Here is a 272,158-nt window from a genome sequence, read left to right as displayed (position 1 = left end):
AATATTAAATCTTTTCTAAAAATATAGTTTAATGATGTTAAGTTACATGCAGTCATGCATGATCCTCGCGTCACTAGGAGATATATTATTTTGTCTAACATGGTTGGCTTAATCCTAAGAATATAGAAGAAAACAACGAGAAGTTAACGAAATTGTAAGTCAAACACTCATAAATTATAGGCCCGAGTCGAACTTTCAATTGCTTCGATTTGAATTATTCGGCGGATGCTTTATATATTATATTATAAACCAAACCATATCATTGATTTGCTCACAAGTAGGGTTTATGTTTATGAATTCAATAAGCAGGGGATTATGCTAATTAAATGAATTGACACATGTTCTTATCAACTAGAGAGGTTCTTTTGTGTAGTTGGTGATGTATGAATATAAAAAACGATAAATCCAGTCATTCATAATAGCTAGTTTGCTAGTTTATTAATTTCCAATTAATTAATTTAGATCAACTTAATGTGTTCCATTTGGCAAGGGCTTTTGTTAAAATGATTTGATTAGAAACATGGTAAATTTTTTATTAAATGAGAAGTGTTATTGACACTCCAAAAATCTTATTATACACTCCTCACAAGTGTATTTTTCTTTCTAAATATAGAAAGTTGGAGTGTATAATGAGAAATTTCGAGTGTCAATAACAATTCCCTATTAAAAATCTAAGTGATACAGAAAAAACAGTTGGAAGTGCTTTTTTAAGGCTATAGGTATGGTTAGAGGAAAACAATGAAGAGTATACTGCCGATTTGCCCCCTGAACTATCACCCAACTTTCGATTTCCCCCCTGAACTTTTTAATTGGAAAATTAAGGACTTAAACTAATTTTTTTGGCCGATTTGCCCCTTGCTGTCAATTTTTCATTCATTCCATCCAAATTTTTGTTAAATGGAAGCATATGCACAACATGTGTGGGTAGTTCGGTCGCTTCATTCTTTAAAATAATTGAAAACCTTAGATTTCTAAAATATAAACCTATGCAAATATGTGTGATTCTATAGCTTTTGTATTTAAAGGTCTAGTGAAATGACACTTTTGTCCACAAATGAGAGTTACGTGGTTTGCACATGATAAGAGTTAACGTTAATTTGGATGAAATCTATGAAAAACTAACTGTAGGGGGAAATTGGCCAAAAAAAATTAGTTTAAGTCCTTAATTTTCCAATTAAAAAGTTCAGGGGGGAAATTGAAAGTTGGGTGATAGTTCAGGGAGCAAATCGACAGTTTACTCAAACAATGAAAGACGATGAAATCGAAAGTAAAATTAACAAACGGAATTGGACGGTGAAGCAAGGAGACTCAAAACGACGTCGTTGTGAATAAGTAATTTTCCAACATCCCTGTTGTAAGATCTCATTTGCCCGAATAAAAAATTGTCCTGAAAATCTTCTTCTCTCTTTTAAGTAAGAAGAATTCAAACTCAAAATTTATAGTGCAAAATATATACTTTTAATCACTTAAACTACAAGTTTATTGTCTCTCTTTCAACTATGAACTACGTATGATGTTTGAATAACTATTTATTTTTATTTGGCGTGGGTGAAGAGGTAATAGCCACGTTATTTATTAATATCCTTTGAGTTCTTAAAACCATAATATGTTGTTATATGTAGTTAGTTTAAAAAATAGTTAAATGATGCTTGGCCTAAACCCTAAATCTTCTGCACCAAAAACTTTATGTGGTCTCTCTTCAACTTATCTCATTTGTTGACACCTAATCATTCATTTAAATCTCGCTTAATAGAGTACAGAAAGGTCAAAAAAATTTTGAGCGTAGAAGATTTAAACTCGCATGATCTTGCATCAGGTAAAAACATTATTTCATCGAAGAATATACAGGTACTTGTTCCATGTGAGAAGAACACAGTTGATGAAATAAAGTCAAGCACTCATAAATTATAGACCAAACCACATAATTAAATTGCTCATTATTAGAGTTCATGTTTTTTTTAATTCACTAAGCATGCTTATGCTAATTGATTAACAGACAACTGTTCTCAATAAGTGGAGAGATTCTTATTTGTAACTGATATATATCCATTCAAATCTATTTTTTATATGGCAACGAAAGATATTCATACGAAAGGTCATTTTATTAGAGATGTAATTGGTCATACGCAGATTGAAAGCTAAGCAGTGGTAATTCTTGAGATACTGATATATATCCATTCATATTTATTCACATTTATTTGATGGTCATAGACGAATTGAAAGCTAACCAGTGTGTAATTCTAATGTGATAAGAGATGTAAATATAAAGTAATATTATTCAGTTATATGCAAAATTTCTTCAACTTGTGGCAACTAATTTCCAATTTGGATCAAATTAATGTGTTTCGTTTGGAAGCATTTTTGTTTATAAGAGTTTTTTTGTTAAAACTTTTATTAAAATTTTTTTTTAAGACGAACAAGATTTTTAAAATTATATTTCCAAACGTATTCTTAAGCATTTTTTTTAGCAAACGATATTATTCACATTAAGGGGGAACATGGTGAACTAAGCCTCATAATTGACTATTAATAATATGATTCAAATTCGTTTTTGACAAGAATTGTACATAAGACTTCTCACTTATAAGTGATAAAAAATATCACTATATCGTAATACTAAGTGTCTTAAGTTGGTAAAAACTGTTTTTAGCAATTTTAGAAGCACTCGCAAATATACCTATTAATTAAGGGATTAAACCTTGAGAAACAAAAACTTCGTTTTCTAGTTTTGTGCTCCACCTACCTTTGGGCCCATATGTGAGGCCTATTTGGAGAAGACCATCATACATAAGCAGGCCAAGCCCAACTTGAACCCACCCATACTCTAACCCGTAAGCCCAACACCCGTTTATCATTTCTCATCATTCGCTTTAAACCTTCGAACCCTTTTCTTCCTTTCTCTCTCCTCCTCTCTCACTCCTCGGTCCGGCGCTACACAGTCGAGCAAGCTGGTACGTCCTCTCTCTCCCCTTTTCTTCGTATATTTGATTTTAATACTGAGTTTGAATGGATCAAAGGTTTAGTTCTGATGGTTGAAAAGATCAATTTTTTTTTTTGAGATTTATTTCCTGTAATTTGAGTTACAGATTGTTTTAGTTTCATTGCATTTCCGGGTTGCAGTTTCAATTTTTTTTTTCTGGGTTTATTTAATGTGTAATTCTCTAAGCGTTTGACAAAGAAAGATTGGGGATTTTTGTTCTTCTCCCTTTTGAAGATGCAATGTTAGCCTGTGATTATTAATTAGGTTTTAAAAATTGGGAATGAGAAGGAAAAAAAAAGGTGTGAATCTTTAGATGGTTTGTATTTTAGAATTTAAGCATATAGAAGTAGTTTCATTGTAGCTAGATGTTTCCCTAGTTCAAATTCTGCTTAAATTCGATCCCGAATATTTGTATTTGGCTGTTGAATTTGTAAATTTTGAGCACAATACTGTCAAACTTTAGTCTTTAGAAACAAGAAATGGAGTTTGTAAACTAATTGATTTGTGTTTTCTAACAACAACAACAAAGCCTTTTCCCACTAAGTGGGGGTCGACTATATGAATCCTAGAACGCCATTGCGCTCGGTTAGCGCAATTTCGTTCAGGATTCATTATCATAAGGATTCGATGTAAGATGGGAGTGCTGACTGTCGACTACCTGACGACCACCCCCTCCTCCTTTATCCGGGCTTAGGACCGGTAATGTAAGATAAACTTACACAGGCGGGAGTTGCTTTGTGTTTTCTAACAAATGCAAATTTTTGTAATGTTACGTAATGGGACTTTCGATTGAAAGTTTGAATCTGAAGTTAGATCTTTCCGTATCTTATGAGTAGGAGTATGCTAGTGTTGTATTCAGAGCTAAGTAAAGTTTAAGTGAAGTCTTAGTTTTTTTCTTTCGATTCGGGAATAGAAAACTTAGTTAAGTTGAGTAACAATGGTACTTCTTGTTTGTCTCTTTTTCTGTCTGTAATATCGGTTTTTCATGTGGGCAGTTGGATTTGGTGAAATGTGTGAATAATGTTCTTTCGTCCTTTGATAATCTGTTTCTTGGTTTACCATAGTGACAGGCAATTTAAGTTAATTGTAGAAGCAAGACATTCACTGTATCCTGCTGAAGAGCTTAGTGGGTTTCAGAAAATGATACGAATCTTAAAGATTAAACCTGTGACGTCTTTCATTGAGTCTTCTTCAAGCCATAACTTTCTTCAGAGATGCTCTGTAAGTGGGACGGCAAAGGGTAAATCAAAGACAAAAGCTGCAGGACCACTGAAGCGGTCAAAGATCACTGTGAAAAGGGGTAGTGCAGCCCCTGCTGCTAAAGGTGGAGGAGGTCACATAAGTCCGGCGGAAAAGTTATATGATTCATGCTTAAATGCCCCGACACCTGTTAGGTGGTTACCACCAGTACTGAGAAAACGTGAAATAATGCGAGAGAAGATGGGACTTATTAGCAAAGAGCGACAGCGTGAGATTGAGATGCTGAAGAAAGATAAGGGAAAATTGGGAATCCCAGAAAAACCAACAATTATTGGAACACCTGGTTTGGATTTGATATCACTAGGTTTGGTTGATGTGGAGAAGATACCAAAATATAACCTGACTGTTGAAGACGGTAGAAAGCTTGCAAAGGAGTATAGCAGGGTCTTGATGAGGCATCACCGTGCAAGGCAGGCAGCAGAGTCCACACTGTTGCGGTTGAAGAAGGAGGCGATTGAGGCATTGCCTGAACATTTGAAAGCAGCAGCATTGGTTCCAGATCTTACCCCGTTCCCAGTAAACCGGTTCATGGCAACTCTGACTCCTCCGATTGAAGGTTATATTGAGAAAGTTAAGGAAGCTGCAAGAAAGAGCAGTGCGAAGGAGAAGCTCAGATAACTGGAGGTTGATTTTTTTCTTTTGGCTCCTAATAGTTTACTTCCCTGCTAATTTTTTTTTTCTTTCACTTCTGGGATGGCAAGTGCCTTCGCCCATGAGCGGTAGGTCTCGGGTTCGAGACTTGGGAGCAGCCTCTTCATAAATGGGGGTAAGGCTAGCCGACATTCACCTCTCCCAGACCCTGAGTAAAGCGGGAGCCTTGTGCACTGGGTACGACCTTTTTTTTCACTTCTGGGATGATAACTTCTTTTCGGAGATTTGATTGATAAGTTGTGAATCTAGCTTTGAAATAGTTTACCTCTCACGCGCACCAAAACAATCTGCGTTTTTTAAATAAGCTTGAGACTTAGCCTGTAGAAAGAAAAGCCATGCGGCATTCACTAGGTTCCATGTCTCTGCTCGCTTAGTTTTGCCAGTTTTCATTTCTTTTCTCGTTTGATATGATTTCATGTTTCTTATGCAGATGGCGTTATGCTTGCGAGGTAGGAGATCGTTTGTTATCAGACAACCAGCACTTACTGAAGTCAGAAGAGAGCTAGTATTTGAATTCACGAAGTCAGCGTGTTGGTGAGGAAGCGATGAAATGGTATTGCGGAATTAGATCTAGTGCTTCGGTCTTGGTTATTAGCAATAATCTGTTTGAATGCTTTCGGAAATTCAATGTCGGATAAGTTTAGTATTTTGACCTAAATTGTTGAGTTTTACATGTTTGCATGATTTCATGATCTGTATTGAACGCATTAGAAACTTTCTGTGCAAGTTCCAAGTCTTTTAAGATTGTGTAAGGTGTTATGTTAGCAATGCTGCAATGGCCGGTTCGGTAAGCAATCAACGACGGCCCTGATGGGGATGACAGCCTAATGGGATTTAGGACTCGTTGAGATTGCTTTTGTAAGAAGCACTTATGCTCGTTTTTTTTTAGTATCAAAATCATGGTGTTTCTTGCTAAAGAACTTGGAAGTGCTCCTTGAAGAAGTATTTGACGGGTGCTTCTTTAGAAAGTGCTTATATAGCCCTAAGGTGCTTCTAACTTTTAAACTGTCAAACGAGTTATAAGTGTTTTTGGTTGTCAAACAATCTCAAAACGGGCCCTTAGAAGATCTGAAAAATCATGAACTAACAAAGGACCCGTGAAATATTAAATCGAAATTTGATCACACACCATTTTTTTTCCTCCTACATACATGTCTCTCCTATCTTTTTTATTTTTAGCTGTTGGATTGAATAAATCAAATGAAAACAATAGACATGATTAAACATAGATGTGAGGGAGAGAAAAAAGCCGTGTAGTTATCATTTTCTCTGAGATCCAAATTTTGAAGTTTATAAAAATGTGATTGGTTAGAGGAAATAAGGGATTAATAAGTCCATTGATGCCTCGATTTGATGCAGCCTCCTCCAAAAAAACCAAATTCTAAGCAGTTGACATTTTTATTACTTTAACAAGGGAGGAAATTAGGAATCTTTGCCTATCCATATGAGGGTGGCAAATGGCTTTCTCAGATAAACCTCTGCTGGCCAAAGTGATTAAATATTCAGCAAAAAATGACCATGCCGGAAAAGCACTTTGAGAAAAAGCCATGCAGACTGTTGACGGTTGTTTTTAATATACCAACCATCCACACAGTCAACTAATCTTAATCATATTTTATTTACACAAGTAAGATCATTATACACACACACACATATATATATATGTATATGTGTATGTATGTACATGTATATGTATATATATACTCCTCCGTATGAAGTGTAACACTATTTTTCCTGTGGTGCTATAAACTTTTAGTGACAGTTGAAGATGGGGAAGGCAAGCAGATGGATCATAAAGTTCTTGGTTGGAAAGCAAGAAAAAAAGATTAACGATGCCCCGAAAACTAAGGTTTCGAATGAGTCTTCATCTACCGCTTCTGCCAGGCCGTCGGTGAACCGGCCAGGGACGCCGAAAGTGAAGAGAAGGTGGAGCTTTGGAAAGTTGGCAGGCAAAGAGGCGTCCCACAGGGTTACAAGATCTGTTGATTCAATTGACATCTCTAAGTTGTCACTGAAAGTTCAGAAGAATCATGCCGTGGCACCAAGAGATGTCGAAAATGCTGCTGCCACAAGGATTCAAGCTGCCTTCCGTTCGCATTTGGTACGAATTTCCATCCAAAACTCTACAACATGTTCACGAATCCGTAAACGATTATTTTCAGTATCATTCAAAATCCGATTCTAGATGATTTAGTAAGCATCTTTAATGGGAATTCCGGATTCTGACTCCTCGTGAATTCAATTCTTCCTCATGCAATAACATATTAGTAAACATGTCATAAAAAGTTGTGAACATCAGAGAGTACGCTAACGAACGTACAAACAATGGAAAATATTATTGACTCGAAAGCCTAAACCCACAAGAAAACCAAACAATAAAACAAACCTAAAATACTAATATTTTCCAACATAAGATTCTTAACTCCAAATCTATTTATTTTGGTAGTCATATTGGTTATGTTGTTTTCAGGCAAGGAAGGCTTTACATGCCTTGAAGGGTTTGGTGAAGTTACAAGCACTCATAAGAGGTCACATTGTGAGGAAACAAACAACTGCTACGATAATGCAGATGCAGGCGTTGATGGCGATCCAGGTTAGAGCGCGGTTTAAGCGAATTCAGATGGTGGAAGAAGCACAGAGAGCTAATAAAAAGCAGCTGATCATTCGAAGAGGCCACCCTCAGGACAGTGGAGTTCATAGGGTAAGTCTCCTCCTTCAGTCCGAAATGTTTCCTATTCATACTATCTGTGCTAGTTTTTGTTTTGATCTTAGCTTCCGAAACCCGAGTGAATTTTGCATCAGAAACCCAATTCAGCCTGATACAAACACTCGGGTTTCGAAATCTGAGCTCCTCAAGAAAGCATTTTCTGATAGCAACCAAACATGAAGTGATCGTGGTCCAAAAAATGTACCATGCTTACAATGTGGTCTTGTTTATGCAGAAGTCAATAGATTTGAACCCGAATGATGTTCAAAGAGTTGCGAAAAGCACGAGTGGACACCTTAATCATTCACAAGCTGCAGGGAGGTTTGAGCATGGCTGCTCAACAGTCTATTCAGATCGTCTTTCCATCTCAAACCGGCATCACTACGAGGAATCCTCTTTTGCAACAGTAAATAGTCCCTGGAATTATCCTGCTGCATCCAAACCAAAACCAAGAAGACACTCTTTCGCTCATCAACCCCAAGATGACACAGACTACGAGGACTTCGCATTCAAGCCAAATTACATGACCAACACGAAATCTTCCAAGGCAAAAGCTAGGTCACAGAGTGAACCAAAGCAGAGGCCTGAAGGAAGCTTGAAGAATAGAAGCAAGCAAACAGAAGTGGATGCAACACTAGTTGCCATGGAGGATCAAGTGCTGAAACGTTCATCTACGCAGTTCAAACCCAACGGTCAGAAAAGCCATGATCCCTGGTTTGTTAAGCTCTACAGATCAAGAAGATTGTTCGAGGACAACAAGCATGCATCCGTTAGCTCGAGTACTGTCCATTCCTACTATCATGAATCTCTTGCTGCATATGAGGTAAAACTTTATCCTAATGGACTGAGCTCGGCAGGTTTTTATCGTTGATTTCTGCATTTTTTGTATTTGTCTAATTTGTTGAATATTTGATTTGCAGCCCCATGTGAATTTGTACTAACAGAAAGGGATGCTGAAGAGCTCTTCCAGACTGATATAGAGTATGCAGAGTCCTACACATCAATGTATATCAAAATGTAAACGACAAACGTTTTAAGTGGCTCAAGTTCACCCGTTAAAATCTGATGGATTCTTCAGCGCACATTGATGTACTCTAGAATTTTCGTAGCATGCATTTGCACTACTCAAAAGAACTTTCCTATGAAAGATACCAATAACTAATAGTATTGGTTCATGAAGTTCATTGCCATTTGAGGACAATAATTGTATCAAATACCATCATTCGATAAATTTCCAACCATTTCTTGAGAGAGAGAGAGAGAGAGAGAGTTAAGCCATCACAGTTTACAAACTAAGTTGAATTCATGGTGATAATGAATTCCTCTTCTGAGATCATAACCTGCAAAATCAGGATCTATCTAGGAGCCTAATTCCTCTTGAGAAGAATGATAACCGAAAACTTGTAACTACAAAAATAATTCGAGTTGGAATTATAAATACATGTTGCAACAGCTCATTGGAATTGATCATCCTGGTTGACAGTATTTTGCTTGATGCTCTTAGTCAACCAAATAGCAGTTTCCCTAGGAGAGACCTTCCCTGGCCCAAAAGGCTTCAGCAACACCCCGAGCTCGTCATATCGTTCGTTCTGGAGCAATCTTGCACTGAATTCGAGCAGCCCTTCTAAAGCTTCAGCCCTTTGCTGGAATGATGAAGTGTCAAACTGCCGGCGGCGTGTGTTTGATGAGGTCCGGCTCGATGCTCCAGCAGTTGCATTTTGATCCGAAAATCCATCACTTTGATTGTCTGGTGCAGCTTTGAACATGCCAGGTTCTATTCCCTGCCATGCACCCGTGAAACTAAGTTTGCGAGAGGCTCTGTCGTTTGTCTGAACTGTGCATTTGTCTTTCATCATTGAACGGTCACCATAGTGTGGGGAACCAGACGAGCCTTGCACAGAGGGTGATGAGGTTCTATGGATTGGCAGAAACTGTTCTTCGTATAATTGTTCTTCATACGAGGCTAATGGGAATTCAGCTATCCTGTCAATTCGAGGGGAATTGACAGAAACATCGGGAGATTTAATACAGTGAAGAACACCAACATTGGGCCAGAAAGGGGACTGTTGAGTTGCAGCTCTTGCTAATGGCAATGATGCTCTGCGAGTTGTACTCACTGTCTTCTGCGGAGTGCGAGAAACACGAAGCTGGAAAGATGAATTTTATAAACTCAAACTATTAGACTAGCAAAAAACTAGCCGTTTAGAAACTAAAATATTCTGCAAAAGTATTGCTAGTGCTTTTATGCAGCTTAAGTTTGTTTGAGATAAACTTGCACTTTTTGTTTGAGAGAGAGAGAGAGAGAGAGAGAGAGAGAGAGAGAGAGAGAAATATCTTACCGATGCACGATTCTTTGGCTCCATAAATCTCTTGGGAGTGGCAGAAGCTTTTGCTGGAGTAACTCGACTGTTGACGATATTTGAAGTTTTGGAAGCAATTGGTTGCTTGCGTATGGCTGCTTTTCTATAGGTGCCAGTGCCACCAACAGAATGTCCTGCCAATTCTCGATTCAGATTATTTGACCTGCCATGCATTTCTTGGGTAGAGCTTAAGGAATCTTGCTCACCTCCAGATATACTAGGATTTAAAGTCCTATCATTGCTGAATGTATGCCGCTTCTCCTGGTAATGGGGAGTGGAGAAAGGAACATCTTCTGGCTCTGAAAATCTTGTTTTCTTCAAGTAACCGGTGTCAGGCCAGTTGACCGCTAAAGTTCCATGTCTGGGGTTATTGAGTTTGAGATGAACCTTATGAACATGAGGCTGAAGGACTGGGTGAGCAAGCAGCTCTGCAGCCTGTCACAATAGAAACACTTCAAATGAGATGAAAAGTTCGAAAGATGTGAATTGTCACAATTCCTAGGAAATCTGATGTTACAGGAATCGGACTAACCCGAAAGATATGCTTTTTATATAGATTGTATGAAACCGGTCATACCAGGCAACACTGAATTGATAATACGTATTCAAAATGTATTGAATACAATGCTTTCGAATTCATAAGCGGAAATTACAAAATGATTGACAATCAAATAAACCAGACTGCACCAGAGTAGAAGTATACGTACACTTGGCCTGAGTTCTGGGTTTTTCCGAAGCATGCTTTTAATAAGTGTTCGGCTGAAAATAGAAATACGGAAAGTGATTAGATAAGTAATATTCACTTATGAAGGGCAACTTAAACACATCCGCCTAGAAACACGAGGTAATAGAAATTCAGGCTATTAAAGCATCTGTTAGTTTTGTCACTTGATTTTATCCTTGCACAATTTAAAATGTTGCGCAAATTTTTAATGATCTTATGCAGTAAGGAAGGCAGCTAAACGTGCAATGGATATTGAATAGCCACCAAAGCCAAACGAAAAACCAGATAAGGACTCACAATGCACCAGTGTACTTTGTGGGAAGGGGAGCCACTATGGACCTGTTAATTTTGTTAATCAGTGCTTGTATATCCTGTTAAAGAAACAGAAAAGAAATACGTAAGGAAAAAAATAGCTTGCGAGAGAAAAAGGAAACAATTTATAAATGCAGAGGAATATAAAACATTTTCTTTAAAAAGAAACTGATTAAGGAAGCACACACAAAGGAGGTAAAGCAATGCATCTCTGGATATCTGAAATATGAGAAATACAAAACTTACAAACGCTTTAAAGGCGGCTCTATGAGAAGCCATTTCATAGATGCAGCATCCTGGATCAGATGTGTTCAGTACAATACATATTGCAGCTAAAGAAGAACAATAATCGACGACAAAAAATTCACACATATTCAGTGCTTACCTAAGGACCAAATATCTGATTTTGAACCATAAGGTATATCAGCAAGAAGCTCAGGACACATATAGCTAGGAGTTCCGACAACCTTAATCAAGAGATAATGAATTTTAATATAGATAGCTTCAAGCTGTTGTGAATATGAACTTCAGAAAAGGACCACAGTTACTTACCGAAGAGGCAAGATCATCCGAAGTCAACTTTTTGGCAAGTCCAAAGTCACCTGCTCCAACGTTTATCAATTGTTCAGAAAAATTACACTCCGCTTATGGAGAACTGTAGAAGATAATAGGATCACTTACCAAGGCGTATGTCTTGATCTTTTGTCAAGAATATATTAGAACACTGAAAACAACCATAGACCACTATTAGTACAAATTAGCTTCAGGGAATTCGAAGGAAGAAAGCCACACCCATCTTCCCAGAGTGCACAGGACGAAAAATGTCACTAACCTTGACATCGCGATGAAGAATATGATTCCTGTGCAAGTAATCGAGTGCCATCAGAAGCTGGACAAGCCACTTACAGAGCTTCTGAAAAAAGTTGATTTCCATATTAGATGATAGGAGGCGAAATTACAGTTACGTAATGCATAAAAGCGACTATGTGACAGGAATGTGTTTTTAAGAAAAAAAAACAATTTTGCAGGAGGAGAAAACAAAGAGAAAAACAAGAGTTGAAGTAACTTCAAACCTCTTCAGGGAAAAGAAGACCGTTGGCCTTTTTTATAGCTTCTGCCCTGAACCACACAGAAACACAGAATGAGTGCCTGGCAAATGATATGCAAGCCTTCAAGTCAAAGCAAATGAATATACACATTACACATATAAATATAAGAATTTTAGCATGATACAAAACTTACATGTCTCCGCCTGCACAATAACCTATAATAATGCACACATAGCAACCCTGAAAACAAGGGGTATGAACCAAGTTTAGGCCATATCAACTAGCTAGGCTACCATAACTCCAATGTATCCAACCGGGAATTAATAAACAGATGCAGCAATATATCACATACAGAAGAAAAGGAAAAGTGCACCACCGAGCACAAATACACTAGATACAGTTGTGGGCAAATGTACCTTTTCCACCCAAGAATCTTTGTACTCCACAATAAATGGATTTTTGAATTTGGAAATGAGCTCCATCTACACAAACGAGGAAAGTTGTCAATCTGGAGGTATCCGATATACATAATAAAGCCTGCAGCAAACTCAATTTTTTTCTTTCCATGTTTTCTTTTAGTAAAGTCGTCTAGAAAATGAATGAGATTTATTGGGTATGGAAGATTATCCATTGAAGCCCGAAAAGAAATGGACGATTAGCAGCACACACAAGTAATGTGTTTAGTTCCTTGAGACAAATATTAACAAAGAATACTAACCTCCTGGTGTGCAGATCTCCGTGATCTATCAGTCTGGCGGGCAAGGCGAATCTTTTTCAACACATACCTTCATATATCAAAGAAGCAAAATTAACTCTGCCCCAAACTTCGCATCACCATACAATAAGGAATAGTGGACCAGCTCATGTTCCCATGAAAGTAAAAATGGATAGAGGTAAAGAAGAAGGAAAAGTAAAATCCAGTCTTACTTCTTCTTTTCATGCTTATGCCTGACAAGAAGCGCAGAACCAAAAGCCCCCTTCCCAATTTGCTCAAGAACTTCATATTGCTCCATGTTTTAGACTAAAAACTTTTCACTGAATAAAGAACAAAATGGTTTTAATTTCATATACATTCCCAATAGCGAAACCAATTCTTTTTTATTCTCGGAATGTACTTTGACACGAATCAAACGTAGCATTTTGGCAGCAAGGGAAAGCTCCACCATATGTGAAGTTACTCAAGATTTGCATAGCTCGGAAGATTGCAGTTCTATTTTTCTTGAGAAACAAACAAAGTAAACGCAAGAGAAAAACAATACCTTATTTTTCACTCAAGAAAATTGATAAGCCCTTGAAAGCAAAATGTGGTCAGCAATAGTTACCCTTTCAACTACTTTCAGTACAAAATTCAAGTCGACAACCCGAATTATGCTTTCTTTCTAGATGAATGTCCGGTTCTTTAATGTTGAAAATCAAATGCGGTAAAAAGCAGCTGAAATTACATAAACATTTTACCAAAAAGAAGTAAAAATTTGAACTTTGTGTCCAAATTATCCAATTAGCTCAGCCAAATGGTGAATTTATGCTCAAAACCAGATCCCAACAGTAAGAAAAACCATGAATAGCACAATATAATTCTCTCTTGCTTTCTCACATTTTCTCAGCAACCAAACAATGTAATACACACAGTAAAAACTAAGTTCAAATAAAGGAAAAAAACCGAGTAAAAATGATAAAAATTAAGCAAATTGCTTCACATAAAATGGAAAATGCAACTCAAAACTAAAAACCCAAGTCAAAATTTGCACTTTGATGTCAAAGAAAAAGAAAAGTCAGAGAATTTAAGCTGGAGAGAGAAAGAGGAGAGAGAGAGGGGGGGAGGAGAGATTCGGAGGACCTGAATGTAGAGTGAGTGAGTTGGATCGAAGAGATCACAATGCAGGTGAGGGAGGAGACATTTCGGGTGGCGGCAGGGGAGTAGGAGCTGAAAACGACGTCGTCACAGGACCAGTAGAGCAGGGAGCAGAAAAGGAAGAAGAAGAAGAAGTAGAAGCTGCAGAGGAAGTTGCAGTAGTTCTTTCCCCCATCCGCCCATTTGGTTTTTACTCTCCAACTCCTCGACAGACAAACTGTCAACTTCTTAAGAGAGAGAGAGAGAGAGAGAGTGATTGCATTGCATTGCTAAATTGCTATCTAATAAATAGAATAAAGAAATGCTAAGAAGATTCAAAATCAAGCTTCTTTATGAACTCTCTTACCGCTCATGTTTTCGCAGTAATATTTTATAATATTGACATAAAAATTAACGTTAAACTATAAGGTATAAGATAATTTATATAGAGTTATACTTTGAGACACTTTCTTTTGACACGAGTATACCACCATGTTTTGTGCTAATGATACAATATTAATTATAACGTTTATTTTACATAGAGTAAATTGTAACAATAGTTCATCAACTGAAAATTCATTACCATTAGTCCCTCATCTCATCAAAATGTGTAGCTATGGTCATTTTCGTTAACTTCGTCAAACTTTTGTCAAAATGAGTTATGTTGGAAAGACAATTGCTACAATTGGGGTCCCTCAACTCATCAAAATATATAGTTATAATCTTTTTCGTCAACTTCGTCAAAATTTTGTCAAAATGAGTTATGTTGGAATGACCATTTCTACCATTAGGTTAAAGTTGAAGGATCATTGCTCCAATTGGGTTAAAGTTGAGGGACAATTTCTCCAGTTGGATCAAAGTTGAGGGACCCGACCAATGGTAATGAATTTTTAGTTGAGGGACCATAGCTACACGTTTTGATGCAGTTTGATCAAATTTCAAGAATCTGGATTGTTTGATGAGGAGGATTAGATGGAAGGGATCAAGAGATGATCCTTTTCCATTTTGTACAAGTTGTTCTCTTGAAAAAAAATATTAGATTAAGTGTTAAACAAAAAAATTAATATAATTAATTAAGGAAACTGTTATTAGCACTCCAAAAATCTCATTATACATTCCTTACAAATGTATTTTTCTTTTTAATTATAGAAAGTTTGAAGTGCCAAATAAGATTTTTGGAGTGTTAATAACAATTCTCTTAATTAATTGATTAATTAATAGTAATTTTTTTAGTATGATTTGTCTGGGGTTGTGAAAAGGAGAGAAGTGATAGGAAGTACCCTGTAGTTTTATACTGATAAACTTTTTAGTGTGACGGAAACACGATTTGATCTAAGTTATACTCAAGTGATTGGAGTATTTCTTCAAAATATCTAATCATTTATATTATGACAACTGGTATTATAAGTCGTGTTCCTAACATACTAAAAAATCTCACCTCTATGTGGCACTAGGGGGAGGAGACACTAACAAACAAAAGGGACGGGGAGGAGAAGGCTTCCATACAGAAGCCAGATCGGAGGGCTCGGATGAGAGGGGAGGCTGGGAAGCTGGGAGGATGGACATGGCCCCACTCATTTTGTCACACAGCTTTATTAAATATTTTAGACTTTGGAGACTTTATTTTACTTATTTTTCTTGGATTATTAAGAAATTATAAATAAATGTTGCAGATGAGAATCGAGTTAATTAGTCGAAATTGTTATTTTGTCCTGATGTGAGTTGGAACAGTCTTTCTCATATGTTGGAGTATCATGCAATATCGTCTTGTTAAAAATAAATTTTACTAATATTCAAAGAATAATGATCAACTCATTACGTCGAAAAAGACATGTTTTATCACTCACACACACATGCTTATATTACAGGGTAGTAAGGCTCGTTTAGTAGATTGCAAGCTACGACTTTGACTAGCAACAAGCTAAGAAAGAAAATATTTAAATTGTTTCAAGGCAAGATTGTTAGAGCAGTATTTTGACTAAAACATTAATAAGGAAATTACAATTTAATGCATACAAAAACGTTAATCATTAGGGTAATGCTAGGTAGACTAAATTTTTAACCAAATGATGTATCACGAATAAGAAATATCATCTTACATGTCAAGAAGATAGTCAAGTATAAAGGTTTTACAAAAAGTTCGTAATTAAGGTAGTTAAGAACATTCACTATTACTATTGAGTTCCGAAGACCAATATCGAGCCCTTAAAGAACAGCGTTAGGGATAATAAATTTGTACATAAAATTTACAAATTCAATGATGTGTCACCAATATGAACGAGCATGTTTATCAATGATTAAGTCACATCTAATCATCAACTTCTATATTATTTAGTTTACACAATTTTATCTACAAATTTAATCTCTCTAGCATTACCCGCCCTCAAATATTGTTTGTATTGGAAAAGAGTAGAAATTTCTTATTAAATTATCACTTAGCATATCAACTTATCCATAACCATTACCAACTATCCATACTCGATAAACAATTCAACTTATTTTTAGGCGTAGTTATGGCAATCACGAGCAAACTTTCATGTGAACCCATTTATTTCAAATTCCTTTCTGTTGGCAATTTTGCAAATTTCTTCCATGTGAACCATCGTATCAACCGGCGTACCATAACATAATCAGATGATATTTTTAGAAGAGCAACCTGTATGAAACGAATGCATTGTCATATGACGTTTCGATCCATAATGTAAAAAAAAAAATATATTATACATAACACTACATTACTAAACCGAAATGTAATAACGACTGTAAACTCGTTTCATGTAAATCATTCTCCTTTTTATTTGAAAAAAAATATGCTAAAATATAGAATGAAGGTTTTTTTAGCTAAAACTCTTCAATTTGGTCTCTAACAATGAAAATTAATAACTGTAGTCTCTATCTTAGAACGTCGAACATCAATGTAGTCATTTCAGTACGTTTCCTCCGATAACCATGTTCGTGTGCCGACATGGCATATACATGCGGTGCAAGAAGACCGACCAAGTGAAGCAGCGTGCGGCCCACACCATCTCTCGTCGCCCATTCGATCCGCACCAACCAATCACGAAGCATGGCATTCAGCGCCGCTTAATCCCCAAATGACCAAATACCCCTCAAAATGTTCAACCTCCGGTCGACGTGCGGCGAGCACGTTCATGAATTGACTTGTATAATAATTCCGGTAAATTTGGAGATCCAACATCGTCGGATTTGATTGACCTCGAGTTCTTTGACTCATGTTCATCTATACATATGCATCAACTTCTCTTTCAGTAGCTGGTTTCGACATATGTGAAATATATGATTGCAGGCGGATTTGCTACCTTAAGACATCATCATGATTATTTTTGCGTATGGTTCACTTTCCTGGTGCTGTTATTTCTAGGTTTCCGAAATGAGAGAATGAGGAAAGGCGCGCTACAACTAACATAATAGTCAGCTGAAAAACACTAGCCAACTAGCAATAGCTTTCTCTGAAAGGGGCTTGCTTCTTCAAGCTCCGCACAACCTATACAAGGTGCTAGCCGTTTTTTTTTAATTATTATTTTGAATCCTAGACTAAAGAAGGAGCTCCTGAATCAGAGCAGGGCCAAATCAGCAGCAAGAGAACGGTACTAACCTGACGCCGGTTATTTTCTCAGGGCACCGCAGGAGAAGAAAGAGGGTCTGAGTCAATTTTCTAATGAAGCGAAGGTCCCCCTTACTCTCTCTTCTCTCTTAAAGCTTTATAAAGCTTGGTGAGAAGGGGTTGGTTATGGTTGGTTACGGTTTGATGTGTACGGTTTAGTGATATTTCTCTTCACTTGTAAATGAGAGGTCTTAAGTTCGATTCTTACCAAAGACGAGTTTGAACCACATTATTGCTAGCCTCTCCCACCCCCTTAGTGTAGATAATATCGCTTGTTCAAAAAAAAGAAGATTTTCATTGTAATTTGTGCAATTTTGTGTTATAAAAAAAAATTGAGAGGTATTATTTTGAGCTATTGTATGGGCCCGTTTACTTACATTGTATGAGTATTAGAACAAATGAGGGATGAGAATGAATGATTGAGATAAACAACTCCCCCTTTGTTAATAGGATACCCAGTGTTAAAATATCTACGAAATTGTCAATATTTCTGTCAAGATACCCGAAAAATCAAGGATTGATATGGAAAGGGGGTGAAATGCAAAATTTACCCTATATCAACGAGATATAAGAAAATAAGTGAATATCGACAATATTTATTGATTCATTAGAGAAATTTTGGTAGAACCTATTGCAAATTTCGAAATTTTTTGAGAAAATTTTCGATAGTTTCAACTAAATCTAAATGAGTTGATCAACCGATATTGATATCAATATATCCATTGATATTCGCATATCAATATTTTCACATATATCAATATTTTAAACACTGAGGATACCTTCATTTTTAAGATATGACAAACCAAAAACATATGAGACCCACTTATTTTCATTCATTTGGTTAGTAGTAAACACATAAATAAAAATTATACTCATTCCTTCGAATTTCATCTCTTGTGAGTAAACCCTAGCCAACTATCGTATATCACCCGCACTTATCATATATCAAATGCTTTGGTTCTTGATGGTTGCCGGTTGACAAATCCTCATAAATTTTTTAATAATAGTTACTCCTACACTGGTTATCTGCCTGCATTCTTACGTTTTACATTTAAAGATTTTAATAAAAATCAGACGCGTTAGGTTGTTCATTTCATGCCTGACTGTTTATCTTTAGAGCAAAAACCCAAAATATAGGTTCACAAGAAAACAAAAAAGCCCCAAAAAGTTGTAATTCTTGTTGCTACAAATTCATTTTTTGGCACAATTAAAATGGTCACGGTTTTTGCAGGTATGTTTATAGGATGCATAAATAGCAGTATTCATCCACACTTCCCCACCAAATTAAAAAAGAGGGAGGAAGCAATGCCTTTTCTCATGTAATGTAACCTCTTTTTATATCCTGCAATGGTAGCTCGTGAAGGAGGCAATGCCTTTTCTCATGAACAATGTACACAGATCAACCCCTCTTAACTTTATTTTGTGACTCGTGATGTGCAACTGGCACCATTTTTACTGCATGAAACCTCCAAATTTTGAGGACCCTTCAGGTAGCCACAACGAGGGTTTTATTGTGGAGTTGGAAGCCATCATGTATGTGGAGAAAAACTTGCATATATGCCACATCATCTATAAAGCAGTCTTCACGAAAGTATGAGACTCGGTAAATTTTAGTCTCGTTCAACCTTATGTTAGTGTCATTTGATATGAGAATTATCTTAATTAAGCAGTCATACGGAAAACGAGCTACCTGTATATGAGCCTCTTCTGTGCAGTTGACCATTTAGCGATTTACGTTGACGTGCATCCATGTTGGGTGGCAGTAGTACTGGCGGAGAAAATGAATTTACAAACTACTTAATTGATATATAATATATAATTAATGAATTAGGACATTGAAGCAGTAACGAGAGGGTGAATGGAATGCCATTTTCATCTAGAAGTAACATAAGGGACCACATCACTTGGTATAAAGAAGTTGTGTCGACAGAAAGCGAGGCTATGACATATTGCTTCATATATTGTTTTTGGTATGGATACTACAATCGGTCTGAGGATGCAAAGAAGTGTCCCACGTTAGAAAGTTATTAAGGAAAAAATGGCTTATAAGGTGTTTGATCACAAGTTACTCCCCCCTCCCCTCCTTGCCAATTAGTTTTGAGATCGAAATCTCATACTCATATTGTTCGTGATATTTGATCTAGTATGAAAACCTCAACTTTCTTCAGGGACAGTTCAAGTTTCCTTAGTCATTGAATAATCTAAATCCCATATGTGCAACATTAAGCTCGGTATAATAATGTTTGTTTTCGATTTTAAAAGAGTTTTCGAGTTCAAATCCCTTCATTTGAAGAAAGCAAAAGAACAAAACATTGCTTGCATCATGCAATATGGCTAAAACGATGTTTTAGGCCCATTCCCATGCAAAAGGACGAGATCCCTTTAACAAGATGATTTTGGACTTCCAGTATAAGGCTTAGAGCTCGATCCATACTCCATGGATTTGATATACAATTGTTGTAAAAATGCAACCCCAGAGACCTTTTTTTTTTATAGGAAAACTAACGAAAAGAGTCTGAAAACTTTGAATTTTAATGATAAGGACAAAATAAAGGGTAAAGTGAATAGTACCATGATTGACTTTTTAGTGTAAAAATATGATTTTTTGTTAAAGTGAACAGTACCGAGAGCTTTTCGTTAAATTTTTTTTTTTTTATTTATAATTATTTGACAAAGAAAATGATTTATGCACATTCTTTTTCATCGTCTTTCGTTTATTTGAATGAAAATACAAATATAGAAAAAACATAAGCGTGCATAAAGAAAAAATGTGTGTGAAAATTGTTCCCTTTCATGAATTCTAACTTTTACAGTCTACTACATAGAGCCGAAACCATCCACGCATAGATGATGCGTAGTTACATTTTGTAAGACTTACTTTAAGAAGACTAAATACACAACCTAATTTGCGCATGACATGCAGGTATATTTCGTAAGACTTATTTTAAGAAGACTAATACATAATCTAACTTACGTTATTCAAATATATAACTTTTATGACACAAATACACCGTTTCCGTGTTATAAAAGTCGGATGAAAATGATAGGTAACAATTTTGGTTTGGGTCAAACCTCTTTTAACATGTTTGTAGTTAGTAGTTACCCTATGCTTAAAACTGTAAAAGTCAAAAGTGGCGGAGGAGTGGGAACAGAGTTGATTTTGTTGACTTTTGACTTTGATTCTTTAAAGAATTGAATCTGAAGGCTTAATTAGCATCTGAGATTCTCAGCCGTTGGATGAGATGGCCCCCTGACCATGTCAGCAGTTTACTGTTTCTTCCCCTAGTGGGCGAGGCTGGGATAGGGTGCGGACAAACCCATCACGTGTGATGTTGATGTGCGGCAGAGGATCATTTGTCTGCTAATCCACCAAGTTGAAGGTGGGACCCTCTCCGACTCCGAGAGAGACTTTTTATCAATAACAAGACACCAAACGACAACGTTTTAAGGCTTTTGGTCACTGAGACCAGTGACCACTGGCAGAACGGGCCCCTCTCTCTGGAGCATTCCGATAGGTCCCATTCCCAAGCAGAAAACATTATGTCATGCAGACATGCAGTTGTATTGTCAATTGCGTATTTTTGGTAGTTCAAAACCAAAACCCAAACCCCAAATGAAAGAAAATAAATGCCACCTTGTTTCATTTGCTAATTAGCCTAATTTATATATTATGGCAGGCACTTGTGTAGCTGAATCTCCTATGTTTCGGTGTATCGTATACTGGAGCATAATAGAATTTTTGTAAATTCATTGAAGTGTAAACTGTACGTTCAAAAACAGTATAAAACACAGGTTAAATGTTTGAGTTCCTTAATTAGTTGTAAGTTGTATGTAAAAACATTATAAAAGCTCTCATTATTTTTTTTTTTGAAAGAATTTTTCTTAGTTGGAGTAAAAATAAAAAGACTTAAATTGATAATTAAAATTTCTCGAATTAAACCTAATAACTGACTATTATTTTAGAGTAATATCCAATTATTCCCAAATTATAATGAATATTTTAATTCCTTAAACTTTTAATTAAGTAAATTGGAATAGCAGCTATCGACGAATGTGGCAAATACAAAATGACAGCAGACCTCATTTAAAATATGGCTCCTGATTTGAACCAAAAAAAATATATGTCGGTGCTCACTACAAAACAAGTATAAAACATACATATATCCGTCATAAAATAAAAAATAATATATATCGGAAATTAATAAAATTCATGTCGACTGCCGGGAGTACTATCTAGATACCACATGTTTACCAAGACAAGAAGAAAAAAAGGTATCACATATTATCATAGAAAATTTGAAATGCACCACAAATATGCAAATTAAATTACTTAGAATTCGAAATCAAAAGCTGATGTTGGTGCTTGCTTTACCATATTGTTGTTTTTCTCACCTTCATCATGTTTAGTTGAATCACCATCACCCAGAGAGTGGTTTTCCGGCGAAGCAGGGCGGTTTTCCGGTGCTTGATCGGATGGCGACACGAGCATTCCTTGATTGTACAAAGTGCTTAACTGATGAAAATAAGGGCAAGTCCTAGAGTCAAGTGACCTCTTCTTGTTAACATCTTTTGTTTTTCTGAAGTACTTGTTAATGTTCTCCCATTTCTCTTTGCACCTCTTGGAACTCCTCTTGTAACCCATCTCGAACATCCCTTGTGAGATTCGCTCCCAAAGAGGAGCTTTCATCACCACTCCTCCGTCCTTGTCCTGATCGCCACCGCTACCACCATTGTTGAAGAGGCTGCACCTCAAGTTTATCAGAGCCAGCACTTCATCTTTCGGCCATCTCTTTCCGAGGTCTTGTTTGTCATGACTAATGGAACTAGGGTTTTGAGCATTGATGATGACATCCTTAGAACTAGGGTTTTCAGGAGGAGCTATGGCAACAGTAGTAGTAGTAGTCGTACTCAAAGAAATTGTCACCGTCGGAACAGGTAGCGGACTCGGAGCAAGAGTACTTGAAGTTGGGCTTTGGGGTGCAAGAGTACTTTCAGTTAAAGAACTAGGCGTGGTTGGGTTATTTTCCTTTTCTTGATGATGATCAAGTTCTTTACGGCCACCAACAGCACGACACGTAGAAAGAGTAGGGTTTTGTACTTGAATCGGGGAAGACGAAGTAGAAGTACTAGAATTACTTGACGACGATATGAACTTCTTCAAGAACTTAATGATCATAGCTTGTCGATCACCAGCAACTGCTTGTTCACGCGCCATAATCTCGAGCTCCTTGTTCATCCTATCCGTCTCTTGCTTCTTCCAAGCTTCTTCCCTCGCAAGCTTCTCTTCGTTTCTCTTCACCATTTCTTCAAGAAGCTTGTTGTGCATCTCTTCCTGCTGAGCCATCATCCTGTTCACAATGTCCTCACAGAAACCCTTGAGCATTTCAAATCTCCTTTGCCTTTTTCTCTTATTATTATTGTTCGTTGGTCTAGTTTCCACTACTACCTCTTTCTCATTGTGCTCCTCGGGGTTGAGCTGCTCATTGCTGATCACACCGATATTATCCTCAACAAATGTTTCATTTCTCGTTGAGTCTGGATGATCTCCCTCGTCACTTGGCTTTTCGACCATTTCCTTCTTATTATTTTTATCCCCAGGAGCTTCCTGATGTTCATCAGGGTTTCGGTGATCATGATCATCAGGGCTTCGCTGATGAGCATCACCACCGCCTTGAAAGATTTGTTCGAAGTCACTGAGAAACCTGTAGTTTTTGGTGAAGTAAATGTTGTTGAAGTATCTGCTTTCTTCTTCAAATTTCTCTTTGCATTTCTCCGCACTCCTTTTGAAACCAAGCTCTGCTAGCTTCCTGCTTCCCCCCATAAATATATATCAAACCAGCAGCATCAATAATCAACAGCATTTATTCGCTCCATTATTTACTCCTAGCTAGCTAGCATCTAACTTTATAAAATATATATTGTGTACGAGGGGATCTTTATGTTTTTAGTGAATATATATGTACAAGACGGTCCTTTCTCACTCTATCTCTCTCACATACACATGAGTAACGGCGACTAAAATTTCATTAGTATTGATAAAGAATCAATCCTCACTTAATTATAATCAAATTTCATCGGTATAATCGTACAAATATGCTTAACCAAGTTGGCTAGAGCTGTGTGTGCTCCCTTTCTGAACTCAAGTTCGAATCCTCATCTCCGTTGTTTAGATGAATTTCCTATATGTAACCCTAGCTAGCTAGTTCATCAATAAACTAATAATTAAGATAATCATAATAATAGATGAGATAAGTAGATGAACGAATTACATATAAGCTTACCTTGAGACATGTTCCCAAGTGAACTCAGGGAACCAATTCTCCATGGTAGATCTGATCCTGAGAAGTGCAAGCAATTCATCATTACTCCAAGGATCACTACTGATCGGTACATCTGATGATGCCGGTACTGATGAAGATCTATCTCTTTCAATCTCCAAATTATTGTTTATGGAGATTGAAACAGTACTAGAGTGTTCTTCTTTCTCCTCGAGATTTTCGGGGGTGGCGGTGGATTGGCGGTGCAGTTGCAGAAGCTGATGATTCTGATGAAGCTGATGGGGTTGAATCTGCAGGAGTTGATGATGATGAAGATGAGAAGGGTTGTTATTGTTGTAGGGATCAAAAGGAGCACCAGCAGGGACATGGAAGGTATTGATGTTATTGTTTGGTGGTGGAGGAGGGAAGGAGGAGAGAGGGAGGGGGAGAGGAAGAGGCAGGGAGGTTCTTGAGGATGCTATGAGTTGGTGCAACTGCTCAGCTGGGACTCCATCAAACATGTTTGTGTGTGTTTTGTGTGAGAGTGTGTGTGTTCCTCTTTACCATTCCTTTTGTTTGCTCAATGTAAAATAGCAAAATGTTAGAAACAAAGACTACAAAGCACCAAAATCTTCTCTCTCTCTCTCTCTCTCTCTCTCTCATCAAGGACTTTTTTTGTCCTATGCTTCCTATCATAGAACAGAAAAGATAGCCCACCACACCGTTTTAGAAGAAGGTGAAGTCACCCTCAAACTGGGAGAAAATTATTTAGTACATTATAAAATGTGACTTGGTATATTCACTACATTGACTCAATTATTATGGGTGAATTTGATATTTGATTACATGTAATAGTAATTGATAACATAAAAAGTTGCTTGACGTTTTCTTTTAAATCATATTATTGTGTCTATCGTGAATGTCAATCATTCTAGCTAGTGTCTTCGATGGAAGTTTGGGACGACTTAAATTTGAACTTGTTTCAATGATTACATGTAATAGTGATTAACCACTGCATTTAGAATTGTGTCACCTACAGAAGATGAAGAGAAAGAGCGAAAATCAAGTCTTCTATATATTCAAGTTGCAAGGGCGGAAGGACGAAATTGCCTTCTAGTATGAGGCTATGGTAAGTTGAGTTTGCATCAAGTAACTTTCATAATAGTGGTTGTTTTCTGACAAGCAAAGTGTCTAAGAATTCCCAAGTGGCGGGTTTAACCTCATTGAATTGTTGTGCACCATGACATTGTTTTCTGCACTATGTTCAACCGATGCTTAACATGATAAATATCTAATTTCAATCCTATACCATCTGAATTGATGTTAACAAAACTTAAAATTGGTTAGAAACTAGAATGTAACCCATTAGTTCTATGTAAATTTAATACCATACTACTCAAATTTCACCTTGTAACTGTTAAGGTATCCTTTACGTGAGTTCTCATTTTAAGTATTCCTATGTGACTGTGTTACTCCACATTTCTCTACTTTAATATAACAACAACAAAGACTATTCACTAAGTGGGGTCGGCTGTATGAATCTTAGAATGCCAATGTGTTCGATTTTGCGCCAAACCTTCCGTTAGCTCCAAATACTCTATATCTTTTCTTAGAGACTCTTTTCAAGTATTCTTAGGTCTTCCTCTACCCCTTTTGATCTGAATTTCTGTCTCATAATCACATTTTCTAATCGGAGCATCTGCCTAATGAAATAAGCACAATGCCTTAATCAGTTGACATAGCGAGTCACAAACTCTTTCCAATTACATGACCTAAATCTCACCCCTAATAACCCAAAAGAGTCAAAACCATATAAGTAGTGATAGGATTGGGGAGTGTGATCCACGAGGGGTGAGGTGAGAATGGTGTTGGCAGGTATTGTATTTCAGGAAAATGATACACAATCTTTAAAAAAATTAATTTCTGTTTTGGTAGTATTTGGGTGGCCTTCAGAATCCTATGCAGTAGCTGATGCTCATGATGGTGTAATTAACGGCAAGGAGATGGCAGGACACGTGAAAACATGCAGACACTGGGACCAATTTTAATTTAAGGAAGGTGGGACTCTTCCCAATGGTACAATGGATCACAACTACTACTCAACATGCCTCTGTCATCTAAACCGTCTAGTTTTTAGGTCTTTTTTAATTTCTTAATCATTGTCAGTCTAAACTGTCTAGTTTTCAATTCTTTCTTAACTTTCATTAGTCTAAAACGACTAATGTTTAGGTATTCGTTAGAAACTTTTTTTTACAAAAAATCACTTGAATATGAAACCACATGCATTTATTAGTAGATTTTTAAAGAGAATAATAATAACATATATATCGTGATTTTCTATAGTTATTCTCAGTGTTTTGTATTTTATAGAATTTTCGTCGATATAATATCATTCTAAAGAATTTTAAATATTTGTGGGTTTTAATTTGAGGTTGGCAACTTAAACAAAGAGAATATTACTTTACTTTATGGTCAAGTACATTATTCACCAACTTGTTATGAGTTCAAGTGAAAGAGATGTACCATACAGTGTCATCCTCCTTTGCCATATTTTTTCCAACATGAATGACTAGTCATGTGGTGTGGTCAAGCTTTTGCATAGACTTGTAATTAAGCAGCGATGAGTGATGATGAAACTTAAATTAGGTGAGTACTAAATGTACTGTAATTCTATATCACTGTTACAATTGATATATGAAGTCATATTACGCACGCCTATTCTACTCGAGTTAGTAAAGGCATCTCACTCACTAAGAATTGGGAACAATAATACATAAAGAAATCCAAGGATGGGATGTTTTGTTCTTATTGATACTGTGTTGGAGTTTGTGGTTCCTATGTAGAAGCTGGAAGGCAGCTTATAATTAATACCTATACTTGTTATACACAGAACATCAGCGGGGATAGCTCAGTTGGGAGAGCGTCAGACTGAAGATCTGAAGGTCAGGTGTTCGATCCACCTTCACCGCATATTATTTTTATTTTTTTATATTAATATTTCATTTGAGTAATTGGAAGTAAGAGAGGTCTTATATTTTACTTTCGTTAATGGTGGAGTTTTATACTAATTTATTGTTCCTACGTTTGACTCCCGTAAATGACAAGTTTGACACCAAATTCTTGTAGCAAGCTCATTGTATTCAAAATGGCTCTCTGATAAGTTTTATACTAATTTATTGTTCTTGTATTTGACTCTGCTCCCGTGAATGACGAGTTGAACACCAAATTCTTCTAGCAAGCTCATCGCATTTAAAATGGCTCTCTGATGAGAGAAATTACATGAAAACAAGGACGTCAAGGCGGCGGTGTCTGAAAACCTATCATCACCTTGCATGCATGTTTAATGCAAGTCTCTCAAAAGGGTATTTTTGTTCATTGCAAACATATAAAAGCAAACTGACTTTTATAACATATCTGAAAACGAACCATGTCATGGAATATTATTCGAAGGTAAAATACAATTGTATTTCTGTGTCAATCAACAAAACTAGTCGGAAAATTAACATTCGATTTGTCCCGAAAGGCGAGAACTTGGTGTACGAAAGAGTGCCATCTTTGTCTGCTCCCATGCCAGATTGACGTCCTTTTTCGACTTAGTTCCCCGCCTGTAGGAATTGTGTCTTCTCGGATGCCATAGTTCACCGCAAGTAACACGGCCTCACGCTAGTTTAGCGTTTTGTGAAACGCAACCTGCAAGAACAAAATTTTGTTAAACTGATTGAGCTAACCGGAATGGAAATTGCCATAGTCGGGTTTACGACAACATATGTTGAATTGGTAGAGCCTATAAATCTCTCTCTTGGTAAAAATGCTGCGATCTACAGGCATTGGGAACGAGGGACAGAATAAGAAAACTTTTAAACGAGGTACATACAGATGTCGATGTCTTCAGAAGCTCTCGGATTGCCATTGTTGCATAACATGAAGCTGGGAGAGTAAAGCTCAACTTGAGAGCCATCTGAGTTTCCTGAGGATTAGTGTCGCTGAGAGATCCAACATCTGGCACCTTTTCTCCGGTGTCCCCAATATCGTTGTCAATGCACTCTGACTGATTTGCGCTGTCATGCAAACTTCCATCTCCATTTACACTGGACGGATCCTCTTTGTCTACCTTAGCAGGTTTCGCTTTGGAAATTTTGTCCAAGTCCGTATCCACCAAAGGTACATTACCATCAACATATTTTAGTATTTCCCTGTAACAATGAAAATCAAACAATTACTGAACACTGTTATTTGGTAACTGAAGTATATCAATTAACTTGCTAAAGATGAAAAAACGAGAGTAGCGGTATACCATTCAAAGTCCATTGGTTTTTGGAAGACCCGCCTATAATTTCCTGTCACACTTGTTATTGAGAATTCCCTAAAAAGAGCAACAAGATGTATGCATTTAATTAGAATAGAAACTCGTGAGAGAGGTAAGGGGCGAGGTGACGGGGGAAAATAGGTACATACTTGACATTATGTACGCTCTCTGTCAAGCTGATTGCATCCTGATTAATACATGTAAAATTAATTCAGGAGGAAAATAAGACGGATTAGAACTTAGAAGTCAATAAAATTACGAAATCAAACAAACAACACGGGAAAGATGGACATTGTTGCTGAGAATAAGAAACCTTCTTTGCCAAATCATGGAAGACATCAGCGATATCATTTTCTGGAAAAATGACCCTTGAACTGCAAACAACAAAGTATTAAATAACTTGAGCAATCTTGAGACGGCCCAAGAGGTATACAATCAGGGAAAATAGTCAATTTTTCCTTACCCGGGCATAGGAAGGACGACATCCTCAATTGTATAAATTCCACTCCGGATATCTTCTGCAGTTACAGCCTGCCAGATGGGTTGCATTCATAGATTAAGTTACTAAAGTAGCTGTAATTATAGCATACTATTTAGGACGGCACAGGAAAAATATTTTCAACAACGAGGACGCAACTAACCTTCACAAGATTAAGCTTTTCCTCAGGAAGATTTGTTTCAGCTATATCACCTAAATCATTAGGATCAAGCATATCATCACCATTTTCATCTATGCACTCAGAAGTAACAACTTCAGTCACCTTTTCAGTTTCATTTCCTTTACAATATACCAAGTCTCCCAACACAACTCGGTCAGTTCCTGCCAGATTGTGGAATAAAATTGGGTTTTACATAAGTATATGATACAAAGATAGTTGCAATAAAGCTTTGACAACTGTAATAATAATGATGGTGACGCAATCAGTCCACGAAAAGAATAAATGAATTGGTTTTGCTCCAATAAATAACTGGGGGCCTACCATATTTCTTCACTCTCATACTTGCCGCATTGTTCCACAAATAGCTTTGGTAACTATGCACATACCTGAAAAAAGGGCGATGAGTATACACCAGAAAGTGGTGAAACCATCACATGATATAATACAAATATTTCCCCGTATATACTATATTATATATACAGCATATATGTTCAACTGTACCTAGATTAAGCTCGTATTGATTGACTTGAACACAGAAAAAGCATAAACATTAACTGAAGATTGACTCCGTTTACGAAGTTAGAAAACAGAACAAATTCTGCTGGAAAATCTCTTACATCATCCTCAAAGTTCTAGGAATAGCTTTCAAGGCCTGCAAGTAGTTTCCAGGGCATTTCTTCAGACACTGCAACTGTATGAGAACAAAAAAGAGGAAAAAGTAACGATCATCCATGAACCACAAGAGGAAGTAATCCAATTTAGTAATATCATACAAATATTATGATCGCCATGCCAGATGCATGAAAATCACGTAAAGGATGCACAATGCTAGACAGGGAAGGATTACTCTAATAAACAAAAGGATTTAAATGTAGAACTTAATATTTCGGGATAGTTTACAGAATCAAGAAAAAACTAGCATGTTCCAACAAAGCAGTCGTAGTTGGTGACTTGGTGACTTACTATAGCTCTTTCAGAAACCAGATGTCGAGGTAATTTCCTCAGGGTCCCTTCAATGTCATTAGTTTCCTTATAGTATTCTCGTGCCTCTGTAATCACATTCCTTTGTAATCGAAGATCAAGTTAAAGAAAACAAATACCAATAGAACACTATAGCAGCATATACTAAACAGTTTAGCAAGAAGTAGTAAAGTATAGAAATGAACAGAAAAGTATCCTCACAACACCTACAAACACAAAAAGGATATCCCCTTCTCTTGGATCAAGGAACATGCTTACGGTAGATTTCCACTCTCCTCTGAGTAGTGAAGCTCCAATACGGTGAGTTGGCACAGAACCGCTTCCAAATCGCTGAATTCATTACCATGCATGCTATAAGCATCTTACTAACCACAACAAAATGTAATCTACATGCCTTAAGAATTTAAAATTCTCACCACTAACATATAGATGGTCTAAAAAACATTTTAAGACAACTTATGAGAAACATACAGCACACATAACGACTTGAAAAGGTGTTTTCAAATATTCTAAAAGTAGAATATACTTGGGGTAAAAAATGTCACATAGCTTTAGATACAAAAGAGAAAATATCCACTTGTCCAAACAATAACGAACAAAACACCTACATATCAATAACATTATTGCAAATAAGGAGTCTAAACCAGGACAAGATATACTCAGAGAGAGAGGGAGTACTTGTAAACCAAAGTAGTTAATAAATCCCTGCTTTCCCAAGGCACTTGCGGAGGCTTTGATGGTATCTTCAGAATCTGCAACAACTCCTCTGAGAAGTAATGTGAGTGCACACAACAAGCAAATCAGATGGTGAATAATAGAGGTAGCCATGAGAGATGTTTCATTCAAGTGCACATAAATGATTACAGGGAACATGCTTACCTCAATGTAATTGTAAACCGATTTCCCAAGAGTTGGCCAAGGACAAGTCCTTCTGTCACATAACTGGATAAATGGAACTATCACATTAGTATGCATTAAAACCCAATTGACCGGGAATCCTATCATTCACAATTCATCAGCCTTACCAGAAGTCACCTACTTTGATACCAATCAACCTATCATTAAGAGCAGCTAATTTACTTGCAAGCTTCTTAAAAACGGTTACCTGGAAACACAATAAGAAAATGAAGTTCAATAACCCTTTGGGTGACCACTATGCTCCTACTAGAAAAACTGGCACTTGAGGATTCATGGAAGTAGACATACATTGGAAGGGAGTTACTATGAGCCTAATAACTAAAGGAAATTCAACCTATAGAATATTGGTCAGAATAAGCAGAAAGATTAGTGAGTATCAATTACCCTCTGAGTTGTGACAGCACGCTTATCCTTTGTACCCGCAAACCCAAAGGACCTTGGCTATGGATAAAAACAATATTAATCTATCAAAAGAAAGATAAGTAATATGAAATCTATACATTAAGTCAAAGATGATAAAAAAGAACTATAAATTTCTACATATCTGACCAATCTCAACTGTTTACATGGAAACCAATAATCCAAGTTTTGCTCTCTGTCATGTGGTGAAAATTAAGTACAGAACTAACTAAAAACAATTATATTTCCTCACCACTACAGTACTGCACAGGTAATTGCTAAATATTCAATGAAGACCACAGAAAACTTTGATTTAATAACATCGGTAGGGACAAAGGTGCTGCAAATGGACCTTAATCAAAGACAACAATAGATTACTAAAATACACACTTAATATTGAATGTGTTAACTGTGTCCATGCATACAGGAAGGAAGCATATAGCAACGACTGACTCTATAATGAGTTCCATATCAAAACCCTCGTATCATTTTCAAAAAAGGAGCAACAAAAGCCCACTAATTACCATGTAAATAGATCAGGCAGTGGAGATGTTCACTTGCCAAACATTGTGAAAACAGTAGTCATGACTCATATGTCAAATGGTGTTCAAGTCAACTAATTCTCAGCTGGAACCCATACCTGGACACCAAGCATTTTTCCTATAACTCCTAAGGCTTCCTGTGTATCCTTGTTCTCCTTGTAAAGATGAAACCTGCACATTCACATTAAAAGAACCTTTCAGATAAGCTGACACAGAGCTTTAACAAACAGAGCATATAAACCTTTGCGAGCCCAATAAGAAAAACACATCAGGTTATTATTTGCATACAAGCTGGCATGGGAAGATGAAAGCAAGTTAACAACCGGATTAGTAAATGCATAATTCACTGCTAGCAAATTGCTCTCATCATTCATTGTTGCACTTCAGGCAGAACAGTTTCAAAGGAATAAAGGAGAACGATGTAGATTAATTGATAAGTTAGAAGGTTTAGATATGAATAAATCAGACAGCTCTGCTGTGCCAATTACACCAAATCTCAATAGAGATATCTAGACTATGCAGGTACCCTTCTACCATAATAAGTGAAGAGATTAAATCTTTAAAAGAGAAGAACCACACAAAAAAACCCTTTACCTAAGGAACTTGCCAACGTGCTCCGACCAATCCTCTGAACCCCTGCTATCGAAAGGTTTATCACCTCTTTCTTTTCTTTTTCTGGAATTTCTGCCTCTGTTGCTCTGTCCTCCTGAATTTATTCTCACCCGGATGCATTTTGATGAAGCATCTGGTCCATCAACTGTGTCGGTGACAAGGAACTTGAAGTGCTGCTTAAAAAAATTGTGCACTGCCTGGAAGACAGATAGTGCAAGCCACAAATGAAACCGAGAAAGAGAACTGGGTTTCATTTACTCATTTTGAAATATGGTGGTAAAGGAGGGTTATGCATATTAAGTTTGGAAGATTATTTGTACTTCTTTCTCACATTAGCGGAAATCAACTCCGTTCCACCCTGACCTCTCTGATTGCACAAGCTTCATGTCTACATTGCCATGCAAAACACTATCTAAATTAAAATAATCAGATAAGACCGAAAAACTAACCGTTCGATGAGATTTATCATAATCTGGGGAAAGAACAATAGGCATAACACCATCATCACTACTGGAATTAATTTGGTTGATAAGAGTTTCCAAGCGCTCAGCATCATTAGGATCAGCAAGAGCTCTAAACGATTCAATTTCGGTAGTATAATCTTTACTTGCACCATCACTTGTCGTTGTTCCACTTTCCTTAACTGCCTGAATACGGCCAAAGAATTACACTTCCCACAAATACTAAATTGTATATACAAAAGGTACTTCCATTTAAATCATAAGAACAAAAATATGAACTTATTTACCTCTACCGGCGCATCCAAGTTGGTTAAATGAACAACATTTCCCTCCTTATCTACTTCGTTTACCATAAAATCCGAATACCTATACGATTTACCAAGAAAACGAACGAACTTTAAAATATCGACAAATAATTTCTCTCTAAAAACAATGAATTATATGCAAATGTACGAATCCAGTTGAGGAAAATAACAAAAAAGATGCTGAATTCATATTCTGTGGTTATTAATTTTCAAGTTCCTAACTTTACAGCAAAATCTTACCTTTATTAAATCTTCCAACATTTTCTAGGCATCCAAACACACCGTAACGAAAATAAATAACTTGAAAATCCCAAACAGAACAGAATGCTCAAATTTCACAGTTGAAATTTAAAATCCAGACCTTTGCTTTAAGACGCCGCGAAATCCGGGGAGCTGAGAGATGTAGCAGAAGATGCCAACGTCGGATTCCTCGATGGTTTTTGTCGCCATTAGGGCTTTTAAGGCGGTGGTCGGCGGTGGTGGTGGTGGAGGAGTTGCAGAGCAGTAGGGTTTTAGCATAGAGAAGCACGATGGTGCGGGCTTAAGCCACATTTTGATTTCGGGGACACCGCTTTTTCCCGCGAAACGCACCGTATTGTCTCTACTCTAACCGTTTCAGTATCTTTAGTTTTTCTTATTACAAATTTACCCCTCAAACCTTAGTTATTGTTACACTTTGGTCCTCAGACCTTCTTTTTCTAGCAAACGCAGCGAATTGGACAAAAGTAATTAAGAAAAATATTGAAATACCCTAAAAGTTTAGGGGGTGAGTATGAAATTGAAGCTTTTTGGAGTTTACGATTGTGACCCTGAGCCAGTGAGAGTCAGCCAATAGTTGGAGAGAGAAAAGTACTACTGTGAGAGTGCGTTCTCTCTCTCTCCTCCAATAGAAACAGATCGATCGTGAAGCCGGCTAGAGAGAAAAACACCTAGAGAGAGAGAGAGAGAGAGAGAGGAGCTTCGCTCGTTGGACTGGCGAAGATGGTGAGCAAAACGGAAGAAACCCAATTGAACAGGCTCGAGAACCAGGTCGACAATGGAGGAGGAGGGGCCTGGGAGTACCTCTGTTTAGTCAGAAAGCTCAAAGTCCGCCGCTCCGAGAAGGTCTTGATGTACGGCCTGTCGATCTTGAACGACCTCAAGAAAAGATCCGGTCTTGGCTCGGAAGGTGAGTTTTCGAGCTTCGGTTTATTGGTGATTCCATCTGGGTTTTGTGTTTGTTCAATTGGGTTGTGGTTAATTTGTGTTTTTGTGATCGTGATTGCTTGATTTGAATTGGGCATGGATTGGAATTGGTTATGGACTCTGTGCAATTTGGTGTGTTTTAATTTGCGTAAATTCAATTGGGTTTGTACTTTGTAATTACTTTGCAGTTAATTTTGTGGTAGAAGCTTAATTTGAATTTGTGTCGTTAAGAAATGGATTTGATTGTTCGAGTTTGATATATTCTGTTGGTTTAACTCCGCCGTGCGTATCATGCAACATGCTTCCTTCGATTTAGAGTTCTTATTTTATTGGGGTAGATTTTGAGTTCGACTAACAAGTAGTTTGTATTTTTTGATGTAGAATGGACTTTATATGAGCAAGTTGCAATTGCAGCTATGGACTGCCAGTCTCTTGATGTTGCAAAGGTGTGTTTTTTTGGCTTACACTTTTGAAATTGCTTAGCTATTATTTTTGAACGTGCAACTTTAGGCTTCCCCACTTAGGAGGAGGGGAGAGAGAGAGAGAGAGAGAGAGAGAGAGAGAGAGAGAGGTTGTTGATGCAGATATTGAGTTTGGTATAGCCTACCCTGGAATTGAGAATCGTAAGATTTGTGTAAGGCGGATGTGCTATATTGTGTTAATGGTGGAAGGGTTAATAATGCTATCTCATGCCTCCCTTGAACTTTTGCAGGACTGCATTAGGCTTTTACGTAAGGCATTTCCTGAGAGTAAAAGAGTTGGTAAGTTGAAATAACTAATTTGAATATTGTATGGAAGTCTGATTTTTAGATCCGATAGAGGCAGGCTAGAGGCTTAGCTATTTGTTTTGCATAAAACGCAGGCAGGCTAGAGGCTATGTTCCTAGAGGCAAAGGGATCTTGGGCAGAGGCAGAGAAGGCTTACTCAAGCTTTCTGGAGGAAAATCCACTCGATCAAGTAATTCATATAAAAACTCTTAACAGAAGGATCAATCCATATTTTTTAAGATTGATCCCATCGCTTTATCTTTGTTATATGAGCAAAATTGTATGTTCTTTTCTGAGAAAAGATAAAGGAAAATGCTTATTTAAATTTCAATTATTTTTATATGCAGGTGATACATAAGAGAAGAGTAGCTATGGCAAAGGCACAAGGAAACATTTCAGGGGCCATTGAGTGGCTTAATAAATATCTGGAAATGTAAGGCATATATTAAATTCCTTGAAAGAAAAAGATTTTATGTCAGCAAAAAGATGTTGCTGAGTTGTATTTTCCCGTTTTGACAGATTTATGGCTGATCATGATGCATGGAGAGAGCTGGCTGAAATCTACGTTTCCTTGCAAATGTATGTATTTCCAACAGACTTGTTGAAACTTTATGTCTCCAAATTGCCTATGCTTTGTTGCTGATTGATAAATTATGTTTCTATGTAAACTAGGTACAAGCAAGCTGCATTCTGCTATGAGGAGCTGATATTATCACAACCTACTGTTCCTCTTCACCACTTGGCTTATGCTGATGTAAGTGGCTTTGGTTTTTTTCGTTACTGCAAATAAATCCTGTTTGCTTTATAGACATTCTTATGTGCTGGTTTTGACGGCCAAATAATTTTTTGCGATTAAAGAAAAGCTCCGTGTACTTGAACGGTGTAAAAACTAAAAAGTAACCTGAAATCTTCTTTTTTTTTCCCCCAAACTACTGTAATACTGTACCAGCCTTCCTGATTAACAGTCAATTTCAGCAAAAGCGAATGTTTTGCATCAGTACTGGCATCTCTTATGTAAATTTAATCATTCAAATGCAAAAGTTACATACTTGATTTAAGATGGTGCATAATGTCCAGCTAACTCCAAATATGAACACCTAGCATCTAACTTGCAATTTATATCCTTGATATTTTGTTGCCCTACTATGTGGAAAGGAGTCAAACGACAAAATGCTAGTACTCTGGGAATAAAGAAATGAAGCTGTGTATATTCAACATATAATTATGATTACATGTTTAACAGCACTAAACACCCGCATTAAGAGTGAGTAAATGTCTGATAGTTTTCTTTCTGTGGCAACAGGTGCTATACACGCTTGGTGGACTAGAAAACCTTCAGACAGCAAAAAAATACTACGCATCCGTTATAGACTTGACTGGGGGCAAGAATACCAGAGCACTTTTTGGTATTAACTTGGTGAGTTCTCTCTCCCTCTTGAGGTGCATTGATTCAGAGATACTTATACATATTGGAGCGATAGTTTAGACCATTGCTGATCCTGCTGTGGCCGAGAGTCATCTATTTAATTTGATTGTTCAAGTTTTAGACACCGTATATTTAATTTGATTATTCAGATTGTTTTCATCCCTCTTTTCTTGCTCTTGTGATCAACTTGAATTACTGAAAGAACGTCTTAACTCCTGCCTTCCAGTGCACTTCCGCCATCGGACAGCTTGCGAAAGGAAGGAACAAGGAAGACAAAGAGAGCTTAGAGCTACAATCACTGGCAGCAACGGCCTTGGAGAAAGACTACAAGCAGAGAGCACCCGAAAAACTTTCCCTGCTTACGACGGCCTTGAAAAGCTTGAAAGTTTCATCATAACTCCTTAGTCTTCGAAGAATCTTCGTATAGCAAAACGGGTGAGTGGCGACTTGGTGCCGAATGGCTGTGGATTACAAGAATCTCATATCTTAGTTACGTTAAATGATTTTTTTTTTCCGTGTTTTGACTTCCCTGTGTCTTTTTTTCAAGTCCTTAATAAGAGGACGAGATGTATTCTTTAGGATGGCCACAGTGGCTAACTAGGAATGTATGAGTAACACCCTTTCTTCTTTTCGGATTTAATATCATTTTCCCTTTGCTTTTTACCTTAATTCAAGGATTAGGAGTACACATTGATGTTCTTGATATCATACAATTTTTCTGCCCGGTTTCTAGTTCAGATCCTCGGTGATGTTCTAAACTAATCTAATCAATGAAAAAAGCGATTCGAACTAGGGTGCACGGGCCAAGAGGGCGAATACTCTGCCATGTCAAACTGGCATAACCGCAATCGCTTATCATTCATGTTCGCAATCACTTATAACTCAGGCAATTCTCATAAGCGCTTCTGCTAAAAATGCCGTATTAAAATTTTGAATAAAAGTTTAAGTGCTTTCCAAAAAAAAGTATCTGACTCGTGTTTCTTCTAAAAATGCTTCAGAAAATGGATTTTTTTTTTTTAATCCTTTTGACCCTTCCACAAGCAATCTTAACCAGGCCACAAACTAGAGACGTAATTAGCATACCAAGCTTTGGAAACTCACATGCACCGGATCAAATCTGTGGGATGGAGCTGTAAAAAGATGTCGAAGAGTAGCTCCGGTGGGATGCATGACATGGATGAAGCTTGAGGTTTGGTGTGGTGTGGTGTGGTTTTCTAGGGTTTGATCAGGTCTTGAGCGTTGTAGACACAAGCGTACGTGAGAAATTAGGTCATGAGAGTTATAATGCCCTTAAGTTTATGTTTACCATAAAAATTAGGGCAAAAATTAGGTATTTGAGATAGAATAAAATTAAGGGAGTTTTAACGAAACACTTCTGGTACTGTTCACTTTTGACGAAAAACCACATTTTTATCTTCACTTGATACTATTCACTACACATTTTTTTGTCATTTTTCGTTAAAACTAAATTTTTTTTTTTTTTTTGGAATTTTCGTTAGTTTTCCTTAAAATTAAACAACAAGACTTGTGCAATCAGAAACGAAGAAAAATTGAAGAGAGAACTATATTTCAATCCTTATTCCTTATCACCATCCACTTTTATCGTTCCAAAATTTCTCTATGTACTATTGCTTACTCTGTTTAATAGTATTATGTCGACCTTTCTTCCAAAATTTAATGAATGCAATTGAAAACTCGATCGATCAGTGTCCCTCAACCGGAAGTCTCCTGCTTCCTTTTCGGTACTGGTCAAACTAGCTTGGCACTAATGCGTGAAAGTATGTACCTCTGATCATGCAGCTTGCAGTCATACAAACAAGTACATCGGTTTGGAACGTCGAGAGTGGCTTCTTTCACACTTTGGCTGAACTCAGCTACATTAAAAGTTCCTAGGTGTCGAGCGCGGATGTCCATGTAGTTCACTTTGGAGCATCCATACAGGTTCAGCAACTTAAAATCTGCGTAGTCTGAAACAATGGTTATCGATTCAAGGTCTCCTGCACTAGCAGAAATAGTCCTGCAATTGCAATCGATGACTTCCAAAGATTTAAGAGTGGAACTGTATATCGAAATATTCCAGAACATGTCGGTACCAACATCAGAACATGAAACGATCGACAAATTCTCAATGGAAGGGGAAAGGTCTCCGTCTGAAGATGATATGAAGCCTCTGAAAGACGAATATCCGTTGAAGCAGACAGTTTTAAGGGTTACAGTTTTTAAAGACGGAAGCGATACAGGATTGCCATGGCGGTCAATATTTACCGTCACATGCTCTAGTTTTAGGGTGGTTAAAGATTTTGAAGTAAAAAGGGTTTGAGGTAAGGTGTAACCTGCTTTCCCTCCTCCTCCAAGGAGACTAATATCTAACTCTTTGACGCTTCTCTCGAGACCGAACGTCAACCACTTGTCTACGACAGTAGCTTCGTCCTCAAGTAATGAATACCTAACCATTCGAATCCTGAATTTTTCCACGAGCTGCTGCTGCTGCTGCTTGTCTTTCTCGCGAAAACCCACAAACCAACTGAACATGTTGATGAACTTTGCATGTTGACGACCTACGTGGTTGTCATCGTCATTGTTATCATGAAGCGGCTCACCCTCCTCGTCGAAATCTAAATGTATTGCAGGGAGGGCAAACCATGCACTTTGCCATTGCTTGGAAAGAAAGCTCATCAGGACGGAAGATTTAGTGGGAAGGAGACGGAGGATTTCGCGGATGATATCATATTTTAATTGGCGTTCCTCATTTGTTTCCTTACTGTCCGTGGGATTTTGGAGTTTTCTTTTTTTATTTGACGCCATGATTGCTTCTCTGCGATCGATTTTCTTTATGTAGAAGAAGCCATAAGCTGCTGGTCGTGGAAGGATGATAATATAATCAAACCACACCTTGGAGGTAATTAAATGGAATACAATCAAATCAAATTGAAAAGGAAACGTAATCCAACTAGGAAGAGGAAACTCCCTCTTCAAATCTTGAATTCTTATACATGTATACTGTTTGATGTCGACTACATGACGCCCATCTTCTCCTCCTTTATCTGGGCTTGAGATAGGCAGCATAAGATAAACTTACACAGACGGAGTTAATTTAGTGTCATCCATTCATCAATTAAAAAATCAGAAGGCATTTAATTAACAGGACCCCCTCTCCAAAATTACTGAAATCAGTTATCTTTGATAATTAAGGGCATTTCCAATGGAAAACTATAAATTTGAGATGAAAAATCATATTTACATCCCGTTTTATATTTTCGGCAATTGTAAATGAATGTTCCACTCCAATAAGAATGACGCAAATTTGAGATTCCATTTAATTTTCTCTTTGATTAGTGGGATCCATCACCAAAACATGTAAAAAAGAATGTAATTATAGGTTTTTATTTACATCTAATACAAATAATTTACATTTCGCCATTAGAGAATTTTCCGGGGAAAAAAGAAGAAGAGGTCAATTGCAATTGGTGAGCCTAAAATTTGAGGAGAAACACGAAATTACATATAAGAGAAGGAAACGTATTACGAAACTTGAGATCGTTTTAAGAGTAACAATTAACTCTATCATTGTAGTAACATAAAGAATGCAAAAAAGCCACATGGTTGTTGTATCACAACAATGCAGCAAAGAATGCGTTAAACTGGAGTGCTTGACTGAATCTTCTGTAAGTCACCGCTTTCGTGTTGATTCGAGAGTTGGGAATGGCAAATCAATGAGAGATCCTGATCCCTCGCTGTCCGTAAACTACCATTCATTGCATCCTTCTTCCGAATTCATATTTCTTTTCTTTTGACTTGAGTTTCTTCGACTTTTATTGTGGCGGAAGTGACTGCTTTCGTGGTGATTCCAGAGTTGGGAATGGTGGAATGGATCTCAGAACTAACTTCCTGCCACCCCTCCAAGCTGATCCAAACTCACCGCTGCTGTGAGGAGGCGATACCCTCTTTGAGTTTGGAGAGGTTGACTTCAAACCGCTAGGTTGTGAGCAACTGCTAGCCAACGTCTCAAGAGTTACGTCTTCTGGAATTGCCTGAAGATGCTTTTCATGCTGAGAAGATGACAGAACAGAGTGCAGAGAAAATATTTTCGGTCTCCCCTTAGAAGAAGATGTCAGTTGGCCTGGAGGAGGTCTGCAAAACAAATTAACTTTCACATATTTTACAACACATCTCAAAGAAGTTACATACAGTTCAACGAATCAGTGGATCAAAAACCTGCAAATCCCCGGAGGTGCCATTAGGAGATCTTGATCCCTCACTGTTGGTAAACTGACATTCACTGCATCCTTTCTCGGATCTACTGATTCATCTCCTCCAACTTCAGCTTGTTCAGCTTCTATTGAATAAAGAAGAAGAATAAATTATAAGTACCCAAATTGTGGATCCTGTAAGAAACATAAAATGATTTGTTAAATTCCGTATGACTATTTGCTCACCATCTTTCCGACCAAAAGTGTTTTTACACCCTACACATCTGCAGAGGATGCCGCATCCAGCACCGCCCTTGGTAAGAAAATCAAAGGAACCATATGAGTTTGTAGATATATACCAGAAACTTTAATAGATTTACAAGAGCGGTACATTCATACAAAAGAGGCCAAATTCCGGTACCTGAAAGCATTCACAGTACTTTTTCAAGCAACTTGATTTTCTACAATTGCATCCCCTTTTATGCCTAGCTGAAGACGGAGTCGAGTTAGTTTCCTCCTGCATAGGGAAAGTTATGAGTCTAAATGGTTATGATTCATAGGACAATGCAAATGCAATGGATTATCTCAGTTACGAATTCTAACCGCATACTGTGGAATAGCAACGGCTTTTGCAATCACTTTGGGAGCAAATGCAAGTGGGTTGCGGGATTCAATCAGTTTGCGATTCTCTAAAACAATGTTCTCATAAATAGGCTTGTTGAAGCATTCTTGACATGAACAAGGCTCAATACAGTAGAGACCAGCAGCAAAACAGTCGCAATAACTGCGTCAGAGAACACAGGATGTCAAACTAAGAAAAAAGTGGAAACAAATGAACCCAGGCAAAAAAGCAAAAGTTTAAAATTGTAATCGAGTATAAATTTTAAACTTTCTAATTAGTAGATATAATGCATACATGAACTCATAGTTTACGAGATAAAGTATGCAAAAAACTCACAGTTTCAAGCATTTTGATCTCTTACAATTGCAGCGTTTGCAAGCCAAGCTTTCTCCAGCAGGCTGCAACTTAAGCCTGCAAGCTATTAAATGTTAAAACAATCGAATTCAAGGGAGTGGGTCTAAATAATACAAACAGTCATCAGAATTTACGGCGCGTGCCTTTTCTTCTCAGGACTACTATGGTCAGGTTCTTGACCACCTGGTGCACATATTTGGGGTGAAGTTACTGCAACCTGAGCTTTATCTTTACATGATTCATCACGAGAAACCTCACTGGGAGTCAAAGAAGTACTAGATATCTTGGAGTTTGGCAAATTAATCGCTTGACTCTCAGAAGCGTGAACCTCGTGCTTGACAACCGTACTTAAATTACTTTCAATAGTAGTTGCAAGAGCATTCAAGTGCAAACCAATACCAGGTAACCGAGAAGATGAATAATCACAACCTTTTATAGTTTGAACCAACTGCTTTTCGACTGAGGCGACTTCACAACTGGACAGTACTGAGGCTGAAGAATCGCCACAGGCATCTATTGATTTCCTTTTGTACGTTGCTGGCCTTTCAAAATCCAAACAGCGTCTGCGTATTGCGTATGACTGAGAACTAGGCTGAACATGGTCAGACAAGATTGTTTCATTACTATAAAATCGAAAAAGTATGAAACTTAGTTCTACGAAAAATATTGGCCAAACCAGTACATTACCTTGCAGCTAGAATGTATACACTTCGGCGACTTTTCGTCCACAATACCACTTGGATCATTAACATTTAACTTCTCCAATAAAGTTCCAGAATGTATCGCAGAAGCTTCATCTGTTTCCTTAGTTCTCCCAATACCTTCTGGTTGATTACTGACCTTCCCCGATCCGCATTGTTCACCGAAATAGATAGGACCAGCAGATTCCTTGACTTCAATATCATTGTCTCGTAGGATTTTTGACATAAAAGAGATTTCTCCAGGATCTACTGGCTTAGGATCGTGCCCCGCACGATTCTCTTTAATGGTTGTGGAATCAAATTTTAACTGATCATCAGAAATCAACCTAACCAAATCGCCTCCGGCTGCGTCTTTCTTCTGCTCAACTCTGCGAATTCTGCACAATTGCGCTTCCCTCTCAAAAAATGAATGCCTTCCTTTCGAATGTACATCATTGCTATGTGGGCTACCAGAACTATACTTTAAGGTATTTAGAAACTCAACCGGTAGTTCCAAATTCTCAGTTGGTACTGCATCTGAAGAACTTCCGGATGCAAAGCATTCCGGTTGGTCAGTACCTAAATACGATTGCTCAACAGAAACTGGAACTGCATCACTTTTCCTATTTCGGTTTCCACTCTGAAAGGACTCAAGTTTCGGTGAATCAGAGAAGTGGTGCCTGACAACATGAACAAAACATCAAAAACTTACACAAATAAAACTAGTAAAATCAGCAAACCAGTAAGATAAGATATGATTAAAACCTTACCTTCTAAGTACGAATCTGGTTTCGGGGATGGAGAGATTCTGCGGCGAAGCGAAAATAGAAGGAAGAGATGCAAAAGCTAGGGAGTTGAAAGTGTGATGATCATTTCCTGCGGACTTCACCGGCTCAATTGGGGAAAGATTGCTAATGTAGTTGAACACAGGGGAATCCTGCAGAAATCATCAAACAGGAATCAATTCTCACTTCTCAATCTACGGCATCGAAACCGCAATGAACTCGAAAGATTGAGAAAAATCGAAAGGGTTTTGCAGAAACCATCAAAGTTAGTGAAAAATTGCAACAAACCCATTTGTGCGAAGTGGAAAATGAACAATTGGAAGTGAAAAAAATTAAAATTGAATCGAACCCAGATTTTAAAATTCAAAACCCAAATTAAAACCTAAAATTAGCAAATAAATTGAAGAACATGAAAAAACTAAACCCAGCAGAACCCATTTGACCCAGATAAAATTGAAGAACATTCATTAAAAAAACCAAAAAAATTGAAGAAAAATTAACCTCGTAGTTTGCAGGAAGAGGTGTGGTGGGGGTGGTCTGATTGTTCTTCAGAGGAGTGTCCATGGCCGGAGATAAAGCTCCACCGCGTCTCTCTCTAGAACTTTAGACAGAGAGAGAGTGAAAATAATAGAGGTGGGGAGGACGGGGGTGGGCGGCAAGGCGGGAAAGAGGGGTTTTCGTTTTCTGCCTTTTTCCATTTTTGTCCCTGTGTGCGTGGGGACCGCCCTTGACCTTTCCCCTGGTGAGGTCTCGGTTTAGTTAAACGACATGTCGTAAAACGCCCTTTAACAAAATAACAGTTTAAGGCCCAAAAGAAAAATAGCCCAATTAGAAAGTGACCACGGCCCACAATAAACACTATTTTTTCTTTAAAAAAACTAACGAAAAGTTCAAAAAAAAACTTTAGTTTTAATGAAAAATGTAATGAATAATATCAGAAAAAGATAAAAATATAGTATTTCGTTAAAAGTGAACAGTACCGGAAGTGTTTCGTTAAAATTTTTTTTTTCTCCCTTTTTATTATTAACCGAGTTACTAATCTGAAAATTTTCCTTATTTGGGTAGGAAAAATCATAATAATCCAAGCCAAATTAGGAAACCTATTTGTTTTCAAATTCCTAAGTCGAATAGGAATATGATGTTTTCTTTCCTATATAAGGACGTCAATCGGGGTAAGTCGTTTATTAGAAACCAAACCCTACAAGCCAAAACCCTACTAGCTTGCTCTAAGCCGATCGAAGTTCCATCAACTCACCACATTCCCACCATGGAAACCATCCAAATTGTTTTCTTCTCCGGCCACCACCGCGACTTCGACCGTCACCAAGAGACTCACCGTCACCGTGGTCGTGAGGCTCACCACAGCCGTGATGGTGAGTGTGACAGTTGGACTCGCAGTGATCATTACCGTCACCGTGAGACTCATCACCGTCATCGGGACCATTACGACCACCGTGATCATCCGACTGATCGCCATTGCCGGGACTATAATGATCTCCCTGAACTTGAGCGTGGGACTCACCATCACCGGGACGGCCTAGTCACGAAAGTCTTGCGCGTGCCCACAAGACCAAGAAGCAAACGTAGGTACGAATGCCGCATGAAGAGAGAGTCTCTCCGCTCGTATGTCAAAAACCTCGGGCTTGATCCGGCAGAGTTGCAGGAGAAGATTCGGAAGATGAGGGAGGCGAGGGACTACAGCTTCTTGTTGTCGGAAGAATGCAACAATAGTGTCAATGGCGTCCAAGAAAACAATAATGCAAGGCTTTACAGTGCGTTGACAAAATTTCTGAACCAAATTAATCCTCATCAGCTTGGTGCTGCTACATCAAAACTTAGCAAAGTCGAGAGTGACGAGAAGAAGCATGGCGGCAGTCCAAGAAGCTTGCTTGGATTTGTTCCTGATGACGACGACGACGTGCCAAGTTCGAGGAAGAAAGGCTCGAAACGAAGAAGGGAAGGTGGTGAATCTGCTGCCAAGAAACGAAGAACATGCAAGATTGCCGGTCGTGATGATGAACAGTGAATACAGATGTATTAATGTTGTTCCAGACTTGATTAACTACTTTGGGGAATTATTGAATTAATCAAGAATTAAGAGGATTTAGACACGTTTTAATTAGGTGGATTAGAGTGGAAGGAGAAATTAAGAGAGGTTTAATGATTAATTGTTACTTGGTGTGGTGAAGCAGCTTTTTATTCACGTTCTTGTTAATTCTTTTATGCATCCCACTACTTTGTAATTAACTTTCAGATGCAATGATCACATCCTTTTTCTGAAAAATATAAATTTGAGTATTTTTTGCTTTTGTCTGAAAATAAAATTCGTATAATATTTGTAGTATATGATGGGATTTTATAGTGTATTCAAGGTATTCTATATTTACAGATTTTTAACCGTAATTTATTGTTCAACGGTACAAAAACTAAGACTCCATAGTATAAAATATTTCGAAGCACCATGCAAATTTCGTTAACCTGTTGATAATCGCAATAGCATCTCCCTCAAAGCATAAAACTTTCGACAATTTGCCAACAAATAATTTCATGTTATCCATAAAAATTGCAGAAGAATTGTCTTTTCTAAATTTCCATTGCAGGATATGTTGTCAACTTCTTACAAAATTAAAATACAATTAAAAAAAGACGACCCCAAGCTAACCAGGCTCCCAGAATTGCAAAGGTCGAGGAAAATTAAAATACAATTCAAAAGATAAAAATGTATACAAATGAATGGCCCATACAATTCAAAGAATTCTCCTAATACCCCCCCAACCATCTAATTTTTCTCTCATATAGACAAACCTACATTCAAAGAATTTGCTACTATCCAAAGGAAATTATACTGCCATATACATGCATTCACACGCGCATCAAACTTCGATGGCTACCCGTGTCTTGATCGGTTTGAGCTTGATTCCCAGGCTCTCAGGAGAAAGAAGTTCGGGCGCTATGCATGAATTGATTTTTGAGGGGCTGGTGGGATTCGAGTCGTTACTTGATGAGGAAGTAAAATGTGGTTGTCTGTAGTACCCAAAACCCCTGAGGAAGAGTTCGATCGGAGTTATCATTGCGTATGGGTGCTCTTCTGTTACCAGCGAGCCGCATGCCTGAACCTGTCAAGGGCAGCAGACGGTAAGCATTCCTATTGTAAGTATACTGATGGAGGGAAGATAAGTGAAATGTGTTAAACTGCACGGAACCTACCTCAACAAGAGCACAACTTCTTCGGTTCATTCTGGCATTCATATAGACGGATTCAGCATGGAATGGACTTCTTTCACCCACAAAAATAAGAGTCTTACACTGCAAATTCTTCAAGCCCTGGGTAAGGTCGTGCCTCCTGCAAAAACACTTTCAATTACGTCTTTGGATGCATAAAGAAAACATGCCACAAGACTTCAAATGATCTTTACAGCTTTCATCTCGCATTTGGAGAAAATTTAGAATATATGTAAGTTTGTGACAGAACACATGTTTCTGAGTAGTGAGATGATCTTACTCATTAGTTGCTTGAAGGAACCGCAAGACATTCGAACTTTGTCTTTCATCCAATAACTGTATTCGCACATCAAGAAAAGAATCAATAGTGATTCAGTCATGTACATTGCACAATGAGCACTTTGTTGACATCACATCACAAGCACTCTTTACCGAGCAAGCAACAAATTGTTGAAATTTCCTTACCCTTTGGCAAGCTTCTATAACATCTGACTCTCCACCGTGTATGCCAGACCTAAGCTCCTTACTGAAGTAACGCTGCAGTAGGCATTCCTTTACTATATCACACATGCCATAAAAGTATAGCAAGTTCAACAATACCTGCAAATTTAGAGTTCATGAAATCATAAGCAGCATGGTCGATGGGTCAATCTATTTTTACATGGAAAACCTTTACCAGCAAAAGTACATAAACAATATCAACTTAGTAACGGAAATTATAACCTTGTTGTAAATCCATTCAGTCCATGAAGGTACTTTGCAGATAGGAGACACAAGAATTAACCCAAGCACCCGTTCTTGATACTTCATCTGTCAATTGGAATCACAAAAGCCAATAACTAATTCAGAATGTCACATTATACCAAAGGAGCGAAGGAGATGAGAATATCGGTAACTTACTGCAAAGAGTGTAAGGATATAAGCACCAGCTGTTACACCCAAGCACAGCACTTCTTTCAACCTGATTTTTAAGTTCAAAAGAGAAGAAAACAAATGAGCGAAAGAGACCTATGGAGAACTGCGAGTGAAATACATATATATCTCCTCTAGATTATCAGTCAGAATAACATTATAAATACACATATAGCAATGTCTGGCGGAAGACGCATCTCAAATTACAAGATTGTATCTCTCCAATGGTTATTATTGTCAGGTTATGCAAAATGACAAATGCATATGTAGCCAATCGTAATCAGTATGGGATATTAAAGCAAAGGAAGTTTGATTAGCTGGAACCAACAAAATATGAAACAGTAAAATAGGTTATCAATAACTTACCCAAAGAAATCGAGCACTTCGACCACCTGGTCTGCAAGGTCATCCACACTAAGCAAGGGGGCATCTGAAGAAATCACATCAGCTCCCAACTGCAGACACTCTTAAAACAAATGGGGTAGAAAACCGTATTAAAATCACCAAAATGTCAACATTTTTTTTACTCAATTTCGTATATACAATATATTTAAAGCGGAATATATGGGTGCATATAACTGACCTCATGGCCAGGTGCATCGATGTGGTAAATGCAAAAGTTATGAAGCAGCAATGATGCAGCATCCGAGCAAAAGAGGAGGCCTTGGAAACAGGACATGTCTATTCAAAGAGGAGGCCACATAGAAACCACATTAACTTAAGACATATTTGGGATCAAAAATAACAATGAAAAGCAAACTATGTAGCATAAAAGGCCTACAAATTGATTTTTTTTTTTAGAGTTTGGATTGAGCAGAAAGAATACATTCCCTTTGAATCAACCGGTTTTCTTTCTTCTCTTTCGAGGATTAAATAATCAACCGGAACTAAATGGCAATTACACACTAAAAAACCTACAAACCAAATAGCACCCGGACATCCAAAAACTCAACCTTCTCCATACGTTTGGATCAAAATACGGATAAACAGCCATTTCAACTACCCAGAACAAGAACACACTAAATACCCCCAAAACAAATAACACCAGGACATCGAAAAATTCAACCTTTTTCATTCATTTGGATCAAAATAAAGATAATATGGCCGTTTCAACTAATCCAGAAGAAGAACACACTAAAACCCCTTAAGCAAATTACACCCAGACATCAAAAAATGCAACCTTTTTCATTACATTGGCTCAAAATAACTATAAAATCGCCATTTCAACTACCCTGAAGAAAATTCATTAAGCTCCAAAATCAAAATAAATCAAACAACACATCAATACTAGCGTATCTTCAATTCCAATGCAAGAAACACTCTACAACCACCCTCAAAACAATACAGAACTTATCATTAACAATAAGAACAAGAACAGCATTGGCCGAAAATCGAAAGGAACAAGAACAGAAAGCATACAATTGAGAGCAACATCTGGGTATGTTATCAAAGCAGGCTTTCCTTGATCCCCACAAACAAGCACAGAGACCAGGCCTTTGCTTGTTTTCACCACACATTCCTGCAAACCCATAAAATACACCAAACAAAAGAGGATAAAAATCAAAACCCATTAACAAAAACATTAAAATTAGAGAGAGAAACGCAGAAATGGAAAAAGATTATTGCTTTCTTGGTGGGTTTTGTGTTTGATTCCTTGCTTTTTGCTTTGCTTACCTTCCCTCCTAAAGGTATCATATCAATGTCAATGGAGACCGAGTCACTCGAATCGCCCATGACTCAGTTACCAGCTTCTCTGATTCTTCTTTCTTCAACACCAGAACGATGAAAAAAAAAACTGCTTTTTTCCGCAGCTGCTTCTTCTGCTGCTGCTTCTTGTTCTTCTTCTTTCTCTCTGTTTTATTTCTGAATTATGAAATTACCCTCCAAGTAGTAAATTTCCTATTGTCCCGTAATGACGATTTTCGCCTCCGGTCTATAATTTTGATTGGAGAAATTTTATTTCAAACCATATTGTTTACCATCAAGTACTTAACAATAAATTTATATCTAAAACTTTATATGATATTTTTTTTTTACTTATTCGATAGTTATCATCAACTACAAGATGAAATTAACAATAAAATTAGAATTCAATTCATTAATAAACTCACGTCCAATAGAGTGCAGTGGGTCTCCAAAAGAGGGAACAACTTGTTTGACATGATCACGCAAGGCGATTTGGGATTTTATCAAAAGCGTGCTTGTACGTGGCAAAAGCAAAGTGTTATGGTGTTGCCATATTCCTATAGACTAAAACGATAAATTTATATGAATGTACAGATAAATTTGCATATTGAATTAGATTTAGGTTTTGGCTTTTGGGTTGCGCTCGTGGAGAAATTTTTAGTTGTGACAGAAACACAAATGATACATCAAGTGTTTTTATGTAAGTGGTAAAAAATTTTAATTTTTAAGTTATCAACATTTAACATATATATTACACTATTTATATATGAACACATGGTGTACCGCCTCGTATGATGGTTACACTGAAAAATCTCTCGTGCTTGTGCAAGTGACCGTTGGAATGTCAGGGTTATTACGTAATTTCACCGGAAGCATATTACAGCTATCTGACACCTGGACGCCGCAGGAAATGAATAATCCTGACTAGTCTATCAACGCGTGCCAGCTCATGACCGGGCCCATGCTTAGTTGCCTCCTTTCCCTTTTTTTTTTTCTTTTTCCACTTTTGATTTTTATTGATTTTGTAAATGGATAAAGCTACCAAACTTTGCGGCCATGTCTTGCTTTGTTTAATATTTGTAGCAATAATCTATAGAATAAACCAGTGTTTCTGTCAAATGGTAACTTTATCGACTTAAGGTTATTTTGAAAGTGTTTTTAAAATGATTGAAAACGATTTCGTTGAAAGTGATTTGAGTTTTAAAAGCACCTAAAGTGCTTTTTACAATAAATACTAATTGTGTGCCTTCTTGCAATAAACATTTCAAATACTTTTTCAAGATTAACTGTCATTTTTACTAAAGATTGGTTCGAAAGTTCTCTCATAAAAAAAACTCTCAATCATTTTAAAAACACTTTTAAACGAACCCTTAATTGAAATACAATCCCATTTTTAATGGCTGAGATAACTTATATAATTTAGCATGATCACGTGTCTTGCTCTCACAAAACATCACTCTCATTTGATAGTATCAGACAGTCAAATCAAGCGTATTATATAACGGCTCTCACAAAACACTCAATTGTATTTTGGTGATCCCACCCGACTCAATTAATTCAACCTTGTTTTTAAGAGTTGTTAAACTTATGGCAACTACATCAGATATTTGCTCGAAGTTAATATGGTTGAACGGAACGATATATACTTGTAATGAGTTTGACCTATTCTAAAATATCGGATTTGTTGTAGATATATGTTTCTAATGTATAAAACAAAGTTTTAAGTACTATTACGTCATTTATCCAAAAAAATATTATTGATTTATAGGGTCGGTTCATGGGTGATTCCAAACATATTATTTGGTGTAATTTTATAAGAGCAAATACATACAAAAAAAATAAGGATTTAATAAAGTCGATGAGGTATAGACGAATCAGCACTAATGCCGTCTTGTGCTGTACATCATTGCAAGAACTCTTTTTTTATAAGATTCTAAGGTGGGATGGAAACTGAGATCTTCTCCATATCTCACACTACGGAGTTTAGGGACTCAACAATTCGGAGGTTCAAGAGAGATAATGGGTGTTGGAGGTAAATTGTTTGTAAGGTTGGAATAAGTTGATAGGGGCCGTTGAATTTGAATTGAAGGATCTGAATTATTTAGTTCATAGGTTCTGGAGTGTGAGATCCGAAGAGAATCTTAATATGTGGGATGGGAGGAGGAGCATGTCACATGATCACATGATTGATGGGTCACTCGGGACCCCATTAGACGTTAATCACGGCCAACCTTCACTAACAATTAAACTCAACTTTTTGACCTGAAATTCTGAAAAGTTGAAGACTTTTTGGAAAAAAATTGGTATGGAACCTATTGTCATGTTATTCATCACGCTTGTGGTGTTTGCAAAGATTTTATAGCTTGTTCGGGATTTGTATACGTAGAAAGTTCTCATGTTCACAATCTGTTATTGAATTTTCATGTCATAAGTTGTTAAAAACGTTTTTAGTTGTCGTAAAGCATTATAGCCTTCTAGAAGTTTAGATAAGCACAACAATTACGACTATCAACCGTTGACACATTGCATAATTTATATATATAGTAACGGCTGCTATTCACTCACGTACATTAATACCGACAATGTTCCTAAAATCTCTGCCAAAGCTTAAGACTTAGGAACCTCTCGTTGTTACAAGTTAAAAAGAGTGTTCTATAATTGAAAAACATATGCTTATATGTCTACATCTCTCATTATAAAACTTGTAAACCTGACGACAAATGTTGTCACATCGATGTGTAATTTGAATTAAGACAAGATTTTTAGGAAATAAATTTAGCCACACAAAGCCAACTACATTTTGTGTATTTAAAACTAACATTATTGTCACATAATATTACGGTTTAGTGGTATTCCTCTTCAATTCTAAATGAGAGGTTTTATGTTCGATTTTTACTAAAGACAAATACGAACCGAATTAATATGGCTAGCCCATGATTGAGCTTTACCGCAATGTCAAAATACAATATACATATGCATCCTAGACTCCTAGCACATATTCCATCACACCAATCCTCCTCTCTTCAACAACTAACAATTTAATCATCTAACGATATTATTTTTAACAAAAACTAGCATTATTGCTAATAAATCTGATAAGACGGGAGTGATTAGTGGAGTTTTGTGTTAATTTACTGAAATCAAGTCAAGTTATTTAATAAAAAAATCCAAGTTAAGCAAGTACACACGCATGGCAGAGTAAGGGACATCACACTCACGCGGATTTGTCGGCAAGGTAGACAACGCGCCCGTGGACTATGAATGCACATGCGTTTTTTTGAATTTTTTTTTTTTCAGTTATATTTTGGACATTATCAATAATTGAGTGGGTACGGAAATTCGGTGGCAAACAGTCGAAAAGCTGTTGCTTTCTTAATCCTGCTAGAGAATGCTCTGGCAGTTTGGCAAGACAATCATGTCCCTTTCCCTCTTTGTTTTGATTTTTTTTTGTTTTTTTTACTATTTTCTTGGTAATTAAGGGTTACGAGTTTGTGAATATTTTACAGTGTTTTGGAATATTTTATACTCTGTTTGAGTTTCATGTAAATTTGGTACGTGGGAAAATCTTTGATTCGAATCAGGTTTATGCTCATCACTCAGTTTTTAGGGCTAGGGCAAGCAATCCAAGTCGAACCAATCTTTAAGGTTTGCTTTTACATGAAGTATTTCAGCTTTGAAGTATTTTTTTGAACAAACGATATTATCTACACTAAGAGGGAGGTGGTAGGCTTAGCCTCACAATGGGCTAACAATAATGTGGTTCAAATTCGCATTTGACGAGAATCGAACCTAAGACCTTTTACTTACAAATAAAGAGGAATATCACTAAACCGTAGTACTAAGTGGCAACTCAAAGTGTTTTTAGAATTTAGTGAACAAAATTTGGGTTTGATAAGTCCAAATTGAACCAGCCCTGAGACCGGTTTTGGCACGCTCTTACAAAGAAACTATTCACTTGATCAAGATGCACAATGAGAATCTCACCAATACAATTTATAAGTCAGAAACATTTTTAGTTATCTCTGTCAAACGCTAACCAAACATTTTTTAATTATCCAGAAGCGTTTTTAAGTAGCAACACTAACCCAACTAAAGAGATTAGATGTTGATGTGACCATATATATAACCACTAGTCTTGCAAACTTGGGCGTGGACAAATTGGCTATGAACGGTGCCTTCAAAAGTCCAAATCTCCGTCTATGTAGTTTAGAATTAAAAGGAAAACTAATAAAAAAAAATTGAAAACTTTAACGATAATGACAAAATAAAGGGTAAAATGAATAGTACAATGATTGACTTTTTAGTGTAAAAATATGGTTTTTTGTTAAAGTGAAAAGTACCGAGAGCTTTTCGTTAAAGTTCTCTAGATTAAAATACAAGTCGACATAAACATTCAAATATTCAACTTTTTCTAAGTGGACCATCGCATTGCCAACAAAACCCTAATTTTAGGTACATACACCAAATATTTAAACTCCTCCACCTAATGCAGTTAAAACCACAAGGACATCAGTACAAGGAGAACCTTGATCAATTAGGGTCACCTGCAATCATTTAAAACTTTAACCAGCAAATACTTCAACTCAACATTTTTCTCCAGGCAAACACTTGGAATAAATACATTCATCATATGTTTTGAATATCTTGACCAACTACGAATTTTTCGCAAGCTAATGTCTGAAGGAACAGAACCAGGCCTGACTCGAGTGTGCTAAGAACACGACCAAGATCAGAAAATATCTCCCGGAAATAGCTTAATTCCGTCGCTAACCCTAAACCGCAGCTAAGGTTCAACCTGCCCGAAATATTTGTGGCCAGGTTCGTGCCTATGACAGAATCACAGCTGCAACATTCAACTACGGACATGAACTACAAGGTTCAACAAGCGTGAAGGGCATAGGGGCCTTCTCCAACATGAACAAATCACTCTTTGAATGCTAAGTAAGGAGATGAGGAAGAATTCATGCACCAAAAACCAAAGGAATAGAGAGAGGAGATTTCACAAACTCACAGTGGAAAGTTTTCATTTGATGTTTGAGCTCCGATGCAACGAAGCATAATGTGTTCCATAGGCTGGCTGGACCGGTGATTCTACGGAGAAATATTGTTGTAGGCTTGGAGCCAACCTCTGGCTGTGGAACAAAACATTTCAAGGCTCCAAGAAATAGACCAGTTGTGGGTTGTCCCTTTTTTGATCAACCACAAACTGATGCCTAGCACTTACTTTACATCAGACTTTCCAGTTTTCATCCCAAATAGAAGCCAGAAAGGAGTTGGGCAGGGTACTTCGGTCATGCTCCCATCCCTTCGTGTTCTTTCGAATATGTACATCTTTACCTTCTACATCGTCCTATCCACCTTAAAGCTAGCAACTGTACAACTTTCCTGACCAAAGATTCTTGTTGCTTCTCTGTTTCCTTCTAGAGTATGTGAGATCTCGACTCTTTGAACCGTTCTAAGAGAAAAGCTTTCCTAGCACAAGCTACCCGAAAGCTATAATCTGGACCTTGACAAGCAAAAGCAGTAGACCTCCATCAATTGCTTAATCTCACTCAAAAGCCTCAACAACATCAGTTACATAGTTATACAAACATCATTCAAGTACCGTACTACTTCAGGCTTTTAGTCTGGCTATATTTCAGTGATGATCAACATCTAAATGCAAGAATGTAAATAAAATGTACAAATTTCTGGGTCTGAACCGCTTCATACTTGTCTAAGTATTCATACAGCAATACCCACAACACAATCAGCAGCAAAAAATGGTCCCTAATACAAGTGGAGTTAAGCCAATTCAAAGAACTGTAATATAAAAGAAATCAGATTTATGGCTATTTAACAAGAAGAATAGGACGTGGCCTAGTCCGTTAGGCGTTAGCATTCCAACTTTGGAAAAGAACATCACTACAGCTACTTCCAACTTTGGAAAAGAACATCACTCCAGCTACTGCAAACATGGTCAAATAAGAAGCTTAACGATTTGCTGAGTAAAAGTGAATTAATTTCAACATTTGCACATTGATGATTTCGACATAGAATTCTCAGTAGGCAAAAAGAAAAAAAAAACCTAGGATCAAATTAACGCTGAATGGAGGATATACAACCAGTATAAACAAAATTGTCTCTGATCTATTTGGATTGCTCAAGCTACTCATGAAGATAAACCAAAAAGAGAAAAATAGGCTGAGAAAAAAAAAAACAAATGATTATATAACAAATGATCATATATAATCATCTTTTTGCAGTAATTCAATCACATGGCTGAGAAAATCATCACTCACTAGAGGTTTTCTGTTAGCAATCAATGGAGAACTTCTTCTGACTTCCTCTATTCATTCTTCCAAGCATACAAAATCAGCGAGAATCCTAGACCTTGTGACTTACTATCTGAGAATCTCTGTGAAAATGACCACTGCAACGTGCTTGGATCAGAGGCTGGTTGACTAGCCCACAGCTTCTCGGCTGAGAGGCATGTCTTGAACATAAAAACAGCATTTCCAGGTGATGTACCAAAGAGCCAATTGTGAACATCCCAGAAAACTTCAACAGCAAGCCCATCAACCAAGATGGTATGGTTCCCTCGGAACTTCCACCGAAGTCTCTTTACCTGCATCACAGGCTTGCTGTCAACGCGCACCAGGAGGCATGGATCATTGACCCCGACAGTGTCACACTCAATTACAAGATCATGAACTTGACCATTATTGCAAAACTGAGCCTTTGTAGCGAAGCCCCTCTTACCAAAAATATGCTCTCTCTTAGCAACGCAAACGGCACTCGAAGGCACAGGGGTGACACTAGTTTTTTTGAAAGCTTCTTTTCTCATGTCTCCAAGAAGGAGAAGCATTTGCCTGTCCACCACAACTCCCACATAATATCCCTCCAAAGGTTCAGGGCCTGATCCGAATTTTGCCGATGAAAGGTCCCAATATATATCGATTTTACTCGAATAAGCTTCTAAACTCTTGGACCCTCTTCTCTTGGAGAACAACCAGGGTTTAATATCAACCTTACAAAGACACTGACTTGATGAATCATCTATCCCAACACTAAGGCCTTGACCCATCAAATTCCTACTCCAAGTCACAGTAATCAAGCAAGACTGGCCTCGTAACCGGCATTGATACACACAAGTAACCAAATTCTGGGCAGTCCTACTACTATTTGATGATGAAGAATCAGCAACCTGAACCCCATTTTCACCAAAACAAGATGGGAAATCTCTCATTTTTCAAACCAAGTACCTCAATTCACTTTTCCAAACTTTCTTTGGGGAATTTAAACACACAATTGGTGACCTTACACAAAAAACAAAACAAAATCCACAGAACCACTCAGAAATGATAAACAACAGCAAAAAGATAAGCAAAACAACAAGAAGAAGCAGAGAAATTACCTCAAATTGATCAGAGACAAAAACCCAACTCAGAAATGCTTCAAAATCTGATTATCCAGCCTTGATTTGATCTGGGTTGCTGGTTCTTGATGCATTACTGCACAAAACCCATTAATCTAAAACTTAAAGGAACCAGCTTTGAAAATGTGGGCTGTAAAATAAAATCCCAGAGAGAGAGAAGCAGAAGACAAAAAGTAAACTTGTTTGAATTGTTTCACTATCAACAGGAAGACCTCCGCAGAAACAAATAACACTATTTATAAATAAAAATTAAACCTTTACCACAAAGAAACAAATTAAAAATTACCCACTACAGAGAATATGAAGAAAAAACAGTAAAGCTGATGCACAGAGAGGAGAGAGAGTGAGAAATGTTAGAAAAATATATACCTCAAAGATGTTGACAGCTGCTTGTGTAATCTAATGAAGGCTATATAGCAACTGGGTTTTGCTGGAAAGGTTGGTTTTTGAAAGAATCTCTCTCTCTCTCTTTCTCTCTCTCTCTCTCTCTCTCTCTCTCTCTCTCTCTCTCTCTACTCTATCATGCTTTCTCTCTCTAGACGTGTGCTTTAGCTGAGATGCTCACATGAAACATAGAGAGAGAAGCAGAAGCCCCAAAAACTGAAACCCAATTGGGAATTTTTCTCAGAGTTTTTGGGAAGAGACAGATTTACAAATTTGTTTGGTGATGCATGTTGCAGGAGCGTTCAGAGGTGGGATTTTAAAACCTCCACTTTCATGGAAATTAAGGCATAAAAAACGGAAAAATAAAAGAAGGAAAAAAAATAAAGCTTTATCTTTTGCTCTCTAATTTTTGCATGTTATTTAAAGGGGGAGAAGAATGAGAGAGTAAAACAACAGCTTTGGAGGAAGAGGGCCCCACTCACCGGCCTTTGTGAAGTGCAAGCACGATTATGTTTCATATTAATTGGTTTTTAAGAAACAATAATTACGTCCATTGCACACAATTTTTAAAAATAATGCTTCTGGGCTCGTGTTGCTTGATGCATTTCTGTTCATATGCGTTACTACTGAGATTGCTTGTTAAGAAACACGTTGAAATTACTATCAAACTTCAAGAGTTTTTTTTTGGAAAAGCACCTCAACCTGTTGGCATGCACTTATCTGTGAAACACTTACATGACCTATAGATGGTTTTAATGTTGTTTTGTTTGTCCAACGTTATTAGAAAAATCTCTTAATGTCGAGAAACATTTAACCATTTTAAAAATAATTTCAAACATACAAATTTAATTATCAATTTGATTAAAAATCGTTTACTTATCTATATGTACGTATTAAATGAATTGACGGTTTTTTTTCTGCGTCTTTTACGTTCTTTAACTCATAAATTACAAAGTTTTTCTTTTCTTTTTTTTTTCTCAAAATAGTAGACTTGCTATCAAAACCTTGGTCGCCGGCCATCCATGGATAGCCCGCAAAATCCCTCACTACCCATCTATACGACAGATTTTTTAGTGTGTCAAAAATACGGTTTGATAAGTTAAATATCATAATACAAGTGATTTGATACTCATACTAATTCCAACCGTCTGTATAATACATTTAGTGTACTAGACCATGACTGTAAGATCCCACATCGTACAAGGGTGAGGATGATGTAAGCCTTATATGTATATTCTCATCTCTACCTAGCACGAGACATTTTGGGAGCTTACTGGTTTCGGATTCCATCGGAACTCCGAAGTTAAGCGAGTTCACCCGAGAGCAATCCCATAATGGGTAATCCACTGAAAAATTCTCGTGTGAGTTCCCAGAAACAAAACCGTGAGGGCGTGGTCGGGGCTCAAAGTAGACATTATCGTGCTACGGTGGAGTCGAGCCAGGGATGTAGTGGGGGCTCAGGCTGGGATGTGACAATGACTGCTTGTATAATGCACTTAGTGTAACTTGTCGTGTTTCTGAAACACTAAAATATTTCTTCATCCATACCCCAACCTCTGCTTTCGTCGTTTTCCAACACCACATGACTAAAACTCACACGTAAAAAAGATATGAGTTTCAGTCTCTTCATCCATGCCACAGATACCACAAACGTTCTCGACACTCATATGTCGCCGGTGCAAATTATGACGCAACGCCAGGGGGCTATCACCAACGGCTTCATTCAAATTTTGTCGTCGAAAGGGTTGATGTCCTAAAGATTATTTAATTTGATTGAAAATGGTTTAGTCATTCGTATTTATCAAATATAGGTGGACAAATATGTACACTTCGACAGTGCAGTCGCTGTGCAAAAAAGACTTTGATCTCGGTCAGGAGGACACGATTTTAAGGACTACCCTTTGTCCTTGTCACTGATTAATAATTGATAACCCATATTCTCTTTCTCTCCCTAGAAATCCTCATCCTTTATCTCTCTAAAAATCTTCAGCCTCTCTCTCTCTCTAAAAATGTTTAGAATCTCAACATCTGTATGAGTTGGTATAGTGGGAGTGGGAGGGATTTGATTCTGAAAAAGAGTAGTTGGACAAGTGTTGTAGGCAACCTGGCACAAGGAAACACTTAAAAATTAAAGAAAAATGAATGAAAATGATTTGAAAACTTTAAGTTTTAACGATAATAATAAAATAAATAGTACCATGATCGAATTTTTAGTATAAAATTTTATTTTTTCGTTAAATTGAAGAGTATCGTAGACTTTTTATTAAAACTCTCAGAAATTAAATCTCTTATTTTGCAAGTGATATTTAATTAAATAATTCCAGAGGGAAGGGGCTCATTTCAAAGCAAATATCACCTAGTGAGTTACACGCGCTAGATTTAAAAAAAAAAAAACAAATCAATAGCTTCCTTGATGAAAAAGAATTCAACGAGAGCAGCTCTAAAGAAAGTGTGAAAAAAGACAGCTTCAGTATTTTTTTAATAGATATGTCAATTTTTAGATGACATGATGTGGATTGAAATCAAATGTAGTTGCTATTTAACAGCAATTTCAAATCTATTTTTAATGATTAATAAATAATTTTTTATTATTTTTATTTTTATCTTTTGTTCTAAAAATACTTACTACAAATAAAAGAAAAACAAATATACATTATTTAATAATTAAAATTTAACATATCAGGTTGATATTAAAATTTAAAAAAAAATCAATATGCCACAAAAGCCTTCAAATTTAAAATTTATGCTTAAAATTTGACATTTTTTTATTATTAAATATATAAAATTTAAAGTATATAATTAGATTTTAAGAGTGCAATAACAATTTTATGTATTAATACTAAGGAAAATTAATGAAAATGACTTGAAAACTTTGAGTTTTAACGATAAAGACAAAATAAAAGGTAAAGTAAATAGTACCATGATTGAATTTTTAGTATAAAAATATGATTTTTCGTTGAAATAAACAATACTATAAGTTTTTTGTTAAAATTCCTTTGCTACTAACCTTAAATGTGAGTTTCGAAAGTGCATACCACGTGCTTGGCTCTGCGAGTGGGGGAATATGGACAGCAAAAATTATGAGTAAGATTTGTCAATACGTACTTTATGGGGATATATAAAGACGTGGCCTTCACGTGTACTTGTCTATAGTTTTGTTAAATCAACCCCAAATTATTTGATTATCTTGTTCGTTGCTCTTGTACTTATTGGGCCTTACCAAGCCCAATTTAGATTTTTTATGTTTTCAAATTTTTTCTTCTTATTCAAGCGATAATTTACATTAACTTATGAAAAACACACTATTTTAGTCAATTCGGCTATACTCTGATATACTTTATTCCTTTTAAAATTTTATATGGAGAACTTTTTTTTTTTGGGGTTCACTTTATAAGGATGGACAGCGAAGAGATTTTCTAATGTGTCCAGATTAATGGCACATACCACATACATCTTATGTCATCATATAAGTGAAGGGGCACTTGAAAAAAAAAAAAAATTCCTCCACTTACATAACAACATATAACATACCACCTTATATAGTTATATTCTGAGTACATTAAAAAATCTCTTTAGAAAGGGAAGTTGTTAATTAGGGCAAAATAAGCATGGCCTTTGGGTAGGACCGTATGAGTTGATTGAGGAGGGTGCATGGATATGTGGGGTTTACAAGATATTGTACTTAAAAAAAAGAAGGATAAGAGACAAGCAAGCCATAAAAGTTTTGGAGAAAAGCAACCCATGCAAGATTATTACCCATTTTTGTTGTTGTTGGGATTAGTCTTTTGGTCTGCCTCTTTAATCCTTAATATACCAATAAGAGTCCTTTTCTTTTTTGTATAACGATATTGGGGTGAAGATTCGATTAAACCACACAATAGTTATCGATTAATAATAATATTGTATTGAAATTGCTATTTATGCAAGTTGAATTTAGACCTCTCATCAGTGCAGAAGAATACAACTAGATTGTAATGACAATGGACACTACGGCCTCGTTTGGAAACTCGTATAAGAAGGAGTATGATTCTCTCGTCTCCTAATCTCCATCACATTCATTTTATGTTGACTTTTTTTATAAATAGTTACGATTAAATCATGTTAATATTTTATGTTGATTTTTTTTATGAAAAGAAAAACAAAAAGAAAAATATAAGAAGAAAAAAGAAAAATAAGAAAATTAAAAGATAAGAGAATCCTATTCCGATACGTGTAAACCTACAAAGTTCGAATCAAGTCTATTTGTACCAAAAGAAAAGCTAGGCCTAGTTGTACACTAAAAAGCTAGGAGTAGCAGTCCCAAATAAGAAGGGACACACTATCATCTCCATGTGGTCACCACTTTGAATTACATAACTATGTGACAAATAACATTCCTACCTTCTACGATACTTTATCAATCAATACAATAATACTTTATCAAACTACAAAATTACAAGTCCGTGAATTACTTTGATAGTTAGGGTTTTTCTTTTCAATCACTGCGTCTCGGATTCAATCATTATAATTTAGTATTATGGACTAGTGATATTCTTCTTCAATTGTAAGTTTATAAGTAAGAGGTTTTAAGTTCGATTTTCACCAAAGACGAATTTGAACCACATTATTGATAGCTCATTGTGAGGCTTAGCCCACTCCCCCATCTCTTATTGTATAATTTTGTTTGTTCAAAATAAAAATAAAATTACAATCCTAGTTTTTTGCTTTTGTTGGATTAAAACATAACAATAATTCCTAGTTCATACATCGTGCATTGATAATTGGAGAGATTTTTTAAATATGTAAAGATAGAGAACATGATATAATGATATTTAGTATACTGAATCATATTTCCGGCATACTGAAAAATCTTTCTTATAATTGGACCAGCAAGGAGTACTCTTTGGACAAGGTCAACAATAACACTGAATCTTCATGGTCTTAACATTATTAAAAGTTGATATTTATGATTTTTATCCAATAATTAAACACTATTTGTAAGCCCCTCCTTGGTCCTATTTTATTAATAGATTGAACCTTGTATATCTAACCAATGATAGGGACCACTCCAAACAAACATATCAAAATATGGTTTTGCATAATCTTGGATCATGGATCCATCATTAAGTTACATATAAGAAATGGCTATGTCGGTAAGTGAGTCGAAATATAACATAATTTACGAAAAAAATAAACAGTTTGAATTAGGTTAAAAAGGCGGACACACTGCTTTGATTAACTGACCTTTACCCATTTGCCAAAGCACTGTAGTTAGAAGTGGCATGAGATCTTCACATGCAGAGTAAGAAAAAGAACCCAATAACTTGGGGTGTAGAGAGTGGAGTAAGAAAGTGGGAGATTCATGCGATGGTAAAAGTAAAAAGCTCAAAGCTGTAAAAAAATGCAATGAAGGGTAAGTGGGTCTTTCTGTGGTATGAACTTTTGATTTTGTACAAGTGCTTTCTGTACAAGTGCTTGTATCAATCATTCCGTTGATCTTTTATACCCATTCCTTCTGAAGTTGCAATCATGTAAAGTCAAAGGGGTTAAATTCCAACATAAGATTGTTGAACTTTGTTGTGTTATTTGTGAGTTTTAACGAAACACTCCATGTACATGTTCACTTTTAATGAAAAACCAAATTTTTACCTTTTTCTGGTACTATTCACTACATCTTTATTTGTATTTTTTTCATTAAAACTATTATTTTTTTTAACTTTTCGTTAGTTTTTCTTATTTTATTTCCATATAAATCGTCAACAATAAGAAAAGTTTTCTTGAGTCTACTTCCTCATAGTCCAATGTTCATCCTACAACAAAAGAATCCTTTTTTCCATCAAATTGGGCTTTACTTGGATATCAAATTGTAGCCCAAAGCCCAGAATGACATTTTCATTTTGGATGTATAAAGTATGGAATAAACGTGAGTTAAACTAATTGACTTGTTAAATATGCACCGGACTTAAAAAAAAAAAAAAATCGAACTTTGAACTTATTCTACTTCTAATTTGTTACATCACCCTTCTTCTCCCACTTGAGCTCACCTAGCTCACTTGAAAGGCTTTTCATCGGCTTGTCTATGTCATGTCACAATATTCATAACTATTTGTTAGGTTTTCTCATAATTATTTGTTAGGTTTTTTCACATGCGGACGTCCCTACCATCACTCACCACCACCTCCACTTCCACCCCAATTCCGACTGTACATTTCTCCAACCTTCAACCCCTCCTATTTTCTTTTTCTTCTTTCTTTCTTTGTGGTTTTGGTTCATCGATGCCGCCGGAGAACAAGGCAACGATGTTGAGGAGCGTGAGAAAAATTGAGAAAGTTGAAGAGAAGAGTGATCTTAGTCGCACAATTTACGTAAACGGTTAAGATATTTTGGTCTACATAATCCAGATGGTTCAGATTCGAAAAGGATCCCGTTCCTTCTTTTAAGTGCAAATTTTACAAATATATTATTTCTAAACAAGGATACATGCATCCCTTCTAAAGTAAAATATAAGTTACGTATATTACAAGTAACATTGAAATACAAGGAAACACTGTATTCTTCTTGGCAACTTAAGGGGAAGGAAATTTTCATGCTATCTCAATACAATACATGACTAAATAAAATTATGCAGGAGCGCGATCATATTTAATCTCTAGTGTATTTTGGCGTTGCATAATACTAAGGTTTCACATTGGAAAATTGACAAAATTAACAAAATTAACGACGACTTATACTGTATGGTTTAACTTCTAATTACACCGACATCTTATGTGATAAAATCTAAACACTTGTTGTGTTGTGAATGTGGTAAGTTGTAATTACAAGTTGAGAACAATACCGGTGTGGTTAATTGTGGAATGTTGGCTCGTCTGTCTGGTATCTTGACATTTGGTTTAGTGGAATTTTTTCCACCTGTTTTTCAATAGAATATAAGTTACGTACATTACAACTTTTTAGATCAGGTTTTATAAATTATACATTTCTTAATTATTGATTAACGTGTTTATTTTATATTAGTTACACATAGTATATTTTACAAATCCCCCCTAGTGTGGAATTTCGCTTCGACCCATCCTACGGCCACAAATAACAGGAGAAAGCAAAACCCACTTGATCCGCCGTCCAATATTAGGACTCACAATTTCGGGCGAGAAAATTCCCCAAATTTTGCTTTCCACTTTCTCGAAGGCCAAACAGAAAAAAAAAAGAAAAAAAAAAAAAACGGTGAGCGATTAGGAAGCTGAGCAGAAAATTGAGAAATTCACAGGACGCCGAGTTCTCTCTTTCTACTTGCGACGATCCCGCTCTCAACGATTCTCGCCCCATGGATAATCGAGGTCCCTCTCTCTCTCTATCTGTGTATACATACATACATACATACATACATACATACATACATACATATATATGCGTTTGGCTGCTGAGAAATTATAAATTGGTAAAATTTAACCAGTTCTGCTTACTGGGTTGTTGAATTTCCTATTTTTCTGGGTTTATAGCAGTATATGCATGACGATGGGCATCTTCTTTCGATAACAGTTGGTTTAGTCATTGGGTTTCAATTAGGATGTGTATTTAGTAAAATTTATCATTAACAATGTGACTTAATACAACAAGTAATTATGTGATATTTTCAATTACTTATAGTAACGATACCGTTTTTAACATCAAGTTGGAAAATTTCACTCGGTAGGGCTCGTTATTGTTGAAAGGATTAGAAATAAGTTGTGAGTTGAGTGCATTTTGGTTGTTTACAGAACCTCGGACATTTGAGGCATGTCGTATTTCCCTTTCTTTCGTAAAGATTGAAGATTTTTTCGCGGTTTGTTGTCGCTCTAATATCGTTAACAAGATTGTTTAACGCCAGAGAGTTGGATGGGCAACTACTTGTGTATGTGATTTTGTGGCTATGTTTTTCGTAAGAATACACACACACACACACACACACACACACACATATACATGTTTACTCAAAATTTGTTGTTGATCGACAGCGTTATCATGCTTACTTCATGGAGGAGGTGCACTCATGGATGATTATATCTGCAGGTGACTTTCCGATACTTATCATTAGTAAAGTTCTTAATTTTGGGACACTTTCATACTTAACATCAGTAAAGTTCTTAATTTTGAGAGAGGTTGGTTTTTTATTTATTTTAAAAATTTTAATTTCCACGTGGGCTCATATTGACACGTGGTGCCCAGTTATTGTCCACATGGGTGCCACGTCATCATTTAACTGAAGTTGTGACGGAAAACTTAACGGATGTATGAAAGTGTCCTAAAATTATGACTTTACCAGACTGGGACGAAAAAAACTTGATATATGAAATGTAGAAAACCAAGAAACTTCAGAGTAGTAAACTGAGATTAACTCTAGAATATATGTTCTTCTTGTTGATTCTTTCGAAAGTCTGTATGTGAGATGTACCTGTTTGGACTAGTGTCGTATATGTATATTACTCACTGTATAATCATTGGATTTTAAACTTTATCCATAATTGTCCGCTGTTGAGGGAAGTAAGCTTATCATGATGTGTCTTCTTGGGAAGTAAGCTTAGCATGATGTGCCTTCTTGGATGGCCGTCTTTACCATTATTTTGAGATGAGATAATTAAGTAACTAAATCTTAACAGATTGGCCAGCTGTTGTAGCATGTTCATCAGCAATCATAGGATTACTTCATGATTCAAAGTATCACCGGTGATGGATTTGATACTCACCCTTTACTGGCATCGTACTCACGGTTTCTGGTTGTATTACATGTTGAGGTATGTTTACTTCTCAAACTCACACATTCTAACATGAGTTAGTTATCCTTTAATTTCTATAACCTGTATTTTAATTTTTTTTGTTCTTTATTACAAAACCAGTCTTGTACAAGAATATTCACAACTTGGAAACTTAAAAACGAAATTAATGTAAAACATTAAAAGACCTCATTTCCCTATATATATATGTGTGTGTATATATATCCTTCATTCATTCCCTGAGATAGTGGCCCTACATTCATTTGACTTGTGCAAAGACGGAACATAAAATGCAATTCAGTGTGACAAAAAAAAAAAATGCAATTCAATTTTTGTGTTGTAGCATGGGTGCACCTGCGTTTTTATTTTCCGATTTGTGTTCAATATGTTCTCATCATCCCTTGTTCTTGAGTTTCTCTCCCGTTGTGAACTGCGCTGTATGTTTAAGGTGCAAAATAGTTTTGAAAAATAAATATGATACTTGTGCAGATTGCCAAGGTGGTTCTGCTGGGGTGTAATTTGGCTTCCTTTTGAACCTCTAAGGTATGTTAAAATGCAATTGATGTCCATAAGTTGCCCCTGCATGTTTAAATTTATTCATGAATGCATATCTGGAATTGCAGCGGAGCAAGACTGACTTTGTACGTTGAGCTTTTACATTGACTCGAGAATGTCAAGGATAAAAGAACACAAGGTTCAGCTATATTCGTACAAGCTTGATCCTCAAACTGTTTCAATCACATGGAAAAATCCCGGTTGAAATCTAAGGTAATCCTCTTTGATCACATTCTATAAAACTATTTTTGATTAAATTTTATTTTCTGAACTGCGATTGTGTAGTTGCTAATTGAGTTTGGTTCAAACATCAGCCGTATTGTTAGAATAGTTTAGTTATTCAACTCAATGAAGTTGAATTTGAAAATTAAAGTTGGAGGTTCTGAAAATAATTCATATATCCGATTCCTACTGCTACTGCCTAAATGAATGGAATTTTATGGTCCAGTAGAAGAATGCAAGAAGGTCGGGTAAGCAATTAGAACAGTAATACAGGAAAGTGGAATGTTGGCCCCGATGAACAACTAAATAGTAGCGATTGTATTGGACCTCATAAAATAGCAATTGTATTCGTCGTCGACAGTCTATGGCAGTAGGAAAAAGGGAAAATAGTGATCTTGTTTAGTAAATGTGTGATTTTGGAGTTTTAAGTTTAGTAATGTGCTTTTTAATGGTGCTTTGGCTGTGTGAATTTGCAGGCTACAAACATTGGGGATCTGCAGGCTTCACGTTAGCACGAGATTATCATAAAAAAAAAAACCCAAGGGAATTGCTTAGAGAGTAATTTTGAACAATATTTTCATGTAAATTCTGTAACACAAACAACTAGAGTGAGGGTGATGAGAGGATGTTGGTAGAGTTACGTTTTGAAGCAAACAATCATTGTTTAAACGGCCGGGGGAGAAGGCGTTTTTTCTTCTCCGACTTTTAGCGAGGATTTTTAATCCGTCGCTTTAAATATATTTAGTAGCGGTTAGCGACAAAATTTTTATTGTGGCTAAAGGTCTAGGCTTTTAGCGAGGATTTATTTTCGTTGCTTAAAACATCTTTAGATGCGGTTACCGGCGAATATTTGGTTGCTAAAGGTCTTCGACGCGTTGGAAACTATAAAATGGTCATTAAATATAGGAAAATCGTCGCAAGACATTCTAATTTGTCGGGGAAAGTTTAAAAATCGTCATTGAAACTCAAAAACTGGATACTTTCTACTAATTGATTTCTTTTCCTCCCATTTTTTAGTAGAAAACTTGTTCTCCTTCCCACAAATACTACAAACAGCTTGGTAAACCAAGAACCAAGAATTTTATTTAATATTCTATCAATTATATCTACAATGAACTTAGAAGACAATAAATATGTAACTTTGAATAATATCGTATGAACAAATTAACGTGAAGCCACCTTCTAAATGGTTTATCTTTTGATGATTATAAATCTTTTATTTTTTGATGATTATATATCTTTCTAGGATGAGATTTGCTTCCTTATATGACGATTATCAATTTGTCGACTTGTTTGGTTAATGTCGAAATGAGCGATTAATTTGCAGTCAAATCCAGATTACAAATTCAATTTTCACATTGCATCCAATCTTTCTACAATCATAAAATGAAATCCCAGAATTTCTTTTGCTTTCTTGGCAGCCATGCTATATCTGCCGTTTTAGTAACTTCTAGTACGTACAAAGGGAAGCATTCTTACTGAATCCCATCATCTAGAACACGATTATATTACAGAAGTAATTTGCGAGCCAACTAATTTCCTGCTCATCTGTATAAGTTGTAGATGAAAACTTTGGAAATCTTTGTGTCCAGAGGAACATTGTCACGTAATATTACAATGCATATGTTATAACAGGAGTGGACTACGAAAATGATATGTTCTTTTCTAAGGCATATTAATTAGAAAATATACAAGTGTTATCATTTGAGTAGAATAATAACACCACATAACCAAATGATTTGGAAAAATAAACTACATGCCACATCAACAAGGGCCTATGGATTGGCCACATGAAGCTTAGCACCTTGTAAATCTGTTTGAGCTTTGATTTCTTCAAATAAATTACAAAATCACCATTTCTTTGCCCACATCCATCCATTTTCTGGATCACTTTCAATTTTCCAAGTTATTTTCATTAACAAATTAATCAAAGAAAAAGAAAAGAAGAAAAAAACTAATTGTAAAACTTTGATAAACGACAAATTATCAAGAAGGTTGCATAACTAATAAGTTATATCTTGTTAAGATTTTTGGTTCGTACCGAGTTACAATTTGTGTATTTATAAAGACCTAATTTTGAAACAAATAAGAAGATAATCCTAATAATCGAAATCCAGGAACGAATTTATATTTCATTGTACTAAGATTTAAATATTTTTAATCTTATGGTATGGATAGATTTCAAATGAAATAATAATATGACCCATCTAGTTCCTTAATCATGCATTCAATTACTACTAATTAAATTCGGGTAAGATCATCATCTTAGTTGTAACATATTAATTAAATTGTGTACAAGAAAGATATGGATTCGAAAGCATTTTCTCGTCAGAAACAAGACTAATTTGTTAACATCCACAACAAGATTTCTTACTCAAGTCCATCATCGCCCATGTCACTAACTTTATTGTACTAATCGTGCTCCTTATGACTAATTAACAAACAAATTTAAAAAGTAATTGTTACGTAAGGCAACGAATTTTTGCTCATAATATCTCAAAGTCGTAGCTGATGAGTGTGTATACTACTAGAAAACTGCTCATAGAGCACAAACTTTACAAGCAAATTCATAATTTTGGACATGGAAGTCGAAATCGTGCGCTATGATCGGTGGCAATGCCATGTGCGTTTTCCTCACCATTCTTAAGTGGTGGTAATGTTTACCACTCTACTTATTACCATTACATGAGTTTAAATATTAAGATTTGTGTCTATTCACTATACAAATCAAAATTTACACTTATTCAATAGTAATAAATAGGGTGGTAAGTATCACAATCATTTGAAGGTGGTGAACAAAAATATTCCTGGCAATGCCAATAAAGGGAACAAACAAGTTAACGGTAGCTGCATCATTGCTAACACGGATATATGACATAAATTTTGTGTTTTTTGAGTCAAAAGATACCAATATCAAATAATATCTAGAGAAAATAGAAGAAAACTTAGTATAATCTACTTTCTAATAAGGGATTAGTGGAAAAATCATCTATGTTACATGTAAACTTCGTCTACTATATTGACATTAATATATTAACTTTAATGAAAATTAATGTCAACATAGTAGACGAATGTTCATTAAAAGTTGACATCTGAAGAATATGGTTGGTAAAACTTTGAAATCTCGTTTGTGCACTTTACTCCATCTATATAAACCAATGTTCTTCAATCCTACCATGCATCTAGAAATGTTTCTCAAGGACAAGAGATTCCAAAGATGAAATCCCAAAAGCTCCTTACATTTTTCCTTGCTTCCATGGCAATATCTGCTGCTTTAGTAACCTCAAGTACATTTTCACTCTCTCTCTACCAGATTTCCGAACGATGCTACAAAACCCTAATTATTTTCTCAACATTTTCGCATGGATTTCACTTCGTTTTTCTGAAGCATCATGCGAAAAAGTTATGAAAAGAGTTGCATTTTATGAACAGATATTTTTTTTCTTGTAAAAAAAGGAACAATAAACTAGATAATTAATTAACAGATGAAATTGGTTTTGTGTTTGAATGTATAATATTGCAGAAGTTATAGCAGATGAAGTGAAGGTGCCAAAGGATGATCACTCAGTGCCCCTTGATCCTTATTGCTACGATCTCTGCTCAGACACATTTGGAGATGCCGAGTGTTTTGCAGCGTGCAAGGGCAGACGATTCAGGGACGGGAATTGCATTGTTCAAACGGGGAAGCTACGTTGTTGCTGCAGCCGTTAGGGAGACAGACAGACACAACAATAATACTGGAAATTTGTAATAAAACAATGTAAAGGGAAAGGAGTTGTTGTTAATAATCACACTGGCTTTATCTTCGTGCTTATTTAATAAATTTCAAAGATAGGGGACCGGGGGTCGTTCTATCGGAAGTTAGCTTTTTCTAATCGCTCTGTGCAGGAAGAAAGTAGTCCACTTCGTAGTTGATGGCTATTCTTAGGGTCTTGGTTCTTTCTTATAGCCTTGTGCGGGTTTAGAGTGTAAAGCTACTATTGTAGTCCGACTACCAAGTCTTGTGTGTAGTTCAACTCGCCTAATCCATTATCATCTTTTCATTAAAAAAATTACACCGTTTAATACCAAATCTTAATTTGCTCCTTGTGACTGAAAGATAATTTATACTAGTAATTAGTAAGGTAATTAACTTTCTGCTCATCTTAATGGAAAGATCATCTATGCAATCTAGTGTTGGAATTTTATTAGTTTATCTTCACATAGATTACAATATTAACTAGAAGCAAAGTGTAAATCAAACCTGAAGAAGCCATTGCAACAGAGTTCGCAGAGGTAAGTCTTCTACTCAATGGGGACCTTATGTTTTCACTAAAATATGGCTAGTTTACTGAATAAGAACGTGCATTTCCCCTTGAGCAGGGACTGAACCTTTATAGATGTGTAATCTCAACCATTTCCTCCTATCATGGAAACAGTTTGATTAAACCCCACGTTCATTTGATTTTCAACGTGGGATATGCACTCTCTACCTTTATCCTTATAGTCCTACCATAAAGGAAATAATATTTATTCATATATTAACTCTAACTGATTTAGGCTTCCACTAAACTTAAACCCCGTGATAAGTTTAGAGTCCAATAGGGTTCCAACATCTAGTTCCTAATTTGGTGAATGGATATACTATATTAGCTTAAACGTAAATTATTTAAGTATGTGCAAGAGATTTGTAGCTCAAGTGATTAAGATCAATTTTTCCTAAAATCTAAATTCTAGGTTCGATTTCCCCTCTCCCAACCTCGTTGACGGCTAAGATGACAAGAAGCACAATCCGTAGGATATCCTTCTTGTTGCATGCCCAAGTACATACATTTGTTATAGAGTACTCTTCATTTTCTCTCTCACCACTAGTTTACTAGCCCTTTTTGTCCGCCCCGATGCTACAAAACCCTACTGTTTTCTCAACTTATTCACATGAACTTCACGTTGTTTTCACAAAACTTCACGTGACACTACGACAGAGTTGAAAAAAGAGTTGCACCGCCAAGCAATTTTATTTTTTTCGTATATTAAGACAAACAACTAGCTAACATATTTTGTGTTTTTTGGCTTGGATATTGCAGGAGTTGTTGTAGATGGAGTGAAGGTGCAAATAATCACTCAGTGCCCCCTTGATCCTTTTAGCTGCGAACTTTGCAACGACACTATTGCAAAACCAAACAATTCAGTGATGGAATTGCATTGTCCAAACCGAGAAGCTACATTCTTGTTGTATATAGGGGTGGGTATGGTTTGGTTCGGTGCGGTTTTGAATGAAACGGTAATTGAAACCGAAACTTTTTGCGGTGTGGTTCGGTGCGGTTTTGAAACCAAAACCGAAATGAAATCAAAATGTTTGGTTTGGTTCGGTGTGGTTTCAAACGGTTGCGGTTCGGTTTTTGGGAAAAAAAAATATAATTTAAATTTTACACTTATTTACACATAAGACGGTCTTATTTTCTACACAATACATTAATTAACCAACCCACATGAGCATTCTTTTCTTTACTGCTCTCCCCACTCTCTCATGTACATTTGATCACAACAAGAAAATGGTATGGGAGAATGGTATATAATAAACTAGCTTAGCCTAGCTAGTTAATTGCACAAATGATAGACTTTGTGAGCAAGAAAAAGCACCTCAAATGGGGTACCTGGCTTATTATTTGAAAGATTGAAGATGCCAAGCTTGATGAGGGTTATAACTTGAGAAAAATAATCAACATGTACATATATATAAATGTATCCTCATTAAATGAATCAGCTTTCTAGTTTCTGCAGAAAGCTGATGTATTGATATAATTAAGCATTTTGTATGTTAGGGTTTAGGTGTTGCAGAGCTTCTATGAAGGGGAAGGATATTCAAAGTTTCTGCTGAGACCGAGATGGATACAAGCAGCGAGCGAGAGCAGTGCACTGAGGTTGTCGAATATCATATGAGTTTTGAGAGACAGAGACCGATGAGGATTGAGGGATAATTTGAAAGTTTGTCGAATAGGGGTGGAAATGGATGACATTCTAGTGTGGTTGAGTTCATACTAAATGTATGAACTCTAACAAACAACTAATTAAAACATGACATTTAATTCGAGGTGCGGTTTTCAAAAGCCAAAACCGAATCCAAACCGTTTTCTACACTGCGGTTCAGTTTCAAAACTGCAAAACCAAATTGTTCGGTGTGGTCTGATTTGGTTCGTGTTTTGGTTTAGGTTTTCAGTTTCAAGTGTCCACCCCTAGTTGTATCTTTCAGATTATAGATACACACAAAAATACTTGCTCAGAAAAAACTGTCAATAATGGCCTACCTGCAAGGGCACACTGACTATGTTGACCAATTCATCTGTGTTACAACTCTTATTCATCGTTTTAGATTCACTCTGCATTTATGTGTTCAGAGTCCACGAATCAAGAGATTTAGGCCCTTTAGAGAGAGAAAGAGATCATTGTTGTTCAAGTTTTTAGATTTTTGTGAAGTGAACCAATGGACTAATAGAAGCCGTATGATTAAAATTGAGTAGTCCAAACCTCTTAATCTACGGGCATCGGGCGCAGAGATCTAGATTGGATCTCAATCCCTTATCCATGATATCTTATTTTCCTTCAATATAATCTGAAGTATACCATTTCAACATTGCAGTTTAATGATGTCTCTAAAAAAGTATCACATTTTATAATGTATATTGAGTAATCTAAACTACTCTATTTTACGTGAAAATTGATTAAACTCTTGTACAAAGACACAGATAGTTTACTTAAGCTAATTAACCCGACTCACGTCTGTTATGTCAAACGCTTACTCATAAATCATGACACATTCTTCCACTTTCAATATTATCTAAAAGCCTTAGTGGCGCATTTAGGTTACACAGAAGGCAGCGCACTTCTAACGTTACATTTGCTCGCTTAATTTCTGATGCTTCACCAAATTTAAACAGACAATACAATAAACTTCAAACCAACCACAAAATACCACCTCCAAATATATATTTTATTTCGTTGAAAAAAAAAATGTATATGTATATATAATTTATTTATTTATTCTGTAATATAAACAAAATTGTTTTTATTATTACAAAATTAATAGGGCGTTTTTTTTTTTTGAAAAAAACAGGATGTTTTGAAAGAGAACAACTTGTACGATACAAAGATAATAGAGAGTAACTAACACGTTTTATATTATTGATACGAAATATCAATGTAGTGGTTTACCGGTGTCTTATAAGTTATTCTCGTTTTAAAACTCATATGGCGGGTCCCACATGACATTGTGAGAGTGGAAATTGATATTATTTTTGAAATTCTGTATTACCACTTACCAGAATTTGCACATGAAAGTTGGGTTCGCCAAACTCAGTTACGTGACAAATTCTCACCCTCAGCATCTCCTCCACTCCTGATAGTCTGATACCCTCTCCCTCTCTCTCTCTCTCTCTCTCTCTCATATGCTTCAGAGCTAGCTAGTTTGATTTCCTTCACTCTCTCTTTCTTTACACAGACCAGTACTCTGCTTAGAGAGAGGGGAGAGAGAGAGAGAGAGAGAGAGAGAGAGAGAGAGAGAGAGAGGAGAGAGAGGAGAGCTCAATTGAAGTTGTGGGTTATTAGAGGCTTGAATCCATGGCTTCTTGGGCTCTTTTACCGGCAGCTCCAGTAACTGGTCGCTGTCTGGTGATTCCTGCCAGGACAAAGAGGTCCTCCTCCTTCTGGGTTCGCTCTTCTTTGGACACTAATGTTTCTGACATGAGGGTAAACGGTAAAGTTCCCATTTTTCTTAAGCTCCAACTTGTCAGTTTTCAATGGTTTTATAGCTTTTTAGTTGATTTTAATTTCTGGGTTTTCTTTCTGTTGGAGAATTATTGTGATGCGATGATTGTTACTTTAATTGGATTCATGATAAAGTTATTGGCTTTTGATCAAAGTTCAAACTTTTCAAGTTCCAAATTCCATTAATTTATTTTAAGAACTAATCTTTGTGCTGCAATTTGAGGTTAATACTTAACATTACCACGAAAAGTTAGACAGAATATGGTGTTTGGTGATTAAGTGAAGGATTATTTACTGTTTGAGCTACTATTTAATGTATACTGAGATGAATGCTTAATCTTCCAGCTCCAAAAGGGTTGTTTCCACCTGAACCAGAGTTCTACCGCGGTCCGAAGCTGAAAGTGGCCATTATCGGAGCTGGACTCGCGGGCATGTCAACCGCCGTTGAGCTTTTGGATCAAGGCCATGAGGTTTGTTTACTTTGTCTGAATTGTATGTTTCTTTCGGTTTAGAGCTATATTGCTTCAATGTGTGAATTGAATTTTTAAAGTTGGACACTTTGACTGAACTTCTTAGTAAGCTAACTTCATAATTTTCTGTAAGGTTGTTTGATGACCGATTGTCTTTTCCTGGGAAACTTGTTAATTTGTAAATTCTGCAGGTGGATATTTATGAATCGAGGCCTTTCATTGGCGGAAAAGTGGGCTCTTTTGTTGATAAAAAAGGAAACCACATTGAAATGGGACTCCATGTTTTCTTTGGTTGCTACAGTAATCTTTTCCGATTAATGAAAAAGGTGAACAACTATTGCTTGGTTGAACTTCTGTTACACTAGAGAAATATTATGTATAATTGCTTATAAGTTTTCTTGGACCACCACTTAAACAGGTGGGTGCAGACGAAAATCTTCTTGTCAAGGATCATACTCACACTTTTGTAAACAAAGGGGGTAACATTGGTGGTATGTCTTGGTGCCTGATCTTGTATTTCACGGTTCATTCCTGAATCACTTATATCCAATGTACATTATCCGTTACTTGTTTTTCATCGCAGAACTTGATTTTCGGTTCCCAATTGGAGCACCAATACATGGGATTCTTGCATTTTTGTCTACAAATCAGATTAAGGCAGGTTTTCCCATTGCCACCATGACTGACTTTACTGCAAATCATCATCATTGTCACATCTCATTATTTTGGATACCAGTATAGAGAATATAGCATTGTTCACCTTGTGTCAGGAAAAACAGTAAAAGAAAAAAAAAAGACACTTTTTCCATGTTTTCATTGAGTTGATTAATCCTAGTGAACCAAATTGTAATGTAGCTTCTTGCTGAGTTAGATTTCTGTTACTGAATTTCCTTTATAACTGTTCAGACTTACGATAAAGCAAGAAATGCAGTGGCTCTTGCCTTAAGTCCGGTTGTAAAGGCTCTTGTTAATCCAGATGGAGCATTGCAGGACGTACGGAATTTGGATAGTGTAAGAATGAAAGATATTTTTATCTTTTATTTTGATCTCCATTCATATTGTGTTTTCAGTTGAAACTGGAAATGTTTGGAAGTCTATTGCAAGTTATTATTTTCTCACACAATTTTTGTATTTTAAAAATTGAACTTGGCTTTTGCAGATAAGCTTCTCTGATTGGTTCTTGTCCAAAGGTGGCACGCGAATGAGCATCCAGCGGATGTGGGATCCTGTTGCATATGCACTTGGGTTTATTGACTGTGATAATATTAGCGCTCGTTGTATGCTCACTATATTCACATTGTTTGCCACTAAGACCGAGGCTTCCCTTCTACGCATGCTCAAGGGTTCGCCAGATGTTTACTTAAGTGGCCCCATCAGAGATTATATCATTGCCAAGGGGGGCAGGTATATCTTTGTAAAAGCTAGAAGAGCTTTACATTGAAATGATGAGATAACAGTTTTTTGTTTTTCAGTTTCTCCTATATCAGTTGATCTCTTATCAGTTGGAATGTCATTTTCTGCTGTTACAGGTTTCATCTCAGGTGGGGATGTAGAGAAATACTATATGATAAATCTTCTGATGGCGAAACATATGTTACTGGATTTTCGATGTCTAGGGTAACTTACTTATCATATTGCTTCTTTTAATATGAATGAAATTTAATAAAGATCGATTTCTTTGACGACTGGAATCTTTAATTGTGTTAACCTTGGATGCGTGTAGTGGAACTTGTGCTTCTTTAAGTGTAAATACCTAGTTTGTTCTTTTTGTGGTTGTAGGCTACTAACAAGAAAATTGTGACAGCCGACGCTTATGTTGCAGGTTTGTGGTTTACTCTTGCTCCTTTGTTCCTTCCTATTCCGAAAAACTATTTCCAATTTCAGTTGAATAAGTTTTTCTCCCATATTTGTATGTTAACAGCGTGTGATGTGCCTGGAATCAAGAGACTGCTTCCTTCTCAGTGGAGGGAATGGGATTTTTTCAATAATGTTTATGAGCTAGTTGGAGTCCCTGTTGTCACTGTGCAACTTAGATACAACGGTTGGGTCACAGAGTTACAAGATCTAGAACGGTCAAGGTGATTCTCCCTTACACACTGAAGTACTTAGATGTGAAAAGAAAAACTCTTTCGTGTTAAGGACCTTGTCAGAATCTTAAAAAAAAATTTGCTTCTTCAAGACTAATGGACAGGGATATTTTTGTTTGATAGGCAATTGAAGCAAGCTTCGGGATTAGATAATCTCCTATATACTCCTGATGCAGATTTCTCTTGCTTTGCCGACCTAGCGCTTACTTCTCCTGAAGATTACTACATTGAGGGACATGGTTCACTCCTCCAGTAAGGAAAACATACCCATTATTATTCTTATCTTTCGGTTTTACAAATAGAGATACATTAGATTTTAGAAAAAAAACAGACACCCTCTTTATTTGGCCTCCTGTAGAACTTTGAAATGTTCAAACCGAACCAAGTAGATGCGGTGGTTTTTTAATTGCTTGAAATTTCCATCCTAGTTGAGCAAAATACATTACACACACACACACACACACATACACATTCCGATTAGGTATCAAGTCACTGCACTTCCTATTTGCACTTTTATAATTTTGAACTTAACGCTGGTGCTTCTTCATCTTGCAGATGCGTTTTGACACCAGGTGATCCTTACATGCCTTTACCAAACGAAGAAATTATAGCAAGAGTGACGAAACAGGTAATTAGCTTCTAAAGAACACTTTGCATACGTTAAGCAAGTTAAACTGCAGTTAGAAGAAACCAATAAAAACATTGAATCTTTTTTTTTTTTTTTTGGTCAATGGAAACATCAAATCTGAACCTTAAAATTTTCAATTCAAGGTTTTGGCTTTATTCCCATCATCCCAAGGTTTAGAAGTCACTTGGTCATCAGTTGTCAAAATTGGGCAATCTCTCTATCGGGAGGGACCTGGCAAAGATCCGTTTAGACCTGATCAGAAGACACCTGTGAAGAATTTTTTCCTCGCTGGCTCATACACAAAACAGGTAGGTTTGCGCAAGTGATTCTTCTGTAGAAGAATGATGAAAGAAAATGCAAATTCTAATTGGCTGTACCTTTTACAGGACTATATCGACAGCATGGAAGGAGCAACTTTGTCTGGCAGGCAAGCCTCTGCATATATATGTGATGCCGGGGAAGAGTTGGTGGGATTGAGAAAGAAGCTTGCAGCCCAAGATTCTGGGGAATACACAAAAGCTGTTAATACTACTGATGAGCTGAGTCTTGTCTAACACATTGCCTGCCTGCCATTCGTTCGTTAGCACGGAAAAAAACCTCCTCAAATCAAAATGTGGTGTCAGCCGGCGAGTTTGACATGAGCTAGCTTTGTTCATTAGACATGTTTTACAATGTTCTATATCAAGTATAGAAAGGTTAGTCTCATTTGCGAATCATGCGATGAATGTAAACCTGTTAGGCATGAAATATATTTTCAATCGCACGATTTCTGTAAGTAAACAACATCGTCAAACTTTTAACATCGAACAAGAAGCGATGTTTTGCCTGCTGAAATGCCCTTAACAGACTTGGCCCTGCATCACTAGTAGGCATTCTACCCATGCGCAGTATCAATAGGCTCGAAAATAGCATCAGAATCAAGCAGCAGACCCGGTCTTTTAGGCTGGCGTTTGTAGCGCTGCATAACATATTGCAGAATTTCTTCTCGAAGAGTTGCATATGCAGTTTGAGCAAGGAAACTGTACGGAGGGACAGTGCAGGATCTATACCGAGGTGCTTTCCTGCAACACTAATCCCCAACACTTTTAAGACAGGATCTGGGAATTCCGGCAGGCACAAGCTGCATTGCTTGAAAACTTCCTTTTATCTCCGCATCATTACCAAATTGCAGAAGCCTATGTGTTCCATTTTTTGCAGTCCGCGATGGCAGGCAGTAGGAGAAGCGCATGTTGGTTTCGTAAACTAGTTGCCTAGGATGAACGTGAGGATCCCGGGATCCTCATGTCCGTTTATCGTAGTTTTTGTCTCATGTTTAATTTTAAATAAAAGTATTTAAAATGATTTATAGTTGCACGATGTACGATGAATAAACACGATTTGAGCATCTTCAGAATTCTTACAAAGAGGATCCGTTCATTCCTCTGCCATTAACCGTAAACTGTTGTCTTTTGTACACGTGTTGTGCAAACATAGGAGCTTAAAAACCCAACCCTCCATTAACCGGCCCAATTTCCTCCAACCCAAATATAACCCGACCCGACCTTTGCGGTTCCCCAACTGTATTAACCGACTAGGTGAAATCTCAACCCGCCAAAACAATGGCGGGAGTAGCGTGTTACGGTTGCACTGCAACTGCAACTGCAACTCTACGGCTTCCTCCGCTCCCGCAGTCGAAGGTAACACACAGAATTCAAATTTCGGTTTTCAATTTTACTTCAATTCCTGACCGTTTGTTGCTTTCTGATCCATTTATGACCGTCCATTTTCCAGGGAATCCGCGGCATCCGGTGCTCCTCCGCCGCACCGGATAACAACAGCAACAAGAGAGAAACCCCGCAGGTTTTGAAAATCGCTGTGAGCGGAGTCACTGAGCTGCTCAGGCTCCTCTCCTCCTCCAACAAAGCATCCAGGTATTCTTCCCGTTTTACCCTTCTCAGATTCAATCTTTTGATATTTTCCGAATTTTCGAATTTTCGAGCTTTCGATTTTGTGTGTAGAGTTGATAATTTGGAATAATTCTATGATGTTTTAAATTATCGTTAATTGTACAATCTACTTGTCAAAGGTTGTTCCTTTTTAACAATTTTGGATGACCATAACGTCTAACATTACACATACCAGTGGTTGTGAGCATACTATATGAAGTTATGAACCCTAAATAACATTGGTCACAATTATTTGTCCGATCAATTTGTTGGTGACTCGAGCTCTTTGGACTTCTGCGTTTTAATTTTGTTAACATGTTGCAGATTAAATGGAGCGAGTGACAAAGAAAGCGATGAGTTTTCAGTTTCCGGCATTGATGATGTTGTAACGATTCTCCAATCTGATTTCGAGAACGCGTATTTTGTAACAGGTACTACTGCACTGTTTAAATTGAATGAGACCTTCCTGTGTATGTCTATGTACATATATGAATGATCGTTTCCTCACCTAGTGAAATAAGGTTTTGTTGTCGTTGTTTCACTTTTCTACTTTGGGTTTGGTAATAGGGATTTTCACTTCTGCAATTTATAGTGAAGATTGTGTCTTTGAAGATCCAACTATTAGATTTCGAGGTAAGAAAATCCTGGCGATTCGCTTTTGTGTCACTTGTACTTTATATATGGTGCAATACACACACATGTAAAAAGATGTCTGCTTGTCTTACACTGAATTCGATTGCATGCTCAATTATGTAAGACTTATCGCTCTGCTAATTTTCATGGTCTTTGGCTGTTTAGGTAAGGACTTGTATTCTCGCAACTTGAAATTGCTTGTTCCTTTCTTTGACTCTCCCTCAATTGGATTAGAAAAGATCGAGAAGGTAGTCATTTCGCAGTGTATCATAGTTGAATTCAGTACTATAGTTCAAGATATTACATATATCACCGCCACACGAACTATGTTAACTGAACTATAATGTGCTGTGTAACACTGCTTTATTTGAGGCCAAACGCTGAAAATCCGAGCTGATTAGATACTGTAAACATGACTATGTACAGGGTATCGATTCTGAAACAAATTTTGTGCTTGCAACATGGAAGCTCAGGTGCTTAAAATGATCTTGTCGATTTTTCACATGGATTTTCTGTGATAAGTTCTGGCTGTATTAGTATGTATTAGGCATATAGGCATAGAAAATATCTTGGCCTTTCTTTCAACATATTTTGCTCTTTATGCCTTTTGATAGCATGTCAAAAAGTAGAAAGGGAAATATTAGAGTTGGTCTTTGCGGTTCCACGGTACCACCCCGTTTCATGAAGTGATTCTCTTTGATTGTGTCCATCCTGCTGCATTCTTTGTAACTCCTAGCTGTGGGTTCATCCTAACTATTTTTATCGGTATGCAGGACATACCTAAAACTTCCATGGAGGCCTCTCATTTGCATCGATGGAAGTACGGTCTATGACTTAGACGATAAGTTTAAAGTGAGAACAAAAAGCGCTTTCGTATGCTGGATTATTGATCCTTAACATATGGTAGTTTTGCCAGTCATCAATTTGTGATTTCCCCTATTGGTTTAACAGATTGTAAGGCACGCTGAAAGTTGGAATGTCTCTGCAATTGAGGCAATTGGCCAGCTGTTCACGCCTACTTATGGAAGATCCAATGACTGAACACAGTAAGTCTTCGAACTCCCAACGCGGTTTAAATTAAGATGAATAGGAGTTGCTAATCAGGATCAAGACGGAAAAGACTAACATTATGTTCACGGATACTGTTGAACTTTCAGTTGTTGACATTCGATTCTGTAGTTCTGAATTGGCAGACACCAACGTTGTTTGAAGCCCTATATCTCGGCGAAACTTAAAAGTATGATTAGATTCTTATTCTTTGGATAGTATTAGACCTTACTTTTGCTTGGTACATATTGTTTTTGGTATTTCTTTGACTTGTCCCCCAATGTAACGACGTAGGGGGATCCATGTAGACATAGTACCTATTTATACACTCGAACGACCCCTATCATGTTCTGTATGTGGACTTTTGCAGAAGCAGAAATTTACAGTTGCGTATTATTTACGTCAACCGAAATTCTGTCTAGTTCTGTATAGACCTTTCTAATGCTAATATATACTGGATGACATGTGATTTGGTTGCTATTTTATTCCATTTCCGGCGCCTTCTGCCGGTTAGCATCGGGCCAGACAATATGCCATGAAAAACCAAGCGGAGTTTTCCCCTCAACTTTGTGCCCGTAACTACTTTAGACAGCTGCAGATCCAATGAATTAGATCACAATATTTACCAAGAAAAGTTGCTACATTTTGCCAATCTATATGTTTTCTATGCAGAAAAATGAGATGTCAATATTTTTTTAGTGCTTGTGATTATTACAAAGGGGGAGAAGTGTACGTTTGCAATGATGATATAGAATATAGCCATTAGGCATAAACTGTGTAGGGACAGTAAGCTCCCCATGTTCTTGTGCAGAAAGTCCCGACCTTTCTGTTAAAGGCATTAAAAAAGACTTCAAAATTTGAAAAACAAAGAATGCATATATACTGGATGTGGGCGTAGCTACATTGGCATGGATGTGCTCTCTCTGTGCACTCGAGTTCAAATGATCCTCCCCGCAATTTAGATTAGTCAGAGTAGAATATCGCTTGTATCAGATAAAAAAAATGCATACATACATATACAAAAGGAAAGGAAATTCATTTCAACGCATCCTTTGATTGTATACTCGTGAACACCTTCGTTTATTTTAGGCATGTGAATTGAATGAATCAAAGGAGATTCAAGAGACCAAAATAAATATGAGCGTGCAGAAGGAGAACAAGAATGCGGATGTCATTTCGCAAAGGAAAAACACAAGAAATTTACAATATTAAGGACTTATTTCCAATTTCAAACATGTCCTCATATTGGAATTAATAGATAAAAGTGTCAATCCCTCTTCCAAGCATACAACAACAGAGAAAATCCTCCATTACTACCACACGACCTAGTTGATGAAGAACATGAACTCCTACCCCCATCACTACTTTCATCTGCCCATTGCAGCACGCTCGAGCACGACGGCGATGGAGACACCGATGACATTGATGCTGAAGCAGCCGACGTTGACAAGCTCTTCCTCATCAACTTCTTCTCAGGACCTACCATTTCCGGCCACACTCCACCATCGCCAACTTGAAATACAAATACACCATGACCGTTCCCATTACTGCCACCATGATTATTAACCCAATTGAAGACATCCCAATAAAATTCAAATTCTACTCCGCCAACAAAAATCTTCTCATTGCCTCTGAATTTCCAAGCCAACCTTTTGACAACGAGGCTTGTTACTCCATCTACTTTTACTCTAAGTGTTCCCTCGCTGCACTCTATTCCGATTTCGTGTTTGGACCCCAAGAACTGAGCTCTGGATATGTAATTCCTCCGCCCGAACACATGTTCCCGCCTTGACAGTAAAGCCGGTTGGCTGAGCTTGTGAGTCAGAAGTAACCCTGATCGCTGAGTCAACTCGTCTGAAAGATCCCCCAGAAAGAATTCAAGCCTTGCATTGCAAGAAATGGCGATGTAGAAGCAAGACTCGGGCTCGGCGGAGTTGTGAGTGAAGTCAGCCCGTGTGAAGTCCCAGTAAAGCTTGATTCTTTTGTGGTGGCTGTGGGTTAGAGAGATGGATTTGGAACCGGGTCTGGTTCGAAAGAACGAGAAGGTTGACGGGTTGAGAGAGATAGTGAGGGAGAAAGAGTTAGAGGCATGGATGGTGAGGGATTGAGAGAAGAGGGTTTTGGACCAGGTGAGAGTGAGATATGTGGGAGAGTTGCAAAGCTGAGTTTGGTATATGCAGGTTATGAGGTTTTGAGGCACTTGAGAGGTGCTTGTGGGTGTGTTGGGCTGGCTGAAACATGCTGGGATCATGGTGTTCCAATTTTCAGTGCTTGTTGCTCAAGCATAAGCACTTGGAGAATTCTGTGGGAAGTTTTAATGTGATGAGAGAGAGAGAGAGGTGTGAATGGAGTGTTTGGAGGTTTGATTATATATTCTTTTGGTTTTGTATTGATTGGTAGTTTTATATTGAGGTTTTGTGGAAGAGAGAGAGAGAGAGAGAGAGAGAGAGAGAGTTGGGAGGCTTAAAGGCTTTGTCCTTGGCTTGTTGATGATGGGTAGTTTGGATTTGAGGCTTTGGAAGCTTAAAGGCTTAGTCTTTGGTTTGGTGCCGATGGGGAGCTTGGGATTTTGAGGCTTTGCTACGCGCTAGTCGAGTATATAATAAGAGCTTTTGGCTTTTAGCTTTTGAGTTTTGGCTTTTGGCTTAGAATGTGCTTGTGGCTTTGAGTCTTGAATGATGAAAGTCACAAGGTTCCCATCATCACAATCATCAGCACCGGTAGCTAAGCCTTACATTCATGTTATATCCTTAATTTGCGCCTTTGATGGATTTTTAAACTCTCTCTCTCTCTCTCTCTCTCTCTCTCTCTCTCTCTCTCTCATGGGCATGGGAATGAGCTGTGTTGCACTAGGGTTTCAGTTGGGTCACAGTTGCAGGTGACTTTGGTTTTATTTTAGTTTTACTTTCAAGGGTAAGTAGTCTTTCCATTTTTTCTATACATATAATAATGTTGTTTTTCAATTCTTTGCCATCTCGAAAGGAGATTTTAGAAGATGGGGCCTTGGGAAAAGGAGAGAGTCCCCCCAACCACTTTTGTATGGTAGCTTCAGTTTCACTTATCAAGTGGAAATGCATCATGTTTGATACCAAGATGACGACACACAACGAAACATGGCAAGTGAGTTGTAGACTGCAACTTCTCGTATTATTATAAAACAAAAGAATTAAGTGGAAAGACACGTAAATAGAACCAGTCATGAGCTTCTAATCCAAAATTGAATTAGATAGCACTGAATATGCACAAATAATTAGTAGCATATAAACCCTAGTTTAATGCCTTTTTATTCATATTATAGTGTCTTGAGTTATGTTTTTATGATGAAAAGTTTGTAACTAATTTTATTTGTTTATATTTTTTCAAAATTGATAATGATGAACACACGCCATCAAAGCATGACAAGTAGATTGCAGACTGCAACCTTTTGTATAATAAAACAAAAGAATTGAGCGGAAATGTACAAAAATAGAATCAGCTACAAACTTCTAATACAAAGTAGAACTAAAGAGACATTAAACGGATAATTAGACGTATATAAAACACAGTTTAGATATTAAACGGCCAATTCACGTCATGACGTCTCTTTGATTTATTCATGATGAGAAATTTATAACTAATTTCATTTTTGTATATTTTTCAAAATTGATCAAGATGGCGATACACCAACGAAACATGGCAAGTAGTTGTGGACAGCAACATCTTGAATTATAAAACAAAAGGGTTGAGAGTATAGTACACAAAAGCATGATATTTTCATATTTTGCCATGATTTCAACAACTAATCGTTTTGAATGCCGATGAGCATGTTTAATATTTGGCCAATGAGGACGAAACAAGTTTCTCTGCTCTAACGTTTAGTGTGGCGCCTAACCTAGTAGAGTGGTGCAGTGTTTGAGGCAAGATGTTAAAGGCAAAGGGTCTCTCTTGGGTTGCATGCTGTTTGGCACATTCCCAGCATAATCCCGATCTCCCATCCAACGATCATTCTTCTTCTTTTTGGGTTGCATGGATTTGGTCACTGTTTTCCAAGATATGGTATAGCTACAACATTTTAGTTAACTAACCTACCCAGTTGATCATCGAAACGAGAAACTAGAAAGTTCTGGATGCGATAAATCATATTACGTTGCATGTTCGTCCAAGACACAATAATAAGTTCAATTTGATGAACCTAAATGTAGAAATCCTTTATATGTGTCTTAGGTGGATGATTGATGTAGCACGATGCCCACACCTAAAGACCAAAAAGAGAAATTAAGATAATCCATGTGCCATATGCCCTTTTGTATATACTTCTATAAACAATGACCTGAAACAAAGCTTATAGTTCTGCTAAAATATTTTGACTGTTTCGTAGTGAAAAACAACAAATAAAAATTAGTATTCTGTAAACTAGATTGTTTTGCCAAAAAAACTAGTCTCCCCCAAAGGAAAAGAACTTCTGTATCACGGGTGCAATATTGTACCTTTCCATTTCTCATTACGGATATATATTGCAATCTCCCTACATCTTATACAATGCAACTTGTGAATTTACCCGCTTAAAAAATGTTATATATTTTACCTTGTAAATTGCGGACAAAATGACAATTTTTGTACTAAGAATATACGCAAAGTAATATATAAACAAAAGCAAAATCTTAACAAATCCATACAACCCAAAGTAATAAAACAAAAATGCTCCATATATAACACCTGAAAATTAAACAAGTATTCCAAAATTTTCAGGTTCATCACATCTTTTTGCCTATGAATATATTATTCCAAGCATCATTCATTTACTATCTTTGTAGCTAGATGTATACAAAAATACCATTAAATACAAAGATCATGAAAATTATTTGATCCCAGCTATTTGCATACTCTTGCCTTTTCATGTTCAGCAGCCCTCATGAGGAGGCTGCCATGTTCAAGCGCCACCAGAACCGGCGAACCCCCGATCCCTCGCGCCACCGCGAGCATCGTCTCCGCCAACAGAGTCTGAAACTCGTGACCATCGATCACACCATTTTTATCCGCATCAAATCTCTCAAATATTGCATCATGCAGGACGTTGATTTCGTCTTTCGGCTGCGATACGTACCCGATGCCCGGCAAAAGTTTGCCAAACCCTGCACGTAGCTTCTCCCTCGATAGCCCTCCCTGACCGTCCACGTCAAGTTTTCCGAAGCATTCCTTACTGCATTTCTCAAACATCGTTGTGTCTTCCACGAATCCGGTGACGGTCAAATTGTTCAGGGCATGAATAACAACGGCACTGGAACTGCTACTCGTTTTCATTGATCAATCAAAGAATTTCAGCTCTTTTCAGAGATTTGTTTTTTGGGTGTAATTTGTGAAATGAAACTCTGTTGCCTAATTTTGTTGACTTTGCTTATATATATAGAAGATGTGGTTAGCTCCTAATCTTATGGGGTTTCTGTGGTTGATGAGCCATTATTTTAGAAGTTTTGGGTTAGTTGGAGCTATGGTGGCTTGTAAATAATGTTCCTTACTTTTTCAACTGAATAACGCGTTTTAGCAAGACTACGCAACGCATATTCCCCAATAACGTGGTTTGGTGCTATAAGTAGATGGCAAGCAAGCAACTCTCGTGATTCACTGATTCTTATTTCTGAAAGCGGTTTTCTTTTTTTTTTCTTTTTTTTTTTTGCGTCGACTCTGCGTTTTTTAAGATTATTAAGTGTTTTTATATTAGTAAAAGCGTTTGTAATAATGTTGTGCAAGAAAAGTTAAAAGTGCTTCTTTTGGAAAGCACATTTTATGTTTCAAGTGTTTTTCTTAAAAACGTGTGAAGACATTTATTACGTGAGTGTTTCGTAGAAAAATACTTCATAAAAAATGCTTTTATGACCAATAAACACTTGGATTTTGAAACGATGCCATTAACTAAAGTGTTTACTTACATGTAAACCAAAAATATATACAATTATTCATACAAATTTCACAAAAAATCACGTATATATCTCTTTTCAAGAATACCATGTAAGTTGTAACTTTAGCGTCTCTATATTTCTTATCTACGTACCCTTCTTTACCCTCAAACCTTAGGAACTAGAGTCCTTATTCAAGAGATAGTGAAGAATACTTTCAACCACTTAAAACTACAAGGCATTTTCAAGCAAATCACGTGCATTTTAACTTTGGCAGCTCTATATTTCTTATCTACCATCCTTTACCCCTCAAACCTCATGAACTTGAGTCCTTGGACAAGCGATGGTGGAGAATGATTTTAACTACTTAAAACTACAAGTCCTTTGCTAAGTTGAACCCATATCTGTGTTGAATAATATTGGTTTCCTCAAATTTGTTGACTGAGATAAATCAATGGTTAGATGGAGTGCCAACTCATTACTTCAATCAACGGTCAGATAGAATACCAAATCAGTTTATAGTTAGTTAGTTAGTTAAAAGATAAAGCTTGCTAGCTAAGACTGTATGTTGGCTTATAAATAGCAGAGAACACATATTGTAATTCAGTTAGTCAATTCCAAAGATCAATACAATTTCTCTCTTCGCTATTTCTCTCTTTCTTTAATCTTTCTTCTCAGTTTTCTGGTTCTTCTCTGAGTTACTCATAGTGTTAGTCTTAGAGTGTTATCATGGTATCAGAGCCTAGGACGATCGCTTGGGATTCTTCCGTTGCAGTTTTTTGTATCAGGCCGACTGAAATGCTTACTGGGGAGTTTCTGGAAATCTGGTATTTTCATTCTTCGATTGTATTTTCTGTTCTTGAAGTTGTAGATGAACTGTTTGATGAAATGTCGCAGTGAAATATATGATTTGCTTGGTGTGAAATAATTGTAATTGGTGGTGAAATTTGGTTGAAAGATTGTTGATTGTCAAAGTGTTGAAGATTGAAAGAATGAAAGTTGTTGATTGTTGAGTTGTGTACTGCATAAAAAGGCCGAAGCCAGCAATGTGAAGTGTGTTTTGTGTATCAAGATTCAGAAGTTTGTTGATTGTTGAGTGTTATTTTTTGTTACAATGGCTATGAATTCAGTCAAGATTGAAAGGTTACTTGGTATGATTACTGTAAAATTGCAAGAAGATAATTTTGTCAAATGGAACTATCAGTTTTCATCTGTTCTTCGTGGGTATGATCTGTTTGATTTCTTCAATGGGGAATCACAATGTCCACCGAAGTATTGTATTACGCCTGAAGGAGGTGTTACAAAGGAGATTACTCAGGCTTATAAACAATGGATATAGAAAGATTTGGCGTTACTGAGCTTACTCATTGCTACTCTCAGTGATGAAGTTATGGATCATGTGATAGGATGCAAGACTGCACAAGAAGCTTGGGAAAGTTTACAAGAAAGATTTGCCTCTATTTCTGTAGTGAGGATCAATTAGTTAAAAACTGAATTTCACACTGCTAAAAAAGGGTCTGAATCGGTTGATAAATTCTTGCTGAGACTGAAGGTTATTAAAGATCAACTTGTAGCTGCAGGGGAGAGGATTACTGAGAATGATTTGATGATTGCGGTGTTATCAGGGTTGCCACCAGAGTATGAAGTCATTAAAACTATAATTCTTGCTCGAGATACATCTATATCTCTAAAGGATTTCAGGGCTCAATTGATTGGAGTTGAGGGTTCTCTTGAAACAAGATTGACTAATATTGCTGGGACAATGTCAGCAATGTATGTTCGTGGTGATTTGACACATGGACAAGGAAGTCAAGGAGGCTATAAGTCATTTGAACAAGGTGAAAGTTCTAATTCACAGAGATTTAATGGTTCAAGCGGTTTTAATGGTGGATTCGGTTTTGCTGGAAATGGTGGGAGATCTTTTCAACAGAGATCGAATTTCAACAATAACAGGCGGTTCAATGGTCCTAATAACAATACCAGGTCCTATTCTAATTTTGGGAATAGATCTTATGGTTTCAGTGATTCTAATGGTTCAAATAGTTGCAATGGATCAGTTGACAATCAAAAAGGTCAGTATGGTAGTTCTAACAACCTACCGGGTGGAAGTGGTTTTCGACAAGGAAGTAATTGGCATGGTAATACAAATTACAAGGCTGCTATATCTCCAGAGTGTCAGATTTGTTCAAGAAGGGGTCATACTGCACCAAATTGCTACTATAGGACTGACAGTGATCAAGTTTTCAAGGGGCCAGTTTTTTGTCAAATCTGTGGCAAGAAAGGTCATACGGCTATACAATGCTATCACATGAACAATTATTCTTATCAAGGACCTCCTCCATCTCAGTCATTGAATCCAACACTTGTGGGAATGGCAGCTCAGTCATCAAATTCAACACAAGCAGCTCAAAGTATTCATGGGTTTTCTAATGCCGATACATGGGTAGTTGACACAGGTGTAAGTCATCATATGACAGCTAATCTTGAGCATATTAACCAAGTCACTCCTTACAATGGTGAATCGAAAATCACAATAGGAAATGGAGAAGGTTTGCCTGTAAAAAACATTGGTGTATCTAAACTTATTACTGATACTCATACTTTTGTGTTGAATCATGTACTGCATGTTCCACTTCTTGCAATGAATTTGTTATCAGTCAAGAAATTATGTAGAGATAATGGTTGTTGGTTTATTTGTGATGATTTGGTGTTTTTTATCCAGGACAAGGCAACTCGGGTGATTTTGTACCAAGGAAAGAGTGATGATGGGGAATTGTTCAAGATACCAGCATCTGTTTTCAGAAGTTCATTTGCTGCAAAATTGGAGAAGTGTAGTGCATTTCTTAGGAAGAAAGTGAGAAGTTCAGTTTGGCACAAGAGATTGGGACATCCATCTGAGGAAGTATTGTCTATCATGTTGAAGACTGCATGTGTGTCTGTTCATAAAGATCCTTGATCTACTATGTGTTCAGCTTGTATTTCAGGGAAAATGTGTAGACTGCCTTTTTCTGTAAAGTAAGTTAGAACAACACATAGGTTTGAAAAGATACATTCGGATGTCTGGGGTCCATCACCTCAGAAATCTATAGAGGGATATAGATACTATTTCAGCTTTGTAGATGATTTTTCCCGTTTTGTATGGATTTTTCCAATGATCAATAAATCAGATGTGTTTCAGATTTTTGCAACGTTTCATGCGTTTGTTAACACTCAGTTTAATAGCTCAATTAAATGTCTGCAAACTGATGGTGGTGGAGAGTATGTAAATAATGTGATGAAGAGTTTTTTGGATCAAAAAGGTATTACACATCAGATTTCATGTCCTTACACACCTCAACAGAATGGAGTTGTAGAGAGAAAACATAGGCATTTGGTTGAAACTGATTTGAGTTTAATGACAGCAGGTTCAATTCCTGCTATATTTTGGTATCATGCCTGTTCATATGCTGCATTCTTGATAAATAAGATGCCATACACAGGATTGGATAACAAGTCACCTTATCAGATTTTATTTGGTGAAAATGCTGCAATACATAATCTTAAGGTGTTTGGGACAGCAATATATCCATATCTCAGGCCTTACAATCAAAATAAGTTGCAAGTGAGATCAAAGCAGTTTGTTTTTCTTGGATTTGCAATGGGATACAAAGGTGTGATCTGTTATGATATTCTTAGTAGAAAATTCATTATTTCACGGCATGTAATACATGATGAGGATGTCTATCCTTTTAAACATCCGTCTGATTTAAAGAGTGTTCATTCAGGTGGTTCTTCAAGCTCACATCAGAATCATATAGCTATTCAGGTACCTATTCCAGTGTCTAGTATCCAAGAGGAAAATTCAGGATCACATGCTATCAATGATGTTGAACTGCAATCTTCATCTACAAGTCTCATTATATCAGCTACAAATAGTGACACTGGTACACAGTCAAGGGAGTCAAGGGAATCAGTTTTGGACTCACAGCAATATCAAGCTCAAAACACTTCTCATCATCACTCTGGTACATCATCACTGTTGCCTGTCCACACGGATTCACAACTTCAGGTAGTTTTACCTTTTTCATCACAAAGTGAATCATCCATTAATACTGCAAATTCTACTGATATAAATAATGTTGGTTCTGTCCACCAAATGGTTACATGATTGAAAAGTGGTGTTATTCAGAGACAAGATTATAGTGCATTCATTGCATCATTTCCGAAACTCCAATCTCTAAAGCTAACCACAGAAGATCATTTTGGGGGAGGCTATAGTTTTGTGTCTGCGATTACTGATGCCACAGAACAAACCACATTCAGGAAGGCTGCTTTATTACCACAATGGCAGCAAGCAATGCAAGAAGAATATGACTCACTCAGGAGTCAAGGCATTTGGGTTTTAGTACCATCTCTAAGTGACAGGTCAATTGTTGGAAGCAAATGGGTATATAAAGTGAAGAAAAACCCTGATGGTAGTGTTTCTAGGTATAAAGCAAGGCTTGTGGCTCAAGGGTTCTCTCAAGAGCAAGGCATTGACTACTTAGATACTTTCAGTCCAGTGGTTCGACATACTACTGTGAGAATCGTGTTCGCTTTAGCAGCAACCAATCATTGGCAACTTAGACAGCTTGATATTAAAAATGCATTCTTGCATGGTGAATTACAAGAAGAAATTTACATGAAACAACCACAAGGGTTTGTAGATGCATCACATCCCACTCATGTCTGCAAATTAATCAAGTCCTTATATGGCCTAAAACAGGCTCCAAGGGCGTGGAATTCCAAGTTTCCATCTTATTTGGCAGCTATGAATTTCCAAGCTTCAGCTTCCGATACAAGTTTATTCATCAAGAAAGATGATAGTGACATTGTTATTCTCCTCCTATATGTCGATGATATCATATTGACAGGTTCAAACTCAGTCAAAATTCAGAAGATGATTGATGAGCTATCTGAGGTGTTTGAACTCAAAGATATGGGACAGTTAACATACTTCCTTGGATTGCAGATTTCTTATAAGGACAATGGGGATATTTTTATAAATCAGTCCAAGTATATTAGAGATGTGATTCATAAGGCTGGTATGGATTCATGTAAACCTGCAGCTATTCCATGCAAACCTCATGATCAACTGTTAATTTCTGAGGGCTCTTTGATGACAGATCCTTCTCTTTACAGGAGTATTGTAGGATCATTGCAGTATTTGACCTTGACTAGGCCAGATATTGCATATGCTGTTAATACAGTATGTCAGTTTATGCAGTCTCCAACAGAAATGCATTATGCAGCAGTAAAACGCATACTCCGATATCTTCAAGGCACACAACATCATAGGATCCTATATTCAGCAGCTAAAGTAACAACATTAACTACGTTTTCTGATGCTGATTGGGCGGCTGATATCAACACTAAAAGGTCGATAACAGGCTATGTAGTGTATCTGGGTAACAATCCCGTGTCTTGGCAATCGAAGAAACAATGCTCAGTCTCAAGGAGTTCAACAGAGGCCGAATATAAGGCTCTTGCTCACACTGCCGCTGATGTTGCTTGGGTGAGGGGAATACTGAAGGATCTCGAAGTGTTTTTGTCTTTACCTCCTACAATTCATTGCGATAATATGTCTGCCATAGCTCTTACTGCGAATCCTGTGTTTCATTCTCGAATAAAACATCTTGACACGGATTTCCACTTTGTGAGAGAACGTGTTCAACAAGGAGATCTAGAAGTGGTGTACATTCCAACTGAGGATCAAACTGCCGATGTTCTTACAAAAGGTTTACACAGTCCAGCTTTTCTTCGACACTGTTACAATCTTAGGCTGAGTACCCCAGCCACGATTGAGGGGGGATGTTGACTGAGATAAATCAATGGTTAGATGGAGTGCCAACTCATTACTTCAATCAACGGTCAGATAGAATACCAAATCAGTTTATAGTTAGTTAGTTAGTTAAAAGATAAAGCTTGCTAGCTAAGACTGTATGTTGGCTTATAAATAGCAGAGAACACATTGTAATTCAGTTAGTCAATTCCAAAGATCAATACAATTTCTCTCTTCGCTATTTCTCTCTTTCTTTAATCTTTCTTCTCAGTTTTCTGGTTCTTCTCTGAGTTACTCATAGTGTTGGTCTTAGAGTGTTATCAAAATTACCCAAATTATGACAATGCGTTTCTAATTTATTATCTTAATATAAAAACATACAAGTTCACTATTTTTTTCTTGGAGCTTTAGCATACAAGTTCTCATGGAGTTGCAGATTTCTGGATCCGTATTTGTCCAACTCTTAATTTGGGCCAAGAAAATATGACTACGTTTGTTCGACTTTTCATAAATTTTAACCATGTTGTTCAAACTTCAAGTTTGGAGCCTTCTTCAAGAATAGGCTTGTCTGCATCCTTTCATTTTTTTCGAAAGAGTATTGTTATGCTCGCTCACCTGCTCTATTTTTTCATCCACCTTATAACTAAAATAATCATTATAAATCCATATAAAGTGAGTAAAAAAATAAGACAATGGATAAGCATTGTTTATACCATATTTAGGGCCTCGTATATTTGGGCCTTGGGCCTTGTATTTGGGCCTCACACTAAAGCCCATACTTTGTAAAAGAGGAGGAGCCCCTTATTCTATAAAAGGGGACTCCTACCCTCATTCTAGGAGAGGCCTCACTCTCACTCTCAAAGGCCATTTCTAGAGCTCTCTCTCCCCCTCACTTCTAGAGCTCTCTCTCCCCCTCACTTCTCAGAGAAATATAATACAATCAGTGTGGACGTAGCCCAAACATTGGGGTGAACCACGATACATCTTGTGTCATTTACATTACATGCAGATTCACGGTCGGATTTACGTTGTACCAAGACCATCCGGTTTTGTGCATCAACATTTGGCGCCGTCTGTGGGAATCGACACGAAAAGTTACGTCGGTTCTCTTTCAATCTTTCATCACACCACCGTGAAACCTTCACAATCTTCCCCGTGTATCTGCAAAAAGAACCCAGAAAAAACCCATCAAACCATCATCTCATTTTCATCAGATCTCTGCGTCTCTCTGTGAGTGCACCGACACTCTCCCGTTTTCCTAACAAAAATCACAACTCTCCATCATATCACTCTCTCTATCTCTCTGAGATACAAAAAAAAAAAAAAAAAAGAAGAGCCAATCCCATCTTTTCATCTCTCTAGAAACCCAGAAATGGGTTAGAAGGAAAACCTAGTTTAACGTCAGCTTCTCTCATCTCTTCATCTCTCTGCTGCACGGTCTCAGCTTCTCCCTCCGTCTCTCTTAGACGTTCCCTCCACCTCCGAGCCTGCTGACTCGTTAACCCAGCCCAACTCGCCCGATGATCGGGATCTGACACCACTCCAGCTTCAACACCCATCACGCCTCAGCAGATCCAAACCAAAAGATTCAGGCTTCAGCAGCTGCGAGCCCAGACATATATCCAGGCCCGCACCCACCTCTCGGAGCCCACTAACAAGGACCATCATCTCCGTCCTCTCTCGGATTCGCCACCACGAACCCCACACCTGTGTTCCTCGTCATCTTCTCCACACCATCTCCTCTCCAAGATCCGCGCTCCAGCTCTCTGCCGCAAACACCTGTTCCATGACGTTCTGGGTTTTGATCGAATTACAAGAATGTCGTCTGAGGGTGAAGGAGGAGGAGGCCACATGATAAAGCTGTTCGGAAAGACTATACCTTTGGCTATGGCGTCACTGAACCGTGAGTCTTCTTCCACCATTGACGAACCTTGTGGATCGGTGGACCATGATGTCGCCGCCACTGCTTGTGGCGGGGATGAGAGCGATGCTGAAGACTGTTCTGAAACCAGGCAGAAGCTTTCCTCCTCTTCTTCAAGATCTGCTAAATCTTGAATTTTGTTCATTCCGCCCGTGACCCACCTTGCTGCCTCCGCCGTCACAAAGCGCTCTAAGTACAGAGAGATAGAGCACTTTCTACAGGGCCGTCACCTCTGCTTACTACTGTGGCATCATTGGAACTCTCTTGCCCTCTACCCTGCTCCCAATCATCGTAAATATCCAAAACCCATGTGGCTCCTCCCAGCCTAGGGTTTTCATCCACCGCCTCCAAGTTCATCAACCCTTTGAGAAGCCAAAGCGTGGAACGAAGAAATCAGGTGATGTTGAAGAAACGCACAGAACACAGGGGTGTGTTGGGTAAATGGCCCATTTTTCCGTTCTGTTATTCCACATGGACCAGCACCACTGAGGAGGCCGCCTCCCAATCCTCCAAATCCCAAATTCCAGAAATTCCAGAACCAACCCAGAAAATTCCTTCACAGAGCAGAAGCAAGATGAAGTTGATAGTATGCGGCAGTAGCGCCGACGGCGATGTGAGTGGGTAGTTGCGCGAAACACGATGCGAGTGGGACGAGTGGCATGTAAAACCAAATCTGTGGGGTCGTATGAGGTGGTAAAAGTGAATCTAGTGGCGACAAATAATATTGATGGGACTCGGGCGGGACTGGAAAGGAGCGCCCTCAATGCGAGGGGTGGTTGGGGTATGCAAATACCACAGTGGGACACTGACGAGGCAATGCGTGGTCTGCCATCCTTGGCACACTCATAGATGACAGATTTACACTTATAGATGCCCCACTGTGCTATTAAAAAGAAAAAATCTTCACTCCTTAACACACTTAAGATGTCGGCTTACATGTTGCTACCCTCACAGCTCACCAGTGTCTCACGAAATCTGCTAGGATCAAGCTGGACGGAAGCGGTCAGCAAAAAAACATATTGATTACTGCTGCCTTTGGGGGCGTGGGTCAGTATGCAGTCCTTTTACAGCTAGAGTATACTGACATTTACAACCAACAAAGCGGGAGAAGAAAAGCAACAAAGAAGATGCCCACACTTTTATCATGCATGTTTCCCATTTTCTGAGAAAGCAAAAGTAGAAAAGAAAAAGGAAAAGGAGGAAAGGGTCTGAAGAAGTTTGTGGAGATGGCATGCGCCAATTGCACACCAGTGAAGCAATCCAGCCATCATGTCACTAAGAAAGCAAAAGTAGAAAAGAAAAAGGAAAATGGAGGCCCTCCTCGAGAGCACATGGGAGACAATGCAAAAGAAAAAGAAAAAAGTGGTGCAGTCATGGAGGGGTCATGTGCTCACAAAGAAGAAAAGCAAAAGCACTGACAAAAGCAATGCTATTGGCAGATTTAGATCAAAATACATTGCGCCTAGCCTACGCAGAAAAAGAAAAAGAAAGTGAAAAGAGAAAGCAAAGGGAAACACACGGGGACACTGCAAAAGCATGGAATAAACACCCCACCAGAATGATGTAATTTATTTTCCTTATCTTTCGGACACATCTGTATAAACCCTATCCGAGGGTAATATGTATAAACCCCATCAGAGGGTAAAAAAAAAAAAAAAAAAAAAAAAAAAAAAAAAAAAAAAAAAAAAAAATGGAACAACGACAAGCCCAAAATAAATGGGTTGGACTGGAATGTTGTGGAGGGCAAAGACCCATAAGCCCAAAATAGCACCAACCAGGTGATCAAAAGTACGCCTAGTACTTCAAGTCATACATGAGCATTACTCATGTCAATCATACATAAACATTCATGAGCATCACTCATGTCAACATTCATGAGCATCACTCATGTCAACATCCATGAGCATCACTCATGTCAATCAACATAAACATCCATAAGCATCACTCATGTCAACATTCATGAGCATCACTCATGTCAATCAACATAAACATGCATGAGCATCACTCATGTCAAATCAGCTTCAAAGACTTCATTTACAGAGTTCTAGCTTCAAAAGCTTCATTTACAGAGCTCTAGCTTCAAAAGCTTCATTTACCAGAGCTCTAGCTTCAAAAGCTTCATTTACAAAAGCTCTAGCTTTCAAAGACTTCATTTACCAGAGCTCTAGCTTCAAAAGCTTCATTTACAAAAGCTCTAGCTTTCAAAGACTTCATTTACAGAGCTCTAGCTTCAAAAGCTTCATTAACAAAAGCTCTAGCTTTAAAAGCTTCATTTACAGAGCTCTAGCTTCAAAGCTTCACTTGCAAAGCTTCACCTACAAAGCTTCACCTACAAAGCTTCAGTGCAGGGTATACAAATACCGCCCCTGAACAACCGCACTTCGGCCCATACATGGATTCAATTTGAAGTCTCCAGCCAACAGACTCTATTGACCGAAGACTTGGGGGACTACATTATGTACCATATATTGGGCCTCAACTGGGCCTCATGAAAAATACTTGGGGGACTCTAGCCCATTATTTATGTATTAAGGAGCGAACCCTTATTCTATAAAAGGGACTCCCTCACTTTCATTGAAAGATCACCCATGATTTATGTATTGAGGAGCGAGCCCTTATTCTATAAAAGGGACTCCCTCACCATCATTAGAGAGCATCAACTCTAGCCCATCATTCATGTATTGAGGAGAGAGCCCTTATTCTATAAAAGGGACTCCCTCACCTTCAACGCCACAAGTCGAGCCAACCAAGGCAACACAAGCTACAAGCAAAGCGGCCTCGCAACATGTGCTACTTATAGTTGAGCATCATTTCACTTTGAGCACCGCCTCATATCAAGTACCAGTTCATATCGAGCATCAGTTACTTCGGCCTACACATGGACTGAATTTCAAGTCTCCAGCCAAAAGACTCTCTTGACTGAAGACTTGGGGGACTACTGTTTATACCATATTTAGGGCCTCGTATATTTGGGCCTTGGGCCTTGTATTTGGGCCTCACACTAAAGCCCATACTTTGTAAAAGAGGAGGAGCCCCTTATTCTATAAAAGGGGACTCCTACCCTCATTCTAGGAGAGGCCTCACTCTCACTCTCAAAGGCCATTTCTAGAGCTCTCTCTCCCCCTCACTTCTAGAGCTCTCTCTCCCCCTCACTTCTCAGAGAAATATAATACAATCAGTGTGGACGTAGCCCAAACATTGGGGTGAACCACGATACATCTTGTGTCATTTACATTTCATGCAGATTCACGGTCGGATTTACGTTGTTCCAAGACCTCCGGTTTTGTGCATCAACAAGCATAATAGCACTCTCTCAAAAATATAAATATAGATGTGTCCGAAAAACTAGACTAATTTCATTTTCAGAATAGTCATTTTACATCTTGCAAGGCGCTTTTCTAGTAATACCAACATGATATAGACTGGCTTCATAACAAACACAAAGAAAATTGCATGAACGATCCAAACCTACTTCAATTTCTGTTATAAATGATGAAGCAAGTTCCAGCACTCCAGAAGGACTTGCTTGGAAGGAGAGCACTCGCATGTTCTCCATCTTCGGTCGTTTTTAACCATCGCAATGAAAATGATTTATGGTTATGATTATGGTTATGGTTAGTAGCACTTTCTCTAGAAAATGGATCATTAAATGAACGACCGGAAATAGTTATGATTAGTAGCACTATCTTGAAGATAAACACCTCGCTCCAACAATGTAGATCCATGGTTACGATTGACTTGTGTACGTTTCCATTTATCCTCGAGTCTTCTACAATCATGGTCATCAACTACAATAATGGTCAAGTTACTATAACTGGTGTTTTTCTTTCTTCAACTACAATTGGATATATAAATTGAATAAACATGAAATAATAGAAAGTAATAAAATAGTAAGAAATATTACTTTGTCCCTCGTATAGTGTCAACCTAAACTCTTTTTTTTTTTTTTTCGACCGAAACTCTTTTTATGTTCAACAGATTTGGTGATTCTTTGAATTACATAGTGGATAAAAATTTCCACTTTCAAGTTTCAACCAATACAATGACAAATTGGTATATTAGCTTATTTTCCAAATTTAAAAGGAAATATTTTCCAATTCTAAATTGTGCAGGGAGAGATATACAACTGTGGAGGTCGGACTGGTTATTTCATGTCATTTTTAACCTGTCAACCATTTAATTAATCTTATGAGAGAATTGAACTTTTGTGCAATTTACTTATCCTTAACATATTCTTAATTATATTCGTCTCTTTCCCCAAACTCTATGAGCTACAGTTCACCATCTTACCTATATTGGTCTCTCTCCCCAAACTCCGTGGACTACAATCCACCATCTTAATGTAGTTCCGCCAATGGTAACTACCATAGTTTTAATAATATGCGTTCAAAATCAAATACCTAAAAAAAGATTCAAAAGTTCAGTTGATGAGATGCACTAAAGAATCTGGGATTGCTGTTTTTTTTTTTGGGACGACCAAAATGAACTTACCTACCCAATTTCCCAAAACCCCCCTTCCAAAAATACTTGACATGCCATCCTCCTTTTCCAATTTTTTTTTTTTCGTTTCATCGTCTTCTGCCTCTATTAATGTGGTTTTCAACATTGTGGAATTTGTAAATATATATAATTAAAGCATCAACCTTAAGGGTACTCTAATCTTCGAAGTCAGAAAATAACTTTCGTATTCTTTTTCGAATGCACATGAATTATGCTTACTAGAGAAACACTTTTGTATGACTTACTTCACATTAAAATTTAATGATCATGACAATATTCATGAAATAACCACTTTCTTTGTTTGCTTAAAGTTTAGAGGGAGGTGAGGCTACCATATCCCAGAGCTGGGGCAATACCACAAATCTTTGGAGGACTCACTAAGGGTTGTAGTCCATTTTCTTGTTTTTACATATTGTCCACCAAGACGGAGTGCTGGCTATAGGACTCGAACCTAAGTCTTGATCTAGCAAAGAGAACAATCCTTACCAACTTAACCAACCTTCATCGGTTGAAATAAGCACTTTTTATGGCACACTATAAAGCCTATTTGCATGAGATGAAGACTTTGATAAATGTCTATAGAGAAAAGAATTTTGTGGCGGACAGTTTAGCGACCTATAGTCTTGATTTAGATTTAGGTCATTTTTATTTTGATACTCCTCTTTCTTGTTCAGTTAGTTTTATTCTTAATGATCGACTTGAGATGTCTCGGTCTATATTTATTATTGAGTAGGTTTGTTTGGGCTCGCCCTGTTTTTCAACCAAAAAAAAAAACTTTGATAAATGTTTTGATATCATTTTTGGGCATAAAGATTTGTCTCGATTATTTAAGGCTGCATCTAACCCATGTTAGACTGCCTACGTACCCTTGAACAAGATCAAGCCTTTCGTAGTTCACCATTCAATCTTAATCCATTTCCGATTATATTCCAAATAAACGAAATATCCAACATTAGTTCTAATGATTGAAACACATCCAATGGATACCAAATTCATATTTAGAATATCCAAATTTGTATAAAATGGTAGCATCGGCCCAATGGCCACGCGCCGTCGGGAAACACCTCAAATAGCCCTCAAACCGCCGGAAACCCTTGAATTTGGGTGTTCTTGATTCGATTCAAAAACCATGCTGATGCCCCAACCAATGCATGGGCTTTGCTCCAGGCCTCAAGGGGAGTCCAAAGGTGGTGGTAATTGAAGGACTTAGCTTCAGGATTTGAGGAATTGCCACCATGAACCCCGCCCCACCCACTGTGTAGATTTCACCATTTTAAGGCTAAATTTCACCAAATTTAGGGTGGAATGGGTAGAGGGGAGGTCGAGGAATATTTTCCAAGTAGTTTCTCGACGTGATTCGCCAGAATTTATCCAGAGAAAGCACCGGATTCCATGCTTTCCCGCCGGGTCGAGTCTCAATGGAGAAATGGGTCGAGAGAGTTGTCTACCCCTCTTTCTCCCTCATTTCCCTCCCGTCTCCTCTCCTCATTCGGCCGCTCCTTCCTTCCCCTTCCTGATTTGCCGAGCCCTCTCATTTCTCTCCTTTCTTTTTGATCCCAACCACACATGTGACTCTATCCTAAAGGTCCATGCTCCAAATTTTTGCTGGAGCCTTCTAGAAATGGAGGGCCAAATTTACTAAAATGTCCCCGACTTTAAACATTAATAACTCCTTCATTATAACTTTGTTTCACTAAGAGTTATCCCTACGTGTTCGTGATATTGAGCTCTATCCAAATATATCAAGAAATACGATAAAATATATGAGGATAAAATGCGTCCTCGTATAATTACATTAAGTTAACTAGGGCATTTTCGTCTTTTTCACTTATCGATAAATTTTTACGATGTAAATTATAATAATTTCCGGAAACAAAACTTCCAAATTCCTGAATTAAATTTTCATAACCATAAATCGATCTATTTTCTATTTTCTCCACATATTCATATATTTAAATTTTTAGGGTATTACAATAATAGTTATCAAAGATTTCTTAACAAGCTAAACAATTTTACACATGATTTTTAATAAGAACACCGTTTTATTGTAGTATTCGTCCATGTTATCTCTAATTAATTATGAGTTTTTATTTTTATTTTTATTTTTTATGTGATCTAATATCCTAGTGGATATGGTATTAAGTTTCTACACATATATTTTAAGTTTGAAATTCTTCTAAATTATTGTAATAGTTTCAAACTCTTCATTTTCTCCTTAATATAGTAAATAAAGAAGAGGTTGATGGTAATGATTAAAAGAGTAAAGTGATTGCTAATACCCACATTTGTATGTTAAAATTCGTGTGTGTGGTATACCTGTTGGTGAATTTGACTACAAATATGGTCCTACGTATTTGAAAGGGAAAGAAGGCGTCCGCGAATATATAAAATAGTCAATTTTTGAGGGTGTTGGTTTTGTGTTTTAAAACAACATGATCTTCTAGAATTAGGGTTTAGGCGAATATAATTTTTAATCCCTTAGAAGATGCTCTCTTTTTTACTCAAATGAGTAAGAATTCGATTTTTGTTGGAGAGATTTTTAGTTAGTCGGAAATACAATTCGGTATACAAAGTATATTAATATAATTATATAATAGACTGGAAATTTAAAAAAAAAAATCAACAAATTATATTATGACACTAGTTGCACTAGATTGTACTCTTTGTATGCTGAAAAATTTCTCTCTTTCATAAACCAATATGCATGGGAACCATCAAATTTCTCATTCTTTTACCACAAAAAATAATCCCAATAAATCAAACATTATTTAATTTTACACTTGAAATTTTACAATTGATCTCCTTGTCCAATTTGGCTTGTGTAAGAAAAATATTAAATCGTATAAATTTTGCTAAGATTAAATATCTTTTGGTCGTGATTCTTGTGAATTATAATTTTAATATATTAAAGTTGTGTTAACCAATGCACGTGTTTGGTAATTTGGCTTATATACGTGCCCTACGTTATTTTAATCCCCCCAATGCATAGTGGACGCTAGTATTTTATAATCTCCATAATATTTTTTTGTTTAGTGTTATCATCCTCTATGACCATCTTTAACAGAAGAATCCAGAGGGCTAGAGGGTCGGAAAACGCTCGAAAATCGTCTTCAACCGAGGGCTAAGCCAAAGAGCTCGTGGACCTCACTGGACAAAAAAGGGCCAAAGGGCCAACCGACTGTCCCAAATGAGCATGTCAGCCAGCCCCGGGCTGGGCTAGAAATTTGAGCATTTCTGTCGGATATAACCAATAGGAATATATTTAATATAAATATATTTTTTGTCGGTTATATCCGACGTGAATGCTAGGCCAAATTTCAAATGCAACGGCTTGGATTAATTTTTTTTTTTTTTTTGGTTTTTTGGGCCAAAGATTTTTTGTTTTAATTCTAAAAAATTCTCATTTTTTCCTATAAATACCTAAACCATTCATTCACCATTCTTTACAAAATTTTCACCATTCCTACACCATTTCAATTCTCATATTTTCTTACCTCTTTCAAAAATATTTCCTTCAATTCTTTCAATAATTTTCAAATGACATCGTCAAGCTCTTTGCAGGGCTTATAGATAGGTGTTAGAAGATAGTGTGAGGGGGAGTTCTCAAACAAGTGAAGGTGTTTGGACTCGTATGTCCAAAAAATATTTAGAGTTCTACGAAGGCACCACTCTACTGAATATCTGAAACCACGAGAGTTGTTCTTCAAGATGGAAGAAACATCTTCATCCAAGTTTGAACAAATGGCATCAAGCACTATTAGCAGCCGCAAGTAGACATGAAAACGGCGCTAACTACTACGACGAAGTAAGTGTTTTCCCAATTTATTTTAAATATTTAATTATATTACATTTAATTTCATGAATTACTTTCCTTTAATTTTTGTAAATATATTTAATTTCATAAATTAATTTCCTTTAATTTTTGTAATTATATTTTTTAGGTACGCCAAGCGGAGGAATTGTATATGGAGGGCAACTCGAAACCCTTTCAGTTTCACGGTTGTGGGAAATTTGTAAAGGGTGGGTGTTATTTGAAGATCCACTTCAACATAAAGTAGGTCCTACGCCGGTGTTCGGAACTGCATCCTCGGCTGCAGATATGGATGAAGATGGATCTCTTACCATTCAACAAACAAGGGTAGAAAATTCATCTTCGGGTGAATGTTCCATACCTAGGGCTACGGGACGAAACAAGGCCCGAAGGTTGAAGGAAAATGGCAAGGCAAATGATGATTACGCTGCTTAACAGGAAGTGGCAGCCTCATTGTGATTAATGGTGGAGCAAAATGCCATTGTTACTAAAGAAAGGAACCGTAGGCGTGAAGAACGGGCCAAACAAATACAAGAAAAGATGGATGATAAGAATATGGAAATGAACACTTCGAATTACACTCCATTGAGTAAGGCCTATTTTGATAGAAAAAAAAAAGATATTATGACCCGGCGACAATTGTTTACCTTTGACTATACTCCTATAATGGCGGATGATGAAGATGATGTTGATTATGGATATTAAATTTAAGTTGTTGTAATTTTTTTAAATTTAAGTTAATGTTGTTTTTAAATTTAATTTTTAGTTTTTAAATATAAGTTGTAGTTTTTAAATTTAAATAATAAATTATGTTTGGCCCTATGGCCCTTTGGCCCTCAGTTGAAGACAATTTTTTTGTGACAGGACTAAAACGAGCCATATGGCCCTTGGTTGGAGATGGAGGCAAATATGACACTATACTGTTCATTAAAATATTAATGTCATCTCCAACTGAAGGCTGGCTAGATAGCTCGTTTTAGCCCTCTGGCCATCCAATATATTAGTATTTTAATGAACAGTACATGGTCATATTTGCCTCCATCTCCAACCGAGGGCCAAAAGGCCAAACATAATTTATTATTTAAATTTAAAAGCTACAACAACTTAAATTTAAAAACTACAACTTAAATTAAAAAACGACAAATTAAATTTAAAAACAACAAATATGAGAATTGAAATGGTGTAGGAATGGTGAAATTTTTGTGAGGAATGGTGAATGAATGGTTTAGGTATTTATAGGGAAAAAATTAGAATTTTTAAGAATTTAAAAAAAAAAATTAACCCAAAAAACCAAAAAAAAAAAAAAAAAAGAATCCAACAGTAACTGGAGTCAGCTAGCCGTTGGATCAAAAAATTTGTTTAAGCATTCTTGTCGGATATAACCAATAGGATTAATAACAATGCTCTCGGTTATATTCGACAGGAATGCTCACATTTTTTGCCAGCCCGGGGCTGGCTAAATTGGGCCAGCCCTTTGGCCCTTTCAGATTTCGTGAGGCCCACGAGCACTCTGGCCTAGCCCTTGGTTGGAGACGATTTTCAGGCTATTTTCGGCCTTCTGACCCTCTAGACCCTTCGGTTGGAGATGGCTCGAAGGCTGGCCAGATGGCTCGTTTTTAGACCTATGGCCCTCCAATATATTAATATTTTAATGAACAGTACATTGCCATGTTTGCCTCCGTCTCCAACCGAGGGCCAAATGGCTCGTTTTAGCCCTGTCACAAATAATCGTTTCCAACCGAGGGCCAAATGGCCAAATATAATTTATTATTTAAATTTAAAAACTACAACAACTTAAATTTAAAAACAACAATAAATGTAAAAACTACAACTTAAATTTAAAAACGAAAAATTAAATTTAAAACTACAAATTAAATTTAAAAACAACATTAACTTAAATTTAAAAACTACAACAACTTAAATTTAATATCCATAATCAACATCATCTTCATCATCCGTCATTGTAGGAGTATGGTCAAAGGTAAACAACTGCCGCCAAATCATAATTTCTTTTTTTTTCCTATCAAAATAGGCCTTACTCATTGGACTGTAATTCGAAGTGTTCCTTTCCATATTCTTATCATCCATCTTTTCTTGTATTTGTTTGACCCGTACTTTATGCCTACACTTCATTTCTTCCGCCTCAAGGGCATTTTGCTCCGCCATTAATGGCAATAAGGCCGCCACTTCATGTTGAGCGGCGTAATCATCATTTGCCTTACCCTTTTCCTTCAACCTTCGCGCCTTGTTACGTCTCATAGCCCTAGGTATGTAACCTTCACCCGACGACAGATTTTCTACCCATGTTTGTTGAATGGTAGGACATCCATCTTCATCCATATATGTTGTTGAGGATGCAGTTCCGAACACCGGTGTAGGAGCTCTATCTCTATGTGGTGGATCTTCAAATAACACTCATCCTTTACAAATTTCCCAACAACTGTGAAACTGAAAGGGTTTCGAGCTGCTCTCCATATACAATTCCTCCGCTTAGCGTACCTAGAAAAAGATTAAAGGAAATTAATCTATGAAATTAAATGTAATATAATTAAATATTTAAAATAAATTGTGAAAACACTTACTTCGTCGTAGTAATTAGCGCCGCCTTCATGTCTACTTGCGGCTGCTAACAATGCTTGATGCCATTTGTTCAAACTTGGCTAAATATGTTTCTTCCATCTTGAAGAACAACTCTCGTGATTTCGGATATTCAGTGGAGTGGTGCCTTCATAAAACTCTAAGTATTTTTTGGACACACGAGTCCAAACACCGTCATTTGTTTGTCAATTCCCCCTCACTTTATCTTCCGACACCCATCTATAAGCCTTGCAAAGAACTTCATCTTCTTTTCGGCTCCAAGCCCTACCTTTCATTGTAGACGAGGCCATTTGAAAATTATTGAAAAATTTGAAGGATAGATTTTTGAAAGAAATTTTTTTTCCAATGATAACTAACAGCTAGCTGACGTCAGCTAGCCGTTGGATTCAAATTTTCTTTAAGCAATCCTGACCGACATGAATATATTTATATTAAATATATTAAATATATTCCTGTTGGTTATAACCGACAAGATTGCTATGAATTTCTGGCTAACCCAGGCTGGCTGGCTGCTTGTGGCCAGCCCTTTGGCCCATTCAGATTATGTGAGCCCCACGAGCCCTCTGGCCTAACCCTTGGTTGGGGACGGTTTTCGGGTTATTTTCGGCCTTCTGGCCCTCTGAACCCTTCGGTTGGAGATGACCTAATATCTTGGAGGGCCAGAGGGCTAAAACGAGCCATCTAGCCAGCCTTCAGTTAGAGATGGCCAAAGATTTTCAAAGCTCTTTGTTTTATTAAAGATAAAAAGGTTTTCTAGCTAGAAGAGCTTATGAGATTGGCATAATTTTTTACGTTGGTCATTGACAATGAAAATCGATAAAAGTGGTCCCTAAGTTTGTCCGCCGTAAATCATTTTGATCATTCTGAAAAAAGTATGCCAATATCCTCATTAAATTGTCACATGAACAATCACGTGACCACCTTTCTAAGAGTATTTTTGTCAAACCAACTCTTCTACTTCACGATGATATTGACATATTTTTCACAGCAGGTTCAAAATAATTTAAGGTAAACAAACTCAAAGATCACTTCTATCGATTTTTATTTTCAATGACTAAAAAGAGTTATATCAATCTCATAAATTGTTTTGGCTTAAAAACCAAATAAAAATCTAGTCTTACGACTTGTTCTTTAGTCAATGGTCAAGATGATTGAAAATTCCATGAGATTAATGTATAAGATATATTTTTGTATGAAAAAAATGTAAATTTATAATTCTATGATAAAGTCCTAATCCACATTAACAAAAATTTAAAGCATCAATCGAAAAGTACTTTGTTGAGTTTTGGAGTCACCTTTTCGTATATTGACTGTATGCGTACGGAATTCTTTTATGTGTACGGAATTCATGGATTCAACATCAACTAGTCAAGCTTGGGAATATTGAAATATTGATTTTATTTTTGGGGCAATGAAATGTTGATATATAAATATATATTCCCTTTCCATGACAGATATTAATCATAAATTACAAATTTGTAATCTCTTCTTTTTTATTGCTAATAAAACAGAAAAGTCCAAAGTAAAGAATATTGCACGAATTTGAGCTTAGCATTTTTTTTAGATCATATTTATAAATTGAGTAATACTAGAAAGACTAAATTTTGTACTCTAAATGACATAGAAGTTGATAATTGAATTATTACTTAAGCATTGATAAACGTGTTCGTTTTCTATTGGTGACATCTCATTTGGTTTGCTAATTTAGTCTCTCTAGCATTACTCTTATAAATTAGGCTTTCATCCCTACTTTTACTACTTCATTGATTAATACCTTATTCCTTTTCAATTTTTGATCAAAGTCATTGTGTATTAATAACATCATTAATTATTTCAATAATAAAATATTTTTTTTATTTTTAAATGCATTCATTTAGTGTTAAAAATGTTAAAATTAGTATATTTATATTTATGGCTAAATTTTTTATCATATATTTTTATTTTTAGTTTGTACCCATTTTTTATATGTAAACATTTTTTTAATTTGTACCAATTTTCTTTTCAGTTTGAATTTGTACCCATATATTAATTTATTTATGTGCCCATGTGTTTACCATTACGTGACATTGTATAATTAATCAATGATAAAAAAAATTACATATGGTATATTTATGTTTTATGGCTAAACTTTGTATCATATATTTATATTTTTAGTTTGTACCCACTTTTAATTTGCAACCTTTTTTTTTTAAATTTGTAGTATTTTCTTTTTAGTTTTAATTTGTACCCATGTATTAATTTCTTTTTGCACCCATATTTTTTAAAATTTCATTTGTGCTCATAATTTTTTAATCTTTTATTTGTACCCTAATTTATTTCTAATATACCCATTCTTCTTTATTAATGTACCACTTTGTTATATGTGAAATGTACCAATTTTTTTTTGTAAAATGTACCATTTTTTTTAACACTATAGATACATTCTTTTGCCATTTATTATTTCTTATTGTTACATAGTTTTTATCCAATTATTCAAACAAAATGTTTGATTTTTTTTATTGTAGTCGTTTCTAACAATATTATAATGAGGGATTTTAAATTTATAGGATTATAAATCTCATAAAATATCAAACAATTGATGTCAAAACTATAAAAATATAAATATTAATAGTAATATAATGATGTGTACAAAGTCAAGGGACTTTGATCAAACTTTGAATATCATTAAGATTTTAGTCAAAGAGTGTTAGGAACTAGGGACCGCATCCAAAGTATTCCTAAATTATATGATGTGTCACGAGTAAAAAATAAATACGTTAGTCAAAGATATAAGTAATAGTCTAACTATGAACAATTACACCATATAATTTATATATGCATATATGTGTGTATATATATTTGCTGGAACGGAAAATGATCCTTTTTGTAGGGATCATGTGATCGTGATCGTACATCGTGAGATCATAAATCATTTCAAAATTTAAAATTTAAAATTAAATACAAATAGTACCTAACGAAAATTGACCACATAATATACGATGAACGATCACGATTACAAAATCGTTAGAATTCCTAAAAAAAGGATCCAGCAATGATCATTTTCCCGTTGGAACAATGTCTGCTAGACAGTTCAGTCCTTGGATACCCTTTAATAATACCTTAAAGTAATTTAAATAATTACAGGTGATAGATAAGCCTTTAAGGCCATATCCAACCGAAGGGTACAGAGGACCAGAGGGCAAAAAATAGCCTTAAAACCGTCTCCAACCGAGGGCTATGCCAGAGGGCTCGAGAATCTGGGAGGGCCCCACAGAATTTCAAAGGATTTTTTTTATAGTTTTCCTATTGTTGTCGGTTATAACCGACAGTAATAGGTATTAGGCAAATTTTTTTTTATTTACTATTAGTGTCGGTTATAACCGATACTAATAGTTTGATTTTTTTTTTAATATAACGACTAGCTGAGTCAGCTAGCCCTTGGGTTTTTTTTTTTAATTTAAACATTTCTTTTCTTCTATAAATATGGTGAAGTTCTTTCAATTCTTCACTTCATTTGCAATATTTCCTTCTTCAATATTTTTCAACATTTCCTTCAATATATTTCTCAATATTTCCTTCAATATTTCGTTCAATATATTTTCTAATATTTCTTCATCTATAATATTTTTTTCAATTTTTCAATAATTTCCTTCAATATTTTTTCAATAATTTCCTTCAATATTTCCTTCATTTGTTTTAAAAAAAAAAGGCCTCATCTGCAATGAAAGGTAGGGTTTGGACCCGAAAAGAAGATGAAGCTCTTTACAAGGCTTATAGATGGGTCTCAGAAGATAGTGTGAGGGGGATTTATCAAACAAGTGAAGGTGTTTGGACTCGTGTGTCCAAAAAATACTTAGAGTTCTATGAAGGCACCATTCCACCGAATACCCGAAACCACGAAAGTTGTTCTTCAAGATGGAAGAAACATCTTCATCCAAGTTTGAATAAATGGCATCAAGCACTATTAGCAGCCGCAAGTAGACATGAAAGCGGCGCCAATTACTATGACGAAGTTAGTGTTTTCACAGTTTATTTTAAATGTTTAATTATATTACATTTAATTTTTGTAATTATATGTCATTATATTACATTTAATTTCATGAATTAATTTCCTAAAATTTTTGTAATTATATTTTCTAGGTACGCCGATCAGAGGAATTATATATGAAGGGTAGCTCTAAACCCTTTCAGTTTCACAGTTGTTGGGAAATTTGTAAAGGGTGGGTGTTATTTGAAGATCCACCTCAACATAGAGTGGATCCTTTGGGAGCTGCATCCACATCTGTAGATATGAATGAAGATGAATCTCCTACCATTCAACAAACAAGGGTAGAAAATCTAACTCCGTCAGAAAGTTCTTTACCTAGGGCTATGGGACGAAACAAGGCCCGAAGGTTGAGGAAAAGGGTAAGGCAAATGCTGATTACGCCGCTCAACATGAAGTGGCGGCCTCATTGCGATTATTGGCGAAGCAAAATGCCCTTGAGGCGGAAGAAAGGAAGTGTAGGCATGAAAAACGGGCCAAGCAAATACAAGAAGAGATGGATGATAAGAATATGGAAAGGAACACTTCGAATTACACTTCAATGAGTAAGGCCTATTTTGATAGGAAAAAAAGAAGAAATTATGAGCGGACGGCAGTTGTTTGTGACAGACTATACTCCTACGATGGCGGATGATGAAGATAATAATGATTATGGATATTAAATTTAAGTTGTTGTAGTTTTTAAATTTAATTTGTCATTTTTAAATTTTAGTTGTAGTTTTTAAATTTAAGTTATTGTTGTTTTTAAATTTAAGTTGTAGTTTTTAAATTTAAATAATAAATTATGCTTAGCCTTTTGGCACTCGGTTAGAGACGGAGACAAATATGGCATTGTACTGTTCATTAAAATATTAATATCTTGGAGAATCTTGGAGGGCCATCGGGCTAAAACGAGCCCTCTAGCCAGCCCTCGGTTGGAGATGGCCTAAGTAGTTTTATATTTCCATGTGATTTGATCTTACCTTTTAGGGGGGAAGAGATCTCTTTCGGATCTCTCCCACCAAAGTCCACCAATTAATTAATATGGGTACTTGAAATTTGATTTAACGGTTAAAATTATTATAACTTTTAAAGAGACTCCTTATTTATAACCATTAGATCAAATTTCAAAGATCCGGATTAATTGATTGGAGGACTTTAGTAGGAGAGATCCAGAGGGGATCTCTTCCCCTTTTAGGGACCTAATTAACAGACAACATTTACCTAAAAATATCTAAAAAAGCACTGAATTATGCAGACGTGAACGAACGAAATATAAAGTTTCTGCATGCCAATGATACACCAGTACGTGGTTGTATAAAGAGATTGTACCCTCACTCCTTACGTGGACAATCTTTTCCTAGTTGAAAATGTTGGCTCTTTAGGAACACACGACGGTCATGATCTTAGTGTAATTCTAAAGAAGATCTCATACGTACTCTAAAATCTTACATGAAAGTATTATGTCGTAAAATGTTTATCAATATTGCTCAAGCGAAGTCAGTCGGTCAAATGCAGCGTGCGAGTCTCTTAACATTGATGTGAGTTGATCGTGTCCAAACCATTGACTTTAACATTTATCGGATGTTTGATCAATTGTGTTTTGTTCATGAATAGAAGTAGTTATAACAAAAAAACATATAGCTATTGCAAGTCACCTCCCATCTCATTTTTCGGACAGATAGACATATACACAAACCTAATGTTTTGATGGATTCAAAATTTCAAACAAATTTCATTCTCTCATGCTTTTAATTTAGATAATATCGTTCAAAAATAAAAAATCAAACAAATATTCATGACATTCAATTTCCACATGATGCATTACTTATAGAACCTTTTTTTCTTAATAGATGATTTCTGGATTATTTCATTAAGATTTCCTTTAAATAAAGAATTTGTTTATACCATACTTAGGGCCTCCGTATTTAGACCTCGTATAAATATTCGGAGAACTCAAATGTAATTATGTAATAAATAGAGGGGCAAATATGTAAAAAGGGGAGGAGCCCTTATTCTATAAAAGGGCTTCCTCACCCTCACAATCCTCAAGCCTCACATATTCAGAGTAAGCCTCACATCCCCTCTCATATTCAGAGCAAAGCTCTCACCCTCTCAATCCTCTCACAACCAGAGAAATACAATATCAGTGTGGACGTAGCCCAAACATTGGGGTGAATCACAATACATCTTGTGTTATTTACTTTCTTGCAGATTCATGATCAGATTTACGTTGTTCTAAGAACCCTCCGGTTTTAAGCATCAACATTTGGCGCGGTCTGTGAGAAACGATACGAAAAGTTGTGTCGGTTCTCTTTCATTTTTTCACCTCCACCGTGAATTTGCAAAATCACAAAAAACCCAGAAACCTTTCTCTGTCTCTCTCTCCCTTCAGTCACAATTAGTACTCATCGTTTCCAAGTCAAAGGACAAAACGAAACAGAACCCAACTTATTCAATTTCTAAGCTTTTGAAATCAGAAGTAGCAAAAAATGAAGGAAAGCTATAGATCCATCCTCATACAAACAAAACAACCGACTCGCAAAAAGCAGACTCCTTCTTGCAGATTCGTAGTCTCTCTGTCTCTCTCAATGGAATCTAATCCGACCGCAACCTCCGGCACCTCCATCGACCTGTACAGTCTCTCCGACATCGAACCTCTTCTCCACGACATTTCCCTAAAGCTGCCTTGTTCCGATTGTAAAGATTTGGATCTCTGAGTGAGGTCGGCGAAAGTTCGAAAGCTAAACTGGTAGGTGAAGACCTGAGACGAAGGAGAGACACCGCCGTGCAAGCTAGAATCACCCAAATCGGATCCGGACGAGCTACCCGGGTTAAAATAGAGACCCGTACCTGAAATGGCATCATACGAGTCGATCACTGCCGACCTGGACGGGACACTGCTCATCTCCCGGAGCTCCTTCCCTTACTTCATGCTGGTGGATATCGAAGCCGGAAGCCTCCTCCGCGGCATTGTCTTCCTTCTTTCCCTCTCGCTCGTCATCGTCTCCTACTTCTTCTTCTCCGAAGCCGTCGGCATCCAGATCCTCATCTTCATCTCCTTCTCCGGCCTCAAAATCCACAGCATAGAGCTCGCCTCCCGAGCAGTCCCGCAGATCTCCCTCCTCGGACCCCTGTGGGCTCTTTGACAGTACCACTGAAGTGAAGGTGCTACAGGCCTCCTTACTGCTAAAGAAATTGTACTCCTATACCTTCACCAAATGCTGGTAGCTCTTCTGGAATGGAAAGCAATTTATCAATGGAGATGACAACGGCGAGGAGGACGAGAGGCAGTTGAATTTGAGAGAAGTGGAAACCGGAGACTTTGTGAGCTGATGATTTTTGAGGATGCCAGATGAAGACATAGTCAAGCTTGCTTATCAGACGAGATCGAAAAAGCCGTGTGCTTGCCTGAGAACCAGCAAGACTTGCATGCTACCGAGCCGCCACCTAAGCAGTGATATCCATGTGCCGACGTCATCTCCACTTGCAAGATATCTTTTTTAGATGAGGGAATCAACACGTGATATCCATGTAAAGTATCTTTTTCATCTCCACTTGCAGACCCAAATGCTTCGATTTAAATCAGTCCACTATTTTTACCTTGCAAATGGACAACCCACTTACAACAACACATGATATCACGTGTTTCATTGATATATCCTGTAAAGTTTATTATGGGTCCTGCATAAGAACAGGAACTTGAATCATTTCCTAACACTAGTGGATCATGAGGTTTAGAGGTCTACAACAGCCCTCGGATATGTCGGTCATTGTTTTCAACGAAGCATGTGGAGTTCCCTCTCTTTCTAGATGGCCAAGACACAACGAGGCATGTGGAGTTTCCCTTTACTCGTGTGTTTTGATGGGCACGAGGAGTGAGAATGGATTGGCACGACCAGGCTGTCCAAGAAAAGCAAGTGGGTTTGCAAGCAGAAGATACCTTGCAAAGCAACATAGGTGGACAGAGAAGGAACATGGAGATCAGGAGAAACAAAAGCAGAAAAAAGAAAGTAAAAGCAAAAGAAAGCAGAAAAGGAAAAGCCGAAAAAAAGATGCTCCACTATTCCACTATTCCACTATCCCACAGGATAACATGATTAAAGATAAGAAGATGCCCATCAAGGTTCCCCGTCTCCACTTTCTGTTGGACCAAAAGATGCCCATCAACATGCTGAAAACATGTAATTTATTTTTCTTATATTTCGGAAACATCTGTATAAACCTTATCAGAGAATAATAAAAAATAAATAAATAACGGTAAGCACAAAATAAAGGGCTGGAATTTTGTGTGGAGGGTCAATGCCCATATGCCCAAAAGAGCCAGGCCCTATGGCTCCAAATTTATTTGGCACCCTGCCGCTATTATCACCAACCAGGTTATCAAAAGTACGCCCAGTACTCTAAAATTATTCGACAATCTGCCGTTATTATCACCAACCAAGTGATCAAAAGTACGTCCAGTACTCCAAAATTATTCGGCAACCTGCCGCTATTATCACCAACCAGGTGATCACAAGTACGCCCAGTACTCCAAAATTATTCGGCAACTTACCGCTATTATCACCAACCAGGTGATCAAAGGTACGCCCAGTACTCCAAAATTATTCGGCAACCTGCCGCTATTATCACCAACCAGGTGATCAAAAGTACGCCCAGTACTCCAATATTATTCGACAGCCTGTCGCTATTATCACCCACTAGGTGACCAAAAGTACGTCCAGTACTCCAAAATTATACATGAGCATCAATCATGTCATTCAGACATACACGTTCATGAGCATCACTCATGACAATCATACATAAACATTCATGACCATCATTCATGTCAACATCTATGAGCATCACTCATGTCAATCAACATAAACATTCATGAGTATCACTCATGTCAACCAGCTTCAAAAGCTTCATTTACAGAGCTCAAGCTTCAAAAGCTTCATTTACAAAGCTCCATCTTCAAAAGCTTCACTTGCAAAGCTTCACTTACAAAGCTTTAGTGCAGGGTATACAAATACCGCCTCCGAACAACCGCCACTTCGGCCCATACATGGATTCAATTTGAAGTCTCCAGCCAACAGACTTTATTGATCGAAGACTTTGTGGACTACATTATGTACCATATATTGGGCCTTAACTGGGCCTCATGAAAAATACTTAGGAAACTTAGCCCATTATTTATGTATTGAGGAGCGAGCCCTTATTTTATAAAAGAGACTCCCTCACCCTCATCAGAGAGCATCGCCGCCAGCTGAGCAACCACCTCGCCGCGAGCATCACTCCTAACCCATTATTCATATACTGAGGAGCGAGCCCTTATTTTATAAAAGGGACTCTCTCACCTTTATTAGAGAGCATCGCTGCCTACTGAGCAACCGCCTCGCCGCAAGCATCAACTCTAGCCCATCATTTATGTATTGAGGAGCGATCCCTTATTCTATAAAAGGGACTCCCTCACCATCAATGCCATAAGCCGAGCCAACCAAGACAACATAAGTCACAAGCAGAGCAGCCTCACAACGGTGCTACTTCTAGTTGAGCATCATTTCACTTTGAGCACCGCCTCATATCAAGTATCAGTTCAAGACGACATCTAGTTACTTCGACCCACACATGGACTGAATTTCAAGTCTCCAGCTAAAAGACTCTCTTGACTGAAGATTTGGGGGACTACTGTTTGTACCATACTTAGGGCTTTCGTATTTAGGCCTCGTATAAATACTCGAGGGACTCAAATGTAATTATGTAATAAATGGAGGGGCAAATATGTAAAAATGGGAGGAGCCCTTATCTATAAAAGGGTCTCCTCACCCTCACAATCTTCAAGTTTCTCATATTCAGAGCAAGCCTCACATCCACTCTCATATTCAGAGCAAAGCTCTCACTCTCTCAATCCTCTCACAAACAGAGAAATACAATATCAGTGTGGACGTAGCTCAAACATTGGGGTGAACCACGATACACCTTGTGTTATTTACTTTCTTGCAAATTCACGGTCGGATTTACGTTGTTCCAAGACCCCTCCGGTTTTGTGCATCAATAGAATTTAATAAACATCCATTTGCATTAATCATGTGATTTCCTAAAGCATGTTTTTTATTTTGCACAAAAAGAGTGGAGGATTTGAGTTAGAACACTACACACAATGGACGAACATAATAAATTAATATCATGCTCGTCATTCACGAAAGTCGAACTTAACTCTAATGTTACCCCGAGGGCCCGAGGAACGTAAATGATTGAAATGTCTTTGAAGTTAAAATGATTTCATGCAGTTGTAGTAGCCTGCTGGTAAATAAGAAAGCCAAACATGAGGCCAAATATCGTATGCATTCTAACAATATAGGTGACAAATTCACAGGAAAGCATTATGCGAGTCCAAAACCGCTATGTATACTGTCTTTTCTTAAAGCTCATGTGGAGGTGTTTTTTAAATGATTAAAAACGCTATTAGAAAAAATATTTTTGGAACCCAAAAACATTTGAAGGAAACTGACGCTTCTTGCAGGAAGCATTTAAAGTGCTTTTCCATAATTTACTTGCATTTTTACAAAGAATTAGTTCCAAAAATATTTTCATTAAAAACGCTTTCAACCACCTTAAAAGCACTTCTGAATAAGTCATTACTATCATTTTGTTTTTGTTTTGCAAATTTACATGATGGGTTGTTTTATTAACACCACACATCTTTATGAATACACCCTAAAATGTGCCTCTAAAATTCCAGCTTTGCCCTTTGTTTTTATGAAGTCACCCCATCCCCATAAACAAATGATAGCAAAAAAGCTAGCTCAACGGCCAATGGCCAACCATATAAGAGGTATCCGTCATCGATATCAGCACAGCTAAAAACCCCTCACGTCGTGGAAGTTGACAGCTAAGACCGACTTTCAAACAGATTGAGAATTGCCCAACATTCTTGATTCACACACCCCATCTCCCAATTCCCTATTACCTACCACGCGAGTGGCTGAGATTTTTTGCCTATGACACTGTGGTAGTTGGCAGCCGGCATAAGAAGGTGGATAAGATTTATTTTAGACTTTAGAACTTAATTCGTCAGGGTAAAAACGGAAATTTAACTGAAAAAATAAAATTATGGGATGTGTTTATACCATACTTAGGGCCTCCATATTTAGATCTCGTACAAATACTCGAGGGACTTAAATGTAATTATGTAATAAAAGAAGGGACAAATATGTAATAAGTGAAGAGTTCTTATTCTATAAAAGGACCATTCACCCTTACAATTAGGGGAGGCCAATTCCTAAGGCCATGGAAGGGCTCTCTCACCCTTAGAAGCTCTCTCAATCTCTCTCCCCCAAAAACAGATAAATACATAATCAGAGTGGACGTAGCCCAAACCTTGGGGTGAACCACGATACATCTTGTGTTATTTACATTTCTTGCAGATTCACAGTCAGATTTACGTTGTTCCAAGACCTCTGGTTTTATGCATCAACATTTGGCGCCGTCTGTGGGAATCGACACAAAAAGTTATGTCGGTTCTTTCTCAATTTTTCACCTCCGCCGTGAATCTGCAGAAACACCAAAACCAAAATCCCAGTCCCATCTCTCTAGAAACCCAGAAATGGGTAAGCAGAACGAACACAGTTCCTCAGCTCCCTTTCTTTATTTTTTTTAACATCTCTCTCTCTCTCTCTCTGTTTTCTTCAAAACCCAAAATCCCAAACCTTCAAATTTACCAAAGGCAACCAAAGTTTCCCACAACTTGACGTTTTTGCCCAGATGGGTTATACTCCTACTAGAACTACTCCTACCCTCAAAGACCCGACAAAATCCCTCCAGAATTGGACCAAATCCACCTTCGCCAACCCCTGCAGTGGTTTGACCTCTTACCTCCAGGGCGCCACCTGCAACAATGGCCGCATCTACAAACTCTTTCTCACCAACCTCTCATTTCACGACTCCATCACCCCCTTCCTCGCCAACTGCACCAACCTCCAGACCTATGACCTTTCTTCCAACTTCCTCGCTGGCCCCATTCCCCAGCAATTGGACCTTTTCGTTTGCCTCTCCGCCTTCGTCGATCTTCAACAACGATGATGCTGCTCAGAGCTTGCCGAAATACGGGGGGGTCGCCTCCCTCCTGGCCGTCCTTTTTAAATCCCAAACTAAAGGTCAACGAAACCAAATAAGCCAGCTCCGCCAGTCGTGCTGCTCAAGGTCGTAGAAGTGTCGTCGGAGATCGAGGTCGTCGAAGACAAGGTCCAAACCAGCGATCGCGAATCTACTTCAGCCAACTCAGCAAACAACAATGGTGAAGACAGTAGGGATTGGGGAAGAGAGTCTGCGAAACGACGTGCACACGGCAGCTGGGTACGGGGATCTGGAGAAGCTTCAGAAATTGGTGAAGGTGAGAATTGCTCTATTTCTGAGATCGATGGGCTCGGCTACTATGCCCTCCAGTGGTCTGCTCTATTTTTGGTGGAGCACGACTACATCAATTTCAGGCTTGAACTGATATTAAGGGTTATAAAGGCTCGAGGAGTGGAGAGAGAGATGGGTTTTCGCTGGTATGCATTGGTTTTTAGTTTCAGGGACACAAAAAGTAAAAGCTGGAGGTGTCGCATTTGGGTTGGGGGAGATGGTACACTTTGGGTTAGGCCTGATGTGTCGCATCTAGGTTTGGAAGTTTTCAGAATTAAAAATGGTTCAAGATCGTGAGGCAGCTCGGGAAAGGTGGGTTCGCCTATGTGTTTTTGGTCAAGAAGGTGGTCGCCGATTCCTCCGCCTCCAGCGGTGGTGGCCTCGCCAAGAAATTCAAGGATCATTCTCACGTCTCAGATGATGGAACTTATGCTATGAAAAAAGTTCTCATTCAGAATAGTGAGCAGTTGGAGTTGGTGAATGAGGAGATCCGTGTTTCATCGCTGTTCAGTCATCCCAATCTGTTTCCACTTCTTGATCATGCCATTATTGCCGTTAAGACTACACAAGAACAATCCCGGAATGAGAGCCTTCCCTCACTCCCGTTGTCGGCCATCTGCCAAAAGAGGAAAGAAGAAAGAAAAGCAAGGAATAAACATGCAAAAGCACGGGGACACTACTCGAAACTGGGGTCAGCCTTCAAAAACTTCATTTCCGTCCATCATCTTGTCGAAAAAGAAGAAAGCAAAAAACAGAGACACAGTGGAAAGCAAAAGGAAAAAGAAAAAAGAAAAAGGAAAATGAGGTCTGATGCCAAAGCAAAAGCAGAAAAGAAATGAAGAGACACAGAGAGTGCAGTAGAAAAACACAAGCAAAAGCAAGGAATAAACACCCCACCAGAATGATGTGGTTTACTTTCCTTATTTTTGAATGATGTAATTTATTTTTCGTATCTTTCGGAGATACTTGTATAAACCTTATCAGTAGGTAATTAAAAAAACGGCAAAGCCTAAAATAAATAGGCCGGAATGTTGTGTGGAGGACAAAGGCCCATAAGCCCAAAATAGCACCAACCAGGTGACCAAAACTACGTCCAGTACTACTAAAATTATTCGGCAACCTGCCGCTATCACCACCAACCAGGTGATCAAAAGTACGCCCAGAACTCCAAAATTATTCGGCAACCTGCCGCTATTACCACCAACCAGGTGATCATAAGTACGCCTAAAACTCCAAAATTATTCGGCAACCTGCCGCTATTACCACCAACCAAGTGATCAAAAGTACGCCCAGAACTCCAAAATTATTCGGCAACATGCTGCTATTACCACCAACCAGGTGATTAAAAGTACGCCCAGTACTCCAAAATTATTCGGCAACCTGCCGCTATTACCACCAACCAGGTGATGAAATGTACAACCTGTACTCTAAAATCATTTAGCAACTAACCATTCATGTCACCAACCAGGTGATGAAATGTACAATCCGTACTCTAATACCATTTGGCAACTAGCCATTCATGCCACCAACCAGGTGATGAAATGTACAACCCGTACTCACCTTCATGCCACCAACCAGGTGATCAAAAGTACGCCCAGTACTCCAAATTATATATGAGCATTACTCATGTCATTCATACATAAACATTCATGAGCATCACTCATGACAATCATACATAAACATTCATGACCATCATTCATGTCAACATTCATGAGCATCACTCATGTTAACATTCATGAGCATCACTCATGACAACATCCATGAGCATCACTCATGTCAATCAACATAAACATTCATGAGCATCACTCATGTCAATCAGCTTCAAAAGCTTCATTTACAGAGCTCTAGCTTCAAAAGCTTCATTTACAAAAGCTCCAGCTTCGAAAGCTCCATTTACAGAGCTCTAGCTTCAAAGCTTCACTTGCAAAGCTTCACCTACAAAGCTTCAGTGTAGGGTATACAAATACCGCCTCCGAACAACTGCCACTTCGGCCCATACATGGATTCAATTTGAAGTCTCCAGCCAACAGACTCTATTGACCGAATACTTGAGGGACTACATTATGTACCATATATTAGGCCTCAACTAGGCCTCATGAAAAATACTTGGGGGACTTAGCCCATCACTTTTGTATTGAAGAGCGAGCCCTTATTTTATAAAAGGGACTCCCTCACTTTCATTAGAGAGCACTCATGAAAAATACTTAGGGGACTCTAGCCCATCACTTATGTATTGAGGAGCGAGCCCTTATTCTATAAAAGGGACTCCTTCACCATCATTAGAGAGCATCAACTCTAGCCTATCATTCATGTATTGAGGAGCAATCCCTTATTCTATAAAAGGGACTCCTTCACCTTCAACGCCACAAACCGAGCCAACCAAGGCAACATAAGCCACGAGCCGAGCAGCCTCGCAGCATGTGCTACTTCTAGTTGAAACATCATTTTAGATTGAGCACCACCTTATATCGAGCATCAGTTCAAGACAACAACTAGTTACTTCGGCCCACACATGGACTGAATTTCAAGTCTCCAGCCAAAAGACTCTCTTGACTGAAGACTTGGGGGAATACTGTTTATACCATACTTAGGGCCTCAGTATTTAGATCTCGTATAAATATTCGGGGAACTTAAATGTAATTATGTAATAAAGGAATTGGCAAATATGTAATAAGTGAGAAGTCCTTATTCTATAAAATGACTCTTCACCCTCACAATTAGGGAAGGCCAATTCCTTAGGCCATGGAAGGGCTCTCTCACCCTCAGAAGCTCTCTCCATCTTTCTCCCTCACAAACAGATAAATACATAATCAGTGTGGACGTAGCCCAAACCTTGAGATGAACCACGATATATCTTGTGTTATTTACATTTCTTGCAGATTCACGGTCGGATTTACGTTGTTTCAAGACCTCCAGTTTTGTGCATCAACATGATGCATTCATAAAATTGTGGGGTGTTAATAAAATTACCCTACATGATTCGTGATTTCTTATGTGTTTATAGCTATTTTTATAAAGTGCAAAATAATACTTAGGGTAAAGGTTGGAGTGATAAATGAATGGGGATTATTAGATAAAAGTCCATTAATAGTATCAATTATCCTGTTAAATGAACAATAAAAATAATAGAGTTTTAACAAAACAATTATGGTATTGTTCATTTTTAACGAAAAATCACATTTTTACCTTTATCTGGTATTATTCATTATATTTATATTTTTCATTTTTCATTAAAACTAAATTTTTTTTTAACTTTTCGTTAATTTTCCTTAAAAACAAATCAACTTAATTAATATTAACAGATAAACACGTAAAATTTTCCACTTTGAAAAGATCAATTAGTGATGTTTTCTTCGAAAGAGATGTCTAATCATTTCAATTTTTTTCAACAAACGTGTGTTGAGGGTTTGAATTTTTATGTCTACCTCCCTAGCTACTCACACAAATTTCTAAATAAAATAAAATATAACGTGGACTAAAAATGGACAAGGATTGTCTGCCCTCCTTGTTCATGTGCCCTCCTGTGCTCTCTTATTTTGTGTGGTCATGGTTAAGCAACGTCTATATTTTATATTATTTTTTTATAGAGATAATAAGACAAAAATAAATAGTAATATAAAATGTTGACGTGGCTTAACCGTGATCACACAAACAGAAGAGTATTGGAGGGCATGAGAATAAGGAGAGTAGACAATCCTTGTCTACTAAAAATAGTATGTATGAGCATGGTCCAAGTTTCGGGTTGTGCATCAAACTCAACTGGACCCTTTGTTTGTAACCAGTTGCTTTTACTCACACAAAATTTACATGTCTATCATATGATTTACAATAATACGATAATTGAAACAATACATTATCATGTAGAGAAATATTTATACATATTAAACGTATTATTGAACCAGAATGATATGTGACGGTAAACTCATGCTATGTCGATGTTATCGATTCGACTCGGGCAAATTATAAGTCTGTTCGAACCATGTGGATGTGGAGCTACACATATAAAATTAGGACTCCATTTATTGTCTTTCTTCTTGTCCCTAGATGTTCTACCTGATTCTTTCTACATGTGATCTACGTATATTTGCTTTCTACATATGATCCAATTTATTGTTCGTTCGTTAACTAGAGTAACCCTCACACTAAGTGGTACCACGTCTGGTGAGAGCAAGGAAGTTTTATTTAATAATTTCATAGGAAGCTCTCTACATACATGCAAAATCTTGTAACCGTTTCAATATCTTCCTTTTTCTATCTCTCATCAAGTGAGAGACACCAAATAAAATTTGGGAGCATTTTTGTTCATCACCATTTAGTGTGATGTATGCTCACCATCTTATTAGTCACTATTAAATGAGCTTGACTTTTGAGATTCGTGTGATGGATAAACACAAATCTCAAAATTTAAACTCATTTAACGATTATAAATAGAATGATAAACATACACCAGATGATGAGCAAAAATGTACTCATAAAATTTTTCTCTCGCGAAATAATCGGTGCCCACCAAGTCTCTTCTGATATGCGTCTAGTCAAAATAAATAAATCAAAAAATAATTAAAAGACGATAAAAAACATGGTAGCTCACAAGGAGAAATTTGGTGTGCATAAATGTTACTTTATCCGGTTCTACTGCGGAAAAAAGTACAGAGCTTTGGAGTCGATGGAAAGACTCTCACTTTCTCTCTCTCCTTTTCTCTCTCCTATTATAATACTAAGACTTGCAGTTTGTCACGTACCGTCGTGGGACTGGGTGGTTTGCTCTGTCTGTATTCCCATCACAAAAGAAGAATGCTGTATATCAAATATATAAATAATGATTGCTGGTGTAAATTAATAGCGATCCATGTTTTTTTTTCCTTCGATCTTTTAATTTCCGTACTCGCCTATGAAGCGTTTAGAAACCAATATTTTATGATAAATCCTCTTCCTTTCTCTCTCCCTCTTTCCATTTCTCTCCTCTCTCTCTCCTCTCTCTCCTCTCTGTGTGTTTGTGTCAGAATTAACAAAGAAATTGCCAGCAATTAAGGGGAAGAAGCAGCAGCTACTCAGAAGAAGAAGTGCAAAAAAGTGAGATTGGTTATACAGAAATGAATGGTCTCTTACATCTTGAACCAGATTACTGTGAGTTTGTTGAAGTTGATCCAACTGGGAGATATGGCAGAGTAATTACCTCTCTCCCCCCTCTCTTCTCTCTCTCTCTCCCCTCTTCTCTCTCTCTGTCCTCATTTTCTTCTGTGAATTCTGCTTAAAGAATGAACCTTTTTTTTTTGTTTGCAGTACAATGAAATCCTTGGCAAAGGAGCTTCTAAGATAGTGTAAGACTTCAAGCTCTTAACTTTCTTCAAAAATCATCAAAACCCAGTTCAGTTTTCTCAAATTTTTGAATTTTTTTTGGGAATTTCGCAGATTTTTTTAGTGATTGTTTCTGGGTTTTTATTTTTTATTTTTTAATATTTTTGTTGCAGTTACAGAGCATTTGATGAATATGAAGGGATAGAAGTTGCTTGGAACCAGGTCAAGCTTTATGATTTCCTGCAAAGCCCTGAAGATCTTGAGAGGCTCTACTGTGAAATCCACCTCCTCAAGACATTGAAGCACAGAAACATCATGAAATTTTACACTTCCTGGGTTGATACTGCCAACAGAAACATCAATTTTGTCACTGAAATGTTCACCTCTGGGACCCTTAAGCAGTATGTATTTTCTGAGTTTTCAATTAACAATTATTTTTTTTTTTTTGCTTACTTTACTAAATCCAATTCTGTGAATCTTTTGTGGTTTTTTTTTTTTTTTTTTTTGTTAATTACTGATAGGTATAGGTTAAAGCACAAGAGAGTGAACATTAGAGCAGTGAAGAATTGGTGTAGGCAGATCTTGAGAGGGCTTCTGTATCTCCATAGCCATGACCCTCCTGTGATCCATAGAGATCTTAAGTGTGACAACATCTTTATCAATGGAAACCAAGGGGAAGTGAAGATTGGTGACCTTGGTTTAGCTGCAATCTTAAGGAAATCGCACGCCGCTCACTGCGTTGGTAACTTCGAATGATCCATCCTATAACAATTGCTTCATAACTTGTCATATTTTGAATCAAATAAGAATGTCCCTGTGCAAATTTTGTTTGTTTGCTAATTTGTGGAGTTAATTGGAACAAGGGAAAGTTATTTACCTAGAAGGTTAATATGTGTTTAGATTTCTTTTTGATTTTATTGAAGTAGGGACACCAGAGTTCATGGCTCCTGAAGTATATGAAGAGGCATATAATGAGCTAGTTGACATCTATTCATTTGGGATGTGCGTTCTGGAAATGGTCACTTTCGAATATCCGTATAGTGAATGCACTCATCCTGCTCAGATCTACAAGAAAGTTGTTTCTGTAAGAGGATTCTCTTTCCCTTTCTCTCTAGTGGAATTCTTTACTATCTTTACGAAAAATGTGACATCTAAGATTCCTTTCGCATTCCGTATTTCATAGGGTAAAAAACCAGATGCTTTGTACAAAGTTAAAGATCCAGAAGTACGAGAATTTGTGGAGAAGTGTCTGGCAACTGCGTCGTTGAGGCTCTCTGCGAGGGAGCTTTTAAACGACCGTTTTCTCCAAATTGATGAATGTGAATATGATTTGAGATCACTAGATTATGGTAGGCACCTAGATGACATGGGTCCTCTTGCAAGGCAGCCTCTATTAGAGCTTCATCGAAGCAACAGTTCCTTTAGTAATGGATACTCGAATGATTATGATTATGATGCCCCAAATGAGTGGACTGTTGATATAGAATCAACTGGAATCGAACTGTTTGAGCACCATGAGGATGATCATTCTGATGATGTCGACATTAGTATTAAAGGGAAGAGAGGAGAAGACGGTGGCATCTTTTTGAGACTTCGAATTACAGATAAAGAAGGTTGGCACAGTCTTTACTTTTTTCCAGAGTTTATTTATGGATTGTCTATATGTGGACACTAAATGTAGCACTTTAAATCCTATACTTTGCAGGTTGTGTACGCAACATTTATTTCCCATTTGACACTGAGAACGATACAGCATTGAGTGTGGCAACTGAAATGGTTGCAGAGTTGGATATCACCGATCAGGATGAAACCAGAATAGCAAATATGATTGATGGGGAAATTTCCATGTTGGTGCCCGATTGGCAATCAGGACCAGGACTAGAGGAAACACCCCGGTTTGCTAATCAAAGCTTTTGTCACAATTGTGTTTCCAATCACACCTCTAGTGGTTCCATGATGGAGTATCTGTCAAACCACCCTAGCGCTAAGGACTTGCTAGCTCTTCAATGTTGTAAACATGGTTGTCCTTCAATGCACGGTCGTTTTGAGGAGATTACGTACCAAGCTGACGAGTCTGAGCATCATGTGACAAAGGGTGAACCAAATGAATCGGGCCAATCAGACTGCGTTCAATACCAAGAAATTTGGGGACAGCAACAACACGAAAGTCGTGAACTTAGTTTAGTAGGCTCGGGACAGATCCATTCTGATGAAGAATATGAGAAAATGGATTGCTTAGTCACAGTTGAAGATGAGCAAGATTCTAAAGTGGAAAACAATACGGCATCCAAAGAAAGAAATTCCATCAGAAACTTATCAGGTTTACATTCTATTTGCATGAGCCCGCCAATGTACCATGACCTCCCAGACAGTTACGAGAATGGAATTCAGAAGGATTTGAGATGGTTCAAAGCAAAGCACCAGATGGAGCTGAGGGAGCTTCGAGATGAGCAATTAGGAATCATCTCAACATCTTTGCCGAATGCAAGTAAAGAAAACAAAATAGACAACGGGTTCTTATCATCTTTGGTATCAAACACAATACAAGGAATCAACAACATAGTTCTTTCAAAATCTTGCGCTTATGATCACCAACACTTAACTCCAGATTTTCATGCTAATCTTGAAAAGAGCTGCCCCAATTCGGAACCCCAAAGGGCCCGAAATTGCGAGGCAATGGAGTCTCCCAATGCGGCGAATGTGATCACTGGCAAGAGTTTGTACACAGACTCACTGCTTCCTCACTCTCTTCGCAGGACAGTTTCTCTCCCAGTTGATGCTGTTGATTTATAAACTTGCAGAGGCACAAAACATGTATTCTTTTCACAAATTCCATGCATCATGTATGGTTACCAAGGCCAGGCCACTCCTTTCTTCATCAAGGGATGTGGCTTTCCAACAAACTAGGATGATGTGTTTAAAAATTCCGATTATATATATGAGGAAAAATGCAAGTTTTGAGGCCTATAAAGATTGTGTTCAACTCCATCATACTATTACAAGAGAGCTATTGGTTGTATGGGAGTCATGTATTATGAGAGATTAGTGTCATTAGATGTATACAACCATGACGAGAGAAACAGACCCGTTATTCAATAATTGCATATAATTGGTGATAGTAGATTATCATCTCAAGTCAAAATTCACGACACTCAAAAGAAATACAGCACCTAAGAGTCTTTGATTCTAAAATTTGAATACAAGAGGCAAACGCGTTATCGTGGCCAAACTTAATGCATTTGTTAGGGACTTTGACTGAGATGATCGAAAATTGAAAAGTAATCTGAATTGAATTATTGGCATGTCAATGCTGAGTTGGCCAAAGAGAGGTTTTATCAGGATCTTTTGCAATGCTTCTTGTAGGACATGCCTGGCCCCTCCAACATGTGTCAATTATGAAGTGGTTTTTTCAATTGTTTGGCCCCCACAAGAACAAATAAATCATGCTCCATGCTCCATGCATGCTCTTCTACTTAACTTGCACAATCTGGTTGCCCATATTTTATCACCTAAAGTATATTGGCCCTTTAATATGGGATGATCCATTGGTCCACATACTAACTTCCCTAAGGGTGAGCTTACCTTGAAAAAGACATCTAAAGCTAATCTGAATCACATATCAAAACCACCAAACCATATCTTGTGCCAAAGTTTTACTCAGTCTTATGTTATGTTAAAGTGCTTTAGTTTGACATGCCAAATTTGGTACGGCTCTTAACTTATAAATAAAATATCTTAAGTTCAATTTTATGAATAGTGAATTGGATTTTATGATTTAATCCAAATCATGCTAATGCTACGCTTAGTGTAAAATATATTTGTGTATTAAAAAATAAAAATAAAAATTCAAACTCCGTTTTTCAAGTGTAACCATGCCAAACGAGGTGGTTTCAAGAATACAAATTCAGGTATTTGATGGATCTAGGAAAGTTGAGGTATTTGATTCGATTTCGATTTTAGATATAGATAATAAAAAATAAAGTCATAGAGCACGTCATTTACCTAGCCCCTTATGTACTTATTTGTTGTTTCTCATTTTTGTACATCACAATTTGACGCATATAAAGAAATAGTATGACAGTAATTCTTAAATATCACAGATTTAAATGTGATATGATAAGATAAAATCTTTGCATTTGAATTTGAATTAGAATTTGATTTAAATTCAATTGAAGAATCTATAGAATAAAGGTTTTTTCACACGTTTAAAATTGTAATTGACAAATTAGTAGGTATGACCATATTTTTTTTCCTTTTTGGGTTTATAAAACTGGGTGGCAAAGTGGAGGCCAACTAGTCTTTTCGTTTATTGTTTATATTGCATTTGCTGCCTTTGTTGGGTGTTGAATTGAGACCAACTCAAATGGTTTTAGCATTGCATTACTTTATGGAAAATCTAGAAAGATATATAGATGCGTGAAGTCTTTGATGTATATCAATCGAGGCATGTTAGATATCAAAATTTAAATTATTTTTTTATAAATCATATAATGTACCGTTTGAGAGTTGGTGATTTTAAATCATTGAAAAAAGAGCATAATCATCAACTGCATAAATCACCAAGGGGTGGCTCAGTGGTTGAGAACGAATTTCAGCCTGTATTTCACACAACACGTTCTGCGTTCGATTCCTGATACTGGTGAATCTCATGACATGTGAAGCTAAAATGCTTCTGACTGAAATGCCTATGTGAATATTTCCAGCTCCAAAACAATGAACTGTCATGGCGAAACCACCAACCATTGTTCTAGTCTAGGCCCCGCCTAGACGCTAAGCGGCTGACCATCGTCCAATTAATCCTTAGACGTTTGAAAATTAAGAAATGGCGCCTAGACCTCCTTAGACGTCCACCTTACCTGCTTAGACCCCCCTAAGTCGAGACTCTCACTTGGACGAAAACTCGGTAACTTTCATTTTTGCACTTTATTTTTGTTAAATAAATTGTGAGAGATTTGTAGAATACTTGGATGTACCCTTATCATGTGTTTGTTCCCTATATTTTCAACGTGTTCTACTACTGTCATCTAAAAGGTGCTAAGCGCTAGTCAAGTGCTAAGTTGGGGCCTAACACCTAGGCAGCTAGACACTTATTTATACTATATAAATATATTTACTTAAATTTACCTAGTCCGCCTAAAACTCCGCCTAGCCGTCACTGGACTCCAGCTCACTCTCTAATTATTATCTAACGATTTTTAGAACCTTACCAACAACTCTTTATAGCATTTTTTTATATCAAATCAAGAAGAAGAAAAAAACAGTTTGGGTATGCCTTAAAAGATCGGACGGTTTAGATTGTATTAATCAAACAGCTTAATAAAAGCAGATGATGATGACAAAATGTCTGATCAACTTTTTGATAATTTGACTCCAAATAAAGGAATAAACCAAATCAAGTGTCTGGTCAGATACGGTTCATGTGCTTGATGCTAGCCTAGACAACGATAGCCACATGCACACGACCATTCCAAACAATCAATCAGTCAATGACAATATTATGATAGAAATTGAATCTTTAAAAGTGATCCAGCGTAAACAATGTTCTCTTTTGAATACTTGAATCTCTTACACCGGATGAAACCAACGTTCGGTAAAGAGTGATGCAGCGATGATCAAACCAGTAGATTGTCAAGTGGACTGTTCGAGGAACGCTTACAGATTTTTACTCCTTTGTGTTTAAGTACTGGTTGACCCCATGCAAGTGCAACCCCATTATATATATATAAATATAAAGGGACAAGCTGGTGGCTTGACACTCCACCCTTTTGAGGGCTGGAAAGACTTACAGAGTTATTTCAACATCTATGGCCACCATCGTGCAATTCATCAGCGCTAAGAATCGAACCTATGACATGTTGTGGCATACGGGCCTAAAATTAATTCTCAACCACTAAGCCACCCGTGATGATTAAATCCCATTATATAAGTCAGATTCATTTGAGTTTAGGACCTCCTACTACAAGTTATGGCGTTTGAGTATGAATAGAAATTGAAACGTGAAAGTCCTAACTAAAAACACAACCTTCTTGTGGTGGATTCAGAAAATGACCTCCACTTCATAGGTTGGCACAAGACACCATCATGAAAACATGATTCGTGTAAGAGAATTATTGAAGTTGGACCAGTCGGGTTCAACCCAAGGCAATCCACAGATACAAAGGGTAGCTAGTTCAACGTGTAGTGTCAATTCATCCCATCACCTCAGCTTATAGAATCTTAAACTTTGCGGCTGCAACCCCCCATCCCTATCCAAGATCCAACCTACAGCCGAAAGATGTAAAAAGAAGCCTTGAGAAAAGTGCCATTGGGATGCAGTTCCCACTTCCCAAAATGGTAGGGAATGTTAGGCAAACTCCACAATATGTGATGGAAGAAACTAATCCTAAAGCTTCTCCCAACCCTTGACATGTCCTTTTCATACACCTAATCAGGAGAAACTTACCAACGCTAGGTATGCCATTGTGGTGATATCTCAAGTGAATCAAGCAATGCACTGTGTTTTGACTTTCCCACATTGGCAGTGTGTGATTGGCTTAAGACATCAGAATTGCATGAAAGTTCTACTCTTGAATGGGAGAGAAACTTTCCAACGCCTGAAATGCCATTATGGTGGTATGCCAAGTGAATTACACACTGCCAATGTGACAAAAGTTACTTACCTACTCCTGGAACATCATTGTGGCACTATTCCAAGTGAATCATGCGTTGCAATGTGTATTAACTTTCTACATTAGCAGTGTGATTCACTTAGGATACATCCACAATCGGATCGCATGTGCATGAAAGTTCTCGCTTACTAGATAACCGCTAACCGAACCAAACCATTAGCAACCTTAGCAATACAACTTTACAAGCTCATACATAGAAGGTATTGTAGCTTTTGTTGCAATTAAAAGTTTACTAGTCTTCATTACTACAACAAACATGAACTATATACTATATCTTGGGAAGGTATGTAGTCAAATTCTAGCTTTTGTTACATTACATTTACCAAAGTACACCTCTATTACGAAAATGATTGTAATTAACACGACGAAACTCTATTCTAAATATAGAAACCTCAGTATAAAAGTACACAAAAAGACACTCTTAGACATGTATAATTTCTGTACATCGCGGATATCCCCCAATGAAATGGCCCTTCATCAATGACTCAATATGCAGTTCAGTTGTACCTCTTGCAGGATAGTGCAGGGTTGCCCGAATGTCCTCTCATAAAGGCCTCAAAAGCGGGTAGTCTTCAAGTAGTTCCCGCTCGGACAGAGTGTCAGTTTCATTCTGAGGAGTCCACAAGACCTCTACTGCCTGCAAGAAAAAGAACAAGATGTATATGTATCAGCTCAGCTCCGATTTAGCAGAAAAATTTACGAGTTCAATGAAAGTATTGTTACCATTATTTTGTTCGAGGGAATGGATCCAAGCTTTTGCAATGCTTCCTTCAAGTCACCACTGCCATTGATGGCAGGCAACTTATGCACTCCTTCAGCAGCCACCAATATTGTTATCTGATTGAAATTCAGACAGAAAACAGGTCAGATATTAACAATTCTGTTCCCTAAAACAATCCCGAAACTATTCAACTCAATTATGAAATTTTATGTTATTTCCTCAAACACTAGAGGAGAGAATTTTTATATTTGTATGGTATATAATCTCAGATGTATGATATAAGCATAGTAGTCACTTTTTACATTTAAAACAGTATAAGTCATCAACAACACCAAAATAAAAAGAAAACAAAATAGATTTTTGCAGACCAAAGACGAGGTCAAGAAACATTCATCATCCCAAACGTTCATATTCACAAATACTTCCATGACAGGCCAGCAGGGCCTCCATAACAATGCTTAGATTTGGAAATACTGATTTTAATAGAATGTTCAGGGCTTAACTAGTAAATAAACAACACAGGTTCGTCCTTACCACTATATATTCGTTGCGGAATCCATTAGCACTCCGGCTCGTTGAGCTTTGCTTTCTTATGTTGTTCACATTGACAAGTGTCTCTTCGTCAAATTTACCCCTCTCTTCGATAGAAAGCTGATTAAAGCGTTTCTCTGCATCCTCTATGCCTCGCTTTAGAGCAACCTACAAGCATGACAAAAGTTATAATCCATGTCCTTCACATTCCTCATGTCTATATAAAGTTATACTTTCTGTTTTCCTCCATGCATCCATAACTTAACAATTATAAGAAAAACTCCAATCCAGATCGTGCTTCAGACATTATTCCACCAGACCAACGGTTTTGATTTCCTCTTCACTTTTTCTGGTTAACAATAAATTTAAGGAGTATAATATAGGCACCGCCATGACACTATTATCTATGTTTTCATCAGCATAGTTCACGCCTACTCTCGTAATTTGTAAGAAAGCTTTGCATGTGTGCACGAGACATCAAAGTGCATTAGTTTTAATCTTTAAAAGTTTAGCCTAAGCTGTTTAAATTACTTGACAAGTAGCTGCCACTACAATATGCTATCTCATACTTTATAGTGCCAAATGTCGTAAGAGAGAGATGAATTCCTTTGATTTATCATTATCTCTTCCTATGGGTTTCCACCTTCTCTAACAATGGTAGGCAACAACAATGATGCACCAGATATCAACCAAGTACGCCAACAGATGATATTGAACTTACAGATGAATGACCGGAGATGCAATAATCAGGATGTCGTAGCAAAGCTAGTGTTGTCTCTGCAATTTTAGTGAAATTTGCATCAGAATCCCGGAAGGAAAAGAAATCAAGAATACAAAATAGTAACTCAACATTCTGGGTATGGTCAAAGGTCATACCCAGTGCACAAGGCTCCCGCTTTACGCAGGGTCTGGGAGAGGTGAATGTCGGCTAGCCTTACCCCCATTTATGGAGAGGCTGCTCCCAAGTCTCGAACCCGAGACCTACCGCTCATGGGCGAAGGCACTTGCCATCGCACCAAGTGCGACCTCTTAAGAGCTCGTTTAACTGAAAACCCAATCCTAAGAGCTCGTTTGTATTATGCAGGTGTGCGTGAATAATAATATATATAGGTTCACCTGTCAAAACATAGCCCAAACCATCAGGGGTAGAAGTATCTGCAGTTTCAGCAATCCGATTAAGATCCCTTTGGAGAGTTCGTCCCATGCCCAACAAACCAACCTTAGAGAAGGAGAAAAATTGATAGTGAAACAATAGAGAACAAAATGTTCGTTGCCATCCAACAAAAGAGTCTATAAAGTGCATATCACATTTCCAAAAATTAGGCTATAAAGTGAAATTACAGCACTAAATATCAAAATTCCAAATTGTATGTATGATCCCCTACTCTTATCCTCGTTTGAAGGTTAAAGCCAGTCGATGTTGCTATGTTTTACAAATACCGGCGCACTTTCCAGGGAGTAGCTTCAGATGCTTTTCTCCAAACCCCAAATACTCAGTTATCTTAAAACATCCATCCTAGAGTATGCTTACTTACAACCATATCATTTCTTGATCCCCTAGTTTTTCTACTTATAGAACAATCAGCCCATCCTTTAACATGTGCCGATCAAATAAGGCGAAAATCCCCACAGTTTGCCACTTCGGCACAAAAATCCTAGTTCTACAGCCAAACCATGCATATCCAAATTGAATGCAATGAAGGGCAAACAAGTCATTGAACTTAATAAACGAACAAATTTCCAACCTAACAATCCATTGGGTCATATGTATAAAGATCTCTAATTTAACAGAGGATTTCAAATTGCATAGCAGCAGCATGATAATATCCATACAGATACATACATATCTACATACAGATATGTCTGCAGAGTGAAAATTACAAGCATTCAATCAAACCTGAAGCTTGAGAACGCTTGTTTTCTCAGTAGCAGTAAGCACACTTCCCTCAGACCGATCCGAAAGGAACCCGGAAACCAAAACAAACGCCGCAAAACCCGTCAAGATCAGGAAGAAGCTCGACCCGGCTCCAACTCCGAACCCAAATGCCGGCCCCACGTAAAATCCACCACCCCCGCCACCGAACCCGAAAGGCGAAGGCGCGTAGTACGGCGCGGAGTACGAAAAACCGGGCCTTGAGCCCGGAGTCCTCGGCACCGAGTAACTCCTCGAGGACGAAGAGGAAGACGACGAGCGCGAAGAAAACGAGCTTCCCCCGACCCGACCGCCCGAGGCGGCCAATGCCGAATTGGGGTCGGACATCAGCAGCAGACCCAACAACACGGCGACCATTGCCGGCTTTCTCAACGCCTTCATAGCTTCCAACAGCTTTCCGGCGATAATCCCAATTGGGTTTGCTGGGTTTGTAGCTGGTTGTGCTGGGTTTTCTTCGACGACAAGGGACTGGGATTTTGAGTCGGATAACTGCTTAAAGCATTGAACTTTGAATTTGCAGGGGAGTTTTTGGATTTGGAAATTGAAGTTTTTGAATTTGATTGGGTTTGTGGGGAGGGGGCGGAGACGGGGGAGTAGATTGTGCTGCTTCCATTTCAATGGGTTGGGTTGGAGCAACGAAGCTGCTGCCGCCATTTGAAAACTGTTTTCGAGTCGAGTGTTTTTGGAATTCAGAAATCAAAAGCGTGGACTGGTTTTTGTTTTGAGAAACGGAATTTTGGAGGAGGAGATATCAGCTGGCCTCTCTGATTCGTTCAATCTCAGCCTCATTTTCTTCGTCCGTGTCTTTTTCTCATGGATGAACATGAACCCATGAAGATAATAGATTTTCCACGTTAAATGTTTGACTTATTTTTAGCTCCAACCTTAAAATTCGATTTTTACTCTCTGTAACTTAAAAATTGTCATTTTATTATTTGAAACTTAAAGTTTGCTTTGCTTTGTCCCCTAAAACTCGATTTTAATTTCATTTTGCTCTCCTGAAATTTGAAAGTCATCTCTATAACGTTCAAATTCGCTCCACATTGTCAGATCTGTTAATTTCTTGTATGAGTTTGATTTGGGTGCCCAGGCTAATCATTTCCATCTCTTCATTTTCTTTTAAATTTAATATTTTATTATTGTTGAATACCAACGCAGAGTAGAGATTTATAATCAAATTTATTGCACATGTGACATAGTCTTATTGGGTGTTGGATCTCATATTTGTTTTAGGAGATGACTTCTAAGTTTTAGGGTGAAGAGAGAGTCCATAAGTTAAAGTAAAATGAATTTTGAATTTCAGAGAGTAAATTATTGATATTTGAGCTACATGAGTAAAGTGAGATCAAAATAAAATTTTAAGAGATGTAGCTTATTTGGCCACTCGATAAAATTTGATGCGGAACCATAAGTATAAGAATGGGTTATGTTCGGTGGACTTTTAGTTCGTCTAACCCCTCCGAGTTGCACTCCTAGTTGAATCGTGGACCGACTTCTTGTTCTGCCCGAATCACGACTTGGTGTCCAAATCCGACCCGAATTATTTACAGCCTTTGGGCCTGGCCTACAAAAAAAAGAGAGTTAAACGTAGCTCGGCCCAAACCGGCCGAGTATCGACTCTCCATCCTTCGAAACCCTAATCCAATAAAAGCTAAACTCTTCCAACTCTCTCAACTCCCTCTGCCGTAGCTGCTGCGACTACTCCATTTTCCGCCTCATTGCCCTCTGGTTAGGTATCTTCCGGTCTAATCAAAACCAACCATGGCGGACAAGGCAGTCACCATCCGAACCAGGAAGTTCATGACCAACCGCCTTCTCTCTCGCAAGCAATTCGTGAGTTCCTCCATCATTTCTTCCTTTTCGCATCTAGCATTTAATTGGGTTTTGGGTTTTGGATCTTGTGTGTGTATTTTTTAGTGGGTTGAGCTGTTTTATTTCTTTAATTTTGTTAATTTTCTTTGTAAAGTTGCATACTTTAATCTGGATATGTGATTTTTCTTATGAAGCTGTTATTCACCCAACTGGGTTTTTAATTATGATTTGGCTACCATTATTTTTTTGTGATTTTTCTCCGTAAAGTTGCATGCTTTGATCTGGATTTAGGGTTTTTTTTTTATGTACTTCTTACCCATCCAACTGGGTTTTTTTTTTTTGTATGTATGTTGGATTGTAGGGGTTTAGTGAAAAATAATAGGTTTAAATGATTTGTTAGAATTTTGTGTTGTCAGCTTTACGTGATTAATCTTCTCTTACGGGGTTAATCATAATTCAATTTTTGCTTTTGTTCCATGTAGGTCATCGATGTTCTTCATCCAGGAAGGCCAAATGTTTCAAAGGTATTGTTGTTTTTTTTTTTTTTTTTTTTTTTTGCTTTCTTTCAGTTTTCAGCTCTTACGTACTTGCATTCAATTGTGTCTGATGGACTGTATTTATGGCTTAACTTGTCATTAGTTTGTTTACTTTAATCGATACGGTTATGTTAGAACTAAGAACTTGTACAATAGCAATTATCTAACTGTTTCCATCTGAGCAATTCTGAGGTATGTACTTTAAGTACTTACTCACCGATTGAATTTGGCTTGGTTGTTTTGTGAAGGCTGAGCTGAAGGAGAAGCTTGCAAGGCTCTATGAGGTCAAGGACCCGAACGCAATCTTTGTGTTCAAGTTCAGGACTCACTTTGGTGGTGGCAAATCTACTGGATTTGGATTGATTTATGACTCTGTTGAAAATGCGAAGAAGTACGAGCCCAAGTACAGGTTGATCAGGGTAAGTCCAGAGTTAAATTGATAAGTTCATATATTCTAATTTCATTTTGGCTACCTAAACCATAGGACATTGCCACCGCTAGAAATGTAGATAGCTATGTTGAAGTGATTTGATTTTATCAACACCCGGGTCACTCCTAGTGCACATTGAGTTAATCTAAGTTAGTAAGAATCGTAGAGCTGTTGATTGTTTATTAGTTGTATTGATCAATGTATCTTCTAAGAGGTATTTTTTGTTAGCTCTTTTCATCATACGACGATTCAAAATATTCTCAATTTCTATATTCATTTTCCATGAACAAGTCAAGGTTTTTTTATTTCACATCATTGTTTGATGATTGGTTAATGCCATCAGAATCTGAGTTAGTCCTATGTGTTTGTTAGTATCTTTTCTTTTCTGGCGTGCACTAGTAGTTGAGAATGAGTGGATACTTAAGTCACCTGTATTGATAAACTAAAGGTGGGAGCACGAGTATAGTCATGTTAACCCAAACATTTTCTTTCCATTTTCATTATTGGTTTCACGTTTACGTTTTCAGCATATAGTAATTTTGCTTATCAGTTCTGCTTCTATGAGTTCAAGCCACTAAAAACATTACTGTTTTATATTGCAGAACGGACTTGATACCAAGGTAGAGAAGTCAAGGAAGCAGTTGAAGGAGAGAAAGAACAGAGCCAAGAAGATCCGAGGAGTAAAGAAGGTAAGAAAGTCACTTGTGTTATTTCCTTGCGTGATTCTAGTTTGATTTCATTACCTTGCTTCTTACAACGATTTTGTTCATTTCGTGCAGACCAAGGCATCAGATGCTGCTAAGTCAAAGAAGAAATGAGTGTTCGTGATTTCGGTTCTAGTTTCTGTTGCTCATAGCAGCACTGGGCTTTTCTTAAACATATTTTGCCGTTAGGATGCGTTTACAATGAAGATTCTGCTGTCAGTGTGGATTTTTAGAGTTCCATCTACTATTTAGTTTTTCTTTTCCTTCCAAAATTTCAGTATTCTGATGAGGACAGATTTATTATATTAAGTAGCAACAGATTCAGATTATCCGACTTCCGTTTATTTGTGATCTCGAAGTGTTCTTAATCTTCTAAAGAGCGACAATCTAATCGTGGTTCAAAAGCTCGTTGATTAAAATTTCGGTCTTGTTGGACCGATGAACAACTGATTAAACTTAAACACGAAAATTAAACTGTGTTTAGGATTTGCCATCCTGCTCTATAAAACTCATGAGCCTTGCCGTAATAGTTGTTGATGAATCGATATTTAGCTCTTGAAATGTCAGGAGTTTCCGGTGTTTGCACAGGGTAGAACTTGTAAACCCTCCTACTTTCGAAACCCCCTTCTCGGCTCAAGCGCCTAAGGGTGTTTGGCCCTTTGTCCGAGCTCCTTTGTTCAACTCTCCCGTCTACTATTCGCTTGAACAAAAGAAAAAACACTACTGCTACCATCTTTGTTCTCTCGGCCCTTTCTCTTTGCTTCAAATAGCTTGTCCTCCACATACTCCTTCAAGCCAGCTTTTACGATCGGAGGCAACTCATCATCTCCTTCTATCGTCTCCTCTATGATGAACTTGGCAACTTCATCCACCTCTCCTCGTGCCCGACAGTCATCTTCTTCCTCCTTGTGATCATCCAAACACGGAAAGAAGTACTGAAGTTTCACGAAACTTTCATCCTTCGTGCACTTCAAAGCATCGCTTCTCCTCTCCGTGCAACCCAAGACAAATACTTGCGGGTACTTTATCACTTGGGTGTCTGAATCTCTCTTGTACAGAGGAATGCATGGAATCCAATCCATGTTCAATTCTTTCATTGTAAACCTAACTTCTGCTCCGTCGACTGGCTTAATCGTCAGCTCATCCGAAGGCGGGTATGGCGATACAACAGCCACCAAAACAGGGACTACAACTTCATCCTTCCTCTGCAAATGACATTCAGTTGTGCCGAACAGATATACGTTGCCATCGTTACCAATGACCTCATGATTGAGCCTTCCATTCTCTTCGAATGCTCGTTTGAGATTAAGGAAATCCCACTTGAACTCTTTGTCCACCGAGTCCATCCTGTGCCAGCCTTTTCCGACAGGAAACGCAGCCTTCCACAGGTCTTTCAGTTTTCGGGGATCCTCCACCAAGTGCTCGGGTTCCGGTTTGGATTTGGGTTCGGAAGCTTTCAGCCGCTTTTGCAATGGCCGAGTAGGTTTGCTGCTGTCTGCAGGTTTCCGGCTTGCCTTCCTCTTTGCTCCTTCTTCAACCATTGCAACTTACTTTGTTAGTAATAGTCTAGCGAGAAGAAAAATACTCAAGATTTTCAGAGAGAGAGAGAGAGTAAAAATAAAACAGAGATTGAAGAAATCAATAGCTAGTTGTTCAAGTACATGATACATTTATAAGACAAGATGTATGAGACCACGTGACTTGTGTTCTCGGTACTCATAAAATTTTGACGTGTGAGTTTCCTAAGCAAACTAGGATTATTAGTCAATCTTGGAGATCTGTTTGGGCCCAAAATAACAGTTTGGGCCGAGGGAGGAATCACTTTCGGCCCGGGAAGACGTACGGCGAGAGGGTCATGGGGCGTTCAGCTCATGGGCTTCTAGGCCTAGGTCGGTTAAATCAGAGTGCAAGTCGAGTCCTAATACAATAGGGACCCTCGACGAGATCAGTAAAACTAGAAGGCGAATCCGGCTCAGTTAAGGACTAGATTCGTAGTCCTAGCAGAGATAGGACTGATCGAGGTAATGTTAATCCGGAGAGGAAAACCTAGTTCGAATAGGATTGGAACTCGGGCTCGGTGTTCTGCTACTATAAATACAAGACATTCAGCAATGGAAAAGACCCCTGCAAATCAACACAAAAATCGCCCTGCGCAAACTCTCACAACTTGAGATCTTTTTCTTTTCCTTTTTCGCTGACACATCTTCCGTTGGCATCAACAACACTGTGGAAGCAACCGGTGATATCTTAAGTCGGCATAGATAGCTCTGTCACCGTAGAGTCGGTCGGTCTCGCAGTATCTTCCGTTGGCATCAACAGCACTGCGGCGAGAACGGTCGGTTGCCTATCCAAGTCTCGGTCGAGAAGGGTTTTCGAATCCTTGTTGGTCGAGGTCATCTCATTAGCCTTCTCGGCGAGGTGAGGTGTTACAGTTATTACATTCGGCACATTGCAAGCCGAATTCGGTTCGTGAACTTTGTAAGAAATAGCAGCCTTGTCTTCAGGCTCGAGAACCCAAGAGGCCGAGACGCGTTCCTTTCTCGGCCGCAATCGCAAGACGCAGAAGTCAGTAGCGCGACCCAACGCAGCATCATCAAATTTACTCCTCGGCCGAGCCTCAGCCGACGAGTTGGCACGCCCCGCAATCACCGAAGGACGTAGTTAGCTTAGAATATATTCGGCCTGCGCGCCACGTAGGCTTTGTAATTTCTAGGGTCAACAAGATCCCTTTTACCCCAACTGGAAAAGGCAACCAGATTATTTACCCTACCAGGATTACTACTTCCCAAACCAATTGGTAATATAGAAAGTAACCCAAGATCATATAAGCACATAATAAACCTTGTCCCTCGCCAATGTGCGACAACTCTCAACACCAATAGGAAAAGGCAGCAACTGCTCCTCAGTCTTTGGTGGTTGATTTGATGCGCTGCCTTGGTGGGGACGTTAGCGAAGTAGATTCCATTCTTCTCGAGAAAGCGGAGGAGGTGAACAAGAAAGAAAACAAGGCGGCTGAGAGGTTGAAGAGTCGATATCCAAGGGCAGCGGTTCGAAAACAGAGCCGACGAGTTATTGTCTGCACAGAGGCAGAGGTTCCTTCATCGTCAAGCGACAAAAGAAGAAGCAGCCAGGAGGTTCTGTTGTCATCAGCCAAATGGGAGTTTACAAAGTGTTGGCAATCTCACAACCCAAAACCCCAATACAACCAGTAGCTCTCACACACTAAAGAAACATATAAAGAGAAATATAATGAATAATTTCCTCTCTATACAAAGCTCAAAGCTGTTACAACAACAACTACCTTGGTAGATGATTACTAACCAAAGAGAAGAGCACCTTCTTCTTCTCTTCAAAATGGGGCTGCTGCACTTCTATTTTTCTTCTCTGTTTTTCTGGTGCACACCTCTCTACAACTACTATCAGAAAAATGCTCTCTAATTTCTGCACCTTTTACAACTCTCCTTCGGTTTCTCTCATTTCCAAAGGCAACAAGTGGGGGGACAAAAGCTGAATTTTCTACCTTTGAAAACTCAACAAAGTAAAAGGAAACATAATCATTTGTCTCCTCATAATGATGTTCCCACATCATTATGTCCTTCATTTTTTATTATATGCACCTTTTTGGCCACTTGGCCACTAATTCAACAGTTTTCTAGTACACAACTATTGACAAAAAGCTAATCTCGCCAAATCCTTCTATATTTTCACTTAAAAATGGCATTTCGATCAAATGTGCAGTCCACTTATGAAGTTATGACAATTTTTTGGTTACGTATGCGTCAAGAAAAGAACACATACAAGTTAAACACAAATCCACCTTTTACCAGGATTCCTATTCCAAATAGGAAATGGAAAAGGAAACCAATAAAAAGCGAATTGAACGTAAGTCATTCATTTGTCCTAACTCTTCAACTCCGCCGTCAAAAAAGTAAGAGAGAGAGAGAGAGAGAGAGAGAGAGAGAGAGAGAGAGAAGGTAGCTAATATGGAAGCGAAAGCAGCAGCTCCTCCGTCTTCGGTTGCTGATCTTATTCTCCACCGTGGGGGCGATGTTAGCGACGTAGATTTCAATATTCTTGAGAGAATCCTACCACATTGTACTGTCGACCAGTTGTGGACCATAGAGAAGAGTACGAGAGGAAGAGATCTGAGTCCCGTTACAGATAAGCTGTGGGAGAAAATCTGTGAAGCGAAGTTTGGTGCTGATCCGAGGATCGAAAAGATTAAGAGAGTGAATGTCGTGTTCAGATGGGTAGACGTGTATGAGGCAAAACTGGAAGCTGACAGGTTGAAGAGTCAGGGGCATCAAATATTGGAAGCTGCTCGAATACAAGTTCCTTCATCGTCAAGCAATAATGAAAGAAGTAGCTCTGGGAGTGGCATTAATAATGTTTCTTCCAGAAAGGGTAGCGTGCCGATGAAGAAATTGAGAAGTGAAGTTCGTAATTGTCTCGAGGTGAGAAATCGTAAGATCATGAAGAATTACAGTTCTGCGAAAGATAAATCGACATTCAAGCCAAGCGATATTATTGTTTTGGATGATTAGGCTAAGCTAAAATGTATGAAACTTAGTTCTCTTTTTGGGTTTCAACTACGTGCTCAATAGGCAACGGTTTGATTATTATTGTATAACGAAAATCATCCAATTTGTTTACTCAATCTGTGAATTGTCTTTGTAATACGAAGAGAATCGAGTCTTCCTTCATTACATGTGAAATTTTGGCTTTGTTTTCTCGAATAGTACATGTACGTCAATAATATTAGAGCTTTCTTGACCTACAAGTGACCCTTTAACACATTGATCCGCCATAAAATCATCGAGCCGCTATAGCGGTGTCAGGTCCATAAACCAAATTAGGGGCTAAGTCGCTATATTAATACAAAATTAGGCAAAAGCTATAGGATAAAAATGATCAAAGTCATTAATTATTTTTATGAAATTAAAAGATTTGGAAAAAATCATCTCAAGTATGAAATCTAAAAGCATAGAAGATTAACATAATTTCAGTATTGAATAAAGAACCGGGGTAGTGTTGCCAAGGAGCTCATGATAGAGATCCCCTTCTCTTCGAATGTTCGTTCGGGATTTTATCACATAATAATTAAGTGTAATGAGAAGTATAACCACTCAATATAAGTTATATTTAATTTTGTCAATTTTTCGATGTAGAATTTCAGTATTCTTCAAACTAGACTCGAATATGTTTACGGGGAGAAGCACAGTGGGAGTATGGAGATTTCCTAATCCAAGTAGGTATTTTTACCAGTTTTGAAGATCACTTACTTTCGTTAACTAGTCTTTCTTAATTACCAAGTTTAACATTGACCAACTTTAATTAGGGAAAAGTCTCCCATATTGACAAGGAATTAGAATTAATCCAACTTTAATGAGGAAAATTGTACTCGTTATAAATAAACTAGATCGTTAAACTTTCTGTCTCTCTTTCTCTCAGTGGCTCTGAGTTCTTAACTTCAATTGTTCTTATACAACTATTATTACTGCAATGGAGAAAGGAGGAAGTGCAAAGAGGAAGGCTAGCCAGATGCCGGAATTTGAGGACAAGAAGTTCACTCGGCCACTGCAAAAGCGGGTCAAGACGTCCCAACCAAAACCTAAACCCGAGCCCGAGCACTTGGAGGTGGAGGAGGAGCCCCGAAACCTGAAAGACTTGTGGAAATCTGCCTTTCCAGTAATGACATCGTGGTGGGAATTGGACAGACTCTACAGCAAATTCGACTGGGATTTCTCCAATCTCGAACGAGAATTCGTACAAGGGGGGAAATTGCATCATGAAATCCATGGCGAAAACAACAAGAAAAACGTCTACGTTTTTGTCACAACCGAGCCTCACATTGTGGAAGGCCCTCCATCATACAAATGCGAATCGATCCCTGTCGTGGTGGCCATCTCATCGCTTTCCCCTCCTTCACAAGAACTAGCCTACAAGATAACTGATTTAAGCAGGCCGGGAGGCCGCGAAGAAGCTATAATTCCGATGAAAGAGATGAAGATGGGCTGGATCCCGTACATTCCTATGGACAAGAGAGATGCCCAAGTCGAGAGATTGACAAAACATTCTCTGAAAATATATTACCTGGGGTGCAAGCAAAGAAAGGCAGCTTTGGAACGCCTCGAAAGAGGCCGGTACTTGAAAATTCAATACTCCGTGCCATACATAGTCGATCACAATAGTGTGGAGGAAGAGAATGAGCAAGATTTTGAGGTGGAGCTACCTGCGGCGGAGCATGCAAGGGAGGACCAAAAGGAAGCAAGAAGACCGGCATTTGCTAAAATGCGAGAGGAAATGGCCAGGGAACTGGCACTCGCGAAAAATATGAGGATTTACAAGTTCTACCCCGTACAAACGCCGCGTACTCCTCCGGTTGAAAAGAAGCTCGCCAAAATCAACAACTACTGTCGCGACGCCGATGAAGTTTTTTGATCACACAGTTTGATTAGTGGTTGATTATTGCACTAGCACAATATTGTAACCAATGATGATCATTATTTGGTCCGTGTGGCAAAGTATTCCAGTAAATAAGAGTTTATTTATGCGCTTGAACTTTGAATTGTCTCTAGCAATTGTTAACAAATGCTTCAAAACCTGGACTAAATAAAAACCCCTCATCAATCAACTGTTAATGTCGGGTGCAGTAATACTAATGGTTCGGGACTTGGGTGCGATAATGTTTGAGATTATGAGGTTTTTTTTTTTTGGCAAAACAATACATCTATGTGTTTTCTACTGTGCAGTACAGTTTGACGAAACCTGCATTTAGTTGCCCCTAGTTTATGACAAATTAGTTAGATGTAACCGGGGTAGTCGACCTGTCTGAATCTGTTCGTTGTAAGTAAAAACCTCTCATAATTTACGGTAAATTCATGAGAGTAACCGGAAGGATCTCTCCTAATTTACAATATTAAAATTTTAAAAGATTTCCTAAACTTTTAGGACTTGAATCTTGATTGTAATACTCAGTCATTTTTTTATAAAAAGATAATACTCAAATAATATTATATATGAAAAAAATGTATAACCAGAAAAAAAATTAATTACTTGTCTGAATTACTCAGATTATTTACAACAATTTGAAAAAGGAAACATGAAATTACCAGGATTCCTACTTCCACCAGGATAAGAATTAGAATCCAAACCCTAGCAGTACTAGTAGTCCCAACAGGAAAAGGAAACCGGACCTGATCGTTCCCTATAAATAAAGCGATAGGAATCTCACTTGAAATTAGAAACCGAACCCTAAACTCCCAACTCAAACAACTGAGCAAGTGAGCAGGGAGAGAACGAGAAAGAGAGTAATGGCTAATGTGGAAGCAAAAGCAGCAGCTGCTCCTCCATCTTCGGTGGTTGACTTAATGCGCCGCCATGGGGGGGATGTTAGTGGAATAGATTCCAATCTTCTCGAGAAAATCCTACCGCAGTGCACCGTGGACGAGTTGAGTCGTATAGAGAAGAGTACCGGAGGCAGAGATTTGAGTCCTGTTACCGATAAGCTGTGGCGGAAATTCTACATAGAGGAGTTCGGTGCTTCGATGGCTGATCAGGTGGTCGAAAACACGAAGACCAACACGAACGCCGCATTCAGATGGAAGGAGCTGTTCGAGAAGAAAGTGGAGGAGGTGAACAAGAAAGAAAACAAGGCGGCTGAGAGGTTGAAGAGCCGGTATCAGATGGAAGCAGCTCGAAAAGAGAGCCGACGAGTTGTTATTTGCACAGAGGCAGAAGCTCCGTCTTCAACAGGGAACCACAAAAGAAGGAGAAGCGAGGAGGTTCCGTCATCTCCAAGCAACAAAAGAAGGAGCAGCAGCGGCAGTAATGTTTCTGTACATAAAAAGGCCAGCTTGATCATGAAAAAGGCCAAAAGAGATTTTCTCAACTGTCTTGAGGTAAAAAATCTTGCAGCTGTGGCAATGGCTAAATTGCAGAAGAGTTACCGTTCCAAGAAAGATTCGACATTCAAGCGAAGCGCCATCGTTTCTGAAGATCACGCTCCGAGTTTCGACTCTTGCTCAATACGCAACAGCAGAACTTGCTTGATAGCCTCGGCCTTTCGATAAAATGCAGTCCCACTTATGACAATGTTCTATTTTCTGAGTTTATTACTTTTTGCGACTGTTTACGAAATTCGCAAATTTGATTGTGAATTAAACAAAATGTTGTATTTTGTGACGAATTTAATTCTAAGAGCTTTCACAAGATCCTTTCCTTGCGAATTAAACAAAATGTTGTAGCTCATTTGGATTACCATTCATTGGGTTTAGGAAGGCTCTGAGTGTTCTTACATGAATTTTAAAACTATGAAAACATATTTTATCAACGACTGCTCCTGCGACGCTGATGAGTTTTTTCGATCAATGAATTTGATTAGCAGTTAATTAACTTGTAAATTGAGGACAGGAATTTTCATCATAGAGTTTGTGATTGCTACACTTGCACAATGCAACTAATGTTGTTCATTATTTGGTCCTTTTGCGAATTAAATTCCAGTAAACTACATGTTGTTTCTGCGATTAAACTTTAAATTGTATCCATAAATAGTTAAAAAAGTTTCAAAACTTAAACTAAAGAAAAGACCACTTATCTATCAAACTGTTAATGTCGGGTACAATAATACTAGTAGTCTGTAGAGGACTTGCGTGCGATAATATTTGAACGTACAAGTTTTTCTATTCGTTAGTAAAGAGTAATGATACACTTACCACCTAGTTGTATCATCATTTGTATTATCTCTCTAATATAGATATGGTCTGACAACGCATGTGGATCTCATCTCTATTAGAAAAATAATACAAATGCTGGTACAACTAAATTGTATAAATACATATATAAGTGTTTTTTACTCTGAAAGATAGTTTGACGAAAAAGCCTACTTGTGTACATTAGTAATTTCATTAAAACATCTAAAGGGCCCAAATGCAACCAAACTAGGCCACAAATGTCGACCCACCAGGCCCAGGGTACACCTACAAGAATAAGCCCAAAGCTAAAATTCCAAAACTCCAAAGTCAACGAAAGAAGACTACTAAAGAAATATATAACCATTAATTAGCCTCTCTGGTTTGAATCCGGATACTCGCCGAATTCTTTTGCGAGGATTCCGCGATGATTTGTAAATCGTATCCGTTCAGCATATGGTCAAAAATTATTTTAAATATTTTTATTTAAAATTAAACATAAACATTATTTGATAAAAACTGATCACACGATATATAATGAACGAACACAATCACGGATTCTTAAGATCGTCAACAAAAACATTCAGAGAGGATCCAGTTGGCTCTCGTTTTGAGTCCACACAAAAATATATTATTTTATTTTATTTAAAAATAAAATAAAGAAGAAGAAGACGAAATTGGTAACTAACAAGATTCGTTTCCCACCTATTGTAAGCGTCACCACTTCCATAAATTATTATGCAATTAGAAATTTTCACAAATGGGATCTGACTTATTAGGAGTGTACGAAAACGTCACATAAGATTCTTACGTTAAGTTATTTAAGCGTCTTTAATTGGCGAAAATATTCTTAGAAAGCGATCTGCATATTATGCAGACGTTACGTTTTGATTAAATTTTAATTAAAATAATGAAGGATACGTTTTGATTAAATTTTAACTAAAATAACGAATGAGGTAGTTTGCATGTAGTCTAATTAATATCATAGAAGATAGGGCATTGAGTTTTTACACATACGTCACGGGTTTGAAACTTTCAGCTTTTTTAATAGTTTCGAATCCTGCACCTCTCTTTAATAATATTTTTTTTTTTTAAATGAATGAGGTAGTTTATATTAAAACATGAGTTTGAGTTACCAATTGGCAAAATTCCTAGCTTTGACTAATATTTGCACAAATTCATTATAATTTAAAGTATGTCTATGCAATTTTGGGATATAATAATGTGTCTATCAAGCAAGAGTGTTGATCACGTAGTTATAAACAATAAGTAGGGTCCGTTTATAAAATGAATTACGTGCAACTAGAATGCCATAATAGTATATTCTAAACCAATCGTTCGACGAGAAATGCAAAACAGAAACACACGTCGTGTGGTAGGTTTAAAATAGAGTAGTCTAACTACATACTAATTTTTACTTTTCACGTTCCTCTTAATTTTCAACCGTCTAATCGAATGAATTAAAGAAATCAATAAGTAGGGTCCATTTATAAAAGGAATAACTTGCAACTATAATTCCATGATGGTATATTCTAAACCACTCGACGATATATGAAAAACAGAAATACACGTGTGGTAGGTTTTAAAATAAGGCAGTTACATACCAATTTTTACTTCTCACAATATTTTCTCAATTTTCAACCGTGTAATCAAATAAATTGATAAAAATCAATGAAAAAAAAATTAGCAAGAGTGTGTAAAACATAAAAATAAGTGTGAATAACAATATCTTTGTCATTGTGATGCATTTTCAAACCAATAATTCAACGTGATGTGATAAAATAATAACGTTTTGAAACATGTTAGGCTCAAAAATACCGCTAATGCAGGAAATGGATCATCTCATGATTCCTTTCCACAAAATCCATCATGTTGAGGATTCAGATCGTTGAAATTTGATTCAAAGGTTACAGTTATTATAACTTTTAAAAGAAATCTCTGCTTATAATCGTTAAATCAAATTTTAACGGTTTGGATTCCGAACCTGATTGATTTGGTAAAAAGGGATCCGGAGTTGCGTGTGAATCTCTCCTCATAATCACACCTCGACATGTCGTGTCTGTGTCGCTCTTACTCTTTTGCGCTTTCAGTTGAGTCTCCTTCTCGCACTTTACCAACGACAACTATATATATATATTTTCGTGGACCATCACAATTCACAGCTCTCCCACATCATCCCAATCTCTCCATTTCTCATCGCGCTTTCATTCTCCTTTCCTTCCACGCTTCGTTCCATTCTCCCAATTTCTTTCTTTTGACTTACGCAATTCACTTCCCCGTTCCTCCGACCTTTCTTTCTTCTTCCGCGCAATCCCAATTCCCATCAATGGCGGAAGCTAACGGTACGATCCTTTCAAGACCCATTTTAAGTTTTACTGTTTTACTCGTTTTTTCTTTGTTGGGTAATTCTTGGATCATGTATGTCTTAACAATCTATGGTGAATTGGGTATATGTGATTGGTTTTTCATGGGTTTTATCAGTTTTTGTATGTGGGTTTGTTCTGGAATTTTTACTTTTTCTTTTTTTTTTTTGTGGTAAAACTTAAATCTTCTGAATTTTTAGTTTGAAACTATGGTTTTGGGATCGTTTCTTGTTCCGATTTGCAGATTTTCTTTTGGGTAAGTCTGGAATTTTGTGGATCAACTTTGCCCAGAAAATTGGTGGCTGCTTGTATGCTACAACTGCCTCCACTGCTTTTTAATCCAAGACTTGCCTTGGTTTTAGCTTAAGAGAGTAGAAAAGTAAGTTTAAAATGGTAGTTCGACAGCAAAAAGATTCGAAGGGAGTACATTTTTTTTTTTTTTTGGGTTTCTGTGTTATTTGATTGAAAGGATGCACATCAGTATGATTATCGGAAACACCCTGCTCCGGTGGAGGATGGCTGTATAGGGATCTATTTCGATGAGAGAGTTCAAAAGAATGAAATTTGGATACTAACAATAAGACTAGCTGCGAAGATCATATAATCTCCGGTGGAGGATGGCTGTATAGGGATCTATTTCGATGAGAGAGTTCAAAAGAATGAAATTTGGATACTAACAATAAGACTAGCTGCGAAGATCATATAATCTCCGGTGGAGGATGGCTGTATAGGGATCTATTTCGATGAGAGAGTTCAAAAGAATGAAATTTGGATACTAACAATAAGACTAGCTGCGAAGATCATATAATCTCCGGTGGAGGATGGCTGTATAGGGATCTATTTCGATGAGAGAGTTCAAAAGAATGAAATTTGGATGCTAACAATAAGACTAGCTGCGAAGATCATATAAATCTCCGGTGGAGGATGGCTGTATAGGGATCTATTTCCATGAGAGAGTTCAAAAGAATGAAATTTGGATGCTAACAATAAGACTAGCTGGGAAGATCGTATAATTTCTAGTTACAATGTACTTGAAATGATTCTGAATAATCAAATGCAATTCCATGATTGGAATTTGAAATGACTAGGCACAGTGAATCACTTGACAAAAGAATTAACGACCTAACGAGGAATGTAGTCTGCATCCTTGTGCATTTTTTTGGGTACTTCATTTTAACGTGGGTATTATAGTGCCAAATGATAGTTAAGAAGCATTATAGTGCTTTGTGATACTGTACGGACCGGCCATCCTTTACACATAACTTGGTTGACTATGTAGCTGTTGTAAACAAACTTGCTAAAAATGTGGAAACTTTGCATTGTCTTTGCAAAATCTGTAAGTTACATGTCTTTTGTCATATCCAGTAGTGGTGTCAAGACTTTTTCTCTCTATATAGGATCGCTTTTTGGGCTCTTGACTGCAATGTGATGGCATTGGAGCAAGTTTCAACCATGAATTACGATCCTCCTTTTCCTTGGAAAACCTGTGAATCCATTCAGTTTTACTAGATGATCTTACGCTTTCATTATATTCAGAGTGCAGTCACTCCTTTTTTGTTTTGTGGAGTTTTCTTTCTCGTATTTCACTTGCCTATTATTCTTTTTCCTTTTCACCGAAATGCTAGGAATACTATGTATATGTATGAAAGCTTAAAACTGGTTAGGCCCTTGATTGTTTACTACGTTGTTTCCCTTAAATTGTTATCAGAAGTGCAGATAAGTTGTGGAACTTGTTGATTAATTGTTAAGTTCAGAGTGTTGTAAGCAATGTGGATGTCTGCTATATATACTTGGGAAATTTTGGGTGCTTTGGTTATTCATTGTTACTCCTCTTCTTTTTGGCAGTGGTGGAAACGCAAGATGGAACCCTTTCTGTGGCCGCTGCATTTGCTGCACATCAAGAAGGTAACACCAAACCCATCTTATTTTTCATTCCCATTTCCCCTTGCCCAGTGCACACAGAAAAGCAATGAAGATTACTTAAGTATATAAACAATCAGTCATCATGTACTTGTGCGGTTATGCCATTGAGCAGTCACTTTTCCATTTAATTTCACGCTATCAGCTGGTTGTTGAGGAATTTAAGTTTATTGTTAGTATAGATAAGCAATTGTGCTTTATATTCTTTTTCATATGATTTTTATTGGTATTCAATTTATAACATTGATCTAATGAAATAATTCCATTTACTCATTTGCTTTGTCAGAAAAAGGTGGTACTTTGCAACCTGATCTGGTCTTCATATTTATCATGCTTTGCCTTTTGTTTTGTTTGTTCAACCAGTTGTACAGGATAGAGACCACAAATTCTTAACAGAAGCGGTTGGGGAAGCTTATAAGGGAGTTGATTGTGGAGATGGAGGCCCATTTGGTGCAGTTATTGTTCGCAATGATGAGATAGTCGTAAGCTGTCACAACATGGTTCTAAAACACACTGATCCGACTGCCCATGCAGAGGTTACTGCCATAAGAGAGGTTAGACTAATATATAACTACGTTGCCTCGTGAGAGGGGTTTTGCTTAGTGCAATCCTGATTTTTAATATAATGTCAAAACTGTTGGATCCGTACTAGCATTTGGGCATAAATGTGTTTAGGGAAGACTTAAAGCCATGTCCAATTTGTTTAGTTTTTATATCCAGGTGAGCTTGACATATATATACGAAAGGTTTTTATGATCGGCATTGTCATTAGAGTTGTAAGCATGATGAGTATGTATGTACATAGATCTTAGCAGACATGTTTTATCCGCTTGTTTCCGGTTTCTACAAGCTATAGTTATGATGTTCTTTATTTGATCTTGAGATTCTGTCATCTGTTCTGTTATATTCTTTATCTTGAACCTCCAAATCGGAAACCTCCGAATGCTTTTTCCGATTTCATTCTTGGGACAATTGTTTTCCACAGGCCTGTAAGAAGCTCAATCAGATCGAGCTCGCGGACTGCGAAATATATGCATCCTGTGAGCCATGCCCAATGTGCTTTGGTGCCATCCATCTTTCAAGACTTAAGGTCCAATTTTCGAACTTTTAATTTCGTCGAAATAACAACAAGATCATACTTTTATACGGTTTAAACAATCTGTCTTTGCTCTTTCTGAACAGAGGTTGGTTTACGGAGCTAAGGCCGAAGCCGCCATAGCAATTGGTTTCGACGATTTCATTGCGGACGCGTTGAGGGGCACTGCATTTTACCAGAAGGCTAACATGGAGATCAAGAAGGCCGACGGGAACGGCGCGGTGATTGCTGAACAAGTATTTGAGAAAACGAAGGCGAAGTTTCACATGTATTGATTTCACGATTATTCCCTTGTTGGTGAAGCATCCAAAACCACTCATTGAAGTCTCATTTCTCTTCGTTATTATTTCAAGACATTACACAAATTCAGGAAAAGAAAGATTTCAATGTTTCCTCAATAATAGATTCTCATCAAACATCCAAATCAATTCTTATTGAGAAATTTAGAATCTGTATGGTACTCTACTTAAATTAAACTTTTTAAACTCGAAAACAATTTTCAAGTTTTAAGCCTTAAAAACTTGTTTGGTATGATTATTTTCAAAAATTGAACTCAAGGCTAACTTAAAAATATAATTTATTCTCTAAAAACACAAAAAGGGAGTTTTTTGTTGCAGTCATATTTAGAATGGGATGTGATATCTACACATCTTTTTTTATTTCTCTCACACCCTTTTAATTTTCGGCCGTCGGATCGGATGAATTGAAGAAGATCAATGGACAGAAATTAACAAAGGGTGTGGGAGAAGTATAAAGGGGTGTGTGGATAGCACACCCCATTTAGAATACGAATGTAATTGTGTAAATCCTAGGGAATCTGAGAAAGTATCTTGTATTCCTATTAGGACTAGATTACTTATTAAATGTTGTAATCCTAAAGGGAAAGGTTTTATCCTTCCTACTACTATAAATAAAAGCACAATAGAGTGAATCAAACACACCTCACAATTAAATCAATCTCTCTTCTCTCTAATAGTGGTCGGCCCCCTCTCTCTAAACCCTAGATCGTTCAATCAAATAGGCCTATAACACGTTATCAGAACGCTCTTGCCAGAAGCTGAGGAATTGACGCATTGTTGGAGGAGGCTATCATCCACCAAATTCAAAGGCTTATTTGTTTTCTGCTAATCAGGTACGCTTAAAATAAAAGAAGATATTTGAAACGTCCACAAAACATGAAAACATTCCCCATGATGCATGAACCCCTCTATATTTATATTTTCCTTTCGATATATATATATATTGTATATGTTCATATATTTGTTTCATGCATCACACAATTAAATTGTTATGTGGAATTTGTGAGTCAAAATATAAAATTAAATTAGAAGCAAATTTGGATTTTTATTGAAACCCTAGGTTTGAAAATTGGGTATGCTTTTGGTCTCACCGTGGGATGGCATCACCCGGATGCCCTGGACATCCAAATTCAGTGTTTCCTCAATAATAGATTCTCATTAAACATCCAAATCAATTCTTATTGAGAAATTTAGAATCGGTATGGTACTCTACTTGAATTAAACTTTTTAAATTCAAAAACAATTTTCAAGTTTTAGACCTTAAAAACTTGTTTGGTATGATTATTTTAAAAAACTGAACTCTAGACTAACTTAAAAATATAGTTTATTCTCTAAAAATACAAAAAGTGAGTTTTTAAAGTTTTTAAACTTAAACTCCCTCATTTCTTTTCTCTCCCTCCTTCCTTTTCATTCCAAATCTATCTTTCTTTTCTTCTTTCTCTCTCCCCCTTCTCTTATTTTTTTTTTTTTACCTTTTTCGTCTCTTCTTCAATTCGTTCTCTTCATTCTCTCGGTTCTTTCTCTGACTCCTCTTTCCCTTTTATCTCCTCCGATCCTCTCACTTCTTTCTCTTTTCTTCAATCATCTCTTACTTTCTTCCCTTCTCTCTCTTTATCTCTTGACCCCCTCTTTTCAGATATTTTTGTCTAGTTTAAGTTGTAAGATTTAAAACTTTTAAATCGCATACAAAACAAATTATTGAGTCTTAAAGAAAATTGTTTTCAAAAAAAATTCTTGAGAAATGTTTTGAGAAATTATAAAAAAAATTCAAATGGGATACCAAACAAGTCCTTTTAAGTTTCGAGCTCGTTTCCATGAGTTGTTCCTTTACATGACTTTGTCGTTATGGATTTCCGACAGTGTGCTTGAAGTGGTAGTGTACCAGAAAGTGCGTTAGTTGCCGGAATGTATTCGAAAATGCATCCGATTCTCAGCTGCATCATACAATGCAACTGCTGCGCTCGTCAACTCGACCAAATTCTAACTTCCTTCGGCGCAAATTTCCATCTCCAACATAAACGACCAGATGACCGAATCTTTAAAACGAAACCTTAGTTTCCTTCACACCTCAAACTCAGGGTCGCAAAAACCTGAAATTCCGTCGGCTGAATCTACGAAATACAACACGAATGTACCTTGACATCCGTCTTGACAAGCCGGCCTAGCACACGGCCATTGCGACCCCTTCTCACTAGACAAAGCATGTCGAACTAGTTCATACGACACACCCTATTGCAAGACATGGATCTATACACGGCTTACATACGCACGTTAATTCCCTGCTTAACAAACACAAATACAAGTATATGTATATGCCTCTGCATCTACATAGCTCTAATCGTCGTATACACTGAAGAAAACAATGCAAGACATCTCGCTCACCGGTTGCAAATCATGAACAAAGAGGTTCAGGTCATTGAAACATACAGAGATTTCTAAACACGAAACACCGATCTCTCTCTCGTAACTGCAATCACCTCTACCAGCCATTGCAAACTATGAGAGAGCTGCCCTCCCGTAAATGAAATCTCCAAATTTCAAACACATCGTTACAATCCAACGCGATAAGTAAAGACGCTAACTTGATCGATTTATGTCAAGAAATACCTCATGTACAAAGAACATACGGGAAAAGATCCTTTAAATTATTTCACCAATTATCTACACATGTCTAAAGGGTATGAACAACTATGAAAAGACTAGACAACCATCGGAAAATCATTATTCGAAAACTGTTCTATGAAATCAACGAAGGAGGAAACAAAATTCGTAAAATGCAAACACCTGCTGCAGCATTTGATCAGAGAGACCAAGCAAATTTATATGAACAAAGAATTCAAGATTCCGAAGAGTCCCTGAACTTACATCAATGCCTTCCTTCAATCGATTGTTCACCCGCCATTGGACCGCAACTCATCCAATGCAACCTTTATCTGGTTCTGAACCAAGTCCAATCGCTTCGAGTACACCTCCAACTCCAAAATCTGCTGCTTCCTCCACTTGTCATCCGCCACTTCCCCGCCCCCGAAATTCAAGTTCATCAAAGGCGCGCCGAAGCTCAATGGAATCGGATTGAATGCCAACCCTCCGAACCCTCTGGACGGCCCGGCGACACCCATTGCATTACTCAGTAACTCCTTGAACAATGGAGACAGACAACTCTTCACCGTCTCCTCAATCAACCCGTGAGCATTACAATTGCTGCCATTATTACCAGCACCACCATTGTTACCGTTAATGCCGTTGTTATTATCTTTGATTACCGGAGTTGGCTCAACTAAACCGCCACGTAGCGGCGGAGGAGGAGGGGGTTTCTCGTCGGCCCTTGGCTGTATTCGCGAGCGCTTGCGTGATCTCGGCGTGGACTTCTTATCGCCGGCGAAACCGGCAGCCTCCTCGGCCTTGATCTCGTAACTGTTGAAATTAGGATTGTTAGGGTTAGGGCTCGGATCTTCGTCGTCGAGGGCGTTATCGTCGGCGGCGCCAATTCGGCCGATATTGCTCCAGATCTTGCGGGAGATCTCGAACGTGGCCTGATCGTGAGGGCTCTTGAAGCTGACCTCTTTGCCGCTCTCGATTTTGGTGACGACGTTTCGGTACTTCTTCTTCAGCCGCCGGAGCTTCTCGACGAGCTGGTTCTTGTTGAAGTCGAGCTGGAGCTTGCACTTGATCTGGTCGTAGAACAAAGCGGTGTCGTTTGGGCCCTGGTGCGAGCCTCTGCTGCCTCGCTGCGTCGTGTAGTCGAGGAAGCCCTGTAAAAGCTCGATCTCGTCCTCGTCGGTCCACAGCCTCTGAAATAGTCTCCGAGAATCGTCGAGCACGGCCGGTTTTTTCTCCTCCGGCTGGGACGACAACGCGGGGTGCCGTTTGGGATCGGACGACAACACGGCGTCGTTTGCGATTACGGTGGTTGGAGCAGACGCGAGGGTCAGAGGCACCGTAGGCGGGGCCCGAGCGGGAAGGGCGACGGTGACGGTTGGAGTCGCGGTGGCGATGGCGACGGGGAGAGAATCCGTGGCGCCGGCGGACGACGTGGAAGGGGAGGCGGAGTTGATGACGTCGTCGTCGTCGTCGACGTCATCTTCTTCCTCGTCCTCATCGACGACGTCGTCGTCTTCTTCCTCGTCCTGGGAGGAGGAGGAGGAGAGGTCTCCTTCGGGGAGAACGGCGTCGTCTTGGTCGGGGGCCATGTTAAACGTCGCGGTGGCGGCGGTGGAGGGCGTTATGGGAATTTCGGGTAAAATTGGCGGGTGGGGGGAGTACGTCGTGGGTGGGGTTAGAAATTATGTTTAGAGAGAGAGAGGAGAGAGAAAGAGAAGTAGTTGGGGTTAGGACGAGAGGGAAGGGGTCAAGTCCCAAGTGGGTTTTGGTTGGTTCACGGGGTTTCGTTGTAGTTTATGCGTTGCGTGTGGGACTCTTGATCGATGGTGGACTTGGTTGGGTGGTGGTGGTGGCCTTGACCAAACTTTTGAGTTAATTAATGACGGAAAATGTTTAGCAAATCCGTCTGATCCAATCATGTCCATTTTTTTTTTCAATTCAGGAATCGAATCTTATTCGGCAAACTTTTCAAACTCAATCATAATGAAAGTATTATTGAATCGGATTGATAGGTTAAATAGTGATAGTAGATACGTCAACTGCTCCAATCGTTTTGATGTTTTAAAATTTGGGAATCGAATACAATCAAAATGAAAGTTAATTGAGAATCGAGTTGATAGATTTGGGAATAAACAAGTTGACTATATGAGCGTACTAAACTACACATCCAAAGTTTAAATCTTTTTCTCACTTTAAATTAAATTAAAATATCGTTTCCAACTAAAGAGAAGATTTGGATTCAATAGGATTGGTCTAAGTAGTAATTCGAAAAACTGATTAAAACTCATGAACGTATTAGAAAATGTTGTAAGTCATTTGAAAATGGTCTTACTATTTATTGACTCGTCCGTATTAGAAAATGTGACATCAATGTGGTGATTTAGCTTTGTGTCTAATAACATATACAAAGAAATACATCGTAACACATATGTATCAGAGTAAAGCCCACTTGTACAAATTGGTCTCGTCTTTATTTCATTGTGCCGGAAACATGGCCTAGTACATCAAGTATCAAAATACAAGTCGTTGGAAATTTCTTTTTTCAAATATCCAACGACTTGTATTGTAACATCTAACCATGTTCCCGACACACTGAAACGTAAATACAATCCCCACCTTAAAAAAAGGTTATGCGGGTGCAAGGTAGGGGATAGCAGCCATTATCGGACAATGGCCGGCAGCCATTGATATTTGCTCTCCTCCATTCACATCCATTCCTCTTTATCCATCACTTTAATTTATCCTCTATTCTTCTCAACAACCTTCTTAACTATGGAAACCTATCTATCCTTCTAGTAGCTCAACCTAAATATACACTTAAAAATCCAAACCCTAGCTGCAATAATTCTCTCGCACACGCAGACCAAACCACTGATCCAAGGGGAAGGATCGAGAACGAGCTCTCTCTATCTCTGGTTTGGTCTGCACATCTTGTTTCGAAAATGGCGTGGCGGCCGTTGCTTAGTTGGATCATGTCTTCTTCTTCCTCTTCTTCCTCTTCTTATTCATCCTCAGAGCATGAATCTAAGTCTGAGGATGACCTTCGCCATGGTGACCCCGGTAACAAAAACGTCCAGCAAGCACAGAAGGGTCACAATGTTGATGATCATGACAACGAGGACGATGACAATGACGTTTCATACGAACCCCATGAGGACGAGGAAGATGACGAGGAGAAAGTTGAGGAACCAAAATCCAGCTCCACCTCCGACTACAGCTTCACAATATACGAGCCCCGTCTGAAACGGCGCCGTATTGACCATGCAAATGAGGCCTTGACGTCCCTACAAGAGGTAAAGAAACGGCAGGGTAAGAGAGTTTGGTGCAAGGACGACGAGCTTGAGCTGTTGCGTGGCTTTCTTGACTACTACGGCACCAGACAAACCAAAATTACCAGAACCACCGCCAAGGAAACATCGTCGTTGTACGAAGAAATCAAGCCGAGGTTAAAGCTTGAATGCAACAAGACAAAGATGGTGGAGAAGCTGAGAAGACTAAAGAGGAAGTACCACAATGTCGTGAAGAAAACGAACGAAATCAACTCCTCCGGGAAAGAGTTTCGATTCAAAAACGCACATGACAATGCAGTTTTCGAGCTTTCACATATGATTTGGAATGTCGAAAACAGAAATAATTGTGTCGTGGAATCGCATAATAATAACGTTATGGTGAAGAGGGAGGAGGACAATGTGGCGGCGAGTAGTAGCGTTGCGGATCATGAGAGGCCAACGACGTGGTTTGATGAGAATAATAATGTTACTAATGTGGATGATAACATCAATACTGGTCATGATGTGAGACGATTGATAGTAGGGTTGGCTATGAATCCAATGCCTCTGAGTTTGAAGGGTAAAATGGGAAGTGGCGGCGGCGGTGGCGGTGGTGGGGTTGGAGAAGTGGTGGAGGATCAGAAGTGGAGGCAGCAGCAGATTTTGGAGTTGGAGTCTTATGAAAAGAGGTTGGATTTGGTGCAGCATCAGGTTAAGGCAGCTTTGGAGGAATTGAGGACCAAGGGAGGAGCTCACTAATATTATTTTCAATTTCATCTAGTTTTTAAGATTTTTTTTTTCTTGTTGAATAGGATAGAAAAATTTGCTTCTTAATCATGATTTGGTATAGCAATTTTCGAAATTAAATTCACTTTTTTGTGATAGAAATTTTATGTCTGATGAAAATCTGTCCTTTGTTAAAAAACGAATTTTGTATTGACATAATTGATATTAGTTTACGTCGATGTTATTTTATCAAGAATGAATGCATCTGAAAGAAAAATTTAGGTAGGACAGCCTGATTAGCTGGATGGTCAGACACTCTCATATAAATTAACCAGGCTTTTAAAAAAGAAAACAAACCCACTGTATTAAGATATCATCCGAACCAGTGTAAGTACAACTTTTAATACACATTTACCTACCCTTTTGTGAAGATTTGACCTACTATTTGTGATGTAATATATAGTAGTCACTAATATTGTTCTTGTTTGGTGGTGAAAGCTTTAGAACTATACTGTTTGGTTGGGTTTATTGGTAATTGGGCTTTAATGAGTTGGACACAAACTCAAAACCCGGCCCATTAACTTGGATCCACCTACATAACCATCACCTTCCCCACCTTATCCAACTCTCTGTTTCAAAGCAAGCATATACCCTCCAATGGATCCCTTTCCTTTCTCCTCCACTTACACAGACAACAACATCACATTCCCAAATTGACCCTAATCTTCTCTCTCTACACTTTCTCTCTCTTCTTTCTTTTCACTAACAAAGGAGCTCTGAGAGTTGCCGACAAAACACAGAGAGGATTTACAGACATCCATGGCTTGTGCAACAACCAGACCCACCTTTTCTTTCCACCTCTCAACCACTTTCCCCCAACATTCCCACCCAAAATCCAAAACCCTATTCCCCAATCCCCCCCTCCTCCCAAAGATCCAAACTTTTTCCCTCTCCCTCACTCACACCTCCCCAAAACCCATCAAGTTGTCTGCAAACTCCATTGACGTCTCGAAGGAAGACAAAAACTCCATTGATGTGTCAAAGGAGGACAAACCCACTTCAGACGAACCCACATCGCCCCCTCCCACGTCCTCCGTAGACCCACCACAGCCTGTGCCGGAGGAACTCGAAACGACGCTCGACAAGCGGCGGCTGGAGGAGAAGTTTGCGGTGTTGAACACTGGGGTGTACGAATGCAGGTCCTGTGGGTACAAATACGACGAGGCGGTGGGAGACCCGTCGTATCCCGTGCCGCCGGGATTGCCGTTTGATAAGTTGCCGGAGGATTGGAGGTGTCCGACGTGCGGGGCGGCGCAGGGGTTCTTTGTGAGCAAGAGTGTGGAGATTGCTGGGTTTGCGCAGAACCAGCAGTTCGGGCTGGGCGGGAACACGCTCACTTCTGGGCAGAAGGCTGTGCTCATATTTGGGGGACTCTTCCTTTTCTTTGTGCTTTTCTTATCCGGGTATTTTCTGCAATAATCGAAGAGGTATGGGGTTTTTTTTCTCTAAATAGTGAAAATATATAATAATTCAATTCGCTTGAAAATTCTCAGAGGTATAGTGTCGTTTTGTTTTGTAAGATTTGTGTATTGAATTGTGGCAACAATGGAGGAATTTAGGTTCTGTAAACGTAGCATTTGAAACATTCTGAGCTGGAAAGAAATTGTTCTCTTTTTGTTACTAAATGAAATACAACTCAGAACAAATTGGTATTCAAGATTGTGGTTCGCTTCTTTTCTCGGAATGTTTACTTGGAACGAGGGAAGTCATAAATCGGGAAAAGAAAGAAATGATGGGTATGTGTTTAACTAGAAGTTGGTGACTTCTATGGATTACGGATATTAAAATGAAGGAAACTAATGAAAATAGTTTGAAAACTTTGAGTTTAACGATAAGGACAAAATAAAGGGTAAAATGAATAGTATCATAATTGATTTTTTAATGTAAAAATATGATTTTTCGTTAAAATGAATAATACTGAAAGATTTTCGTTAAAGTTCCTTTAAAATGAAACACAGACCGTGTTTTTGCTACAACTTACGTGTGTTAGTAAACACAGAGAAAGTCAGGAGTCCAAATAATTCCATTTCACATATTTAGATCAGTCAAGATTTGCCATGGACGAGGTTTGAGGTTCGAGTTTCATCTAAGACGGTAAAACTCATGAACAAATACAAACATTCCGTTGATCCAAAACACAAGTTAATCTCGCCGTTCCTGCGTTTAATCTCGCCTTGCAAAAGTTTAAAAAAAAAAAAAAAACTAATGAAAAGGATTTGAAAACTTTGAATTTTAGGTAAAATAAATAGTACGAGAATTAATTTTTTAATGTAAAAATATGATTTTTCGTTACAGTGAATAATACCGAAAGCTTTTCGTTAAAATTCCCTTAAAAAAATGGTTCCCTCAGCAGAACCCTATGAATTCCACAAATAATATCATACTTCAAAACAAATATCCAGGTACAAAAACAAACTAACAAACCGAAAATGTTCTTGGAGCAACGGACATTGAATTCCTTTCGGACTGACATAATATTTCCCGACTTGCTAATAATACGTCAACCCCCTACTTCTGATTTGGGTAAGCGCCTTGCCGAATTCTTCCTATGAAACTAAGACAACAAACTGCAACTATGTACTGCATATTTTACAAACTACCTAAGAAATAGTTAGTCGTATATGCCCGCCGTAGCCGGTTAGTACCTGTGAGAGCTTCTGGAGAAGAGTCGTCCTGTGTTTAACGTAACAAACAATCATGTGGTTTTCGATACTGACTGCACAAATTAGGGAGGCTGAATCACTTTCACATTGGAACCACAGGATCAGCAGCCTCTAGTAACTGGAGTAATTTGTGTGGCGGCACCTCTTACAAAGAACAAGACAACATCACACAAATCCTGAGGAATCATTCCCGGTCTGGTCTCTACGGTTTGACATCCTGGGGAGCCCGCGTCTTAACTTGATAGACCTTCTTGACCTGCTGTTGCTCACATGCTCCACCATATCCAGTTTCCTGTTTCCTTACATGTAATCCACCATTTCCAGTTGGTTCTTTGCTAATCCACTTGGTAGGTGGCGAAGGAAGAGCACCCATGTTCTGCACAAACTGGTGCTTACGGTTTGCTTGGTATCCTGAATTTGGCATCCCAGGTGGCGCCGCTGCAGGTGACCTGGTTCTCCCACTGTCTTGTACTGTTAAACTAGACATCACGGATCTCAGGTTGTACTGTTCTTGATCTTGTACTCTATCTTGTGTCCTAAAATTCTGTTCTTGATGTTGTACTCTTTCTTGCGCCCTAAAATTCTGTCTGTCACCTTGCATACCATTTGATGCAGGAATTCTAGGCCTAGCCATCATGACCTGAGGATTGAAGGAATTTCCATACGTTGCTTCTTCGCGGAAGACCCTTTCATACCCAGAGGGCCCAGCTGGCCTTGGTCTGTTGACTGGATAATTTCCTGCATAATTTCCGGAATTTCGTAATGGCGGTTGATCCCATAATCCAGGGGATGAACCATTAGGTTTAATATTAAGGGTGTTCTTGACCAGGCGGTGAGCTGCTTCTCCCAACATGGGTCCAGCAATTGCTCCAGGTATTTGTGGCCTATAAAACAAACGCATCAGGTTCAGAAACCACAATCCAGAGCCCCGAGTTGCAGTTATAAGATAAATATCCTCAGATATAGATCTTGTTACTAAGCAAAAAACATGTAAAATCCGGACATATGGAATTCAACTCACCTCTCTCTGCCTTGGCGTCGAGGACCTTCGTCGTGCCATAACGTAGGGAATGGTTTGATGTCCGTAGGTCTTACAACCTAAAGACATTTAAAAGGACAATCCAAATTAGATCCCCCTGATAAACAAGTGTAATAGAAAAGATAACAGAAAAAGAGGACAAGAAATTGAAGCATATTCCCAACTGTCTTAGCATCTCCAAACACAGAGCAATGTGACGATAAATCAACACATGAAGTGATAATGAAAAGCTCAACTTATATGCAGCTACTCACATTTTTTTAACCATAAGAAAATAGAAATAACATAATATTTTTCATTAGAAAATTCACATTGAAAAAAGCCACAAGGATGTAATATTTTCATGTATGCAAACCATGAACCAAAGAAACACCAACCACAGGAACCTGATATATCACATATCCCAGCTTTAATGGGAAGAACGAATGTCTTCACAGGGGGGTATGAGCAATAGGTATTTGACATGCCATGTAAAACGTAATGACATGGACTACAACGAAAAAATTTCTGTAAGACTTGGACAAGAACTTTAAAGAATCCAGATACCTTTCTGGGCAGGATCACACCCTTGGGAGGTTCTGGGATGTGTTTATGATCTGCCGGATTAAGATATGTAATATTTCTGCATACGAAAAGTCCCACCATGAAAACACTGTATTCTCTTTAAATACTTAAACAACAATAGTAGAGGCTCTACTTACAAGACTTGGTTACAATCAAGGTCAGGATAACCACGAATAGGGGAAGGGATTACATATCTTAAGCCATTTCTCTCAGATAACCCAAGGAATCCATTCATTCCACCACTGAAAAAAAAAGAAAAAGAAACAAGAGGGTCACAAGTCAAGCAAATTCCACAGTGACAATTAGACCATGAGTCCCCATAAATTACTACTAAAATAACCTACCTAGCAATTGGGTCTATCCGCCATAAAAATCTTTCATGTAGGGGTGTCTGATAAAACTGTTGGTAGTACATACTGATTTGTGCTGCCAAAGGATGAGAAGGATAAACATAAAGCAAATCAAGCATCACGCTATTCCGAGCCTGCTCTTCTTCCTGCATATGACAAAGAGTATGAACCCTCAAAATGTAGTAGTAAAATGAGGGCCAACTTATCGTGGTTATTGCAGTTAAAAGATGTCCAAAATAGCCCTACGGTAAGATAGAGAATCCTAGATAAGTCGTAGGCTCATTGCAGCCCACCATACAAGATCTTTAACTCCTACTCTGACCCAAATGTAATCCATGATTCCAAAGACCATCAACTTTTCAGGCATTTCAATCTCAAATTATCAATACATACACATAGCCAATAATTTCAATACTATTTGTTCAGACCTAGAATAGATAGGCATGATAGGATGGATTAATATCTCATGTCATTCTCACAACCCCAAAATTCAGTCTATCAGAACATGGTGCCATATGTTTCCCTAAAAACCCTGATTGTAAAAACTGAAATATAACTCTTGCAAGCTAACCTAGAACTTGTAAAAACCAATGCTTTACATAAGTATTGGTATACAAAATCCATTTTAAGGGGTATAAATTTGACAAGTAAACATATGAACATGAAGTATAATTGATGCAAAAATTATTAGGAAGAAAATGAATATTCTTCCATACCGTTAAAGTGCTTTCAAGCTTCCTTGTCTCAGTAACCAATTTCCTCTCGTTAATGAACGGCAATTTGGCAACACCCTGACTTCCAAACACACACACACACACAGACACATAAAGTGATCAATCTACCATTAGTTTACCCCTCCAAAAGGAAAAACAAACACAAATTTAAAAAATAAAGAAAAACAACAACACTACAGAAGATCATACCTGCCATGCAAAGCGCTTGCCATTCATGTCAATTTCAAAATCTGGAGTGAGATATTTCAAAAGGAAAATATTTATCAGATAGGATACAACTTCACAGTATAAAAAGATCCATACAACTAGACAATTATTACCAGCAGGATAGAAATTATGGATAGGTGATCTTGGATCAGTCATTAAGTTTCTGTATTTTTCCGGAAGAGCACTAGAGCTGTAAAATAGAAATACTGAGCATTATCATATCTAGAAGATGAAATCTTCTATATATAAATAACTTATTTGAATAAATTCAAAGCCACAAATGAGAGAGACCTTGCAGCTGGTAGGGTTCCCATTAGCTGATCGAAGGGCTTAAATGGCTCTCCCAAGAAAAATGTTATTTCCAGTTCATTTAAATCTTTTAGATCAGAAGCAAAAGGAGCATAATGGTATGGATAATACCTGAAAAAAAAAACGATTACAGATACAAGCAAAGTTATTGAAACTGAACTGGATATCAATCCAGTCAACACGGTGGCTCAACATGTCACCCATCCAACTTCCAGATAGAGAAGTCAGACCTCCAGATCAGCAATAAGATGAGGCAAAGCAGGTAAAAGAAGCAAAAGGTTAAAGTCAAACTAACCATATCCATGAGCAGACTCCTTGGTAATAATATCGGCAAACCCAACATAAGCCTTCTACATATTTTAAAACCTGCAAAGAAACAAAAATATTTTAGCATAGAGTAACTTAGTACTTGTCCTATCAAACCAGGAAGAAACAACAGCAAAAAGACGAAAAGCTTTTAAATTAGATTAAGTTCATTAGAATGGCATGAAGGCAGCAACTGAACCCAACAAGAATCTCCTAAACTCAAAACATATGAAATCTTCTGATCTCCTAAATTACCGACTGTTCATACCTAAGTACAGACCTGATCACAGTGATTTAACCTTTTTCCTCGATCACTATTTTTTTTTCTCCTAAGAAAAAAAAAGCCAACTATAGATGGGTAGAGCTACAGACCCCACGCACAGCTTAAACCTCCAAGGTTCAATCCAAAATATATATGGCAGATGATTCAATAAAGATATCCGTTCACATGAAAAGCAAAAATAAGTAGTGTAATATCCAAAAACAAAACCATATCCACAGCCAAATAATATAACTAAAATGTTTCGCCTGAGAGAGCTTACCAAGTCCTTTTTAACTTTATCAATCTCTTCTGGTGTTGATACTTGAAATTTCTCAGCATAATACCTTTCTGTATATCCAGGCTCTCCCAATTTAACCTGAGAAACAAAATAAAATCAGACGCACAAACACCATACATTCCTTAATTACTTGGCCTGCCCTTCAAAGAAGCTTTCAGTCTCTTCATGACTTTCCAGTGAAATGAGTGAACAAATATACAATAGATGGCACAAAAAGCTAAGTTATTTTATCACTGTATTATTTTAAAATTTGAACAAACAGTTGCAATTATATTGCAGACCTTATCCATCACCGGAGCCGGTAGCTCTGCTGAAGTTTCTCTTCTAGCTCTATGTCTCTCTTCATTATTCTCAATAGCCTGCAATATAATCATCATCAGCATGAAGAAAGACATGTATGATTGACTAAAGGAGCAAATTTCTGACCAATAAATAGTTTTGGATACCCATAGCATGATTAAGTGACCTATAATCCCACAATTAACCCCCAGAACAAAAGTTCACTTCCATGGCTCAAATATGGTTATAAAAGAAAGGCTCTAAGCCTTTGGTTCACATATCATGTAGCGAAATTCATAGTGCTAAATGTGAGTGGATTAACTTTTCTGTCAAATGGATCCACATAAGGCCAGGACATAACACATAAGTCACTACATAATTATGATTTATCATCGTGTTCAAATTTCCTTTCATCAAAGAAATATCAAGTGCACAAATGCCCCTACAAAAGCTTATACCTATAAATTTCTTGCCTTTTGCTAGAAAGGCTTATTTAACTACCATCATTTACATCTCATAGGAAGTTTTCATTTTTGTTTAACCAAACATCTCACTCATTCTAATGGGAAAATATTTAAGACCAGATGAATTCCGTTGTAATCAAGTAATCACCAAAAGAAACTTAAAAGAGTCCACTAGGTATCAGTATTGACAAAAAACTTCCCACAAAAATAAGACTAAGAAACTAATGGACGAACAACAATTTTGCAGTGAAAGGAGTAAATTCTTTATCATGCTTAAATTTGTCATCATCCCTTGGTTTCATGATGCTCCAGTAAATTGACAAACAAATGAACTGATAGTACACATTAAATCAGAAAGAAGAGGAAGACCTGCTGAATTCGAACCCGCTTTTGAAAGATTTGGCTTTCAAAAACAGCAACAGACTGAATAAAATGCTCTACTCTGTCTAGCAATACCTGTGAGAGAAACTCAAATGGATAAGCACATGCATGGTACCAATATTCACTAAAATCAACTAGGGTTAAATATAGATCAAAAAGATTTTTGCCAAAAGATAATATATTAAAATGTTATGCACAAGTTCTTCATAGAAACATATTCAAAACAAACAAAAGCAATAACAGAGCAAGCATCCACATTTTTAAGTGCAAGGGGGTGAGAGAGAGAGATTAAAATATTTTACACATAATGAACACATCTGACAAATATGAATAACCCTGTTCCACTCTTTCCTTTCATTGCTATCTTGATTGTGTTTCAATATCAGGCATTGTATCCCATTTACACGCAATACTGCAGTCATCCACAGATCTATAGGACCGGCTCTCCAATAATTAAAGTTACAGTCTACTACGGTGAGCTAATGTATTAGATCGATAATAAGATTTAAGTGCACCAGTCTCCTACATTACAAAAGTAGGTCTTCCCAATATTGTTATAGTAGCAATGATAGAAATGGCATTCATTAACCCTCATTCATGGGTGCATTTAAGATCTTTCACTCACTTAAAAAATGTTAACATCCAAACAGTTGATACTTTTTCAAATATAAAAAACAAGAGAAACTTGATGTAGCACCCATTACAAACATCATACATAAGAAACTGCAATTGACACATCAGAACGCATTTATGGCAAATGCAATGAGATACAAGAGTAACAGACATGTAAAGAAGAGCAATTTACCTCACCCGCATCAGTAAGATAACCTCCCATAGCAGTGAACTCCGTTCTATAAATATGCATCAATAAATTAATAGCACCCTGAGGCAGTAAAAAGTTAATAGTAAATTAGAAAATACCCCAACAACTACAAGTTATACAAAAAACCTCAAAAGATCAACTTGAGGGAAAAAAAACCTAATCCATACATATTTCATGCTTTAATGATTATTAGCTGTGAAATTCCTTTGGTGTCATGCTTTAATTGATTATTAGCTGTGAAATTCCTTTGGTGGCCTTCTTCCATTACAAAGTCAGAGGTCTTTTTCTAAAGCATTGCGTTTGAAGTGCTTTTATCTAAAGTGCAATGTTATCAAGGGCTTGCATGTGAAAGGGCCAAAACTTTATCCTTTCATCAAGTAAAAAAGAAAAGTGAACAACCAATAGAAGGAGCAGTGAACAATCATGTGTTTGATACGGTAAAAGTTAACAAATCTTAGACACTTTAATTTGACGAGAATGTAATAAACTTAGTACCTAAACCCCTAAAATTGGCAGACTTCTGAAAATCAAAGCAACAGACTGCTAGCTATAATAACGTACCTCTCTGATCTCCAATGTTGGCATATGTGGAAGAAAGTCATTGCCAACAAAAAAGCACATAAAAACAAAATCATCCACTATCCTTTCAAAATTGAGCTGAAAAGGAGGGTTGGGAATATCCAGCTCATATTGCAAATATTCACGCAATACCCATATGTTGAGGAACTGCACAAACAAAATATAATTTAGGAATAATATGAGAATGATATCAAGAGGAATTCAAAAAGGGTAGCAACGAGAAGCAGGATCCATTTCTTCAACCTGATATTTCTTCTGGTGAATTGGTGTATCATCAACCACGTTTCCATTATCATCAGATATACCACGACACTCAGCTGCCAGATGACCCACTTGTCCACAAAGAAAACATTTTTCTTGTTGACCTGGAAAAGTAATCACCTGTACAATTTTGGTAAACAATCTATAAGATCAACCACTTGTAATAAACAACTTAGAAAATGTTCTGAAGAAAGAGCAACTACCTCTCTTAATATTGAGAAGTGAACCTCATGTGTAGCTAAAGCCAGCATAATTAGATCTGCATCCTGATTATGATGATCCAAATTCCCATTTTAGAACTAAACAATGCAGCAAAGGAATACAAAATGGCTTCCCATTCAAAGGACATAAAACATGCATACACACACGGCAAAAAAAAATTATTTACAAAAGCCTGATAATGATAACAGCAAATAAAAGACTCGCAAAAAAAGGCCTAAATAATAAACACTCACCAAACCATAAAGACAATGTCGAGTGTTAGGATCAAAACCAGGGAGGCTGCGTTGCAATCGGATGTATGACATTATTTTGTGCTCTCCCTCGCCAGGAACATTTGCATCAGAAAGTATAACCTTCAAATAACCACCCAATGCAGCCCCATAAATAAATTTAGAGAGACAAAGTACCCTGAAAACCAGAAGTACATGGTAAAAATATAGAGAATGGATTACTCCATAGACAGAGAACCATCTGATCTTGAAGGGACTGAGGGAGGCAATTGCAAATCAATACAGGCAATGATGTCAAACCAACCTTCGTAGACCGCCAACCAGGGTTGTGGTTCAACCTACTTTGTATGTAATATTGAAGTGCCACCGAGAGCACTGCCATAAATTGAGTGCCCGGGGTTATGACATTTGAGTCTAAAGTTTCAGGTTTCTCTTTAGAAGGCAAAGATGTCCCCTCCATCTCAAATTCTTTCTTAAGTCTTTCCTCTTCAGCTTCCTAACATAAGGATTTAAGAAAAACAACAATAAGTTCACTGCCTCCCTGGATAGGAACTAATTATGCACAGTGAGTAAGATGTTACCGCTTCAGCCGCATCTTTTGAAGCTCTGTAACGTCGAGAACGTTGCTGATTCATTTTGGCTCTTGGAGCAACCCCATCTACAAGATTAGAAATATATGAAGTACTAAATTTAGCGCAAGAAAAAACATTATAGATAAACTACTTAACATGTCTTAAGTTAAATCTTACCAATTGCCAAAAAAAGAAGCTTTCTTGGGCGAACCAATGTGAATAGATGATCAATGTAATCAAATATTGATTTGAATACATCATCATAGGTAGCGGGGGCAGGCTGCACACACGCACACACACACAAAATTAACATGTCATCACAATACAACTTTAAGCAAAGGCATTTCCTCATCGAGAGGTCACTCAAAGCACATAATAACCTGGTAAATGCCCACATTTCAAACACCCACATAAACAACAAGATAACTTTTACCCAATCTGACAGTCCAAGTCAATATTTAAGTCAACATATGCAAGATAAACAACGGAGTCACGTACTTCCCACAAGAAAAAGGCACTAAATTTAAGTATTGTCAAGCCACATATGTATATGTATATGTGTATAACTGAAGACTAAATTTTTCCTCTAAAGACTACCAAAATCAATCACTTCGATCATCAAACGCAAACACGACAGAAATAACATGCAAACAATCAATCTGGAACTCAATTCTCACCGACTGCAACAAAAAGTACGAAATTGTTGAAGCAACCCAAACAAACACCTCCAAAACCCATAGTTTTGTACAACAAAAAATTGCCATTAGACACAAATTAAGCTAAATTCTACCTCTGAGAGCACCAAAATCAACATTTTACAACAAAACGAACGGAAATTGGAAATTGCAGAGGAAAAAGAGAGAGCGAACCTTCCCATCGGGATGAAAACAGGGATGTATAATGCCGTTCATGTCAAGGTACAAGTTGTCGAACTCGGACCCATTAGGGTTCGGTCCGGAGACGTCGACTGGCACAGGGACGCCATTGGAGTCCTCTCTGGCATGCTCCTCCACGACGTCGGCGATGGACTGTGGGTACCGATCCGCTAGCCAGCGGTAAAACGCAGGAACGCCCATGAATACGGTGTCGTTTGAGCGGAGCCGGAGATGGGACGGGACTAATTTATCCGGAGAGAGAGAAAGCGAGAGAAGGTTTTTGGAGATCTGTTTGTACGGAGCTTTCTAGCGGCCACTAGGGGAAATAATACTGGGACGAAAATGCCCTCACCGTGAATAACGAAGAGGCAAAGAGGTGACGAATTGGGGGGTGTTTGGACGTAGGAGGAGCGTTGTACTCGTTTCTTTTTGCTGAATTGCGGTGCTTGTACTTTGGTCCTTTTGCACGTTAATTTTTTCGAAAGATTTTTCAGCGTGACTCGACCACTATCATATAGTGTTATATTCTAATATGTATTTATAAACATGAAAATCTAAAATTTTGATATCTACAGTATTATAACACATGTATTTATTTATTATTAATCTATTAGAGATTGAGAGGTATGGACCAGGATCCTCTCCTGAGCAGATGGAGAGGATCCTCCTGACCAGGGCCATCGGGCTGTTCATTTTTTATCCAACGGCTACAAACAGAGGGTCCCTCTAAAAGTTATAATAATTATAGCCGTTGGATAAAAAATGAACGGTCCGATAGGCTTGGTCAGGAGGATCCTCTCCATCTGCTCATGAGAGAATCCTGATTCGAGAAGTATCAACTTGGTTGTTTGCTCATTTTATGTAGGCTTATTTATTTATATATTTTTTTTTAATTTCGGGAAGTAAAGTGAGGAGAAGGTTGAGTTTTAGAGGTACGGGTGTCAATAGTCTATTACATAAGCATGGATTAGTAAACAAGTACACTCATAAATTTCCTAGTTTCTTCACTTGCACTTCTATTTTTTCAAATTTTCAAATTTAATGAACCGAAAGAGAATTAAGAGACGTAAATAAATAAAGGTGTATATAAATCGCTTCTTGTTATATTAATCTTGAGCAAACATCTAAAAAAGAAAATTTGGATAATGTTATTATTGTACTCATTCATGGATCGCTCTTGTTTCATAAAATGTTTGATTGTCAATCATTCCACATCAGACTATAGGCAAATATGTCATCTCTTATTTTGTAAATTAAGTGCGTTCATAAATTTTTCACAAATTACATATAGAGTTCAATTCTCATCATGCACTCAACGAAACAATTTCATATTAGTTACTTAAGTTGTTATTTTGACAGTATAATTGAATTTTTTAGAAAAAGTATTAACTAGAACTTATATTTCTATTGAGAACCAAACAATGAAGATGATTAATTTGTGATATGAAAATGTATTTGTAAACAGGAAAATTTTCTCTCCATTCGGTGAGAGTGTTTCTCTCTTTGTGAGAGTCTTCCCACCGCTGTGTGAGTGCCCTCTTTTCTTGTTTTTCTCCTCCTGACCGCCGGCCCTAGTTATGGTTAGGGTTGATGGCAGTCCTCTTCTCCTTCTTTTTCTTTTTTTCCTTTTTCTTTTCTTTTTTTTCCTTTTTCTTTTCTTCTCCTACAGCTTCTTTTTCCCCTATCTTTTGGTTCAATCCTCCCTTTCCTCCAACCCCTTTTGAATCTGCTTTTACTGTGCTTGAAGGTCTTGGTCCTTAAGAAAGTAAAAGGATCCTCACCGGATATTTTTCCTAGGAATCCTAGGAATCCCGTAATTGTGTGTATTCATCGTACATCGTGTAGTCAGAAAACATTTAAAATTCAAATATAAATAGTACCTAACAAAAACTGATCACACGATGTATAACGAACGAATACGATTATGAGATCCTTAGAATCCCTAAGAAAAGGACAAAAGTCGTGTAGCCGTCTTAGCTCAGCTGGTAGAGCGCGTGGCTTTTAACTACATGGTCGTGGGTTGCATTCCCACAGACGGTGGGTTTTTAATCTTTTTAAAATATTGGGCTAACCCAAAGAGATTTTAAATTCCGGCCCTTAATCTAACATCATTTGGGAGCCTAGTTCCTTTTGGGCTGGACCAGAAAAAGCAGACATGAAGCCCAAGTATTTTATTCGTCGTTGGCAGTACCAACTGGCCCAACAGGTCCTGCTGTTGCCCACGTGTCATAAATTTTTATAAGAGAAAATTGTAGAAATGATCCCTCAATTTTAATCCAATTAGAGAAGGGTCCCTCAACTAAAAATTTATGATCATGGTCCCTTAACTAAGTGTAGTTATAGTCTTTTTTGTCAAATCCGTCAAAATTCCGTCAAGAGGAGTCATGTTGGAAGGATTATTGATACAATTGAGTTAAAGTTGAAAGATTATTACTCTAATTAGGTTAAAATTAAGCGATCATTACTCTAATTATGTTAAAGTTGAATGATCATTGCTTCAATTTGGTTAAAGTTAAGGGATCCTTGCTACGAGTAGTCCTACCACATGCATTCTTGCGGTCTTATAGTATGCCGCCACATAAGAAGTCCATCCACCCACCGTCACCCTCTTTTTATGTGAAAAGTTTCAATGTGCAGATAACACAAATGGATACATCAAGCGTCATTAAACAATTGGTTAAAATTTTCTTTTCTTTTCAAATTTCTAACTAATTTTATTGTTATACTTATGGCTGGTTTGGTATTGCTGTGCTTTGAAAAAAAAAACTGCTTCTATTGTGTTGTGAGAATAAACTCATTTTTTGCTGCTTCACGTTTTTCATTTTTTTTTTATCAAAAACTGTGAAAATAAGTTGCTTTTAAGTATTTATCAAACACCTTTTTAAGCTCAACATTTTTTAATATGCACTTTTTATAAAAACACATCATTACCAAACCAGTACTTAATATATCGCGCCGTCTGCCAAACATCTTAAAAATTATCTCATTTTACTCCACCTCCCAACTTGACAAAGCCACCCATAACCCACCCCAACCCACCAGCGGATACTCATACAACTTGCCTTATCTCTAAAAGGATAAACGACAAAATTGATATTCAATTTTTCCAAATCTATTTTTGTCTGTTAATGTTTTTTTATTCTTATTTATTGCTTTCTTTGACGGGTTTAATAATCAATTTTTGTCTGAGTGTTTTTTTTTTCTAAAGTTGTTGCTTCCTTTGACAAGTTTAATAATTAAACTGGACGCTCTAATATTTGTTTAAACATTTGAAGAAAAAATAAATAAACTTATTCATTAGGAAAAAATAGAGGAAGGGTAACGTTAGGCTAAACATCATGATTAAAGTATAAAATAAAAGATCATGATTAAAAATGTGACATCCTTTTACAGGTAAACTTGTTCTTTTATTCATCGTTGTCGCATGTGGGATATCCCCAATATTATCTTAACCAATTATTAACAAAGTGACATATAAATGTTGCATTTTATATTGTAAACGAATCATTTGTAGCTACTCGTGGCACACATGACCAAATTATTAAATGGGATATCCACAATATTCATGAAAATAATGAGAGGTCAAATTGATAAGAAATTCCACGCACATGAGAGGTCGAAATTGTTGAAATCTCACATTAGTCGTTTCTTTGAAAAAAATAAAACAAGAGTTTAAATACTCTAACTTCACCCAACACTGAGACTTTTTAATAAAATATCATATGTGTCGGATTATGCAAATGAACAACATCGGTATTGTTAAAAATGAGCATCTGGCCCTTTGAAACATATTTATTATAAAAGAAAATATGGGCTGTTTTAAAATTGTTTTTAAAATGACTGCAAGTGTTTTTTTGTGAAAATATTTTTTAAACCAATTTTTAATAAAAACGCAAGCGAATCTTTAAAAAACATTTCCAACTGAACTCTATGTTACAAATTCACCAAATAATAAGAGAAAATAGAAAAAGAAAACGGCATTTCCAATTTAGCACCAGCAAAAACGATGTTTTTCTTTCTTTTTCTGATCAATAAATCTGAAACTTTTTAACGTACCTTTTCTATTCCAACAAGAAAAGAAGAAGCCAGCGATGACAGTGAAATCCAGAAATTATTTTGAGGGAGTTTTAACGAAACACTCCGGTACTGTTTATTTTTAACAAAAAATCATATTTTTTCATTTCTATAGTACTATTCACTATATCTGTCATTTTTCATTAAAATTAATTTTTTTTTAAACTTCTCTTTAGTTTTCTTTTATTTTAATAAGTCTGACAGATGTAAGGCCAGCTGGAATTTCTTTAAATCTCCGCAAACTCTCTCTCCCTTTTGTCATTTGCTCTCGCAACCCCACATTACATTTTCCTGCTGCTCGTCCTTTCTCAAAGTCTCAGCCTTTTCAACCTGGTAAGCTTCTCTGTTCCATGTCCCTTCTGTCAAAGATTTCCTGAAGTACTTAGCACTGTTACTGTTACTGTTCTTGCATGTGATTTACTATGTTGGGCTTTTATTTAGTTTTCAATCGAAATATCCAATTTTGTTTTTCAGTTGATTGTTGTATCATGGTCATGGATTATGGAATTGGTTATTGGGATTTTTGGTTGTTTGATGTTAATCATAACCTGTTTGGTTGCTGAGAAAATGGAGGAAAATGAAAAGGCTAAAACTTTGAAGAGTTAAGAAAATATCAACTCACTTTCTCAGAATCTAAAGTGTTTAACTTTACAGTGAAAAATCATAAAAGATTGCACCTTTGTTATTTATTAATTGAAAAAGAAAACTTGGTATTTTTTTCTTGTTGTTCCTTTGAAGCTGAATAAGATTTTGAATTCTATGTATTTGTTATGGTTGATGTCTTCAAACTCTTCATTTGTTTGAACAGATATCTGGTAAAAATGGTGGAGGAGAAGTCTGGGATTGCGAAAGACGTCACCGAAGTAAGTCGTACCCCATTTCAATTTTGTAGCCTTTGATCTTTTGAGTGTCTGAACCTTATCTGGTATTTAGCTGCTCGGATTTGTTTACTCATTGTGGATGTTTGCAGTTGATTGGTAAAACACCGTTGGTGTATCTCAACCGTGTGGTAGATGGCTGTGTAGCGAAGATTGCTGCGAAGCTGGAGATGATGGAACCATGCTCTAGTGTCAAAGATAGGTACTAACTAGTTCTGATCCGAATATCTATCAGTTGCACACTCTGCCCAAACAGGAACCACCGACTTACAAATATACGAGCATGTGCTTTCTTTAGTCTGATTGTTCTGAAGTTGCACTTGGATGAAAACTTATGATTTTGTTTCTAATAAATTCGATTGTTCATTGTAGGATCGGATATAGTATGATTCAAGATGCCGAGGAGAAAGGTCTCATTACGCCAGGCGAGGTTAGCATTCATTTCATACTTATCTAGACAAGTGAAATGGGTTTTCTGAATCCATGTGGTGCCTTTGAAACCTTTATAGAAATATCTGTTTATTAATCATTATTTGATTTCATAGTTTAAGACCTTTTCTGCATACAGTCGGTTCCTATGAAGTCCACTATTCAGTCAACAACTTGGTTTAGATATCAATCAATCTTGTGAAATTCCGCACTGTTTTGACTTGTGATGTTCTTCCTGTCTCTCTCTCGTTCTCTGTGCGTAATAACTATTGTAATGACCGGTGATTTTCTCTACATTTTCACAGCCAAGTAGTGTTCCATATTCGGTTTCTGTAGTTGGTGAGGTAAATGAGAAACTTTTGATTTGACAAGTTCTTCTTGTATCTTGTTGTAGAGTGTCCTGGTTGAGCCTACAAGTGGCAATACTGGCATAGGATTGGCATTTATGGCAGCTGCTAAGGGTTACAAACTAATAATCACCATGCCTGCTTCAATGAGTCTTGAAAGACGAACCATTCTTCTAGGATTTGGGGCTGAACTTGTCCTCACAGATCCAGCCAGAGGCATGAAAGGGGCTGTTCAGAAGGCTGAAGAGATAGTGGCAAAGACACCCAATGCTTATATGCTTCAGCAATTTGAAAACCCTGCAAACCCAAAGGTGAAGAAAGTTCATACTATTTTTTGTTAATTTATGACTTTCTGTCCTAATAGATTGATCAAAAGTCTTTTCTTTTCTCTTTAGGTGCATTATGAAACTACTGGACCAGAAGTCTGGAAAGGCTCTGGTGGTAAAGTTGATGCGTTTGTGTCTGGGATAGGGACAGGAGGTACGATAACAGGTGTTGGGAAGTACCTCAAAGAACAGAATCCGGACATAAAGGTTGGCCCTTTCTTTGCACATTATAATCTAGAGGGTAGCAATTGTTCAATTTTTAAGTGATAAAATTCTTATGTCATATTTCTCATATATCTAACCGCCCACTTGCTCCCTTGCCTTTCGTATGTCTAGATCTATGGTGTAGAACCAGTTGAAAGCGCTGTTTTATCAGGAGGGAAACCTGGTGAGTCATGAATCATGATGGCCTGCTTGTCACAATCACAAAGTGTTTAATTATAAAATGTTGTGTCTTTTGATTTGGGCTACAGACTCTTAAACTTCATTTTGCTTTGAAAAAGTGTGCATTTTCTTCTCATATTGTCCTTTGCTTAATTTAATGATGGGTTAACTTATATCTTAGGCCCTCACAAGATTCAAGGAATTGGTGCTGGCTTCATCCCTGGAGTTTTAGATGTCAACGTGATGGATGAAGTTATTCAAGTGAGCCTTAAATCTTTTACTTGACATTATTCTTTCACTGAAACATGCGGTATTGTGGTTATTCATTTTGTAATGATTAGTCTTTTTCAAGTGACTTTCTGGCTAATGTAAGAAGTTGCATAAAATGGTAAAACATCGCGATTGAATTTGTGAAAGAAGAGATAAGTTAGCTCATAAAAATTCTGGAATGAATTAAATAATCCTGATTGCGAATACATTTTTTATTTCATTGCATGAATTCAATGATTATGCTCATGATGATAGCACCAAGGTATATGCTGTGCCACTTTTTTCATTAGTTTTATGAAATCGAAAACCTTTCTTCCGAGCTGCAAGTTTATATTTGAGAACCAGACTGAAACCCATCCTTCTATGGCTTTGCAGGTATCAAGTGAAGTTGCTATAGAAACTGCTAAGCTTCTTGCATTGAAAGAAGGTTTGCTGGTAAGTCCACAACCATAAAGGAACTGTTTGAACACGGACATCTCTTGGTTTTAGTATGCTGTTTACAAGTGTCCTGAATTTTACAACAATCTCAGTGTTCTCATTTACTTTGGTTGCTTCCGTTGTTCCATCTTCTATTATGATCTATGTTTAATTTGTATTGCAGGTTGGGATATCATCTGGTGCTGCTGCAGCAGCTGCAATCGAAATTGCAAAGAGGCCAGAAAATGCCGGAAAACTCATTGTTGTAAGTGTAACCTATTTCCCGCACTAAATTTTCAACGATGTGTTGGCCTACTATAAGCCCAAAAGGGATGGCACTATTCATTTTCAAACAAGAGTTAGACATTGGACTACCGTGCTTGTTCTAGTATGTTTTATAGTTATCCTTGAACTGTGTTTCACTGAATTGGTTGCAAACTTCAGTTTCTGCGTAGTTTACGCAAATTGACAGGAACAGCACGTTCCCTACAGACTGGATCACTCGCTAATAGGTCCAACTACTTTTTGTTTCCAAAATGTCTGCAGGTGGTCTTCCCCAGCTTCGGAGAGCGTTATCTATCCTCCGTGTTGTTTGAATCTGTGAAGCGGGAGGCTGAGAGCATGGTTTTTGAGCCCTGATATGTTCCCCAGCTTCTTCAAAAGGAGTTGTATAAATTTCATGCTGTGCGAGGAAGAGCGCGCGATCATCAAGTTGCACCGTGTTTCCGCTTTGAGTGCTTTCGCTTTTTGACATGAGTGACCCAATAAAATGCTATGAAGAATAATGTGCTAGCTTTGTTGCTTGTAATGCAATTTGGGAAACAATACTTGTGTGGCTTACTAATTTAAGAAACTTTTCTGCATTTTTCTCTTGCAAATTGGTTGTACGATTGCATCAAAAGAAGCAAAATTAGCAAATTATAGACAGACCCGTCTACTCTGCCCTCCCAGTTCCCATACACTCACATCCTCTCCTATTTTGTGCGGTCACAGTTAAGTCACGTCAACATTTTATATTAATTTTTTTATAGAAATAATAAGACAAAAAGCAATAGTGATATAAAATGTTGACGTGGTTTAACCGTGACCGCACAAATAGGAGGGAATGAGAGTGTATGGGAACTAGGAGGGCAGAGAAGCCAGGTCCCAAACAGTAGGGTTGGGTTAGGCCGGCAGTGCGCCCATCTTTTTGCATCAAAGTTTGAATCTTCTTCACTGTAATCCAAATTCAAATCTGAATCCTAGGATCCAAGTTTGAATCTGATAAAAAAAAAAATTGTCTAATACTAAATTCTGATATTTAAAATATTTTCAATTTGCTACAAGTGAGATGAGATTATTGTAACAATAATGTCTAAGGGCTGGTTTGGTATTACTGTGCTTTGAAAAAAAAACTGCTTCTGCTGTGCTGTGAGAATAAGCGGCTGTAAAATAATGTTGTAGAGTGTTTGGTAAACTTTTTTGTCAAAATGCTTTTGAAAAAAAAAAGCAGTATTATATTGTTTGGTAAACTTTTATGTAAAACAAATGTAAAAAAAAGCCGGTTTTTCATAGCTGGGTTTTGTAGCTTCTTGTTTTTGGCTTTTTTTCACCCAAAACTGTGAAAAAAAACTGATGTTGAATATCTACCAAATACGAAAAAGCTCCCAGCTTTTTTTTATACCAGCTTTTTTTAGAATCACCTCAGTACCAAACCAGGCCTTATTCAACTAAGTGAGGTCGGTTGTATGAACATCATTGTACTCGATTTTGCGTCAAGTCTTTCATTAGTTCCAAGTACTTTATGTATTTTCTTAGATTACTAATCACATTTGTTCGTTAATTAAGCTCCACATTATCTACACGCCACATGCAACAAATATTACTCATATTTGTATTTTTGACACAAAAAAAAATCTCAAAGTTATACATTCTTGAAGAAAGAGGTTATTACATCTGAAATTTAATTACAAAATACTGGAGTAGTGGAATGTATATATAAGAGAATTAACAAGAACATGAATACAAGTTTCTTCACCAAGTAACAATTAATCATTAAACCTCTCTTAATTTCTCTCATCCTCTCGAATCTGCCTAATTAAACGTGTCTAAATCCTCTTATTCCAATAATCCCCCTAATTTAATCAAGTCTGGAACAACATTAATACATCTGTATTCACTGTTCATCATCACCACCGTCAATCTTGCATATTCTTGGTTTCTTCGCAGCAGATTCGCCCCCTTCCATTCTCCGTTTCGAGCTTTTCTTCCTCAAACTTGGCACGTCGTCGTCGTCCGCATCATCACGAACAAATTCAAGCAAGCTTCTTGGACTGCCGCCATGCTTCTTTTCGACACTCTCGACACGTCCGACTTCGCTAAGTTTTGATGTAGCAGCACCAAAATGATGAGGATTATTTTGGTTCAGAGTTTTTGTCAGCGCGTTGTAAAGCCTAATATTATTATTTTCTTGGACGCCATCGACACTATTGTCGCATTCTTCCGACAACAAGAAGCTGTAGTCCCTCGCCTCCCTCACCTTCCGAACCTTCTCCTGCAACTCTGCCGGAGTAAGCCCAAGGTTTTTGACATACAAGCGGAGCGACTCTCTCTTCATGCGGCATTCGTATCTTCGTTTGCTTCTTGGTCTTGTGGGTACGAGCAGGACTTTCGTGACTCGGCCGTCCGGGTGATGGTGAGTCCCACGCTTTCGCTCACGGGGATCATAGTAGTCCCGGCAACGGTGATCAGTCCGATGATCACAGCGGTCATGGTAGTCCCGATGATGGTGAGTCTCACGAGTCTCATGGCGAAGGTAATGATCATTGCGAGTCCAACGGTCACACTCACGATCACGGTGGTGCTGAGTCTCAAGATCACGGTGACGGTGAGTCTCTTGGTCACGGTGGTGGCCGGAGAAGAAAACAATTTGGAAGGCTTTCATGGTGGGAATGTGAGTGAGTTGGAACTTCGATCGGCTTAGGGCAAGCTACTTCTAAGCTGTGGAGTTTTGGAAGTTGGGATTGCAGTTGGTAGGGTTTGGATTCTAATTAACGCTTATTCCAATTGACTTTCTTATATAGGAAAGAAAAAAACATTTTCCTAGTCGTATTCGACCTAGGATTCCCAAAACAAATAGGTTTCTACTTTGTTTCATCTTTACTTAGAAGTGAGAAGTTTTAGATTCAAATCTCGTAGATGACGAGTTCGATGCCAAATTAAATTGTCCATTGTGTGGTTTAGCCAAACTCACATTCCTCCTAGTGTAAAAATATTGATATACTTACAAAAAAAAAAGAAAAAAAATTCAGATTAATAACTCAGTTTAATAAAAGAAGGGAAAAAAAAAAGGAACTTTAACGAAAAACTCCCGGTACTGTTCACTTTAACGAAAAACCATATTTTTACACTAAAAAGTCAATCCTGATACTATTCATTTTACCCTTTATTTTGTTCTTATCGTTAAAACTCAAAGTTTTCAAGCCCTTTTCATTAGTTTTCCTAAAAAAATAAGAAATAAAAAATGGGTATTTAATTATTATTGTGGTCCGTGTTCACATTATAATTGGACTTTCTGTTGGTGCTAACGAGACTTATTAGCAATTATTTTCAGAAAAGACAAATGATCTTGGTTGATTCGAGGATGAGAAATGATTTCTACGCATTATTTTTCACTTTCTGTATATCTTCTTTCTTTTTGAACTATTGATTTGAACAAAGGACTAGAGTGAGATGAGTGTTCAGAAAAGTGAGAAAGTGGGAACAAATCACTTCCCTTTATATCTTCATTCTGTATATCTGCATTATTTTTCACTTTCTGTATATCTTCATTCTTCATCGTACATTGTGCGACCAATTTTTATCAGGTACTATTTATATTTAATTTAAAATAAAAATATTTAAAATGATTTCTGACTACACGATGTACGATAAATGGACATGATTTGAGAATCTCCAGAATCCTCACAAAGAGGATTCGAAGAAGATCCTCCTTCAAAAGTTGCTATCTTCCCACTCCAAGTTCCAACCCAAAGGAAGAAAAGCAAGAAGAAAGGAAGCCAATCATAGTCTTGAGGGTAAATCGCCAAAATGGTCTTTAAGATTTGCATAACTCATCACTTTGGTTCCTGAGATTTCAAATTGATAAAAGTGGTCCCTGAGATTGTCCACCATTCATCATTTTTGTCCTTCCGTTAAAAACTCCGTTAAGTGTCCCGGAACTCTTGGCCGGAAGTTTGGGCAATTTTCAAAGCTTCGTAACTCAATCGTTTCTTAACCAAATTCGACCCATAATATATCAAAATGAAGATAAGAAAGTGTAGAATAAGATTATATATATTTCAACGTCCAATGGTTTCCAGAGATGGCCGGAAAATAGCCTCAAAGTTGACTGGTCCGAGTGAAAACTTGAAAACTCGCCAGAAACTAGGTAAACTTTAAACGTTCATAACTTCTTCAATACTCAACGAAATCAAATGATTTAAAAATAAAAATCATACTTCTCGACAAGAAAAAGATAATGGTACCTTTTTTTTTATGGCTAACTCGTCGTGGTTTGGCCAGAAAATGGCTCGAAATTGGCTAACTTAAGACCAAGACAACAGCTTTCGAGCCGTTTTCCGGACAAACCACGTAGATTTAGCTGTCAAAAAAAGTATCATTATCTTTGTCTCGTCGAGAATTATGATTTTCATTTTTGAATCACTTGATTTCGTTGAGTATTGAAGAAGTTATAAACGTTTAAAGTTTACCCAGTTTCCGGCAAGTTTTCACTCGGACCAGCCAACTTTGAGGCTATTTTCCGGCAATCTCTAACAACCATTGGGCTTCGAAATAGGTATAATATTATTCTACACTTTCCTATCTTCATTTTGATATATTATGGGTTGAATTTGATTAAGAAACGATTAAGTTATGAAGCTTTGAAAATTGCTCAAACTTCAGGCCAAGAGTTCCGGGACACTTAACGGAGTTTTTAATGGAATGACCAAAATGATGAATGGTGGACAATCTCAGAGACCACTTTTATCGATTTGGAATCTCAAGGACCAAAGTGATAAGTTATGCAAATCTCAAGGACCATTTTGGCGATTTACCCTAGTCTTGACAAATTACTATCATTATCCTTGGGTATATGAAATTTAGGTTTCACATCTAAAATTACAGTCTTGGGTGTTACACACTTGTTTTGGGTGCCAATGAAATAAGGATTTTAATTTGCTAAATTTTTAATTTAGTTTTTAACTTTTGAGCTCTTTCTAATCTTTTAATTTAATTCGCTAAATTTTCAATTTAATTTAGTTTTCAGCCCTTTCATCTAAAACTTTTACTTCATGCCAATCGCCATAATCATCAATTTTGTCACTATCTTCCACTAATTTCATATTTAGGGTTAAAATTCTAAATTCAAAAAGAAAATTAATTAGTGAAATAACTATTGAAAAAGGTTAAATATAAAAATTCTTATGGAACAAATTCAAAAGGTTAAAAGACTACTAGCAATTAGCACACACGCTTTACATGTGCAACTAAGTTTGCTTTTTATTTTAGGCTTAATTGGATTAATAGTTCCGTAGTGATAGGGTAGTTGGAAAATAGCTCATGTGGTAAAAAAAATAGGATTTAAGCCTCTGTGGTGAAATATGTTAGGATTTAGGTCCAAAATTGAAAATTTCATAAATTATTGGTTAATTGTTAGCACGTGGGGCTATATGTGAGACTAACTTTATTTTTGTTAGTCTCACATGTGAGCTTTATGTGCTAATAATTAATGAAGAGTTGACGAAATTTCAATTTTGGACCTAAATACTAACAGACTTCATCACAAGAGCTTAAATCCTAATTTTTTTACCACAGTGACAATCTTCCAACTATCATATTACTACAGAGACTAATAATCAAATTAGGCATTTATTTTACTAAGACTTATCATTAATGAGTATGGATAACAATGAAAAAACCAAAAGAAAAATGGAAAAAGAGAAGAAAAGAGCAGTGCACAAACTGAACCGTGTCTCTTTTCTCCATCTTCCCTCGTTCTTCAATATGGAATCTCGACTTGCAACAAAATGGAATCGAAGATGGATTTGCAGAAGGGGATTGCAGTCTCGGCATACCCAGCGGAGGCGGAAGCGCAGCAGAGGAGGAAATATTTTTTATTGTGACGGAAACATGAGTCGTATACCACATGTTATTACATAAGTGATGGTAAGTTTAATTTTTTAACACATATCTCACAATTTCTATAGTAATACGTAGTATACCTTCTGTGTTCCGATCACATTGAAAAATCTCTCGAGGAAAGAGAACACAACGTATGCGCCAATTTTTTAATTTGATAATTTTCTGACATTTTTGTTCAATGTTTTTTTTATTAGATGATTAGAATGATCATTTTCTAAAATTTTAATTAACAACCAGTTTATTAATATGTAACTTAAACAAAACAATTTATCCAGTCCCAATTTTAAAATATATAAAATAATTTCAAGGTGATCAACAAAATTCTAATTAATTGGTTTGACAGGGGGCCGCGCGAACGCAGGCCCCCACGGCAACAAATTATGACGTTGGCTCTCCTACATTGAGGAGACCATAGGTAGGCACCCCTACTAAGTGCAATGTACGCCACCAACCTAGGCCATGAGCCTTCCTGATTGCCCGTAGACCACGTCCAGGTAAGTATGATTCCACGGCCCTACCTCTTCTCATTTTATACTATACACTTGGCTCTCCTTTTCCTTGCGGATCGGTGTGGGACTGTCAAATTACATTTGGCGTTGGTTTCCTTACCTTACAAAATACATACGAAATTGAACATAATGCTCCACCACATTATACTTGAGGTTTCACACTTGAATCGGGCAAACACATGGTTAAAGGTTTAACTTCAGCCTATTTATGTTGTAAACTGTTCTTTATATATGTATAAAAAGTCTTCAATTCAGATATTAGGATGGTATATGAGCTCTTTCATGCCTTTTACTTACAAGCTGATTTTGTTGGTGAAGGAGGCTCGCCTCCTGTAGATGACGAATCCGCCATTCGACTGCCTGCAGATACAACGGGGAGCCGGCTTTTCAAATAAATAAAAGAGCTAATGCGACAACCGGTTCATAAATTGTTTGAGCTTCCATAAAAGCCAAGGTTTGTTTAATCAATTTCTAAACCCTACCCCAAATACCCAAGATCTTTGTACCAATTGGCAGAGTTGTTTAATCAATTTCTAGCCCCATGGGTTTGATGATGGCAACTAAACTTCGATTCCTTGCTTCTAACAAGTAACAACCTTGCTTTTGTATGGGTCGTGTCACTTCTAGATTCAAATGCATGTCCAAGATTGGGTGATTTAGATGTAATTAGCAACTCTTGAGTACGGTTTTACATCTCAACTTTTGGCTAGAATCAACTAAATAAGCGATCTATAAATTGAATTAAAGTGATTAGTAGGTGGTTAAAATATTATTAACCCATCCATGTATAAAAAATTGTTAAAACATACGTCTATATTTGATAGACAAACATATAAAATTAACTCTAAAATGTACTTGTGATTTTAGGAATGATGAAATTTTAATATTACCTAACATGTAAGGATTATAGGACACAAAATTTACATGATTGAGGTCTAGTTTAATATGAATCTTGAATATTGTCACGCATACGTAAAATTAAGAAAAGGAAATTAGGCCCAACGCATGAAACCAACCCTAACACAATCAACCCAATTTAGGTGGGTTGGTTGCTCGTTGATTGGGTGACGATGGGTTTCAACAATGTCAATCCAAACTTATTAGGTTGGTCAAATCCAACCCGAACCAAAATAAACGACGACCACCTCCGCCTTGAATAATGTAAAACGGGTTTTGAAGAGACGAGTTCTACCCATGCCTCGTGTCACCAGATTCCCTAATTGCTATGCAAGTTCAAGAATTCATAACTAAATTATTATTAAAGTCAATAATACTTCAACTGTTTCAGGATAAACATCATATTTATTTTATTTACTTATTAATTTAAATCAAATACTTCAACTGTGACTCTTAATTACTCCAACTATAAAAAGTAAATACTAAATTTTGGTATGAATTGGGCGGGGGCTGCGCGGACGCAAGCCCCCAAGGCAATAAATTATGACGTAGGCTCTCCCACTTGGGGAGACCTTAAGCAGGCACCCCTTCTAAGTGCAATGAAGGTCACCAACCTAGGCCATGAGCCTTCCTGATCGCTCATTGACCCCGTCCAGGTAAGTATGTTGCTACGTTGCTGCTCGCTCCTTTTTATAGCACTTACTCTGTTCCCTTACGTCTTCTAGCCGATGTGGGAATCCTGCGCATTTTGTCCATAAGGCTACAAAATTTTGGGGATTTCTCTCACATTCCATTTGACTTTCCTGATAAGCCCTATCCGTGATGAATGTGGGACATCGATTGTGCTTTATGCACACAACTTTCACGAGCTGAGAGACCCCATGGAAATATAATATGGGATATAAATTGAGTGAGAACTCAATCCTTTTTGCTACACGATGAATTGAGTGCAAGACTTACCAGTTCAAACATAATATTGAAATATTGATATCATTTTTCCTTAAATATTCATGTTTGCACATGAGTGTGCCAATAATTGCACTAAAAAAGTTAAGACGTAAAATCACACAAGCATACAAGCAACACGAATATTTATGTGATTCATTTAACCCAACCAAAGTTTTAGGCAATCTCCGTGTCCACTTATTTTGTATTTTCATGTAGTGATTAGTGAAAGGAATGCTTTTAGAAGAGACGTCAGAATCATGTTTTCTAATTTCAAATTATGTTTTTATCTTTCAGTAATTAATTATGTATGTAGCCACATAAAGAATAGGAGTCACTACTGTAATACCCTATGTATTTTTAGATGTATGATTATATGGAGCTCATTGGAAAACAAGTAAGATGGTGGGTAATTTTGTCTTTTGTGGGACCTTCGAGTTCAAGACACTTGGTGATCAATATTATATTTTATTTAAATAATACTTATTGTAATGAACGCGTGGTCACAAACGGATGTGAATTCAGAGTTAGAACGAGTAGGTTACAAATTTTTAAAGTTATCTGGCAAAATGGTAATTTTGGGAGGGAGTATTCTAGAAGCCAAAGGCTTCTCTTCTTTTTTCTTTCCCTGGAGGCAGATGAAGCAGGGAGGCTGCTGCATTCTTCTTCCCCTTAATTCTTATTCACTCCAAAAATGATAACTTTCTCATACAGCAACGAAATCACTCACGGTCAAAGGCTAATATTTATAGCAAAGCCCTCTTCAATTTGATATCAAAACCATATGCTGGAACCAAGCGTGCTCATATATTGAAGCCTAGAAGTTTTGACGGTTTTCGTGGGTTTTTCGCCGATTATGGCCAACCTCGCCGAAGATGGGTCTCGACCCAAGAGAGAAAAATACTCTTCTCATCATGCACTTCTAGGATATGATTTGTGGTGATGAAGTTGATTTAAGAGCGTAGTAGCGAAGTGGCAGATTGATGAACAACTTTGGAGGTGAGAACCCAAGAAACCCTATCATATTTTCTTTTTGGTTCTAATAGATGAGTTAATTTATGTTAAGTTCTTGGTGTAAGTTGGATGAATTTGTGTGAATTTTTAAACTTGTAACTAAAGTGGCAAAGAATTGGTTTAAGTTGATGAGTAGGCTTGCCGTAAGCCTCACCTTGGATTTTGGGTGATCTTCGGCTAATTATATTCATGTTGGACTTGATGGAGGAATTATAAGAAAGTTGTGGAATCTGGTTATGTATATATAATTCTTTGTTGAGTATTAAGTAAGTATGTGACCGTTAAATAAAAACTAGACGGCAAAAACTAATTTGGAGTCAATTATTCGAAGGAAGTGTTCCAATATTGCATGATTGTTAATTTTGGAAATTTGACAAGCAATTGGTGAATTATGAATGACTTGATCCCGTTTGAGAGTAGTCAATAAAGTTAGATGCAGCCATAAAATGATCGAATTTGATTTATGATGGTTAATAGAATATTGATTAACCATTATTTTATTTTGAGTCTATCACCGTGATTCTGTATTATTTATATTTAAATTTTGAAATAATTTTTAACCACACAATCATAAGATCCCTAAAAGAGAAAATCCAACGAGATCCTCTTTTCCCCACAACAACTCACTTTATATAAATTAATTTTCACATATTGGACGGCGAAAAAAACCAAATGAATTTGAGAATAGAATTTTAGAGGGGCCGCGCGTACACAGCCCCACTACCACAAATTACGACGTACAGTCTCCTCTAGGGAGATGTTAGGCAAGTGCACCTCCAAAGTGCAATGGAGGCCACCCACCTAGGCCATGGGCCTTCTTGATCACCCATTCGACCCCGTCCAGGTATGTAAGTTCACACAGGCCCGTCCCTTTATTATTTATACCCCCTCGCTTCCCTGCACTTTCAGTACCTCATCAATGTGGGACTGATCGACACAGCCACCAAAGCTTGCAAACGAACCAGAATGATAATCAGTCTCACCATTAACCTTTAGATAGCTCCCCCTTCTGAACCAGGATCCTCTCTTGAGCTAAGGATGAGGATCCTCCTCATCAAGGGATCTAGGCCGTTGGATGAAAATCTAACGGCTACGATTATTATAATTTTAAAGGGACCTCCCTGTTTGTAGCCGTTGGATTTTCATCCAATGGCCCACACTTATTGATGAGGAGGATCCTCATCCTTAGCTTAGGAGAGGATCCTGCCCCCCCCCCCCCCCCTTCTACCCATGTTTTTAATTTAAAAAAAAAAAACCTAGCATTTTGCATCCCAAATGTTATAAGAATCATGCACCAATAGTTAGAGTTTGGTTAACCTCGATTTAACTAACTTGGCTAGGTCATTGTTATTCTCTCCTTTGTATTCAACTTCGAACAATTCGCTTTCGCAGTTTAGATTAGTTTAATTAAAATATCGTTCAAATAAAGAAATAGTCCTGCAATTACAAAAAAAAAATGACAATTATTCCATATTACCACCGAAGGGAAAACGCAGTTTAGATTAGTTTAATTAAAATATCGTTCAAATAAAGAAATAGTCCTGCAATTACAAAAAAAAAATGACAATTATTCCATATTACCACCGAAGGGAAAACCCATAGATTAAAATCAAAACATATGAAAGCCATTGGGTACATTTATCATTTTATAGAAAAAATTATCAATAATCTTAACGTATTTACAGAGAAGGAAACATGAGAGTGGTTGATTTCATCGATCTACATATGATTGGTACGATCACTATTGAACTTGGCTTAACTAACTCTATCTACGAGCTTAAGCAATGGACTTCTTCTTGGAGATTTAGCAGCCAGGCCATTATCAGTAATCGTAACGTATTTACAAAGAAGGAAACATGACAGCAGTTGATTTTGTTGATTTACGTCTTATTGGTACGGTCACTATTGAATTTGGCCTTGTTAACTCTATCTACAAGCTTAAGCAATGGACTTCTTCTTGGAGATTTATCAATCTAAGCAGGAGACAATATACGTTATTGATTATTTTTTTATTTAAAGGTCATTATCAGTAATCATAACGCATTTACAAAGAAGGAAACATGACAACTGTTGATTTTGTTGATTTATGTCTTATTGGTACTGTTACGGTTGAATTTAGCTTATAGCTAACTCTATCTATGAGGTTAGGCAATGGACATCTTGGGAATTGTAGCAGCTGGGCCAGCAAACATAGTTGTTTGTGGGCGATTCATTTACTTTGATTACCTCATCCCCGATACAATTTGGAGGACTTTTAAAAAACTAGGAGAACGAATTGGATTTAGTGGTTCAATTTGATTAAATAGAAAAAAAAAATTATATTCACACATCTCAAATTACTTCTTCCGCATAAAAAATATTAAAAAATTAAAAAATTATGGGAAAAAAATAAATTTAAGGTGTGAATATAATCTCCATTAGGAAATTGGTTTTGGGCTTTAAAAGTATCAAGTTTTAAAGAAAACATATAGATCATCAAATTCATATTCTTTAGTTTGGGCAGGGGCTGCGCGAACGCAAGCCCCCACAGCAACAAATTATGACATTGACTCTCCTACATTGAGGAGATCATAGGCAGGCACCCCTTCAGAGTGCAATGAAGGTCACCAGCCCAGGCCATGAGCCTTCTTGATCGCTCATAGACCCTGTCCAGGTAAGTACTTTCTTCAGTATTCGTCCTTTATTTTTATACCCATACCGCCTCATTTCTTTGACCTTAATTGGTCGATGTGGGACAAGCTTACTGATGGCAGCGGTAATCCAAAAATGTAGTTCGAAGGTTTTTTTTAAGGTACTTTGGAAAGTTCATGGATTGTTAGACGAATTATTAAGTGGGGGCAGTGGCAAAGCAACGAAATCACAGGGGAGGAACCGCCCATCTGGTTCGTCTGAGCTTGCCGAAAAATTTAGTTATGCAGCCTGCGTTGAGCTTGTCGGAAAGTTGGCTGAGGAGAGCCTCGATTGACTCCATGGTCATTTGGGAGAGCCTCGATTTTACCTTAGGAGTGTGATATCTACACACCCTATTTTACTTCTCACATACCTTTTTAATTTTTGATCTTCCGATCGGATGAATTGAAGAATATCAACGGACAGAAATTATCAAGGGGTGTGTGGATAGCACATCCCTTACTTTAATGTTGTCGTTTTTTTTTTTAATATAAAAGGAGGACAATTAATGGCAAGCCATAGTTATTTTAATGAAACATTGAGGATAGATATGTACTAAGAGAAAGGATCCTCGTCGGATCCTTTTTGTAAGAATTTCGGGGATCTTCCAATCATATTCATTCATCGGACATCGTGCGGTCAGTTTTTATCAGGTACTGTTTATATTTAATTTTAAATAAAAAATTTAGAATAATTTTTTATAATATGATGTATGATGAACATATGTGATTGGAGGATCTGGCAAGGATCCTCCTGGATGTACTGATACCCCTTTCCTTATCTTTTAAAACCCCACCTCACCTGTCCCACCAATACAACAACCAAAACATCTATTTCCATATATTTTGACTTTTGCAATATATATTTATGTAATCATTTTATATAAAAGAACCAAAGCATCTATTTCCATATATTTCCGTATATTTTGACATTTTGCAATGTATATTTATATACCATTATTGTACATTAATGCATATTTTTGTTCACGTATCCATGCCGTCTTATATCCTAATATTTAGAAAATAGTTGTATCGTTGTATTTGTGTCCCTATCCATACCACATAGTTATTATCTAAAAGGATTTGATTGTTTTTATTTTTCCAGAACTTTTTACCCCTTTAAATTTTGCAATCCAGACGATTTCTGACTTCGCCACTAAAAGGGATGATTGGAAATTTAGGAATGTACTTATTTATGAAATATAGTTTAACATAGTAGTCGGTTTCTTATGTATGCAATTAGGATTAAAGAAATGTGGAAGGGTCTAACTCTAGACTATAGTGGTTGTTGATTATTTGAAACCAAAAGTGTATTTTATTGTTTGGAAATGAAATTTGAATATTTTATTATTTCACAACTAGAGCTAGTGAAAACACGGAATAATGAAAACGAAAAATCCTTACTCGACGGTTGGAAAGCTCTCACAGGATGAGAGAAAGCCTCGAGAATTGGAACTCTACCAATCTAATTTGAATTAGATTGGTGTGGAATCATAATCAAATCATTTTGAAATTGTTTACTGTTTTCTTGGCCACAACTAGAGCCAACAGAAACACGGAATGATGACAACGAAAAACCCTCACTCAACGGTGAGAAAGCTCTCACAAGAGAAGAGAAAGCCTCCATAATTGGAAGTCTACCCATCTAATTTGACCGTATCTAATTCATCTCTTTGTCAGTAGTGTATTACACTCTACAATTTGCAAGCATTATTGTTTTTCTCAGCAAGTGCTCTCCTGGACCACACACTCTAATTTGGGCTTGTCACATTCAATTTTCCCTAAATGAAAATTCTTTGTCACTTTCAAGATTAAAATATACCTACAGAGGAAGAAATGTTCCATAAACCAAGTAGAACAAGGACAACCTTCGTGTTTGACTGAAACTTAACAAACAAACGAATAAATAAATAAGTATATAAATAAACGCAGTAGTGCCATGGAAGTGCAAGGAGCCAAATTCCAGAAAATAACAATACAATTTTCTTTCTTTCTTCCTTATCTCTGCCTGCAAAAGATAAGGTTGGCCTTTATTTCGAGTTTCACATGATGTATTAATATTTAATGACATAATTGAATTGTTCATTGGTTATTAGCATTTGGGTACAAAATATATTGCTTGAAATCTTGAAAATCTGCTGCTAAATATTGGACAAATTCCAGAATTACTATTCTGTTCTTTTTGCTCTGCTTATGGTAGTTAACTGATTTTTTTTTTCATTTTTTTTAAAGCTAAACTGCCAATTTGCCCCTGAACTATCACGTGACTTTCGATTTCTCATCTGAACTTTTTAATTATAAAATTAAGGACTTAAACTATTTTTTTGGCCAATTTTCCCCATACCATTAGTTTTTCATAGATTTCATCCAAATTAACGTTAACTTTTATCACATGACTCTCCTTTATGGACAAAAACGTCACTTCGCTAAACCTTTAGACACAAAAGCTATAGAATTACACATATTTGCATAGTTATTTTTTAGAAATCTAAGGTTTTTAATTATTTTAAAAAGTGAAGCGATTGAACTATCCTTGCATGTTGTGCACATGCTTCCATTTAATAGAAATTTGGATGGAATGAATGAAAAATTAATAGCAAATTGGCCAAAAAATTAGTTTAAGTCCTTAATTTTCCAATTAAAAAGTTCAGGGGTAAATTGAAAGTTAGGTGATAGTTTAGCAGGCAAATCGACATTTTACTCTTTTTTTAATAATTATTGGTTCTTCAAAAGTTGGTTGGGAGCTTTTGGTGTTCTTCTGTGTTAACATTCTTGTTAAATACTTGATATTTTTGTTTGTTCTCTATTTATTTTCTGCATATTTTGGGGTCTTCTGGTTTTGATTCTGTTGACTATTTCAAGTGATTTTCTAAGAGGATGAAAAGATTAAGCGTTTTCGGGTTTTCTGGTTGCTTCTGTTTTGTTGAACGTTTGAGTCTGTTTTCCCTTCTTTCACAGCTTGCTGCAACACAAGATAAATATGGAAGTCAAATTTGCAATCAAGAACGATGTCACCGAAGTAAGATTTCTCTTCATGAAAGTCAAGCATTCAACTTTAATTTGTTTTTATACTTTGATTTCTCTTCATGAAAGTCAAGCATTCAACTTTATCATTTTCGTTAAAACTTAAAGTTTTCAAGCCATTTTCGTTAGTTTCTTTTTATATGTTGATTTGGCTTACGATGCACTCTCGTTGTACTCTTGGTTCTTGCAGCTGATTGGAAACACCCCGTTGGTATATCTCAACAATGTCGTGGATGGTTGCGTAGCACGAATTGCTGCCAAGCTGGAGTCAATGGAGCCCTGCTCAAGTGTAAAAGACAGGCATATTCTTTGCACTTTTTCCTTGGGAATATTGGTTTTCGTTTTCCTAGTACGACAGCAAATCAAAACTCAAGATTGATATACGCGTTTCATCTTAAATTTGTATATGCAGGATTGCATATAGTATGATCAAGGACGCCGAGGATAAAGGTCTAATTACGCCAGGGAAGGTTAGCTATAAATCTTTTCCATATCTGTAGATGTTTTTTCAGCATGTAATGGAGATTTTAATATGCATGATCGAGAATGTGGTGTGGCGTGGCGTGTTTCATGTTTCAACGAACTAACTTCCCTTGGTTCTTAATGTGCATGATCTTCGGGAACTGAAGACTGTTCTCATTGAGGCCACGAGTGGCAACACGGGCATTGGATTGGCATTCGTTGCAGCAAGCAGGGGCTACAAGGTTAAGCTAACCATGCCATCTTCAATGAGTATTGAGAGAAGAATTGTGCTCCTAGCTTTCGGGGCTGAGGTGTACCTCACAGATCCTGCCAAGGGTATTAAGGGAGCTTTTGATAAAGCCGAGGAGTTGTTGAGTGACACGCCTAATGGTTATATACTTGGCCAATTTGAAAATCCTGCCAATCCGAAGGTAACTTTTGGAGTAACTGTGACATGCCTACATGGTTGAGAGAGTTTATGAATCGTTATATGACCGTTGGTGTAGATTCATTACGAAACCACTGGCCCGGAGATATGGAGAGACACAGGAGCGAAGGTTGATGCCCTGGTTTCGGGAATAGGGACTGGGGGTACAGTTGCCGGTGCAGGGGCATACCTTAAAGAGCAGAATCCAGAGATTAAGGTTGAGTTTTGTACGTTTGTATTATATATACGGATATTACACGAGTATGTGAGGAGAAAAGTTATCAATAAGCATTTTCTTTTGTGTAGGTGTACGGTGTAGAACCAGCCGAAAGCCCAGTCTTGAACGGTGGCCAAGCTGGTGAGTTACTATAATGCTGGCGTTTTCCTCGTCTCTGGCTCTCTGCACTATTGCTTTCTTTGCTCGTGAAATTCTTTTTCTTGTAGAACATATTACAACAGAACATGAAGAAGATGCTACGTTTTTCAGATAGCTTTCTTCGTCGTTAGAATGTTAAACAATTTGCATAGTGTTACATTATAGTTTGATTCGTTTAAGTGGCCCATCTGTGGTTCAGTTTCTGTAGTATGAAATTACCATTCGATAGTATTTGAGATTTCGTCCTCCTATATTGACTGATGCATATGTGGATTTGTAATATTCTCGCTCGTGTTAAAGGGAAGCATCTGATCCAAGGAATCGGTGCTGGTATCATACCTGCAGTTCTGGACGTTAGCTTGCTCGATGAAGTTATTCAAGTTAGCATTCAACTAATTTTATTGCATTTCCAGTTCTATTAGTTCTTGTTTCATTTTGGTGCCAACAACTCTAACACAAGCACGAATTTCTCACTAACGACTGCTGATGTTTATGTAACATTTTAGGTAACGAGTGAGGAAGCAATTGACACCGCGAAGCAGCTTGCCCTGAAAGAAGGTCTTCTGGTATGGTATCAATTAGTTGACATCGCTTTCACTTTTGTGTCAGTGCTAGGAGTTTGTTAGACGAGAAATTTGAGACTCCTCTTGTTGCACGCATTCATCATTTTTCCATTTACGGGGCTGATTGTGAGAGCAAATTAACATTGCAGGTGGGGATTTCATCTGGTGCCGCGGCCGCTGCTGCAATAAAGTTGGCTAAGAGGCCGGAAAATGCTGGAAAACTCATTGTTGTAAGTTTGATTTTGCACTGATCCTTCAGCTTATACGATTTCTTCGCTTAAACTTGACATGGAATTGTAAATTCGTAATCAAATGCAATTCTTTCAAACAGACACTCCAGGAACTTATTCAATTTATTTGTTACTTGTGCAGGCTGTGTTCCCCAGTTTTGGAGAGCGTTATCTGTCTTCTGTACTCTTTAATTCCGTTAGGCATGAGGCGGAAAACTTGAGTATTTACTGAAAGTGTTGCTGAATCGGCCTTTTCTTAGATCACTGTTATTCTCTCCTTTGTATTCAACTTCGAACAAACTGCTTTCGCAGTTTAGATTAGTTTAATTAAAATATCGTTCAAATAATGAAATAGTCCTGCAATTACAAAAAAATGACAATTATTCAATATTACCACCAACTGGGAAAACTCATAGATCAAAATCAAAACATATGAAAGCCATTGGGTACATTTATCATTTTATAGAAAAAATTATCAGTAATCTTAACGTATTTACATAGAAGGAAACATGAGAGCGATTGATTTCGTCGATCTACGTCTGATTGGTACGGTCACTATTGAATTTGGCTTAGCTGACTCTATCTACGAGCTTAAGCAATGGACTTCTTCTTGGAGATTTATTAGTCTAAGTAGGAAACAATATTTTAAAGGTCATTATCAGTAATCGTAACCCATTTACAAAGAAAGATGAGAGCGGTTGATTTTGTTGATTTACGTTTAATTGGTACGGTTACTATTGAATTTGGCTTAGCTAACTCTATCTACGAGCTTAGGCGGAGTCAGCTGGACCAGCAAACATATTTGTTTGTGGTTGATTTATGTACTTTGATTACTAGTCTAGTAACTACCTCCTCCCCGATACAATTTGGAGGACTTCTAAAAATCTAGGAGAACAAATTGGACTTGTAGTATATAGTTCACAAGGCTTTGTAATCGTTTGGACTTGTTGTTTCGTAAGAGTTGAACTTTAGATTGGGCAGGGGCTGCGCGAACGCAAGCCCCCACGGCAACAAATTATGACATTGACTCTCCTACATTGAGGAGATCATAGGCAGGCACCCCTTCACAGTGCAATGAAGGTCACCAGCCCAGGCCATGAGCCTTCTCGATCGCTCATAGACCCTGTCCAGGTAAGTACTTTCCTCGGTACTCGTCCTTTATTTTTATACCCATGCCGCCTGATTTCTTTAACCTTAATTGGTCGATGTGGGACATGCTTACTGATGGCAGCAGTAATCCAAAAAAGTAGTTCGAAGGTTTTTTTAAGGTATTTTGGAAAGTTAATGGATTGTTAGACGAATTATTAAAGTGGGGGCAGTGGCAAAGCAACGAAAGCACAAGGGAGGAACCGCCCCTATGGTTCGTCTGAGCTTGCCGAAAAATTTAGTTATGCAGCCTGCGCTGAGCTTGCCGGAAAGTTGGCTGGGGAGAGCCTCGGTTGACTTCATGGTCGTCTGGGAGAGGCTCGATTTTACTTCAACGTTGTCGTTTCTTTTTAATATAAAATGAGGACAATTGATGACAAATTATGATTATTTTAATAAAATATTGAGGATAGATATGTACTGATATCCCTTTCCTTATCTTTTAAGGAATTGGATCCCTCTTGAGCAAATGATGGGGATCATCATGACTACACAACACGGGCCGTTGGATTTTGATCCAACGGCTACAACCACACAACACGGGTCGTTAGATTTTGATCCAACGGCTACAATTATTATAACTTTTAAAGGGACTCCTCTGTTTGTAGCCGTTGGATCAAAATTCAACGGCTCGTGTTGTGTGGTCATGAGGATCCTCACCATTTGCTGATCCAACTGCCCGTGTTGTGTGGTCATGAGGATCCCCACCATTTACTCTGAGGGGATCCAATTCCATCTTTTAAAACCCCACCTCACCCGTCCCACCTATACAACAACCAAAAACATCTATTTCCATATATTTTGGCATTTTGCAATATATATTTATGTAATCATTATAATAAAAGAACCAAAGCATCTATTAGACCATTTCCATCTATTTCCGTATATTTTGACATTTTGCAATATATATTTATATAACATTATTGTACATTAATGCATATTTTTGTTCACGTATCCATGCCGTCTTATATCCTAATTTTTAGAAAATAGTTGTATCGCCGTATTTGTGTTCCTATCCATGCTACATAGTTACTATCTATAAGAATTTGGTTGTTTATATTTTTTCGGAATCTTTTATCCTTTTAAATTTCGCCTCCCAAACGATTTCTAGCTTCGCCATTAAGGGGGGTGATTGGAAATTTAGGAATGTACTTATTTATGAAATATAGTTTAACATAGTAGTCGGTTTCTTATGTATGCAATTAGGATTAAAGAAATGTGGAAGGGTCTAACTCTAGACTATAGTGGTTGTTGATTATTTGAAACCAAAAGTGTATTTTATTGTTTGGAAATGAAATTTGAATATATTACCCGCCACCTCAGTTCTTATGTCAAGAGTTTTGACATCTTTGGGAGAACATAGTGTTGGTTCATTTAATTTTCCCAACACTAGTTTTTAATGGCATTTGGTATATGCTTATGCGGATTATCGGATTACGTGTAGTTGATAAAGTTCATTAAATTTTAGTATAACCTTGCTAAACCCTAAGCATAAATGCACTTTGGATGTAAGAGTAATGACGTGATACTTTCTAATAATCCGTTTACTAATTCGTAATCAACATGAGAAGAATTGAACTGAAAATAAGTAGATTGGTATGGATTCAGAATCAAATTCATATTGAAATTGTTTGCTATTTTTGTGACCACAACTAGAACCGACGGAAACACGGAACGATGAAAACGAATAACACTCACACGACGGTGAGAAAACTCTCACAGGAAGATAAAAAGCCTCGAGAATTGGAAATCTACCCACCTAATTTGACCATGTCTTCTTTGTCAGTAGTGTATTACACTCTGCAGTTTGCAAGCATTAGTGTTTTTCTTAGCACGTGCTCCCCTGGACCACACACTCTAATTTGGGCTTATTACATAGTTTTTTCTTATCCTAGTAAACATGACAAGTTTCTGTCCCTTCAAGCTGCCCTGGTAACCTTTTTTTCTTCCACCTTCTTCCTTTCCTTCCATACTTTGTTCAAATTTCCCATAGTTTCACACTCTTTGGTCAACAATTGGATGTTAGCTTGAATTATTATCCAACGAATAAGAGACTTGTAGTTTAATTGATTAACATGCGTTACACATGCACTTCCTCTCAAGTTGATATGGTGATTTTTTCCTTTTACTTCTTCTGCTTCCCTTCATTTCTCGCTCTCGTTTCACGTTAGAGACCATCTTAAAAAATACCAAACAAATAAAAGACTTGTAGCTCAAACAGTTAACAATAATCAATTATGCACTTGAAGTTCGACGTTCAATTTTCACTAAATGAAAATTCTCTGTGACTTTCACTTTCAAGATTAAAATATACCTACAGAGGAAGAAATGTTCCATAAACGAAACAGAACAAGGACAACGGGACAAGACAACCTTTGAGTTTGACTGAAACTTAACAAACAAACGAATAAATAAATAAGTAAATAAATAAACGCAGAAGTGCCTTTATGGAAGTGCAAGGAGCCATTTTCCAGAAAATTACAATACAATTTTCTTTCTTTCTTCCATATCTCTGCCTGCAAAATATAAGGTTGGTCTATATTTCTTTATTAATATTTAATGACATAATTGAATTTTTCATTGCTTATTAGCATTTGGGTGCAAAATATATTGCTTGAAATCTTGAAAATATGCTGCTAAATATTGGACAACTTCCAGAATTATTATTCTGTTCTTTTTGCTCTGTTTATGGTAATTAACTGATTTTTTTTCTTTTTTTTAATAATTATTGGTTCTTCAAAATTTAGGTTGGGAGCTTTTGGTGTTCTTCTGTGTAAACATTCTTGTTAAATACTTGATATTTTTGTTTGTTCTCTATTTATTTTCTGCATATTTTGGGGTCTTCTGGTTTTGATTCTGTTGACTATTTCTGGGCTTTTGCAATATTTTGCTCCTATATTTTTCAAGTGATTTTATAAGAGGATGAAACGATTAAGCGTTTCGGATTTTCTGGTTGCTTCTGTTTTGTTGAACGTTTGAATCTGTTTTCCCTTCTTTCACAGCTTGCTGCAACATAAGATAAATATGGAAGTCAAATTTGCAATCAAGAACGATGTCACCGAAGTAAGATTTCTCTTCACGAAAGTCAACCATTCAATTTTTATTTTTCTTTGTTTTTAGGGAACTTTAAACTGTTTATTTTAACGAAAAATCATATTTTTATACTAAAAAGTTAATCTGATATTATTCACTTTACCTTTTATTTTGTCATTTTCGTTAAAACTCAAAGTTTTCAAGCCATTTTCATTAGTTTTCTTTGTTTTTATATGTTGATTTGGCTTAAGATGCGCTCTCGTTGTACTCTTGGTTCTTGCAGCTGATTGGAAATACCCCGTTGGTATATCTCAACAATGTCGTGGATGGTTGCGTAGCACGAATTGCTGCCAAGCTAGAGTCAATGGAGCCCTGCTCAAGTGTAAAAGACAGGCATATTCTTTGCACTTTTTCCTTGGGAATATTGGTTTTCGTTTTCTTAGTATGACAGCAAATCAAAACTCAAGATTACGAACGCGTTTGATCTTAAATTTGTATATGCAGGATTGCATATAGTATGATCAAGGACGCCGAGGATAAAGGTCTAATTACGCCAGGGAAGGTTAGCTATAAATCTTTTCCATATATGTAGATGTTTTTTCAGCATGTAATGGAGATTTTACAAGTTTAATCATCGTTCAATATGGTTAATACTTATAAGGAATGAGCCTCGCTCCACCCCCAACCCGCCATTGTTCTTACTGCTGTGGCTGGTTCACTTTTCTCTGTACCCAAAATATTTTCTAGAATTCCGCTAACAAAATCTATACATAAATTTTCTCTTTTGTTTCTGTTCTTTTGAGGATAACAAGTTTGACTATGTAAGGGAGTTTCCACTTACATGATCGAGAATGTGGCGTGGCGGGTTTCATGTTTCAACGAACTAACTTCCCTTGGTTCTTAATATGCATGATCATCGGGAACTGAAGACTGTTCTCATTGAGGGCACGAGTGGCAACACCGGCATTGGATTGGCATTCATTGCAGCAAGCAGGGGCTACAAGGTTAAGCTAACCATGCCATCTTCAATGAGTATTGAGAGAAGAATTGTGATGCTAGCTTTCGGGGCTGAGGTGTACCTTACAGATCCTGCCAAGGGTATTAAGGGAGTCTTTGATAAAGCTGAGGAGTTATTGAGTAACACGCCTAACGGTTACATACTTGGCCAATTTGAAAATCCTGCCAATCCGAAGGTAACTTTTGGAGCAACTGTGACATGTCTAGATGGTTGAGAGAGTTTATGAATCGTTATGTGACCGTTGGTGTAGATTCATTATGAAACCACTGGCCCGGAGATATGGAGAGACACAGGAGGGAAGGTTGATGCCCTGGTTTCGGGAATAGGGACTGGGGGTACAGTTGCCGGTGCAGGGACATTCCTTAAAGAGCAGAATCCAGAGATTAAGGTTGAATTTTGTATGTTTGTATTATATATACGAGTATTACATGAGTACGTGAGGAGAAAAGTTATTAATAAGCATTTTCTTTTGTCTAGGTGTACGGTGTAGAACCAGCCGAAAGCCCAGTCTTGAACGGTGGCCAAGCTGGTGAGTTACTATAATGCTGGCGTTTTCCTCGTCTCTGGCTCTCTGCACTATTGCTTCTTTGCTCGTGAAATTCTTTTTCTTGTTGAACATATTACAACCGAACATGAAGAAGATGCTAGGTTTTTCGGGTTAGCTATTTGTCTTGCAGAATGGAGCGAAATATGAGACATGTTTCTTCGTCGTTAGAATGTTAAACAATTTGCATAGTATTACATTTTAGTTTGATTCGTTTAAGTGGCCTCTGCGGTTAAGTTTCTGTAGTATGAAATTACCGTTCCATAGTATTTGAGATTTCGTCCTCCTATTGACTGATGCATATATGGGTTTGTAATATCCTTGCTCGTGTCAAAGGGAAGCATCTGATCCAAGGAATTGGTGCTGGTATCCTACCTGTAGTTCTGGACATTAGCTTGCTTGATGAAGTTATTGAAGTAAGCGTTCAGCTCATTTTATTGCATGTCAGTTCTATAAGTTCTTGTTTCATTTTGGTGCCAACAACTCTAATACAAGCACGAATTTCTCGTTAATGACTGCTGATGTTTATGTAACATTTAGGTAACAAGTGAGGAAGCAATTGACACCGCGAAGCAGCTTGCCCTGAAAGAAGGTCTTCTGGTATGGTATCAATTAGTTAGCATCACTTTCACTTTTGTATCAGTGCTAGGAGTTTGTTACTCTCCATTAGTTTGTTAGACGAGAAATTTGAGACTCCTCTTGTTGCACGCATTCATCATTTTTCCATTTACGGGGCTGATTGTGAGAGCAAATTAACATTGCAGGTGGGGATTTCATCTGGTGCTGCGGCCGCTGCTGCAATAAAGTTGGCTAAGAGGCCGGAATATGCTGGAAAACTCATTGTTGTAAGTCGATTTTGCACTGTCCCTTTAGCTTACACGATTTCTTCGCTTAAACTTGGCTTGGAATTGTAAATTCGTAATCAAATGCAATTCTTTCAAGCAGACACTCCAGGAACTTATTCCATTTATTTGTTACTTGTGCAGGCTGTGTTCCCCAGTTTTGGAGAGCGTTATCTGTCTTCTGCACTTTTTGATTCCATTAGGCATGAGGCGGAAAACTTGAGTATTTGCTGAAAGTGTTGCTGAATCGGCCTTTTCATAGTTTCCTAGCTCCTTGAAATAACGCGAAAACTTTGCTCCAGTTTGAAATGAAAATATTTCTGGGACCTTTTACCAATGAACTAATAAACTCTGGTTGATGGCTATCTTCTTGATAGCATCAGTAGAGCATCCATTTACCATATGATTCAAGGGGAATGAGCGAAACAAAGGCTCAAGCGCTGTGTTACAACATCCGATTCTTATATCGTCTTTTCGATTTGTGTTAGTTTTGTGCTCAGAATATGGAATTTTTCTTGAACCAGAACCAGAAGAATGATATTTAGGTAAATGCAATAACAGTGTTCATGTACAGCGAACCGGGTTGCTATGCCAAAAAAAAAAAAATGTATGAGATTTCGGAGTAAAAAGAAGCAAAAAGAATGACAAGCATGTAAATCTGTGTTTGACCAAAAATGAATAGAAAGTTAAAGAAAAAGGAGTTCTCAGTAGTCTGCAATGTTAGATTTTCTTGGTTTTTGTTGTTTGATTGTCAATTTCTATCCTGACAAAAACAGTACCTGACATGAACAGTATATAATAAAAATTGATTGTACGATGAACGAATGTGATTGGAGGATATCTGAATCCTCACAAAAAAAAATCAAATGAGGATCCTCTTGTACGTACTGATATCCCTTTCCCAATACAACAACCAAAACAACCAAAACATCTGTTTCCATATATTTTGACTTTTGCAATATATATTTATGTAATCATTTTATATAAAAGAACCAAAGCATCTATTTCCGTATATTTTGACATTTTGCAATATATATTTATATAAACATTATTGTACGTTAATGCATATTTTTATTAACGTGTCCACGCCGTCCTATATCCTAATATTTAGAAAATAGTTGTATCGTTGTATTTGTGTCTCTATCCATGCTACATAGTTAGTACTAAAATGATTTGGTTGTCTATATTTTTCCGGAACTTTTTACCCTTTTAAATTTCATCTCCTAGGCGATTTCTGGTTTCGCCACTGAGGCGGGTGATTGAAAATTTAGGAATGCACTTATTTATTAAAGGCTAAGTAACCAAAATGGTCCATGAGATTTGCATAATCAATAGAAATGGTCTCTGAGATTCAAAATCAATAAAAATTGTCCCTGAGATTGTCCATGATCCATGATTTTAGTCATTCCATTAAAAACTCTTTGGGCAATTTTCAAAACTTCGTAACTCAATGATGATTGCAAATTTAGGAATGTACTTATTTATTAAGGGAACTTTAACGAAAAGCTCCCGGTACTGTTCACTTTAACGAAAAACCACATTTTTACACTAAAAAGTCAATCATGGTACTATTCACTTTACCCTTTATTTTGTCCTTATCATTAAAACTCAAAGTTTTCAAACCCTTTTCATTAGTTTTCCTATTTATTAAAGGCTAAATAGACAAAATGGTCCATGAGATTTGCATAATCAATAGAAATGGTCGTTGAGATTCAAAAACAATAGAAATGGTCCTTGAGATTGTCCATCATCCATGATTTTGGTCATTCCATTAAAAACTCTTTGGGCAATTGTCAAAGCTTCGTAACTCAATCGTTTCTTAACCAAATTTGATCCATAATATATTAAAATGAAGATAGGAAAGTGTAAAACAAGATTATACCTATTTAGAAGCTCAATGGTTGCCGAATATGGCCGGAAAATAGCTTGAAAGGTGACTGGTCCGCTGGATAACTGAAAAACTCGCTGGAAATTGGGTAAACTTTAAACATTCATAATTTCTTCAATACTCAACGAAATCGAGTGATTCAAAAATGAAAATCATACTTCTCGACAAGATGAAGAGTTTTTAATGGAATGACCAAAATCATGGATGGTGGACAATCTCAGAGACTATTTCTATTGATTTTCAATCTTATGGACCATTTCTATTGATTATGCAAATCTCAATTACCATTTTGGCTATTTAGCCTTTATTAAATATAGTTTAACATAGTAGTCGATTTCTTATGTATGCAATTAGGATTAAAGAAATGTGGAAGGGTCTAACTCTAAACTATAGTGGTTGTTGATTATTTGAAACCAAAAGTGTATTGTATGGTTTGGAAATGAAATTTGAATTTATTATCCGCCATCTCAGTTCTTATGTCAAGAGTTTTGATGACACACCCCAACCCGGAATGTCCACTAGGACTCCGAATCAAGCTGTGCTGACCGACATCTGAAAGGTGAGGAAGCCATAAAATGTGATAATGGGGAAGATTGTGAATAAATTTAAATCTAAGAGTGCCTAAATACCAGAGTGCACCGGTAAGCGGGAATGAACCCACTTCACATGTGACATTAGAGCATAAGCAAGTACATAAGAGTAAATTAAGACTCATACCCTCGAAATAATCTCCAATACTAAAAATCGCCACAAATATTCGACAATAAGAAAGCTCAGCTAATAAAACCTGAAGGGTGAAGACAAGACAAGAGTGAGTGGCCCTGTAAGTAAAATTTTAATAGAAACCATGTAAAACATTATAACCCCTCACTACAACACCTGTATGTTTCCAGAAAATTCATAATATATCACAACACAACATTTCATCAATAATATCAAATAATCATGCAATTAATAACTCATACTAGTACGCAAATCGGAGTCACCTAGGGTGACATGTACAACTTACCCATATCTCATCACATATGCTAGTTCATAACATATTCATTACATATGCTAGCTCATCACATACTCATCACATATGTTAGCTCATCTCTTATTCGTTACATATGCTAGCTCATCACATACTCATCACATACTCATCACATATGCTAGCTCATCTCTTATTCGTTACATATGCGCTCATCACATACTTATCATATATGCTAGCTCGTCTCTTATTCATTACATATGCTAGTTCATCATATATTCATCACACATGTTAGCTCATCTCTTATTCATTACATATGCTAGCTCATCACATACTCATCAATCGTGGCTATCATATAAGTTGGAGTCGCCTATAGTGACCTGTACGACTGTACTTATATTTCATTAATCATTGCTAGTACATAAACTGGAGTCACCTTTAGTGACCTATACGACACTACACCTGCACATGAGTCGGAACCACAGTAGTGATCTGTACAACAGGACTGGGTGTAAATGAATACGCTCAAGTGCTACGATCACGTGAAGAGTCACCTACGAGTCAGAACCACCTATAGTGGTTTGTACGACATGCTTGTGCACCTACCTTGAATTCAAGGTGAGCGTATGGTACGGGAGGTGAACATTACGTGAAGGACTGTGCCCTGGCCACGGGCGGGAGCACTAACACCAGGGTGCAGGTTTATGAGCTTTGAATTCATCTAATACAACATGTACGACTCATAAAGCAACTTGTACGACAATGCCGGAGTTGCTTACTATTGCAACTTGTACTATAGTGTCGGAGTTGCTTTAAACATAAATGTAGTCATCTCATAACCCCATCAATTCAACTAATACCGTATACTTACTTGAACTTACCTGAACTTACCTGTGTGTCATGCGTTCACTTTTTCACTTCAGAGTGTTCACAATAATTATGTGTAGGAATATACGTATGGATATGCCATGATGAAATCTAAAATAAAAACATTTCATAGTATTTCCAATTACATAATACGGTGTACTAACTATTAATCACCAAAACATAAAGTTAAAACGCACATTTTTCACCAATATCTTTCACATTACTCAATTCCTTAAATAAGGCTATTGTCTCGATTATATAATAACTTTCTTATATGGCTACATCTAACGTCTCGTTAGACTACCTACGTACCCTAAACAGAGATCAAGTCATTCGTAGTTCTCAATAATCATTTATAGTAATACGCATATGGATATATCACGATGAAATATAAACTCAACCATCTCATAGTATTTTATAACACACACACACACACATATATATATATCATGGCATAAATTTCTCAATTTCATTTGAAAGCATTTATAAAATTATCAATCATGAAAAATATGATAAGCAAGGAAAGATCCACTCACTGGAGTCTGCGCTACAACTTCCTAGCACAAATATCAAGGCGTCACAAACAATTGGCACCTGTGACCAAATATCAAACCATATTTCAAAATTCTCGTTGATACAATACATAACTTACATTGCACATGAGTCTACGTAATTCGGTCCAGAAGATCTACAAATCAGATCTCTTATCCGTAACTTCCAAGGATTCACAATATGCTTCTAGAATAACATACTAAAGTTTCGGAACGATCCAAAGGTCGGATCTCCGCCAATTGCCAAAACCAAGTGGCGGTTAACATTTTATTTTACGAACTTACAAGTCTAATTCAAGAAGATCTGTACGTCGGATTCTTAATCCATAAGTTCCTATATTCCTAAAATATTATGAATAATAACCTATTAAAGTTTGATTACGATCCAACGATCAGATCGTCGATTCATATAATGACCTATTAACATATCTTAGAGAATTTTAGTTCTAACGATCAATCTACGTCATTCAATTCTTAAAACTGAATTCAAGGCATCAAATATAGCCTAAAAATAGCATTGGTGGCCCTCTGGCCACGTGCCGCCGTGGGTGGCGGTTGGCCGCCCCGACTTGCCGGAAAAAATCAACTATCTCTAAAAATTACCAAAATTTGCAGATTTGAAGATCTCAATGAGTAGAACAACTTTCATACCTATGACCAAGGCCAATTTATCTTGGAAAGGCTCCAATTTCATCAAAACCCGTCGGAACCCTAGAATTAGGTGTGCTTCAATTCGACCTCCAAACGTATTCCGACGCCTCCACCACTGATTGGGCTTTGGTCATGGGTTCTAGGGGAGTCTAGTGGTGGTAGCAATTTGCTGGATGACCTTCACGATCGTCGGATTTTGTCATGGCACCCTCGGAACCCACAGTTTCGTTCTACTCGAATTCAAGCTCAAATCCTATAAAATTTGATTGGGAATGGAAGAGGAAAGGACTAGGGGATGATTGGGAATGATTTCTTGGTCCAAATTCGTGAGAAATCCTTTGGAAAACCACCGGAAAATATGGAGAATTGGACTGGGTGTACATGGGTCACGGGTTGGGAACCCGTTTCCCCCATTTTCCCCCGCTCTCCACTCTCCCTCCTTTCCCTCCTTGCTTCTGCTTCTAATTGGGCAATCTTATCTCTTCCTCTCTTCTGATTGGGCAGTAGCCCTTCCCTCTATTCTCTCTCCCGTCCCCCATTCTTCTTCATCTTCTTCTTCCACTATTTTTAAAATCACTAAATGATAATCAAAATATATCATTATAAAAATGTATAAAATATATAAATAGCGACTAAACAAAAATACTTCTCGGTTTTATAATTCTGTAACGTCGAGTACTTCAAGAAAACGCTAAGTATTAATTCATACACCTCGCTATACGTTGGTCAACGGATGTCAAGACCCTCACCTCTAAAGGCATTTTCGTAAAATCACACTTTTAAATTTTGTAAAAACGTAAGATTTGGGACGGGTTGTCACATTTGACATCTTTGGGAGAACATAGTGTTGGTTCATTTAATTTTTCCAACACATAGTTTTAATGGCATTTGGTATATGCATTTGCCAATTATGTGTAGTTGATTAAGTTCTTTAAATTTTAGTATAACCTTGCTAAACCCTAATCATAAATGCACTTTGGATGTAAGAGTAATGATGTAATACTTTCTAATAGCCCGTTTACTATTTCTTAATTATGAGAGGAATTGAACTGACGATGAGTTAGATTGGTGTAGAATCAGAATCAAATTTCTGTTGAAATTGTTTACTATTTTTGTGGCCACAACCAGAGCCGGCGGAAACACGGAATGAAGAAAACAAAAAACACTCACTCGACGGTGAGAAAGCTCTCACAGGAGGAGAGGAAGCCTCAAGAATTGGAAGTCTACCCATCTAATTTGATCGTATCTTTTTTATCTTTTATTTTTTTATTTTTTTACTTTTTATCAAAGATACTTCTTCATAAACAGGCAAAAGGAATACAAGATTAGGAGAAAATTTTCATTGTGATGAGAATATGAGTGGTACATCACGTGTTTTTATGTAAGTGATGAGAAATTTTATTTTTTAAGTTATTAACTTTTTAATACACATATCCCACCATTTGTATAATGACACATGATGTACCACCCTATGTGCCGGTCACACTGGAAAATTACTCTAGGTCAGCTGCCAACTGCAGGACCATATAAAGAAGAAACTAAAATACAGATAGGCAAGAAACTTAAGGCCAGATAAAGAAGACCACCAACATAGCTGTGTTGTTGACCTTAAGAACCAAGCAACCACAAAAATCCGTGTGGGCAGGCGAGGCCATCCATGGACATGATATAAACTAGAGCATATGGGGGTCTGGAAACCCAAACTTCCAGAATTATCCATCTTTTACAATGCGAGAAAACCCAAACTTTGGGACACATTCCTCTTTTATAATTTGATCGTATCTAATTCGACCATATCTTCTTTGTCAGTAGTGTATTAAACTCTGCAATTTGCAAGCATTAGTGTGTTTTCTCAGCACGTGCTCCCCTGGACCACACACTCTAATTTGGGCTTATCATATAAGTTTTTTCTTATCCTAGTAAACATGACAAGTTTCTGTCCCCTCAAGCTGCCCTGGTAACTTTTTTTTCTTCCACTTTCTTCTTTTCCCTCCGTACTTTGTTCAAATTTCCCATTGTTTTACACTCTTGGGTCAACAATTGGATGTTAGCTTGAATTATTATCCAACGAATAAGAGACTTGTAGTTTAATTGATTAACACGCATTACACACACGCTTCCTATTAAGTTGATCTGGTGATTTTTTCCTTTTACTTCTTCTGCTTCCCTCTATTTTTCGCTCTTATTTCACGTTAGAGACCACTTAAAAAATACTGAACAAACAAGAGACTTGTAGCTGAAGTAGTTAACAATAGTCAATTATGCACTTAATGAAAATTCTTGTCACTTTCAAGATTAAAATATACCTACAGAGGAAGAAATGTTCCTTAAACGAAACAGAACAAGGCAAGCGGGACAACCTTCGTGAAACTTAACCAACAAACGAATAAATAAATAAGTCAATAAATAAGGAGTATGATTCTCTCTCCTCCTCTTTCCATCATCTTCCATCCCGTCCTCTTACATTATCTATTTTGTCTTTTTATTTTTATAAAAAAATAATATAAAATATTAACGTAGCTTAATTGTAACCGTTTAAATAGGAGGAGAATGAAGGAAGGTGAACAAAAGAGGGAGAGAATCACACTCCAATAAATAAACGCAGAAGTGCCTTTATGGAAGTGCAAGGAGCCATTTTCCAAAAAATTCCAATACAATTTTCTTTCTTTCTTCTATATCTCTGCCTGCAAAAGATAAGGTTGGTATTTATTTCGAGTTTCACATGATTTATTAATATTTAATGACATAATTGAATTGTTCATTGCTTATTAGCATTTGGGTGCAAAATATATTGCTTGAAATCTTGAAAATCTGCTGCTCAATATGTTAAATTATGATCGGATGTGGCAGTTGCATTTCCAGCTCATATTGCTAGGATGTTTAGCTAAATTGATTGTATGCTTATTTGTTTAAGTCTCATAGGTCTTAAGTAAGTAAGTAAACATGTGTTTTCATCTCATATGGTGTAAAATGGAAGGCTGAGATTGTTTTGATGTAATTTGAATACTACCAAAAGAGTGCAACGATTAGAAGTGAGTGGAATTCCCTTCATCTCTCAGATAAATGAAATGGTGAATGTGTGAAGAATATTCAGAGTCATATTCATTTAAAAATAGCTCAAAACCCATGATATCTCATGGTTTTCATTTATCAGAAAATAAGAATGTTTTAAACATATTACATAAACCACTCACCTTAATAATCTAAACCTTGGCAAGACAACTCAACCAACATCTCCAAATACCTCAAACCCTAGCTCGCTATCTCTCTCTATACCTATATAATATATATACACACACGTACATACATATATATACATAGATATATACTAATGTACATCACCCCTACGTAATGCATGCATTGCATGCTTCTGTGGTTTCAAAAGAATGGAGCCTTTGCTCCTATTTATTGGGGATTGGAGTCGGCTATAATTAATGTTAAATGCATGACTAAGCCTTTCAATGAAGTGGTGGCAATAGAATGTAAGAAATCATCTAGGATATTGACAGCTACATGCAAGACGTGTTGCACTTAAGTTGGAGCTGTCATGAACACGGGTTGCCAAGTATAAGAGTCATCAAATTGTAGGTGCAGGTGTCAAATGCAGGGATTAAGCATGCAACACGTATAAGTTAGTAGCTGCATACGATCATCACAATAGAGTTCACAATAAGCACTCGTAATGATTGCTGAAGTGATGAGAAGGATGAAATGGAAGGTGGTGCTGTCAGTTTGCATGAAGTGAGAAGAGCAGGTGTTGCATTCGTAGGAATGTTTGAGGTAGATTGACAGGTGGTATAGTAAAAATAGGAATTGGATCCCCTCCGAGGTAAATCTTCGGGATCCACTAACGTGGAAATCCAACGGTTACAATTATTATGATTTTAGAGGGACTCTTTGTTTCTAAACGGCCCACGTTAGAGGATCCCGAGGATCCGAGGAGTTGCCTCGGAGGGGATCCAATTCCGTAAAAATAAATGGGTGGGATCTAGTGAGCGGAATACTGCGAAAGAGTGCAACGGTTTAGAAGTGAGCGGAATTCCCTTCCTCTCTCAGACAAATGAAATGGTAAATGTGTGAAGAATATTCAGAGTCATGTTCTCTGTTCTCTCTCCCCCTCTACTATCATCTCTTCCATTTTCGTACTGTAATTTCTTCTATTCTCTGAGGAAATCTGTGTAGTCATAGCTCACAGTTGCATAGCTCACTCGAACACTAACAAAATATTGGACAAATTCCAGAATTATTATTCTGTTCTTTTTGCTCTGTTTATGGTAGTTAAATGATTTTTTTTCATAATTTTTTTTTAATAATTATTGGTTCTTCAAAATTTGGGTTGAGAGCTTTTGGTGTTCTTTTGTGAAACATTCTTGTTAAATACTTGATATTTTTGTTTGTTCTCTATTTATTTTCTGCATATTTTGGGGTCTTCTGGTTTTGATTCTGTTGACTATTTCAAGTGATTTTCTAAGAGGATGAAAAGATTAAGCGTTTTCGGGTTTTCTGGTTGCTTTTGTTTTGTTGAACGTTTGAATCTGTTTTCCCTTCTTTCACAGCTTGCTGCAACACAAGATAAATATGGAAGTCAAATTTGCCATCAAGAACGATGTCACCGAAGTAAGATTTCTCTTCACAAAAGTCAAGCATTCAATTTTGATTTTGATTTGTTTTTAGTTTTCCTTTGTTTTTAGGTAACTTTAACGTAAAGCTCCCGGTACTATTCATTTTAACGAAAAACCACATTTTTACACTAAAAAGTCAATCCTATCCTGGTACTATTCACTTTACCTTTTATTTTGTCATTTTCGTTAAAACTCAAAGTTTTCAAATCATTTTCATTAGTTTTCTTTGTTTTTATATGTTGATTTGGCTTACGATGCGCTCTCGTTGTACTCTTGGTTCTTGCAGCTGATTGGAAACACCCCGTTGGTATATCTCAACAATGTCGTGGATGGTTGCGTAGCACGAATTGCTGCCAAGCTAGAGTCAATGGAGCCCTGCTCAAGTGTAAAAGACAGGCATATTCTTTGCACTTTTTCCTTGGGAATATTGGTTTTCGTTTTCCTAGTACGACAGCAAATCAAAACTCAAGATTGATATACGCGTTTTCATCTTAAATTTGTATATGCAGGATTGCATATAGTATGATCAAGGACGCCGAGGATAAGGGTCTAATTACGCCAGGGAAGGTTAGCTATAAATCTTTTCCATATCTGTAGATGTTTTTTCAGCATGTAATGGAGATTTTACAAGTTTAATCATCGTTCGATATGGTTAATACTTATAAGGAATGAGCCTCGCTCCAGCCCCACCCCGCCATTGTTCTTACTGCTGTGGCTGGATCACTTTTCTCTGTATCCAAAATATTTTCAAGTAGAATTCCGCTAACAAAATCTATACATAAATTTTCTCTTTTGTTTCTGTTCTTTTGAGGATAACAAGTTTGACCATGTAAGGGAGTTTCCATTTACATGATCGAGAATGTGGCGTGTTTCATGTTTCAACGAACTAACTTCCCTTGGTTCTTAACATGCATGATCTTCGGGAACTGAAGACTGTTCTCATTGAGGCCACGGGTGGCAACACCGGCATTGGATTGGCATTCATTGCAGCAAGCAGGGGCTACAAGGTTAAGGTAACCATGCCATCTTCAATGAGTATTGAGAGAAGAATTGTGCTCCTAGCTTTCGGGGCTGAGGTGTACCTCACAGATCCTGCCAAGGGTACTAAGGGAGTCTTCGATAAAGCCGAGGAGTTATTGAGTAACACGCCTAATGGTTATTTACTTGGCCAATTTGAAAATCCTGCCAATCCGAAGGTAACTTTTGGAGCAACTGTGACATGTCTAGATGGTTGAGAGAGTTTATGAATCGTTATGTGACCGTTGGTGTAGATTCATTATGAAACCACTGGCCCGGAGATATGGAGAGACACAGGAGGGAAGGTTGATGCCCTGGTTTCGGGAATAGGGACTGGGGGTACAGTTGCCGGTGCAGGGACATTCCTTAAAGAGCAGAATCCAGAGATTAAGGTTGAATTTTGTATGTTTGTATTATATATACGAATATGACATGAGTATGTGAGGAGAAAAGTTGGTAATAAGCATTTTCTTTTGTGTAGGTGTACGGTGTAGAACCAGCCGAAAGCCCAGTCTTGAACGGTGGCCAAGCTGGTGAGTTACTATAATGCTGGTGTTTTCCTCGTCTCCGGCTCTCTGCACTATTGCTTTCTTTGCTCGTGAATTCTTTTTCTTGTAGAACATATTACAACAGAACGTGAAGAGGATGCTAGGTTTTTCGGGTTAGCTTTTTGTCTTGCAGAATAGAGCAAAACATGAGTAATGTTTCTTCGTCGTTAGAATGTTAAACAATTTGCAAAGTATTGCATTATAGTTTGATTCGTTTAAGTGGCCCATCTGTGGTTCAGTTTCTGTAGTATGAAATTACCGTTCCATAGTATTTGAGATTTTGTCCTCCTATATTGACTGATGCATATGTGGATTTGTAATATGTCTCGCTCGTGTCAAAGGGAAGCATCTGATCCAAGGAATTGGTGCTGGTATCCTACCTGTAGTTCTTGACATTAACTTGCTTGACGAAGTTATTGAAGTAAGAGTTCAGCTCATTTTATTGCATTTCAGTTCTATAAGTTCTTATTTCATTTTGGTGCCAACAACTCTAATACAAGCACGAATTTCTCGTTAACGACTGCTGATGTTTATGTAACATTTAGGTAACAAGTGAGGAAGCAATTGACACCGCGAAGCAGCTTGCCCTGAAAGAAGGTCTTCTGGTATGGTATCAATGAGTTAGCATCACTTTCACTTTTGTATCAGTGCTAGGAGTTTGTTACTGTCCATTAGTTTGTTAGACGAGAAATTTGAGACTCCTCTTGTTGCACGCATTCATCATTTTTCCATTTACGGGGCTGATTGTGAGAGCAAATTAACATTGCAGGTGGGGATTTCATCTGGTGCCGCGGCTACTGCTGCAATAAAGTTGGCTAAGAGGCCGGAAAATGCAGGAAAACTCATTGTTGTAAGTCTGATTTTGCACTGACCCTTTAGCTTATACTATTTCTTCGCTTAAACCTGACTTGGAATTGTAAATTCGTAATCAAATGCAATTCTTTCAAACAGACACTCCATTGATTTCTTCGCTTAAACTTGACCAGGAACTTATTCCATTGATTTGTTACTTGTGAAGGCTGTGTTCCCCAGTTTTGGAGAGCGTTATCTGTCTTCTGCACTCTTTGATTCCGTTAGGCATGAGGCGGAAAACTTGAGAATTTACTGAAAGTGTTGCTGAATCGGCCTTTTCTTAGTTTCCTAGCTCCTTGAAATAACGCGAAAACTTTGCTCCAGTTTGAAATGAAAATGTTTCTGGGACCTTATATAAGATTATTACGACCTTTTACCTTACCGATGAACTAATAAACTCTGGTTTATGGCTATCTTCTTGATAGCATCAGTAGAGCATCCATGTACCATATGATTCAAGGGGAATGAGCGAAACCAAGGCTCAAGCGCTGTGTTACAACATCCGATTCTTATATCGTCTTTTCGATTTGTGTTAGTTCTGTGCTCAGAATATGGAATTTTTCTTGAACCAGAACCAGAAGACAGATATTTAGGTAAATGCAATAACAGTGTTCATGTACAGCGAACCGGGTTGCTATGCAAAAAGAAAAATTATGTATGAGATTTCGGAGTATATATGAGGACCGAGCTGTTCCTCTTCGATAATATATGACAAAGGTATTGGTGTTCCAAGAAATTTGTGAAAAAGTGAAAAATGTTCCTCCTTGAGTTACGTGACGAGAGAGAGTGAAACGGAGATATACCGCAGTTACACCCAACAATTTCTCCAGTCGACCGCCAAGAAGCAAAAAGAATTACAAGCATGCAGCATGCAAATCTGTGTTTGACTAAAAATGAATAGAAAGTTAAAAGAAAAAGGAGTTCTCACTAGTGCAATGTTAGATTTTCTTGGTACTTGCTGTTTGATTGTCAATTATTTGGGTTTTTATTTCAACTATTTAATTTTGTATTGAATGGTTGAAATGATCATGAGCTTTGTATAAAATTTGCCATATTTTATTAGGTAATTACTTGATATACAAGTAAAACTTTGATGATCTCCTTATCTCAACAAGGCTGTGGATGGTTGAGTAGCTCGAATTGCTGCCAAGCTAGAGACCGTGGTGTATATCAATTACACTTTGTAAAGAAAGTTGAAGTTCCATGATAAAGCCGTTTGAAAATATGAGTAGTAGTCCAATCTTTTAAAGCATTTGCAAGGTCTTTCCGTTCTCTGATGCGGGATTCACACTCAACACTTTCTTGACATGACATTCTGAACCAAAAGCATGCATGACCATATGGTAAGGTCTTTCCGTTCTCCGATGCGGGATTCACACTCAACACTTTCTTAACATGACATTCTGGACCAAAAGCAATTATGGCCACATGGTAAGGTTTTTTCATTCTCTAATGCGAAATTCACACTCAACACTTTCTTATGAACCAAAAGCATGCATGACCGGTAACGTTTTTCCATTCCCCAATGCGGAATTCATGGTAAGGTTTTTCCATTCTCCGGTTTTTTCGTTCTCCAATGCGGAATTCATGGTAAGGTTTTTCCATTCTCCAATGCGGAATTCACACTCAACAGTTTTTCCATTCTCCAATGTGGAATTCACACTCAACCAAAAGCATTCATGACCACACTCAACCAAAAGCATTCATGACCACATAGTTTGGGACACTATCATCTTAATTGCACAACTAAATAACTACATTCGATTCAAATATAACAATAATTCAATATTACTAACAATTATACGTGAAATTGGGCAGGGGCTGCGCGAACGCAAGCCCCCACGGCAACAAATTATGACATTGGCTCTCCTACGTTGAGGAGACCATAGGCAGGCACCCCTTCAAGGTGCAATGAAGGTCACCAGCCCAGGCCATGAGCCTTCTTGATCGCCCATAGACCCTGTCCAGGTAAGTGCTTGTCTCCGTGCTCGTCCTTTCTTATTTATACCCCTTCTCCTTAACTCTTTGACGTACTTGGTCGATGTGGGATTCACTACTATTGATTGAATATGTTGTCTGCCACCTCACTTTGTTCCCACACAAGTTAATCGATTCTTAACTTCATCGTTTCTCCTCTTATTGTATAAATGTTGTCTTTATAATGTTGTTGCTTTCATGTACATTGAATTGGAGTTCATTGCTCATCTAGTATAATCACAAATATTCAAAGAGATACAAATGCGCAATGCATTTAGGTCTTAGGACGTCAACTTCCCATCTTAATGGTTTATCTTGTATCCTCGAACTCTCTGAACTAGACCAACAATAACTTCATTGCACCCCAACCCAACATGACCACCCTCACCTACCCCTTTGTCTAGGTGATTCGATGTAAAAAGGAGGAGAGAGTGAGAGAAGGAGAGAGATTGGGACGCTTCTTATGTAGAACCAAATTATGACAGTACCATGTTTTGATGACGTTGGTTAAACAATTCATGTGGATAGGTGGCAAGAACAAAAAAAATTTCGAATAGAGGAAGGGCTACATATTTCTATTCTCTTTCCTTGGGCCTACTTGGAAGTGCTTCAAAATCCAAATTGAATAGTCATTCAGTATTATGGTCTGGTGATATTCTTCTTCACTTGTAAGTGAGAGGTTTTAGGTTCGAATCTCGTTAATGACGAATTTGATACGAAATTAAGTTGCTCATTGTCTGGTCCAAAACTGCTTTACAAAAAAACTTTCTTCAAACGAACCCTTAATTACACGAACAAAATTCGAGTTGGGTACTTATAACAAAGGCCTCCTAAGCGTTTCAAGTAATGGGCTAAGACTACCATTCCCAGCAGCCCATCTCGTTGGTCAAGTCCAACAGCTCCCGCTTGTCCTAACGTACCCAAACCTCACCAGCTTAACGAACGACTCTCTTTTCGCTCGCTCGCCAAGATCCACTACTGCCATTACCAGCACCTCTCTCAGCTCTCCGATCTCGATGCTTTTCTCTCCCATTTCCTCAATCCTCCGACCGCGATCTCACACTGACTAATCCACGACGCCGTAATTCCGTTGCTCCGCCGAAGAACTCTATCCGGCGATGGCTTTCATGGCGGTTTTGGAGTCGGATCTTCGCGCGCTTTCCGCCGAAGCCCGCCGTCGCTACCCCGCCGTCAAGGACGGCGCTGAGCACGCAATTATCAAGGTCTGAGTCTCCAAACTCTTGTTATTAATGCTTGTATGTGTGAGAATGTATGCGTGTAATGTAATTGGTGAAAATTCAAATGCTTGCTTAACTCAGAGGAAATGGAAAGTTAAAAGCTTTACTGAAATAGTTACTGAAGTTAATGGCTTTGTAATTGTTGGATGCTGCAGCTGAAATAGTTACTGTGGAAAATATAGCAATGGAGTTGATTAATTACTGTTTTTCAAAATTGAAGCTGAAACGGTATCTGGTGTTAGCTAGTTAGGGAAGATAATTATTTTGTTAGGAGTAAAATTAGGTTATTAAGTAATGGATTTGGGTTATTATTGAATGGAATTAGCAATGTTTGTCTATTTATTTGTTGATGTAAAACTTGCAGCTTCGTAATTTGTCGAGTCCCAGTGAGATTGCGCAGAATGAGGACATACTGCGAATCTTTTTGATGGCTTGTGAGGTTAAAACTGTGAAGCTGAGTGTTATCGGACTTTCGTGCTTACAAAAGCTAATATCTCACGACGCTGTGGCTCCGTCAGCCCTGAATGAGATTCTTTCTACACTGAAGGATGTAAGTTCATGTTAAGAGTATTTTTTTTTTTGCTCATTAAGTTAATCCCATTACCTTAAATCTTAAATTTATTATTTTTGCTTCCACAGCATGCAGAAATGGCTGACGAAAGTGTTCAACTTAAGACCCTGCAGACTGTGTTAATCATATTGCAGTCACCTTTACATCCCGAGACTGAGGTAAGAAGCAGTTGTTACATAATTATGTCTTACTAATACGAGCGGGGTTTTCATCCTATGCTGGGGCAGTAGTTCATAGGATATACTGTAGCTTACTTTATCCTTTGAAGTAGATTGACTCAGTGGGACAGTAAGGAAAAAAATGTTAAATGTGATGTGCAAGCCAAGCTTTTTAATATACCATGCAATATTTGCTAGTGTGGAAGTAATAACAAATGGCATGCTTTAATTTGAAATTTAAACATAGTCAAATCCACCTTACTTGGGAATGCACACGCTCATCCTGGTTACTCAAAATACTTACCAGCGAAGTCATTATGCAATAATTATAATATCAGACATGCCAGTGAAAAAAGTAGGGTTATATAATCTGATATACAATCATCTCATCCAGATCTGCCATTAGCAGTTCCTTTCCCAGTTCCCATTCAACATTCAAAAAAAGTATTCTCCCCTTGCCATGCTTCAACCAGCTGCTTTGCGGACCGCTCTTGCTCCTACTGCTGCTTCATATGCTTCCTGCTTCTTACTACTTGCCTGAACTATTGACCCTACTTGTTCGGATGGGTGTTCACCCCAAAGTGTTCCCGGATTGCATGCATACATCCATTACCCGTAAGTAACTTAGTGCAACATGGCAAATTTCATTGAGAGGAATCAGCAAACTTAAACACATGTGCTAGGGTCTAATTCAGTGATCGAAGCGTCTGAGACAAATCTTTAGGTAGAAAAAGTGTACGAGGGCTTGGCCACCAGATGAATCCATAAATGAGACTTCATATATTCTACAAAATTGTAGAGACAGCAGGAGAGTCGAGAGAGACTTCTTGCATGATCCACCCAACTCAGCCAAGCTAATAAATGCTGCATAAGGGAGTGGGAGGCCGGCCCTTGGGGGCGCACACCCATTTAGGAACATATGCAAAGGGGAAAAGAGAGAAGTCAATGGAGACTACCAAATCCAATGACTTTTATTTGTTCATACCATTCTGTCAGCAACTGGAGAAAACATGGATAGGCATGTCTTATCATCCAAAAAGATGTAGAAACAGGAAGGGCGGATCGATCCCACATCTCATAGAGAGGAGTAATACCAGGGATGATAAAGGATAACTAACTCTATAACTCACAGGAATGAGAAAAGTCATTCCACATTACTAATTTCTCCTTGAGTACTTACTACTACTTACTAACGTCTCATTGGGTGTTGGTCCATGTACTTACTCGAAATAGTTTGTAGTTTGAAATTTTCTACTGGATTTGGTAATGCATACAATGAATGGGCACTGAGAGATATTTCTGGCCATATTATTAGAAAAATACTTCACTTCTTCCATTACCTCAGCTTTATTTTCCATTTTGTTATTGAATTGTTATTATCTTCTGTTTTGAATAGTGGTGGTGCATATTGTATTCTTGATTGTTTTATAATATGCAGGACAATATGGCTCAAGCTCTTGGTATCTGCCTTCGGCTGCTTGAAAACAACCGGTCCTCGGATAGCGTACGGAAGTAAGTTAATTATTATTGGATGCTATTACTTGCTGGTTGATTTATGACTTGTTTTCTTTTATTATTCTCTTGATTTCTTCTTTTAATTGCATGTATTTTATCCCACTTTTCAATCTGAGATATCTTTTAACATGGAAGATTTCCAGTACTGCTGCAGCTACTTTCAGGCAAGCCGTAGCACTGATTTTTGATCATGTGATTTGCGCTGAGACTCTTCCTGCTGGCAAGCTAAGTTCTGGAGGTTACATCTCTCGCACCAGTCTAGTTAGTGGCGATGTTAGTTCCAGTATCAATCTTTCAGAGTATGTAATATTTGTAAATGCTTACTGCTCTGCAACTTTTTTTCGCATCAATGACTCTCATTTATGTTTTTAGCAATTGCTTTAAGTGATGTCTGCAAAGTGTACTTTCTCCATATCTCCCATCTAGAATGGTAATGGTTGGAAAGGGGCAGTTTGTAGATGTAGGGTCATAGACCTGCTTACTGGCATGGTCTCACATTTGATTTCCGTATTCGACCTCTTTTAATAAATCCAAACATCAACAGGTCATTGGATAAATCTCTTTCTGGACGGTCAGCATTGATGAGGGAGACCTTAACTAAAGCTGGAAAGCTTGGACTTCGTCTGCTTGAAGACCTGACAGCTCTTGCTGCAGGTGGATCTGTATGTGCTGATTTGAAGCTAGTATAATGTTTCATTAGGAGCTTAAGTTGATCTTTCTAAGTGGTGTTTGCAGTTTTAGGGATTTTAGAAATTATTGTTGATTGTGTTGGTTTCCTATTTTTCAATTTCATATATATATATATATATGTATGTATGTATATTCAGTTCTTATTAAAAAAGAGAGTAGATATATGTGCAGTTATCGATCATGATAACATTGTATAAGCAGGTTTTTTAAAGAATTTTCCCCCCTTTATTGACAGGCAATTTGGTTACGAGTGGGCTCTCTTCAGCGGTCCTTTGCACTTGATATACTGGAGTAAGAAATATTGTTGCTTGCATCTTTCATTATAGTAGTGGATAAATCTGTCCAGACTCCAAATTATTATTTATCCAGTGGGTGTTCTTTCCTGTTCTCATGTGATTTGAAATCATACTTATTCAATATTAGTGAAACATATAACTATGAAGATGTGTATTTCTTGTTGGCGTAATTGGTCAGCTGTGTTCGAAAAGTTACTTGAACACATCTGACTCACCAATGAGATTTTCTAATCAAGGAGTTTCCCATAAACTTTTTGGTACTTCATTACTCTTATTGGCTCCACTAAAGATCTAATAGAAGAGCTATCCCTAGTATGATCCTGTGAAATTTCGGTATTAGATTGCTTACATTGCTATACAAGTGCAACAAAATATGCTAGCAGATGCAAGTTTCTGATTCTCAAAGAATATTATGATTTCATTATATCTTTGTCTGAATTTAATTGTATTCCCCAGGTTTGTTTTGTCCAATTATGTGGCTGTTTTCAGAACCCTGCTTCCTTATGAGCAGGTGATTTTTAGAGTTTGTTGTACAAGTACATTCCTTTTTCAAAAAACAAAATTTTAATTATTGGATGCATTTGCTAGTAAAATTTCATAGTTGAAAATATTGCTTGGTAACCCAACAGGTTCTGCGCCACCAGATATGTTCACTTCTAATGACTTCACTTCGTACCAATGCTGAGGTAGTTTTATTTATGTAACATGCAGTGCAATGTATCAGTTGCTTACCTTTTTCCCCCTTAAATATGTTTAATGTTGATTCAGATTGAAGGGGAAGCAGGAGAGCCTTCTTTTCGTCGTTTGGTCTTGCGATCAGTTGCCCATATTATCAGGCTATACAGTTCATCCCTTATCACAGAATGTGAGGTGTGTTCTGCATATGATTGTTTTAACCAGGAAATGACACGGCGGTGAAACTTTAAGAAGGTCAACACATTAATAGTTAAACTGAATAAATACCCCTTATTATTGAAGTTCTGGTAAAAAGTTATATTAAATTCAGTCTTTAATTCAATTGGAAAAATTTGGGAACCAAATATGTATCTATTATTTACACTTGTCAGTTGAAACAATCTTCCATGTTTTTTTATGTTTAGTTTCCACAGGTAAATCTTTCCTAATTCTGTCCTCACTATAGATCATTAGAAGGTTTCAAAGTGCCATTTGTTTAGGAGAAAAAAAATTAAGTGATTCAAGACTGTCATTTATCTGGAGCATAGTTTTTCTATTATTTCCTTCTCAGTAAAAATTTCCTGCGGTACCTCTCAATCTTCTACAACTAATGACTCAATATGTTATTGTTTCCCTCATGCAATTTCTTTTGTTTATTTTACTTATTTGTTGAATTGCAGGTTTTCCTTAGTATGTTGGTGAAGGCCACATTTCTTGATCTGCCATTGTGGCATCGTATTCTTGTTCTTGAGATCCTGAGGGTAATTTTGACATTGCAGAATATCTATGTATATTGTGTCTTACGTATGTTTTGGGATACTGAGTGATCCCTTAGTACTATGCAAGTAGTTTGTCATGATCATGTGTGGTGGAATCTGACAGGGCTTTTGTGTGGACGCAAGGACATTGCGGATTCTTTTCCGAAATTTTGATATGTAAGCTTGCATTCACATTCTGTATTTTCTGATTTTTAGTATGATAAAAGACTAGATGAGATCTTTGTTTAGAATGAGAACGTGTCTAATGTAGCAATGGCAAGTCAAGTGGACCTTCTAATTGTTGACAGTACATGTGTTTTTTGGCATGAAGCTGCGAAAGTAGGGGACACCACATTAAATTGTTGTCACCAATATTTGTTTAATATTGGGAATGTGGTACTTTCATCAATTTATGCCAATTAATTTCATGCCATGTTAGTGGTCAATTGGAATTTCCTACTAGTTGGTCATGAGGCAAGAACTGCCCTATTACTTTTCGTAAACTGAAACGTATTGATATTCTGGGGGAATATATATATATATATCATAATGGTCTTTTTGTTTCTTTTTTGGAATAAAATTGTTTCTTACGGAATGTTCTAAAAGAATTGAGGTTTTTCAAAACCCTTGCAATAACTTCCTTTCCTCATCGTCGTAGGCATCCGAAGAACACCAATGTTGTGGAGGGCATGGTCAAAGCTCTTGCTAGAGTTGTTTCAAGTGTACAGGCAAGATATTATACTCTCCCTCGTCATATTATGTTGTTAGCCATTATGGGTGGCATATGAATCTGTTGGTATGTCATGAGATGGATTGATTGGACTCCATACTGTAGTCCTATGTGTTAGTGTATCAAGGAAGACATTTCATTTGTATAATATTTTTGACGGCATGCCATATGTTGATCATGGATCATGTGTTGATAGAGACCCCAGACATCTACATGCAAAGTTTATATTTTCATTCCTACAGTTATGGGAATGGTCTATTCCTGAAACTTGCAACTCCCGAGGGATGCATATCAGATCTTGTTAGTAATTTGTTTGTAGTGAGGTTACTCTGGAGCTTTCAGTGCTCTATCTTGTCAGCTTGCATCTATCCTCAATTAGATGTGAACAATCTTTATTGTTTTTACTAGAATAAGGCACGTTTTTCTGTTTGGAGACGTAATTTCATAATGTAGACGGTTTTTGTGCTTGTCGTCCCTACTATAATGTAGATTATATATTTTGACCATCTTGGTACATTTGTTCCCTTGGCTAAGAGAAATCTAACTGCTTCAGTTTCAAGAGACTAGTGATGAGAGCCTGGCAGCTGTTGCAGGGATGTTTAACAGCAAAGCTAAAGGTAATCACTTACTAGGTTCTATTTTTAACATTTGAATTGAAATTAACCAGAAAATGCAAGGATAGCTATGGTTTTCTTTGGTTATACGAGTGAAACAAAAACCATCGTGTTCCATGAAAATCATGTCTTTCCCATTGTATCTAAGGTCTCTAGACAATCCTTGATGAGTATAAATGTAAACAAAAGAACTTTTGTGTTGGCTTTTATTTTCAGTCTTTTCTGGTTGAAGGTTGATTTCAGTGTACAGCTCGTAATCTTTGACTGTGCATTTCTCTTTCATATTTAGACAATCTTTTCTGTTTTCTATCAAATGATATTACAAGTGTATTTTACCACTTTCTAGAAATTAATATGAGCGGATATTTTTCTCATAGTTAGGGTTGTCAAAGACTAAAGTTCTCTCATACCTGAGATAAATATCAAGACAAAAACCTAGAATGGCATTGCACCTTTCGACGTGGGGTTCATCAATTATCATTTGTTGTTCTGTTCCTTGATCCACACAGTAGGTGACGAGATTCAGTTCATGCAGGAATTGAGTGGAGCCTTGATAACGATGCATCCAATGCTGCGGTCTTGGTTGCCAGTGAAGCTCATTCGATAACATTGGCAGTTGAAGGCCTTCTGGGTATTGTCTTTACTGTGGCTACACTGACGGATGAAGCAGTAGATTCTGGGGAGGTATTTATTTACCTTATTTCTTTCATTCTAATGTTCTTAGAGTAACATATTACATGACACTGTCCTGTCTACCAGATTGAATCCCCCAGACATGATTATGACCCACCTGCGAAGTGTTCTGGAAATACTTCTATTCTCTGCCTCTCAATGGTTGATTCATTATGGTTGACTATACTAGATGCATTGTCCTTTATTTTGTCAAGGTTGGACTTCTCTACTAAAACATGTATAGATTCAAATAATACTTAATTTCTTATTAGTTATAACTAACTTTAAGCTGACTATGAAGGTCACAAGGAGAGGCTATTGTGTTGGAAATACTGAAGGGATATCAAGCCTTTACCCAGGTAACTGAAACTTTAACTTACTAACTCAGCATTTTATCTTGGGCTATTTTCAGCATCTTTCACTCCCTTCAATGTTTTTTCAAGTGATGGATTTTTGTTTTGCTGCTTTTAACATGCATACAATATCAAGTTTATCTTTCAGGATAACTCCATTTTTTCTAAAATATGATAAAGCGATGGTTTGTTTCATGACATTGACAATACAGGCATGCGGGGTTCTTCGTGCCGTAGAACCTTTGAATTCTTTTCTTGCATCCCTTTGCAAATTTACGATCAATTTTCCCATTGAATCAGAAAGAAGGAGGTATTGATTTGTATTTATCCTATTGTTATCGAATCTCTATCAAATCAAAATTTGTTTGCAAATGCTATAATTTATTTCATCTTGGTGTAAAAGGACTGCTAAAACTTTCTCCCATTATACCATATTTATTTCTTTTCCTTTTCTTTTTTGCAATATCATGGTTAAAAAGTCTTATTATCATTTTTGCCTTATTTGTTTCTATTTATGCCTTGATTTTCTAGTTTAGGTTTCCTGTGTCAAGTTATATCCAGTCTTGGTTAGGAACCTGACAGTGTTGAACTTCGGGGTTTACATTTTGATTGCAGCAGTGCTGTACAATCACCTGGGTCAAAACGCTTTGAACTATTAGTTGATCAAAGGGAAAGCGTTGTTCTTACTCCCAAGAATGTCCAGGTATTATAGGTTCTGCAGATTATCAAATAAAATTTATTTTCAATTTCGTAGCATCTGTATTAAAAAATGTTTGATATACATTTTGAATTTAGTTTGCTCTCTTTTCATTCAGGCTTTAAGAACTCTCTTCAACATTGCTCATCGACTACATAATGTATTGGGTCCATCCTGGGTCTTGGTACGTCGGGTGTACTTTCATATTCGTCCTTGAAAACCTAGAAATCATTCTCTTATTGTTTCTGCAATTAATGTAGGTATTAGAAACACTAGCAGCTCTGGACCGAGCAATCCATTCACCACATGCCACCACGCAGGTAATTTCCACAAATGTTTATTCACACTCAAAGCTGTTCAATTTGTTTTCAAAATAATTGTCTACCCTGGAACAATGGTTGGTTTGTTGGTTTTGAGCCCATGCATCTCTTTTTGAAATTAATTAGTCTTTATGTGTTTGACAATTAAATATGAAATAGATGCATGTTTGATATAAAGAAGCATTTGGGACTTTCATGGTTTTAAACCTATAGATCTGTATTCCAAAAAGCAAAGAGATCCGCACAGCCAAAGGAACAGAAGTGCACCAATACGCAACAGCCAAGCAGCTATACAATTCTACTTACAATTCTTTGTTTTGGTTTAATAATGTGTTAATCACTGATCTGATATGCTGTTATGTTAACTCCCTGATGTAAGCTGTTAAATATGTTAGTTTTGATTTGTCAGGAGGTGTCCACGGGTGTGCCTAAGCTTACAAGGGAATCATCTGGTCAATCCAGCGACTTAAACATTCTTTCTTCTTTGAATTCTCAGGTAAACTGAGAAATATTTGATAGCCTAATGAATGGTGTACGTATTCTGAAAACCATCTGAGGATTCATTTGTAGACCAATTTCAAGTTTTTCTATCTTTTTTTCTCATTTAGTGAAATTATGGGACCTGTGTTCTAGAATGTAAAAGTACAATGTAGTGTTCTGTAACCTGACCTTGAGCAATTTCAAAACACTTACAAAAGATTCTCGATGTCTTATATTTCTTATATTTTTTATTTTTGAAATTGAAAATTTGATTTTTGATTAATTACTGCAAGTCCCTTTTTTATTTTTATTTTATAGAGAACTGTATGGACCGTTAAGCTTAATTGTTATATTGTTGTGCATATGTATTATATAAACATATTTACATGTATGTGTTTATGCATGCTCTGACTTTATGCTTTTCTCCATTTTGCAAAGCTGTTCGAGAGCTCAGCACTAATGCACATATCTGCAGTAAAGTCCCTTCTTTCTGCCCTATGCCAACTGTCACAGCAATGCATGGCTGGGATTACAAGTGGTACCGTACCCACATCAAGTCAAAAAGTTGACAACATAAACTTTTCAGTGGAGAGAATAATATCCATCCTTGTCAATAATCTACACAGTATGTAATGCCAGTGAATTTGCAGATAATAGTTATAATAAAATGAATTTTCCTTTCAGTGTTTGTATATGAAATGTGTTATTGGTTTGAATTCAGATTCTGTAATTGGATTAATTTTGTATTTCTTTACGTTATTGCAGGAGTGGAGCCATTGTGGGATCAAGTCGTTAGCCACTTTCTTGAGGTGATCATGCTAAATGTTTTCTTACAATGTACAGTCTTGCACAATTTACATTCTTCTTGACAACATGTGAATCTTACAGCTTGCAGATAAGTCTAACCAGCATTTACGTAATATGGCCCTTGATGCATTAGATGAATCGATATGTGCTGTTTTAGGTTCAGACCAGTTCCAGGACAGCACAACAACCAGATCTAGAGCATCTCAGAATGTGAGAACTTATCTGAGAACTTTTACTTCCTTATGGTTGGAAACTCTATTCTAGTGAAATTAAGAATTGACACTGCTTATTTATTGGCATACCTCCATAGATGGAAACTGGACTTACACAGTTGGGATCACTTGAATGTGCTGTCATATCGCCACTAAGGGTTCTTTATTTATCTACTCAAAGTGTTGAATTACGTGCTGGATCTTTGAAAATTCTTCTGCATGTTTTAGAGGTAAAATGTAATAACAATAAACCATTTCAAGTTTTCGTTCGTATATGTCCTTGTTATCAGCCTTTGTTCATAATGTCTTCTCACTGACTTCACTAATTTTTTTTTTTCAGAGGCATGGGGAGAAATTGCACTACAGTTGGCCGGATATTCTTGAACTGTTGAGGTTTGCCTCAAATTTAACTATTTGTTTCTGGTCACCTGTTCTGTTTGCGGTTTGATCTGTAGGGGCTGATCCTCTGTTTATTTATTTTGTAAAGGTCTGTAGCGGATTCTTCAGAGAAGGAACTTGTTACTCTGGCCTTTCAGGTTAGCAAAAAGATGTGAAGTTTGGGGAAACGAAATGCATAGTATATTGTGACTTTCTTTTGGCCACACGCGTACACCAAAATCTATATGCTTACATAAAATTACCCATTAACTGATGTTGAAGATAGGACTCTATCAAGTTCCTACTGTTTTTGAAAGCAGCTTACGCTTTTGTCAGCACAATACCCCTTTTGAAATAACATGTCTTTATAGGTTGATGGTCTTGTGAGTTATTTAGATCCAATTTCGCTTTTGTGTTTTCTTGTAGAGCCTACGTGTGATTATGAATGATGGACTTTCAGCTATACCTGCCGACTGCCTTCCTGTGTAAGGATCCAGACTTCAGCATTTATTACTCACACCTGCACACACACTTATGCACAGGTTTTACAAATAATCATAATTAACCAATTTAGAAACCTATTGGATTATCTGAGCAATACATCCATGTTGCAGATGTGTAGATGTGACTGGAGCATACAGTGCTCAAAAGACAGAACTGAATATAAGCTTGACAGCGATAGGCCTTTTATGGACAACAACCGACTTTATAGCCAAAGGTCTGATGCATGGGATTGGAGAGGAAAAGGAAACAGGTTACTTTACCATTTTTGACCAGTTAGTCATAAATTTTCTTTGGTTGTATACTCGTGCATAAAATTTATTTACAGTGTTTTCAAACATTACAGGGATTTCTGATGTGCAATTGGATGGTGAAAAGCCAAAAGAACAAGCATCCGATGTATCAGACAATGTAAATGACCAAGCTCCCTTGTTAAATGTAGTTGATCGTGACAGGTTGCTTTTCTCTGCTTTCTCGTTACTTCAGAAGCTTGGAGCTGATGAAAGGCCAGAGGTAGGAAAGCATGTGTTGTTTAATCAATGTTCTCTTCAATCTATGCCAATATTTTCTCAATTTGGATCTGGTATTATAACTAATGTGTACACTGCTTATACAAATCTCAAAGAATGTGAACTTGTATCCAGGTTAGAAATTCAGCGATCAGGACACTTTTTCAGACACTTGGAAGTCATGGGCAAAAACTTTCGAAAAGCATGTGGGAGGATTGCCTTTGGAATTACATTTTTCCTACACTAGATCGTGCTTCTCACATGGTTTGTTGAAGTGGTTTTCAAAGACATATCAAGAGATTTTGTGTACTATTGCGAAGTCATGATTTGAATTGTTTGTTTTTAGGCTGAGACTTCATCAAAAGATGAATGGCATGGGAAAGAACTCGGAACTCGAGGAGGAAAGGCCGTTCATATGCTCATACATCATAGGTATGTAAGTTAGTGACTAAATATTGTTCTCCTTTCTGCTGCTCCTTTTTCTTTACTTTGTAAAAAAAAAAAAAAAAAGTTGGCGATAGAGAAGATAACTATAAATTATCAATAAGGAATAGATAGAATCTGTTGTGCTTCTTCTCCTAAACTGTTCTGTTATTCGATCATACAACTCTTGTATTGAATGAAATTGCAGTCGCAACACAGCTCAGAAACAGTGGGATGAAACACTTGTACTAGTGCTTGGAGGCATAGCACGTATATTACGTTCATTCTTTCCTTTTCTTAGAAGCTTAAACAACTTTTGGTCAGGTAGGTTACAATGGATTTATGATGTATCTGGCATTGTTATTTCCAATATTGAGTGTCAGTCTCACAAATTCACACTTGATGTTTTACCTATGGCAGGATGGGAGTCTTTGCTTTTATTTGTCAAGAACAGCATTTTAAATGGTAGCAAAGAGGTTGCTATTGCTGCAATAAATTGTTTACTGACACCCGTTCTTTCTCATTCTTCTAAGGTGATTAAAGTTGAAAAAGCTAGAATGCTCATACATTTGTGAATTAGAATTTTGTCCTCGCATTTTATCTTTCCTATGCTGGCTGTTATTTTTCTGAAAGATTAAAACTACAGAACATAACTAGACGGACAAGGTCATTTAAACTTGTAAAATGAATTACAAAATTACAAATTAATATTGCAGTCCTTCCCTTCTACAATAAAAGATATCATCAAATAATATATTGGTGTCAATCAGGGGAACCTGCCAAGGCCTTACCTTGAATCAGTTCTTGATGCCTACGAGGTTGTTCTCCAAAAGTCAACAAACCTGAGTGGTAATGCAGCTATCAAGGTGAAGCAGGAGATTTTGCACAGTCTCGGTAATGATTTAAATTAAAATGACTATCTTATTGTTTTTTTCCTCGTCATTTGGTGTACTTAATGGCTTTAATGTTTAGCATTTGTATTGTCTGACTCGTTCCTTCTGATTAAGTGAATCATCTATTGACGTGCAACTTGTTTGAACTTCTAACAGGGGAACTTTATGTGCAAGCCCAGAGGATGTTTGACGATAATTTGTATCAGCAGTTGCTTGCAGTCATAGATTCAGCTGTTAAACAAGCCATAATTGGCAACGATAATTGTGACACTGAGTTTGTAAGTGAAATTTCAACTTGCTCTTCTTATCTTACTCTCGTTTTCTCCCCAGTGTTTTGAGCTGTTTATTTGAAGTCACTGCTACTCTTTCATAATGTATAAAGTGCAACTCATCACACTTGAAATTTGTGTATGAGTTCGTGACATGGAATCTATCACTTTTCTCTAGGGACATGTTCCACTTGTATTACGTTCTGTGCTGGAGATCCTTCCGATGTTACGTCCAACAGAGCTCATTTCTTCCATGTGGCTTATTCTTCTTCGGGATTTTTTGCAATATCTGCCAAGATTACATTCTTCTGTACAAAAGGAGGAAGATGGCGCAGAGGAAGCCAGCACTAGTGACCAAGTTCCAGGTATACAATCAGCTTGTCTCCCCCCATACCTTTGATTGTCAACAATAACTGAAGAAAATAAAAACTTCTTTTTGCAGACGATCACGTGAGAATAAAACGTGAAATTCCTAATGGGACATCTTCCATATCTTCAAGCAGAGTAGAACGTTCTCCAAGTTCTGGATTAAAGACATCTGTAACAGCAGGCATCCCCAATTATATGTTTGCAGAAAAGCTTGTTCCCCTGCTGGTCGATCTTTTTCTACAGGCCCCAGCAGTTCAAAAGTATATCTTGTATTCTGAAATTATTCAAAGTCTTGGGAGGTACTGACAGTTCTTTGTTCTAATTCTTTGTTGTACCACAACTAAACTTTTTTGAGAATATGTTGTGATGAACTGAAATAAATAATCATTGGATACTGGCGTTTAAGTTGTTATATGAAACACAATAAGAAGAGCAAAGTTGAGAAACGTATGCACTTACAGTTCTGAGGGACTGTTTAAGTATTCTAGTTGTAGGTGAAGATAAAAGGTTTCTTCAGATTATGATACCTAGTTATCTAATATATTGATCAATAGGGAATTTTAGAGCGGTTCTGCTTCATAGACTCTTAAGTGACACAACTGCTCAGGTTAAAATTACTTGAACTTTCGAGATTGCTTAGAAGTTCAGTAACCCTTCATCCTTATTGTATCTGCAATTGCCAATTTTGTTTGTTTTACGATTAAACTCTCTTCTTTTCAGTTTAGAAGGTTTATACTCTTTTTAACTAGGAAATAACAGCATAGTCTTTCTTGTTAGGTGTATGACTACAAGAAGAGACAATCCAGATGGTGCTCTTTGGAGATTAGCTGTTGAAGGCTTCAACCGTATTCTGGTTGATGATGCCAGCAAATCGGCTATAAATTCTGGACTAGATTCAGGTGCTAGTAAGCCTGCAAGAACACGTATATGGAAGGAAGTTGCCGATGTTTATGAAGTATTCCTTGTGGGTTACTGTGGACGAGCTCTTCCCTCTGATGATTCTTTCTCAACTGTGGATGTAAAAGCTGATGAGTCCCTTGAGATGATCGTCTTAGACGTACTCGGAGACAGGATTCTAAAGTCACCTATCGATGCACCTTCCGATGTAAGTTTCTCACCAGCCATAATCCTGAGAGTAAATTGTAAAAGGAGGAAGTCTAACATTTACATGTTTGGTCTTGGACCACTAATCTGGGGCCGTGTGAAACGGAGATAGCTTAGAAGCTTTTCTTGTCAACTTCTATTTTATTTGTTTTTAAGATATAAAATCTCTTATTTTGACAGATTTTGCATCGTCTAGTTTCCACCTTGGACCGATGCGCATCACGTACTTGTTCCTTACCTGTGGATTTTGTGGAACTTATGCCTTCCCACTGCAGCAGATTTTCCTTGAAATGTTTACAGAAGCTATTCTCCTTGAGCAGGTAATGTCCTAATGTGTGAGTATTGATTTACAGAAGCTATTACTATTTTACTTCCCGTTCTAGTTTATCCAAGACGGTGGGAACATAATGTTAATAATGTCTAAACCCGTTTTGTGTCCACTTTACATTTGATAGAATATAGTCTCACAGTATATTATGCACGCAGTTACGACAACAAATCCCATGATTGGAATTCAGCGAGATCCGAAGTGAGCAAAATTGCAGTCATGGTACTGATAACCAGATGCGAATACATCTTGAGCAGATTTCTAATTGACGAGAACGACTTAGGTGCGTCTTGACTCTTATATACCCACCTTAGCCGTATCATCCTATACTATCACTTGTTAAAAAAAACTAGAAAGATAATATCTTGTATTACCATGTCTTTGCATATCTGCAGGTGGACGCCCATTGCCGGCTGCAAGACTTGAAGAAATTATTTACGTTCTTGAAGAGTTGGCGCGGCTGATAATTCATTCAGATACTGCATCCGTTCTTCCCTTGAAGGCACATTTGAAAAGTGCCCTAGAAAATGAAAAGAATCACGACATACGCCCGCATCTGCTTGTGCTATTTCCCTCATTTTCCGAGCTCGTAGTATCAAGGTGAGAGTTATATTGGTATACATCGTTGAGATACAAAGCGTAACCATATAAATACATAGAATTCTTCGTATTCCATGGTACCGTAGATCGGTGTGCTCACCGGTCACTCGTTGTTCTTTATCCTTTTGTTGAACAGAGAAGCAAGAATAAGAGGGTCCGTGCAAGTCTTATTCAGACTGATCTCCAAAGAATTGGGTCTCGACAGAGCTTCCATAAACGGGCAAAATCCGGAAGAATTTGTTCCAAGGACACCATAGTCCTGAGCTCGCCTCCACGATCAAAAGTTTGAATTTTTGTTTGAATTATTTTTACAGGTGGTTTTGTGAGGAATTGTTTCATCCTCCAGCTTTTGGGTTCGTGTAAAGTTTGTACATTCTGTCGATTTTGTTGTGTAAACAAAACAGGTACCTTAGGTGAGAAGTTTATAGGAATCTCACTTCCAATTCTTTGTGCAAGTATGGTTTCAAATTAATATGGATTTAAAGTTTATAGGTTCATGCGATTCAGAACTTCATTTTTCACATATGTGCACGAGGCGATCCGGCACAAACTTTTAATAAAAAATAAAAGAGAATTTTAACGAAAAGCTCTCGGTATTGTTTATTTTAACGAAAAATCATATTTTTACACTAAAAAGTCAATCTTGGTACTATTTACTTTACCCTTTATTTTGTCCTTATGGTTAAAACTCAAAGTTTTCGTCATTTTTATTAGTTTTCCTAAAATAAAACTGGCACAAAATTTTAATGAAAAATAAAACTGGCAAACCCCGCACAAACTTTTAATCAAGAAGAAAACTGAAAGACCACTTAACAGGTTTGTAAAAAGTGTGCTTGCTTAAACAGAAAATGAGAGAGGGAAGGAACCAGATCCCTCTGGATTCGATTTTTATAACCCGTTTAAAAGTGCTTTTAAAATGATTAAAAACGTTTTTAAAAAAATGAATTTACATTTCAAAAGCACGTAAACTACGTCCTGCTTGAAAATGCTTTTAAAATGACTAAAATCGTTTTTAAAAAAAATTGAATTTACATTTCAAAAGCACTAAACTACGTCCTGCGAAAAAGAGTTCTGTGCTTATATAAAGAACTTAAACTGCTTTTTCAGTATTCCTTCCATTTTTACTACAAAATTCTGTGCGTTCCTAAACACAAATAAGTGGAAGAGTGAGTGAAAGGGTGATCGGCAAAGACTTGTTTGTTCTTCTCACTTGTCACCAAGTTCCACTTCTTCATATATACCTCAGTCGATCCACTTTCAAATATCTTCTTCTTTCCATTTTATTTTTAAACAAGTGGTGTCCAGGAAGAATCAAACTCGAGAACTCGAGTGCAAAAGTAAGCTACAAATACAAACTCTCGTACATTAATATTGGCACATACTCTGGGTCCTTTATTCACCATATTCATACCCCCCAACGGAAGAGGACATCTGTTTGGAAGATAACAAACGTTTTCAGACTCGAAAAACACGGCTATGGCGGCTACTGTAAGTGACAACACAACCCGGGCAGCCTGCATATACTGATATACGTATCTGATGATACTTCTAGACTCACATATGCGAACTATTTTAGCCCTTCGTTGCTGTTATTCTCGTTCAGCCTAGCAGCTGCCGCCACCGAAGCCGCCACTCCAGTCGGGTGCGTAGTCAGGAATGGATCGTTTCGCATTTCCGCTCCCGTCACTCCCTCAGCATCACGACGTGTTGCCGGTTTGTCTGCCGGTAACTTTGAAGTTGCATCCTACAATCACACAGACACAATATATCAAGTGTCACACGTACGTACTTTTGGAAACAACGTGATCAAATTATTATTGAATTTGCTGTAGTTAACCTTATACCGCAAGAATGTTGGCCAGTTTAGTCTTCTCCTCGTCCTTTGTAGCCCGAGCATTGAGGGTTGCGGCCGACTGAGCGGCTGCTGCCACACCACCGGGTACTATGTTGGTACGGCCGGTTGCTCTAACCTCTGCCGCCTGAATTGCGGCTGCATCGCTATACTCCACCGGCTTCTGTCCGGCTGTCATAGCCGTGGCCTCGAGGGCCTCACCAATGGTGATTTGACCGGCAGAGCCACCGACTGGTTGAATAGTGTTTGGTGCTGCCAAAGGAGCTCGCTGGCTGTATTGCCCCACAACCTACCATTCACAGAGAACAAACATGAACGCATATGCGTGTATTATATATTCATGTCTCCAAGTGCAACCAAAACAAAATGAAAAATAAATCAATACACTCACAAACATAAGGATTTTGACAATATTTTTCTAGAATTTTATTCCTTTGCTTTTCATGATCTACTTTCCTTTGATTTGAATTCGGACCCTAGAATCAATCAACAAGGAATAGAATAAAAGAAGAACACATCAAAATCAAATAAAATTTTGAAAAAATACATGTAAAACTAACAAGTACATGAGTTTTTAGCTAGAACTCAAATATTGTATGCATGTAATAAACATTTTATATGCTAGAAATATATTGAACCTGCCCACCGATCGACTCTGATATTATACGGCGTCCCGGAAGATCAGCCTCCTTAACGCTAACCCCGTCTCCCACAACATCCGCATTCACGTCACTTGAACCCACAACACCCGCCTTCTCATTCTCCGTGGCGGCGGACTGCATGATTGAGGCAGCACCACCCTTGAGGGTATGCCCCAGCACAGCATTTTCCGCCGCCTGCATTATGGCAGCGTCCTTGGGCGTCACCACCTTCTCCGCCAGCTCAGCTCCCTGAACGCCGGGAAACACGTCCCCATATTTCACCGGCTCCTTCTGATCTTCAGGCCTTCGCGACTGTTCTTGGCTCATTTTTCAGATCAAAATTACTGTTTTTTTATTTTATTTTTGTGAAATATTTGATATTTGGGTAAGAGGGTACGAGAAAAGCATGGAGAAGAAGGGGGAGGGGGGCTTTTGGCGTACGTGCATGGGGAGAGATTCAACATTCGGACACGTAGATGCTATGGAGGTGGAACGTGGCGGGATTCTGGGTGGACAGCACGAGAGTGTTCGCGAGTACTTGGCGAGTTCTTAGGTGAAATTTGTTGGTTTGGAAGTGCTTATGTATGTTAAGGTGGAAGCAAATGGCATTGAGAAGAAGAGATGATGACTCGTTCCAAGTACGAACTACCTTGAGCTGTTTAGGACATGGGCGGAGAAATTTTGTTTTAGGACAACCTAATTACGTAGATGGTAAAACGTTTTTATACGATCTGTAAGTTGTGTAATACATATTGGACTTATATCAAGTAGAATGGTATCCAATATAACTTTTCGATTCTAATTACTTGAAGTCTAACGATCAGACAATCTAAATTACGCAAATTGGATCTGACAATCACATTAACTCATTCAGTAGATTCACTTCACACAAATTAACGGTCATTCGTACAAACTAATAGTCCAGATTTTCTGATCTTTAGACTCCAAACACTAAAGTCCAAAGGGAATCCAAATTTCAGATATAAGAGGCTTGCCTTTTCGTGAGAATGACTTGAGTCTTATAGTAGGATTAGAACAAATAAGTTTCAATGTCTTATTTCATTCTAATCCCCTCGTTAAAAAAAAAAAATCACTTTTATCTTCAACATAACTTGAAATTAGACTCTGGGCTCACCGGACATGGGTACATCAAACAAGCCCATAAAATTAAACCCATCGGCCCACTATTATTAAACATAGTTCCAATAACAGGCCCAGGCCCATATTGATCTAACCTTCGCCCTTTCTTCTTCCTTCTCCGGTGGCTCCCATTCATTCAGTCAGAGCCCACTTCCTTTGGCTGTGAACCAACTGAGCATTTCAGCTGACAATCGAATTCTGTTCTCTCTAGGGTTTCAATCTCTCTCTAGATTCTCTGATAGAGAGGCGGAGATAGGCTGAAAGATGGAAGCTGAGAGAAAGCTGTCGGCAGATGCGGAGGCGATATTCAGAGAAGGCATCGGTCTGGTTCTGTCCCGGTGGTCGGCGCTCCAGTTGGCCGTCGACAACGAGTGGGGCGGCCGTGGCTCGCGCCAAAAAGCCGAGCAACTCGCCGCCGATGCCTTCTCGTGGTTCACTCAGTCTGCAGGTACTCAAATCAACTCACTCACCTCACTTCCGGGTATCTTTGGGAGTGCCTTCAAAATAAGCGCTTTCAGATCACCGAAAGTGCTTTTAACCATGCTTGGCAGAAAAAAGTGTACTTCTGGGTTAAAAAATGCACTTCATTTTTATTGAAAAAATTTATGTGCTTTTAATAGAAGCATGTATGAGCAGAAGTGCTTTTTAAAGAAGCATTGCCAGACAAGCCTTAAATGTCACTGGGTTCATTCTGATTTCTTTAAAGAATCCATTTTTTGTTTCTGATAGTGCTTTTGTGTATGTGTTGATTGATTATGCTCAGAGATTCTGTACATTGATGATTTGGAAGATATTCTCAATGAAGCTATGATTTCTCTCAATACAATGACAGAGGATGGCAGCATTGAGGAGGTATATATGCTCTTCAATTGATAAGTACCCTTCAATTTTCCTTGGATTTTGTTTTTTGATTCGAGCGATGGGAGCAGCCTCTCCATAAATGGGGTAAGGCTAGCCAACATTCACCTCTCCAGTCCCTGCGTAAAGCGGGAGCCTTGTGCACTGGTACGACCTTTTTTACACTATGATGAGGGGATTCGAACTTAGGTGCAGAGGGTAGCCCATTGCCGTAATTTTAATTGAACTATATACCTACGGGGATGGATGGTGATTCGAACCCGGGTGGACAGGGGCAGCACATTCCCCTAGCCAACTTAGTTTAGCGGAATCCTGCAGTTTTCCTTTGATTACCTTATCGTTTATGGATATTCCTGCATATTTTGGCTGGAATTCGGCTAGCTTTGGATATCTCAGATGCTGTTTATCAGTATTGGTTTTCTGTCTTGATGATGTTTGTAATCCTTTTCTTGTTCTTTGGACTTATACAGGTGGCTGAAAAGTTAATGTTTATGTATGAAGACTGTTTGACTGGCAATTTCAATTCCGTTGAAAGTCTGAGAGAAGGCAATCATCGAAGAGTTGCCGTTCCTCATGTTAGACAAGTGAGTTTTAATCAACGCCCTTGGGAAAAGAGACTGCGTGATTTGGTAACATAATGCACATATTATTACCACCAGAGTGTTATAAGTAGTCAATTATTCATGAGTCTATTTGAAGAAAACTTTAATTGTTGTTAATTTGATCTGAAATGGATGTTGGCGAATCATGTAAGTATCAAGAATGATGCTGGAAATTGTGCTTATAAGTTGATGATCCCGGCTCCTGATAAGAGATGAGGAGCCTCCCATCCACGAGTATTACTCTCTCGTGCTACCCCTTCGTCTTTAACAACAGAGGGCCTCTAATTGGAATTGTTATTTTGCAACTTGTGTGAAGGTAGCACGATGTTATGATGTATCATCTCGTATTGAACATACTTGATGATGAATTTTAAGTTGTCAATTATTCTTGTAAAGAATTCAAATCACACCACTGTTTTGCGTATGCATTTTCTTCGGATGTTCAACTTGTGGAGCTCTATTCTATTTGGGATTACTCCTTTCGGACATTGGAATCATGGAAACAATCCACGCTGGAGAGCCTTTCCTGGTCATATACATGCTCGAAAGTCACATGTAGGATTATTTGCTTACAGTTCTTTTTGTTTGCTTCCTTACTCATCTCAGGACAATGAAGATGATGATGACGACGACGACAATGACGACGAGGAAAATGATGGTTCATCTAGCATGATGGTGGACACACCAGAGTCCCAGCCAAATTTGAATCCAGCAGACGCGACGAGCAGTAAACCAACTCCCAAGCCAGCAGCTAAAGCAGAAGATGGATGGGAAGTAGTTGGACCAAGACGTAATCGGGGTAAAAGGAATTAGGCTGAACCCCAAATTATGTTTCACTAGAACTTTTGCATCTCTCCATCAAGTAGAAGTTTCTTAAATGCTATTTTGTTTGATCATGTCGATAGCGGGTTGGTTAGTTGAATTTTCGCCTGTTTACTCTCTACTCTCTCTGAGAACTTGTAGCGCAACTACGTAATTATATTGGAATTACCAATTAATTTAGGAGTTGTTCTTGGTTATTATATATTGATTGATATGTTAAACCCGATAATCCGAAGAAGAGCACTAGTTTGAGAATCACTTTGTCGATGCAAATTTTAGAGTTTGTTTGTCAGACCACGTGGTTGTGCGGTCACACATACAAGAAAGAGAGCCAATTTGTTTGCCTTTTCTATCGTCTCTCTATCCGTTGTCCCATCCGGTTCACTTTGAAGCCGTAAACGAACCAATCGGACACAAGTTTTTCTCCGATGACAGGGAAAATATGAGAGAGCGCGCAATTTGAGCTTGGAAAGTTTGGTGCCTATAGCTAGTAAGTAATCATACTTCTTGAGCTCCACTTCCAACTCTTTGAATGCATCCACCGTTTTAGATGCAAACTTCACCAGCCCTCTCAAAGATAACCACCCTCCTTCTCCAAGGGCACCTCCACTCCTCCGTCGGCATCTCCGCCATGCACATGCAACTCCTACGTACCAACAAAGTCATCATGTCCGACCGCACTGACCACGGCCCCAGCGACACCGTCCTCAAAGTAGACTGCACGGCACTCAACACTTACCACATTAGTAGAAATATGTTGAGCCTTGCATGACGATGTAAGTTCAAACTCCTTTGGTGGCTCCGTCCTCCTTGATGGAAGCCTCGACCAGATCGGCGGATACAACGGCGGAGAGCACGTCGTCTGCACGTTCACTCCATGCAACGACGCCACTTGCTTCCTCAAAACAGAAAAAGTGAGGATTTATAGTTTTAACATTAGAATCATCCTTATCCAAAAAATAAAAAATTAGTCATCCCTCGGCTTCCTCTCTCTTATATTTCTCTGTCCCTGTCCTCTCTCCTCTCCTTCTCTCTCACTCACTCATCTCACTGATAACTTCAACAAATTTGAGAGGACGATCTCCGCCACGAGCACCCATTGTGCGATCATTTTTCGTCAAGTACTGTTTATATTTAATTTTAAATAAAAAATTTACAATAATATCTGACTGCATGATGTACGATGAACATACGTGATTGGAGCATCCTCAAGATTCTCATAAAGGGAATCCGGAGAGGATCCTCATTCGTTAAAAAGACCAAATTTGTACTAAATTACACTTATAATATTTTTATATCATATTTGTACCTACCCCACGAACACACGTGAGTTTTATTGAAATGGTACAAATATGAGGATTTAAATCCTGTTCGGATCCCTTCACTTGGGATCCTGGAGATCAATGCATAGTAACAATTCATCAAAAATCGTGTGGCCACAAATTTTATATTTTATTTTATTTTTCAAGCAAAACGAGGTTACTTTACTTTAAAAAAATATAAAAAGTATTTAATTATGACCTCACGATCTTTGATGAACGGTTACTATGTATTGATCCGGATCCCAATGAGGGGATATGGAGAGGATCTAAATCCCAAATATGGTATGAAAAAATGTGATGTAGTTATTAACGATTAAGTTATTAATTAAATATATGATATCTCTAACATTACTCTTGTCTGCAAGTGGCCATTTACCTCTTACTATAGTAGTAGGAATGTGTTGAACTTTTGCATAAATGCGTGAGTTCAAAATCCCGTCAGTAATTAATCTAACAAAATCTATCGTTCGATAATACAAAAAAAAACAAAAAAACATTACTCTTTTCTAAATAAAATACTCATAAAGCACCTCTCTCCGTCTCTGTGACGTGGACGTCAACGCCGCGTAGATCATAAGTCATTTGACAGAAATGCCACCGCCGTCACCGTGCTCAATTTCCATTGAATCGTTTACTAATCCCCGCGGGTCAATCCGGTAATTTCCACAAAGACCGCGTCCGCTAGGTAACCGGCCAACGCAATATACCCACAGCGCTAAGTTTTCCCTCCGCTGAGAACGCCCGCCTTCCACCGGAAAACCCGACGGAAAAAATCGACCGAGAAAGTGAGAGGAATTCCCAGAAATTTTCAAGCTGGCGGAGAAAGTAGAGAAAGAAAGAAGAGAGCGGAAGCGAGATAAGGCGATGAAGCACATTTTCAAGAAGCTTCACATAGGAAGCAACCACGACCCGACCCGATCGAACGAGGCCGCGGCGGCTTCCCCATCCACCGTGGCCTCGCCCTCGCTCGGTTCCGATCACCATACGGTGTCCGATCAGACGTCAGGGAACGCTCCGGCGAGTCCTTCGTCGTCTTCGCCGACGCCGGCGGGGACCTTGCCGGCTGGGGGAGGTGGCTCTGTGGAGTCGACGATGACTGTGAACCGACCGGACTATATGATGTCGGAAGAGGAGTTTCAAGTCCAGCTTGCTTTAGCGATCAGCGCTTCGAATTCGGACTATCGGGATGATCCGGAGAAGGATCAGATCCGGGCGGCGATGCTGCTGAGCTTGGGCCGCAATCGGATCGAGTCTTCGAGAGATAAGGTCGAGGCGGCGGCGGAGACTTTGTCGCGGCACTATTGGGTGAGTTTGGTGAAGTTTTTATGTTCGAATTCAGTCATTTTTGTAGTCAATTTTGGTGTATGAGCTTAAATTGGTAGTAATTGTAGTGTAGGAGCATGAATTGATTGTTAATTGTGTTAAAACATGCGTTTGATTTGGGATTAGCAAAGATTTTACTGTTAATTAAGTTTGACTGTTGTCGTAGTATGGTTGATTGTACGGAATTTGCTCAGTTCATTTTTAAGTAAGGGAAAGATCTGGTCTTTTGAGAACTATCAGAATCCTGCTAGTAGCGTAGTAGTGAATTCCCCGCTGTATGAACATATGGTCTATAATTTCTGGAGTTTTAATAGTTTTCGAAATGACCTGTGAATTTTCTTTTGATAAGTTTAAAACTTTGGAATACACTCACTGCTAAAATTTGGATACAAGTTGGAATGCAGAGTAGTTTAAGGTGTCGCGGAAGTGTAGCTGAGCTCAGTTTTTTTAGCCTACTCTTGCGTTCTCACTTATTCAGTGTCAAATAGGAAAATCCTCCATTAGTGGTTGGGAGTAGATTTTGTCGATCAGGGAAAAAATGTTATGTAGTATCTTTCATGAACCTTCATATATTGAATTAGAACAAATACACACCTTCTTTATTTTTTTTGCTTGTATATACTACTATCAAGAGACGTTACTTTACTTTTTTACTCACCTTGATTTGGATTGGATTCTTTTGTTCATACCAGGAGTTCAATGCGCTAGACTATGAGGAGAAAGTGGTTGATGGATTTTATGATGTATATGGACTTTCCCCAGATTCAGCAATTCAAGGAAAAATGCCATCTCTCACAAATCTTGAAGCAAACCTTGGGAGTTCTGGATTTGAAGTTTCAGTAGTAAATCGAAAAGTTGATCCTGTCTTGGAAGAGTTGGTGCAAATTGCACAGTGTATTGCTTTAGACTGTCCTGTCACCAATGTTGGTGTTTTAGTTCAGAGGCTTGCTGAACTCGTTAGCGAACGTATGGGTGGGCCTGTAAAGGATGCAAATGTTGTATTAGCGAGATGGATGGAAAGAAGCACAGAATTGAGGACATCAATGCAAACTAGTGTACTGCCTATTGGATCCATTGCTATTGGTCTCTCCCGACATCGGGCTTTGCTTTTCAAGGTTAGCTTTCAGATTATCATCAGTTATTAGGACTTTTAGGCAATACTATTTCTGCGATTGGTATAGCTAGCTGTGTTCTATATTATGGAGGCTTTGTTATTTTCAGTACTCTTCATATTAAAAGAGTGATGTTTGTTTTGTCCTTCCAGAAAATATATAAGTATAGCTTCTGTAATTTGAATTTTCATCTCACCTCAGATGTATGTAACCAACTTCTCTTAAAATTTTGTGTTTTGGATTTAATACATTAGCCATGCTATGAATGGGTCTTCTAATTTAAATTGTTAGTGACCACTGGAAGCTTTTTGGTTTGCTGACATAACACAAGTTTTTTTGCTTGTATCAGTATTTCTCTTCTTTATGACATTAAGCAATTATTTTTTGCATTTAAATATAAGGAGGAACTGTATCGGGCTTAATTAATGATCTTACCATTACAAATTTCTAGTAAATAGTAATAAAAGTTGAGGCTACATCTTATATATTTATCTGTATCCTCGGATGTAGGTACTAGCTGACAATATCGAGATGCCCTGTAGACTGCTTAAGGGAGTTCATTACACTGGTGCTGAGGACGGTGCAGTTAATGTAATAAAGTTGGAGGATGACAGGTAGTGGCTTATGCTTTTTGCAGGTTTTTGCGGTTAAATCGTTGATACTTTTTGTATAATGTGTTGGGTTTTCACTTATATTATTCTGGGGTGTACATGCAAAAAAAAAAAAAAAAAAAAAAATAGTCTACAAAAAAAATATTATTCTGCACTGTGAGTTCGATTTTATTCCAAAACTTTTACCAATCTCTAAAACCTTATAAGTTTTGATTGATTAATGACAACTTCTAGCCACATAATAGCTTCATAATGTGCAGTAGCATAGTAGATTTTGTCATCTATGTATTTAGAGTGTAGTATAGCATTAGATTTCTTTTGCCCTTAAAGTTGAGCAGCAGTCTTCTTTGAATTTTTACAACTTCTCAACTTGATCTGTTTACCTTTCTACATAGATTTAATTTATAGTTTGTCTTCAGGGAGTTTTTGGTGGATCTGATGGCTGATCCTGGAACACTCGTACCAACTGACATCCAAAGTTCAAAGGACACTACCTTTAAGCCATATAATCCAAACTTGAACAAACTTCCTACTTTACATTCTTATATCGACACAGATATCGCTTACCCAGGACCAAAGCCATTACATGGAGAGGGAAGCAGCCAAAACCCTGCACTTGAAAGTAGTTCAGGTCTGGAGAGAAGACCGAGTTCAGGGAAAGGAGAATCATTTCCAACATTCTCAGGTGCAAGTAGTGACAGTGGAGTTGGTTCTTCTGGAATACCGAATGGAACAACTCAGTTAGATCAGCTTTCCTCATCAGCCTTCGAAAATTCAAAGTACAACAGAGGGAATCGTGGGGCTCATGCAGGTGATGGTGGTATGAGGATGAATGTAAATGTAGTTCCATATACTCAAAACAACTCTGAGGACCCAAAGAACCTTTTTGCTGATCTTAACCCATTCCAAATAAAAGGACCTGGGAAAGCTTCTATGTATAACAAACCGGTGGAGAATAAAGTTGAAGAGCTTCAGAAAAGACAAAATAATCTTGCTTCTGGTCGACCTCCTGCATCATTGATGTGGAAAAATAAATATGCTTTCAATGAAGTCCCTAAAAGAAAGGAGTATGATGGCATCTTCCCAAAAATAAATCGTGAGCCTAATGGTTACAATTCATCATCTTCAGCTTCGACCAGCTCTACTGTTGCTGAACAGATCAAACCTGGTGGTTTCGGATCAACTGCTCATTCAAATATGTTTGATAGAGATGGCGATGCCAAAAGTTTTAAGGGGGAACAACCCAGGGCTCCGAACTATTTACAGAACAACACAGTAGATGCTACATATCAGAACAATGAAATTGGTTCCCATGATCCTAGAAAGTTCACGCATGACAGATTTATGGAATCCAATTTGAAACTGAAGGATCCAGAAAGTTGTAACTCGTCATTTGATTCCATTTCAAGCAGGGTTGAATATCATTCTAGCTCATCATTTGAGGATGTTGACGTAGGTGAATGTGAAATTCCATGGGAAGACCTGGTTATTGGAGAAAGGATTGGACTAGGTAATGTTCCATACCTGATCAAAGTTGTCATATTTTGGCAAACTGCCAATGTTCGTTCTTCATAAAGAAAAAACTGATTTTTCCTGGGGGCTGTCTAATTCTTCTTCTTGTTCTTGATTAGGTTCATATGGAGAGGTATACCATGCTGATTGGCATGGCACGGTGAGTTTTATATAAACACGATATTCTCTTCCTTACGTCATAGGCTGCAGCTATTGTTATGTTTTATTTGATTTTCATTCATATATTTATTTCATGGATGCCTCTATCAAGTATTCTCATTCCTTCCTATCTCAGAAGTCATGCCCATTTTTTTTTTTCCTTGGCATTTCACATTTTGAGTTTTTTTTTCTTTTCAACTTAATTTTTTGCCGATTTGCTTAGGTGACTGGCAATGCTAAATTGTTTGTAGTTAGTTCATTCTTTTTTATGCCAGTAACTGATAAATTCACATGTAAATTAGCACCATCAAAGTACGGTGGCTTTTAAAGCATTGAAAGGTCACATTTTTTTTTTCTATCAATTGTCGTTGCCAGTTGCTGACCAACTACAGAATGAGCCAAAATTGCTTCTCTGTTTACTGGGAAGCAGGTTTAGGAAGTGTTTGGTTGGGGATACTTGATTGACAATGACATTGCATATGTTCAAGACTATTTTGCTCTTCTTTGAAGTTAGCTAAGATTTGTAGTTTGTGATAATTGTTTCTCCGTTATCATTATTTCGTGGCGAATTTTTCTTTTTTTCATTACTGCTTGGAACTATGCATCTTCTTGCCAGAGGCTTGAAACTGTTTTTAATTTAATTTCACGGGGATTAAAACCAACTGGTGTTTGGCTGGTGAATTGTTGTTGACTTACAGGAAGTTGCTGTGAAGAAGTTCCTAGATCAGGACTTCTCGGGTGCTGCTTTGGCTGAGTTCAAAAGAGAAGTAACTTTCTTGTCCCTTGTATGCACAGTGCTGTACTTTTTAGTTTCCAAGACTTTGAGGAAAGGAAGAAAAAAAAAAAAACTTACAACCCGAATAATTATTGTGTTTCCTTAAGAAAAAAAACTTATAACCGCTCAGCTGCTGGTTTTAAATGCATATAGTTGACAATGGTAGAACGTTTCGACCTTAACCCCAAACTGTAAACCAGTCATTTATGGATCATCACATGCCTGGCTGCGTGGCTGTTATATCATATTGATCCAAAACCACTGAACCTGTTTCTTTGATCTTTGCTTTGCAATGTAAGGTACGAATAATGCGGAGATTGCGTCATCCAAATGTTGTGCTTTTCATGGGGGCTGTTACACGTCCTCCAAACCTCTCTATCATTACAGAGTTCCTTCCAAGGTATAATTCTGCACCTTGATTATCAAATGATTTTGGACATGTATACATTTTATTTGTCATCTTTCCATTGTAATTGGTCCACTTGTGCTTTATTTCCCCAGGGGAAGTCTATATCGGATTATCCATCGTCCTCATTGTCAAATTGATGAGAAACGTAGAATAAAGATGGCTCTTGATGTGGTATGAGTTAGTCTTACCTGTCTTCTTGAGCTTGATACAGCCATATCCACTTTCTCAGACCTCTATGTATTTTGCAGGCAAGGGGTATGAATTGCTTGCATGCCAGTACACCGACGATTGTCCACCGGGATTTGAAGTCTCCAAATCTGCTGGTTGATAAGAACTGGAATGTGAAGGTATCAAATTTCTTTTAAATGTTGTTTCTCTTGTTTCTTGTGTATAATGCGATTTGATTTCCATTTGATTAGTTGTTGGTTATGGTATAATTTTACGAGACTGGAGTTCAATTGTGCAGGTTGGTGATTTTGGATTGTCGCGCTTGAAACACAACACTTTCTTGTCGTCCAAATCAACTGCTGGAACGGTGAGAATCTGCGATAATTGCTGATATGACCGCAAATCTTGACTCTAACTTTGACACTTTTTTCTCTTTTGTCCAATTTCCATCAATGTCCTAGCCTGAGTGGATGTCACCTGAAGTTCTCCGCAACGAAAACTCAAATGAAAAGTTAGTAACTCTTGCTATTATATTTCTGGTTCTTTTCTTACAGCTTTGGGTTATTTATATCTCGATTATCAAAAAGGACAATAATGTATATATTTTGTTAAATATACAGGTGCGACGTATTTAGCTTTGGAGTCATTTTGTGGGAGCTTGCAACTCTAAAATTGCCTTGGAGTGGCATGAACCCAATGCAAGTCGTCGGTGCAGTGGGTTTCCAGAATCGTCGCCTTGAGATCCCCAAGGAACTTGATCCCCTTGTTGCAAGGATAATTTGGGAATGTTGGCAGACGTAAGTTGCACGAAATTTTGAAACATATGCATATTTGAAATGTCATTACCTGTTGAATTTGGTTTAATTGGTGGTTCTTTCTGTTTGAGTAGCGAACCAAACTTGCGCCCCTCGTTCTCCGAGCTCACGGTAGCTCTCAAGCCCTTGCAGCGGCTTGTCATTCCGTCGAATCTGGACCACCCGAGCTCACCTCTCCGGCAAGAAATCTCAGTAAATTATACACCTTGAAGAAGCCTCGTTCTCTCGTTTGTGAACAAGAAGACATTCCGGTTCTTTACTTTCGAAGTTGCAAAATCTTGAACGATAAACAGAAAAGAAAAGAGTGAGAATGTAGGAAGAAGAATTGTACAATAATTGTATTGCATTGCAGAAGGGGGTCCTTTTTTGTAGAGTGTTCATAGAAATAGTTAGTCTTCAAAGAAAGCTGGAGTTGTAATTTATGTGTTAATACCTCCGCCAAGAAAAAGCAGAAAATTGTGGTTACGAAAAATTTAAATTAATACGAAAATTTGTATTATAATCTCTCCTTTTTATTCCCATCAAACTCACTCATTTATATCTTTCTCGTCATGCCTGAAAAAATTTGTCATACAATACATGTGGAGAGAGATATCCGGTTACGCTCAAGAATTTGCCGAAGCTGCGTAAAAGCACGTGATTGACTTACTGGTTGGGGGCTTTCCGGCTCCTCTCGATCTTATTCATAGTTGGGAAGGAGGAAGGAGTCTAAATCAAAGAAAAACTAACGAAAAGTCATCAAAAACTTTAGTTTTAATGAAAATGACAAAATAAAGGTGTAAGTGAATAGTACCAGGAGTGACTTTTCAAGGTAAAAATGTCATGAACGAGTGAACAATATCAGAAGTGTTTCGTTAAGATTCTTCTAAATCAATGGACATTAACGAACCATCATTGATAAATGTTGCACATGACATGATCAATTCGACTCAGGGGTCGAGTTTTACATGAAGAAGGTTCGGCTCACCAATGTTCTATAAAAAAGAGAAATCAGAACCAAGATACAACCAGTCACGAGCTTACATGCAAATTTTTTGTTAATGAAAAGGTTTGTAAAGCATACAACTTAGAGAAATCCCCGTGTAGGGTTAATCTGTTGATAGCAAACTATAAATTACCAAATCTTTTATATTTCCCTTGAGATATCCATATCTCCTCAACACACCCTCCTTCTGGAACCCAGCTTTCTCCAAAACCCTCTGAGATGCCTTGTTCTCCACGTCAGCGAAAGCTTGCAACCTGACCAAACTAGGGGAGTCCTTGAAAACTTGAGAGATGGCAACCTCAACTGCTTTGGTGGTTATCCCTTGGCCCCAATACTTTGCAGCTATGGCATACCCTAAATCTGCCTTATGCCTGTCATCACTTGATCCTGGAAAGACGGTTACGAATCCGATCGAACGGTCGTCGATGCATATTGACCGGCGCCATGGGTGGGGGATGCACACATCCTTGATGAAGGTCAACGCTTCGTCTTTGGTTGTCAACGTCTTCCATCGGAGGGATCGCGTCACTTGATCATCTCCGGCGTATGACATGAGATCATCGGCATCGGATAGCTTGAATGGCCGGAGAGTGATCAATTTTGAGTCCATGACAAGTGGTTCTAATGGCAATGGCAAACACTAGCTCTTATGGATTGGATTTGTATAATCTTGTTTAAGATCATGGAAGACTTTGGATGTTAACTTTATGTTTAATAAATTAATTTAGTTGCTACAGAGTCTTACTATATTAATAAAAACAAGTTATTATGCTATTAGCTTATCTTATTTAAACAGCATTAGGTGAAATCCAATGTTGATTGGAGAAAAGTAGAGCATATCAAAATTAAGATATCTTAGGAGAAAGATGTGAATATTGCGTTTAAGAATGAGAAAATAAAAACAAATTCAGAAATCAAAAATAAATAATCAAGATAAATAACAAAAAAAATTTAAGTGGTTTTGGCTATGTGACTACATCCATATAGTAAGAGCAATAATCTTTCACTATAACAATAATGAGCACAATGAATAATATCGCCAAGTCTCTAGTATTAAGACTGAAAAAAAAAACCTGTGAGAATAGGAAATATTATACTATTATCTCTTTTCTTTTCTCTCGCACACTCTGCCCTCACTGTATTCTACTCCTCTAACTTTTTAAAAGGTATACAACTTATTGTTTGCTCCTCTTAAGAAACTAGTGCAATATCGCCTTGGAAATTTGGAATAATAATTCTAATTAGAATCTAGTTATAAATCCTTCTCCACTAAAAAAGCTTCAATTGGAAAAACAATTTTAGTTAGGAAAACAGTTTAATCCTCTAGACATTTTTATTCACTTTCTTAGATGCTTGCTAATGACTACGCATGAGAGAGAGAAAATGAGAAATCTTTTTTTTTTTTTATGCAACCAAAATTTAATTTCAGTAACATACATCATCAAATAAATATTTGTCACATATTTAAATAAATTTAGTCTGATCGACACATAGCGAATTAATAATATAAGAGAATCTCTTGAAAAGTAGAGGGGAAGGGGTTTAGACCATCGATCATAAGTAGCTATTAGTACCAAAACTCCAAAAACCAGTGCTTAATTTCATTGGGAAAAATAGAGGACCAATCATTTTAGAACCATCTTGTGAGAGATCCATCATGTCTATAACAATTGTTGTGTGTGCATAAGAGATCATCTTGTAAAGGTTTCATTAATCAAGAATTTATGATGAATCAAATGATCTATAAACTAAGTTGAACTCGATTAAAGATTTGGATCCCATCCGGATCCAAATTGTGGGGATAGAATGATAGATGGTCCATATCCATCATAAATCAGATGGGCTAGATGGTCTATAAACTCCCTCCCTCTAAACTTTTATTGAACATAATAAAATTCCACAATAATGGATATGGGTGGATACAATATAGATCTGTATGGCACACATTTATTTTGTTACTTAAAAGAAAATGTATTGGGTAAGAGCTTTTCAATCTCACAACCAAAAGAGGAGGTAGAGTTAATATAGTTGTCAACCATGCAGTCGTAAGCCTGTAACTATTCCATGATGTTTGTGGTCCACTTGTCTGCCCCTTCCCCATGCAAACTCACCATTACGCTTCCTCGCTATCTTCATTCTCAAAATCAGCTCATTCACTTCTCCCCCATTTTCTTTCCTTTCCTCAAACCTCATCTCTCTCAAACTCTTCCATAACTAGCTATCAGTACCAAAACTCCAAAAACCAGTGCTTAATTTCATTGGGAAAAATAGAGGACCAATAATGTAAGAACCATCTTGTCAAAGATCCATCATGTCTATAACAATTATCGTGTGTGCACAAACGATCATCTCATAAAGGTTTCATTAATCAAGGATTTGTGATGAATCAGATGGTCTATATACTGAGTTGAACACGATTAATATATTAATTCAATTTTAAGAGTGATTTTATGTTAATTAACAATTTCTCCTTTTTATGTCACTCCCTTTACTTGCTCCTTTAGCTAATTATCACATGCGTATCTATTAATTATTTCTTTCCCTTTTCATGGTGTTCATGGCCCCAAAATTCAACCCCCATTCCTGTTCGATCTGTGCCTATGCTACATCCTACATCCCATACTAGGTCATTCTCCATCGTATATATTAATTAATTTCTTTGTACAATCATCTGATTAATTATTTTCTTTCCCTTTTCAAGGTGTTCATGGCCCCAGAAATAATTACCCACTAAGCCTCTCGAATCCCATTTTTTCATCGACATGTAGGGTGAATTCTAAGATTTCTTATTCAGGTTTTAAAGTGGGAGAGGAAGGAAAATGGGCACAGCCCCACCAGCAGTTCTTGTTTTCAATCCAAAAAGAATTTAAAATTAAATAAGAATTTGTGTTCACTATCTACGGAGTGGAGCGACTATCCTTAATCTCCTCTTCCCGGCCCCTTTTCTTTTTTGCCATTTTTTTTTCCGCAGGAGAATGATGTTCTTACTTGTTGAAGTGTAATAATTGGTTTAAAAAGAGAATGGCTTCTGAAAATAGAATTAATTATGGGATTAAATTAGAATTCTATTGTTATGAATTTAGGTGCAGTATATTGAAGGGTCAGTAATAAAAAATATATGTGTATATATTGCGCAAAGAACCATTCATGTCAAGGAATGTGTGCATAAGCTTTCAAACCCTCTTCTAGTGTGTACAAGCAAACTCTTGTTAGGCTAGCGAACCCTCTTATTAAGATATATGATTTAAGCCTTAAACTCTATGGATGATCGATAACAGTGAAAAGTGACGTAATCTGTGCATATATACATTAACGTGAATGTGTTAAAAAAATGAGTATCCGAATGTCATTTCAAATTAAAAATGGCACCCTGTTTCTTCTTCTCGTCCTTGTTTACATGTAATTAACCCTATATCCTTCTTAGTATGATATAATTATATAGTAGCATAATATGAGAGCCTAAAATTTTCTATTAAGCATATAATAAGTACATTACGCACCAAAACAGCCAAGCCTTTTATTTCTCCTCAATAGTAATAAAATTCACACTATTATTGCTTCTGTTTCAAACAATTCATTCTTATCCATATTGTTCACCTATTTTGTCCTCTTATACTACATCTAGTAATAATAATAACCCAACAACCCGTTTAATGGTATGGTTTGTCCCATTTTAGAAAGTCGAAACTGAATTATTTGTTTCAAGTCACTTTCTTAGGGGCTTGCTAATAACACAAAGTATGGGAGACTCAAGCATGCATGGGATACCGAACAAGTGGGAAGACAAAGAGTGCAATGAACTATTTTTCTATTTAATTTTGCCATGAAAGTGTTGAGTTTTCATGTTATTGTCTGTTGGTATATATTCTCTCGTAAGGGGCACAAGAATGTTCATCCTTAGCTCACAACCAAACCAACAGAAAACAAAGATGTCTTCTTCCTCTCTTTTCCCTGACCTGATGTTAACCATCATCCTTTTGCTTTCGCTGACCCGCTCTTAGCTGGGAGAAATTTTTTGTTGTTACGGGAACACGGATGGTACACCACGTGTTTTTATGCAAGTGGTGGAAAATTTTAATTTTTAAGTTATTAACCTTTTAACACACTTAACCCACCATTTATATAAAAACACATGGTATGCTACCTCATGTAACGATCACACTGAAAAATCTCTCCTCAACCGGCATATAAACTCCCAAGGATGTGCTAGGAGATTTATTGGCTTAAATTGTAATGCAAACTCCAAGGATGTGCTAGGGTTGGTGATTTGTTGGCTTCAGTTTTAATTAAAAGTAGCATTTTGGTGTTTGCGGTCCGCGGTTTTTCCTCTTTCTCTATGGAACGCTATATATGTCCCATCTTGTGAATTTTAATGATTATTCTATTCATTGATGCTCTAGCTAAGATCAAATGCTATTACATGTGTGTATGCACGAAATTATCATCACAATGCAATCCTCTATGTATTCTTTATTTTGGCCATGGGGATGGATCCTAAACAAGTTAACCCCATTAAGTAGTGAGGGATGAATTTCACACTTGTTTTTATTTGTAGTCATCAGGTTGGATAAATCAAACGGAATCAATGAACATGATTAAATATAACGTGTAAGAAGCTAAAAAGAGTATGCGTTTATCATTTATTAATACATGTATATAACTGTTCATTTTAACAATATATTACAGCTGCCTGCATGCCAATTCGTCTTTGACTAGGTGCATTTGCACTTGATGAAAACTCTAGCTACCTCTTCACCAAGTAATTCCTTTATTGGATATATGAAATATCATCCATCTGTTGTAAAAATGGCAAAAGCCAGCAAACTTTGAACTTGCAGACTTCATTACGCTGAGGTTCTTTTCAACTTAATTAACCCACATGACTTGGTCTTGTGTATTTATGTGTATATGTATGCTTATGCAAACATCCTAGCTAATGCGCTATATATGCATGCTAATGCAAAATATATGCAGTTCCACCCAAGCACGTAATCTTAAAAAATGGATGGCCTATAATCATACATATTAGAGAGGAAAAAAAACCCTTATTAACCCAATGCAGTCGGATTGTGGAATACCACTACCACATGCCGTGTTGTTTCTCCTTCATCTATATGAAATATTGAATTAGGTAGAGGAGTAAGTTGATAATTTTTGGGTCAAACAATAGATTTGTTAGACTAGATATTAGATTAAGGAATCGACAGGGTTAGAACACATACCGTGGCGTAAGAGCAACACTCATCTTCACCACTGTAGTAAAGGGTCATTTGCAAGTAAGTTGAAATTAACCAACATAATTAAGAGTGCAAATCCAAATTACTTTGATGGCCATTTGCCATTTTAATTAGCTAGCTAGATTCAAAACAGATGGATGATATTTCATATTTCTAGTAAAGGCAATACTTAGTGAGGATGCATGGCGAATCTCATACAAACCACCATCCAAATAAGGGATATGCATATATAAGTTTGCAGATGGGATACATGCATATACATAGAATACCATATGGTATGCATATATAGCTAACTAGCTAGAAGAATATCAATGGACAAATGGACAAAATATCTATCATCATTAAATAAAAAGATCAGCAACTTTATACTTGGGGAAAATATTAAGCAAAAGTCCCTAGAACCTTCAAACTGGGGCCTTTTTAAAAAAAAATAACTTCAGTTGGGTTGGATATAAAATTTGGGGGGCTTTATAGCAAAATCCCTTAAAATTTTAGTATATATACGAGTAGCTATAGAAGCAGCAACCAAACATGAAACATGGCATCCACATCCACTACTCTCATACTTCTAACTTTCAGCTTTCTTATTTTCCAATGCCAACCCTTCACCTTGACCGTGAAAAGAGAGTTTTCCGGGTTTTACTACGCGGAGGTCTACCTTGGTAATCCACCGGTGAAGGCCAATTTGGTTATAGACACGGGCAGTGGTCCTGTTTGGGTTCAGACGAATCAGTGCGTCCAATGCTTTAATATCACCTACCATGGTTTCGATCCAAAAAAATCCTCCACCTTTCGCCCTATGCCTTCCAAACACCCTCTCTGTGTCCCAATCGAGCTCCAACCTGAGGAATGTTGGATTTGTGACCAAGTGGACAACAAGCCAAAATACATTTCGGCTAATAAAATAGAATAAGGAAAAGGGAGACATCATTATGATGTCTAGCCCTTGATTTGTGGCTTTTACAAAAGCAAAGAAAGGTGGCCTTTTGTTTATATTAAGGCATTTGGTTATGCCTTTGGAGAATGGGGAGTTGGGAACGGCAGATTTGAGAGAAGAAAGAGAAGGGTTGTTGTTTTCTATCATTCCCATTTTGTTTGTAATTCCCTTTTGTTAGTTATCACTCAATAAAAGATATTTGTGCTACATTTTGTGGCTTTTGGGAGAGAAGGAATTTGGTATATGTTTCCATCTTCTCCATTTGTTCTTTGTGAGAGTGAGAGCTATTGGGTGTATGTGGGATTTGGGTTTGAGAGTTAAAACTCTATTTGTAATCTCCTTTTGATATTAGTGGAATTTCCTCGCCGTCTCGGAACTGGACGTAGGCTTACGCCGAACCAGTATAAATCCTTGTGTCATTTGGATTATTTGTCTTATCATATTTTGCCATTGTTGCTTATTGGTTTCATATTTGACGCTTCCGCACAACAAGTGGTATCAGAGCTCTGGGTTTCGACTTGGGGCTTTGTACTAATATGTCTATGAAACCTTCGAATATGTCGGTGAAATATGATATTGAAAAATTCAATGGGAGGAATGATTTTAGCCTGTGGCGGGTTAAGATGCGAGCTGTGCTAGTTCAACAAGGGTTGCTTAAGGCGCTACAGGGTGTGGAGGCCTTGCCACAAGATTGGTCTGCTGAAGAAAAAGAAGACACTTTGAATCGAGCACATAGTGCAATTATGTTATCACTATCTGATGAAGTTCTTCGTGAGATGGAAAATGAAACTACTGCAGCTGGTTTGTGGCTTAAGTTGGAGAGTATATACATGACCAAATCCCTCACCAATCGTTTGTATTTGAAGCAACGTTTGTACACTCTCCGTATGACTGAAGGTACACCTATTCAAAACCATCTTGATGAGTTTAATAAGGTTATTATGGATTTGAAAAGTATGGATAATAAAATTGATGATGAGGATCAATCTTTGATTTTGTTGTGTTCTTTACCTCCTTCGTATGCGAATTTTGTTGAAACTTTGTTATATGGGAGAGATTCTATTTGTATGGAGAATGTAAAAGCCGCTTTGAATTCAAGAGAGTTAAAGAACAAAGTATTTGGAAACTTGAATGATTCTCATTCTGAGGCTTTTATAGCAAGAGGCAGAGATAGGGAATATGGTTCAGGTAGTAATAAAGGAAATTTGAGATCGAAGTCTAAGACCAGAAACAACACATGCAACTATTGTCGCAAGGAAGGGCATTGGAAAGTTGATTGCCCAAAACTGAAAGATAATGCTGGTGCGAGTGCGAATGTCGTCGATGACGACTTCGACTTTGTTCTATGATGACAGTTGGCTACACCAGATTTGAAATTAAAAAAAAAAAAAAAAAAAAAAAAGAAAAAAAAAAGGGAATCTGGTGTTGTGGGTACTCTTAAATCTCTTTGCTACATATGGAAATTTAAGAGTTTGTAAGGATTCTTTGTTATGATTTGAGAAAGTTGCTTAGTAGCCTCTGTGTATGTTTGTGTTATGTCAGTTGCTCTTCATCGGTGTTTTTATTGTTTTGGATATTGGTATGGTTTTGTTTTTTTGGTAAAGTTGAATTCAATGAGGGCCAATTTGTTAAGTTCTGCAAGTTTGGATAGTGAGACACCACACTATTTTGGAGACACCTAATGCGGAACATTTGTGTGGAACCCTCTTGTAGAAGGCAAGTTATATGCTTTCTAACTTTGGTTTATGGACATTTGGTTGGATTTGTTTGCCACTGCTATTTGGTCTGTTGGTCTCCATCATCTGCAATTAGTTTTTTTGAAGACTCTAGTTGAGGTATGGTTTTGGATCTCCTGCTGATTATTTGAATTTGAAATTTTGGTTGTCCTGTTGGTGCTCATGTGATGATGGTAAACTTGAGTGAAGGGCATTTTTTTGTATGTGGTATGTGAGACCTTGTTGCCAAATTTGTAATCAGTTTTGACTTGGAGAATGTGCCATGCTATGTGAATGAGTCTATTGGTGCAGTTTAAGACCATGGTGTTTGTGAGCAGGTGGAGTTCGTTGTGTGTCCAACTTTGGTATGGTGTGCTTGATCTTTTGTTGGCGATATTGAAGAATTTCAGTTCTTCGTTTGAATCACCTTTTGTTTTGATCAAGGCACTTATGGTTTGCAAATTTGGAGAAGACGGTAGAGAAATGTTCACTTTCGTTGGCTTTGGTATAGTTTGAGTCGAGGTGGAAATTGTTATGAGCACTGGTAAGTTTGGGGAATTTGATTTAGTTTCCGTTGTCTTTAGTTTGTACTTTGGGTGCTTATGGTGATTGTTGATTCGATTCTCTGTGATGCTTTCGGAACTTGGTCAAGGTGGAGATTGTTGGATTTGTGACCAAGTGGACAACAAGCCAAAATATATTTCGGCTAATAAAATAGAATAAGGAAAAGGGAGACATCATTATGATGTCTAGCCCTTGATTTGTGGCTTTTACAAAAGCAAAGAAAGGTGGCCTTTTGTTTATATTAAGGCATTTGGTTATGCCTTTGGAGAATGGGGAGTTGGGAACGGCAGATTTGAGAGAAGAAAGAGAAGGGTTGTTGTTTTCTATCATTCCCATTTTGTTTGTAATTCCCTTTTGTTAGTTATCACTCAATAAAAGATATTTGTGCTACATTTTGTGGCTTTTGGGAGAGAAGGAATTTGGTATATGTTTCCATCTTCTCCATTTGTTCTTTGTGAGAGTGAGAGCTATTGGGTGTATGTGGGATTTGGGTTTGAGAGTTAAAACTCTATTTGTAATCTCCTTTTGATATTAGTGGAATTTCCTCGCCGTCTCGGAACTGGACGTAGGCTTACGCCGAACCAGTATAAATCCTTGTGTCATTTGGATTATTTGTCTTATCATATTTTGCCATTGTTGCCTTTTTAAAAAAAAATAACTTCAGTTGGGTTGGATATAAAATTTGGGGGGCTTTATAGCAAAATCCCTTAAAATTTTAGTATATATACGAGTAGCTATAGAAGCAGCAACCAAACATGAAACATGGCATCCACATCCACTACTCTCATACTTCTAACTTTCAGCTTTCTTATTTTCCAATGCCAACCCTTCACCTTGACCGTGAAAAGAGAGTTTTCCGGGTTTTACTACGCGGAGGTCTACCTTGGTAATCCACCGGTGAAGGCCAATTTGGTTATAGACACGGGCAGTGGTCCTGTTTGGGTTCAGACGAATCAGTGCGTCCAATGCTTTAATATCACCTACCATGGTTTCGATCCAAAAAAATCCTCCACCTTTCGCCCTATGCCTTCCAAACACCCTCTCTGTGTCCCAATCGAGCTCCAACCTGAGGAAGCCTATTGTGAGTATGACATAGGATACGCCGGTGCTCAGTACACCCGCGGCTACTACGGCATCGACCTCTTCACGTTCAACACTGCTGTAGCGGAACATCAAGAAGCCATCGAGGTTGCGTTTGGCCTTGGCCTATTCAACAAAATTCAAGACTTTGCAGACCACGACCACCACCCCAATATCATGGCCGGGGTTCTCGGAATAGGAAGGATCCACCCCTCCAGCTTTCTACTGCAGCTCAGTGCAATAACACAAATGAAGTTTTCGTACTGCTTGCCGAGGAGAAACGGAGATGAGGCCGCCCTGCATTTCGGCATCGATGCGGAGCTCCGTCATCATGCCAACGTGCAAACAATCCCCATCCTCGGGTCCGACAATGATTTTTACTACGTCAACATGACAGGAATTAGTGTGGCTGGATCAGTTCTTCCAATAGACTCGGCGTTGTTCAGTTATGCCGGCATGGGAGTTGCCATAGATTCGGGGTCGCTGTACACTATGTTCATTAGCCCTGTGTATAAGATCGTGAAAGAGTAAATCATTGCCTACTTTGAGGAGGAGCTGCAGCTGCATCCCTTGGTCAACAAGAGCAGGTCCCAGATGGACCTTTGCTATGACCTCAGAGAGGTCAAGAAGGCTGTTCGAGGATGGCTGTCCGTGGCTTTTCACTTTGATGGCGGGGTAAATCTTCAGCTCACCGAATCTTTGACGTTCCATGCATTCCATGACCTTGGAGAGTACTGCTTGATGATCAACGAAGACAGAGAAGTCGGAGGGAACATCCTTGGAGCATACCAACAAATGAACCGCAGGTTCTTCTACGATGTTGGTGCGAGGAAACTATCTTTTGCTCCAGAGGATTGTTGAAGGAATTCAAATATCAAAATAAAACGCGCAAGTAGAAGTAGCTAGATAGAAGATATTAATGGATGAATCGATCAGTTCAATATTATGAATCAGCGGATTTAGTTATCAGTTCAATATTATGAATCAGCGGATTTAGTTTCCACAAGTATAATATTTCTTCTCTTCTGTTTTGTTACCGCGACAAGTTTACTGATAATGCCCACCAATTTTTTGTTTTCGGTTCATGTCCAAGGGGAGAAATTCTATGTTCCGAATGTCGATCATTACACAACAAACATGTAAGTAAAGATATGTACTCGGGTGCTCTTTTGCGCCTACCTAGCCCGTGGTCCTGCTCAAGGAAGGATGATACATACGTCCTGTGCGGTCGTACACATGATTCAAGAAATCCTACGTTCAACCGCCCATGCAACCCTAGATCATTGCATCATTTGATATATAGTCCTCCATTAAAGAAACGAATCATCTTCGTTAGAGTACTAATTATACATTTTCTTGGGTACCATATTGTTCAGCTAGGAGCTAACTAGCGATTAAAGTAACAGTCAATCAATCTTTCAAATTTCACCAACGAAATGGTAGCAGCTCTCCTCCATGGCTTTAGTCAGATAGACAAATGCGTTTCTAAAAATATCACCAACAAAATAAGTCCCCCACTGCCCCCATTAAACGGCCAAAAGATCCAAAAAGAATGAGCAATAATACAACTGAAAGTGTACCAGCCTCTATTTTATTGTCAATTTCTTAAAGGGTAATTTGAACTAAGGCTTGTAATAATAAAAAGGGCATAGTAAAGCAGCTGCCATGTAGCTATGGAAAAGGGGTTTAGGGTTGTTATTACTGGGAAGAGATCCGGTCCGGATCTCTCCCATCAAAGTCCAAGAATCAAGTGATTCGGGCCCTTGAAATTTGATCAAACGGCTACAAATAAGGGGTCTCTCTAAAAGTTATAATAATTGTAGTCATTGGATCAAATTTCAAAGGTCTGAATCACTTGATCCTTGGACTTTGATGGGAGAGATCCGGACCGGATCTCTTCCTGTTACTACTAACCCAAAATGCCACCATTCCCAACCGTTACCTCTTTGCTTTATAATCCCGTAGTAAATTTGCGGGATTATACGTACTTAGGGTTTTTTTTTTTTGGGAAAACTAACGAAAAATCTTCAAAAACTTTAGTTTTTAATCAAAAGGACAAAATAAAGGTGTAAGTGAATAATACCAGGAGTGACTTTTCAAGGTAAAAATGTTTTTAACGTTAAAAGTAAACAGTACTATGAGTGTTTCATTAAGGTTGCTTTTTTTTTAAATACTTGTATTTTGTGTACACATTTTAATGATTCGTTGAAGTGCATGTTTTAAAAGTCTGATGTACAATTATTACGTTTACACATTATTTTCAGATTTTTTTTTCAATAATACATATAAAGTTCACGTATTCTAGATGTATAATTAGGGAGGGAAGTGTCTGGTAGAGGAGAAGTTACTGTGCTTTCTTTACGCCAAAGGGTGTTTCAATGGAGCATTTTCTAACTCAAGACGAGCCGCAATGGAATATCAAAACAAGAGAGAGGTGAAGATGAAAGAGAGGTAATCACAAAAAATATGCATGAGCCCAAATAAGAAAAACGATATTCACAAGAGATCGCTATGGTCGTATTGTACCCGTATTAAGGAGATGAAATAGTACCCCATTCTCGGACCTTTATCACATATGGTATTTATAGTCATTTAAATACTTTGGAAACGTTTTTCTGTTGGCGTAGCAGTGCGAGAAGAGAAACGAGGAAAGCAAGGGCTATGGAGTGAAATCAGACAAGTAATGAAAGGAAGGATCTAGCGTATCTTCCAAGTATAAAGGCTAGACCAGAAACGGACTATTTAGGATACGTTTAAGCTCCAACATAGTCTAAAATAAATAAATTCTTAATCATAATGAATCATATTTGTAATGTGTCTCAAGTAGATGAAATCAAATGAATCATGTTGGCCAATGTGCAGTAATACAAAATTTACACTAGAGTTACAAAGGTAACCGGCATATGCTAATTACAAATCAGTAAATTACAAACAAATTTCATAACGGAAAGCTGTTACAAAAACTCATTGAATTGTTGATCAATATTGCAACTGCCTAACATTATATATAGTTCATGTGCACGACAATACACTTGCATAAAATTCATTGGTCACGATGCATCCTCACTACGTTGTCGCATTCTTTGTTCTACTTGTTCCTCTTGTCACCGCTGTTCCTGGCGCTTGGAACCCTGTAAACATTAGCGACCCATCTGTGATAGAGCTCGGAAAGTGGAGTGTTTCGGAGTACAACAAGAATGCCACAAAAAAGTTAGTATTTGAGAAACTGGTTTCGGGTGAATCCGTATTTCGATCAGGCAGTCTCTATGCGCTTGTTCTTGCGGCTAAGAATGAATCATTGGCTAATCCCGCTGAAAACTACTTAGCTGGTGTCTGGGTGCAATGGTGGCAACAAGTGAAATTGACAGCCTTTAAATACAAAGGCCATGAGAACTAATATTTACTGATTTCATACTTGTTGAGTAACTAAATTGTGTTGCTTTACTTGTCTCAAACTTTGTCAAAATAAAAAAATTATGAATAAAGGTTGTCTGCTATTTTGATTTACTTGTATTTGGTTAACGAATTCTTCTCGTGGAATAATTGATAAGACAACCCCGTTTAACCATCCCCCCTAATGCCCTAAAAGTCTCTTTCAAGTATTTTACAGGCTTCAAATGATACAAACTATCAGGTTGGCCCAAACCCAAACTGCACCCGTATCACACACTATTACAAAGATTTATACGTTTGCTTGTAACAAAGTTAGAATAGAAACAAAGAATCTCTGGCATAAATATGTACCAATAAAATACCTCTCTTCAGTAGCACAATTGTACCTAGGCAATGATAGACATAAATTAACTCACTTCAGATCATATTCAGACCATACCCTGGCACCGATCACTTCAATCTGATGCCATCATTACCATTACTCTATGTCTCTCACACGACGCCATCTCTCTTTGTTGGATTTAATTTCGGACAAGGATTGTCTGACCTTATTGTTTTCGTGCTTTTCTGTGTGGTCACGGTTAAAACACGTCAATATTTTATATTAATATTTATTTTTATCCTATTATCTATATAAAAAAATAATATAAAATATTAATGTGGCTTAACAATGATCACACTAAACAGGAGGATATGAAAACAAGGAGGACAAACAATCATTGTCCTTTAATTTCCACTAAAATATAGCCTTCTCTGAACCGAGACTAGGACAAGGATTGTATACTCTCCCACTTCCGATGCCTTCCAGTGCCCTCCTGTTTGTGTGATCACTGTTAAGCTACGTCAATATTTTATATTACTATTTATTTTTGTCTTATTATCTCTATAAAAAAATATATAAAATGTTGACGTGGCTTAACCGTGACCACACAAAACAGGAGGGCACGAGAGGGTACTAGAAGTGGGAGGGCAGATAATCCTTGTTCTCGAGCCTGATCCTCTTCTGTACAACAAAGACAAATTGCCCAACATTAAGATCAGCAGGGACCAGGCATCTGTGGAGAGACATAAAAACAAGGACCTGACTTCTCTGCTCTCTCACTTCCCATACACTTCTATCTCTTTTTATTTATGTGATCACGGTTAAATTATATCAATATTTTATATTATTATTTTTTCTCTTATTATCTTTATAAAAATATTAATATAAAATGTTGACGTAACTTAACCGCGACTGCACAAAATATAAGAGAATAAGAATGTATGAGAAGTGGAAAGATAGAAAAGCCGGGTTCTAAAAAAAAACCCATGTGAGAACAACTTTTTTATATTTTTAAGTCAACTTTTTAAGTGCGAGAGCAGAGAAGCGGATTGTAAAAAAAAAAAACCATGTGAGATCACTTTTTTATATTTTTAGGTCAACTTTTTATGTTGGATTTAAATGAATTTGGATCCTCTCCTGAGCTTATGGAGAGAATCATTTGACAAACACATGGACCGTTGAATGAAAATTCAACAGTTACAAATAGAAAATTTCTTTAAAATTATAATAATTATAACCATAAAATTTTTATCCAACAATCCACGTATCTTGATCAGGAAGATCCACTTCTTGCTCCAAATCCGATTTAAATGCCCATATTCAGATCATATCCTGGCACCCATCACTTCAATCTGATGCCATCATTACTACACACGACGCCATCTCTCTTTGTTGGATTTAATTTCGGACAAGGATTGTCTATCCTTTTTTTTTCCCTAGTCTTTCCATGTTCTCTTGTTTATATGGTCACAGTAAGTCATGTGAATATTTATATTACTATTTATTTTTATCTTATTATTTTTATAAATAAAATAATATAAAATATTAATATGTATTAACGATCACACAAAATAAAAGGATATGGAAGAACATGAAAAAAAGAGAGGTACAATTCTTGTCCTTTAATTTCCACTATAACACTCTCGCTTTCCCACCTCTCTCACACCACTCCCTCATTAACTTTCTTCTTTTCCCTTGTCTCTCTCGTCCCTTTTTCCCTCTTCGTTGCACAGCAAACACTGACAGCGGCGAGCCGTTATACTCCGACAAACGGGCCAACCACCATCCCCGCGACCCTCTCATCGCCACAGATCCTTTTCTAACCTCTGTTACTCTTAAGTTTTAAAGGAAAACCTTCAAACTAAGGAACTCCTACGCGGAGCAGGAACTCCGACGATACTCCTCGATTTCCCGACAAGGTAAGGCTTGAAATCACTCCGTTCGATTCCGTTCATCAACTTTATAACCTTGCATGAGCTTTGATTTGGCACTTGTGAGTTTTGAACGGAATCACTGACGAATTCCATGTCCGGCGAGTTGCAGAGAACTTCGGCAAGGATTCTGACCAAACCTTGCTATTCTGACAAGGCCCGGCACATTGTGTTCCGCCTTCAAGCTATCTGGACCTGGTTTTAGCCTTGCATGCTTGATTTCATGACTGCTGCTACGAAACCCGACGAAAACCCTTTATGGGCCCGTGAGATTCCGGCCAAACTCGATTTCGCCGGCCACCTAGAGGCCCTCTGGTATACTTATGTTTCTCTTGTCCCAACTTCGAATTCATATAGTATATTATGCTTGTTTGGTGGAAATTTTAGAAAAGAATGATGTTGCTGTACTGTTTATACAACAAGGACCAAACTGTAAACATTGTTGAAGCTTTAGGGCTGTTTGGTAATTCAAAGAAATTGGGGGCATTTTTGAAATTACCTCTAGTTTTAGGGCAACTTTGTAAAATGCGAAATTTGGACAGATTATAGTTAATCTGTCCGTTTTGTGTGTGATTTATGTTTAAGTACTTTTGCTAAAGACAACGTGACTTGGTATAGGTACAAGCTTATTTGGATCGACAAAGGCTCATCAACATGGCAACGTAAGTGGGTTTTTTGTTTTTTTTACGTATATATATGTATATGTGGTTTTTCTTGCAAATGCTTTTATATTCTATGACGTGGCATGCTATGTTTAGTTTTACAAATAGATTTTTCTTACATTTTGTGGTTACAATATTATTTGTGAGCATAAACATGTGGCATAACATCGTTTGATCTTATCTGCTCATTATTACATGTTTGCACAGTATCTCTTAGTTATATGTACTGTCTTGGCCAAGGACCAACCTTATGTGTATGTTCACATGCACCGTTTATATTTGCTTTGGATCCAGAGTTAAATGTTAGTCTGTCTCTAAGTTTGTTGTTAGGACTTGTATGTGATTTGCTTATTGCCAGCTTTATGTGATGTGGTACTAGATCGTAATACCTACGTGCCGTCTGCTTCATTGTCAGATATAATGAACTTGAGTGCTTACATATATTAATCCTATATTAATCCAACAAATTCCCCGTCGGGCAAAAAGAGTTTAAGAGACGGTACTTTTGTCAGACAGGATAGTGTGATATTAATAAAATATATAAATTTTGTGCTCCTTTAATTAATTACAAAAAATAACTGCAGATAAAAAATATTAAATACGAAGATTAAAAAAATATATGACAACCCAAAAAAAATATATTGTAAAATTGAAACCAAATATTTACAGCCAATTACCATCCAACCTATGACATCGTCATAAAACCCCACAGTAAATGGATATGGTGGATACAATGTACACAGGTATGGCGCATATTATTTTGTTACTTAAAGAGAGAATGTATTGGGTATTGCTTATCTTTTTATTGAAAATGATTGATATTTTGTCCATTTGTCTATTGATATTCTTCTAGGTAGTTAGCTATATATGCATCCCTTATGGTCTTGTGTGTATATGCATGTATCCCATATGCAAACTTATATATGCATATCCCTTATTTGGATGGTTGTTTGTATGTGGTTCGCCATGCATCCTCACTACGTATTACCTTTACTAGAAATATGAAAAACCATCCATCTGTTTTGAATCTAGCTAGCTAATTAAAATGGCAAATGGCCATCAAAGTAATTTGGACTTGCACTCTTAATTATTGCCCTTGTACCTGTCGGTTTCCTAATCTAACAAATTTATCATTTGATAAAAAAAAAAAACGGTCTTTTGAAACAGGTCCAATTGGACTAAAAATTGGACCCGTTTCAAAAATAGGTTATAAAATTGGACCTATTTCAAATTATCCCAAAAAAAAAAAAAATTCTACCTAATTCAGTAATTCATATGAATGAAGGAGAAATAGCATTGGCATGCGGTAGTGGTATTCAATGTTTGCTGGCTTTTGCCATTTTTATGTGCTGTGAAACAACACAAGGTATTTCATATATCGATCCATTAAGGGCATTACTTAATAAAAGCATGAGAGTTATTTACTTATTATCCATAGTATTGAAATTGAAATTACAAACTAAACCCTCTAGGTCTAGGGCAACCTCGGATGACTATTGATCTCTGTTGGTCAAATCAGAAAGAGAGAGGAGCAAGTTAACTAACATCAGCATAATTAAGTATGCAAGTTCAAAGCTTGTTGGCATTTGCCATTTTAATTCACTTTACTACAGATGGATGATATTTCATATATCTAATAAAGGAATTACTTGGTGAAGAGATGGGTAGGGAATTTCATCAAGTGCAAATTCAACTAGTCAAAGATGAATTGGCATGTAGGCAGTTGTAATATATTGTTAAAATAAACAATTATATACATGTATTAATAAATGATAAACACATTTTTTTTAGCTTTTTACATGCTTATATATCTAATTATGTTCATTGATTACGTTTGATTTATCCAACCTGATGACTAAAAATAAAGACAGGTGAGAAATTCACTCCTCACTACGTAATGGTTAACTTGGTTAGGATGCATCCCCATGGTCAAAATAAAGAATGCATAGGGGATTGCATTGTGATGAAAATTCTGTTCACACACGTAATAGCATTTGATTTTAGCTAGAGCTTTAGTGAACAAAATCATTAAAATTCACGAGATGGGACATATATAGGGTTTTGTAGAGAAATGAAAAACCGTTGATTGCAAACACCAAAATGTTACTTTTAATTAAAATTGAAGCCAACAAATCATCAACCTTAGCACATCCTTGAAGTTTGAATTCCAATTTAAGCCAACAAATCTCCTAGCACATCCTTGGGAGTTTATGGCTTGTGCTGGTTGAGAGCCGGTTAGCTCAAGCAAAAGGATGATGGTTAGCATTAGGTTAGGGGAAAGAGAGGAAGAACACATATTTGTTTTCTGTTTATTTGGTTATGAGCTAAGGATGAACAATCTTGTGCCCCTTATGAGAGAATATATACCAACAAACAATAAAATGAAAACTCAAGACTTTCATGGCACAATTAAATAGAAAAATAGTTCGTTGCACTCTTTGTCTTCTCACTTGTTCGATATCCCATACATACTTGAGTTTTTCATATTTTGTGTTATTAGCAAGCCCCTAAGAAAGTGATTTGAAACAAATAATTCAGTTTCGATTTCCTAAAATGGGACAAATCATACCATTAAACGGGTTGTTGTGTTATTATTATTACTAGATGTGGTATAGGTGGACAAAATTGGCGAACAACATAGATAAGAATGAATTGTTTGAAACAGAAGCAATAATAGTGGGAATTTTATTACTATTGATGAGAAATAAAGGCTTGGCTGTTTAGGTACGTAATGTATTTATATGCTTGTTAGAAAATTTTAGGTTCATAATACTAAGAACGATAAGGTTAATTACATGTAAACAAGGACGAGAAGAAGAAACAAGATGCCATTTTTAATTTGACTTGACATTCGAATACTCATTTTTTTAGCACATTCACGTTCGTGTATATATGCACAGATTATGTCACTTTTCATTGTTATCGATCATCCATAAAGCGTAAAGCTTAAATTATATATCTTCATACGAGGATTTGCTAGCTTAACAAGAGTTTGCTTGTACATACTAGAAGAGGGTTTGAAAGCTTATGCACACTTTCCTTGACATGAATGATTCTCTGCACAATATATACACATTTTTTATTACCAACCTTTCAATAGACTGCATCTAAATTCATAGTAATAGAATTCAATTTTAATCCCATAATTAATTCTATTGTTGGAAGCCATGCTCTTTTTAAATCAATTATTACACTTCAACAAGTAGGAACATAATTCTCCTACTGAAAAAAGGCAAAAAGAAAGGGTGCTGGGAAGCGGAGATTAAGGATAGTCAGTCCACTTCATAGATGGTGAACACAGATTGTTGTTTAATTTTAAATTCTTTTCAGGTCGAAAACAAGAACTGTTGGTGGGGCTGTGCTCATTCTCCCTCGTCTTCCACTTTAAAACCTGAATAAGAAACCTTAGAATTCACCTTACATGTTGATAAAAAAAAAAGGATTTGAGAGGCTAACGGGTAATTATTTATGGGGACATGAATACCTTCAAAAGAGAGAAATAATTGATCAGATGATTGTACAAATGAAACAATTAATATATACAATGGAGAATGATCCAGTATGGGATGTAGCATAGGCACAAATTGTACAAAAATGGAGGGTTGAATTCTTGGGCCATGAACACCATGAAAAGGGAAAGAAATGATTAATTGATACTTATGTGATAATTAGCTATAAGAACGAGCAAGTAGAAGAGAGTGACATAAAAAGAAGAAAGTGTTAATTACCATAAAATCACTTGTAAAATTGAATTAATATATTAATTGTGTTCAACTCAGTATATAGATCCTTTGATTCATCACAAATTCTCGATTTATGAAACCTTTATGAGGATCGTTTGTGCACACACGACAATTGTTATAGATATGATTTATCTCTGGCAAGATGGTTATTACATTACTGGTCCTCTATTTTTCCCAATGAAATAAAGCATTGGTTTTTAGAGTTTTGGTATTATTTTCTTTGAAGAAGGTTTGAGAGAGATGACGTTTGAGGGTAGGAAAGAAAATGGGGAAGAAGTGGGTGAGTTGATTTCGAGAGTGAAGAGAGCGAGGAAGGTGGTTTGCATGGGAAACGACAGACAAGTGGAACATGAACACCATGGAATAGTTACAAGTTTAACATTGCATGTATTAACTGTACTTTCTCTTTTGATTGTGAGATTGAAAAGATGAGGCAGGGTTAATATAGTTGTCACGTATGTAGTCGTGAGCCTGTAACTATTCAATGGTGTTCATGGTCCACTTGTCTGCCCTTCCCCATGCAAACTCGCCGCCTTTCTCGTTATCTACACTCTCGAAATCAGCATATAAGTATACATTATGTACCTAAACAGCCAAGCCTTTTATTTCTCCTCAATAGTAATAAAATTCACACTATTATTGCTTCTGCTTCAAACAATGTTTTTTTTTTTTTTGACAAACGATAAATTTTGCTAGATTAGCCATCGACGAGGTTTAAACTCACGCCTTCATGCAAGGGCTCAATACATTTCCACCACCTTGGTAAAGGCCACTTGCCAAACAATTCATTTTTATGTATGTTCGCCTATTTTGTCCTCCTATACTACATCTAGTAAAAATAATAACCCGAGAACCTGCTTAATGGTATGGTTTGTCCCCTTTTAGGAAGTCGAAATTGAATTATTTGTTTTAAGTCACTTTCTTAGGAGTTTGCTAATAACACAAAGTATGGGAGACTCAAGTATGCATGGGATACCGAACAAGTGGGAAGACAAAGAGTGCAATGAACTATTTTTCTATTTAATTTTGCCATGAAAGTGTTGAGTTTTCGTGTTATTGTTTGTTGGTATATGTTCGATCGTAAGGGGCACATGAATGTTCATCCTTAGCTCACAACCAAACCAACAGAAAACAAGGATGTCTTCTTCCTCTCTTTTCCCTGACCTAATGCTAACCATCATCATCTTGCTTGCGCTGACTGGCTCTCAGCCGGCACAAGCCTTAAACTCCTAAGGATGTGCTAAGAGATTTGTTGGCTTAAATTGTAATGCAAACTCCAAGGATGTGCTAGGGTTGATGATTTGTTGGCTTCAATTTTAATTAAAAGTAGCATTTTGGTGTTTGCGATCCACGGTTTTTCCTCTTTCTCTATGGAACCCTATATATGTCTCATCTTGTGAATTTTAATGATTATTTTGTTCATCGATGCTCTAGCTAAGATCTAATGCTATTACATGTGTGTATGAACGGAATTATCATCACAATGCAATCCTCTATGTATTCTTTATTTTGGCCATGGCGATGCACCCTACCCAAATTAACCATTAAGTAGTGAGGGGTGAATTTCACACGTCTTTATTTTTAGTCATTGGGTTGGATAAATCAAACGAAATCAATGAACATGATTAAATACAAGCATGTATTTACGAAGCTAAAAAAAGTGCGTTTATCATTTATTAATACATGTATATAATTGTTCATTTTAACAATATATTACAACTGCCCGCATGCCAATTCGTCTTTGACTAGATGAATTTGCACATGCTAATGCAAACATCCTAGCTAAGGAGTTATATATGGATGCTAATGCAAAATATGTGCAGTTCCACCCAAGCACGTAATCTTAAAAAATGGATGTCCTATAATCATACATATTAGAGAGGGAGAAAAAAAACCCTTAATAACCCAATGCAATCGGATTATGAAATACTACTACCACATACTAATGCTATTTCTCCTTCATCTATATGAATTATTGAATTAGGTAGAGGAGAAGTAAGTTGACTACCGTGAGTTGTCCTTAGGTGACCGTGAAAAGAGTTTTTCGATTTTTACTAGGCAGAGGTCTACATTGGTAACCCACCGGTGAAGGCCAAAGACACGGGCAGTGGTCCTATTTGGTTCCAAACGGCTCAATACGTCCAATGCTTTAATATCACCTACCCTCGTTTTGATCCAAACAAATTCTCCACATTTTGCTCTATGCCTTCTTCCAACACCCTCTATGTGTCCCATATGAGCTTCAACCTAAGGGAGCCTATTATGAGTATGACATAGGATACGCCGGTGCTCAATACACCGACGGGTACTGGGGCATCAACATCTTCACGTTCAACAATACTGCTGCAGCAGAACATCGAGAAGCCATCGACGTCACGTTTGGCCTTGGCCTGTTCAACAAAATTCTGGACTTTGCAGATCACGACCGCCACCCCAATATCATGGCCGGGGTTCTTAGAATAGGAAAGTCCCACCCCTCCAGTTTTCTATTGCATGCTCAGTCCAATCACACAAATGAAGTTCTCATACTGCTTGCCGAGGAGAATCGGAGATGAGGCCGCCCTGCATTTCAGCATCAATGCGGAGCTCTATCATCATGTCCACATGCACGAATGAGGCTAGCTAGGCACAAAAGCGCACCCAAGTACATATCTTTACTTATGTGTTTGTTGTGTAAAGGTGATCGACATTCGGACATAGAATTTCTCCCGTTGGACATGAACCACTAATTCATAATATTGAACTGATCTAGGCTAGGCTTCTATCTAGCTACTTCTACTTGCTCGTTTTATTTAGCTATTTGAATTCCTTCAATAAACCTCTGGAGCAAAATATAGTTTCTTCGCACCAACATCGTAGAGGAACCTATTGTTCAATTGTTGGTATGCTCCGAGGATGTTCCCTCCGACTTCTTTGTCTTCGTCAATCAAGTAGTACTCTCCAAGGTCATGGAATGCATAGAACGTCAAAGATTCGATGAGCTGAAGATTTACTTGGCCATCAAAGTGAAAAGCCACGGACAGAGCTTTCCTCGAACAGCCTTCTTGACCCCTCTGAGGTCATAGCAAAGGTCCATCTAGGACCTACTCTTGTTGACCAAGGGATGTAGCTACCGCTCTTCCTCAAAGTAGGCAATGATTGACTCTTTCACGATCTTATACACTGGGCTAATAAACATAGTCTACCGCTCTTCCCCAAATCAATGGTAATTCCCATGCTGTCATAACCGAACAACGCCAGGTCTATTGGAAGAACTGATCCAGCCACACTAATTCCTGTCATGTTGACGTAGTAAAAATCATTGTCGGACCGAGGATTGGGATTGTTTGCACGTGGGCATGATGACGGAGCTCCACATCAATGCTGAAATGCAGGGCGGCCTCATCTCCGATTCTCCTCGGCAAGCAGTACGAGAACTTCATTTGTGTGATTGGACGGAGCATGCAATAGAAAGCTGGAGGGGTGAGACTTTCCTATTCTGAGAACCCCGGCCATGATATTGGGGTGGCGGTCGTGGTCTGCAAAGTCCAGAATTTTGTTGAAGAGCCCAAAGCCAAACGTGACGTGATGGCTTCTCGATGTTCTGTTGTAGCAGTGTTGAACGTGAAGATGTTGATGCCCTAGTAGCCGCCAGTGTATTGAACACTGACGTATCCTATGTCATACTCACAATAGACTCCTTTAGGTTGGAGCTCATATGGGACACATAGAGGGTGTTTGGAAGAAGGCATAGGGCAAACGGTGGAGAATTTGTTTGGATCGAAACGAGGGTAGGTGATATTAAAGTATTGGACGTACTGAGCCGTCTGGAACCAAACAGGTCCGTGTCTATAGCCAAATTGGCCTTCATCGGTGGGTTACCAATGTAGACCTCCGCATGGTAAAAACCGGTAAAAAAATTTCACGATCACCTAAGGACCACTCACTGTAGTCAGTGGGGATGAAATGGAAGAAGTGATGGGATTGTTGCGGAGGAGGGTGTCGGCATCGGGTGGTGTTTGATTGTCATGGTGAAGGGTTGGCATTGGAAAGGTGAATGTTAAGAGTATGAGAGTAGTGGACGTGGATGCCATGTTTCGTTCAACTTCAAGATTGCTGCTTCTACATCTACTGGTATGTATACTAAAATTTAAAGGGATTTTGCTATAAAGCCCCCTAAATTTTATCAATTAAACCCAATTGAAGCTTTTTTTTTTAAATGGCCCCAATTTGAAGTTTTTAGGGACTTTCGCCTAATATTTTCCCATGCTCATCTTTTTATTGAATAATAATAGATAATTTGTCCATGGATATTCTTCTAGCTAGTTAGATATATGTGCATCCCATATGGTATTGTATGTGTATGCATGTATCCCATCTGCAAACTTCTATATGCGGATCCTCTATTTGGATGGCTGTTTGTATGTGGTTCGCCATGCATCCTCACTAAGTATTGCCTTTACTAGAAATATGAAATATCATCCATCTGTTTTTTGAACCTAGCTAGCTAATTAAAATGGCAAATGCCAGCAAAGGAATTTGGACTTGCACTCTTAATTATTGTGAGGTTAATTTCAACTTACTTTTTTCCTCTACCTAACCCAATAATTCATATAGATGAAACAGAAATAGCATTAGCATGTGGTAGTGGTGTTCCATAACCCAATTGCATTGGGTTAATTATAAGGGTTTTGTTTTTCTCTCTAATAGGTATGATTATAGGACATCCATTTTTTAAGATTACGTGATTGCGTGGAACTGCATATATTTTGCATTAGCATGCATATATAGCATTAGCTAGGATGTTTGCATTAGCATGCATACACACACACACACACATACACAAGACCAAGTAAATGTGGATTAATTAAGTTGCAAAGAACCTCAGCCTAATGAAGTCTGCAAGTTCAGGCATTTGCCATTTTTATTTGCTTCTGAAACAATACATATAAGGTATTTCATTTGTCGATTCCATTAAAGGCATTACTTAGTAAAAGCATAAGAGTTATTTACAAACCAAACCCTCCAGGTCTAGGGCAACCTCCAATGACACTTGGTCTCTGTTGGTCAAATCAGAAGGAGGGAGGGAGGGCAATAAGGGCACAACAATTGAAGTTCTGTTTAAAAAAAAAAGCCCCAAATTATAATTATATAGGTTTAGAGTCCCATCCATATATATTTATATATATATCTCCATCTCCACTTTAATATTTTTTTCAGTCATCAATGTACTATTGAATTATCTGTATCAGTAGGAGTAAGCAGCATAATCAAGTATGCAAGTTCAAAGCTTGCTGCATTTTCCATTTTAATTCACTTTACAACATATGGATGATATTTCGTATATCCAGTAAAGGAATTACTTGGTGAGGAGGTAGCTAGAGTTTTCATCAAGTGCAAATTTACCTAGTCAAAGACGAATTGGCATGCAGGCAACTGGAATATATTGTTCAAATGAACAGTTATATACATGTATTGAGAAATGATAAAAATATTTTTTTTAAACTTGTTATACATTCATATTTAATTATATTCATCGATTTTGTTTGATTTATTCGACCTAATAACTAAAGCTAAAGACAAGTGTGTGAAATTCACCCTTACTACTTAATGGTTAACTTGGTTGGGGTGCATGGTCCCCATGGCCAAAAACGACAAGTTGACCTTAATTCAACTTTTTAATGTTGAGTTTAAAGGAAAATGATACTCTTTGGTTTCATTTTGTCGGAACTTTAAGGATTTTCACATCCTAACTATTCATTGTACATTGTACGGTCAATTTTTATTAGATACTATTTTTATTTAATTTTAAATAAAAAAGTTAAGTAATTTTTAACCGTATGATATACATGAATGACTAAGATGTGTGAATCTTTAAGTTCGACAAAATAAATCGGTATGGAATCCAATTCCGAGTTTAAATACCCATATTCAGACCATACTATGCCCATCACTTCAATCTGATGCCATTATTAGTTTATTACCACTACTCTCTGTCTCTCACACGACACCATCTCTCTGTCTACCCGCTCACTCAACATTTAATTTCCACCATGACACTCCGTTTCCCACCTCTCTACCTACTTAGACTCTCCCTCACCTCTCAACCATTTCCCGCAGCTCTCAACCTCTCTCACCGCACTCCCTCACTTTCTCTCTTCTTTCCCCGTATCTCTCTCGTCCCTTTTTCCCTCCTCGTTGCACAGCAAACGCTGACAGCGGCGAGCCGTTTTACTCCGACGAACCGGAACCAGACAGCCACCATCCCCGCGACCCTCTCATCACCACGAGCTAGGGTGTTTGCATTAGCATACGTGTATATATACATACACAAGACCAAGTCAATGTGGATTAATTAAGTTGAAAAGAATCTCAGCCTAATGAAGTCTGCAAGTTCAGGCACTTGCCATTTTTATTTGCTTCTGAAACAATACATATAAGGTATTTCATTTATCGATTCCATTGAAGGCATTACTTAGTAAAGCATAAGAGTTATTTACTTACATCCACAGTATTGAAACTGAATTTACAAACCAAACCCTCCAGGTCTAGGGCAACCTCCAATGACAATCGGTCTCTGTTGGTCAAATCATGGAGGGAGGGAGGGCAATAAGGGCACAAGAATTGAAGTTGTCTTAAAAAAGGCCCCAACTGACGACTATAAGGTAAGCAAAACGAGCTCAACTGACGACGTTATATATGAAAGTAGACTTTAATCTAAGTTTTCAAACTGTTAAACCGCAGTTTTCGTACGTAAATAGGATTATTAAATCTTTTGTATGTAAATAGTATATATGTACATATTAAGTATTATTTTTTGTAAATAAATACGACTATATATAATTTTTTTGTACGGTTTTCAATCCCCGTAGCATCTCACGTGCATCATTTGCTAGTTACATACCTAAACAGCCAAGCCTACTATTTCTCCTCAATATTAACCACCTGCTTAATGATATGGTTTGTCCCCTTTTAGGAAGTTGAAAGTGAATTACTTGTTTCAATTTACTTTGGACGCTTGCTAATTACTCAAGTTTGGGATACCGAACAAGTAGGCAATAAAATATTCTTCTGTAAAAAAAAAAAAAAGTAGGGGAAACCGAACAATTGGGCAAACATCTATTGGTATAAATTCCCCCGGAAGGGGCACCAGAATTTTATGTTGTGCTGCCAGAAAACAAAGAGCCCCTTCACCATCTTGGATTGCAGTATTCCTTAACAACAGAAAACAAAGATGTCGTCTTCCTTTTTTTTCCCTCAACCTGATGATAACCATCCTCTTGCTTGTACTGGCAAGCCCTCAGCCGGCAACAAGCCTTAAATTGCCCCATGTTCAAAAACAAAAATAACATGATTGTTGTCAAGATTCATGTTGGCTTCCAGCCAACGGTGAAAGCATACCTCACGTTGGACACATTGAGCCCCTTCACCATCTTGGATTGTAGTATCATCGATGGTTATGATCCAAATCGTTCGGAAACCTGCCAACTCTTGTACTACAACAACTCCATCTGCATTCCACCCCTCCACCAGTCATTTTCTTCTGATTGGTGTTGGTTCCAATTTGAATCGGCTCATGGGTTTTATGTTTTTTATTTACTCGCCTCCAACATGTCTGACGGCCGTAAGGCCCTCGTCCCTTTCGGTTGCATCAATGAGTACTCCCCCTCCTCTGGAAAAAATAACATTGTTCCTGTTACTGGAGTTATTGGCCTTGGCCAAGGCCACCCTTCCAACTTCCTCATCCAATCAACCTTGGAAAAATTCTCCTTCTCAATTCCGCTTCACGAGCTACCTGTTGCCTCTACCGCCGCCTCCGCCAACGACTTTGA

At 37.5% G+C, this 272,158-nt stretch overlaps 37 protein-coding genes, 2 long non-coding RNA genes and 8 other non-coding genes across 68 annotated transcripts; 26 read left to right on the top strand and 21 right to left on the bottom strand.

The window, feature by feature from the left end:
* The first annotated feature begins 2,829 nt into the window (after nucleotides 1–2,829).
* LOC103434156 (uncharacterized) lies at nucleotides 2,830–5,636 on the top strand. The gene is made up of 3 exons (XM_008372468.4): nucleotides 2,830–2,951; nucleotides 4,045–4,864; nucleotides 5,322–5,636. The coding sequence occupies exon 2, from the start codon at nucleotides 4,121–4,123 to the stop codon at nucleotides 4,856–4,858; it is 738 nt and encodes a 245-aa protein (XP_008370690.3). The 5' UTR covers nucleotides 2,830–2,951; nucleotides 4,045–4,120; the 3' UTR covers nucleotides 4,859–4,864; nucleotides 5,322–5,636.
* A 989-nt stretch (nucleotides 5,637–6,625) lies between these two features.
* Nucleotides 6,626–8,839, top strand: LOC103434331 (protein IQ-DOMAIN 19-like). Its single transcript, XM_017331937.3, has 4 exons — nucleotides 6,626–6,992; nucleotides 7,362–7,592; nucleotides 7,834–8,421; nucleotides 8,519–8,839. Exons 1-4 carry the CDS (start codon nucleotides 6,660–6,662, stop codon nucleotides 8,537–8,539), a joined length of 1,173 nt encoding a protein of 390 aa, XP_017187426.3. The 5' UTR covers nucleotides 6,626–6,659; the 3' UTR covers nucleotides 8,540–8,839.
* LOC103434155 (serine/threonine-protein kinase Nek2) lies at nucleotides 8,803–14,163 on the bottom strand. 4 transcript variants are annotated; one of them, XM_008372467.4, is made up of 16 exons: nucleotides 13,881–14,163; nucleotides 12,971–13,078; nucleotides 12,762–12,828; nucleotides 12,460–12,525; nucleotides 12,237–12,283; nucleotides 12,068–12,113; nucleotides 11,827–11,907; nucleotides 11,676–11,718; nucleotides 11,547–11,596; nucleotides 11,380–11,461; nucleotides 11,241–11,290; nucleotides 10,980–11,053; nucleotides 10,666–10,717; nucleotides 10,165–10,393; nucleotides 9,938–10,092; nucleotides 8,803–9,745 (listed from the first exon to the last, which is right to left on the bottom strand). In XM_008372467.4, the coding sequence occupies exons 2-16, from the start codon at nucleotides 13,054–13,056 to the stop codon at nucleotides 9,053–9,055; spliced, it is 1,821 nt and encodes a 606-aa protein (XP_008370689.3). In that variant the 5' UTR covers nucleotides 13,057–13,078; nucleotides 13,881–14,163; the 3' UTR covers nucleotides 8,803–9,052. The 4 variants fall into 4 exon arrangements, with proteins under 4 accessions (XP_008370689.3, XP_070676156.1, XP_008370686.3 ...); XM_070820055.1 differs by having other exon boundaries at nucleotides 8,803–9,721; XM_008372464.4 differs by having other exon boundaries at nucleotides 9,938–10,393.
* Nucleotides 14,164–21,666: 7,503 nt separating this feature from the next.
* On the bottom strand, nucleotides 21,667–24,476 carry LOC103434154 (trihelix transcription factor GTL2-like). The gene is made up of 2 exons (XM_008372463.4): nucleotides 23,781–24,476; nucleotides 21,667–23,306 (listed from the first exon to the last, which is right to left on the bottom strand). Exons 1-2 carry the CDS (start codon nucleotides 24,275–24,277, stop codon nucleotides 21,830–21,832), a joined length of 1,974 nt encoding a protein of 657 aa, XP_008370685.3. The 5' UTR covers nucleotides 24,278–24,476; the 3' UTR covers nucleotides 21,667–21,829.
* A 2,177-nt stretch (nucleotides 24,477–26,653) lies between these two features.
* On the top strand, nucleotides 26,654–26,726 carry TRNAF-GAA (transfer RNA phenylalanine (anticodon GAA)). The gene has a single exon. It is a non-coding gene; the product is annotated as a tRNA-Phe (tRNA).
* A 416-nt stretch (nucleotides 26,727–27,142) lies between these two features.
* LOC103434153 (multisubstrate pseudouridine synthase 7) lies at nucleotides 27,143–33,522 on the bottom strand. The gene is made up of 20 exons (XM_008372462.4): nucleotides 33,301–33,522; nucleotides 32,922–33,000; nucleotides 32,623–32,820; nucleotides 32,156–32,370; nucleotides 31,660–31,732; nucleotides 31,005–31,061; nucleotides 30,728–30,807; nucleotides 30,582–30,644; nucleotides 30,381–30,468; nucleotides 29,930–30,032; nucleotides 29,685–29,788; nucleotides 29,339–29,412; nucleotides 29,043–29,107; nucleotides 28,704–28,882; nucleotides 28,526–28,593; nucleotides 28,376–28,436; nucleotides 28,212–28,249; nucleotides 28,051–28,119; nucleotides 27,631–27,949; nucleotides 27,143–27,446 (listed from the first exon to the last, which is right to left on the bottom strand). Exons 1-20 carry the CDS (start codon nucleotides 33,489–33,491, stop codon nucleotides 27,420–27,422), a joined length of 2,151 nt encoding a protein of 716 aa, XP_008370684.3. The 5' UTR covers nucleotides 33,492–33,522; the 3' UTR covers nucleotides 27,143–27,419.
* Nucleotides 33,523–33,758: 236 nt separating this feature from the next.
* LOC103434152 (uncharacterized) lies at nucleotides 33,759–36,986 on the top strand. The gene is made up of 9 exons (XM_008372461.4): nucleotides 33,759–34,107; nucleotides 34,506–34,570; nucleotides 34,837–34,885; nucleotides 34,987–35,081; nucleotides 35,239–35,324; nucleotides 35,411–35,470; nucleotides 35,564–35,645; nucleotides 36,195–36,308; nucleotides 36,544–36,986. The coding sequence occupies exons 1-9, from the start codon at nucleotides 33,921–33,923 to the stop codon at nucleotides 36,712–36,714; spliced, it is 909 nt and encodes a 302-aa protein (XP_008370683.3). The 5' UTR covers nucleotides 33,759–33,920; the 3' UTR covers nucleotides 36,715–36,986.
* A 1,080-nt stretch (nucleotides 36,987–38,066) lies between these two features.
* Nucleotides 38,067–39,122, bottom strand: LOC139195100 (putative FBD-associated F-box protein At5g22720). The gene has a single exon (XM_070820293.1). It carries the CDS (start codon nucleotides 39,120–39,122, stop codon nucleotides 38,067–38,069), a length of 1,056 nt encoding a protein of 351 aa, XP_070676394.1.
* A 674-nt stretch (nucleotides 39,123–39,796) lies between these two features.
* LOC103434330 (protein tesmin/TSO1-like CXC 2) lies at nucleotides 39,797–43,614 on the bottom strand. Of its 2 annotated transcripts, none has more exons than XM_029101550.2 (10): nucleotides 43,450–43,614; nucleotides 42,934–43,100; nucleotides 42,171–42,843; nucleotides 41,627–42,063; nucleotides 41,466–41,540; nucleotides 41,111–41,291; nucleotides 40,929–41,024; nucleotides 40,754–40,820; nucleotides 40,533–40,653; nucleotides 39,797–40,448 (listed from the first exon to the last, which is right to left on the bottom strand). In XM_029101550.2, the coding sequence occupies exons 1-10, from the start codon at nucleotides 43,510–43,512 to the stop codon at nucleotides 40,130–40,132; spliced, it is 2,199 nt and encodes a 732-aa protein (XP_028957383.2). In that variant the 5' UTR covers nucleotides 43,513–43,614; the 3' UTR covers nucleotides 39,797–40,129. The 2 variants fall into 2 exon arrangements, with proteins under 2 accessions (XP_028957383.2, XP_028957382.2); XM_029101549.2 differs by having other exon boundaries at nucleotides 41,627–42,075; nucleotides 43,450–43,613.
* A 1,897-nt stretch (nucleotides 43,615–45,511) lies between these two features.
* On the bottom strand, nucleotides 45,512–49,321 carry LOC103419495 (protein NDL2-like). Of its 2 annotated transcripts, XM_070820881.1 has the most exons (12): nucleotides 49,194–49,321; nucleotides 48,757–48,945; nucleotides 48,502–48,601; nucleotides 47,666–47,763; nucleotides 47,449–47,537; nucleotides 47,071–47,131; nucleotides 46,894–46,980; nucleotides 46,636–46,770; nucleotides 46,451–46,506; nucleotides 46,156–46,291; nucleotides 45,776–46,064; nucleotides 45,512–45,708 (listed from the first exon to the last, which is right to left on the bottom strand). In XM_070820881.1, the coding sequence occupies exons 2-11, from the start codon at nucleotides 48,814–48,816 to the stop codon at nucleotides 45,822–45,824; spliced, it is 1,065 nt and encodes a 354-aa protein (XP_070676982.1). In that variant the 5' UTR covers nucleotides 48,817–48,945; nucleotides 49,194–49,321; the 3' UTR covers nucleotides 45,512–45,708; nucleotides 45,776–45,821. The 2 variants fall into 2 exon arrangements, with proteins under 2 accessions (XP_070676982.1, XP_070676981.1); XM_070820880.1 differs by lacking the exon at nucleotides 49,194–49,321 and having other exon boundaries at nucleotides 45,512–46,064; nucleotides 48,757–49,011.
* A 3,744-nt stretch (nucleotides 49,322–53,065) lies between these two features.
* Nucleotides 53,066–57,059, bottom strand: LOC103408652 (uncharacterized). Of its 4 annotated transcripts, XR_011579724.1 has the most exons (5): nucleotides 56,555–57,059; nucleotides 56,165–56,261; nucleotides 55,050–56,066; nucleotides 53,780–54,274; nucleotides 53,066–53,312 (listed from the first exon to the last, which is right to left on the bottom strand). XR_011579724.1 is itself a non-coding variant. In XM_070820051.1 (4 exons), the coding sequence occupies exon 3, from the start codon at nucleotides 55,994–55,996 to the stop codon at nucleotides 55,097–55,099; it is 900 nt and encodes a 299-aa protein (XP_070676152.1). In that variant the 5' UTR covers nucleotides 55,997–56,066; nucleotides 56,165–56,261; nucleotides 56,555–57,059; the 3' UTR covers nucleotides 53,295–54,274; nucleotides 55,050–55,096. The 4 variants fall into 4 exon arrangements, 3 of the variants coding, with proteins under 3 accessions (XP_070676152.1, XP_070676155.1, XP_070676154.1); XM_070820051.1 differs by having other exon boundaries at nucleotides 53,295–54,274; XM_070820054.1 differs by lacking the exons at nucleotides 53,066–53,312; nucleotides 53,780–54,274 and adding an exon at nucleotides 54,572–54,715 and having other exon boundaries at nucleotides 56,555–56,970.
* A 6,623-nt stretch (nucleotides 57,060–63,682) lies between these two features.
* Nucleotides 63,683–66,761, top strand: LOC103434328 (uncharacterized). Its single transcript, XR_001789865.3, has 6 exons — nucleotides 63,683–63,882; nucleotides 64,540–64,594; nucleotides 65,182–65,316; nucleotides 65,785–65,838; nucleotides 65,919–66,063; nucleotides 66,549–66,761. It is a non-coding gene; the product is annotated as an uncharacterized lncRNA (long non-coding RNA).
* Nucleotides 66,762–73,358: 6,597 nt separating this feature from the next.
* Nucleotides 73,359–77,842, top strand: LOC103434148 (zeta-carotene desaturase, chloroplastic/chromoplastic-like). Of its 3 annotated transcripts, none has more exons than XM_008372456.4 (14): nucleotides 73,359–73,801; nucleotides 74,167–74,282; nucleotides 74,474–74,608; nucleotides 74,701–74,773; nucleotides 74,866–74,939; nucleotides 75,189–75,293; nucleotides 75,442–75,686; nucleotides 75,812–75,899; nucleotides 76,062–76,104; nucleotides 76,204–76,360; nucleotides 76,493–76,621; nucleotides 76,925–76,997; nucleotides 77,141–77,305; nucleotides 77,384–77,831. In XM_008372456.4, the coding sequence occupies exons 1-14, from the start codon at nucleotides 73,666–73,668 to the stop codon at nucleotides 77,549–77,551; spliced, it is 1,707 nt and encodes a 568-aa protein (XP_008370678.3). In that variant the 5' UTR covers nucleotides 73,359–73,665; the 3' UTR covers nucleotides 77,552–77,831.
* Nucleotides 77,843–78,455: 613 nt separating this feature from the next.
* LOC103434149 (uncharacterized) lies at nucleotides 78,456–81,082 on the top strand. The gene is made up of 9 exons (XM_008372457.4): nucleotides 78,456–78,673; nucleotides 78,768–78,907; nucleotides 79,247–79,353; nucleotides 79,490–79,555; nucleotides 79,721–79,803; nucleotides 79,982–80,028; nucleotides 80,329–80,407; nucleotides 80,507–80,601; nucleotides 80,713–81,082. Exons 1-8 carry the CDS (start codon nucleotides 78,596–78,598, stop codon nucleotides 80,594–80,596), a joined length of 690 nt encoding a protein of 229 aa, XP_008370679.3. The 5' UTR covers nucleotides 78,456–78,595; the 3' UTR covers nucleotides 80,597–80,601; nucleotides 80,713–81,082.
* Nucleotides 81,083–81,869: 787 nt separating this feature from the next.
* LOC103434150 (uncharacterized) lies at nucleotides 81,870–82,853 on the bottom strand. The gene has a single exon (XM_008372459.4). The coding sequence runs from the start codon at nucleotides 82,851–82,853 to the stop codon at nucleotides 81,870–81,872; it is 984 nt and encodes a 327-aa protein (XP_008370681.3).
* A 2,600-nt stretch (nucleotides 82,854–85,453) lies between these two features.
* Nucleotides 85,454–85,882, bottom strand: LOC103434151 (uncharacterized). Its single transcript, XM_008372460.4, has one exon. The coding sequence runs from the start codon at nucleotides 85,880–85,882 to the stop codon at nucleotides 85,454–85,456; it is 429 nt and encodes a 142-aa protein (XP_008370682.3).
* Nucleotides 85,883–122,233: 36,351 nt separating this feature from the next.
* Nucleotides 122,234–125,762, top strand: LOC103419493 (probable serine/threonine-protein kinase WNK9). Of its 3 annotated transcripts, none has more exons than XM_008357589.4 (7): nucleotides 122,234–122,661; nucleotides 122,777–122,814; nucleotides 122,965–123,192; nucleotides 123,313–123,533; nucleotides 123,718–123,875; nucleotides 123,975–124,404; nucleotides 124,497–125,762. In XM_008357589.4, the coding sequence occupies exons 1-7, from the start codon at nucleotides 122,587–122,589 to the stop codon at nucleotides 125,582–125,584; spliced, it is 2,238 nt and encodes a 745-aa protein (XP_008355811.3). In that variant the 5' UTR covers nucleotides 122,234–122,586; the 3' UTR covers nucleotides 125,585–125,762. The 3 variants fall into 3 exon arrangements, with proteins under 3 accessions (XP_008355811.3, XP_008355810.3, XP_028957323.2); XM_008357588.4 differs by having other exon boundaries at nucleotides 122,240–122,661; nucleotides 123,715–123,875; XM_029101490.2 differs by lacking the exons at nucleotides 122,234–122,661; nucleotides 122,777–122,814; nucleotides 122,965–123,192 and having other exon boundaries at nucleotides 123,396–123,533; nucleotides 123,692–123,875.
* Nucleotides 125,763–129,701: 3,939 nt separating this feature from the next.
* LOC103434319 (FLUCTUATING-LIGHT-ACCLIMATION protein 1, chloroplastic) lies at nucleotides 129,702–133,513 on the bottom strand. The gene is made up of 6 exons (XM_029101491.2): nucleotides 132,609–133,513; nucleotides 131,828–131,930; nucleotides 131,433–131,488; nucleotides 130,715–130,879; nucleotides 130,183–130,296; nucleotides 129,702–130,096 (listed from the first exon to the last, which is right to left on the bottom strand). The coding sequence occupies exons 1-6, from the start codon at nucleotides 133,296–133,298 to the stop codon at nucleotides 130,004–130,006; spliced, it is 1,221 nt and encodes a 406-aa protein (XP_028957324.2). The 5' UTR covers nucleotides 133,299–133,513; the 3' UTR covers nucleotides 129,702–130,003.
* A 681-nt stretch (nucleotides 133,514–134,194) lies between these two features.
* On the top strand, nucleotides 134,195–136,455 carry LOC103434141 (small ribosomal subunit protein eS24z). Its single transcript, XM_008372449.4, has 5 exons — nucleotides 134,195–134,477; nucleotides 134,939–134,980; nucleotides 135,241–135,411; nucleotides 136,025–136,111; nucleotides 136,202–136,455. The coding sequence occupies exons 1-5, from the start codon at nucleotides 134,406–134,408 to the stop codon at nucleotides 136,238–136,240; spliced, it is 411 nt and encodes a 136-aa protein (XP_008370671.1). The 5' UTR covers nucleotides 134,195–134,405; the 3' UTR covers nucleotides 136,241–136,455.
* A 348-nt stretch (nucleotides 136,456–136,803) lies between these two features.
* LOC108173231 (protein HEAT INTOLERANT 4-like) lies at nucleotides 136,804–137,667 on the bottom strand. Its single transcript, XM_017331934.3, has one exon. It carries the CDS (start codon nucleotides 137,665–137,667, stop codon nucleotides 136,804–136,806), a length of 864 nt encoding a protein of 287 aa, XP_017187423.3.
* Nucleotides 137,668–140,109: 2,442 nt separating this feature from the next.
* Nucleotides 140,110–140,670, top strand: LOC103434320 (uncharacterized). The gene has a single exon (XM_008372659.3). It carries the CDS (start codon nucleotides 140,110–140,112, stop codon nucleotides 140,668–140,670), a length of 561 nt encoding a protein of 186 aa, XP_008370881.3.
* Nucleotides 140,671–141,628: 958 nt separating this feature from the next.
* On the top strand, nucleotides 141,629–142,567 carry LOC103434321 (protein HEAT INTOLERANT 4-like). Its single transcript, XM_008372660.3, has one exon. It carries the CDS (start codon nucleotides 141,629–141,631, stop codon nucleotides 142,565–142,567), a length of 939 nt encoding a protein of 312 aa, XP_008370882.3.
* Nucleotides 142,568–143,439: 872 nt separating this feature from the next.
* On the top strand, nucleotides 143,440–144,198 carry LOC103434322 (uncharacterized). The gene has a single exon (XM_008372661.3). It carries the CDS (start codon nucleotides 143,440–143,442, stop codon nucleotides 144,196–144,198), a length of 759 nt encoding a protein of 252 aa, XP_008370883.3.
* A 2,686-nt stretch (nucleotides 144,199–146,884) lies between these two features.
* LOC103434142 (guanosine deaminase) lies at nucleotides 146,885–150,619 on the top strand. Its single transcript, XM_008372450.3, has 5 exons — nucleotides 146,885–147,158; nucleotides 149,025–149,084; nucleotides 149,463–149,653; nucleotides 150,085–150,189; nucleotides 150,282–150,619. Exons 1-5 carry the CDS (start codon nucleotides 147,143–147,145, stop codon nucleotides 150,468–150,470), a joined length of 561 nt encoding a protein of 186 aa, XP_008370672.1. The 5' UTR covers nucleotides 146,885–147,142; the 3' UTR covers nucleotides 150,471–150,619.
* Nucleotides 150,620–153,118: 2,499 nt separating this feature from the next.
* On the bottom strand, nucleotides 153,119–155,057 carry LOC103434143 (probable transcription factor At3g04930). The gene has a single exon (XM_008372451.4). It carries the CDS (start codon nucleotides 154,682–154,684, stop codon nucleotides 153,386–153,388), a length of 1,299 nt encoding a protein of 432 aa, XP_008370673.3. The 5' UTR covers nucleotides 154,685–155,057; the 3' UTR covers nucleotides 153,119–153,385.
* A 980-nt stretch (nucleotides 155,058–156,037) lies between these two features.
* Nucleotides 156,038–157,123, top strand: LOC103434323 (probable transcription factor At5g28040). Its single transcript, XM_008372663.3, has one exon. The coding sequence runs from the start codon at nucleotides 156,038–156,040 to the stop codon at nucleotides 157,121–157,123; it is 1,086 nt and encodes a 361-aa protein (XP_008370885.3).
* Nucleotides 157,124–157,719: 596 nt separating this feature from the next.
* On the top strand, nucleotides 157,720–158,807 carry LOC103434144 (uncharacterized). Its single transcript, XM_008372452.3, has one exon. It carries the CDS (start codon nucleotides 157,910–157,912, stop codon nucleotides 158,567–158,569), a length of 660 nt encoding a protein of 219 aa, XP_008370674.3. The 5' UTR covers nucleotides 157,720–157,909; the 3' UTR covers nucleotides 158,570–158,807.
* A 707-nt stretch (nucleotides 158,808–159,514) lies between these two features.
* Nucleotides 159,515–169,062, bottom strand: LOC103434145 (5'-3' exoribonuclease 4-like). The gene is made up of 22 exons (XM_008372453.4): nucleotides 168,563–169,062; nucleotides 167,871–167,973; nucleotides 167,703–167,779; nucleotides 167,426–167,617; nucleotides 167,125–167,244; nucleotides 166,873–166,935; nucleotides 166,652–166,789; nucleotides 166,391–166,555; nucleotides 165,812–165,889; nucleotides 164,995–165,081; nucleotides 164,164–164,241; nucleotides 163,865–163,960; nucleotides 163,312–163,382; nucleotides 162,999–163,127; nucleotides 162,821–162,897; nucleotides 162,690–162,730; nucleotides 162,483–162,557; nucleotides 161,761–161,912; nucleotides 161,554–161,658; nucleotides 161,399–161,474; nucleotides 160,835–160,911; nucleotides 159,515–160,697 (listed from the first exon to the last, which is right to left on the bottom strand). Exons 1-22 carry the CDS (start codon nucleotides 168,767–168,769, stop codon nucleotides 160,016–160,018), a joined length of 2,889 nt encoding a protein of 962 aa, XP_008370675.3. The 5' UTR covers nucleotides 168,770–169,062; the 3' UTR covers nucleotides 159,515–160,015.
* A 1,473-nt stretch (nucleotides 169,063–170,535) lies between these two features.
* Nucleotides 170,536–170,608, top strand: TRNAK-UUU (transfer RNA lysine (anticodon UUU)). Its single transcript has one exon. It is a non-coding gene; the product is annotated as a tRNA-Lys (tRNA).
* Nucleotides 170,609–172,851: 2,243 nt separating this feature from the next.
* On the top strand, nucleotides 172,852–176,556 carry LOC103434146 (cysteine synthase). Its single transcript, XM_008372454.4, has 11 exons — nucleotides 172,852–172,975; nucleotides 173,451–173,505; nucleotides 173,613–173,722; nucleotides 173,893–173,950; nucleotides 174,344–174,607; nucleotides 174,692–174,829; nucleotides 174,959–175,010; nucleotides 175,188–175,267; nucleotides 175,652–175,711; nucleotides 175,878–175,958; nucleotides 176,240–176,556. Exons 2-11 carry the CDS (start codon nucleotides 173,464–173,466, stop codon nucleotides 176,330–176,332), a joined length of 978 nt encoding a protein of 325 aa, XP_008370676.1. The 5' UTR covers nucleotides 172,852–172,975; nucleotides 173,451–173,463; the 3' UTR covers nucleotides 176,333–176,556.
* Nucleotides 176,557–182,195: 5,639 nt separating this feature from the next.
* LOC114824657 (U1 spliceosomal RNA) lies at nucleotides 182,196–182,357 on the bottom strand. Its single transcript, XR_003772932.2, has one exon. It is a non-coding gene; the product is annotated as a U1 spliceosomal RNA (small nuclear RNA).
* A 1,407-nt stretch (nucleotides 182,358–183,764) lies between these two features.
* On the bottom strand, nucleotides 183,765–183,925 carry LOC114824654 (U1 spliceosomal RNA). Its single transcript, XR_003772929.1, has one exon. It is a non-coding gene; the product is annotated as a U1 spliceosomal RNA (small nuclear RNA).
* A 1,990-nt stretch (nucleotides 183,926–185,915) lies between these two features.
* On the bottom strand, nucleotides 185,916–186,072 carry LOC114824659 (U1 spliceosomal RNA). Its single transcript, XR_003772934.1, has one exon. It is a non-coding gene; the product is annotated as a U1 spliceosomal RNA (small nuclear RNA).
* A 1,647-nt stretch (nucleotides 186,073–187,719) lies between these two features.
* On the bottom strand, nucleotides 187,720–187,881 carry LOC114824655 (U1 spliceosomal RNA). Its single transcript, XR_003772930.2, has one exon. It is a non-coding gene; the product is annotated as a U1 spliceosomal RNA (small nuclear RNA).
* Nucleotides 187,882–189,828: 1,947 nt separating this feature from the next.
* Nucleotides 189,829–193,369, top strand: LOC103434138 (cysteine synthase-like). The gene is made up of 11 exons (XM_029101494.2): nucleotides 189,829–189,911; nucleotides 190,848–190,908; nucleotides 191,104–191,213; nucleotides 191,326–191,383; nucleotides 191,543–191,806; nucleotides 191,882–192,019; nucleotides 192,109–192,160; nucleotides 192,479–192,558; nucleotides 192,685–192,744; nucleotides 192,891–192,971; nucleotides 193,114–193,369. The coding sequence occupies exons 1-11, from the start codon at nucleotides 189,829–189,831 to the stop codon at nucleotides 193,201–193,203; spliced, it is 1,077 nt and encodes a 358-aa protein (XP_028957327.2). The 3' UTR covers nucleotides 193,204–193,369.
* On the top strand, nucleotides 189,835–200,007 carry LOC139194933 (cysteine synthase-like). Of its 7 annotated transcripts, none has more exons than XM_070820045.1 (11): nucleotides 189,835–189,911; nucleotides 197,120–197,180; nucleotides 197,434–197,543; nucleotides 197,655–197,712; nucleotides 198,080–198,343; nucleotides 198,419–198,556; nucleotides 198,646–198,697; nucleotides 199,049–199,128; nucleotides 199,253–199,312; nucleotides 199,477–199,557; nucleotides 199,699–200,007. In XM_070820045.1, the coding sequence occupies exons 2-11, from the start codon at nucleotides 197,142–197,144 to the stop codon at nucleotides 199,786–199,788; spliced, it is 972 nt and encodes a 323-aa protein (XP_070676146.1). In that variant the 5' UTR covers nucleotides 189,835–189,911; nucleotides 197,120–197,141; the 3' UTR covers nucleotides 199,789–200,007. The 7 variants fall into 7 exon arrangements, with proteins under 7 accessions (XP_070676146.1, XP_070676144.1, XP_070676145.1 ...); XM_070820043.1 differs by having other exon boundaries at nucleotides 199,049–199,155; XM_070820044.1 differs by lacking the exon at nucleotides 189,835–189,911 and adding an exon at nucleotides 196,471–196,647.
* On the bottom strand, nucleotides 193,949–194,110 carry LOC114824656 (U1 spliceosomal RNA). Its single transcript, XR_003772931.2, has one exon. It is a non-coding gene; the product is annotated as a U1 spliceosomal RNA (small nuclear RNA).
* Nucleotides 200,008–207,077: 7,070 nt separating the features above from the next.
* Nucleotides 207,078–212,055, top strand: LOC103408707 (cysteine synthase-like). 3 transcript variants are annotated; one of them, XM_070820039.1, is made up of 11 exons: nucleotides 207,078–207,179; nucleotides 209,038–209,098; nucleotides 209,390–209,499; nucleotides 209,613–209,670; nucleotides 210,036–210,299; nucleotides 210,375–210,512; nucleotides 210,602–210,653; nucleotides 211,010–211,089; nucleotides 211,214–211,273; nucleotides 211,438–211,518; nucleotides 211,687–212,055. In XM_070820039.1, exons 1-11 carry the CDS (start codon nucleotides 207,097–207,099, stop codon nucleotides 211,774–211,776), a joined length of 1,077 nt encoding a protein of 358 aa, XP_070676140.1. In that variant the 5' UTR covers nucleotides 207,078–207,096; the 3' UTR covers nucleotides 211,777–212,055. The 3 variants fall into 3 exon arrangements, with proteins under 3 accessions (XP_070676140.1, XP_070676141.1, XP_070676142.1); XM_070820040.1 differs by lacking the exon at nucleotides 207,078–207,179 and adding an exon at nucleotides 208,499–208,549; XM_070820041.1 differs by lacking the exon at nucleotides 207,078–207,179 and adding an exon at nucleotides 208,711–208,755.
* A 1,279-nt stretch (nucleotides 212,056–213,334) lies between these two features.
* Nucleotides 213,335–213,496, bottom strand: LOC114824658 (U1 spliceosomal RNA). The gene has a single exon (XR_003772933.2). It is a non-coding gene; the product is annotated as a U1 spliceosomal RNA (small nuclear RNA).
* A 928-nt stretch (nucleotides 213,497–214,424) lies between these two features.
* Nucleotides 214,425–230,154, top strand: LOC103434139 (uncharacterized). 2 transcript variants are annotated; one of them, XM_017331740.3, is made up of 44 exons: nucleotides 214,425–214,720; nucleotides 215,100–215,285; nucleotides 215,375–215,464; nucleotides 216,903–216,976; nucleotides 217,123–217,278; nucleotides 217,524–217,641; nucleotides 217,905–217,960; nucleotides 218,422–218,476; nucleotides 218,595–218,651; nucleotides 218,734–218,835; nucleotides 219,321–219,401; nucleotides 219,523–219,575; nucleotides 220,057–220,126; nucleotides 220,682–220,745; nucleotides 221,278–221,426; nucleotides 221,502–221,629; nucleotides 221,716–221,773; nucleotides 221,980–222,077; nucleotides 222,386–222,470; nucleotides 222,583–222,648; nucleotides 222,725–222,784; nucleotides 223,194–223,280; nucleotides 223,703–223,889; nucleotides 224,030–224,073; nucleotides 224,153–224,281; nucleotides 224,382–224,513; nucleotides 224,624–224,676; nucleotides 224,771–224,819; nucleotides 225,088–225,146; nucleotides 225,276–225,415; nucleotides 225,509–225,675; nucleotides 225,807–225,935; nucleotides 226,018–226,103; nucleotides 226,303–226,418; nucleotides 226,515–226,627; nucleotides 226,865–226,988; nucleotides 227,144–227,265; nucleotides 227,435–227,621; nucleotides 227,699–227,924; nucleotides 228,403–228,730; nucleotides 228,910–229,049; nucleotides 229,216–229,340; nucleotides 229,453–229,657; nucleotides 229,794–230,154. In XM_017331740.3, exons 1-44 carry the CDS (start codon nucleotides 214,616–214,618, stop codon nucleotides 229,912–229,914), a joined length of 4,980 nt encoding a protein of 1,659 aa, XP_017187229.3. In that variant the 5' UTR covers nucleotides 214,425–214,615; the 3' UTR covers nucleotides 229,915–230,154. The 2 variants fall into 2 exon arrangements, with proteins under 2 accessions (XP_017187229.3, XP_008370668.3); XM_008372446.4 differs by having other exon boundaries at nucleotides 214,442–214,720; nucleotides 222,383–222,470.
* A 758-nt stretch (nucleotides 230,155–230,912) lies between these two features.
* On the bottom strand, nucleotides 230,913–232,538 carry LOC103434318 (late embryogenesis abundant protein D-34). The gene is made up of 3 exons (XM_029101498.2): nucleotides 232,148–232,538; nucleotides 231,502–231,798; nucleotides 230,913–231,401 (listed from the first exon to the last, which is right to left on the bottom strand). The coding sequence occupies exons 1-3, from the start codon at nucleotides 232,475–232,477 to the stop codon at nucleotides 231,225–231,227; spliced, it is 804 nt and encodes a 267-aa protein (XP_028957331.2). The 5' UTR covers nucleotides 232,478–232,538; the 3' UTR covers nucleotides 230,913–231,224.
* An 845-nt stretch (nucleotides 232,539–233,383) lies between these two features.
* On the top strand, nucleotides 233,384–235,752 carry LOC103434140 (uncharacterized). The gene is made up of 4 exons (XM_008372448.4): nucleotides 233,384–233,738; nucleotides 234,054–234,142; nucleotides 234,619–234,732; nucleotides 235,357–235,752. Exons 1-4 carry the CDS (start codon nucleotides 233,555–233,557, stop codon nucleotides 235,561–235,563), a joined length of 594 nt encoding a protein of 197 aa, XP_008370670.3. The 5' UTR covers nucleotides 233,384–233,554; the 3' UTR covers nucleotides 235,564–235,752.
* A 1,546-nt stretch (nucleotides 235,753–237,298) lies between these two features.
* LOC103419488 (serine/threonine-protein kinase EDR1) lies at nucleotides 237,299–244,282 on the top strand. Its single transcript, XM_029101499.2, has 13 exons — nucleotides 237,299–238,199; nucleotides 238,910–239,332; nucleotides 239,840–239,943; nucleotides 240,360–241,450; nucleotides 241,572–241,612; nucleotides 242,310–242,378; nucleotides 242,686–242,786; nucleotides 242,888–242,966; nucleotides 243,044–243,142; nucleotides 243,262–243,330; nucleotides 243,425–243,474; nucleotides 243,584–243,760; nucleotides 243,853–244,282. The coding sequence occupies exons 1-13, from the start codon at nucleotides 237,759–237,761 to the stop codon at nucleotides 243,986–243,988; spliced, it is 2,880 nt and encodes a 959-aa protein (XP_028957332.2). The 5' UTR covers nucleotides 237,299–237,758; the 3' UTR covers nucleotides 243,989–244,282.
* A 327-nt stretch (nucleotides 244,283–244,609) lies between these two features.
* Nucleotides 244,610–245,532, bottom strand: LOC103408647 (uncharacterized). The gene has a single exon (XM_008347481.4). It carries the CDS (start codon nucleotides 245,371–245,373, stop codon nucleotides 244,867–244,869), a length of 507 nt encoding a protein of 168 aa, XP_008345703.1. The 5' UTR covers nucleotides 245,374–245,532; the 3' UTR covers nucleotides 244,610–244,866.
* Nucleotides 245,533–253,978: 8,446 nt separating this feature from the next.
* On the top strand, nucleotides 253,979–254,827 carry LOC103434316 (aspartic proteinase nepenthesin-1-like). The gene has a single exon (XM_008372654.3). The coding sequence runs from the start codon at nucleotides 253,979–253,981 to the stop codon at nucleotides 254,825–254,827; it is 849 nt and encodes a 282-aa protein (XP_008370876.3).
* A 2,524-nt stretch (nucleotides 254,828–257,351) lies between these two features.
* On the top strand, nucleotides 257,352–257,693 carry LOC103434315 (cysteine proteinase inhibitor 5-like). Its single transcript, XM_008372653.3, has one exon. The coding sequence runs from the start codon at nucleotides 257,352–257,354 to the stop codon at nucleotides 257,691–257,693; it is 342 nt and encodes a 113-aa protein (XP_008370875.3).
* Nucleotides 257,694–270,377: 12,684 nt separating this feature from the next.
* Nucleotides 270,378–271,001, top strand: LOC114824450 (uncharacterized). Its single transcript, XR_011579723.1, has 2 exons — nucleotides 270,378–270,767; nucleotides 270,873–271,001. It is a non-coding gene; the product is annotated as an uncharacterized lncRNA (long non-coding RNA).
* Nucleotides 271,002–272,158: the final 1,157 nt, after the last annotated feature.

The sequence above is a fragment of the Malus domestica genome, chromosome 04 (assembly GCF_042453785.1).
Source record: "Malus domestica chromosome 04, GDT2T_hap1".
In the NCBI taxonomy this organism is placed as follows: domain Eukaryota; kingdom Viridiplantae; phylum Streptophyta; class Magnoliopsida; order Rosales; family Rosaceae; genus Malus; species Malus domestica.
Note: the sequence above shows the minus strand (reverse complement) of the source record. Positions and strands in the feature narration are given on the sequence as shown.

Bases quoted from the DNA above. Each gene is read 5' to 3' on its own strand.
- LOC103434156 (XM_008372468.4), top strand. From the start codon at position 4,121: ATGATACGAATCTTAAAGATTAAACCTGTGACGTCTTTCATTGAGTCT.
- LOC103434331 (XM_017331937.3), top strand. From the start codon at position 6,660: ATGGGGAAGGCAAGCAGATGGATCATAAAGTTCTTGGTTGGAAAGCAA. The intron at 6,993-7,361 runs GTACGAATTTCC...TGTTGTTTTCAG, and splicing joins CTGCCTTCCGTTCGCATTTG to GCAAGGAAGGCTTTACATGC. The intron at 7,593-7,833 runs GTAAGTCTCCTC...TTGTTTATGCAG, and splicing joins AGGACAGTGGAGTTCATAGG to AAGTCAATAGATTTGAACCC.
- LOC103434155 (XM_008372464.4), bottom strand. From the start codon at position 13,056: ATGGAGCAATATGAAGTTCTTGAGCAAATTGGGAAGGGGGCTTTTGGT. The intron at 12,284-12,459 runs GTACATTTGCCC...CCTTGTTTTCAG, and splicing joins AAGATTCTTGGGTGGAAAAG to GGTTGCTATGTGTGCATTAT. The intron at 11,719-11,826 runs GTTAGTGACATT...GGTTGTTTTCAG, and splicing joins TTCTTCATCGCGATGTCAAG to TGTTCTAATATATTCTTGAC.
- LOC103434154 (XM_008372463.4), bottom strand. From the start codon at position 24,277: ATGTTTGATGGAGTCCCAGCTGAGCAGTTGCACCAACTCATAGCATCC. The intron at 23,307-23,780 runs GTAAGCTTATAT...GGGGGGAAGCAG, and splicing joins ACTTGGGAACATGTCTCAAG to GAAGCTAGCAGAGCTTGGTT.
- LOC103434153 (XM_008372462.4), bottom strand. From the start codon at position 33,491: ATGTGGCTTAAGCCCGCACCATCGTGCTTCTCTATGCTAAAACCCTAC. The intron at 30,033-30,380 runs GTACTCCCTCTC...TAATGAATTCAG, and splicing joins TTAACTACTTTGGTTTACAA to CGATTTGGAAGCGGTTCTGT. The intron at 28,120-28,211 runs GTATGTACCTAT...TGCTCTTTTTAG, and splicing joins GAGAGCGTACATAATGTCAA to GGAATTCTCAATAACAAGTG.
- LOC103434152 (XM_008372461.4), top strand. From the start codon at position 33,921: ATGGTGAGCAAAACGGAAGAAACCCAATTGAACAGGCTCGAGAACCAG. The intron at 35,082-35,238 runs GTAATTCATATA...TTTTATATGCAG, and splicing joins AGGAAAATCCACTCGATCAA to GTGATACATAAGAGAAGAGT. The intron at 36,309-36,543 runs GTGAGTTCTCTC...CCTGCCTTCCAG, and splicing joins CACTTTTTGGTATTAACTTG to TGCACTTCCGCCATCGGACA.
- LOC139195100 (XM_070820293.1), bottom strand. From the start codon at position 39,122: ATGGCGTCAAATAAAAAAAGAAAACTCCAAAATCCCACGGACAGTAAG.
- LOC103434330 (XM_029101549.2), bottom strand. From the start codon at position 43,512: ATGGACACTCCTCTGAAGAACAATCAGACCACCCCCACCACACCTCTT. The intron at 41,292-41,465 runs GTGAGTTTTTTG...TCTCTGACGCAG, and splicing joins AGATCAAAATGCTTGAAACT to TTATTGCGACTGTTTTGCTG. The intron at 40,654-40,753 runs GTGAGCAAATAG...TTTATTCAATAG, and splicing joins CACTTTTGGTCGGAAAGATG to AAGCTGAACAAGCTGAAGTT.
- LOC103419495 (XM_070820881.1), bottom strand. From the start codon at position 48,816: ATGGGCGATTCGAGTGACTCGGTCTCCATTGACATTGATATGATACCT. The intron at 47,132-47,448 runs GTAAGTTATTGA...CTTAAAAATCAG, and splicing joins GAAGTGCTCGATTTCTTTGG to GTTGAAAGAAGTGCTGTGCT. The intron at 46,292-46,450 runs GTAAGATCATCT...GTGTTTTTGCAG, and splicing joins TTCCTTCAAGCAACTAATGA to GAGGCACGACCTTACCCAGG.
- LOC103408652 (XM_070820051.1), bottom strand. From the start codon at position 55,996: ATGAGAGATTTCCCATCTTGTTTTGGTGAAAATGGGGTTCAGGTTGCT.
- LOC103434148 (XM_008372456.4), top strand. From the start codon at position 73,666: ATGGCTTCTTGGGCTCTTTTACCGGCAGCTCCAGTAACTGGTCGCTGT. The intron at 75,900-76,061 runs GTAACTTACTTA...TTGTGGTTGTAG, and splicing joins CTGGATTTTCGATGTCTAGG to GCTACTAACAAGAAAATTGT. The intron at 76,361-76,492 runs GTGATTCTCCCT...TTTGTTTGATAG, and splicing joins CAAGATCTAGAACGGTCAAG to GCAATTGAAGCAAGCTTCGG.
- LOC103434149 (XM_008372457.4), top strand. From the start codon at position 78,596: ATGGCGGGAGTAGCGTGTTACGGTTGCACTGCAACTGCAACTGCAACT. The intron at 79,804-79,981 runs GTAGTCATTTCG...GACTATGTACAG, and splicing joins GATTAGAAAAGATCGAGAAG to GGTATCGATTCTGAAACAAA. The intron at 80,408-80,506 runs GTGAGAACAAAA...TTGGTTTAACAG, and splicing joins ACTTAGACGATAAGTTTAAA to ATTGTAAGGCACGCTGAAAG.
- LOC103434150 (XM_008372459.4), bottom strand. From the start codon at position 82,853: ATGATCCCAGCATGTTTCAGCCAGCCCAACACACCCACAAGCACCTCT.
- LOC103434151 (XM_008372460.4), bottom strand. From the start codon at position 85,882: ATGAAAACGAGTAGCAGTTCCAGTGCCGTTGTTATTCATGCCCTGAAC.
- LOC103419493 (XM_008357588.4), top strand. From the start codon at position 122,587: ATGAATGGTCTCTTACATCTTGAACCAGATTACTGTGAGTTTGTTGAA. The intron at 122,815-122,964 runs GTAAGACTTCAA...TTTTTGTTGCAG, and splicing joins AAAGGAGCTTCTAAGATAGT to TTACAGAGCATTTGATGAAT. The intron at 123,876-123,974 runs GTAAGAGGATTC...CGTATTTCATAG, and splicing joins TCTACAAGAAAGTTGTTTCT to GGTAAAAAACCAGATGCTTT.
- LOC103434319 (XM_029101491.2), bottom strand. From the start codon at position 133,298: ATGGCGGCAGCAGCTTCGTTGCTCCAACCCAACCCATTGAAATGGAAG. The intron at 131,489-131,827 runs GTGAACCTATAT...CTAAAATTGCAG, and splicing joins TTTGGGCTATGTTTTGACAG to AGACAACACTAGCTTTGCTA. The intron at 130,097-130,182 runs GTAACAATACTT...TTTTTCTTGCAG, and splicing joins TTCCCTCGAACAAAATAATG to GCAGTAGAGGTCTTGTGGAC.
- LOC103434141 (XM_008372449.4), top strand. From the start codon at position 134,406: ATGGCGGACAAGGCAGTCACCATCCGAACCAGGAAGTTCATGACCAAC. The intron at 134,478-134,938 runs GTGAGTTCCTCC...TGTTCCATGTAG, and splicing joins TTCTCTCTCGCAAGCAATTC to GTCATCGATGTTCTTCATCC. The intron at 136,112-136,201 runs GTAAGAAAGTCA...CATTTCGTGCAG, and splicing joins AGATCCGAGGAGTAAAGAAG to ACCAAGGCATCAGATGCTGC.
- LOC108173231 (XM_017331934.3), bottom strand. From the start codon at position 137,667: ATGGTTGAAGAAGGAGCAAAGAGGAAGGCAAGCCGGAAACCTGCAGAC.
- LOC103434320 (XM_008372659.3), top strand. From the start codon at position 140,110: ATGGAAGCGAAAGCAGCAGCTCCTCCGTCTTCGGTTGCTGATCTTATT.
- LOC103434321 (XM_008372660.3), top strand. From the start codon at position 141,629: ATGGAGAAAGGAGGAAGTGCAAAGAGGAAGGCTAGCCAGATGCCGGAA.
- LOC103434322 (XM_008372661.3), top strand. From the start codon at position 143,440: ATGGCTAATGTGGAAGCAAAAGCAGCAGCTGCTCCTCCATCTTCGGTG.
- LOC103434142 (XM_008372450.3), top strand. The intron at 149,654-150,084 runs GTTAGACTAATA...TGTTTTCCACAG, and splicing joins AGGTTACTGCCATAAGAGAG to GCCTGTAAGAAGCTCAATCA. The intron at 150,190-150,281 runs GTCCAATTTTCG...CTTTCTGAACAG, and splicing joins TCCATCTTTCAAGACTTAAG to AGGTTGGTTTACGGAGCTAA.
- LOC103434143 (XM_008372451.4), bottom strand. From the start codon at position 154,684: ATGGCCCCCGACCAAGACGACGCCGTTCTCCCCGAAGGAGACCTCTCC.
- LOC103434323 (XM_008372663.3), top strand. From the start codon at position 156,038: ATGGCGTGGCGGCCGTTGCTTAGTTGGATCATGTCTTCTTCTTCCTCT.
- LOC103434144 (XM_008372452.3), top strand. From the start codon at position 157,910: ATGGCTTGTGCAACAACCAGACCCACCTTTTCTTTCCACCTCTCAACC.
- LOC103434145 (XM_008372453.4), bottom strand. From the start codon at position 168,769: ATGGGCGTTCCTGCGTTTTACCGCTGGCTAGCGGATCGGTACCCACAG. The intron at 164,242-164,994 runs GTCTTCCTCTTC...ATTATATTGCAG, and splicing joins AGCGGGTTCGAATTCAGCAG to GCTATTGAGAATAATGAAGA. The intron at 162,731-162,820 runs GTAATAATTGTC...ATCTCACTCCAG, and splicing joins CCATAATTTCTATCCTGCTG to ATTTTGAAATTGACATGAAT.
- LOC103434146 (XM_008372454.4), top strand. From the start codon at position 173,464: ATGGTGGAGGAGAAGTCTGGGATTGCGAAAGACGTCACCGAA. The intron at 173,951-174,343 runs GTTAGCATTCAT...ATCTTGTTGTAG, and splicing joins GTCTCATTACGCCAGGCGAG to AGTGTCCTGGTTGAGCCTAC. The intron at 175,712-175,877 runs GTAAGTCCACAA...TTTGTATTGCAG, and splicing joins CATTGAAAGAAGGTTTGCTG to GTTGGGATATCATCTGGTGC.
- LOC103434138 (XM_029101494.2), top strand. From the start codon at position 189,829: ATGGAAGTGCAAGGAGCCAAATTCCAGAAAATAACAATACAATTTTCT. The intron at 189,912-190,847 runs GTTGGCCTTTAT...CTTCTTTCACAG, and splicing joins CTCTGCCTGCAAAAGATAAG to CTTGCTGCAACACAAGATAA. The intron at 192,020-192,108 runs GTTGAGTTTTGT...TCTTTTGTGTAG, and splicing joins AGCAGAATCCAGAGATTAAG to GTGTACGGTGTAGAACCAGC.
- LOC139194933 (XM_070820042.1), top strand. From the start codon at position 196,565: ATGGAAGTGCAAGGAGCCATTTTCCAGAAAATTACAATACAATTTTCT. The intron at 196,648-197,119 runs GTTGGTCTATAT...CTTCTTTCACAG, and splicing joins CTCTGCCTGCAAAATATAAG to CTTGCTGCAACATAAGATAA. The intron at 199,313-199,476 runs GTATGGTATCAA...TTAACATTGCAG, and splicing joins CCCTGAAAGAAGGTCTTCTG to GTGGGGATTTCATCTGGTGC.
- LOC103408707 (XM_070820039.1), top strand. From the start codon at position 207,097: ATGGAAGTGCAAGGAGCCATTTTCCAAAAAATTCCAATACAATTTTCT. The intron at 207,180-209,037 runs GTTGGTATTTAT...CTTCTTTCACAG, and splicing joins CTCTGCCTGCAAAAGATAAG to CTTGCTGCAACACAAGATAA. The intron at 210,654-211,009 runs GTGAGTTACTAT...CTCGTGTCAAAG, and splicing joins CTTGAACGGTGGCCAAGCTG to GGAAGCATCTGATCCAAGGA.
- LOC103434139 (XM_008372446.4), top strand. From the start codon at position 214,616: ATGGCTTTCATGGCGGTTTTGGAGTCGGATCTTCGCGCGCTTTCCGCC. The intron at 224,820-225,087 runs GTTAGCAAAAAG...GTTTTCTTGTAG, and splicing joins TTGTTACTCTGGCCTTTCAG to AGCCTACGTGTGATTATGAA. The intron at 227,266-227,434 runs GTAAGTGAAATT...ACTTTTCTCTAG, and splicing joins ATAATTGTGACACTGAGTTT to GGACATGTTCCACTTGTATT.
- LOC103434318 (XM_029101498.2), bottom strand. From the start codon at position 232,477: ATGAGCCAAGAACAGTCGCGAAGGCCTGAAGATCAGAAGGAGCCGGTG. The intron at 231,799-232,147 runs GTTCAATATATT...TGTGAATGGTAG, and splicing joins CAGAGTCGATCGGTGGGCAG to GTTGTGGGGCAATACAGCCA. The intron at 231,402-231,501 runs GTATAAGGTTAA...GTGTGATTGTAG, and splicing joins AACTGGCCAACATTCTTGCG to GATGCAACTTCAAAGTTACC.
- LOC103434140 (XM_008372448.4), top strand. From the start codon at position 233,555: ATGGAAGCTGAGAGAAAGCTGTCGGCAGATGCGGAGGCGATATTCAGA. The intron at 233,739-234,053 runs GTACTCAAATCA...GATTATGCTCAG, and splicing joins GTGGTTCACTCAGTCTGCAG to AGATTCTGTACATTGATGAT. The intron at 234,143-234,618 runs GTATATATGCTC...GGACTTATACAG, and splicing joins AGGATGGCAGCATTGAGGAG to GTGGCTGAAAAGTTAATGTT.
- LOC103419488 (XM_029101499.2), top strand. From the start codon at position 237,759: ATGAAGCACATTTTCAAGAAGCTTCACATAGGAAGCAACCACGACCCG. The intron at 242,787-242,887 runs GTATAATTCTGC...TTATTTCCCCAG, and splicing joins ATTACAGAGTTCCTTCCAAG to GGGAAGTCTATATCGGATTA. The intron at 243,143-243,261 runs GTATCAAATTTC...TCAATTGTGCAG, and splicing joins ATAAGAACTGGAATGTGAAG to GTTGGTGATTTTGGATTGTC.
- LOC103408647 (XM_008347481.4), bottom strand. From the start codon at position 245,373: ATGGACTCAAAATTGATCACTCTCCGGCCATTCAAGCTATCCGATGCC.
- LOC103434316 (XM_008372654.3), top strand. From the start codon at position 253,979: ATGGCATCCACATCCACTACTCTCATACTTCTAACTTTCAGCTTTCTT.
- LOC103434315 (XM_008372653.3), top strand. From the start codon at position 257,352: ATGCATCCTCACTACGTTGTCGCATTCTTTGTTCTACTTGTTCCTCTT.